Raw genomic sequence first — 250,870 nt, 5'->3', positions numbered from 1 at the left:
CCCAGCACTTTGGGAGGCCAAGGCGGGCGGATCACGAGGTCAGGAGATCACGACCATCCTGGCTAACACGGTGAAACCTCGTCTCTACTAAAAATACAAAAAAAAAAAAAATTAGCTGGGCATGGTGGCGGACGCCTGTAGTCCCAGCTATGTGGGAGGCTGAGGCAGGAGAATGGCGTGAACCCGGGAGGCGGAGCTTGCAGTGAGCTGAGATCGTGCCACTGCACTCCAGCCTCGGCGACAGAGAGAGACTCTGTCTCAAAAAAAAAAAAAAGTGTATATAAACACAAGTCAGAACATGTTTTCGAATAGTGTAACCTCCTGTAAAATACATGAAGTGAAATTGTAAAATAATATAGGTAGGTAGGTAGATGGATAATATTAGTTGTTTTATCAAGAGAGCATGTGATTTGATTGGCCTTTCTTTCTTCACTGAATTGACTGGTAATGAAATCAGACTAACTCAATAACGAAAGTTTCATATCCATTCTGGAACAGTGCATAGAATAGGTAAATAAAAAAAACTATCAGCAAACCAGTTTTATTTTCTACTTGGTAGGAACTCTCCTTGAGGGGGAAAAAGTATTAATGATCCAGTGTCTCCATTTACAAATGACACATCACCATAAGGACATATGTGAGACAACAATGGCCTTTTAGTAAGTGTTCCCTTATTACTGCAATCAAAGCCTGGTAAGAAAAATTGTATCTAAAAAAGCTAAATATTTAATAAATAAAATTTTATAAGTTATTCATCATAATGTCTCCTTTCTGAAAATATGAAATTCAGTAATTTCTTTTAGAAATGAATGCATTATACAAGTACACAGCCTTCTTTATATTACCAAATAAATGTAAAAGCATACATTCACACAACTTACAACTTACCTTATACAACTATTTCTCTCTGACTTGGTCAATGCATTTCTAAAAACAATAGATTTTTTTTTTTTTTTTTTTTTTTGAGGCTGAGTCTTACTCTGTCACCCAGGCCAGAGTACAGTGGCATGATCTTGACTCACTGCAACCTCTGCCTCCCAGGTTCAAGTGATACTTGTGCTTCAACCTCCTGAGTAGCTGGGACTACAGGCACCTGTCACCATGCTCAGCTAATTTTTGTATTTTTTAGTAGAAATGAGGTTTCGCCATGTTGGACAGGCTGTTCTCATAATCCCAGCCTCAAATGATCTGCCTGCCTTTGCCTCCCAAAGTGCTAGGATTACAGGCATGAATTTTTCCGATAGATTTTAGTTATAAGACAACTAAGCTTTTATTAAAATTTTATTCTTCTTCTAAACACCATCTTGCAGCAACTGAATGAGATAGGTACGATATTATCCTTGTTCTATGGACAAAAATGCTAAGGTTTAAAGATATTAAGTAGTTTGTCTAAGTTTACATTATCAGTGAGCAATTGAGCCAGATTTTGAATATGGCCAGTCTTACACTAGGATCTAGAGTCTTAGCCACTATGTTGTTTAACAGCATTACCTAATCTGTTATTTCCTTTACAGAAATGCAAACTTTTACTTGGATAGGACACAAAATTGTACATTTCAGATAGCTCATATATGCTAAAAGCTTACTGAACAAGTATTTCTGTATTTTTCTCTTTGACTTTCTATATCATTGTTCCTACTGTGAATCCCACGTTACTGAGCACAAAGTTGATAGTAATACATACTAATAGCTCACCTCTTTTTCATTAAAATTCATCTTTTCTTCATCGTAATTCATAGAGACTTGTTGAATATTTTTGTTTGCTGGGATTAGGTACTGATCCTAAAGGATTATTAGAGAATTGGAAGGAAGATGAAGAACCAAAACAATGAGCAACAACTATTGGAGGAAAAAAAAGACAAGGTAGGAACATTCACAGATCATTTTGTGACTTCAACGTCCATATAATTATCAAAAGATACATATAAGTTATTTCCATAATAAATCATTTTTTGTAAAATATTATAGCAGGTGTTTTTAAAATATAAAACTCTCTATAAGTAAAGCACTACAGGCTTCAAAATAATTTTCCCAAAAGGAAAAAATCAAATTCATGTGTTTCTAAATCAATCTTGCATTGACAGTCTAAGCCTAAATTTTTCTCTCAAAAATTTGAAGAGAAACTGATATTAGAAAATTAAAGTAAATTGATACTAAATTTACTTCTATGCAATGGTATCACCATAAATGCTCATCTTTGTATGGTGGTATATCTAGAGAAAAATGTGTAGAATATACTTACCTGATATATTCTAAGAACTTTAAAAGCCATAGTATATTTTCAAGAGTTTATGTGATCTACATTTTCAGAAGTTAAGAAGTCAAATGATAAGTCCATTGGATATAATGTATAAAAAGCTGACTTGATATCTATATTTAGTATCATTAAAGTATATATACATAAATACATATATATACTATATATAAAATATATATTCATATATGTAATAATGTGGTAGCAATTAATATGACTATTATTTGAGAACTATAGTTGGCTGTGTAGACTGTTAATGCAACTAGGACAAAATACACACAATAAACTCAAGTGTACAGCAAGCATCAGCTCTTAGCTAGAAAGAAATGCAAGGAATTCATAATCACAAAGGAATAAATTCTATAGTAAGCAGTATTCGCCCTTAAAAATATACATAAGTATAAAAACAGCAAATTTTCCTCTGAATATTAGCTTTCCTGCATCCATTATTTTAGCTTATAAGCAAAACCTTGCTTGACATTTAAAAAATAACTCCACTAAATGAATAAACAATAACATGACAAAAATTTATTCTTGAACCATCACTTGCTTAGATATCATAATCTGTATTTTACTATCAAAACTTTATGTAAATATGTGCAAATTATAAACCAAAAAAACCTGGGATGGCTATACTAATAACAGACAAAGTAGGTGTTAAGTAAAAACATGTTACAAGAGCAAAGATGGACATTTTATATTGTTAAAAGTTTTAATTTATCAAAAAGATATAACAATTATAAACATATATGCACCATATGACAGCCAGAAAATATATAAAACAAACCTTTAGAAAACTGAAGGGAGAAATATACAGTTCTACAATAATAGTTGGAGACCTTAATGCCTCACTTTCCACAACCGATAGACAAGTAGAAAGAAAACCAATAAGGAATTAGGAGGCTTGAACAATACTATAAAACCAACTAGACCCCAGAGACATAAACAGAACATTCCACTCAACAATAGCAGAATACAGTCTTCTCAAGTACACACGGGACATTCTTCAGGATAGACTATATGTTCTTCCATAAAACAATTATCTATAAGCTTAAAAAGACTAAGGTGATACATACTATCTTTTTGAACCACAATAAAATGAGTAATCAATACAGAAGGAAAACTAGAAAATTCACAAATACCTGGAACTAAGCAATATACTTGTTCACAAAAAGTATATTGCTTCACAACAAGTATATGGCTTAGTTCCAGGTATCTGTGAATTTTCTTTAGTGGTTTAAAGAATAAATCACTAGACAAATTAGATAATAATTTAAGATGGCTGAAAACAAAAACAAACATTCCAAAACTTACAAGATGCGGGAAAAGCTATATTCAGAGAAAAATTTACAGCTGTAAATGCCTGCATTAAAAAAGAAAAATATCAAATTAACCTAAATTTACACATTAAGAAAATAGACAAAGAAAAGCAAACTAAATCCAAAGCCAGCAGAAGATAATGAAGATCTGAAAAGAGAAAAATGAAATACAGAAAAAAAATAATGCATGAAATCAAAGAAAATACCAACAAAGTTGATAAATCCTTAGCTAGACTACTAAGAAAAAAGAGAGAAGACATAAATAAGTAGAATCAGAAATAAAGGTAGGGATATTACTGCTGACCTTACAGAAATTAAAAGTATTATAAGAGAATTATGGGAACAATTTGTATGACAACAAATTAGATAATCTAGGTGAAATAGACAAATTCCATGACTTACCAAAAATAACTTAAAAGAAACACAAAGTCTCAACAGACCTATATAAAACAAAAAGACCTACATAAGTAAACAGATTAAATCCATCAAAATTCTTCCATCGAAGAAATAGCCTAGACCAGATAGGTTCACCCATAAGTTCTGTCAAACATTTAAAGATGAATTAATATTCTTACTCAAAAATCTCCAAAAACAGAAGAGGAAAGAATGCTTCCTAACACATTCTATGAGGCCAGCATTATCCTGATACTAAAGTCAGATAAAGATACCATAAGAAAACTATAGACCAATATCTCTTATGAGTATAGATGCAAACACCCTCAACAAAATACTAAGCCAAATCTCACAGCACATTAAAAGAATTATGCACTACGACCAAGTGGGATTTATCCCAGAAATGTGAGGGTGGTTCAACATAAGAAGGTCAATGCAACATACACTAAAGAAAAAAAAAATCATCTCAATACTACTAAGGAAAAAAAAAATCATCTCAATACCAAAAGTATTTGACTAAATTCAACACCCTTTCATGATAAAAAAACATTTAGCAAATTAGCAATAGAAGAGGACTTCCTTAACATGACAAAGAACATTTTTGAAAACCCACAGCTAACATCGTACTGAATGGTCAAAGATTGAAAGTTTTCCTCCTAGGAAAAGGAACAAGACAACAATTCCTGCTTTTACCACTACTGTTTAACATTGTACTGGAAATCATAGCCAGGGCAATTTGGCAAGGAAAAGAAATAAAGGCATCCAAATTGGGAAGGAAGAAGTAAAACCATTTTTGTTTGCAGATAACATGATTCTATATATAGAAAAATACCATGGAATACACACACACACAAAAAAAATTACTAGAGCTGATCAGTTCAGTGCAGAGGCAGCATCAGCACACACCTCTAATGAATGATTCAAAAAAGAATTTAAGAAAACAATTATATTTACAATAGTGTCAAAAAGAAGAAAATACCTAAACATAAATTTAACCAAGAGGTGAAAGACTTGTACACTGGAAACTATAAAACATGCAGAAATTAAAGAAGACCTAAAAAAATGGAAAGATATCCCATAATCATGGATTGGAATGCTTAACATTGTTAAGCTGGCAATCTGAAAATGGTCCACAGATTCAATGCAATCTCCATCAAAATTCTAATAGCCTTTTGGGCAAAAAATGAAAAAACCAATCCTCAAATTCATATGGAATTGCAAGGGGCCCTGAATAGCCAAAACAATACTGAAAAAGAAAAACAAAGTAGAAGGATTCCTACTTCCTGATTTCAAAACTTATTACAAGGCTACAGTAGTCAAAAGAGTATAGTATTGGCATAAGAAGAAATACATAGACCATGGAATAGAATTGAGAATGCAGAAATAAACATCTATGGCCAGTTGATTTTCAACAAGCGTGTCAAGACTATTCAGCTGGGAAAAAATAGTTTCTTCAACAAATCGTACTGGGACAAGTGGCTAACCACATGCAAAAGAATGAAGTTGGACCCCTACCTCATTCATATGTAAAAATTGATTCACAACAGTTCAACAATCTTAAATTTAGGAGTTAAAACTGTAGAACTCCTAGAAGAAAACATGTACATTAATGTTTATGATGTTGGTTTTGGCAATGGATTCTTTTGACACCAAAAATATGAGCAACAAAGGAAAAAATAGATAAATTGGACTATGTAAAAATTTAAAACTTTTGTGCATCAAACGGCATTATCAGAACTGTGAAAAGGCAACTTACAGAATGAGAGAAAATATTTACAAATCATGTATCTTATAAGGGTTTAATACTCACAATAAATAAACAGTCCTACATTTCAACAACAAAAAACAAACAACCCAACTAAAAAAAAAAAAGAATAAAAAGGACTTGAATAAACACTTCTCCAAAGAAGTTATATAAGTGGCCAAGAGCACATGAAAAGATATTCAATAAAATTGATCATTAAGGAAACATAAATAAAATCCACAATGAGGTACCACTTCACACCGAGTAGGATGGCTTTAATTTTTTTTTTAATGAAATACAAATGTTAGTGAATTGAAGAAATAGGAGCCTTTATACTTGCTGATAGAAATGTAAAAGAGCATAGCAACTTGGAAAAGATTGGAAGTTCCTCAAAAAGTTAAGTACAGAATTATTTATGTACCAGCAGTTCTACTGCTAGGTATACACCCAAGAGAAATGAAAACATATGTTCAAAGAAAATCTCGTACATGAATGTTTACAGCAGCATTATTCATAATAGCCAAAGGTAGAAACCCAATGTTCATCAACAAATAAATGTATAAACTGTGTTCAATAGATACAATGGCATATTATTCAGCCTGAAAAAGGAAATACTGCAACTTCGATGAACCTTGAAAACATGCTTTTTTTAGCACTATGTTTTTTGGCATGTTTTCAAGGTTCACCCAACTTGCAGTACGTCATTGTATGATTCCCTTATAATATATCCAGAATAGGCAAATCCATAGAGATAAAAAGCAGAATGGAGGTTACCAGGGAATAGGGAGAGGGAAGAAAGGGGAGTGACTATGTATGGCTGTTTTTGTTGGGTGACAAGAAAGTTTTGAAATTAGAGCTGCTGGTTATACAATATTGCAAATACATTAAATACCACCATATCATACACTTTAAAATGATTAATTGTATATTTTATTATGTTTCTTAATTTAAAAAGACTTCATGTAGAAAATATAGAATTTATTTTTTGTAAAGACATGTATTTCAGGCATTAATTTTTAGGCCTTTCCCAAAATTATTCTTTTGAAGTTAGTAACCAAATAACTAACTTATTTTTTGAGCCCCTGCTATCCATTCAGTATGCTTTTTCCTCCTACTTCTAGTGGCATTTAAATTTAGATTCTTTTCTTAATGCTCTAACATCAAAAGTAACCTATACCCTTATAGAAATGAGTTTCCATTCATTTTTTGTTCAGATAAAGTAAAAATAGTTTCTAATGAATTCATCATTAAAAAAATCCAGTGGTAACTGAAATTTTCATATAAAACTGACTTTGCAGCTTCTCGAGTTACTCAGCTTTGGTGAGGTTCTGAAAGTTCTCAACTTATAAGACCCAATTTTTCGTGTTTTAAATTGTTTTAACAAGGATTTGATTTCATTTAATAACTACCATTCAGAACTCATTCATATTTTATAAAACTGCATTTTATTATACAAATAATTATATGAAATTAACATTGCCAGTCAAAGGTTATGTTCATACTTTTATGTCAGCAAATAATTTCAAGTTTTTTTTTCACAAGAACAGAATATGGGTTTCGTTCTTTTTTTGTTTGTTTTTTTGAGTCAGGGTCTCACTCCAGTGCCCAGGCTGGACTGCAGCGCTGCAATCATGGCTCACTGCATCCCCAATCTCAGAGGCTCAAGGGATTCTCCCACCTCAGCCTCCCAAGTAGCTGGGACTACAGATGTATGCCACCACACCTAGCTAAGTTTTTTATTTTTTTGTAGAGATATGGTTTCGCCATTTTGCCAACACTGGTCTTGAATGCCTGGGCTCAAGCGATCTGCCCGCCTTGGCCTCCTGAAGTGCTGGGATTACAGGTGTGAGCCACTGTACCCTGCCTCAAAATGTGTTTTTATAAGAAATCTTCTCACAGATTTCCAGAATGACAGAAATGAGAAGTTTCTATAATAGCAATTATCACAGACTGTGCTTTCAATAAAGTAGCAAGTAAATCTTTAAATGGTCATAGCAAAACCAATGACCAGTTGCTTTATTGTTCATTGTATTTTCTAGCTGTCAATACATTAAGAACACTTGAAAATACGCACAGTCACCTACTAATGAACTAGTACTTTAGATGTAGTACTTTAGTTGCATCAGTGGTTCTCAACTAGCTGTGATTTTGACCCTCAAAGTATGTTTGACAGTGTCTAGAGGAATTTTTGGTTGTCACACCTTGGGGGAGCTACTGGCACCTACTGAGTGGACTTAGGGATGTTGCTAATCCTCCGATAGACTGAACAGCCTCCCACAAAAAGAATTATCAAGTTCAAATGTCAACTTTGAGAAATCATGAGCTACATTAATGGTCTCATCCATTTCCAGCCTAAAATCTACAGCTTTATTTCAGAACAGTTTGCTGAAGCTCGTTTTTTTCATGTCACAAGCTATAAATTTGATTTGTAAGAACTTAGCTAAACAATATAATCTCACGAAAAGCAGAGGTTTAGAAAATTTGATAGAAATCTGACAGAGAATGAAACATAAAAAGGAGATATAAATCAAGTCAGAGCCATATATAACCAAAATGTAAATGAAGATCTTGTTAGATATCTAGACCTCTTCAACTTATTAGTTACAATTTGCAATGTGAACAGTACAGGACATCACTAAAAATTAAGTGGCATAGCAGAGGTATTTTCTATATTCATGCCACATAAATATCTTTTCTCAAAGACAAAATTTTCAAAAACAGCTATTTAATTTTATGTTCTTATTTCAACTTTCAGCATTGTGTTTATCTTTGCTGGCACATTAAGTCTTCTTTTGAAGGAGGTGGGTATATAAATTAAACCATTTGTTCTTCCTAGTACTTCATCAAGTAATAATAACAAAAAAAGGAAATAAAAAAGAAGTTGCATTCCAATAGAAGTTTATTTTTCAAATTTGCTAGCATTATAAAGCACTTAAAAAAAAATGCTATTTAGATTATCTTCAATTCCAACTCAGATTGTCCCAGAGAATGCAAATGTGCTACATTTGTTACTTCTCCTTACCCTGTTAATTTCTTGGAAGTTTTTAAAAAAAAAAAAAGGGAGATTACAAAATGAAGGACTTTACATTAAAATCTCAATACTGATCTCTAAGTCAGTTTAAAAGAAAAATCAAGTTTCACAAAATAAATACACTGAAGCAACTATAATAGTAATAACCTTTATTTAAAATAGTTTTTAATTTAGGAAAGCTCACTTTACGAGTTTCCAACTAATTATTAGAATCAGAAACAAAGAAAATAAAATCAGAGAAAATCCTCTGTAGAAAAAATACACAAAGAACATTTCTACATGTGAAAAAACAGTAAACAGTGTTAACATCCAAGTTATTAGTCTCAATTCCACGTCTCCTAGTGAACACCACTATCAACCTTGAGATCTGATTTGTTCTTGTCATTCTTCACTGAGTAGATGAAATACGTTAAGGTGTCTTTTTCATTCACTGGAATAGACCTAAAGTGGCAACCAACTATCTATAAAGAAAAGAAAAATTAAGGAAATTAAATTTTAGATATAACAGGTTTCATAAACTACGTAAAAAATACAGTTTCATCAAAAGTGCTATACGATAAGGGCTATTTCCTTTAAAAATTATATTAACAAAATACCAACAGGACAAACAGCATTTAAGAATAAAATGTTATGAACAAGAGATAGTGTGATTTCAAAGCACCCTTTGGCCCACTCAATTTAACATACATTGATTAGAAAATATATTTTCCTTTTATTTATTTTAAATTTTATAATTGAGCCAGGCGTGGTGGCTCATGCCTGTAATCACAGCACTTTGGGAGGCCGAGGTGGGCGGATCACCTGAGCCCAGGAGTTTGAGACCAGCCTCAGCAACATGATGAAACTCCATCTCTACCAAAAAAAATACAAAAATTAGACAGGCGTGGTGGCGTACACCTGTAATCCTAGCTACTCGGAAGGCTGAGACAGGATTGCTTGAACCCAGAAGGTGGAGGTTGCAGTGAGCCGAGATCACGCCACTGGACTTCAGCCTGGGTGACAGAGCAAGACTCTGTCTCAAAAAAGATAAATAAACAAAATAAAAATAATAAATTTTGTAATTGGAATCTAGAGTAGGGAATAAATGATTTTACTTTTAAACTTTAAATGAGATAAAACAGACGTAAGAGACCACATGCATCATTAAACCTGCAATGGTTTAGACCCTACTGACAGAAAAAGAAGTATGAAGTTGAAAACTTTTGGTAGTAGAGAAACCAACAATAACATATAAATTGTTTGCTACAAATTATATTCATTCATTCATACCTTGGTAGCATTCTTTGGTTAGGGTTCCTTGAAAATTTTTCTAAATAAAAATTATGAATGGAAATGAGAGGAGAAAGAGGGATGTTTAATGAAGGATATTTACCTGCTTCCTTGCCTTTTCATTGTGCTAACGTAACATGCATACTACAATTACTAATAGAAGAATAATAGACTTACCTGGGGTGCTGACATGCATATTTAGATTCCAGAAAATAAAATTTCTTAAGAAAAAAGTTCATCCACACAATAATTAAGAGACTTAAGACTTAGTCATACAACCCTGGAATCCCTTAAAACAGTGGTCCCCAACCTTTTTGGCCCCAGAGATCGATTTCATGGAAGGCAATTTTTGCACAGATTGGGGGTGGGGGAGTTGGTTTTGGTATGAAATTGTTCCACCTCAGATCATTAGGCATTAGATTCTTATAACAAGCATACAACCTAGATCCCTCACATGTGCACTTCACAAGAGGGTTTGGACTCCTATGAGAATCTAATGCTGTGGCTGATCTGATAGGAGGCGGAGCTCAGGCAGTAATGCTTGCTAGCTGGTGCTCACCTCCTGCTCTGTGGACCTCTTCCTAACAGACCACCAACCAGTACCAGTCCATGGCCCTGGGGTTGGGGACCCCTGTCTTAAAATATATGTACTACATCTGCACATTCCTTAACCTGTTAATATCTGCATTTCTGATTAAGTAAAATATAACATTCATGGCTATCTCTTATGTATAAAAAAGAAAAGAACTCTGGAAATAATATAACTGTTCTTAGAAGGTCAGTTTATCAAAAATTTCAGGTTTAATTTATACCTGAAATTACACCTTTGGTTCTCATTTGTCCCAAAACAGGGGTGCCTTCACTCCATTAGTACCTATTGAAATATTTCATCATGGTGGGCAACATCTATATTTATGTTACAATAATGTATTGTACAACCCCAAAAGAACTTGATCTTTTAAATCAAAATTAAAGAAAAATTAATTAGATCTGTGTTGCCCAACCAAGGATAAGAAATTTTAGCTAAATAGTTAATATATTAGATTTTAACAATGTTAAAAAGCATTCTGCCAAATAAATGTAACTCTATTCATATTTCATTTTATTCAATATGCACATTTTAGAAAATGTTGGGTAACTACTAAATCCATGCAAAGAATATGAGAAAACTGATTTATATATCTATACTTCTATTTTGTCTAGTAGGCTAAATTTTCTTTTTTTAGAGATGGAATGTTGCTATGTTGCCCATGGTGACTCAAACTCCTAGGCTTAATCAATCCTCCTCAGTAGCTGCAAGTAAAAATTTTTATTTTAAATATGATTAAAATATAAATATATAAATCTATAAACATCTTAATAAGATGCACAGATTTCTTGGTTCTATTATATCCTGAGAACATATGCACACTCCATTAACTTTTCACAACTCAGTGACTGACTAGAAGTCCTCTATCAAAGCAAACTACAAGTAAAAGAAAAGCTTTTGCCTCTTCTAGATGTGAAAAACACATGGATGTCTCTAATCAAACTAACATCAACAAGGACAAATTTTGAAATAGTTAAGTCAGCAAATTATAAAAATACTGTTTAGGGGCTGATTTGTAGGCCTATTCCACCACTTTAAAATATAAATTCTAATAAGGACATTAAAGCTTGTTAATTAATTTTATTATGCCTCAATTAGGTGCTCAAATGTTTACTGGTTAAATGGAGTTTTAAAACTAATAGATTTCTAAAGTGAGGATTAAAAAACTCTCATTCAACATTTTGAGGGCCAGGCACGGTAGCTCACACTGGTAATCCCAGCACTCTGGTAGGCTGAGGTGGGCAGATCACTTGAAGTCAGGAGTTTCAGACAAGTCTGGCCAACATGGTGAAACCCTATCTCTACTAAAAATATTATACAAAAATTAGCCTGGTGTGGTGGTGCACACCTGAAGTACCAGCTACTTGGGAGGTTGAGGCTGGAGAATTGCTTGAACCTGGTAGGCAGAGGTTGCAATGAGCCAAGTTCGTGCCACTGCACTCTAGCCTGGGCGACAGAGCGAGACTCTGTCTCAAAAAACAAACAAACAACACATTTTGAAAGCCAATATCAGAGGTGCTGTACACAATCTACTGATTAGTCATTACAAAAAGGAATTTCCTAAGCGGCAGACAAACATTTCTAGAAAACTAGATTCTTCCACAACAGATTTTTTAACTTTGTTCTTCCTAACTAAAATGCACTGTTACATACACTACATTAATACTTTCATTAGCATTTAATAACCTCTTGGTTGTGCAGATAGTTCAAATAGTTTAAAACTCATATATACCTCAACAAGTTGTGCTTTATTAAGTCCTGGTCTGGTTGGTAGCTTGAAGTGTCTTTTGTATCTCCTAAGTGTATTTACTTGTAATTGGTATAAATCAACCTAGAAAAAATTAACATGTATAAATTAGTTCATACGATTTGTTGAAAATTTATAATTGATATGAATAATAACAAACATTTTAACTTCAGCACAATAAAAATTTACTTCCAAAATCAAAAAAATTATTTAAAAAATTTACATAATCAAACATATAAATTATTAAACAATTTAATCTTTTGGGGATAAATAATATAAACTGAGGTTAAAAAAAGAGTAAGTTATGTGACAACAGAGCTGCAAAAATTGTCAGTTTAAAATGTAACAATTCAAACTGTGTAAATGCATGTCAACTGGCTATATTTAATTTTGCTTTCATTTTCAGATTTCTCAAATGTTTTAAACACTTAAAAGACTGTTCATATCTTTTTATAAAGGTTTCAGAATGCACTACTTAGGATTTATATTAAGCACAAAAAACTTCCATCTACCTCTGGGGTATCAATATCTTGAACAGGTGAATCACCTCCATCATCATCACTCCCTTTTCTCTTTCTTCTGTTTCGAACACTCTGAATTAAGTTTTTATGATAATCACATATGTAAAGATGCCTTGCCTGAAACAAAAAAGTTTCACACACTGCTTATGATTACAGTAAAATGTGTCTATATATTAGTAAAACACATATGCCACAGTGAGTTCTTAAAAATAAAGACAGTCAATATGGGCCATTGTTAAGACAATGGAATATTTATACGTTTAAATCCTATACCCTGTTAAAACACAAGATGTCTGGAATACTGTTAAAAGGATGGTGGATGGGGAAGGAGGGGTTGGTTCCATTTGGGGAAGCGGGTAAGGGAGGGAGGGAGGGAGAGGAGAATGAAAAATTCCAACCCTCTGGGTTTTCTCATCAAATTGCAGTGAGGGGGCTGGGCGCGGTGGTTCACGCCTGTAATACCAGCACTTTGGGAGGCCGAGGCGGGTGGATTACTTGAGCTCAGGAGTTCCACACAAGCCTGGCCAACATAGTGAAATCCCGTCTCTACTAAAAATACAAAAAATTAGGCGGGCGTGGTGGCACTAGCCTGTAATCCCAGCTACTCAGGAGGCTATGGCAAGACAATCACTTGAACCTGGTGGTTGGAGGTTGCAGTGAGCCGAGATCGCACCACTGCACTCCAGCCTGAGCAACAGAGTGAGACTTTGTCCTAAATAGATAGATAGATAGATAGATAGGTAGATAGATAGATAGCAGTAAGGATGACCTGAATTAGTTCATGTTGAATTTTTAACTGATAAGAGGAAAGATGATGTTGCTCACACTTTTGCCACTTGACAGTACTTTCTCTAATTAAAGAAGAGCGTATTTTAGTAATATAATGTATGCTTTCCAGTCTTTCTAACTGAATATCCAAATTACATTCCAGATACAAAACCATCCGTTTTTACAAATGAGCTATCGACTTCATAACTATATTTAAATTTCAGTTATAAACTTTTCTGAATATTAAATCAATGTATTTATCTATAACACATTTTTCCAAAGCAATCTGAAATTATGCAACTTCACCTGAAAAGTTTCTCACGGATAACACTGAAAATTGTTTAAACGGGCAAAAAGTGTCACAAATAAACTTTTCAAAAACTTTAATTACATATACTCCTGCGAGCTGTAGAGTAACATTTGAAACAAACACGGGCTGAGCTAACAGGCTTTTACATTTACTTCTAAGCCCAGCGCAAGATAAAAATATGCAGGACTTCTGGTAGGTTCTTGATACCACGTTATTCATTTACCGCTAGCCAGATCTCCCAAAAGTAGCAACGGCTGTTTCTAAAAACCTCATAGATGGTCAAACGAAAAGACGTGCAAAAGGAGGAAAAAAGAAATCCTGATGGCTGCCAAGGGGATGGCAAAACCGCAGAGGCTACGTGCTCCCCACCATCGGAGTACCTGCCCTCGGAGCTGACAGCGCAAACGCCGTTTACAACCCCGACTCACTGCCAGGCGGCGGGTGAGCTCGGCTTCCCTCTCACTCCGCTCCGGAGGAGACGGAACACAGAAAAGAACAGGATCTTCCTTGTTCGTGAAGGTCCTCCGCTTTCTCCTAGACGACGGGATTTAGTACCGCCTGGGGCCAAACACCAGCTTGGGAAGCAAAACAAAGGCGCCACCATTCCAGAAGAGCTGCCGGGCTGCAAGAAAACTACTCTGGGCCCTCAGTGCGGCGGTCCCCTTTGTTTCGTGTCCCGGTCGCAGAGGAGAAGGAAGAGGGAAGACTGCGCGGGAGAGACGCAGGCAGCGGGAGGTTGGGGGCCAGTGTGGGAAAGAAGAGGGGAACGACAGCGTGTGTGTGGTGTGTGTGTTGGGGTGGCGGTCGGAGTTGCAGCGACTTTGTTATTTGCTTCCAAACACAGACTCCACGAGACCGCACTGCAGCCAGTGCGGTTGTCTGGGGGACCCCGCCGATAACCCGTGCCTTTGCCCGGCTCCTGGGGCCCCACCGGGGGGCGGGAGGGCAGGGCGGTCCCGCGGTTTACTTACGCTCTTATCCAGCTCGATCTTCACCTTCTTCTGGGAGATGCTCTTCTGGATCCTCTTGCTGAAGCTAGCGTTGCCTGCTGCCCGGCCGCACCGCTCACCATCCTCCCGCAGGCAGCACAGTTGCCCGGGGCCCGGCCCGGCCGCCCCCGGGGGCCCAGCCGCTGAGACCGCCCCCGCGCCCGGCACCTCAGCCCCGGTGCCCGCGCCGGTCCCGTTCCCCGCCGAGGCGGCGGCGGCCGCGGCAGCGACCACTGCGGCCACTGCGGCGGCCGCATCCCCGCCGCGGCTCATCTCGTCAGGCGTGAAGCCGTTCATGTCTCCGAGCTCCCGAGCGCCGGCGCTGACAGAAATCCCCTCTCTCCTGGCCGCTCCGCCTTTCTCCGCTCCGGCAGCGGCAATTCACTCTGCACACCAAGTTAGACAGCGCACGGCCAAACACCAACTGTCCCGGGCCTGCTGGTCTCTGCTGGCACCGAAACAGTGGACAGTGCTGAGGGCCGGGACGCAGAGTCGAGCGTCTCCTGGAGCGGGGACCCCGCTCACTGTCACATGGGGACTTCAGCAGTTGGACCGCTACGCCTCCGCCTCCCTCCGGCCCCGGGACCTGCGCAAGCGCGACTCGCCCCCTCCCGTCCCGCCCCTTTCTTTCTGCCGCGCGGCCCCATGGGAATTGTAGTTCTCTGCTGCGGAGTCAACCTGAGCTCCGCCCTGACCCCGCGCCATGAGGGACAGAGGAACTACTAATCCTAGCATGCATAGCGCGGCCACGGACCCACCTTTTTTTTTTTTTTTTTCAGTACCGGGAAAACAGGAGCGTGTGATTGGGGTTTACAGTGTTTTCTCTCGCGCTCTTAGTCTCTAGGGAATTCGGGCTGTGTTTAGCGGCTGGGATATTGTAGAATTGGTTTTCAGAGAAGTTCCTCGACTCCTGAGGCGAAACATAAAGGGATGGGAGTGGTGTGGGAAGTAAGTGATCGTGTGGGGAAAAAAAAGTTTCGAGGCCGTTTCGCATTTGTGGAGACACAGTTTTTGGTGTGACCACTCTTTTGTGGGAAACCCAAACCAAGGAGAACTCAGGAGAATTGGCGCTCTTCGGTCCTGGAGGTTCCGCAGCTAACATCCCGGCTTGACCAACTATCGAGGCCGCAAATTAATAGGGCAACTCCTGGGAGGAAAACGCCCATCCTGACTTCTCAACTATGACAGGTCCCCCTCATAAACGCCTTGGCGGGGGGGGGGGGGAGGGGGGGCGTTTCTAAACCCTTGCATGTTCTTACAAAGGAAAGTTTTTATTCTTGGGCCCACCAAGTTGGCCGCCTCCTGAGGTGGAGTACGGACCAGTTGACAACAGGGCCCCTTTTCACCTCCACGCCCAACCTTTTCCATTTCTCCTCAAACGGTGTTGGAGAAGGGCGGAGTCATATCATTTTAAAGGAGGCTTGGAACCTCACCAATACAAACGCTGGTCGAATGTTCCCAGAAACTTCCCTGCATTAGCTCCACCGGGCGCGGGGAGTAGAAAGCGCATTTCCTGAGTCCTGAAAAGCGCGTGCGCGCCTGTGTGCTGCCGGCGTTTGTGCGCGCCCGCTTGTATGTACGTGTTCGCGGGCGCGCGCGTGTACGTGTGTGCGCGCGTACGCGTGTATGTTTGTGCGTGCTTGCGGGGACGTGCTTGTGGAGGGCGGGGAGAGGGATGGGCGTGGCTAATATGAAAGCTGCACCTTTACTAGTTAGCTACCATGCGTCATTATTTATCAGAAGATATATGCTGCTTAAACACAAACACGTTTTAAAATATATTTTAGGCAGTAGGGTTTTGCGTTTTTTTTTTGCAAGTTCTTTTAGTGAGTAAATTTAGTGATAAATGATTTGTTTTTCTTTTGAGACAGTTTTTCTCTGTCGCCCAGGATGGAGTGCAGTGCAGTGGCGCGATCCTCCAACCTCCGCCTCTCGAGTTCAAGCGATTCTCCTGCCTCAGCCTCCCGAGTAGCTGGGACGCGCGCCACCCCACCCAGATGATCTTTTTAAATGCAAAATGCCATCGATGCGGAAAATCAAAGGTATCCATTGCATCTGTGCGTTTGAGTTCTAGGATACGACAAAGAAAAACAATTTAAATATTACGTAAATTCAGTAGGAAAAAGAAAGATGCTGACTGATAAGTACATTGTGTGCCTCCTGAAGCTGCGCTGTCCAGTAGGCTGTCGTCTAGCCATATGTGGCTACTCAGTACTTGAAATGTGGTTGAGACGAAAAACTGAATCGTTAATTGAATTTGAATTAAACTAAAAACAAAAACCTGATGCTCGATTCAATTGTTGGAGTACTTTTAAGTGTGTTTGCAACAACTCAGATATATGAATCTGTTTTTCCAACTTAAATATGAACTCTAACTTTAGCATGTGAATTGAGATGTGCTGTAAGTATATATCAGCTGGATTTTTTTTTTATTTCTGGACTTACTACAAGAAATTTTCAAAAAGAATATTGAATTGCACATTAAAATTTTTCATATATGTTTAAATATTTTGGATATAATGGGTTAAACAAAATATTACAATAAATTTTACCTGTTGCATTAGATAACACTGGCTTAAAATATTACAACCACAGCAGGGCGTGGTGGCTCACGCCTGTAATCCCAGCACTTTGGGAGGCCAAGGAGGGTGGATCATCTGAAGTCAGGAGTTCGAGACCAGCCTGGCCAACATGGTGAAACTCCGTCTCTATTAAAAATACAAAAATTAGGCAGGCATGGGACGCAAGCCTGGGGTCCCAGCTACTTGGGAGGCTGAGGGAGGAGAATTGCTTGAACCCAGGAGGCAGAGGTTGCAGTGACCTGAGATTGCACCACTGCACACCAGCCTGAGCAACAGAGCGAGACCCTGTCTCAAAAAAAAAAAAAAGTATTACAACACAGAATAATTATATATTTATGGATACATATTATATATTTATGGATACATTTTAAGTGGTAAAAATGAGAATATATGGATGGGATGGATACATCCTAACTTCAGGGTGATGCTCATCTCCAACGAAGGAAGCCAAGGAATTTGTATAAGGTGTCAGAGTAAGCATAAAATATAAAGAGATGAATTTCTAAATTTAATAGTTTTTTGGGGAAGCAAGAATTGCAGTTCAGGACATACACACAGACTGAGTGGTCTTTAGTATGTCAGAAGAACAAAGAGAAGGTCGAGAGTTTTATTAGAAAGAGAAATGTTGCTACTGTTTTGAAAGAAGGTTCATTGGCACTATAGTAAAGTTTTGGGAAGCTGGCAAGCTCTGATTGGTGAGTGAGAGTGGTAGATAAAACCAGTCTTAGTCATAGGAGATTGTTTCAGCAACTACTTGGTAAAACTGGTCTTAGAGTTACTGCAGGCCATTTCAGCAGCTAGGTTGTAAAAAACTTAATTCTTAATGCTAGAGCTGTGTGCCCTGATTGCTTTCTCCCCTTGTCCCTCGATTCTGATTTAGTTGGGTATGACAAGAATGACCCAGATTGTATGATCAATTTTCATACTGGGAATGGCTTAAAGATGGTTTCTTCTGAATTTTAAAGTGTTTATTTATTAAAAATATCTGAAACATGACAGTGGGATGTTGAATTTTCATATTTTTCTTTGTGCATTTATGTATTTTTAAAATAATTCATATAATTCGTGATATTGTTTGGTTCTTGTGCTTAAAAAAGCTTATATCTTCTGCAAAATGTGACCAAATCATGTAAATTCAGTAGGAAAAAGAAAGATGCTTACTGATAAGTACTTTGTGTATCTCCTTAAGCTGTGCATGTATGTATATGTATAGTTATCAGTTTCATATGAAGCTTACTCAACTAAGAACTGTAGTTATGGCTCCTTTACACACAATACAGTGGTTGTAAAAAGATCCTATTAAACAGTCACTTGTTGCATGCTAGAATCTTTTTCTAGGCCCTGGAGACACAAAAATAATTGAGAGGGTCCTAGCTATTTGGGAGCTCCTTGTCTAGTAGGGCAGACAGGTAGCTTAACAAGCACGTAATACAAACCTCAATAACAATAGAGAGAAAGTACAGGCATAGCACATAGGAGGAAATGATTCATTTCTGGCAAGTTGAAAAGATTGCTGGAGTAGGGGACATGTTAATTCTCACTGCCAGATTTAAAGTGTATCTTGAGTGAATCTGTTTAGATACATTTTTACAACCATGTTTTGTTACTTATTTCTACAAATCTTCATATTTAGGGCAGGTATAAGAACTCTTTGATTTGAGTGTAACTCACAGTCAAGGTCGGAATCAGGTTTTAGGGGGGGCTTCAAGATTATATAATCTGAAAGGTCTTTTTAAAGAAGTATATAAAATTATGAATGCAAAATTAGGTTCAGGACTTTATAAGGGTCTATCCAAGTGAAGGACTCTGAAGTTTGAATCCTTTAGCTTCACGGTAAATCTACTTCAGAGTAGACTAGGTAAAAAATATAGATCTATGAAACCTTAATTATAGGGGGGTTGTTCATATCAACAAAAATGCTCTTTGCTTTCTAAAATGGTTCAAAATATGATTCTTAAAAAAGTGTGTAACCGTGCCTCTCTTCCCTATAGGCTTTTAACATGATTGCATTTTTCTGGCTTTACTTTAAAATAAGCAACTAAATAATTTTATTTAATTTACAAAAACATATAAATTGGCCAGTAATCCCAACATGACCACAGTAGGAAATTCAAATAATACAAAAAGGTTCATATGAAAAACAAAAGCCTGTTTTACCTCATCTCCTCAAATCCCTGTCCCTTGAAGCAACCAATGTTAACAGATTATTGTTTCCTTCTAGAAAAAAAATATGCATTTACTAGTATATACATCTCTATACGTGAATAATTCTATATTTTACAGCAAAAGTTCATTCCGTTTTACACCACCTTTCCTTTATCTAGTTTTAAACTCAGCCGTCATACAGAAAATTGTATAAAGCATAAATGTCCAGTTTAAGCAGTGCTGTGGTTTCAGTGTTTGTGTGTGTCCCCTCCCAAATTCATTGTGAAACTCAATCCCCAATGCAACAGTACAAAGAGGTGGGGCTTTTAGGAGGTGGTGAGGCCACGAGGGTTCCACCCTCATGAATGTGATCAGCGCCTTATGAAAGGGATAGAGGGGGCAAGTTTACCCCTTCCATCTCTTCCACCATGTGAGGATGCAGCAAGAGGCACCATCCTGGAAGCACAGAGCAGGCTCCACCAGACACCAGGATCAAATCTTGATCTTGAACTTCTCAGCTTCCAGAACCTTGAGAAAATAAATTTCTGGTTTTTATAAATTACTCAGTCTCAATTATTTTGTTATGGTGGCACAAATGAACGGAGACAAGCAGTTATGGTAAAATGCACATCCGTATAACTGCTACCCAGGTCAGGAAAGAGAACATTGCTGAAAGGGCCAGCTTCAGGGACTTGCAGTGGCACAGGACCCCAAGCTCAGGAGTCAACATGCTCTACTCTCCTTCTCCTCCATCCTGCTTGACATTTAATGCCCTGCAATCACCATCATGTAATTCTCAATAATTTTATCTTTGAATTTGCATTTTATAAGTGAAGTATCAATGGGACAATGCATTGATTCAGGCAACATGGGCCTCCTGCCACCTCCCTTCCTCCCCAGAATGAGTTCTGGCTGCTCACTCTGTCCACTCCACCCCACCCCACCCTCTGCTCTGGCAGAGGCTGAGCAGGAGGTACAGTGCAGGAAGTGTCTGGTTGAGGTGCAGGATCCTCCCCATTTCCTCTGAACCAGGAGTCAGGCCCCTGGCTCCTGTGAGGGTCAGTTTTCCACCTGTGCCCAAGGGAGTGCCACATTAAATAGCAAATAAGAAAACACCATGGGAGGAGAAAGAAAGGGAGGGAGAGAAAAAAGATGTTTGTTCTGGACACCACAAATTATGTAGATGGCCCTGATTGACAACATGCCAGAAAGCCATCACCTGCCGCTTCTTCATCATAAACCCCATCTCCCAGCTAGCAGGAGTAGCTATCTTGACTTTTATGGTATTTGTTACCTCGTTTTTCATTACAGTTTTGCCACATAGTTCTTCAACTCTTTTTTTTTTTTTCAGTTTTGCTGTTTTTGAACTTTATATAAGTGGACTCATATACTTTATATTCTGTTTTCTTTGGGTTCATTCACTCTGTTTTTCAAAGGTCTACTTTTTTTTTTTTTTTTGCTAAGAGCTTTATTGAAATATAATTCACATACCATGCATTTCTCCCATTTAAAGTGTACAATTAAATGATATTTAGTATAGTCACAGAGTTGTGCAAACAGCACCATAGTCAGTTTTAAAACCTTTCATCACTCCAAGAAGAAACCTTTAGCCATCACCCTCCAATTTGCTAATCACCCCAGCCCTAAGTATTATAATCTATTTTCTGTCTTTATAGATTTGCGTATTCTGCACATTTTATATAAATGAAATCATGCAACAAATATGTGGTCTCTTGTGACTGACTTCTTTCACCTAGCCTTAGCATAGCACTTTCAAAGTTCATTCATGTTGGCCGGGTACAGTGACTCTTGCTTTTTTTTTTTATTAAGTATTTATTGATCACTCTTGGGTGTTTCTCGGAGGGGGGATGTGGCAGGGTCATAGGATAATAGTGGAGAGAAGGTCAGGAGATAAACACATGAACAAAGGTCTCTGGTTTTCCTAGGCAGAGGTCTCTGCGGCCTTCTGCAGTGTTTATGTCCCTGGGTACTTGAGATTAGGGAGTGGTGATGACTCTTAAAGAGCATGCTGCCTTCAAGCATCTGTTTAACAAAGCACATCTTGCACCGCCCTTAATCCATTTAACCCTGAGTTGACACAGCCCATGTTTCAGAGAGCACGGGGCTGGGGGAAAGGCCATAGATCAACAGCATCCCAAGGCAGAAGAATTTCTCCTAGTCAGAACAAAATGGAGTCTCCTATGCCCACCTCTTTCTACACAGACACAGCAACAATCTGATCTCTCCTTCCTTTCCCCACACTTTTCAACAAAACCGCCATCGTCCTCATGGCCCGCTCCCGATGGTCACTGTCTCTTCCGAGCTGTTGGGTACACCTCCCAGACAGGGCGGCCGGGCAGAGGCGCTCCTCACCTCCCAGACGGGGCAGCCGGGCAGAGGCGCTCCTCACTTCCCAGAGGGGGCGGCCGGGCAGAGGCGCTCCTCACTTCCTCCCAGATGGGGTGGCCGGGCAGAGGCGCTCCTCACTTCCTCCCAGATGGGGTGGCAGCCAGGCAGAGGCGCTCCTCACTTCCTCCCAGACGGGGCGGCCGGGCAGAGGCGCTCCTCACTTCCAGACGGGGCGACCGGGCAGAGGCGCTCCTCACCTCCCAGACCATGGGCGGCGGGGCAGAGACACTCCTCACTTCCTATATGGGATGGTGGCCGGGCAGAGTCGCTCCTCACTTCCCAGACGGGGTGGCCGGGCAGAGGGGCTCCTCACATCCTAGACGATGGGCGGCCAGGCAGAGACGCTCCTCACTTCCTAGACGGGGTGGTGGCGGGGCAGAGGCTATAATCTTAGCACTTTAGGAGGCCAAGGCAGGCGGCTGAGAGGTGGAGGTTGTAGCGAGCCGAGATCACGCCACTGCACTCCAGCCTGAGCAACATTGAGCATTGAGTGAGCGAGACTCCGTCTGCAATCCCAGCACCTCGGGAGGCCGAGGCGGGCAGATCACTGGAGGCTAGGAGCTGGAGACCAGCCCAGTCAACACGGCGAAACTCCCTCTCCACCAAAAATACAAAAACCAGTCAGGCGTGGCGGTGCGCGCCTGCAATCCCAGGCACTCGGCAGGCCGAGGCAGGAGAATCACAGGAGCCCGAGGCAGGGAGGTTGCAGAGAGCCGAGATCACGGCAGTACAGTCCAGCTTTGGCAACAGAGGGAGACCGAAAAAAGAAGGAGAGGGAGACTGAAGAAAGGGGAGAGGGGAGAGGGGAGAGGGGAGGGGGAGAGGGGAGGGGGAGAGGGGAGAGGGAAGGTATACTTTTATATAGTTTAATTCTTTCTCTTCATTATGGTATGAATAAACTACAATATATCCATTCTATTGTTGATAGACATATGGTTTGTTTCCAGTTTAGGGCTATTAAAAGAATGTCGCCATGAACATTCTTATTCTTGTACATGTATCCTGATACATACGTGACTGCAGATTAGTAAGATATATATGTTGTTAAGTTGGAGTGAGAACTTCCAGCTCCTTGCTTACATATGTAAACAGAATTGCTGAGTTTTAAGGTAGGCGTAGGTTCAACTTTACTAGATATTTCCAAACTTTTACACTTCCATAAGCATTATATGAGAGTTCTGTATCTTTGCCTACCATTTGATATTGTACTTCCTAAAAAAGATCAAGTAGGTATGTATGGTATCTCATTGTGATTTTAATTTGAACATTCTTAGTTACTAATGAGATTATATATTAATTGGTCTTTTGGATTTCTTGTTTGGAAGTTCCTAGTTAGGTCTTTTGCCTATTTTTCTATTGGGATTGTGTCTTTTTCTGTTGATTTGTAGTAGTTATTCATGTTTTCTGAATAACAGCCTTTTCACAATTTTACATATTGCAGACATCTTTGCCTACTTCATAATTTGCGTTTTGACTCTGCAGTGGCAACTTTTGTTTGAAGTCTTTTAATGAGGAAAAAATATCTATCTTTTCTTTTCTGACTGATGATTTTTGTGACATAAGTAAGTTCCTTATCCCCAAATCATGAAGATATTTTTCTACATTATCTTCTAACAGCTTCATTGTATTGCCTTTCTCATTTAAGATTATGATTGATTTTTGTGCACAGTGGTTGAGGTACAATTTTATTTTGTATATGCTACCCATTTGACCAAGTACCATTCACTGGAAAATCTATCCATATTCCATTCTTTTACAGTGTCACCTTTGTCATAAATCAAGTTGTATGTATGTAGGTCTGTTTCTGAAGCCTAGTCTTTCCATTGTACTTTGCCAATTCCACAGGCTTAATTATAAAAGTTGTTCAGAAAAATTTTGATAACCTAGAAGTATAGATCTTCTACCTTATTTTTTTTTCGTCAAAACACAGACTTGGTTATTCTTGACCCTTTGTATTTCCTTATACATTTTAGAATCAGCTTAAGTTCCAGAAAAAAGAAAAACCAACCAAATGAACAATAAGACAACAACAACAACAACAACAACAAAAAAGGCCTTTTGGGATTTTGGATGATATTGCATCAAATCCATACATTAACCTGAGAGACAAGAGACTCCTTCAACATTGAGCCTTCCAATCATGATTTTCAATTCATTTAGGTCTTCTGTAATGTTTCATAATATAATTGTATTTGTTGCTATGCAGAAGTTTCACTGATCTTTTATTATCTCTCTATATATTTGATATTTGACACTATTGTAAATAGTATCTTTTTAATATTTCATTTTCCTTTTTTGTTGCTTAAATATATATAAAGTAAGCTAATTTTTCCAAACTAATTTTTATATCCAGGAACCCTGCTAAAATTTCTTATCCAATAAAAATATAAATGTGTATGTGTTTGGGTTGTCAATGCATTCAATCATACCATTTTCAAATCGTGAGTTTTCCTTCTTTTTTTATTCCTTTTTTTCTTGTGCTACTACAGATTCAGGACTCTAGAACAACATTAAAAAAGAGGTGTTAGCAGGCAAAAATGTCTCATTTCCAGTTTCAAAAGAAAGGCTTTTCATGTTTCGCTATTATGTATCATGTCTGATACAGATTTTTTTGTTTTTCATCTAAATTTTTATACCATTTACATGTTCATAACAACCTCATGTTTTTAAGGTGTGCAAGATCTGAACCAGTGTTCCTTTCTTCATTATCAATTATTAGTGCCTTCTCTCTTTTGTTAATCAGTCTCACCAGTGTTCTATCAATTTTATTAGACTTTTCAGAGGACCTGAATTTTGTATAGTTTTTATTGTATTTTTTTCTGTTTCAATTATTCTATTTTCTTTATTTCTTTCTACTTTCTATTTTGCTCTTCTTTTACTAACTTCTTTACAAATATGTACATTAAAAGCTACAGATTTCTCCATCAATATTGTTTTAACTGCATCACACAAGTCTTGATATGTATTATTACCATTGAATTTAAAACATCATCTAATTTCCCTATCATTTTTTTGATGCATAGATTTAGAAGTATGTTTCTTTTTTTTTTTTTTTTGAGATAGAGTCTCACTCTGTTGCCCAGGCAAGAGTGCAGTGGCCCTATCACTACTCATGACAGTGTCAACCTCCCCAGGCTCAGGTGATTCTCCCACCTCAGCCTCCCAAATAGCTGGGACTACAGGTGCAGACTACCATGCTCAGCTAATTTGGTTTTTTTTGTATTTTCTGTAGAGACAAGGTTTCTCCATGTTGCTCAGGCTGGTCTCCAACTCCTAGACCCAAGTGTTGGCATTACAGGCGTGAACCATGGTGCCCAGCCTAGAAGTAGGTTTCTTAATTTCCAAACATATGCAAATAATGTGATTATCCTTTTCTTATTGATTTCCAACACATATAAATTGTCACTTTAGAACTCTGTATGATCTAAATCCTTTAAAATTTATTGAGGTTTTCTTTTAACTTATCTTCCAGTCACTCATTATCTCTTTAGGTGTCCCTAACCTGCTCTAAAATTCACCCGTAGTCTTTGTACTTTTAGTTACTACATTTTTTAGTTTTATAATTCCTATTTGGTTCTTTTTAAAACCTTGAATGTCACTTTTTATGATTTCTAGTTCCTTGACAAAATTTATATCTTGACTTTTTCTTTCATGAACATAGTAAGCATAGTGGTTTTTAGACTTTGTTATTAAGTCTGTTTCTTTTGTCTGTTGTTTCTCCTGGTGGCTCTCTCATGCTTACTCTTCCTGCGTCCATTAATTTTGATTGTTTGCAGTTCATTTTATTGGAAAAACTGATTTAATATAAACAATTTGAAGCACTGGATGATGTAATGTTCCTACAGAGAGGCGCTTCTTTTCCTTCCATTGGGTGCTAAAGGGTGCCAATAGTCCTGAATCAATGCTTGAGGATTTCTGAGCCAACCAGATCATTCTAGTCCCTATCCCCACTTTTGGCCTAGGCTTCCCAGGGTTCTATCCCAGAGTAGGAGGTGTTTCACTAGGGTTACCACCATCAAGGTATACTGGATTCCAACCCTACATCCAAGTGACTGCCACACGCTCAGCTCTTCCTCTTACTTCCTATTTTAAGTCACTTGGTTATAACTAGTACAGTATATAGTAAAATAACATCTGCATTCGATACTATTCATAGTCTAACATTTTGCTCAGCATATCTCTGTGGCTTCTACCTTGATTTTGTTCTCATGAGAGAGTGAGGCATAAAAAAGATGGAGATGTAGTTCCCAGGTAATGCTGGAACTTGCTCTGGGTACAAAATTATTTGCAACTGACTAGCAAAATAGAATGTTAGTAATCTTTAAAAAGAAACTGAACATAGATTAAAATCTCCAGAACTAAAACAAGAATTATTATAACATTCCCTCACCCATAATCCACCTAGATTGGAATATGTTCTCAAACACTGCTGTACAGTGTTCCAGTTACTTGGGTTCAGGAGAAACATTTTGACTAACAATCTTCTTTTTAGTATACCAGAATAAAATGTTGAAAGCACCTCACTGAGGTGCTTTCATTTTAATTAAAAAAAAAAATCTACACTGTATGCTGCAAATGATTTTATATAAAAACTGCTTTGGGATATTACCTTCTAGTTATAGCCTTGGTGTCATTGCAGATGGGAACATCTACCTAACTGACTCTAAGTGGGCTACTGACAACTATAACATTCTTCTTCATTATCTGAAGCCAATAATCAGAGTACTTCCCTAGAATTTCTTCATATTTTTTGAAAACATGGAACAGAAATGAATTATATTAGCATTCTAAAAGAATATGAGGTCTGCTTAGTTTTGAAAGTTTTCATTTCTTCTCCTGATATCTAACCAGAGCAACCAAGAAAATGTAAATGAATTCACAGAAACTGAACTTTCAGCAAATAGCTAAGAAAACTCCAAAACTCCAAAATTAAATGTGAATGCTGCAATAGGCAATTGAGGACAGCAAGCCCACATAGGAAATCAAGACAATATGGGAAAGTACTGGAAGTGGGGAAGGAGTTTAGTGGTGGCTGTACCCTAAAAACAAATAAGGCTGAGACTGAATAGGCTCCAAACATTGGGAAGGGAGAGAGAGAAGGACAGAAGGTGCCCAATCAGAGATCGCAGATCTTAGAAAGCACCAGTAAAATAACTTCTAAAAGCAGTATCATCATCTTAGAAGGCAAGATCTTTGTCCCTGCAGCCTGTGAATAAATCAGGAAGCCCAGGACTGTGTGTAGAAGCTCTTTGGAACCAGGTTCAGTTCTGAGAGGCAGAGTAGGTGTTCACAGAGTTTAAGAAAAGAGTCGTCTGCTATAGCAACAGAAGAGGGAGCCCTCGAGAGATGAATTTTATAAAGCTATCCTAATTTTCCTTTTCACATCCTGTTAGTAGTCCAGGAAAATTTCCCTAATTTAAATTCAAAGATTATGAAAGTCATATGCAGAATATCTATTCAAAATTATAATAAGAAAACTGTGAAACGGAGTAGCACGATTTTCCTGCAGAAGATGAAAATTTACCAGAAAATCGTTGTCATAAAACAAATGAAATTTATAACTCAACATTCCAACGTGAATTTGAAAAACTTAATGAAGCAATCACAGGTATGAAGTAAAATCATGAAAAGTAATATATTTGACTCAGCAGGGAGTTAGACAATAGGTTATTAATACCTACTTTTATAAGAATATATTCAGAGAATTGATTATTTTGGTATTTTAGAAGTGTGTAGCAAAGAATTAACCTTGCCCAGAAAGAAGTCTGGCCTTTGTCCTCGTATCCTAGGAGGTGATCTCTAGGAAGAGTGGCTTTGTTTACCTGGGAGCCTTTAGCTACACTGGATGGTGTAAGAATGTGATTTATGATGTGGGCTTTGGGCCATGAGATAGCCAGTCTACCTCTAGAGGGGCTGCAGACTAAAATTTCCTGGACTCTGCTCTATGCACCAATTCCCTTGGAATCAGCATCCTTTTTTTCCCCCCTTTTACACACACACACACACACACACACACACACAAATTTTAAAAAGATGGAGTCCATGTTGCCCAGGCTGGTCTTGAACTGCTGGCCTCAAGCGATCCTCCTGCCTTGGCCTCCCAAAGTGCTGGAATTACAGATGTGAGCCACTGTGTCCAGCCAGTATGCTTTTGTTGTAATAAACCATAACTGTGAATATAATAGTTATTAGTGAGTTCTCTCGGTCCTTCAAGTAAATTACCAGACTTAAGGGTAGTCCTGGTGTGTCCGGAATTTATTCCTTCTGGTGGGTTCTTGGTCTCACTGACTTCAAGAATGAAGCTGCAGACCCTCGCGGTGAGTGTTACAGTTCTTAAAGATGGTGTGTCCAGAGTTTGTTCCTTCAGATGTTCAGATGTGTCCAGAGTTTCTTCCTTCTGGTGGGCTCGTGGTCTCGCTGACTTCAGGAGTGAAGCCGCAGACCTTTGCAGTGAATGTTACACCTCTTAAAGGTGGTACGTCTGGAGTTGTTTGTTCCTCCTGGTGGGTTCGTGGTCTCACTGACTTCAGGAGTGAAGCCGCAGACACTCGCGGTGAGTGTTACAGCTCATAAAGGTGGTGTGGACCCAAAGAGTGAGCAGCAGCAAGATTTATTCTGAAGAGCGAAAGAACAAAGCTTCCATGGAAGGGGACCTAAGCAGGTTGCCGCTGCTGGCTCAGTGGCCAGCTTTTATTCCCTTATGTGGCCCTGCCCACATCCCGCTGATTGGTGTGTTTTTACAGAGTGCTGATTGGTGCACTTACAAAACTTTTAGCTAGACACAGAGCGTTGATTGGTGCGTTTTTACAGAGTGCTGATTGCTGCATTTACAAACCTTTAGCTAGACACAGAGCGCTGATTGGTGCGTTTACAATCCTTTAGCTAGACAGAAAAGTTCTCCTAGTCCCCACCTGACCCAGAAGCCCAGACAGATTCACCTCTCACTGGGAACCCTGAACACTTAAGTTGGGGTCAGAAGTGAAGGTGATCTCTTGTGGACTGCTCCCTTAACTTTGAAGGAAATTTTTGAAGTTTTGCTACAAAATATGTAATCAGATTTTATAAGTATTGCCTGTTTATAAGGTATATTTTGGGTTTGTATACAACAGACCCCATTGAGTAGGTATGTGGACTACTATTTGTGTGTTTCTGAGAATTTTTCTTGTAAAACCAATAATCCTTGCTACATTTATTTTAATGCTATGTTATCTTTAATATGGAAGACACATTTGATCCATGAAAAGACCTGTTTTCCCTGTGTGTGGTTTTTTTTAAGAATGAATGTGTATTAAAGACATTGTTCTAATAAGTAAAAAGACAAAATAATTATGTCCATTTTTGCCATTGGTACCTAAAATTTACAATTCAGTCTGACTAAAAGAAATGTCACCCTTATGCCCTGCAACAGTGACTTTAGGATATGGATGTAATATGTATATACATATATACATTTTTTTTTTTTTGCGGGGGGTCAGGGGGAAATGGGGTCTTGCTGTGACCGGGGTCTGCTATCCTTGATTTCTTGAACACACTTGATTCCTAAAGCCAATTTTCAAAACACAATATTTTAAATTGCTTTAAATTTAAATTGCAGTAATTTCATCAAGCTGTTTCTCTACTCCAACCCCAAAAGAGGGTGTAGCCTTTATAATAAGAATTCCCATTATTTGATAATAAAAATACATTACCTTTCTATGAATGAAGCTACTATTTGAGTATAACATGACAGATAAAGCCATGGTCAGAACATATGAGATTAACAAATTAAAATCAACCTGATAGGGAGTGACCCTCAAGAGCTTGTGAGCAATCCACATGAATCCAAGAGGTTTGTACAGTACTTACATAGTTTCCTCCTTTGGTCCTATAGGTAGACAAAAACCGTATACAAATGTATAGGATTTGGCTTATCCACACTGTCCAACTAGGCCTAGCAGTAACAATTTAAAGCTAAAATATTAGTGCTTTGTAACATACATGAAACTTGGGTATAGGATGAGTCTTGCCTTGTAGACCTAGTTGAAAAATGTAGTATAAGCAGCAAATAATTGATCTGCCTCTCATGTCTCTTTTCCCTATGATCGTATCTTTTTAAAATTAGGGCTCGCGCATGCTACAGAAATCTGTTGGTTTTGTAGGGGCTCCAAACGAGCGAGCTAAGGTGCTGCTGTCTGCTCTCTGAGGATTGTGTCTGCTAAGGTCCTCCTTGCCTTCTATTTACTAAGGTCTCTGACGTCTTTGTAGGTTTGTGGAGCCTAGTCTGATCTATTAGGCCAGTCAGTAAGGCTCATCTATATTTTCCAGCATTTTTTTTTTTTTAGACAAGGTCTCGCTCTGTTGCCCAGGCTAGAGTGCAGTGGCATGACCACAGCTCACTGCAGCCTCCTAGGCTCAAATGATTCTCCCACCTCAGCCTCCCAAGTAACTGGGACTACAGGAGCAAACCACCATGGCTGGCTAATTTTTTAAAAAAATGTTTTATAGTGATGGGGTCTTACTGTGTTGCACAGGCTGGTCTCAAACTCCTGGGCTCAAGTTATCCTCCCACCTCAGCCTCCCAAAGTGCTGGGACTACAGGTGTGTGCCACTACGCCCAGCCTCATCTGCTTTTTAGAGACTGTTTGCTGAGATTCATGCACGTTTGCTTAGGGCTAGCAGGGCCCTCTAAAAACAGCTATTTGTCTATTATTATAAATTTCAGTAGTCCACCCAAGTGAATGAATTCATAAGACCTAAGATTTAAAGACACTCACAGACAGCACAGCACAGCAGCAAACTGTGTAACTGTAAAAAATCTGTCAGATTGCAGAATAGAAGCCTCAAAGACCAAGGTCAAGAATTCACATGGTTTGTGCTCACAAAAGCACCATAAAAATTTAAAGCTACTTATACAGCTGACTCTAAAAGTCTCAGTCCCTCTGTGTGTTTGCTCTCCCATACACCTCCTTTTTGTTGTCTTATTTCTTGATGATTTTGGCTAATACACCAGATGTTATGACTATACAGAAGCTCATTAAATAATATGAAGCAATTGAGAAATAAGACCAAAGACATCACATGTAGAGAATAAACATCCCCTCTATTACTGATGAAATAAATAATAGAGAATTGACTTATTCAGCAGGCAAGTGAACTTCCTAATACTAAACCCCAGGATTAGAAGATTAATCTTTCAACCAAAGGCCATACTCACACTGAACTTTGAAAAATAACGCATGGATGAAGAGAACAGAATGTGTGATTCCTGAAGGCAGCTTGCTCCTAAGAGAAAAAGGGGGGAAAAAAATGGCTGGACTATATATATCCAATTTATTTTCCCGAACTCGTTATTTGATCATTCACTCCAACTCCCTTGTGAGCTGTTACAAAAATTGCTGCTATGAACACTCCAGTATGTTTACTGAATTATATTTATACACATAAACATTTCTGTGAGTATAGACCTAGAAGTAGAATTGCTGGGACACAAATATGTCTATGACCAGCAGTAGATGCAAATGATTTTCCAAAGTGGTTTTAACAATTTAGACTTTCACCAGCAGTGTATGAGTTAGATGCTCGATCCTTGCCAAAACTTTTATATTAGTTTTTAAAGTTTTATCCATCCTAGTGGTGTGAAGAGGTATCTCATTATGGCTTTAATTTATATTTCTTTGATTATTGTTATTAAACATATTTGTATGTTTATTGGCCATTTGTATATCCTTTTTGTAAAATGCCTGCTCAAGTCTTTTTGACCATTTTATACAAATGATGTATTTTTCTTACTGATTTGTAGGAAGTCCTCATGTTTTCTGGGTATGAGATCTTTATTGGATAGATGTATTGCAAATACCTTCACCCACCCTGGGGTTGGCCTCTGCACATCCATAATCATGTCCTTTGATGAACAGAAGGTCTTAGTTTAAATTAAGTCTAATTCGTCAATATTCTTCCTTTTGGTTAGTGCTTTCTGTGTCCTGTTTAAGAAAATTTTATCTCCTGGAAAGATACTGAAGATATTGTCTGTTATCCTCTAGAAGCTTCAGTGTTTGTCTTTTACATTTAGGACTAGCATCTACCTAGAACTGTTATTTGTATATGATGTGAAGTAGCCATTCAATGCAAATTTTTCTGTGTGGATTTCCAATTAACCTAGCACCATTTATTTAAAAATATCATCCTTTCCCAACTATACTGTACTAAGACTTTTGTCATAAATCAAGTGACTTTCTATGTGTGTCTTTTCTGTTCCCTTGGTCTGAATGCCTGTTGTCTCACCAATATCACACAGCTTAACTATTGCCATTTTATGATAAACTTGATATCTAATATTTGATGTCTGGTCTTCCAACTTAGTTGCTCTTCAAGATTATTGGCTTTTCTTGGCCCAGTGCATTTATACACAAATTTTAGAATCAGCCACATTCCTTAAAAACCTGCTGAAAATTATATTAGGATTGCATCCAATCTACCCAGCAATTTGGAGTTTTTAAACAATGTTTTTTATTTTACTTTATATTTTACATATACCATTACTTTACATATTACATTTTTTTTCTTTCTGGTCTTTATACTTTTGCGGGGAAAGAAGGGCTTTATTACACTGGAGAGAACCATCAATACATCAATACAAGTTTGAATAGAAATGTGATGGTGAATCTCCTTGTCCTAATCCCAATCTCAGGAGAAAACTTACTTCCACATTTCACTTTAAATACAATGTTTGCTGTAGGGCTTTTGCATATATCTTTTATCAAATTATTGATGGTCCCTTTTACTACTTTGCTAAAAGTTTTAAAAATTATAAATAGGGGTTTAACTTTATCAAATGTTTCTGCATCTTGGGATGATTGGATGATTTTTTTTTCTTTCCATTAATACAGAAAATAACATTGATATTTATTTTTTATTTTATTTTATTTTATTAATTTTTTGAGATGGAGTCTCCTTCTGTCACCCAGGCTGGAGTGCAGTGGCGTGATCTAAGCTCACTACAAACTCTGCCTCCCTGGTTAAAGCAATTCTCCTGCCTCAGTTTCCCAACTAGCTGGGACTACAGGCACATCCCACCACGCCAGGCTAATTTTTGTATTTTTACTAGAGACACGGTTTCACCATGTTGGCCAGGTTGGTTTCAAACTTCTGATCTCAAATGATCCACCTATCTCGGCCTCTCAAAGTGCTGGGATTACAGGTGTGAGCCACCATGCCTGGCCTTTTTATTAATTTTTGAATGTTAATCTTGCATTTCTAGAAGAATGCCAAATGGGCCATAATATCATCGTTTTTGAAACTTGCTGGATTTAATTTATCAGTAATTTGTTCAAGATTGTTGTATGTATATTCATAACAGAGACCTGCCTGTAATTTACTTTTCTTGTAAAGTATTTGTCAAGTATTGTTGCCAATACAGTTGTTAGATTTAGCAAATAACAATATGGGAAACCCAGTTAAATTTGAATTTAAAGATAAATAATGAATAATTTTTACTATGTCTTGTGAAATATTTTATACTAACAATTATTCATTATTTATCTGAAGTTCAAATTTAACTGGGCAACCCTAGTTACCAAGGTTTTGCTTACTTCATAAAACAATTTCAAATATTTCCTCTTTTGTATTTCCTATTTTGTATTGAAGAGTTTGTGAACTTTCCAAATATGTGATAGAATTTTTTTTTTTTTTCAGACAAAATCTTGCTCTGTCTCCCAGGCTAGAGAGCAGTGGCATGATCTTGGCTCACTGCAACCTCCACCTCTTGGTTCAAGCAATCCTTCTACCCCAGCCTCCAGAGTAGGTGGGATTACAGGTATACACCAGCACGCCTGGCTAATTTTTGTATTTTTATTAACAGTAGAGACGGGATTTTGCCATGTTGGCCAGGCTGGTCTCGAGCTCCTGACCTCAAGTGATCCACACGCCTTGGCCTCCCAAAGTGCTGGGATTTACAGATGTGAGCCACCATGCTCAGCTCGTTTGATAGAACTTGTAAGTGAAGCAAAACATGCTGAGAATTTTATTTGTGGGAAGGTTACATACAGACTCAATTTGTTAATAGACAGAGGAACATTCAGGTTTTCTATTTCTTTATCTGTGAGTTTCATTAAGATGTTGATATGGTTTGGATCTGTGTCCCTGCCCAAATCCCATGCTGAATTGTAATCGCCATTGTTGGAGGTGGGGCCTGGTGGAAGGTGATTGGATCATGAGGGCAGTTTCTTATGAATGGTTTAGCACTATCCCCTTGCTATTCTCATGATAGTGATTTCTCACAAGATCTGGTTGTTTAAAAGTGTGTAACACTTCCCCTTTCCCTCTCTCTCTCTTGCTTCTGTTCCTGCCACATAAGACAACTGCTCTGGCTTTTCCTTCCACTATGATTGGAAGCTTCCTGAGGCCTCCCCAGAAGTAGAAGCCACTATGCTTCCTGTACAGCCTGCAGAACCATGAGCCAACTAAACCTCTTCTCTTTATAAATATCCCAGTCTTAGGTATTTCTTTATAGCAATGCAAGAACGAACTAATACAGAATGTGTTTTCAAGAAATTTGTCTATTTCATCTGAATTTTCAATTGGATTGACTATGATATTTCTGTTTTTTTGTTTGTTCATTTTTGATGAGGGGATCTTACTATGTTGCTCAGGCTGGTTAAAAACTCCTAGACTCAAGCAATCCTCCCATTTCAGCCTCCCAATAGGTGGTAGGATTTCTAGTTATCTTGATTTGTTGAGTTTTTTATGAAATATTCTTTTTGTTTTTAGTAGTATTATCGAAACAAATTTGACTTTGTCTGCTATTAGAGAAGTCGTATCAGCTCTCTCTGGTTAGTGTTTTTATGATAAACTTTTTTCCATCCTTTTTCTTTCACCTCTGTGCCATTTTTATGGCATATCTCTTAAACAGCATATGATTGGGTTTTTGATTTTGTAACCAGTCTGACAATCTTGGTCTTGGTATACTTACTCAATATATTTGAAGTTAAAACTACCACATTACATTTATTTTATATTTGTTCTATTTGTCCTATTTCATTTTCTTCTTTCCCACTTTTTTTTTTAACAAATTATTTTTATCTTTCAATGCCCCCCTCCAGTAGCTTGTTATTATAGTTTTTAAAATTAAACTTTTACTCTTGAGATAATTGCACATTGTCATACAGTTGTAAGAAACATTACAGAGAGACACTGTGTCTTTACCCCGTTTTCTCCAATGACAATATTTTGCAAAACTGTAGTACAGTATCATAACCAGGAATTGACATTGATACAGTCAAGATACAGAACATTTCCATCACCACAAGGATCCCTCAAATTGCCCTTTTATTGCCTCACCCACTCCCTCCCGTCCCCACTGCCTCCTGAACACCTGTCAACCACTAAGCTGTTCTTTATTTCTATAATTTCATCATTTCAAGACAAAATATACAAAAAGGCATGGGCTTATATAGTATGTAACCTTTGGAATTTTTTTTTCTTTTTTGAGATGGAGTCTTGCTCTGTCGCCAGGCTCGAGTGCAGCGGTGCGATCTCAGGTCACTGCAATCGCCACCTCCCGGGTTGAAGCAATTCTCCTGCCTCAGCCTCCAGAGTAGCTGGGACTACAGATATGCACCACCACACCTAGATACTTTTTGTATTTTTAGTAGAGATGGGGTTTCACCATGTTGGCCAGGATGGTCTTGATCTCCTGACCTCATGATTTGCCCGCCTCAGCCTCCCAAAGTGTTGGGTTACAGGCGTGAGCCAACGTGCCTGGCCTGGAATTGTTTTTTTTTTTTTCCCCCACTCAATGTAACTCCCTGGAGATTCATCCAGGCTATTGCATGTATCAGTAATTTGTTCCTTTTTATTGCTGAGTAGTATGGTATGGATTTAGAACAGTTTGTTTAGCCATTCACCCAGTGAAGGACATCTGGGTTGTTTCTAGTTTGGGGATATTATGAATAAAGCTGCTATAAACATTAATGTATAGGTTTTTGTGAAAATGTTAAGTCTGTATTTTTCTTTCTTTTTTTCTCCCTACTTACTTTTGGAGAAAGTCCTTCATTTTTCTGAGGTAAATATCCAAGAGTACAATTGCTGGGCTGTGGGGCAGTTTCATGCTTAGGTTTTTAAGAAATTGCAAACTATTTTCCACAATGGCTGTATCATTCTACATTGCCAGCAGCAACGCATGAGTGATCCAGCTTCTCTGCATCCTTGCCAGTATTTGGTGTTGTCACTATTTTTATTTTATCCAGTCTGATAGGTGTATAGTGATATGGCATTGTGTTTTAATTTGCATTTCCCTAATTGCTAATGATGTTGAATATCTCATTTGCTTATTTGCCATCTGTAAACCATCTATGGTAAGTTTTTGTTCATGTCTTTTTTAAATTTTCTAATTGGACTTTTATTGAGTTTTGAGAGTTCTTTATATATTACGGATATTAGTTCCTTGTCAGATGTGTGGTTTGCAAGTATTTTCTTCTAGTCTGTAATTTGCCTTTTACTACTCCTAATGCTTTTCACAGAGGAAAATGTATTAGTTTAGATAAAGTTCAGTTTTTCCTTATATAGATCATGCTATTGCCATATGTTAAGTCTAAGAACTCTTTCTTTATGCTTGTATCCCAAATATTTTCTCCTATGTTTTGTCTAAAAGTCTTGTAGTTTTACATTTTACATTTAAGACTATTATCTATTTTGAGTTAATTTTTGTGTAAGGTGTGAGACTTAGGTTTAGTTTACACACTTCTTTATTGCAATAACTGTCTTTTATCAGTTGTAGATAAATCTTGGCTATTCTATCTTCAAATATACCTTTCCCCTATTTTCTCTCTTTACTTTCTATGACTGGAGTTACATGAATGTAAGAAGTCACACTGTTGCATTTATTTCTGATGGTCTTTTTTGTAGTTTGCAGTTTCCCATTTCTCTGTGCTTCTGTTTTCTACTTATCTACCTTCCTTTTCTTATACCAGCAGCTCTGTTTACCTTTTTAAAAAATAATGCTCACTCTTCCTTTTATTCATACTGTCTTTCTAGGATTATTTTCCTTCTTCCTAAAGTACATAATTTAGTAGTCCCTTCAGGGCTAGTATGTTGATAGTCTCTCAATTTTCCTTAAAATTTTTATTTGCCCACATAGCTTTTCTGAGACAAGGTCTTGCTCTATTGCTCAGGCTGGAGTGCAGTGGGATGAGATCGTAGCTCACTGCAGCCTCAATCTCCTGGGCTCAAATGACCCTTCTGCCTCAGTGTCATGAGTAGCTGAGACTACAGGTGCCTTCCATCATGCCCAGCTGACATTTGTATTTTTTGTAGAGATGAGTGCCCCATTATGTTTCCCAGGCTGGTCTTGAACCCCTGGCCTCAAGCAATCCTCCCGCCTCAGCCTCCCAGATTGCTGGGATTACAGACCTGAGCCACCACACCTGGCCTGCTCATATTCTTGCAGTTCAAGAATGGCAGTTATTTTCTCTCAGCACTTTATATTATAGGTATTTTTCCACTGTTTTCCAGCTTCCACTGTTGCTGCTGAGAAGTCTGCCATCAGTATAACTGTTTTCCTTTGTAGGTGAACTTTCTTTTCTCTCTTGCTTCTTTTAAAATTATTTTTTAGGTCGGACATGGTGGCTCACACCTGCAATCCCAGCACTTTGGGAGGCCTAAGTGGGCAGATCACCTGAGGTCAGGAGTTTGAGACCAGCCTGGCCAACATGGTGAAACCCCGTCTCTACTAAAAATACAAAAATTAGTTGGGTGTGGTGGTGCACGCCTGTAACCCCAGCTACTCGGGAGGCTGAGGCACAAGAATCACTTGAGCTCAGGAGGCAGAGGTTGCAGTGAGCCAAGATGGTGCCACTGCATTACAGTCTGGGTGACAGAGCAAGACTTTTTCTCAAGGAAAAAAAAAAAAAATATATATATATATATATATATATATTTTTTTTTTTGACATCTGCAAGTTCACCTTGAAGTTATCGTGGATTTCTTTTTATTAAGCTACTTGGGTTACTTTATGCTTCCTCAATTTGAATTCATATCATTCATATCATTCACTATGAAAAAAACGCATCAAAAATACTAACTAAAATAGTGCCACTTTGTGCTTTTCTCTATTCTCTTTTTCTAGGACTAATTAAACATATTGCAATATTGATAAACATTATTCTATTTCCAATGTTTCTGTTTTATTTTTAAGATATTTTTCATCTCATTCTTCTGTGATTCAGTCTAATTTCTTCAGCAAAATATGTTAATTTTATTTTTAGCTTTATCTAATCTGTGTAGCTCGTTCATTAAGATTTCAACAACTATGTTTTTTTCTTTCTCAAAGATCCATTCGGTTTTCAGAACTTTTTTGCCATTCTTGATAGATACCTGTTGCTTCCTCATCTTTCTAATTTCGTCCTTTTTCTTATTAAAAATGTTTGTATTCTGAATCTAACAATTGTAAATATCTGAATTCCTTGGGTGTTCAATGGTGGCTTGCTTCTTCATGTGCCTGGTCATCTCTAATTTTGTACTTATATTTATTCCATCAATCTGTGATATTTCTAAAGTAAGATGCTTTCAGCTGTTTCTGCCAAGAGACAAAGTATGCTACTAACATGCTACCATTTTAGTTTCTTTAAGGAGTCCCAGCTTAACGTAGTATCCAGTTTGGTTTCCTTTCGTTTTTGTGGGCCTATAGGTAAGGATTACAATTCAAACTTCTGCTTTGGGCATTTGTTTTCATGGCTAATTTGCTTCCCAGGTTTACTTACCACTCAAATTACCAAGCCTGAGTCTAGCTCATGATTGGTATCCCTACCAATCCTCATCCTCCGCCCCCACCCTCTGACTTATTTTGGTGTCAGGGAAAATTCATTAGATATTTTTCCCATTTTCTGTCATCCTAGGAATGCAGTAAAAATCTATTTAGAACTAATTTTGAGGGGATCATAAAAATATCTGAGTATCTAGGTCACCAGAGTGATGAAAGCTGCAATCATACATCACTCTTTTACATGGAAAGACAGAAAAAAAGAAAAAAGGCCAGCTTGGAATCTGAAGACTGCTTTCAAATAAAATCACTGCCTTTCATTCATTCATTCATTCTGATTCAAACTTATAGGGATTTATGTACCAAATGCTTTATTAAGGGAGAAGAAAAGGAGCATGTCTCTACCCTCTGGAGGTCTAGGCAAGGTTACAGATACTAAACTAATAGGCTAACAAATATATATATAATTACAGATAGTGATGAATGTTATAACCGGTGATAAAAGAGGAAGTTGGGTAGTAACTTTATGTTTAAGCTTAAATCTGAAGTGAAAGAGCCAGCCACGACGAGAGAGAAGATAAGAGCATTAAACACAAAAGCAATAGTATGTGCCAAAGTCTTGAGGCAAAAAATATTTTGGTGTTTGACAAACTAAAAAATAGTTCTATATAGCTATAGTATAGGGAGTGAGAGTGAAAGTGGTAGGGGATGCAGTCAAAGAGATAGGAAGAGGGCAGGCTATGCAGGGCATTGTATGCAATGATAATGTATTACATTTTATGTGGAATTGGAGGCCATTGAAAGATTTTATGCTGGAAAGTGGATTAACCTGTTTCATGTTTTGAGATCACTCTGGCTATTCTGTGGAGGATGCAATGTTAAAGCCAAAAGTCCCTGGAATCAGGTAGACCAGTTCAGAGTCTATTGCTGTAGTCTGGATAAGAAATTATTGTGGCTTGAGCTTGTGTGATGATAGTAGAGATGGAGATAAGTGGATGATTTCAAAATATATTCTGGTGAGAGAACAGAAAATGTGTTTTTTTGAGTAAGCAAAGTGGCTCTGCAGAAGATCACATACATAACTGGACATGCGACTTTAACTTGTATCTGAAAGGCTATCATCTCACTACGGCTTTCTTGGTGATAGAGCCCTCTTGAGCTTCTTTAGGTATGTGTCAAAATGTCAAACTGAATATTGATGGAGCCAGCACAGGTAGAGAGCCGTAGGGAAAAACCGTGATCTTTCTTTAGTTAGAGGGGAATCCAAAATAGTTAAAACTTGAGTGGCCAAATACTTACTGCTTATCTCAGTTTTCTGATGAGTTACTATAATGAAATAATCTAGTCCAGAAATAAATGACTTGTCTTGGGGTTGCTATGCAAAAGAAGAAAAAAATGCTATTGAAAAAGTTATTAGCCAATGGCTGCATATAATAGAATACCTATCTAACAGTATTATTATGAGTTTATTTTTCTGACATATAAGAAGACTGAGAGAAGATGGTTACTGGTAATGGTTCTGTAGTTCAATAATGTCCGGATTGATGTCTACAATTTTCTTGCCTTTCTCTTATGCTACTGAGAATACCTTTCTCATAAAGGCAATAATTTATCATTACCTTTTTTATAATCAAGGTATTTTTTAAAGTAAGAAGAAAGGAGAAAATGGGTTTTGGGTAATTAACAGAGTTCTGAACAACAACCTAGATTTAAGAATTTTAGACAAAGGAATAGAACAAGACCATGCTACTTTATAGTTTTCAAACATAAAGGTTTTCAGAAGTTAACAGTAATGAGTTATTGATATGAATTATAAGTTTAAAAACACCTATTAACCTAGAAAATATTTAATGAATATTTAATAATCGTTACATTGAAAAATTCATCCAATAAATATTTGAGCCTATGCATATGCATAGCACTGTACTAGGCCTTATGAGAGATGTAAAAACATGATATGCACTTCCTGCCTTCAAGAAACTCCTAAACAAGAATTTTTGGTATTACATTTTATATTTTATAACACTCTTTCATAAGTGTTCTTTCTTTTGAAATTTATAACTCCATGCATTAGGCAGATAAAATTTTTACCTGATGAAGAAGTTGAGACAGACCCTGCTCTTGTCTCTCTGGCCATTACCACTTCAACACTGATTTCTTGACCTGAGGGCTTTCTCCAAAGCTGTGGAAGGCAGCTCTGTCCCTATGTGATCAGGGCAATTTGGAAATGCCTGGGAATTAACAAACTCCCACTCTAGCAGCCTTCACCAAGTGACTGGAAAGATTTGTTACGTAGATACCCCAGCTTCCTTGGCCTTCAGATGGGATAACTTTGAGGCCTGTGTTTTCCCAGAGTTTTCTCATGGGATTATGCTCCAGTCATTACAAGTGGTATCTGGCTTGATACCGCACCCTTTATTGACTGTTTTCCCTTCTTTGTCTCGCTTCCCCATCTCCTACTGGTGTTTCCTGCATCTCTTAGATAAACTATTTGCAACAAAATCCTTGTCTCAGGTTTCTACTGAGCATTTCCACTAGATTATTTCCCCTAATACCTGCCCCGAAAGTGCCTGCCTTAATGAGGGGGGCACACGATTCAAATCAAGCCAGTTGGAATCCTTCACAGGGAATTTTGTCCAGTCTGAAATACCGAGAAAGGAACTCTCTTCATCTTTGTTTCATTTTGGTTTTGCATCATTCTATTTTGAGTAGTGTCCGGCACAACGTAGAAACTTAATCTTTCTGGAATATTTAATGAATCCAATTCCTACAATTTCTTTCCTGCCAACTTGCATTCATCATCAGCCATTAATTTTAAAATGTATGAAATAATGTTACTATAGGATATCATAGTGTCACTGCATACTGTAGTAGTTAAGTGCATGGACTCAGGAGCTAGACTGCTCGAGATATAAACTCTGCCACTTGCCAGTTGTTTGACTGTGCTGGTTATATTTCTGTTGTCTGTCAGTTCCATTCTCATTCTTTTACTCTCTCTATATTGCAGAGTACTGGAATTCTAAAAATCATTTCCCAGATTCACTTGCCAATTTGTTTCCGGTTCAGTTCTGTTAATGGGAGATTCAAGGCCCAGAAGGTGGAAGGCATTTTTTCTTTTCTTCTGGCTCCGGCCTCTGCAATGCTGTGCTCTACTACCCTGACTCCAGGAGTGGCCCGAATAGGGTGAAGGATGCATAATCCTCAATTATGCGTAAGTGCATTTTTTCAGTCTAATTAGAATTCCAGGCTTTTAAATTAGATGTATATTTTGAAAAGTATATCTGAAAATTTCATAGTTTGTGAATATATTTTTAAATACAGTCAAAATACTAAGCACAGTAACAACACGATTTAGAGGACAAAGTTGTAAATATGCCACCTTTATATTTATATGAGTATTTACACAAGAATTTGCAGTTTTAAGTTGTTATCAATCACTGAGTTGATATAAGGTCAATATAGTATTAATATATCACCTACACAGAAGCAGATAAAGTTATTTTCAGCCGGGCATAATGGCTCACACTTGTAATCCTAGCACTTTGGGAGGCCGAGGCAGGTGAATCACTTGAGGTCAGCCTGGCCAACATGGTGAAACCCCACTTTACTAAAAATACAAAAATCAGTCGGGCATTGTGGCGCATGCCTGTAATCCCAGCTGCTTGGGAGGCTGAGGAAGGAGAATCACTTGAACCTGGGAGGCGGAGGCTGCAGCGAGCCGAGATTGAGCCACTGCACTCCAGCCTGGGCAACAGAAAGAGACTCTGTCTCAAAAAAAAAAAAAAAAAAAAAAAAAAGAACTGCAGAGACTCTTATGGTGTCAATTTAAATCTACTTATTCTTCTTACCTTTTTTTGCCATCGTTGTCATAGATTCTACTTGTCCAGTTTATAAAAATCCACAAGACATTATTATTGCTGTTTTAAGAAAGTAATAATCTTTTAAAATTTACATAATTACCCTTGACTATGCTTTTTTCCTCCTTCTAAGGATTTGAGATTATTTTCCTTAAGTAGGATTCCTGGCAGGGAATTCTCTCAACTTCTGTTTGTCAAGAAACATCTTTATTTTGCTGTAATTCTTGAAAGCTTTTTCCCTAGATATGGAACTTGAGGTTAGCAATTTTTTTTTTCCTTCAGCGATCTAAAGATGTCATTCAATGGGATTCTGGTTTCCCTAGTTCTGTTGAAGAATCAGCATTTAGACTTACTGTTGCTGTTTTGAATTTATTTTTCCTTTTTCCTCTGGTTCCTTTTAAGATTTTCTGTTGTTAGTTTTCAATACTTTTTATTATGATGTGGTCCAGATGATATCTTCTACTAGAGATGGTTTGACCTTTGCAATATTCTACCTACTGCTAACAGGGAGAAAGTTAAAGGATTGATTATCTTAATCCAATTAGAGATTGAGCTGTGTCCAGGCTAGGCTGCAAAGTTTTAGTAAGACCCTTCCATCTGTGGCTTATTTCTTTTGCTCATACATTAAGACATTATCACACAGTCTTTTGATTTAGGGATTGACAGTCTCTGTCTCCTTAGCCCTGAAAGACTATGAAAAATTCATTTCTGCTCTTTGGAGGGTTTGAACTTGTGTCTCTACATTCCTGCCTAAACAGTTTCAAAAAATGTCAAATGTCTTCAGGAAAAGACAATGAGTTTGTGGCAGACCCCTCCCTCCAGCTAGACTATTGTCCACTAAACACTGTGAAACCCTGGGACATTTAGCTTTGTCTTTTAGAAGCTTCTGGCACAACTCTCTAGTCTCCCATACCACCTCGGCATTCAGCTAATCTGTGGAAAATAGGCCATTACGGATATTTCAGAGTCCTTTAGTTTCCAACTGATTATGCTAACCCCCACCAATACAACTGACAAATGCTTGCTGGAGTCTCTTTCATTTAGTCAAAGTCCTTCTAGAAGCCTAGGCCAAGTTAGACTGACTTCAGTTCCATGCCTAAAATCTACAGAATGTTTTCAAAACTCATCAGCATACCTAGGAAGGGCTCTTTCCGGTCTGGAATTTTAATTTGAGTTATTTTTTGATTGCTTCAACAGATCTCCAATGTATTTTAAAACATGATTTTTGCAGCTTGTCATTTTTTTTCTAATTGTAGTAGAGGCTTTTAGAACTAAGTAACTTTCTTGTGGACATTTTGCTGCTGCTTCTTCTAATTATTATTTTTGAGACAGAGTCTCACTCTGTAGCCCAGGCTGGAGTGCAGTGGCTCAGTCATAGCTCACTGCAGCCCGTCTCCTGTGCTCAAGCAATCCTCCTGCCCTCAGCTTCAGTAGTACAGACTGCAGGCACGCATCACCAAACCTGGCTAATTTTTTTTTTTTTTTTTTCAGTAGAAAGGAAGTCTCACTATGTTGCCCAGGCCGGTCTGGAACTCTTCAGCTTGAGCAATCTTCTTGTCTTGGCCTCCCAAAATGCTGAGATTACAGGTGTGAACTATTGCACCTGGCCAGTTTACCATGACTCACAAAAATAGTTGTTTAAATAGGAAAACAAAATATCTTTGACTATTTAATTGTTTTGCATTGAAAATTTAGCAGCAGAATGAGAGGTTTTCATTTCTTCCTAACCTGCGCTTCACTTCTTCAAAGATAGAGTGTTAAATTATTTCAGTAAATTGAATTTTTGGGGTGAGGATACAGTTTGGCTTCAGAATTGGTGATCTACCCACTAGTGGATGTGCCTGTTTGATAATACTTCAGTCTACTGATCCTTTCCCTCTCATAGCCTTTAAAACAACTTGAAAATATTAAGCTCCAATGTAAGATTTATCTTTGAGAAATTGTGTGCAGAGTAATGGTTTTCGGTTTTTTATATTGTGCAACTCAAGAAAGCAATTATTTTATATGCAACTAACTTTATATAAAGTATATTTAATGTTGGCTATGAGTTAGTCAATAAATAATAATTATCAAGACCTTTTTATTGCTTTGCAGAAGAAGGGCTTAACAAAAAAAGTGTATATTCTCTTTCCGTCAGTATTTTCCAGTCTGGTTTGATGACCACAGATTATGAAAAGTCCAATTTTTAGGAAAACTAAATAAATGCTAGGAATTTCAATAACTGGCATTAACACAGATGATTTCTGTCAGATTACACTGCTTTAGATAAATTCCAGTTTATCAAGAGAATAGCTATTTAGAGGTGTTAGAGGACTACTTTGGAAGCAGCTTCACTAACTCATAATTAGTTTATTGCCTAATGTTTATATTTTACAATTCATGAGATGCTGAACTCAGACAAAGTTTGGCAAGTAAAGTAATATACTGATATCATCTGGCGGGGAAAAAAGCTGGTAAGGTCATTTTAATGAAAGAATAGGATGACTGAGCAATATTGTGTAATCTAAAGTTTAGTCTACATAGTTTATTATATTTGGGTTATCAATTCTATCCTAATGCTGTTTTGATTTTAAAATTTATTTTTATCATTTGGGACACAGTCTTGCTCTGTCACCTAGGCTGGAGTGCAGTGGTGTGATCACGGTTCACTACAGTCTCAACTTCCTGGACTCCAGCGATCCTCCCACCTCTGCCTCCTGAGTAGCCGGGACCACCAGCACATGCCACCATGCCTGGCTAATTTTTGTATTTTTGGTAGAGATGTGGTTTCGCCATGTTGCCCAGGTTGGTCTCAAACTCCTGAGCTCAGAGTCTTGCTCTGTCACCCAGGCTGGAGTGCCATGCTACGATCTTGGCTCACTGCAACCTTCGCCTCCCTGGCTCAAGCAATTCTCCTGCTTCAGCCTCCCAAGTAGCTGGGATTACAGGCGCATGCCACAGTGCCTGTCTAATTTCTGTATTTTTAGTAGAGATGGGGTTTCTCCATGTTGGCCAGGCTGGTCTTGAACTCTAACCTCAGGTGGTCCATTTGCCTCAGCTTCCCAAAGTGCTGGTATTATAGGCATGAGCTACTGCGCCTGGCTTAATTGTCACTCTTACAGCCAAGGGATTTCATATGACCCAAGTTATTTATTCTTTAAAATGTAATTATAATTTCCTGACTGCCCAATTGCATAAGTTAAAATGTAATATATATTTTCCCACACTATGATCACATATTCACAAAATTATAGAATCACATGATTTAAGAGCTGAATTCTACCTTGGAGATTATACCATAAACTTCAATTTATAGTCTATCAGTCTGAGGCCTAGAAAAGACCAGGCACGGTGGCTCATGCCTATAATCCCAGCACTTTGGGACGCCTAGGCAGGTGGATCACCTGAGGTCAGGGGTTCGAGACTAACCTGACCAACCTGTCTCTACTAAAAATACAAAATTCGCCGGACATGGTGGCGCACGCCTGTAATCCCAGCTACTTTCGAGCCTGAGGCAGGAGAATAGCTTCAACCTGGGAGGCAGAGGTTGCAGTGAGCCAAGATCGTGCCATTGCACTCCAGCCTGGGCAACAAGAGTGAAACTCCATTTCAAAAGGCCTAGAAATGCTAAGTGAACCATTCAAAACCACAAGCCCTGGCTGGGTTCTAATTTATGCATTTATTAAAAAATGAAAAACACAAGTATTTTCCTCTATATCATCTTGATACATGTTTTATCTTGAAACATGTTTTAGAAATATGTATCATTTTAATTGAAACAAATTTGTGGACTTTTTAGAATATATACAATTGATATGTTCTTGAAAAAATGGCTTTAAAGCTGTTTTAGAAATACAATCTTATTTCGCATTTAAGACAACAGGATTAAAACAATGCGAAAGATGTTTAGTATTAACTCTTTAAGGGACATTTTAGTTTTCTGATAAAGTCATAATAGTGTGGCAAATAATTCATAGTATAGTGAACTGGCCTTATGTTTTGAGTGTGTGTATTTAATCCATCTTTTGAGAATTAAATTTAGGACTAGATTTTTTGTGCTACCAGATTCTGTATATATTTTTCACACAAAAAATGGGGTTGTTCTGTAACCAAAAACTGTATAATACGATCTCAGCTAAGCCTTATTTCTTTTATTACTTTACTGTGCCTCTTAATGGTACTTTTAAGGCAGGAAGTGTGTTGTAAGAGTGAAGTCTTGGCAGTGATGGTAAAAGTAGGTTAAATATAGAAATGTTTTCCTTTTCTCTGCTGTTATGGAGAAGAGAATGGTAACTGATATTAGCAGGGGTGGTTCTTTCCCTGCTTCCTTGGAGGCTGTAAGGAAAGGATCAGTTCCATGCCTCTCTCCTTGGCTTGTTCATAGCCATCTTCTTCCTATGTCTTTTTCACATCGTCTTACTTCTATGACTGTCTCTGTCCAAATTTCACCTTTTGGTAAGGACATCAGTCATACTGGATTAGGGGCTCACCCTATTGCAGTGTGAGCTCATCTTAACTAATTATTTCTGCAATGACTATATTCCCAAGTAAGATAATCTTCCGAGATACAGGGTGTTAGTCAGGACTTCAACATAGAAAGTTGGTGGGAGGAACACAATTCAACATATAATCCTTAGGTGAGCCAAGCATCTACTCTTAGCTTACCCTGTGGTCCTTTGCCTCTCCTAGGCATCAACTACTGGGAAGTGATCAAAACACTTTTCTGGGTCAGGCATGGTGGCTCACGCCTATAATCCCAGCACTTTGGGAGGCTGAGGCAGGAGGATCACCTGAGGTCAGGAGTTTGAGACCAGCCTGGCCAACATGGTGAAACCCCATCTCTACTAAAAATACAAAAATTAGCTGGGCATGGTGGCACGTGCCTGTGATCCCAGCTACTCAGGAGGCTGAGGTAGGAGAATCACTTGAACCCTGGAGGCGGAGGTTGCAGTGAGCCGAGGTTGAGCCACTACACTCCAAAAAAAAAAAAACCTTTATGAAAAATAGTACCCCAAATCCAATCAATTGCTAGTTTAAGTGATGGAACAGAAAGAAAAGAGATCTAAGAATCATTCTTAGAAAACAGAAGTGCTAGAATAGAATGTAAAATTCAGTTAGTGGCTCTGATTTTGGATGTGAATAAATTCACTATTTGCATTACAGTGACATTAAAAAAAGCAGGTTGTGAAACCATCTTATTAAATTATACAAATAATGCAAAATTCCTCAAGTGAAGTAAAACTTTAGTGAACATTAAAAAGTTGATTAACTTGTAGTGAGAGATTATTCATGTAAATAAGTGACTCACATCTATTACCATTGCCCCTCTGACTAGTTTCGGACTCATAGAAAAGAATGAACACAGTGAATTGATTTCTAACCTTACCTCATTTATACCATGCTATCGACACTGCTATCTAATGTGGAAACCTAATTATTTCATTTTCCCCGGTTTTCCACTGGGGAGATAAAGACTAAATTCCTCTATAAGCTGCAGGTTGAGTATCATCATCATTAAGTTCCTGTAATACAGAACTACTACTAGTTGATCCCCAAACAAGCCAGGCTCTCTCAAAGGCCTGTTTTTTGTTTCCCTCTGCTTGACGTTCTCCAATCCACCTCTACTCAAATGCTACTTTCATAGAAGGGTTTTCCTACTTCCCTACACAGTCTTTAGGTGACTGTCTTATGCTCTCATTAATGAACAATTTTAAGTAATGTTGTATTGTTTCCTATTTTTGTCCCTCTAAATTTTTGAGGTCACAGGCTATGACTTTTCATCTTTGTATCTTGACTGCCAAGCTCAATGCTTGGCATATTCAATACACAGTTCTTGAATAAAGGCCCAGTTTTTATATAAACACAGCTTACTTTATGTCATAATTAAAAAAAAATCTAAACATAAACTTAAAAATATGTTTTAAAAGTGTAATGCATTAGTGATCTCACTGCTAATTGCTATTTGAATAAAGTACTACGAATTACTTGGTTAATTTGGATTTTTGGTGCTTTTATAACACCCTTGTAACTAATTTTGTAGGTATTGCAACTTAAGGCAGAAAAGAGAATGTTATAAACTAAGGTTTATGATTAACAAAATTCCCTTAAATACAAGGAAATACATTTTTTTCTGTTTCAAAAACTGCCACTTTTATTTTTTTTGTGGTAAAACATACATAACATAAAAGTTACCATTTTACCCATTCCTAAGTGTAAAATTCACTGGCATTAAGTACATTCACAATGTTGGACAACCATTATCCATTTCCTAGGAAAATACATTTTTTTAAGATCTCATTTTTATTAGTAAACCTAGATAAACAACTGCTGGTTTTCAAGTACTATTATGACAACCATATACAAACCAAAGAGCATAGTCTAACAAGTGCCAACGAACTTACTGAAATATTAAGACAAAATATTTAAACTTCTTGAAACAGTCACGCAACCTATATTCCAATAATGGGGGGAATCCCTCAAAACTAAATACCACAGAAATAGCACACTGGGGTGTCAATTAAAGTCCTCTACCTTGGGAAAAGCAGCTTGTGACGCTGGTAAGCAGTAAGGTAAGGTAGCTTTGGCGCGCTCTCCCTATACTAACACGGAGGTTCTTAACCCGGGCTTGGAGGAGCCTGTAAAATGTGGCTGTATGCCGTTTGGAGAATATACGCAATTGGGGGTGGGATAGGGAGCATGCATTGCTTTCATGCGATTCTCAATTTTTAAAAACTATCACACTAGTAGGGCGAGACAGTGAATGCCCAGGCGAAGGCCAGGCCAGCCAAAGACAGTGCAGCTGCCGGGCTCCGAGCTCCCAGCGCAGCGCTGCAGGGTGCGGCGTGGGGGCCGAGACGCTCGGGGCTTAGAATTCCGGACCCGGCAGGAGGGGGCGGGGCCGGGGGAGAAGGCGACGCCTCTGCCCCTTCGGGACCCGGAGGGTGCCCTTGTTTACCTCCCAGTATTTGTCACCCGAGACAAAGAGGGAAGGAAGGAGGAGCCTTCTGAGGGAAACTCCCTCGGCGGGAAGCACCTTACTTTCAGAACGTTTTGTAACACCCTACGGGACGCGGGAACGGCTCCCTCCCGGCCCCCCGCGCCCTTTCCGAGGTTCCCTGCCTTGACTTCCCCGAGTTCTGCGCCAACCTCAGCGACAGCGGGAGGAGCTGGGTAATCGGTTTTGCAGGGCAAACTCCAGGCTCTCCTCATTTATTATTCTCTGGGCGGCGCACGGGAGACCCTGCAGGGCAACAGAGCAGAGCAACTACAGCTCCCAGGAGCCAACGCTGCAGGGCTGAGCCGAGGCGGGGAACAGACAGGACCTAAATGGTGGTCGGAGGAAGGGCAAGGCAGACCTATGCTGTTACCTTAGCGCCAGCAAACCGAGCCGCCGCCGTCGCCAAGTCAGGAAACCAACCCCCAGTCTCCCGACTAAGTATTTTTAAATCTGGCGGGGCTTTCCTTCCCGAGCCAACCACTCCCACCGTTTACAGTCCCAGCCAGTCAGCTTGAGGCCCGCCATTTTTCAAACCCTCTTCCCGCCGCCAATCAGGATCGAGCAGTACATTCCTCTCCTGACCGGTTCTAACGGGTCTGGGAGTTAACGACCTGGGCGACCCACCGAACCTGCTAGGCTGGGGCGTGGAGGGTGGGTCTGTTAAGACACTGACCAACCGTTAGCCTCCGTGGCAAGGGGGCGGGGACTATCTGGGTTTGAATAATCGTCAGAACCAATCAGATTAGTGGGGATGTGGCCCGTGGCCTAGCTCGTCAAGTTGCCGTGGCGCGGAGAACTCTGCAAAACAAGAGGCTGAGGATTGCGTTAGAGATAAACCAGTTCACGCCGGAGCTCCGTGAGGGAAGCGTCTCGGTTGGGTCCGGCCGCTCTGCGGGACTCTGAGGAAAAGCTCGCACCAGGCAAGAATACCCTCCAATACCCTCGGGTTCCTGGACCTGCCTTTCCCCATTCCCTCAGAGCCTCTACTCGGTCTCGGCGCAGTGGCTCTCGGGGTCTGAGCCGGCGAGCGGCATTTGGGGTGCGGGCCGGCGAGGGCTGGGTCTGTGGAGGGGAGGGCCGGCGGGCAGTAGGAGGAGGCGGAAACTGCCCCTGACCGGGCCCGGTTCTGGGAGTTTTCAATGTCGGTCACGAGGTGATTAGCGATTGAGTGAGGCTCGCGACGTGGGAGCCGGGGGATATTTCTGTCAGGAAAGGCGTTTTGAGGGCGCTTGCGGAGTCACCGGACTCGGTGAAGGGCGGGCGGCGGCGTCTCGGGCCCCGGGAGCCACTTGCTGGGCGAGCGTGAGGAGTCGTCCGCCGCGGCCGCTCGGGCCGGGAGGAGGAGGAGGAGGAGGAGGGCGTGCGCCGGGGCGCGGGCGGCCGCCCTCGGGAGGACGCCCTCGGGAGGAGGGGGGCGCGGGCAGGGCGGGAGCGGATTTGGGCGGGAAGCGGAGCCCCGCCAGCGCCCGCCCTGGCAGCTGCGGGCTCCGCGCCGACCCGTCGGCTTCCCCTCTCCCCCCCTCGGCCCCGTCAGGTGGACGCCGATCTGTCACCATGGGTAAAGGAGACCCCAACAAGCCGCGGGGCAAAATGTCCTCGTACGCCTTCTTCGTGCAGACCTGCCGGGAAGAGCACAAGAAGAAACACCCGGACTCTTCTGTCAATTTCGCGGAATTCTCCAAGAAGTGTTCGGAGAGATGGAAGGTGAGGCAGGAGAGGGATGGAGCTCAGGGGGTGCAGGTGTGGTTTTCGGCTAGGACGGCCTTAGGCAAGTAGTAGGCAACTCAAGAGATTCAACTTTGCCACCCCAATGACTCACCTGAATATCTTAAGAGTTCCAGGCAGACGATTTTAGGCTTTTACTTATATAAGACTTCGAAAGCAAAATGCTGTTAAGTAAGGAAAATGTGGTCCTTAAAGATGATCTTGTCGTCTTTGGATGTTTATACGTAACAATTTTGCTGTATTTTTGGCGATTATTTTATGTCCACAGACCATGTCTGCAAAGGAGAAGTCGAAGTTTGAAGATATGGCAAAAAGTGACAAAGCTCGCTATGATAGGGAGATGAAAAATTACGTTCCTCCCAAAGGTGATAAGAAAGGGAAGAAAAAGGATCCCAATGCTCCTAAAAGGCCACCGTAAGTTTAAAATAACCCAAATTGCTCCTTGGATTTTTCCTTCAGTTTATTAAACTCTGTTGCTTCCTTTCAGATCTGCCTTCTTCCTGTTTTGCTCTGAACATCGCCCAAAGATCAAAAGTGAACACCCGGGCCTATCCATTGGGGATACTGCAAAGAAATTGGGTGAAATGTGGTCTGAGCAGTCAGCCAAAGATAAACAACCATATGAACAGAAAGCAGCTAAGCTAAAGGAGAAATATGAAAAGGTACATTGTCATCTTTTTTAAAGCTGTGGATAAGACTAGGTATAGGTAATAACTGTAGAAAACTTGGGAAATTTAGTTAATCTTGTGTTAATGGTTGTCAGCTATGTTTTGAAAAGGCCTAATGAAAATTGGTACACTTCAACACAAGGTAATTGAAACCTGCCTTTTGACTGAAACCAGTGTTTGTAGCACTAGTATATTCCTGCAGACAGACTTGTAGTTACTGTATAGTCTGTTAGTTTTTTTTTTTTTAAAGCAGTCAAAGAAATTGTTTTATGTAGATATATATAAAATGTGAAGGTACAGCAGGGACTATGGCACTGTGTGTGAGGTAAAAGGGTATTGGCAGTGAAAGTAATGATAACTACTGTATCGCAACCCTTGTCATTTTACGTCATTAACTTGTTAAAGCCTAGTGGGATAAGTGCTCTAAAAACTTAGACTGGCTACCTTTTTAGACAGTTATTAGGGTTATTGGTCAATCATCTTAGATTGTTTACAATTAAGTGTTTTTCACAGTTGAGTAATGACACCGGATGCTTACTTTATTTTTTTGACAATATTTCAGGATATTGCTGCATATCGTGCAAAGGGCAAAAGTGAAGCAGGAAAGAAGGGCCCTGGCAGGCCAACAGGCTCAAAGAAGAAGAACGAACCAGAAGATGAGGAGGAGGAGGAGGAGGAAGAAGAAGATGAAGATGAGGAGGAAGAGGATGAAGATGAAGAATAAGTGGCTATCCTTTAATGATGCGTGTGGAATGATGCGTGTGTGCTCAGGCAATTGTTTTGCTAAGAATGTGAATTCAAGTGCAGCTCAATACTAGCTTCAGTATAAAAACTGTACAGATTTTTGTATAGCTGATAAGATTCTCTGTAGAGAAAATACTTTAAAAAAAATGCAGGTTGTAGCTTTTTGATGGGCTACTACATACAGTTAGATTTTACAGCTTCTGATGTTGAATGTTCCTAAATATTTAATGGTTTTTTTAATTTCTTGTGTATGGTAGCACAGCAAACTTGTAGGAATTAGTATCAATAGTAAATTTTGGGTTTTTTAGGATGTTGCATTTTGTTTTTTTAAAAAAAATTTTGTAATAAAATTGTGTATATTATTTCTATTGTCTTTGTCTTAATATGCTAAGTTAATTTTCACTTTAGAAAAGCCATTTGAAGACCAGAGCTATGTTGATTTTTTTTGGTATTTCTGCCTAATAGTTCTTAGACACAGTTGGCCTAGTGAAATGTTTGGGGATTAAAAGAAAACCAAACATGCTCATATTTGCAAAATGTTCTTTAAAAGTTACATGTTGAATTCAGTGAACTTTATAAGAATTTATGCAGTTTTACAGAATGTTAAGTTTTATACTTGACGTTTGTTTATTAGCTAAATAGTTCCTCAGGTGTGTGTGTATGTATATATATATATACATACACACATATATATGTATATACGTATATATATGTATATGGAGTCTCACTGTTGCCCAGGCTGGAGTGCGGTGGCACAATCCCAGCTCACTGCAACCTCCACCTCCCAGGTTCAAGCGATTCTTCTGCCTCAGCCTCCCTGGTAGCTGGGGCTACAGCCATGTGCCACCAAGCCCAGCTAATTTGTTTGTATTTTTAGTAGAGACAGGGTTTCACCATGTTGGTGAGGCTGGTCTGGAACTGACCTCAAATGATCTGCCCACCTCAGCCTCCCAAAGTGCTGGGATTAACAGGTGTGAGCCACCACGCCTGGCCCAGTATATTGTTTAACAACAGTTTATTTTGGGTGAAAAATTCTCTTTAATGGGAAGAAGAGGGGCTGGAATGTGAATTCATATCTAAAAGGACAAACTGAAACAAAATTCAATAACAAGATTAAGTTTTCTGCTATTAAGTTGAGCTATTTCAAGATAGAATACCCGATTAGGTTTTGAGTTACAGTAGTCCCTCCTTATCTGTGGGGTGTAAGACCTACAGTGGATGCCTGAAAGAGCCAAGAGTATTGAAGCCTTGTTTTTTCCTATACATACACAACTGTGATAAAGTTTAATTTATAAATTAGGCACAGTAAGAGATTAACAGCAATAATGAGAACATTTATAACTACTGTAGTAAGTTATGTGAATGTGGTCTGAAAATACTGTACTGTGGGAAAGTGAAGCCGTGGTAAGGGAGGACTACTGTATCTTCATTTTGGTCTTAAGCTTTAGAATTATGGGTAACTAAGAAACCGTTTGAGATGGTTATATTCCATGACTAATTTAAACTTACCTGGGAATTGTATTATTTACGGGGAAGGCAGTTATTTTAAAAATGCTTGTTTAAGGAAGCAGTTGCTGTATTTGAATTAAGATAACTTTCATTAGAGATTATTAGTGAAGGTTGGCCATCTGGTTGGCTACGTGCTTATAGAAGTAAGCTATTTGTTGACAATTTTAGAGTTAAATTTGACAATCTTGGTTACCTACCAAACTTTAAAATAGAAGTCAGGATCTCTGTTACCCAACCATGGGAGCTTTGGCTGTCTCATGTCATATTTGGTAAGATAATCCTCTGTTAAATAGTGGGGTATTAGAACAAATGGACAAGTAAAATCTTCAATCATCTTTATGATTGCCCTCTATTAATTATATTCGGAGTGGGAGAGGCCTCCCAAAGCCATGAAAGAATTGATAAATTGGCCTACATAAAAATAAGAAATCTTACATTCAGACTTGGGGCTTTCACTTATCATAAGATGAAAACTAATTTTCAGTGTTTCCTGGTGGTAGATGACTTAATATGCTAAAACATTTGGGGTAATCTATTTTAGATACATACCTATGTCTGAGACCCAGTTCCCTACCTCTACCAAATGCTAGCAGTATGAACTTTACCTACTTCACAGTGTTTTAATGGTCGAAGTGTTATTTTAAAGTAGTAACTACTGCATAAAGGATATCAAATAAGAGTTTCTAAAACTGAAATAGAGTAAGTTTGTTTATTTAAGAATTTCTAAATAAATTAGATCCAAGAGGCAGACCTGTTGGGTTCCTTGTCACCTTTCTTTTTGGGAGTCTGTGACTTCTTTCATTTCTCTTTTCCATAAAATATACTTTTAAGTTTCTAAGCTAAGAACAACTATTCTTTTAATCAAGAGTTCCTCCAGAATGAACTCAGGATTTGAGATGGGTCCTTCCTGGCTCATGTTTGATATTCTTGTAAGTGTGGATCAAAATTCAATCCCAAAATTCTCAATAATCAAGACCAGGTGACTTCAAGGAGTGAACATATTGGAAAGCACTAAAATGAGGGCAAGAATTAGATCTCACACCAGCCACTACTTGGAAGTGTGTTTGTGAAACTTGTTTTCTTTAAAAATAGATCATATCTTAATAGTTCAGAATGTAAAAGGATATGTAATAGTTTATACTCTTCCTTGATTCTGCTACCCTGTCCCAGGAGGCAACACCAACAATGCAATAATCTATCCTTTAAGAAAGACATAGGTGTAAAAAATATATATGTGTGTATATGTTAACAGTATTACATAGAAGCTTCCTATATACAAGTGTATTCATCTCATCATTTTGGAGATTGTTTTCAGTACGACAGAGTAACAGAGCTGCCATTTTCCTTTAAATAGCTATCTGTATGGTATCCCATTGAATAGATCATAATTTAACCAGTTCCCTAAGGATATACGATAATTATGGGTTTTGTTTTGTTTTTGTTTTATATACATATATATATTTTTTGAGACGGAGTCTCGCTCTGTCACCCAGGCTGGAGCGCAGTGGCACATCTCGGCTCACTGCAAGCTCTGCATCCCGGGTTCACGCCATTTTCCTGCCTCAGCCTCCCAAGTATCTGGGACTACAGGTGCCCGCCACCACGCCCGGCTAATTTTTTCTATTTTTAGTTAGAGAACACCGTTGCTGGATATGGTGGCTCAAGCCTATAATCCCAGCACTCTGGGAGTGTGAGGTGGGAGGCTCACTTGAGCCCAGGAGTTTGAGACTAGTCTAGGCTACATAGACCTTGTTTCTACCAAAAATACAAAAATTAGCTGGGTATGGTGGTGCACGCCTGTGGTCCCAGCTATTTGGGAGGCTGAGGTGGATCACTTGAGCCTGGGATGTCTAGGCTATAATGAGCTGTGATGGTGCCATTGCACTCCAGCCTGGGCAACAGACCAAGACTTGGTATGAAAAAAACAAAACCATTTGATGTCACATGTGAAAAAAGACGTACAAGTGAAGTAGCTGGGCCAAAAGACATGCACATTTAAAAATGTGCGAACTATACTAGCTAAAACCTGTACTTAATATATGCCGGAAACTGCTCTGGTGCTATTAATGGAGCCTGCTAAACAAAACTGCTTCTCAACAATAGAAGTACTACGCTATGGAGTAGACACTCCATAGCAATGAAATGTTTTGGAGTGCCTGTTTCCTCATCTCAGCAACATAATAGTTCTCAAACTTCTTAGTCTTTGTTATTCTGATATAGATAAAATGTTTTCTATTATGAGTTTAGTTGTTTTTTTTATGTTTAAGAGCCATTTGTGGGGCTGAGCGCAGTGGCTCATGCCTGTAATCCCAGCACTTTAGGAGGCCGAAGCAGGTGGATCACTTGAGGTCAGGAGTTCAAAACCAGCCTGGCCAACATGGTGAAACCCCATCTCTACTAAAAATACAAAAACATTAGCCAGGTGTGGTGATGGGCACCTGTAATCCCAGCCACTTAGGAGGCTAAGGCAGGAGAATCGCTTGAACCCGGGAGGCGGAGGTTGCAGTGAGTAGAGAGCACGCCACTACACTCCAGCCTGGGCGACAAGAGCAAGACTCTATCTCAAAAAAAAAAAAAAAAAAAAAGCCATTTGTATTCTTTCCTGTGGTCTTTTCTCACTGGTCTTTTTATTAATAGTTTTTGGGAATACTGTATATTAAGGAAAATGACCCTTTTGACTTTATGATGCTTTTTTTAATGCAGAGATTTTTTTATGTAGGCAAATTTAGCAATTCTTTCACTAAAAACTTTTCTAGTGAGGTCCTTCTCACTCAAAGATCATAAAAGACTATAAAAACAATTATCCTTTGGTTTCTTTTTTTAAATTTTTGATTACATCTTTGATCCTTCTGGAATTAATTTTGGTGCAAGGACTGAGGTAGGGGCTCATATTTCCTTCCCGATGTCAGCCACTACTTTTGGTCTTTTAATCTATCAAAGCAGGGCACTGGGTTAGAATTTCCTAAATTCTCTTATATATCAAACAAAGCACTCAACTGCAAACTTGATCAATAGAGGAAAGTATGCTTTTTTTGTATTTTACCTTTTACCAGTTTCACTTACTGTAAATCATAAGGTTGTCTTACATAGTAGAAAAATAGCATTGTCTTGAACCTGGCTTTTTATTACTAAATATATCACTAAAAATGCTTTACAAAGCAGTAATGATTTTATTTCTTGGGGAATAAAATCAAGAAAGCTAAAGGAGCTGCTATGCCACTGTGTAAGATCTAGTCCTTTAAAAATGAAATTTCATACCTCACCATGTTTGGATTAGTTCTTCATGAGATTCCTGTTGGAGACTGACAGTTTTAGAGAAAGGCAGAGTATTTATTGACATTAGGAAATGCCAAGACCTATAGAGACTAGCCAGGGAAAAGGACTGGATGTGGTGAAGTGAAGAACATTTCGAAAGTAAGCTCTGTAAGGGCAGTCAAATTTTCACTTTTGTATACTGCTTTGTCTCTAATGCAAGAAACAGTGTTCTATGCATGTTTGTAAATATACAAATACCCAGGTTAAAAGGGATAGCCACTGTTCAGCTCAGTCCTGTTGCTAGATGGAAATGTGAATATAGGATTCCCAGATCTCTCAAATTTTCAAGTGGAACTAGAACTCTTCCGTGAATTCTGAATTTTAAATACAGTATTGGCAATGAATTCCAATTTTGGGGTCAAAACATGTCTATAAGTAAGATTCTGCCCAAAGGTCACCAGTTTGACACTTCTATAAATTAAATAGTATAAATATAAGTGTAATAATTTTTACTCGAGTCAGGTCCAAGGTTAATAAAAGTTTATATATGCCTTACAGCTAACCATTGTTTTTATAGGTCAGAAACCCTTCTTGCCCTGATTGGAAACTCAACTTACCCTGCAGCAAAGGTAAATAAAAATGTTTCAATTGAACTTCATTGTGCTTTTGGGCCTTTATTCTTCAAAAGTTAACAGTGCAGACTTCTGGTGATCCTCATCCTAGGTGTCACCACATCTATAGAATAGTAACTCAGGAGTGCAATAGACTGTCGCATTAAAAGGAAAAATAACTTTTCAGCATTATGTAGCACTAAATTTTGGAACTGGAAATGGCCTTTGTATCATTTAGTCTTTCATTAGAAAAGCAGGACCAACTTGGACATTGTCCTCGGGCAGATAAGAGATAGTAAAATACCATAATCCATTCATATTTGTGTAATTCTTTGATTCTCCACATTTTTTCCAAAAAAAATTAATGGCTTATACAAAGAAAAACAAGAACAAAATATACAAAGAGAAAAAACAAGGTTATGAAAGAAATTCAAAGCAAGGTAGTGAATCACGAGTTTGAATAGGGCTCTGTTTTTCTTACTGGTTTTGTAACATCAGACAACTCATGTAACCTTTCGGTTTCCTCATCTGTAAAATTTGAATGTTTTTGAGGATTAAATAAAGTAATACATTTAAGACACTTATCCTTGTGGCAAGAAATAGTAAATGCTTGATAAATATTAGCTAAAAGTATATATGCCAATATACATGGGTTAATACAGATACTATGATGGAGTAATTAGATAAGTTCTAGCTCACTGCAGCCTTCACCTTCCAGACTCAAGCAATTCTTCTGCCTCAGCCTCTCAAGCAGATGGGACCACAGATGTGTGCCACCACACATGGCTATGTTGCCCAGGCGGGTCTGAAACTCCTGGGCTCAAGCAATCCTCTCCCCTTGGCCTCCCAAAGTGCTGCAATTACAGGTGTGAGCCACTGTTCCAGCCCTGAGGTTCTTGATACTCTAGGTAGAGAGGAAAATTAAAGAAGTTATGTGGAAAACATACATTCTTTAGGAGAGTTTTTCCTGGCACCAAGTAAATATTCATCCCACAGAGTTAGAGGGATATTGAGTACTGGACTTTATTATGTCCTTGACCCCAGTACTAAATTTGTGAACTTGGACAAGTTATTTAACCTATCATGTATAAATGTATTAACATACTGTATGTTTACTTTTAGTCACTTTTGATATTGATAAAAAGTGCTGAATAAAGTGTTTTGGGAAGTGCCTTTTTCATTCAATCCTGTATACCTAAAACTGGTTTATAACAACTAGTTTATTCATATTAATCTCTGTAATATTCCGTTGTGTGATTATATCACAATTAATCCTTTCTCCTGTTGATGGGCATTTAGGTTGCTTCCAGGGTTTTTACTATTGCAAATGGCTGTGATATAAAAATTCCTGTATAGCTCTCCTGACACTCAAGCGTACTTCCCCTCTAATAACCTGGATTGTAGATTCTAGCTGTTTCAGCAGCCGGAAACCTCCACTCTGCCTCCTCAGTTCAGCAATATCACCATTCTGCGCCGCATTCCTTGCACCATGGTTGGGAATGTCCTCCCAAGGAGACAGACGTGGTGAACCTGGGATTCACCTTGTGTATTTCCTTTCTTTTAGATATCAGTCTGCTTTGACTAGTGCTTCCAATTCCTGAACTGGAACTGCTTCCAATTCCTGAAAACAGTTGCTTCATATATTTTGTCCAGTATTAACTGTTGTTTGAGGTAGCAAGATAAGTCCACTTACAATTATAGCCGGAAGTGGAAGTCTATTCATCCCTATTTTCTACTCAAATATTTAGTTTTGTTTTGGTTAGTTAATTCTTAATACAGCTGTGGTTTATTTGCTCATACCAAAAGTCCAAGAGAAATTTCATTTAAAGGTAATTTGAAGGATACAATATCTTAGATATTCTTGAAGATGCACTTATCACATCAGTTTCATAATGCTCAACACTTTTTAAAAAGTACTTTCACATGGAATAATTTTCACGTACCTAAACTATTGGCCTGTTAGGTATCTGGCTCTCTGGTGAGGTACTTGTCATGTTTTCCATTGAATTATATATGGATTTTTTTCCCAATTATGTCCAGAAATGAAATATATTCCAAGATCCCTATGAGAAACTTAAGAAATAAAGAAACTCCCATTTATTCTAGTCTGGTGCTATGTCACTTTTTCAAATTCTTAGCCTACTTCTACAGCAGCTAAGAATTGGGAGATATGACAATAGACAGGTCAGTTGAGAGAAAGTTTCCCAAATCAACACAGCCACTTACTTGAATCTGTTAGCAACTGTATCTTCTCTTGAGATGTGTTTTGTACCACAAGGTCCTATGGACTATTTCTAATTTCATTGTGGTAGGCTTCCCTTGTCTTCATTTTTCTCCACTTAACCTGATCTGTCAGGTTGTAAACAAATTTGATTTAAAGGCGTTTTTGCTTCTAATAGGCAATTTTATAGTAGCATATACTGCCAAGAAGGATATACGTTGCTGGGGTAATTTTTTCTAATTAAAAAAGTATAAACTTAAAAAATTGGTATACATAGGCAAACAGGTAAAAATAAACCTTTGTTTCCTTCCAACAGATATATAAGCTCTGAGTATTCTGAGCATGTGTAACAGAATGCTAAGCAACACTCAAGCACATACTCAACTAATAACTATGGGCTATAATATTTTAGGTATTAAGTGTGTCTTGTAAATAGTAAAATCAAGTAATTCTTTCAAATGTGCAGTGTTTAGATTTGAAATGATTACAAGCACCAAAAAAAACCCATGAATTAAAATACAATATTTTATTTTTTGTCACCTAAAAAACAAGCAACCCAGAATTAAGATATACATAAGTTTCTCAAATTTATCCTAATAAAATTCTGAATATTTATACAATTTCTACAGAAACATACAGTGTATCAAAATCTGCATAAATCAAATTTATAAAATGTGTAGAAATGCATAGTGATATTACCAACTTACAAAGCAAGGATATGGGAATTATTTCCAAAGCAGCCTACAGTAGAAAATAGTCATTATGGCAGCAGCTTCTGATGTTTTTGTTTGGTAGGTTTTCTGATTTCAATATATAGAATCATATTCATAGAGTATCTTCTTTTAACGAATTGCACAAAGTACCCATTTAAAATTTACATGCACAGTTCATTGCCACCTTTCTTAGGCCTATGCATAGTTAATAAGGTTATAATCTATTCAACATGGAAAATGGAGCCTATTTGCAAACACACAAGTAATTAAAGTACCAATTCTCTCTTAGTTTCTTTTTTTATAGTTGGTTTATTTTGCAATTATCAATGTTAAACATCCCTAGAGATGAAAGTTTAAATGGCTGATCACAGATCAGTAGCAAAATACAAATTGACAATTCAAAATTATAAATAAAACTCTGTTGAGGATGTTTAACTTTGACTCTCCAAATTTAAGAGCTAAGCTTGGAAGAAACAAATTTATAGGTTATATTTCCCTCTTAAATTAAAAAACAAACTTCCTCTGGCAGTAGTTTGTGAATTCCTTTCATTGTAATGATACCATGATTACAGGATCAAAAATGCTAAACTTACTTGCCATTCTGCTCACATCATCACAGTTTTTTTTTTTTTTTTTTTAAGCACTCAATGTAGGCATTTTAATCTTCTGGATAACAGAGTGTCTTTTGAGAAATTAAAATCGAATTGACCATTTGCAATATTTGGTTTTCCTAATAGGTACTGTTTTAGTAAATGTTTAAATCCAAACAAATCTTCTGTTTACCGGAAAAATACTAATAAAAATACACTTCCTAAAAAGAAATTAAGAAACACTAGGGAACACCTAATGTAACAGAAAGTAGTTCACATTTGTTAATAAACTGTGTTTTTCAATAGTCCTTTGTTTTTAAATTTTAAAAATGTGCAGATAATGTCATTTGGATGAAAATTTAAATGAAACATCATTTCACTCTTGGCTTCACAGGTGGCACAGCTTAGGTTACAATGCACACAAGTTTTATAAGGCCTAATCTAACAAGGGCTTGGAAAGTCCTACCTCAGAATGAACCTTAGATGTGTTTATAACGGTGTTTTGTTGTTTTTGTCACCCTCGCTTTCAAGGGATAACAATAACAACTGAAAATAGTTTTCTATAGTGGCAGGTATTGGAGAAAAGTAAATCCCAAATGTCAGTGGACAATTTTTCTCTAGTTGGAAGACTCGTTTGCAATTCTAGAAGTAGGTATGGACAGAGGGCACTGGGAATGCCAGTAGGTAAGGGAGTGAATGCTACACAACTTCCAACCCTATGGGACAGCCTTGGGATGTTCCATATTGTCATTTCTTTTTCAAGCCATACAAAGTTCAACTTTATAGCAAATGGCAGCACATAAATTCATTTCTGAGTAGTAAAAGTATTCCCCATACAGGTGACAAGTCCATCATTACCATCCTATAAATTTCATCACAAGCTCTTGAAATATATACTGAGAAATGAAAGAGGCACTAAATGTGTTGAAATTCACCTTTCAAAAAAGCAGCATGACTGTGAAGGAAGGCCACCTTGGCTAATAACCTGTGGCAGTGCTTCAAAAAGATGTAAAATTAAATAAAGACACAACAGGTTGATAATCACCAAGTTATATATGAAAGTCTGGCTACTCCAACCTTTTTTCAAGTGTGTTAAAAATAAAAATCAAACTGCCTTTCAGACCCCTGAGTGTAATCCCAAAGAAGACAACATGCTTTAACTCTGTCTAATAAAACAGAGCTAAAGGCACAAATTACCAACATCATCTTAAAACACAACAAAAAGATGTAAACATCTACAAAGTTTAAGGTAAAAGCAGTCTTGTAAACAGTAACTGCAGATGATAATGTTATTGTAAAATCACAGTTTATCAATGTCCTTCAAACTGATCAGGAGGTTCCAGGTTTGGAGCTATACAGAGTTAATAACAATAGTTGCAGCAGGTTTCAGGCGGTTTTCAGTCCTGTATAAATTTACTTGTCAGTAGGTAGGTTATTGGTTTATTTTATTCTTTCTAAACACTATGGATGTTATTCATTTCCCATTTTTGAGTCGTTTTACTGGAGTCACAATTGGAGATGAATACTTGATGCAGGACCTCTGAGCGATCTAAGCACTTTCCTGAAGGAATATGAGTAAATCTGTGCAGGTTCTGGAAAACACAGTAAGAAAAAAGTTTCAAATTTGGACCCTTGATATCACTGACATCAGAAATCATCACTTGGCTTTCATGAGGAGACACTTTAAGCAAATGGAAAAGCTTATCAACCACACCTCAGACTTTGGATTTCTCTTGATTGTCAGTTGTCTGGATTTCTCTTGACTGTCAGTTTTCTAAGTCCTAAGATCTTTCATTGTTAAGTCACAATATACTGCTGGTATCTCACATTCACTGTATACAAACCTAAATTCATTATCTGCCCCTCCAAATCTATGTCTCTTGTTCCTATCCTGGCTAATGACAATCCCACCGCTCTAGGCTAGTCCTTAGGAAATACTGCACTTTCCCTCATTCACTCACATGCCAGTCACTAAGGATGGATATGTGCAATGTCTCTGGTTATATTCCTTCCCATCGCCACTGCAGATGCCCTGGTTTGGCCCTCACTGTATGCTGTAGGTTTCTTCAATATAGCTCAGAGCTTCTCAAAGTCTGGTCCTCAGACTATCCAGGATTGGGTCTGTAAGGCCGAAACTATTTTCATAATAATACAAAGACACCATTGCCTTTTCACTTTAGCAACATTTATACTGATAGTGCAAAAGCAATGGTGAGTAAAACTGACGGTGCCTTAGCATGAATCAAACTATGCTAGTACCTGTAGTTGTATTGTTCATGGCCACACACAGTTAAAAAGTAAATGCCGGTTTCACTTAAGGATGTCACTGATGACGGAGCAAAACATTAATTTTATTCAGTCTTGACCCCTCAGTATACTTAAAAAAAATTCTATGAGATGAAGTGGGAAGTACGTATCAAGTACTTCCATATAATGAGGTACAATGCTCAAGGATATCAGTCTACACTGGAAATAGCTTTTAAGAAACTACCACTTATTAAGTTGTGGTGTACAATAAAAAAACAGCCACAATTATATGAAAGGCTATTAAATTACTGCCTCTCTTTACAAACTGTATGCTTGTGTGGGGCTGGGTTTTCCTCATATACTTGAATGAAAACAACATTTCAGATCAGACCAAATGAAGCAGGAGCATGAGAATCCAGCTGTCTTCTTCTATTAAACCAGACATTAAAGAGATTTGTAAAAATACAGAATTCCATTCTTCTCACTATTTTTTGTGGGTAAACATAGTTATTTTTCATTAAAAATGTCATTTATATTAATGTTTAATAGGTATATTATTATTACTTTTAGATGAATTAATATATAAAAACTTTACAAATTTCTCAGACAATTTCCAGTTCTGGAAATATTGTTAGTGATAACCTATAAAAACAAAAGCAATTTAGGGGTGGGGGAGCTCAATAATTTTTAAGAGTGTAAAGGGAATCCAGAGGACAGAAAGTTTGAGAACTGCTGCTCAAGCTGATCTCGTTGCTTCATCAGTCCATAACTCACATTTCCAGAATTATTTTCCTAAAAGTAGCCACTGTTTTCCATCACTACCTTCCTCAAATAAGGTCGATCCCTCTCCAAAACTTAAAAAATGAAGTTCGGTGCTCTTTCCTCCAAAGCTTATTGAGGGATACCAAATGAAATACAATTCTTTGAATTTTCTACATGTTTTCATGCCACGTCTTTGCTCATCCAGTCTTTCTTATTTACTTCCCATGGAAAGCCTTTTTACACTTCAGGACTTGTGCAATGACACTTCCTCTATGAAACTCCTCAGCAGTAATTCCTCCCATGAATCACTCTTTTCTGTCCTATGGCATTTTGCTTATCTCTATTTTTGCATTTCTTTCTTCTCTGCCATTATATAATAGCATGCTTTAGCTATATTTTTGAATTCCCCTACAGTCTAACATATTATTGGCCCCCAAGTGAATGTTCAGTAATATATAACACACAAATGTATATTCAGTGCTGCGTCTTTAAAATACCTAAAACATGTTATGTGTCATTTTTTGGTCAATTACTTCTTGATGTAGTTTCTGGTGTGTTAGCCTTCTTTTACTATTTTGCTAATATTGTTCTCACTGACCCCTACTATTTATTGCTATTATATTTCCTTTTTCTTTGTGAAAATAAATGCTCCACTCTTTAAGGTTTATGCTATTCTTCTCCTTCCTAAGTTGTTATAAGAAACAAAATCATCAATTGATACATGCTTATCACTTCTTGGAAATTATCTGTAAATGACAGTAACAGGGAATGTTAAGCTAGGTCATATCATTATTACATAGCAAACAAGTCCTTGCTTGCATGACAGATGGGATATGATAACAAATACTAGGTGAGTAAATAAAATGGAGGGTTGACAGATTTTTTGAGTGTGAGGCAGCTTTCCCCACTTTTTGTTTCATAATAAATTGATTTATGTTAGCCAAATCTAGAATTTGAAAACTATACATAAATCTATTAATATGATGTAATCCTCAACTTGCCACAGAGCTTTAAATACTCACAGCTGAAACACAAAGCTACCCCAGTAGTGTCACGTGAATAACTAAATTTGACCATTAAAGCAAGCAACTAGCTACATTTATCCCACTGTATTTAGCACACAACAATGATAAAGACATTATGAAAGCCTAGATTTCAAGTTTTATTTGTTTGTCTCTATCTCCACCTGCTGGACAATATCAAATATTAACCAAATTTTTTAATAGTATAAATATATTTAAATATATTTTACTTTAATGAATGATTCATTTAGATTTCAAAAATCAGATTTTGATGAGAGCAATGATGATGACTGCCTCATAGAACACTGACTTTCTTGTATTACTAAAATTAGCAGTGCTCTTTATAGACATCATCGTGGCCTCATTACATGACAATATTGTACGAGAGAACAAAAGTGATGCCTCATTATAGAACAATGAGTCATCCAGTGCTCAGGAAAACCTATGCAAGGGACTAAATGAGAGGAAAATGCAAGTGAATTTGAATGCAGGTTTTAAGATTTATTTATCTAAATCCCACATGCTAGATGTTATTGAAAATGAAATAGCATATAATATTTCAGAAGTTAAAATGCAGAATACCTTGAAGTACTGCCATTCCTTAAATTCATTTAGATTACAGTGTGTAATCATAACTTTTGATCCATCAGCCCCCTTTGTCAAACACTGGTCATACTGCATGAGTTGATTTGCTTCATTGATTCTGAAAAGCTGTAAAAGGAAAAGAGAGAATTAAGTAACAGAGGCACCTTCCCTGCTGATGTGCATTTGAAAAGAAAGAAACTTAACTCCTATAATTAAATTGAATGACTAACTTATTTTTCCATAATTTTTCTGTTTAGAACTGTAAGTCCACAGACAAATTATATTTATTTTGATGTTAGTGAAGTTCCTTATTAACACTGAAATCATTAAGTTCTTTAGTCTCTAAGATACCAAATGGGTCACTAACACAAATTTATTATGTACCAACAATGTGAGAAAATGAAAAAGCAAAACCATACCCACATAAGTAAGAGAATATATATTAGTGAAATATACATTACTGGCAGTAACACTCTATTTCCAAAAAGATGAGGATTAGTGAGCAATACTTGCAAAAAATTGTTAGGGAGCTAGGCTTACATAGTTATGGTAGTGACAAATATATACTCCCACAGGAATATATTTTAATCTCTTATATTAGATATTAATTCTAGATTCTCACTGCTTATGTGAAAACCAATACTGCTATTATTTCCATCATTTAAGTGAATGTTTTAACACTGTCAATTTTTTTTACAGAATGTTTCACTTTATCAAAACAAACAAAATTGCCAAATCGAAAACCAAAGTACAAAGATCACTCTGTGATCAATAAACCTGATGGCCCTTAATACGGAACAACTTAAACACAAAAGTAAGGTGGTTTACCTGATTCCCTCCCATCCTGTGGCAGGGTCCTAGTTCAACAAAGCCTCCATTTGTTTTTCCCATGCTATCAATGCAGTAAGCAGTTTCAAAGCCTCTGATCTAAAAAAATGAACAAAGACGCAAAAAGCAGGCAACAGTTTAGTTTTTGATGAACTCTGGCATCAGAATTTAATATTTCATGTTAAATATTACAGTTTACAGGGAAAATCTGGGTATGTGTAGTGACAGGTTATTACTGGACTGTCAATCTTTACATAGTTTTGAAATAACTTATGGTCTTGAAGTCAACACTGGAATGGGTTCTTTCTCTAAGAGCAAAGGACTATACATTTCCATAAAATACCACAGAGAAAAAAAAAGTTACCATTAATTGCAATTTCAGAATCACAGTAATTCATGTGAATGAGAAGCAAATAGAGGAAAGCTACCTAACCACAGTGGTAATAAACACTGGCCTGGCCCTAGATATCTAGAACAGACTGGATTTGTAAGGGACCTCTCCCAGATGGCTGTGCAGCACTTGTGGTAGCTGCCTGTAGGGGTCTAGGGTGCATAGGTCATGCATGGCGCATGGACAGGCAGTGAGGCTTTTCTCTATAAACGTAGATGAAAAGCAAACACAGGTTTCCATCTTTGGAATGTACATTTTGTATGAAAATAACTATTTTTGGAAAATATATTTTTTGGAAAAAATATATATTTCTCTGAATTATAAATCACTATACTATTTGGATAAAATGTTTTATTCTTGCATTCAGTCAGCAAATACGGACTGTGTACCTATAATGATAAGAGGTTTTGAGGATATGAAGAAGAGCAAGTCATGGTCCTCACCGCCTGTAGAGAGACAGAGGGGTAGTGGGCCAGTCAGGACAGAGGTGTGAATGTGCAGAGGAAGAGCTGCTCACCCTGCCTGGAGGAGCTCCGAAGACTGCCCCAAGAGACACCTTTAAAACAGGTAGGGGTTTACCCTGGAATGTTAAGGAAATGCCGAGAAATGAAGTATAAAGTGCAGATGTCAGAATGGGAAGAGGTTAAACTGAAGATATATTTGGGAGTGAGACAGTAAAAGGAGGACAGAAAATTCCATTCATTCATTCATGTATTTATTCAATCATCAAATATTAAGTACCTGATGTGTGCCAGGCATGTTGTAGGCTCTGAAACACTAGTGAACAAAATAAAGACCCCTACCCCAGTAATGGGCATGCCACAGCGAATATGGGCCCCTGTCTCCATTCACTCTGGGAATGTAAGGGAAAAAAGACAGAATATAAGTTAAAAAACATAGTAGACAATTTGTCTGTTATGGCAAAAGGTGGTAAGTGTGGTGAAAAAAAGGAAAAGAAGAGGAAGTTAGGGTGGGAGCTAGGGCGTTGGGAAGTAACAAGGTGGACCTCACTGAGAGGTGGTAGGTCAGCAGACTTGAAGGAGGTGTGAGAGCTGGCCACGCATGCGTGTATCTGCAGGGAAGCATTCCTGGCAGAGGGAACAGCACAGGCAGGCATATGCCTGGAGGGAGTCTGAGGACCAGTAAGGACATGGGGCTGGAGTGCAGTGGGGAGAGCAGTAGCAGGTGAGGCCAGAGAGGAATGGGGACAGATGTTGTGGATCTTGGAGACCACCAGAAAAGACTTTGTCTTCACTCTGGGGTGAAGGTGCAGGGTTTCTAGCAGAAGAAGGACATGATTTGCCTTCATTTTAAAACAGTCACTCTGACTGCTGTACTTGAAACAGGCCGTAGGACAGTCAACACGTTAGTCTCAGTGAGAAATAATGGTGGCTTAGACCAGGCAAGAAGGGATCAGATTCTGGAACTAGATATGAAGTGCGAGACAAAGACAGGATTCATGGAAGACTCCAAAGTTTTTGACCGAGAAATCAGCAAAGATGGGTTGGTGGGAGGAGATAGGAAGTTCAATTTAGGTTATGTCGAGTTTGAAATGCCTGTTACACATTCAAGTCCTGAAGTTAAGCATGCAGTTGGATATACCTGTCTGGGCCCTCAGAGAGAGATTTGTGTGTTGAAGGGCTTATGGTCTAGTTGGGAGTTAAACATAATTTGCTGTAATAGGACAGGTAAAATAAGAGTATAGGGAAAAAGTATATTAAAGCAAGAAGTACAGAGAGAGTAGCAGGAGTGTCCTCTGTTGGTTTTTCCTTCTATTCCTGAACTCTAAATGCTGGCGTTTCTGAGGGATGGGTCTAGTCTTCTCTTCTCTATCTGTATTTTCTCCCTCGGTGACCTCATTCAGTCCCATGAAATGATCTACCTGCTGATGGCCCCAAATGCACATCTCCAGAGTGGCCTCTCTTCTGGACTTTGGCATCATACAACCTACAATCTGTGATCAGTAGGCCTTAACGGCTCTACCTGGACGCCTAGCAGGTACTTCACATGCCCAGAACACCAACAGAAGCCTTGCCCCCTCCATTCACTCCCCTACTATCTTCCCAATCTCAGCAGCCACCTAATCAGCTATTCAGAACAACCTCAATGTCATTCTGGCCCCTATCCCTTCACACACCAACCCATAAGGAATCCACTCCCAGATGAACTATGCTTCTGCAGTTGGTCTGCTTCCCTTCATCTCCACTCTCTGATTGGCTGATTCTTTATCATTCAGATCTGAGAGCGAATGTCACCTCCTCAGAGAGGCTTTCCTTACCCTGTCCTTAAGTCCTCTTGACAGTATTATGTGTCATTTACATTTATCACCATCTGTCATTATCATTTTTGTTTTCTCAGACTTTTTTGGTCTCTCTCCCCAGGTAGCATGCCAGTTCCCTGAGACAAAGGACTTTGCTTCTCTTGTTTTCTGTCTAGAAGAGTGACTGGCACATAGTAGGCCCTCAACCAATATTTGCTGAACATAATTAAGCAGAGGGATGTAGACTTGAACGTTCATGGCCGGTTTAGTGTACCTGTGAGGCATACAGCGGGGCTGAGGGGAGCAATCAGAAGTGAGTCTGAAGACAAGTTTGAATAAACAAAGAAATGACAATGTCTGATTGTCAAAGTGCCTTTGTCTGATTTTAATTATTTTTAATTCATTTGAAAAGCATTGTTGGAGTGTCTACTGTATATGGGTCCCTGCATCAGTCCACCTGGACACAAGTGATCAAGGTCCTGAAGCACTCAGACTGGTTGGGAGATAGGTGATTTTGGGTGTTGTGAGAACCCCTGGAAAGAGCATAGAACTGCATCTTTTTGATGAAGTGGGGAATAGTAAGAAGGGCTTTTCAGTATTGGTGATCTCTAAGTTGAGAGCAGTAAGATAAACTGGAATTAGTTAAGGAAGGGAGTTGGAGTAAGGGGCATGGAGGCGCCAGGAGCTGGAGTGAAGAGTGGACGTGTTGCAGGCTAGGGGGCCAATGTGCAAAGGCTGCCAGGAGACAGCATGGTGGCAAGCTAGTTTGGCAGCTGTAGCTGTTTAGTGGAAAGGTGGTAGATGCTATCAGACAGTTGTTACCCTAACTTTTCCCCAAGAATACTTCTCTCTTACTCACATATTTCCACCTTTCTCTGCCTTCTCCCAAAATCAGTCTACAAATACACACACTTTGAGATGTGACTACTTACTTCTCCCCAGTCAACATTTTTGGGTGGCAAAGGGTAGTGTGAGGTGATATCATAAGCTATTTCTTCCATGAACCACTTAAAACTTTTGCAGTTGTGATCTTCTCGAAATTTTTTCAGCTCCGATATATCCCCATATGGTAATGCCTGCGATTCAGGACGACTAGCATAGAAGTAGTCTTTATATTCATCCCACCAAACCTCCACAACTCTAACATAATTCTGTAAAAAAAAAATATATATATATATATGTCGTTATAAAAATACAAATGTCATATCATAAACAGCCTATATTAGACACATGAAATATGGCCTACACATCACAAATTCATTTCAACAGGACCTGGCATTTAATTAAACAACAAATGCAAGTTAGTGACTCTAATATGTCATCTGCCAAGGATTAAAAATATCATGTATATTTAAGTAAAAAGTATTGTACAAAACCTGATATCCCTGAGCTGGAAGATCATATATGCTGAGATAAGTATTCTATTCTGCTAACGGAAGAGTAAGTTGAATCTCAGAGAGAGTTTATGAGAGCCTGGCTGGACACTGTACTTCTTTCCCTATAATAATCTCTTTCTTTTCTTTCTTTTTCTTTTCTTTTTTTTTTTTTTTTGTGATGGGGTCTTGCTCTGTCATTCAGGCTAGGGTGCAGTGGTGCAATCTTGGCTCATTGCAGCTTCAACTTCCTGGGTTCAAGCGATCCTCTCACCTCAGCTTCCCGAGTAGCTAGGACTATAGGTACATGCCACCATACCTGGCTAATTTTTGTTATTTTTTTGTATAGATGGAGTCTCATTCTGTTGCCCAGGCTGGTCTCAAACTCCTGGCCTCAAGAGATCCTCCCACCTCAGCCTCCCAAAGTGTTGGAATTACATGTGTGAGCCACTGTGCCTGGCCTACAATCTCTTTCTATTAGAATCATTCTGTTGGTAAGTGTAGGGAAAAAAAAAATCTCATTTCAGAAACCATCATGAGAAACAAAAGCTCTGTTTAATAAAACACATTTTTGCAGGTGATTTTATTGATCCTGTTATAACTATAATAGAACCATTTTACTATAACCCCAAATGGACTGGGTATTTTCCCCAGTTGGTTCCTTTTTTTAATTTAAAAAATATATATATTTTTTGAGATGGAGTCTCACTCTGTCACCAAGGATGGAGTGCAATGACGCAATCTCCGCTCACTGCAACCTCTGCCTCCTGGGTTCAAGCGATTCTCCTGCCTCAGCCTCCTGAGTAGCTGGTATTACAGGTGCCCGCCACCACACCTGGCTAATTTCTCTACTTTTAGTAGGGATGGGGTTTCACCATGTTGGCCAGACTGGTCTTGAACTCTTGACCTCAAGCAATCTGCCTGCCTCGGCCTCCCAAAGTGCTGATATTACAGGCGTGAGCCACTGCCCCCGACCCCAGTTGGTTCACTTTAAGAAAAAGCAGCTATAGAGCAATAAAATATGCTGACACTGTGATAGCTGACAAATATCCAGCTTTTAAAGCTTTAATTGATGAATGAATGCTTGCATGAATATATGTGACCAAACTGGTACACACTTGCAGTGATTTGCATGTGGTTTGTCTCTAACAACATTCATGTTGAAATTTGATGCCCAATGTGGCAATGCTGGGAGGCAGGGCCTACTGGGAGGAGTTTGGGTTGTTAATACATTAATGGCCTCCTATGGAGGTGAGGGGGTGAGTTCTTGCTCTCACAGAAGTGGATTCGTTCCCATGAGAGTAGGTTGTTAAAGAGTCTGGCTTCGTTGGTCTCTCTCTTGCTTCCTCTCTCGCCATGTGATGATCTCTTTGCACATGTGCATTCCCCTTCTGCTTCCCATCACGAGTTGAAGCAGCATGAGGCCCTCACCAGCTGTAGCTGCCCAAGCCTGAATTTTCACACCACCGGAATCGTGAATAAATAAACCTCTTTTCTTGATAAATTACCGAGCCTCAGGTGTTCTGTTGTAGCAACACTAAGTGAACTAAAATAATACTCAATCCCTTAATCTTCTACATCATGCATCAGCAAATATTCTCTATGAAGGGCCAGATAGTAAGTATGTTGGGCTTTTTGAGCGACACATTATCTGTGGCAACTGTTCGACGCTGCTATTGTAGTGTGAAAGGAACCATAGACAACACACAAACAAATGAGTGTGGCTATCTTCTAATACAACTTGATTTACTAAAAAGGGTTGGATTTGGCCTGTCAGCCATGTGGCTGACCCATGTTTTACATTCCAAAAAGAAATACCTAGTGTTCAGATGAAATGTTTTCTAGGCAACAAGATAACTATCAAAGGGTGAACATGCCCCTAAATGCAATGTTGTCGCAAAAGCCCATGGGTTTAAAAAAAGCTGTTATAAGCAGCATGATAAAAGAACATACGATATTACCACTTGATATGGTTTGGATCTGTGCCCCTACCCGAATTTCAGGATCAATTATAATCCCCAGTGTTGGAGGTGGGGCCTGGTGGACGGTGACTGGTTCATGGGGGTGGATCCTCCATGAATGATTTAGCACCAGCCCACCCCCCACCCCCATGCCTATACTGTCCTTGTGACTGTGAGTCCTCGTGACATCTGGTTGGTGAGAAGTGTGCAGCACCTTCCTGCTTCTCTTTCCTGCTCCTGCTCCCACCAGGTGAGACGCCTCATTCCCCCTTTGCCTTCCACTATAATTGGAAGCTTCCTGAGCTTTCTTAGAAGCAGAAGCTGCCAAGCTTCCTGTACAGCCTGCAGAACTGTGAACCAATTAAACCTCTTTTCTTTATAAATTACCCAGTCTCAAGCATATCTTTATAGCAGTGTGAAAACAGACTAATATACCACTAAACATTCTGAATCTTTGCAAATCCATACGAAATTAGACATAGTACATGTACTCCAGACATGAACAAACCTGAAGAGTTATGCATACACGTGTAAGATTATGGCAACAAAAAGAAGAAGCAATTAGTTTTCTGGGATGGACAGGGCCAGAGTGGCACTGTGTTGCCCCATCTCGAAGGAGAGGTTAATTAGGTGGGAATGGTATTCAGGGCAAAGAGAAAAGCAAATGCAGTATGATAAATCATGGTGTATTGCAGTATAGCAAGTAGTTTACAAAAACTGGAATGCAGTATTCACTGAGAGAAAACTTGCTTCAGTTTCTTCATTTTAAGATGAGGATATAGGCCGGGTGTGGTGGCTCACACCTGTAATCTCAGCACTTTGGGAGGCAGAGTTCGAGACCAGCCTGACCAACATGGTGAAACCCTGTCTCTACTAAAAATACGAAAATTAGCCAGGTGTGGTGGTGCGCACCTATAATCCCAGCTACTTGGAAGGCTGAGGCAGGAGAATCTCTTGAATCCCGGAGACAGAGGTTGCAGTGAACTGAGACCACACCATTGCACTCTAGCCTGGGCAACAAGAGTGAAACTCCATCTCAAAAAAAAACAACAACAAACAAAAAAAATTAGATGAGGATATAGTCCTTACCTCATAGCGTGTTGTGAAAATTAAGAAGTTAATCTATATAAAGGATTTAGATTTATGCCTGGTACACTGTAAGTACTTACCATATGTTAGCTATTATTATTATTTTTAAAAGAACTTTGAATTTTACCCTTGAGATGACAACCATAAAAATGTTTTAAACAGGTAAGTGACATCAGATTTAATTTTCAGATGAATGACACTGGTAGTGAGTGGAGGGTAGACTGAACGGGGTTGAACTTGATGGCAAAGAGCCAAGTAGGAGGCTATTTACTATTCATGGGAGAGATTTGAGGGGCTGCACTAAGTATAGAAAGGGATGGATTGAAGAGCTATGTGTGAGGCAGAATCACCAGGGCTTGGTAAGAGGGAGGGACAAGGAACAACTCTACATGCCCCCTAAGTTTCATTCACGGGAAAATAGAGAACACAGTGGAAGGAATCACTTTTGAGGAAAAGTTAAAGGTCAGTTTTGACTTCTGTTGAGTGGAAGATCTAAAGGACATCAAAGAGGATAATTCTAGATGGTTTGAGGCTCAGAGGAGACAAATGAGCTGGAGAAACAGACCTCTCTACTTGGCCCCCTGATGGCTCAAGCAGATGCTGTCAAAACTGGAGAAAAGAAAGCGCCTGGCATATGCTGGGTACTCACTTAAGTGTATGCTAAATTCACACTTACTGGGTAGTTTGTATGGTATATTCAGCTAATTTTTAGAGTGGATAAATAGCCACCTCTCAGCTCTTTTAGTTTTTCTTTCAGAATAGACTTTTTTGAGTCAATTTGGCTTTTCACCAATTCTTCGTGATTGTGAGTCCAACTCCAAGGGGAATTTCCTGCAATGTCAATCATGCCTGGTGTTAATTTGGTACTATTTTTGTTTTATCACAGACATTTAAATCTCATCCCCTGTTGTAGCTGGGGTTTCATTTGGTCAATGAGAAGGATGTTCTGGTTCTGAAAGCTTAGCTGTCTGCTTATTACCTATTCCCCTTTTATGAACTGTCCCAAGTTGTGTCTACAGCCAACAATAAACTTGACTTGGTTAAGCGTTCCAGAAAATGAGGGGCATCAGAGTTGCATGCCTCTTAGAACTTATGAAAGCAGCCCAACCAAATAAACCTCAAAGTTTGTTTTGCCAGGGATAGAGGTCTTTGTCCTCCAAGCAGTGGGACATCTGGATTTCTACATGAAGCTTCCTTGGTTTGTTTCATAAATAAATGCCACCCCTAAGTGTCACTAGTCTGGGATGAAATGTCAAAGAACTGGGAGACCCCAACATGGCTGGATAACCACCAGATCATCATTCACCACTACACTACTTCTAAATCTGTCCTCCCCAGCTAGAAACTGTCATTCTCTTGGAATACGGCAACTATGACATTATCTCATTTTAGGAAGCTGAGAGAGAGAACTTACACTCCATGGAATGGTGAGAATCAATAGAAGGAACTAGAACTATGATTTATTTCCTAATAAATGTGTGACTGGGAAAGAAGCCTGGGAGGATGCTCATCCCACTAAAACAGTCCTGTTCAGTTTAAGTTAAATACATTTTATTTATTCAAAAAATATTTTTTAACATTTCCAAAATGTTTTAAAAACCAATGTTTTGTTTTTCTGCAGGTTCATGAGTTTTGGTAAAATATAGATTATCAATCCTAGTTCTATATTTATGGCATAGGAGATGAAATTTTTATTAAATAATCACAGCAAAATATTTATTACAGTAGAACAATTTGGATGTCACAATGAAAAGAGTCAGTGGGATTTTCCTCTTTTTTTTTGTTTTTTTGAGATGAAGTCTCCCTCTGTTGCCCAGGCTGGAGGGCAGCAGCGAGATCTCGGCTCACTGCAACCTCTGCCTCCAGGGTTTAAGTGATTCTCCTGCTTCAGCCTCTCGAGTAGCTGGGATTGCAGGCACCCACCACCACACCCGGCTAATTTTTGTATTTTTAGTACAGACTGGGTTTCACCATGTTGGTCAGGCTGGTCTCGAACTCCTGACCTCGTGATCTGCCCGCCTCGGCCTCCCCAAGTGCTGGGATTACAGGCGTGAGCCACTGCGCCTGGCCAATTTTCCTCTATTTTATGTGACAGAGATGGAGAATTTGGAGGCAGAATGCAACAGGACAAAGCATATTCATATTAACTTTTCAATCTTTGAGGGACAAGAGATATTAATTTTTTGTAAGCACTGTTCAAAAATTTGATTTTGCTTACTATGCAAACTCCTAACATGATTATCTAAATTAAAACAAACCATATTTTACTCATGTGTGAATAACAGAAGCTAGTATTTTTCCCTTCAACTATTTCCCTACACACTGTCAGACTTTTTTGAGTTTATTTGAAATGTATTCATGGAGAACATTCAATATAGGAATCTTAATCAGAATGCAATATAATGGAAGGTGAGGTCACCAAGATGGCAAAGTAGGACACACCAGCCTTTATTCCATCCCAACTAAAAAACAAATACAGACAGCTATTCACAAACCCAAACAGCCCAGAGAGAGCTCCAGGGCCCACTGAAGAATCTGCAGCAACACAATGGAGCAAAAGAAACGAAGAATATCTACATAGGACAGGATCACCTGTGAGGTCTACATACCTGAGGCACAAGGAGATAGCCAGGAACAAAGAAGAAAGGCAGATGCTATTGCTATCGGTCATGCAGCAGGAACTACCATAGTTTCCAGAGGCCTGCTCCCTAGAGGACACTGGCATCACTTGCCACTGAGGTAAACAACAGCCCCTTTGCTGGGGAACCCCAGAGAGGGAGATGCATCTGAACATTCACCACCATCCAAGAAGCAGCTACTCTTGGATTACTTTGGGCAAGCTGCTCTGCCAATTCTCCCGTGGCCCAGTGAGCCCTGATCCTGAAGCCACAGCTGCTCTGCTAGTGTCCACACTGCAGCCCCGGGCTCTGTGGCTGCCCTGGGCCTGCCCCGACACTGGAACCATTGCTATAGTTCGTTCATGCTCCAGGCCCCAGAGCCACGCCTTTATTGTGCATGCCCCATCTCCAGGCCCTGGATCAGCTGCAACAGAGAGCTAGAACCCATCCCAACTCAGGAGCTGCTCTAACTCTACACATGCTTCTGCTCCTTTTCTTGGCTCTAAAAGCTACTTCACAAGCATCTGGGCCTCACATACTGCTACCAACATGGCAGCAGAGGTACCTATGTCCCAAGCACCAGCTCAGCTGCCATAGAGACCTAGGCACCACTCTGTCCCTAGAGCTGCATTAATTCTGAGCACATCTGTACTCTCATTCTTGGCTATTTCAGCTGTCTCACAAGCATCTGGTACCTCGCATTCTGTTATCAATACAGTAGCGAAATACCTGTGCCCTAAGACCTGGGGTTTTTAAACTGCCCCAGATCCTGTAGCCACAGTCTCTCCACTCATGCTTGTGCTTCAGTCCTCAGCTCCACAGCCACTCTACAAGTGCCACTGCCGCTGCAAGTGAGCCTATGAGTCAGAACCAGTGCCAAGGGGCATTCATCTTCTGCAATGAGAGAAAAATCAGGATGACCTTGGCAGCCATACCCAAAGACCCCAACATGCCTCACTGCCACTATAGATATCTACAGCATTAGCCACTGAGGAGCACTGGAATCTTTGCCAACACTGACCTTGGTGGGCTGATCTGCACAGGGAATACATAGCTGGTATCCTCAGTAGTCCCAGAACTGCTATATCCCACCAAGCAAGTACCCTCACACCCTCCTTCCCCCATAGAGGAAAGTCTTTCCACATTGAAACCAGCCTGTAAAGTCCTCAAGAGGTGACTGGTCCACAAAATGCAAAGGCATTAATGTAAGTCAACAAGAAACATGAAAAATGAAGAGGATGTAATACCACTAGAAGATCACAATAATCTCCCAGTAGCAGACCTGGATAAACAATTCTAAATAATTGTTTTACAGAAGCTCAGTTAACTTCAATCAAACACAGAGAAATAATTAAAAGATCATTTACAATGACCAAGTGGGATTTATCCCTGGGATGCAAGGATGATTCAACATACACAAATCAGTAAATGTGATACTCCACATTAACAGAATGAAGGACAAAAACCATATAATCATCTCAATAGATGTGAAAAAGGCATTTGACAAAATTCAATGTAAAAAGCTTCAACAAATTACATGAGGATTGTACCTCAACACAATAAAGGCCATACGTGACAAGTCCACAGCTAACATTATACTCGATGAAAAGTTGAAAGCTCTTCCTCTACAATTAAGAACAAGACAAGGATGCCCACTCTCCCCATTTCTATTCAACGTACTACTGGAAGTTTTAGCCAGAGCAACTAGACAAGAGAAAGAAAGAAAAGACATCCAAATCAGAAAAGAAGTAAACTGTCTCTGCAGATGACATCATCTTATATATTCAAAACCCTAAAGAGACTCTACTAAAAAGCTGTTAGAACTAATAAACAAATCTAATAAAGTTGCAGGAAAATCAACATAGAAAAATCAGTAGTGTTTCTATATGCTAACAGTGGTCTATCTGTAAAACAAACTAAGAAAACAATCCCATTTACAATAGCTAAGCCAAACAATAAAATATTTAGGAGGTGAAAAATCTACATGCTGAAAACTATAAAACACTGATGAAATAAAGAATACACAAAATAAATGGAAAGATACCCTGTGATCATGGATTCAAAGAACTAATATTATTAAAGTAGCCATATTATAAAAGCAAACTACAGATTCAATATAATCTCTATCTAAATTCCAAGGACATTTTTCCCAGAAATAAAAAAATCCATCCTAAAATTCATATGGATCCACAAAAGACCTTGAATAGCTAAAGCAATCTTCAGCAAAAAGAACAAAGCTGGAGGCATCACACTACCTGATTTCAAAATCTACTACAAAGCTATAGTAATCAAAACAGTATGGTACTCACATAAAAACAGACACACAGACCAAAAGAACAAAACAGAGAGATCAGAAATAATCCACACATTTATGGTCAATTGATTTTCAAGGTAGATGCTGAGAACACATTAGGGAAAATATAGTCTCTTCAATAAATGGAAAACTAGATATCCATATGCAAAAGAATGAAACTAGACTTTCATCTCACACCATATATAAAAATCAACTCAAAATGGATTAAAAACTTACGTGAAGAACTAAAACTGTAACACTTCTAAAAGAAAAAATTCCATGACACTGGTTTTGGATGTAACAACCCCAAAAGAACAGGCAACAAAAATAAAAATAGACAAATGGAATTATATCAAACTAAGAAGCTTCTGTAAGCAAAGGAAACAATTAACAAAGTAGACAATCTATGGAATGGGAGGCTACATCTGCAAACCATGCATCTGGTAAGGGCTAATATCCATAACATAGAAGGAACTCAAACAAATCAATAGTAAGGAAACAACCTGATTAAATTGGGCAAAGGACCTGAATAGATGTTTCTCAAAAGAAGACACACAAATAGCCAACAGTTATATGAAGAAATGCTCAACATCATTAATTATCAGAGAAATGCAAATTAAACCACAAGATACCCCTCCCACCTGTTGGTGGGAATGCAAAATGGTGCAGCCATTATGGGAAAACAGTACGGAGGTTCCTCAGTATATTAAAAATAGAACTATCATCTGATCTAGAAATCTCATTACTAGGTATATATCCAAAGGACATAAAATCTGTATATCAAAGAGGTATCTACACTCCTGTTCATTGCAGCAGTATTCACGATAGCCAAGATATGGAATCAAGCTAAATGTCCATCAATAGATGAATGGGTAAAGAAAATATGGTATATATACATGATGGTATTAATACTATGCACCCTTAAATAATACAAAAATCCTGTCACTTGCAACAACATGGAGAATATTATGTTAAATGAAATAAGCCAGGCACAGAAAGACAAACACTGCATGATATTACTTACATGTGGAGTGTAAACAGGTAAACAGAGAGTAAAATGGTGGTTACCAGAAGGTGAGGACTGGGGGGAGTGGGCTGATTTTGGTCAAACGACACAAAACTTCTGTTAGGAAGAATAGTTTTAAGAGATCTATTATACAACATGGTGACCACAATTTATAATATATTACATATATGAAAATTGCTGAGAACAAATTTTAAGTGTTGTCAGCACAAAAACAAGTAGGTGATGTAATACATGTCCAAATAGCCAGATTAGGCATCCCACAATGTATACATATATCAAAACATCATATTGTACAAGATACATGCAATATTTACTTGTCAATTAAAAAATAGGGTGAAATCTTTTTTTTTTTTTAAGAGATAGGGTCTTGTTCTGTCATCCGGGGGGGGAATGCAGTGGTGCAATCACAGCTCACTGCAGCCTTGAACTCCTGGGCTCAAGGAATCCTCCTGCTTCAGCTGAATAATCTTAAAGAACAATAAGATATTTCGTGAATAAGTAGCTAAGTTAAAGGTGAGAATCAACATGACTGCTGAAGAGCCCACTCAATAAGCTGACAATTGTTAAGTAACTACTATAGCATGTGGTACATAAATGTTAGTTCCCTATCCTCCCCTTTTATCCAAAAAACTCACCTTCAGAGTTGGAGAAGACCCAACATAAATGGGCGGAGGATTTCCTTGCCAGCCCTCAAGACGGTAGATATGTCCAACACGAGAACAAGGAACAAATAATAATTTGCCACCACACTGCCATATCTATGAAGGAAAAACACGTTGTGAAAGTTGTTTCCAATACAAACATAAACCATAACCGAAAATTTATCTTGTAAGTGTAAATCTAAAATCTAAATTATATACAGTGTCCACACAGAATTCTTAAACTAAACAAATCCTAAAATAATTTGCTTTGAAAAGCTCATGTAACAACCAAGAAGGCAACAGGGAATATAGTATTAATAATAAACTGCTACTGAGGGGCCTCTTACTGTATACTCATAGCCCCTAGCAACTTTCTCCCAATATAACCTTGCAAAGTCATGTGGATTCTTTATTCCTAACTCACTAATCATTTCCATTGCTAATATATTTCCTACTTGGGTGATTATTATAATAACCTCCTAACTGGCTTCTTCACCTTCATTTTCTCTCTACTCAACTATCCTTATTTATAGCAAGAGATTATTATAGATGAAGGGCAGCTTTGGGTCATGTTATTCCATTGCTTAATATCTTTGATAGTTCTCTACTGCTTATCAAATTAAATAAAAATCTCTTAACTCAGCTTTAAAGGCTCTCTTCAATATGGCCCTAATACACCTTCCCATTTTATCTTCTTAGATGTCTTCCTTATTCATGTTGCCTGATTCTACCAAAGTGTGCTCCTTGCTGTTCTCTGAATATGTTCTTTGTGTTCCCTTCTTTGTACTTTTCCCCATGCTACTTGCTTAGAAGTCCCCCTCCCATCCCTTATCTGTGCTTACTAACATCATACCCATCTTCCTACTTCTGCCTCAAATTCTACATCTAGCATAATGCTTGCTCTTTCTTTTTTTTTTTTTTTTTTTTGAGATGGAGTCTCGCTCTGTCGCCCAGGCTGGAGTGCAGTGGTGCGATCTCAGCTCACTGTAATCTCCGCCTCCCAGATTCAAGCAATTCCCCTGCCTCAGCCTCCCGAGTATCTGGGACTACAGGTGCGCACCACCACACCCGGCTAATTTTTTGTATTTTAGTAGAGATGGGGTTTCACCATGTTGGCTAGGATGGTCTCGATCTCTTGACCTCGTGATCTGCTCATGTCGGCCTCCCAAAGTGCTGGGATTACAAGCGTGAGCCACCGCGCCTGGCCGACGCTGTTTTTTAAGCACACCAACTGAATGCCATTCTGCCTTCTTGTATTATGAATTTAAGTATAATTCTAATATCTTCTTATCAAGTTCCTTGAGAGCAACGACTGGTTTACTCCTCTTCTATCCCTCACAGTGCTATGCACAGGACATTTAAGACAAGAGGTAATGAATACCTGTTTAACTCAAACTCTGATATAGTTCTCTCTCTCTTTGTTTTGGAAAATGGGGGTAGGAATGGGGGTTGAGGTGGGGGCTGGAGCATGGAAGGTAGTATTGCTCCAAGGCTGCTTCAACAACAGGGTAGGCGCTGCAGGAAGACAGCTCCAAAGTCAGCCTGAGGATGCAGTCATTGTGGGGCTCTGCTTCTGTCTTGAATCATGTCCTACAGTGATAAAGGGTGACTATGTCAGTGGGTGGTCAACTGTGGCCCTAACGCATGCAGATTCTTCCAACGGCTTCTATAATAAAAAGCTCCAATATATAGAAAGTTGGGGTGTGGGGGTAGATATTTTCATTTCTAAAGCTTTCTAGCCACAATTTTGAGCTAAGCCCTGTAAATATATGGTAAGTTTGGAGCTTGCATTTTGCCTTATTTTTTCCTCAAAGGCATCTATTTTCATTAAATCATTCTTTATAATTTGGAGAAATGCGTTATATAATTGTGTGTTTTTTCCCCCACAAAAAACTAGCTTTATCTGAAAGCCAGAAGTTAGTAACTACTTGGAGAATTCCATCTGTTGAAATAAAATGTTACCTTGTATGAGATCTCAAAGTTTTCACCACCCCAAATCTGGAGACCTGGATCATAGAGGCCCAATTCAAAGAAGAACTCTCGTTCAATGGCAAATAATCCCCCAGCCATGGCTGGGGACCTAAGAAAAAGAAACACTGCAATAACCATTACAGACAAACCCCCAATAACCCTTCACCAATAGGCAAGAAGCCTTGTAGAATACAGCCTGAAAATGCATAGAAGAGACAAAACTGATGGCCAAACATTAAGAAATTATAAAGCCTTTACAAAAAAAGAAAAAAATCTGTTCATAATTCCCTAATGAATTTACCACAATTTCTAACTGAAACTACAGTTCATTACCAAATAGAGCATTGCTTCAGTTCACCATTAGAGGGCGCCTTGGTACCTCTATGGATTTAAAAATTAAGCCTTAGTTCTAGTTAAAACAGAATTTTCTCTTTCACTCTTAAAAACACTGAGCCATACAGCCGTGGTCTGCTAACTGCTCCTGCATTGATTTATGAGTCATTCTTGGATGAACAAAACCATACACCATGGAAGTAGTCTGTCATTTTTTAATTTTATAGCTCAGGGGCTCGCCAAATAAGGGTGTAAATCATTGTAGAACAACCACAGTTCATTCAGAGTTTGCAAATGTAGCACAGAAATGACACAGGAGAATTAGACATAGATATTTACTGTGCCAGGAGGTAGGAATGCAAAAGGGTGACCTGTGGATCTGTGGGGCTTCTTGAATGGATCTTAAATTGGACACTTTTTAGGTCCAAGAGAAAAAAGATTTGGTAGCTTCTTAGGGACAAGTCACTCCCAACATTGGGAGAAATTACAGCAGAATTTATCTTGCTCCCTGCTCCCCTCCCCTGAACAATTAATTACTAATCCATCATGATTCTTAAATTTTAGGGTACTCAATATTATTAGGGTAAGTTCATCATCATACATAATATTCAATCTACTCAAATAGGTTTAATGGAACCTATTTCAAGGTTCCATTGATTCTACCTTGAAAAAAAAAAATCTCTTTTTTTGAGACGTGGTCTTACTTTATTGCCCAGCCTGGAGTACAGTGGCATGATTGCGGCTCACTGCAGTCTTGACCTTCTAGGCTCAAGCAGTCCTCCCACCTCAGCCTCCTGAGTAGCTGGGACTACAAGCGCACACCAACACATCCAGCTACCTTTTAATGTATTTTGTAGAGACAGGGTTTCGCCATGTTGCTCAGACTGCTCTAGAACTCCTGGGCTCAAAAGTTCCACCTGCCTAGGCCTCCCTAAGTGCTAGGATTATAGGCATGAGCCACTGCACCCAGCCTTGAAAATATATCTTGAATCTGCTGACTTATTTCCAACTTCACTGCCACCAGCCTAGACCAGGCCAACACTGCTTGGACTTTCCAATATCTCCCAAGCTTGTGTCCTTTATTCTCTTCTGCCCCCTGCTCAAGGCTAATCACACAGCAGCCAGAGCAGACTCCTCCACATGCGCCTGCATGGTACCAGCCTCTCCTGGCTCTCTGGGCTCACCGTGGTCTCTCTTCCCATTGAGTCCTTCACGGCTCTGCTCCCACTGGGAACGTGCCAGCCTCCTTTCTGTCTCAAGGCCTTCATTCATGTTATTCACGATCCTGAAATGTTCCTTCTCCTTTTCCACAGAATTGGTCCCTCATCCTTCAGGTCTCAGCCTAAATGACACTTTGTCAGAAGGGCCTTTCCTGATCTCCCAAGCTGGATTAGGTTCATCTTTCCATAAACTCGTACTCTGTGATTTTTCTTCATACTACTTATCACAGCTGCTGTTCCAGAGTTTCGTTTGTTTTGTGAGACAGGGTCTCACTCTGTTGCCCAGGCTGCAGTACAGTGGCACAATCATTGTTCACTGAAGCCTTGAACTCTTGGGCTCAAGCAATCCCTCTGCCTCAGTCTCCTGAGTTGCTGGGACTACAGGCACGTGCCACCGCACCAGGCTAATTTTAGGGTTATTTATATAGTTATCTGTTTAATTTCTGTCTGACTCACTGTATTTTAAATACAATGAGGAAACATATCTTTAAAAATGTATCCCCAGAAAATAGTGCTTGGCATACAGTAAGCACTCAATAAATGTTTGTCGAGTGGATAATGAATCAAGAAATATTTTCAATACTAAAAGAAAATAGCATCAGGAAAAAGTTCTTCTCTCATGCTTTTTCTTCTTAAAATATTCTGCCTAACTCAGTAACAACACTATTACATTTTAGGTGATATTTTCATGTCACCTTTATTTAACTGTCATTTAAGATTATTCCATTATAGCTGTGTCTTTTTTTTTTTTTTTTTTTTTTTGGAGACCGAGTCTTACTCTGTTGCCCAGGCTGGAGTGCAATGGCGTGATCCTGACTCACTGTAACCTCCGCCTCCCAGGTTCAAGCGATTCTCCTGCCTCAGCCTCCCGAGTAGCTGAGATTACAGGCGCACACCACCACGCCCAGCTAATTTTGTATATTTAGTAGAAATGGGGTTTCACCATGTTAGCAAGGTTGATCTCGAACTCCCGACCTCTGGTGTTCCACCTGCCTTGGCCTCCCAAAGTGCTGGGATTACAGGTGTGAGCCACCTTGCCCGGCAGCTGGGTTTTTTTTTTTCTTTAAATATATTCCCATTCATCTCAGTATATACTTGAAAATGCATCTTAACATGGACACCAGTGAGTTAACAGATAACCTCCCTTTAATTTTTCTAGCTCACTTTAAACATTTTCTTTACTGGCCTATGGAATTAGCAGAAATATAAATTTGCTCAGACCCTTTTATTTTTTTTTCTCCTGCAGTTATTTGTTAAGTTAAGCACGTAAGCAGTAGATTCCTGGACTATTCTGAATAAGAAATTTACCAAAAAAATTTTGGTAAATGTCCAATTAAGCTACTATAATTAACTAAGTGCTATAACTTCTTTATGTTTGCCATTCAGTATCTTGATATCATGACATGCCCAAATCCCACCAGCATTTCCATGACATTGGAAGCACCTTCCCAAAACAGAGTTCTAACATTATCAGCAGTTTAACAGGGAGAGAGAGACCAAAAGCAGAACCATAGGACCAGAAAAATAAGATTAGACACACTCAGGAGAAGGCTACACTAACATTTGAGCAAACATTTCATTTGGGGTCACTTTTTACAGAGACAGTAAAATGTTCTAATTACAAGATCAAAAGAAGAGAGTAGCACAAGTTGTTCTACTGAAAGAACCACAAGAAGGGACAAAAGCTGATTTTTGAATAGAGTTTTCTTTTAATCAATCACTTTTCTGAGAATGAAGCAATAAACGATTCTATGTAACATTTTTTAAAGTCATGTATTGTGATTCATCAGATTTAACTAGTATAAAATTAGTATTTGAGAGTTAACATAACAGCAGAAGGGGAGAAAAACCCAAAAATCTCTTGCTAGTGCCCTTCATTGTTAGCATTATACCCACGGCATGAACGTGGAAATAAAACTCTTGGTTGGATTAAAGTAATTTATGTATTTTAAATTTATAGAATGACACTGTCATCAAAAGAATAAAATTTGATGTCTAATCCAGTAGGACAGGATAACTAAGATTTTCTTTTTTTTCACTTGTATGTGGAAAAAATGCCATATTACATTATTTTTCTTTCCCCAATGAAAGTGTGTACGTCTCAGTAGTGGACATCACATTTAGGGTAAAAGCAATTACAATAGAGCAAGTGGAACAGATTGAAAGCTCTGAAACAGTATAACGAAAGATGCTCTTTCAGAATCTGAGACAGCATCTACAGTTTTAATAACAAATCTTTAGCTTGGCAAGAGGTTAATAGGTTAGCAGCAACTGGAGAAAAGAAAAATATGTAAGTGATTTAGTGATTACCGATACGGTTCAGTTTTTGTCTTTCTCAGTCTCTTCTCTTGAGGGGTCAGAGGCACCCGTTTCCAGAGCATACTCCAATCCCATGCTCCTCGGGCATACCCATCTTCATCACCACCCCCTTGGGGTATAATTTCATATGTGTTGCCATTTATGACATCTATAAGCGGCACAGTGCAAATGGTTCTGTATTGTGTTGATGATGGCAGCAAAGATCAAATGGAAGCGTATGTACGGACCCACACATTTATATGAGTTCATGGGGAAGAAAAAAAAAAGAACTTAGATAAACATTCAACATAAGAAAATAAAGTAACAGTCTTTACCGATAAGGTTCAGTTTTATGTTTTCTTTTGGCCTTTTCCTTGTGGCTTAGAGGAATACGTTTCCATAGTAAACTCCAGTCCCAGGCCCCTCTGGCAAAACCATCTTCATCCCCACCTTGCTGTGGTTCAATGGAATAATCATTCCCATCTATGTAATCTATTAGAGGCACAGTACATGTAGTTCTGAAACATTTACAGAAAATGAAAACGCATTTAAGAACCCAAGACTAGTTCAGCATGCCTAACTACATTATCTCTTTTTGTTGTTGATTTGTTTGTGCACTAGGGGACTTTAATATCTAACGGGAAATAGAGTAAATGAATGTCCCATAAAAGCCAAAAAGCCTGTTTACGTAAGGGCAGGAGAGAGGAGGCTTCCCCCTAGGCTTACAGACAAATGTCAGGGACAAAGAACTATATCACTGAGCTTAATAGAGTTTTCTCCTTTTCACTTTGGTCCTAAAGGCAACTTTCTTTTGGTAATTTTATCTTATTTATAAGATTTTCTTGCCTGTTATTTTCCCTATCACCCATGAAAAAGCTCACGTGTGCGTGTGCATGCATGTGCGTGTGTGTGGGGTCACAGATAGTACCTGCCACATTCTTAGCGGTTCTCTCAACCCTTTGTTGCTTTCTGTTTCTTGGGAACGGTTAGGAAAATGTGTTTCTGTACGTTTACTTGATCTTCCTCACTCCTCTAACTGCAGAAAACAGCTTTTATTGCAAAACAAAAAAAAAGGTATTGTTGCTTAAAAAAAAAAAAAAGCAAAAAAAATCCCTCAAAACTTGCTGAAGAACTTAAGAAGTGGTCTGAGAATTTGGAACAAAAAATCTCTTATATTTGGGCTTCACGAAAATGCTAGTACTCTATAAGCAATTAGATGTCAAAGTGACATTATAAAGATTATCTGGTACCCTGCTTGTTGCAATGTTCATCTCGTCAGAAAGGATTTTAAAATCTATTTTCCTAAAATGAAAATGACAGCTTTTTACATCCAGGTCAAGGTGCTTTTTAGAAGTTTAAAAACCAAGGAAAAGGGAAAACCTACAGGGCTTAGAACTTTAATATGGAGGAAGCAGAGTTTAGAAAGGTGCTTCCTTCTCTCCAAAGTGTGAACTTACACTGGAGGGTCATTGTCAGATTCGTGGAATCTGCCACTGAAATCTGGAAAACCACTTCCTCACTGCCCAGAAGCCTGCTGGTATTCGCCTAGAGACTTATCTGACACTTGGTCAGTTAACCGTCCTCACTTCTTATGATTTTCACATTCCTAAATACATGGTGTGGTGTAAAGTTTCCCAGGGAGGCCTTGGTCTGACAGTTTATTAGCTATCTGATTTGGGGAAAATTACTTAATTTCTCTAAGCCTCAGTATCCTCTTCAGTCAAATGGGGCTAATAATCTCTATCATGTAGGGTTGCTGTGAGGATTAAATCAGACAGCATGTGAAAAATGTTCGTGATTGGCCTTCACATTAAATCCTCTCATGATTAAATCCTCCGAAGTTCTGCCTTTGATTCATGTCATTTGCCATTTGCCACATGGACGTGTTTTATTTTCCTAATTATGGACTAGAAGCAAGGAAGGCTTTTGGAGCTAGAAAACTGATGGTGCCTTATGCTGTTTTAGACATTTCTGGAAATTTAATGGTGATTGCCACAATTCCATGGAATAGTTGTCTATTTCTAAACTTTAAAGTTTCTATAGGAACCCAAAGCCTTGACACAAGTAACACTTGGTCTTTACTATTGAAAGTACTAATTTAAAAGGCACAGAAATCAGAAATCAACAGGTATAATTTCAAAGCATGGTTCTTCAAGTGTTTAGAACTCTTACCCCAGTTTAGAGGTAGCAATTCATATTACTCTTGGAGAAAGTGCCTGGAGATAGAAGAGTCTTAATAACCCAACCACAAAATGATTCTTGAGTGAGGAACCCTAGGTTTCTCCCAAATGCCAGACTGCCTACATTTAAGTCAGTCCACAATATTAGTCTAGCTCCACCCAAGGAAACAACTAGATGAGGGATAACACTAAAGCACACTTGATGCACTGAATGGAACTGGAATCAAAGGATGAAAATATTATTTGCCCTTCTAGGACAAGGTTTACTTTCAACCAGGAAAGAAAAAAAGCAAGGTAATGTTACCTGTCCTTAGATATGGGAGCTACAAGTGGTGCATACCAGTTAACTGCCACCTCACAGTGGGCATCAAGGTATATCAAAACCTTAAAAAAAAGAGGCAGATGAAAGAATACTCCTCATATACATTACATCATATATTACACACAATTTAAAATTAGATGCTAATAAAAATTAGCATTATAGTCAGTTCTGACACATAAGTTATCTGTTTAAGCCAGCATTCTCATTTCAATTAAAAAAACTGAAGAATGATCAAAAATGTGTATGATTTAGTTACCAAACCCAAAATGTTGGCATTGTAGATATCAAATGCTTCCTACCTGTCCAAGTTTAGCCTTCTGAGCACCAATACTTCGTGCTTGAATTAAACCTTCCCTTCTTTCATTTCGAAATACCTTCACTAGGCCATTCCACAGCTTAATATATTCATCTAGTTTTTCTTTTAAGTGCTCTGTTAAGAAAAATCAATCGATATTATAAATTAGACTAATAGAAACCAATTAATTATTATTTTTCTCAGGAAACAAGAATACAGGTGCATTGGGTATACAGTAATTTTACATGGACCAGATTGAATGTTTTATCTATTAAGAAGGAAGGCGAAGTATATTATTCAAGTTAATTTTGAGTTTAATATGCCTACAGAGAACTGGTTAGTCTGAGAGTTATCAAACATCCCTCTAAACAATGATTATTCGAATTGACAGTTAAGGTTTTAAGATATATTAAAATTTTTGTTCCTGTTCACATGTTAATGTCAAATCTGAATGCTTTCAGGAACATTTTGTTTGCTGTCGGCAGAAGCAATGGTTAGGGTTTCTGAAGATGCACTGCCTACTAACAATACTATGCAATTTCACTGGAATCCATACAGGGTATAGGTTATTTAACATTTGTTTCTGGGACATCTTTCCCCAACCACAATCAGTGTTGAAAGCTGTAACCTTGGTGTAATGAATATGGTTCCCATCAAGTTGGCAAATAACAAAAAAATCTCATTTTATCTTAAGCATCAAGTGTATAATTACACATTATAAATATAATTCTAATTATACATACATGTATGTATATATGTGTTTGTAACTTAGTAGAGGAAGTTTTGTGTTATAAAAACCAGACACATTTGGCAAAGTTTCCATCTTTGGCTTCCCATTACAAGAGAATAGCTTTTGTTTGTACCACTATGAGCCCATGAAATTAGCTCACCACGGTCAGAATGAGCTGCAGATCATTTAAAAGATGCTTCTTGAGGACACACAAATTGTTTTAAAATTGTTTAAAAATTTGGCCCATGAATATGCAATCACAGGAAAATTGCTGTATTTAGAGATGAGTTAGTGGCTAAATGGGCAAATCAGTCTGTATACTTAATATTTTACTCATTTCAGGGTGTTTATTATTAGTAAGATACTCGTGGGTATCTGGAATTGAGAAAAAAAAACTTTCTATTTTGGTACCCAGTTTTAATAAGTATTATAAATAAAATTCTCATGCTTAATCATGTTTTTTCCCCTCAGAAAACCTGAGTAATTTTCCCTTCAAGTTAACTTAAAAAAAAAAAAAAGCCTTTATCCTCTTCTTTTTAAAGTTCAGTGCAGTCCTAAATTATTTTTTTAAAGCCTTTTTGAATTCCATTAGGAGAATTTTTTGCATATGCAAGTTAAACACATCTTAAGTTTTTATGGACAGAAATGAATTGATGGTTTCTTCAAGTTTAGATTCTTGGTTACCATGGACCAAAGGGGGAAATGGTGCATCCAATGCCTTCTGGCTTCCTTGTATTTCACACTGCGGTACACTGTGTTAAGGGCTCAAAATATTCACTGCCCTTCCTTGGGTGAAAATTATCCTCCCTAACCCACTGACTGCAGGCTAGGACATGTGTGACTTGCCTTGGCCAATGAGATGTGGGTGGAAATGACATCAGTACGCGCATAGAAGCGTTAAGAGGCTGCTTGTGTGTCTTCTTTCCCACTGCCTCTCTGCAGGCAGTGTCCGAGCTGAGGCTGCTCTGCACGCCTGGGTCCTGTGGTGAGGATGGGGCGCAGAGCTAGCGCTGACCCACAGGGACCGTGTAGTTTGAGCAAAAGCTAACCCTTTGTTGTGCGAGCCACTGAGAGTGTGGGTTTGCTTTTACTTCGGCCCAACTCAGCCGCAGTTAGCTGATGCACACGTGTGTGGAGGAATTTGCTCTAGTTAAAAGCTCCAAACCTTTATAGAGGATACTGTGATGCCCAGAAACCCAAGTGCTATTATGAGTTAGCTCCTTTTATATGCATTTTGTCTTTAAAAGAAAAATCGTTATCTTAAAAGTTTTACTTCCTGAATGTATTAGGGAATGTACACACCAAGTTATCAGTCAAGTCTGATTAACCAAACAGTATATAATTTTACTAAGGATACGACTGAAATTTTCAGGTTGTTTTGAAATTGAAAAAACTAATTAAAGCTGTACTTTCGTTCAAGGGTAGCCCAAACTTCTCTGCCTACTTTAAACTCAAGGGACCCTGCATGATTGTCTTCATTAGAGATTTGTGAAAGAAGTAAAGATAAAAAAAAAAGACAACAGTAAAAAAAATACACAATACTCTGAGGTCTGAAATTGTGTTCTTTTCTTTGGCAAAGCAGTTATTTTAGGATGCTAAATACCTTTTGGTGTATCTTCACTTTTTTTAGGATATGATAAACTTTTACTGGTATTAATAATATACAGGTTCTTAAAATTAGTAAAATTGGGGGATTTTGAAAAGTTATTTTATAGATTTAGATTTTTGTTCATCTCAATTATTATTGTACCAACAATATCATTTGTCTTGACATAGAAATAGTATTTTAATGAAAACATTACTGTCATAGAAATTTGCAACAAAGATGGACATAAACAAAATGGACATGCACAAAATGTGGTGCCTAAAAGCTTTTAGATTTGACATTAACATGAGAACTGAAGAAAAGTTTTAAAGTATCTTAAAGCCTCTACTCTAAATGCATTTGATATGACTAAAAATTTTAAAGCTATACATTCTCTAGGATACTTAAAAATGATTAGTTAATAAAAGGATCAGCTGCACAGAGATGAAGGGAAAAATAGGCCATATTTCTATTTATTCATGCTAACATATGTGTACAGTTTCAAGATTCTAATCATGTCCTTGCAAAACCAGCAAAGGTTTATCCAGACTGCAAGAATTCTCAATTAAATTTTGGAGGAAGCTTTTTTATAAAGCCATTTTGAATGATATTTTCATGCTACCTATGTTTATCTTCGCTTCTAACATTATAATCAGTGGTATACTTTTACTGAATTTTCGTGTACAACCAAATTTTTGTGTACTACTTGTACATCTCTGAGCGTGTAAAAAATGGACATAATGATATCCACTGCAAGGAATACCGTTAGTATTAAACAAAATAACTCACATACAATGCTTGGCACAGTGTCAACTTGTTGATAACAGATGCTATCAATAGATGCTATTAATTTTTTAAAGCTAATTATTTTGAAATCACATTTTTGCAATTATTCATGCTTAACTTACTTTATAGACAAAATGTGAGTTTTACAGCCATTACCTTTATTACTGAAATCGTCAATTAACACAATTTCTGCTAAATATTTCCTTGGAGTCCTTTTAATTACACTGTGGACTGTTCTCATGAGGGTTGACCATCCTTCATTATGGAAGACAATGACAACACTCGAAGTGAGCAAGTTTTCATCATAATGCCAATACTTGCATCTGTAAAGAGAAAATTTCATCATATTTATTTACAGGCAATCTATAATGCTTGGCTCCAAGCTGACTATATTTTCTGATTGGATTACATATTATCGACTTAACTACGGTAAGGGAATGAAATATAGCCTTCAATATTTAACAGAAACACAAGATAAAAGAGAGAAGCTGTTATGAGATAAAGTTACTCCTAGATAAAGCTACTGCATAACCAATACTTATTCTGTAATAAAAAGAATTAATTTGTGAATTTATGCTGAGGATGCTTAAGATAGTATTTACAGCTATCAGGTGGTTGGCTTTTTCTTTTTTCCATGACCTGGATCTTAGTTTATTTTCCTTTTTGAAATGAGCTTTTGGCACAAGAGATTTATTTCACTTGCTATAAATAAACCATTATATTACTGCATTTGAAAGCTAAACACATTATATTACTATGTTTTTCTAAAATATTCAGAAAAATATTAAACAGGTTGACCTGAGGCACATAGCAAGCATTCAGAAATTTACTGTGGAATGAACAAAGTGCTAATATTGTTTAGAGCTTTTAGATTAGCTAAAGAGCTTAGTTGTTCTACACAACTATCTGAAACAACTGTAGCAGGAGTACAGTTTCCAGAAGCCTCTTCCTAAATAGAAGAAACCCCAAACAGGGACTGGTAAAGACTCATTTTGATTCTGAAAGAGTACTTTGCAGTGTAACCCAGTGTTGGGCGGGACCAAACACTCTTTCAGAATAAGTTCAAAAACACAGTAGTAGGGAAAAGCAGATCTTGTAGGAAGATGTAATGTTTCTGGAGAGAAACTGAAGCAGGCAGAGCAACGTATGCCTAATTTTAGATGGGTAGGGATAATAATCCCCCCAAACAAACTATAACCCAGATGGGGACTCAGGCTACATTTTTCTTCCTCTGACTCTAACTACTGGGCTTAAAACAGCAGAACTGGGTGAGAAAGACAGCAATTTTGATTTACAACAGACACCAGAATTGGCGAAAATATGTAAAACATGAAAGGAAATTTGGGACTTGCTTCTAAGGCAGAAGATAGCAACTTGGGGAAAAGGGCAAGATAGAAACTTTGAATGGGAGACAGGATGGAGTTAGAAACATAAAGGGGCTGAAGGAGGGAGGAAAAGAGTGCGGTGAAGGTGACAGAAGGTGGTGAGGGACCCCTTTGCTGTCCTAGGGACCTCCATTTGGGGAACATCTGCAGGCCTTGCATTCTTACAGAGGACAAGGGACAACAGAGCTGGAATAGAGCATAATTTTGTGCTGTGTGTTGTATAATTTTTCCATCTCCTTTCACCAATGTATAGTTTACAAATAATAATTCAAAAAACGTAAACCAGGTTGTGCGCCAGAATAACTCTATTGGTATGTATTTGTCTTACTTATATTCTTTGTCTTAAGAATTACAAAGTAATGCATAGTTTGTTGTACAAAATTCAAAAAACATAGAAGTTTATGTTTTAAAGTTGCAGACTGCTTCTTTGGCCTTTTAAAAACTGTCAACTTGCCTGCTTCACAATTAGTATGGTCTGGGAACAAATAGAAGTGACCATGCTCCTAACTATGCTGAAAGGAATCAGATTTTATCTGCACCTAGCACATAATTAAAATAATTTACCAGGCTTTACATTAAAGTTAAAAATCGCTAAGAGTTACCATTATGACATGTAATTGAGACTACTGAACATGGATTTGCATGCAAGGTGTGTAAAAATGCAAAATGTGTTTTTAGTTAAAAGATTATTAAGAAGGCATGGAAATGTCCATTTTGCCTAGGGATAAAGGATTGTCTTAAATTAGATAAAATAAAGCAGAAGGCTTAAGCAAATTGTGAAAAGACTATAAATATTAATCTTGCAAAGGAAACTGTGTGTGTGAACATACTGACTAAATTCAAAAGGGTATTATATATTTTTTTCTGTAAATTAAACTTTGAAATAAAAGCAAAACAAGGTTTTCTTATGATGCTGACCTACTCTTTAGCAAAACTTGTAAAGGGTTATAAAATAACCATACATAAAATGTACGTAAAAATCTCACCTCATTCATGGTCAAACTGGTTAAGATTGAATAGGATTGTCTATAAGGCTTCATTAAAAACTGGGGTTAACATTAATAGTGAGACTAATGAAAGGGTGAAATTTGGCTCTCTATTCATATAGTAATAAGGGCTAATGAAAAGTTTTTGGTTTTTTTTTTTCCAAATTTTTAAGTCATTGTTTTGGCAAAACAAATGACTTACAGTAAAATTTTGTTTCATAATATCCAGTGTTTTAAACCTCTAACATATTTCACAGGCTTCCCAAAATTAAACTTCAGTCTCAAGGTTGTCTTTCCTGACCCCTTGCTTTTGGGTGCTACAAAGGGTCCCTGGAGCATGCTGAAGAGAGGTAAACAGGATTATTTAACATGTTTAGGTATACGGGATTGCCAAAATGATGTCTAATATTCTTCAGGTTATGTTTTAGGGAAAAATATTAACATGTGTCCAAAATTGTATGGGATGTGTAAGGTTCTAATGTCTGAATATGTGCTATCAATCACAATTAAGGTTGTTATGTTGGGTTATAGTATGCCACAGAAATAACCAAATTTGTCAATCATGTTCTTGACTGTAACCACCCTGGACATTTTGTCATTTATGGACAATTGTTGTCTTATTTTAATCTTCTTCAAAAAATGGTTTATAATCACTGTGGAACTTAAATAGGTACTCTTGAATGTAGGTTTCTGATAATAGAAAAATGTAAAGGATTCATGAAAAGCTGAAATGTTTACAAATATTAAGCAGAACAAGAGTTAACGGAATGGACTAAACTAATAGAAAACTAAACAAATCTTTTTGATTTTTGCTTTAAACACTGCTAATTCTTGTTTTTCAGAGTCAGGGAAACTTTCTTTCAAATTAGCTACAGCTTTTAACAACTAAGCAAGGTATACTCCTGTGAACAAAATTTGGAACATGTTTGTTTCTCTCTGCCTGGTTTCTCTAGAATTCAGAAACTGGTTGTAAGTATTCTTGACTTATAACAATATAGTTGTTTGCATCAGTGCAATAAGAATCCACTTTATTTTGCAACAAAACACAATTGGAAAAACTGGTTGTTTTACCAAGGCTTTGACTGAAAGGGTGTGTTTCCCTTTAAAGAGTCAAGTTCGACTTGCAGAGCCAATAAAAGCCTCCTGGAAAACCGGCCTCATACCTTGTCTACATGGCCCCTGTACAGGGTTCCTAACCTGTGGTGAGTAAAGAATGTCACTTTGTTTTTTTTTTATTTTTTTTTTCAGACAGAGTTTCACTCTGTCGCCCAGGCCAAGTGCAGTAGCATGATCTTGGCTCACAACCTCCACCTCCCAGGCTCAAGGGATTCTCTTGCTTCAGCCTCCCAAGTAGCTGGGATTATGGGTGCCTGACACCATGCCCAGCTAATTCTTGTATTTTCCATAGAGATGGGGTTTTGCCATGTTGGTCTGGCTGGTCTTGAACTCCTGACCTCAGGTGATCTGCCCGTCTTGGGCTCCCAAAGCGCTGGGATTAGAGGCATGACCCACCACGTCTAGATCGGCTTTAGAAAGTCCTATCTAAGATTCCTTGTGGAACAAAGTTCCACCAAAGCCAATCTAAAAGGCCTATGTAAAAATAAGGATTCTTGCTGCACTTATGTAAATAATCAGACCAAGTTTAAAACTAAAGTCTATTTTGCAAACAACTCAGTCCTATCATGATTTGTTTTTAACAAAAAGGAGGACTGGAGAGAGGGAAATTATGTTTCAAAACTTATCATACAGTGGTCATTAATTTCTAGTCTCATTAGTTATTTTTAAGTTCTTGCCTACATTTTAGACTAACCCTGTTTATTCCTGTAAACCAACCAGCCATCTCTGGCTGCAGCTCAGAGGAGACAGAAAGGGATGGGTAATGTCAAAATCTGGAACAATATTCTAGTTCTGGGCAATTATCCTACAAATTCTGCCAGGTCATAAAAGAGTAAATAAAGTGCCCCCATAACCTGGAGGTTTCCTTTTTGGGGAAGGTCAAACCAAGGAAGCTAACCAAAGCCAAGCCCCATACACCCAATCTTAACAGACGTAACTATAGCCACCAGTTATCAGGGCATGTCAGCAGCCTCACGATTTTTAAGCTGTCCTTACCCCCTTCCTTGTCTCATTTAATACATGTTGTCTAATAACCCAAATTGTTTTTTTCATCTAGAGGCTATCAAGCTCCAAATGGTAATGTAAATGGAACCACGCATTAAACGCACCTTTTTTCTGAGGACCCTTAAACCAGCCTTGGGAGGAATCTTAGCTGCTGTTCCTCACACAATGCCCCTCTCCAGCAAGAAATAGCCAGAAAGATCAATGCCCAATCTCCCTAACAGCAGTTAGAGTTCCCACTTCTGAAGTGGGAAATGAGGGTGAGGGAAAAGAAAAATCAGTTGGGGCAAACTTAGAATGTAGAAGCGGTCTGCCTGAAAAGTCACAGCGATGGGCAAAAACAAAACAACCTGGGACAAAAAGTCAGGCTGCACCTGCACACAGAGAAGCAGACAGCGTCCAGCAAAGAAGCCCTTTGTTCTTTGTATAATTAGCAAGCTTCCAGGAAAAGGTTTCCTTCCCTTTTGAGGCATATACATGGTGGGCTCCATGGAAACTTGCACAGGGAAGATGGGGGCTTACCTAAAACAAACCCACAGTTATACAAAAAAGAGAAGTGGCGCTTTGTGCTTGCCTAGAGACATACCCACAGCTGCATAAGATAAGGGGAGTTGCACAGACAGCTTTACTGATATGAGAAGTTACTCAAACTGCTACAGAGATGAGTAGAGTTTCTTATAAAAGCTTCTGGAGTCAGCTGTAACTTGGCAATCCACTCGGACTCCCCTCTCCGCTGCGAAGTGCTTTCTTTCACTTATTAAACTTTCACTCCACCCCTACCCTTGTGTCCATGCTCCTTAATTTTTTTGGATGCAGGACAAAGAACCCCGGTTACTTGTTCAGACAATGAGAAACTGCTACTTTAAGGTGCACTGGCAAAACTGCAACAGAACAAGTTAAGTCTACATGGCTCCACATTCTGTGGAGGAGGACATGTTCCTCTTCCACAGAAAAGGGAAGCAGAAGCTCTTCTACTAGGGAGAGGTGGAAAATCTGGAGGGAACAAGGGGATGGAAGGTAACAAAAGCAGATGAAGGAACGGATTTGTGCGCAGCCTCCATTTCCCAGCTTGGGAGGAGACTATCCAATAGAAGATGGTTGCCATGTGAAAGAGAAACCATGCTGAAGTGTACTTGGGCAGGAGACCTAGAGACAACTTCCCTTTCCACATCTGCTGTGCAGTCTCCCTTGGCTGTAGGGTGCAGCCAGGGAGCCCAGACATTTCCACATGCTTCCAGTGGGGAACATGGATGGTAGCTAAGAGTTGAGAGCCAGTGGCCTGCCAGGGGTCCCAGTAATAAGGAATAGGAAGACATGGGGCAACTCTATGGGATGGAAGGCTTAAGACAGGACAGGCTCTTGTAGACAAGCGGGCTTCAGAGGATCCACAGTACCAGTGAGAGCCAAAGTGGAGATGAGTCCCCAAAGTGGGGCTGGCGAAGAAAGGACCGTTGGTCCCAAAGGCAGCAAGAGAACTGAATAGAAGTTACTGCAGCAGGGGTTCCTTCAGCAGCAGATGAAAGGGTGACAGTATACCTGGGAAGACAGCCACACCTTACCCAGAACCAGGAGGAGGCAGCAGAGACAGAGGTAAGCAGGCCAGAACCACCTAAAACATGTTCCTTAAGGGTACACAATCTTCCTGTCACCTGGATGCTAAAGAGAAAAGGAAGAGAGGAAAAGAGACCCTCCGGAGCACAGAAACAGCCCAGAGAGGGAGTCTGAATTTTGGGCCGACTGGATTGGACACTTATCCCAAATGAAAGCTTCAGCCCAACACAGATTGAGCTACCTTCAATTACAAGCTTTCATTTGCCACCGTCAGCCTGAAGGCATGATCTTAAAGTGTAGCTCTTTTCTGGTTTGTCATTGTGAGACGAAGCCACTGGGTAGAGCACACAGAAGTAGTATTGATAATACACAAAGCCTTGATATTAACATTTAGTAAGAAAGAAATGCCCATTGCATTGAGGTAAAACCCCCTATTCTGCATCATTCCTCTCACTTTACTGGTGTAGCATTTGTAGTAAGTTCTAATAAGAAGGAAGGACAACATTTAAATGGATGGGCCCTGATATATATTTTTGACTAATTTCTCCTCTTTGGTATCTCATTTCCCAAGAAAGCTTTAAAATCCTCTAACATCAAGGACAATACTGGTTCAGCTACATTGTAGAACTGCTCTGATCACATATACTCACATTCAGATTACAGGCTTGCAATGATTAGAGTTATTCTTAGAGTAATTTTACAGAATATTTCCAGGGTAGCTATGTGGGTCAGGTGCTTGGCATTAGCAGAAAATATGAGAATAACGAATTTCCATAGTGATTTTCCAATAACTTAAAAAAATAGATTTCAAAAATAAAAATGAAATGTCTCACTTGCATTTTCTCTGTATCAGCTATGTTTTTAACATCTGTAGTTTCATATAAAGCCTTGTTATATTTAGACTTCATCAATAAATAATATCTAATTCAGCAGACTATGAAAAACGTAACATTTTGAGGCTGCGAGTCCCTGCACTCAATATACACTATCATTAATCCACAATAATACGTGTGTGCATGCTTTTGTGTATTTGGTGTGTGGAAGTTACTCATCTCTCGCTCTTTTTAAAGGCTGTTTCTTACTTTTAGACCATTCACTAGGAGTCTCAAGACAAAGAGTCATTTTTGATTCTCTTCCCTTAGTTCTGAAGTAAATATAACCAGCAAGATTCTTTAAGGCATAGGAAACAAATCCTCAATTTGAGAAACACTGATTTTTTTTTTAACTATCCTTTTTTTTTTCCTTTTTATTGAGACAGAGTCTCGCTCTGTCTGTCGCCCAGCTGGAGTGCAGTGGCGTGATCTTGCCTCACTGCAACCTCTGCCACCCGGGTTCAAGTGATTCTTGTGCCTCAGCCCCCCAAGTAGCTGGGAATACAGGTGCACGCCACTACACCTGACTAACTTTTTTGTATTTTTAGTAGAGACGAGGTTTTGCTATGTTGGCCAGGCTGGTCTTGAACTCCTGACCTCAGGTGATCCATCTGCCTCAGCCTCCCAAAGTGCTGGGATTACAGGCGTGAGCCACCACGCCCGGCCTCCATTTTTATTTTAAAATAAATTGAGGACTTTTCCTGCTTTCATCTAAAACCTCTTTTGCTCATTTTCATCATAAAAGGAAGTGGAAAAATGCTTACAATTTATAACAGTGCTGACACTTGAATATGTTACTAATGTAGAATACAAAGTTTAATTTACCATTCAGAAATCAATATACATTTTCAGTGGAAGGACAGTTTATCATGTGATATAGTTTGGATGTTTGCCCCCCACAAATCTCATGTTAAAATGCAGTCCCCAGTGTTAGAGGTGGGGCCTGGTGGGAGATGATTGGATCGTGGGGGCGGATTTCTCATGTTTAGAACCATCCTCTTGGTGCTCTCCTCACAACAGTGAGTTCTGGTGAGATCTGGTTGTTTAAAAATGTGTAGCTCACCCTCCACTCTCTCTTGCTCTCAGTCTCACCATGTGAGACCTGCTCCCCCCGTTGCCTTCTGCCGTGATTGTAAGCTTCCTGAGGCCTCCCCTAAAGCCAAGCATATGTCAGTGCCATGCTTGTACAGCCTGCAGAACCATGAGCCAATTAAACCTCTTTTCTTCATAAATTACCCAGTCTCCGTTATTCCTTTACAGCAATGCAAGAATGGCCTAATATGTCACTGTTAAACCCAACTATCAAAATCAATAGACTTGAGGGGAGTGAATTTTACCCAAGTGTTCAGTTACTATGCTTGGGAACACAGTATGGTAGATTTTATTCCATATAGTGCATTACACATAGCAAAATAAAAAATCTAAGCTTCGAAGGAAATTTATAGATTAAAATTCCTCATTATCCCTCTCTGGAAATGCCCCATTTTGTCAATGTCTTTCCCAAAAAGACTGCTATAATAATTCAGATGTGGACTGGACAACATATGAGATCAATGCTACAACTCTTAGTCTGGATGTAATTCCTTTACAAGTATAATCTAAAATTATATTGGCACTGTATTTTTGCAACTATATCATATTGCTATCTCACAATTCCCTAGAATTTTTCTCCCCAAACTACTATTAAGTCCAATGTTTCCCATTTTGTATTTTAGCAGTTGAACTTAGTATAAAATACCATGTTTACATTTATTGCATTTTATATTGTTGGTTTAGGTGCATGTTCCAGCAGGTTCTGCCCTCTTTGGTTTTTGTCATTTGTTGTGTATAACCATCCCTCCCCGTTTTCTACATTGAAAATTGGACTAATATGATTCCACTTTATCTACTGTTTATATGGAGGAATATGAGGTCAAATATTGTTTTAAAGCTACGTGTTTTCCCTGAGAGGCTGATATCACTCCATTTATCAATTTCACCTAATTGCACTATCATTCAAACTACATTTATTTCTCTTCTCCATGGGGATCTGAAGACTTTACTCAAATATCTTGCTAACTCACACTGCATGAGGTATCTATCACATAGTCTCCTGGTCTACTAAGGTAAACACATGTCTTCTTTTAGGTATAGCTATGACTTTGGTCTGACTCTTTTTCATAGCCCCATGCTGGTACCTAGTGACGGCTACTTTTTAAATATGTTTAAACGATCTCCCTTAAGTACTGTGTGTCAGTGACAAGTTTCCAAGAACAAGTTTTCTCTCTCCCCTTTGAAAAATATAAGGTACTATTTTCCCACCTCCAGTTTCCTAAAATTTCTCCTCGTCTCTCCAGTACCTGAGGATTACTGACAGTACTTCCTCTCAAACTCATCTGGCAAGTTCCTCAATAGCTGGTGCTGTAAGAGGCTTTAAAAGCTTTAACAAATCTAGTGCACTCTTAAGATGTCAGTTATAATACTTTCAATATGGAAATCACTCCTGCAGATAACTAAGAAAGAAACAAAAAAGTATTGCACATCTTTCTTTCTTCTCATACGTTAAAATCATGTAATATGCCCTAATAATCTGCCTACTCTTTGCCTTTTCATTATTTTACTCTGAACAGAATTTAAAGTGTTTTTTTTATTATTATTGTACTTTAAGTTTTAGGGTACATGTGCACCATGTGCAGGTTAGTTACATATGTATACATGTGCCATGCTGGTGTGCTGCACCCATTAATTTGTCATTTAGCATTAGGTATATCTCCTAATGCTATCCCTCCCCCCTCCCCCCACCCCACAACAGTCCCCGGAGTGTGATGTTCCCCTTCCTGTGTCCATGTGTTCTCATTGTTCAATTCCCATCTATGAGTGAGAACATGCAGTGTTTGGTTTTTTGTGTTTGGTTTTTTGTCCTTGTGATAGTTTACTGAGAATGATGATTTCCAATTTCATCCATGTCCCTACAAAGGACATGAACTCATCATTTTTTATGGCTGCATAGTATTCCATGGTGTATATGTGCCATATTTTCTTAATCCAGTCTATCATTGTTGGACATCTGGGTTGGTTCCAAGTCTTTGCTATTGTGAATAGTGCCGCAATAAACATACGTGTGCATGTGTCTTTATAGCAGCATAATTTATAGTCCTTTGGGTATATACCCAGTAATGGGATGGCTGGGTCAAATGGTATTTCTAGTTCTAGATCCCTGAGGAATCGCCACACTGACTTCCACAATGGTTGAACTAGTTTACGGTCCCACCAACAGTGTAAAAGTGTTCCTATTTCTCCACATCCTCTCCAGCACCTGTTGTTTCCTGACTTTTTAATGATTGCCATTCTAACGAGTGAGATGGTATCTCATTGTGGTTTTGATTTGCATTTCTCTGATGGCCAGTGATGATGAGCATTTTTTCATGTGTCTTTTGGCTGCATAAATGTCTTCTTTTGAGAAGTGTCTGTTCATATCCTTTGCCCACTTTTTGATGGGGTTGTTTGTTTTTTTCTTGTAAATTTGTTTGAGTTCATTGTAGATTCTGGATATTAGCCCTTTGTCAGATGAGTAGGTTGCGAAAATTTTCTCCCATTTTGTAGGTTGCATTTGGAATACATATCTAGAATGTCTCCTGTTTTTCTGAAAGCCGCTCCATCACTTGGCCCTACTGAGGTCCCCTTCTCTAAGAATCTCCTTAAACAGCAGTTCCCAAGAAAAAGCAACCATGTGACATCATCCCTAGGCCATCAAAATGGACTCAGAGTGCACACCTGTTTGAGAATCGCCAATCAGAGTCCTTCTCTGCAAACTCTGAGCTTCTGAAACTCTTGTTGGTTTCTACTAGGCTCTTGCATTGTCAGGCAAGGACTGGGCAGCTATTTTCACGGAGAAGCAGAGAGAAAGAAGTAGAGAGAAGAGTTCATGAATTCTGAGAAAGATAGAGCACGTGACTTTAGTTCTCAACTTTTCAGTTTGTACTTCCGAGTCTCCCACAGCCACCATGTGTACTTCCTGACCTTGGGTTCTATGAGATACTCATATATCCTTTCAACTAGTAGCTCGCACCACCCTGCTCCACATTTTTTGTTTGTTTTAAGGTTAAACTAGTTAAACAGATTTGTTTATGGGCAAATAATCCATGTCTAACATGCTACACTTGATATTTTTGTAAATTTTAGTTTATTATATATTAATGAACTAAGAGTTAAACTGAGAGCTTTTCACTAAGTTTTAATCAATCAATCTATCTATCTATCTTCTCTTTAAATTTGGGATTATTGGAGATCTTCCTCTATGGTCATTGTTGAAGTTACAGGAAGGTAAGCTAGAGACAGAGATGATATACTTGGTAGGTCCTAAAAATTGTTATAAATATGCAAAATTGATTAAACTTAAGAGAATTACATATGCTCACCAAACAAGAAGCTGATATATAAAATATTGTTTGAAATGAGAAAAAAATAAAACAAATTTTCATGCAACCTAGTCATCACTGGAAACTCTGCCTGCAAACTCTGGTTACAATGAGAATGTTGCTTGGCAAACACAGAATCTGTTTTAATGGCTGATGCCTTACAGTTTTGAAGCTCCCTGCTTCCTCCTCCACAATAGGGTGTGCTGAACAGACTAAATTTATACTGACTCAAGCTCCCTCTCTGATGGATAGCTAGTGGTACAATAATCACATCTTTTCTTAGGTTCCCTTATTCTAACCCCCATGTAGACTATTCTTTTCTTGATAATACTATATATTCTTTATTTTAACTAGACAAAATAAAACTGAGGTTATAGTTTTTTATTTAATCATTTTCTCAATCGATGCCTCAATTCCTTGAAGACTTTCTCTTCTTTTCCTTGGCTAATAGAGACTCTAAGATCAATCCCCGTGAAGGTCAAAATTAAGCCTATAATTCTACCTTATCATCTCCAAGATTAAAATGTCAGCAAAACTAATCATCAGAAGTTCTGCTCTTAGCCAAAACAGCATTTTCATGTATTATGTCAAAACTCAATACATGCTTGTTGATTTGATTCCAAAAATTTTCCTGGGACTACTCCTTTGTCACAGGAGTACTATATCACAGAACATTACCCATTTTCCTCATTAAGGAATTAAATATTAATGAAAAGGGGAATAAAAATGTTTACCTGTTGCTCTATTTAAGGCTGAAAGTCAAAATCAATGCTCATGGAATCAATGGATGGGTCTGCCTTTCAGGATGAAACTAGATAATTAAGAAAGTATGGCTGTTAACTACAATCCTTGCTTTGGAGTGTACTGTATGGTGCCATAGTTGGAAGGTAGGACCCATTTTTGAAGGTAGCGCCAGTTGGTGGCTTTAGCTCATCATGCCCATATCCCTATCAGGTCCACCCCTCCCAATCAGCTCAATCTAAATAAAACAGTGTTTGCCATGTGTGTAGGGTTTTAAGACAAGCATCCCTAGTTCCAAGCAGGTTACTGCATCTGAACTTTTCCTGGGACAGATTTCATTTTCTGAGGCAGAGAGTTGAGATGCATAGATTTATTTCATGTCTAAATAATCAATGGGTTTGGAGGAAAGTGGACCATTGTTAGCAGAACAGCAGGGGTAGTACCAGAAACTTTCCACCTTACCGTGGCTGAATCCTAGGCCTGGAAAGCTACAAAAAGAGCTCATAAAAACCATTGCTGCATGTAGCTCACGAAACAAAGAGCTGCACCATGATCTGCCAGACCACTTGTGGCCTTCTCTGACCCACAGCTCACTGAAAAGCTTATATTTGTGTTTATTTCCATTTTCTCTACTCTGCTGTGAGGTAGCCAGTTTCCTGGCACTCCGATAGTCTGTGGGATGCAGCTGTCCAGGCGTTATCATGACAACACCTTTCTTATCCCAGTTCCCCACTCAGAGCTCGGCTGCCAATGATCCTCAAACACAGTAACAGTATGGTTAGAATTCACAAAGGAAGCCAGAGGCTTCTTAAAGGTCACATCGTCATTGGTCCATTCAGCTTGCGGTCTCTACTATAACCTTAAATAATGTGTACAAACTCGGGGACAGAAACGTTCGAATACAGTTTTAGAGAACACCTCAGTCTCAGCCATCCCCTGATGCTCCTCCTCACTTAGTGTCCTAATGAACCCAAACAAATGAGAAAGTTATGTTCCCCATGTTGAGATACCATGAGAGAAGATGTAGGTGAGAACTTCACAGTTGACTCTTAACACTTCACAGGTGTTAAGAGTGGCTGCATGGGGATGACTATTTCCTTTTGGTGAGGACATTAGAGGCGTCAGGGGCTATGACCATGGAGTCACTGAGCACTGGCTGCAAGAGCAGCTGAGGAGAGACCACAGCAGTGAGCCACACAGAAGGCACATGAGCATCCATGAGGAATCCAACAGGATCCATTCCCAAGCATATGTTCAACATCCCCAGCTGACTCCCAGAACTAGTTGTGAATTTGAGGGAGTTAAAATTCTAGCAGAGTAGATAGTATTTAAGCCAAATAAATGGTGATTTTGCTATTAGTTATTGTGATCTCCTTTTATCCCAGACTGAGGCAATGCAGTTCTAATAGCTCTGCTATTAGTTTTCAAAGCACTTTAATACATGTTATCTCATGTGAGTTTCACAGTAACCCTGTGAAATAGGGAGGGCAGGCATTATTATTATTATTCATTTTATATATAAAGAAACTGAGGCTCTGTTAGGTTATATGATTTGCTTAAAGTCACACAGTTAGTGACAGCAGCAAGATTTAAAAATGAATCCTTTGACTCTAACTTGAAGGCTCTTTCCTTAAACCTACAAGTTTACTAAGAATTACACACAAATATATGCTTAAACAACATACAGGAAAATAAATTCCTTATTTTTCACCCAATACCCAGGGAATACATGGCCACCAACAAAATGACTGCACACAGCTCAGAGAATGTCAGTTTAATTTTAAAGGTTGAGGACACTAAATATGTTATGGAAAATTAAGAATACTGAACTATGTCTTTTGGGTAGCTATTTTCAAATTTTCTTTTTTTGAAAAGGAAAACATACTCAGACAGATGTATCCAGTTAATGATTTGAAATCTCAAACCACAATTTAGAGAAAAAATATCTGGCAGGGATTCCTAGGACTGGACATATGTTCTTGTATATTTCTTCAAAACTCCCTGGGAAAGGAAAAAAAGAACATTTCACAGTGTAAGCCATATGTTTACAGCTATATTGAACTCCCATTTCAAATACGAGCTTACATGCCATATTCTGTGTTACAGAAGTACCGGCTTATCAAACACCAATATATTTGAGCTGAAACAACAGGAGTAAGGATCAACATTGGGCACCATGCATGGATGTATAGATAACGTAACAGTCTGAGCAAATAAAGGTCTGCATTTTTGACTTAGTTATTAATTTATGATACACCTTATTCCACAAGGACTTTGAGCAGCTTAGAAAGACACACAGAATAAAACAGTATTACAAAAGTTAAAAATAGAAGGAGGGAAAAAGATGGATAAAGAATGAGAGGAAAAAGAAGGAGGAATCAAGAATGAGGTTTTAGAAGTATATACCAGAGGGTCAAGGGCTCCTGTGTGCACAGTTCTGGGGTACGACTGACAATGAGCACACTATGAATGCACCACCCCAAGTGAGTAGCATGGTGGGTTGGGTATACCAAATACTTCTTATGGGTAAATCACAATATTGGCTTGAATTTTCTAGCAAGAAAACGTGGTGAGGTCTGTGTTTAACAAACCAGTTGTTCAGAAGAAGTACAATATTCATGGTGTGAAGATCAGATGGGATTTTTTGTTGTTGTTTTTAAACAACGATAGGGTCCTCCTTATGGTAAACACAGTAATGAGTTTCACTGTGCTGTTTTTCATGAAGACTTCAATGGAGACCAATGGCATTGTACCAAGGTGCAAGTCAGTACAAAACAGTTGTGCAGAGAACAAGTTGGGAATTTAAGTTCAACACAGATTTGAAAATCACACTTTACAAACATTCCTTAAAATGTTTATTGAGTCATCTCTCCCAATCCATGTTTCATCACTCAGTGAGTGATTATATGCCTTCTCAATGTACTCTAATTACAATGAGGAAATGACATCAACCATATGGAGGACTTACATTTCCAAAAGCAAATTTTAACACTGTTAATGACTGAGGTACAGTCTTACAGTAGCAGCATGATAACTAGGCTGGAGTTAGTAAATAATTTCTCAAAAGAGAATTGTTAGATATTACAGGATTGGTTGCAAGATAGGTTGTAATATTTACTTACGGAAGTCTTAAACATTGATAGTAATGTCCCTATAGCAAAATGAAGAGATGTACTAGATCATTTTTTGAAGACCCTCTCCACTGTAAAATAAATATGGAAAAGAGTATGTAATATACAACAGTTAACATTTATTAACTCACAGAAGAGACATTTTCTGGGGTTAGTAAGAATATATGTTGGCTACACTTAGTAATTTATCTTGTTAAAGGTATTAGGAAACAAGTAGTTCATTTAGCTTATAATTGATACATATGAGATGTTTAAAAATGTTGTAGAGGAGAAAATTTGGTAATACTATTTCAAAAAATTATTGCAGTAGTCTACCTCATTTCCGGAATCAACTGAGTTATCTTTACCTCTCTTTTTACATCTCTGCTTCGTTGTAATTTTCCAGAAAATCAAATCTTTCTGAGGCGAGTGAGTCATGAAGAGTGAGTTGAAGTTAGTTATCAAATAGTTTATGGCTCAAAGATGGGATGGAATTATAAGAACTGAGATGGTATGTTAATTCTCACTCTGAAAGAGGCAGATGCCAGAAAAATCTCAAACCAAAATTTTAGAAAACATTTTAGTTCACTTAAAATCTGGCAGGGAACCCAATGACTTAACTCATGTGAACACTGCATGTAAGCTATGATCAACTGTCATCTTGAAATAGTATCAGTTTGTTGCATTCTCTCCTGAGAGTCCCTCAATTTCTAATGGTCTACAGATAGTCCATATACAAGGGGAGACCATTACCAAAGGAGAAAAAAAAAAAGAAAAATGGAAAAGGGCAAAACAAATATATTCTGTATGAAGTGAAAGCAGTGAGGGACAGGGATGGAGAGCAGACGAGAGACTCCAGAGTTGACAATGCACTACCAAGTAAAAGGAACCAGTTATTAATCCTTTGGTTTAGTGATTCCACTAGGAATTTGTCCTCTTGAAATAATCAATGATGGGCACAAAGATTGAGCCATAAGCGGGTTCCTCACAGCATTGTTTATAATAGTGAAAACCTGAAAATAATCCAAATGTCCCAAAATAAAGGATGGATGAAATACATTGTGGTCATCCATGCAGCGGATCATATAGCTAGCAAAATGGTGTTGCACAAAAAATATTTAAAGATACATAAAAATGTGTAAAAACAATTTTAATAAAATTTTAGAAATAATATATAACATCTAACCTCATCTTTTAAAATGACCTCATATTTTTAAAATATACTACTTGGGGCCCAGGACAGCGGCTCACATCTGTAATCCTAGCATTTTGTGAAGTTGAGGTAGGTGGATCACCTGAGGTCAGGAGTTCGAGACTAGCCTGGCCAACGTGGTGAAACCCCATCTATACTAAAAATACAAAAATTAGCCATGCCTGATGGTGCACACCTGAAATCCCAGCTACTCGGGAGTCTGAGGCAGGAGAATCACTTGAACCCAGGAGGCAGAGGAGGTTTCAGTGAGCTGAGATCACACCACTGCACTCCAGCCTGGGCAACAGAGCAAGACTCTGTCTCAATAAATAAATAAATAAATAGTTTAACATAAATCTATGTATTACTTGGCTTGTAGGATTACAGGTGATTGTTTTTACTTTCTTCTTTTAAATATTCTACTAAACATAAATACTTCTTTTTTCAAAATATTTAAAATTGCTACTTAAGACAACTACAAGTGAACAGAACATTACTCTGGCAGCTTCATAATCAGCAAACCCCTGGGCAAAAGATCTAGCCTGATACCTTTATTCTCATAAAAAATAATACATTAAAGCTTTCCACAGAACAACAATGTCACCTTACTAACAGAATTAGACCAAATTTTGGTATTCACTTTGCAGATGGCTTTGCTGAAAATGCATCTATTCTAAAAAGCAAGGGCATATTTTAAAAATCATTACTATTTATACCCATTCTCATTTTGATTCAATAGGTTAATTGAAAGATTTGCAAATTATACTTAAGGGAACTTTGTGCTTCGTTGCTTCCAGTTTTTTCCCTTCTGATATTAAATGGTTATTCCATCTAATATATAGTCCTTCTAGATAGCTGTCATACTGATAGAGCAGGAGCCTGCACAGAATGCAGCTGCCAAGAAGACTGCTGTTTCTCAGAGGGCTGCAGCAGCTAAAAGCAAAGATAAATGTGCTTAAGCGGGAAAGGAAAACACAAACAAAGATACAAGAGCTCTGCTGGAAGAAATCTTTTACAAGGGCCAGTTGCCAACTTTTGGTGGTTTATAAATTCAAAGAGGAAAGCCAGAGCTTCTGAATTCCAGTATAATGTTCCAAATATTAGTGAGTAAATATGTTTAATTATCACCACTTTAAAGCATTTCATGCAGAGGAAAAATTATATCTTTTGATGAAAAAAATCCATCAAAAACCTTAGAAATCCTAAATACTCTGAAGCAATTGAGATAGGCGTCCAAGATTAGCTTCACAGCACTGACCTCTATGGTGATCTTGAATTCTAAAGCCTTCATAAAAGAAAGGAGGCTGTTTCCGCAGCTTCCTCATTACCTAAGGTATTGGAATGCAGAACATCAATTATCCCCTAAAATATTCCCCAAAACACTTGTCACAAAAACAAGCATTCTTTTTTCAATCTTCAAAACTCAAGATTTCATAGGAGCAATTTGACTGAATCCCTCAGGTACCCAATGTCTCATTTCTTGAAGCTGATGTCAATCTTCTATCTCTTTATTCCAGAGAGCACATGCAATTATAAGGGTTATTGCCACAGTTTAAAGGCAAAAACGTTTCCCCTGTACCTCCAAATTATCCCACTTCAATTTCGAAGATTTCCCCATGAAATCATCCATATCTTCATATACTGCCAATAATAGCTGTGCTATACTTCTGCAGAATGGTTAAAACCAGTGGCTATGGGTCCAAGTACGCTTGATTATCTTTTTATATTTTTCAGGTTCTAGAAATATGCATACATTTATATCATCTAGTTCTTTCTTCACAGGACTTTTGTAAATGACTTCTCCCACAATCAGCTGATGAGGTGGGGTGTCTCTAGTTTTACTGGATATGAAACATCCTAGCATCATGACTGCAACTTTTGATCCTCAAAAAGCATTCCTTTTCCTGCATGATTATAAAATTGGACTTTGTGGCCGTGGTCTATCGGAGTTTGTTGTATATTTCTTTGAGACCAAGACTGAAGTAAGAAACAGGTGCAATGACTACTTGGAAAGAATTTAAATTACTTCTGTTGAGGAGGAGAAGGAGGGAAGATTAAATCTAAAATTAATAAGTATTCCTGATAAAAGTCAAAGCTAGTTACCAGGATATTAAATAGATTCAATACAGCATCCAACCATTTAGGAAGGGTTGATGCACTTGGGGCCTGAGGATATGATACTATCACATTTACGTGGTCATAAGTACCTTTGAAATTCAGATTAGGTCTGCTTATCAGCAGAGACTATTTCAGCACTAAATCTAATAAATATTCCAATCAGTGCAAAAGACCTCTTGTGTTCCATAGCTCATGTCACTAACTGCAGTGGCTTCTGTTGGGTACACCTTGGCATGATTCCAGCTGCCTTCCCAAGCCCATTTTAGCAGTTAGGTATCTATAAAAGGAGGTGGAAGATAAAGTGGGGAGGGGTGGGAAGGAGCAAAGAAAGATTAATTATGGGGGGAACATATAATAATAACTCGGCCACTTTATTTCTATTCTTTAAATGGAAAAACAATATTTGATGCTTTTTGGTCTTGACATTTCTAAAAGCCATTATCAGATTTCATTTTTGAAATAAATTAAGAGGCAAAAAATATTTTGTTTTGTTCTGTGCCTCTGTTGTCTGAGTGCCCCTATAATAAGACATGCTTATCTGACAAACGTCAGAGGAGTCATGCCCCTCTGAGAAACATCTTAACTGTTATTGAGATTTGGGTTTATTATAATGGGGTACTGAGCATTTTGCCCACTAACTATATAGTAAATATTTCTGTGATTAACCTGAGCCCCATACTAAATATACAAAAATTCAGTGGCTCCTTATTATTTGTGGATTCTATGTCCACAAATGTGGATTGCAATTGGAGATGCCTGATGGGCATGCACACGAGGATGTTCTGTTTCTTGTTTCTGCTCATAGAGAAAACAAGTGTCCGGGCGCGGTGGCTCACGCCTGCAATCCCAGCACTTTGGAAGGCCAAGAAGGGCGGATCACGAGGTCAGGAGATCGAGACCATCCTGGCTAACACGGTGAAATCCCGTCTCTACTAAAAATACAAAAAAAAAAAAAAAAAAAAAAAAAAAAAATTAGCCGGGCGTAGTGGCGGGAGCCTGTAGTCCCAGCTACTCGGGAGGCTGAGGCAGGAGAATGGCGTGAACCCGGGAGGCGGAGCTTGCCGTGGGCCGAGATCACGCCACGCCTGGGCTACAGAGCGAGACTCCGTCCCCTCCGCCCAAACAAACAAACAAACAAAACCCAGAGAGAAAACAAGTGTCCTATTTGCAGTTTGTTTGGTGCCACAGATTTTCTCATTTTTGTGCTTTTAGTTGGTAATTTTGCTGTTTAAAACAGCCTCCCGAGAATAATGTCAGTGTGCTACCTGGTATTCCTAAGCACAAAGATGCTGTGCTGTGTCCTGTGCAGAAAATCCACGTGAGACAAGCTTTGTTTGGGTGAGAGTTACAGTGCTACTGGCCCTGAGTTCAGTGTAAACCCATCAACATTATAGGTAAAATAAAGTGTCTTTAAATAGATACATGCCTAAAACAAGGTTAGGTCGGTGCAAAAGTAATTGCAGTTTTTGTCATTAAAAAATTGCAAAAACCACAATCACTTTTGCACCACCCTAACATTTTTCTTCACTTCTCTTGACGCAAATTATAGATTCAATCACCCAGCACTTACAAGCAAGCATTTCTTTATCTTAGGTTGACCTTAAGAACTTCTTTGTATTCACTCAGTACCTTTAGGACTCCTCCTCTTTTGTAGTAAGACAGCAGGATGAAATACAATAAAGAGGGTACCATATTTTAAAGATAAGGCTGAATACCACACACCTGGCATGATGAGAGGCCTATACAGAAAAAAGAGCTTCTGAAGCTTCTCTATGCCACACTAGGGATGAAGATGGCCTCCAACAACTGTGACCTCCAACCAGTGGGGCTCACGTGTGATATGCCTTTTATGTCCTTTAGCACATTTGTTCCCCACAATAACTTTATAAGCCAAGTATTATTATCCACAATTGCTGGAAGAGGAAATCAAAGCTCCCTAAATGCTCAATATCATGCTCATAACTCTTTCAGCTCTGTATGGGATTCCCAAAGTGAACCTCATGTGTACTTACGAACTTGGCACTCTCGGATACCATGCAGCACCCCTCATTTTCTGTGAGCTCTGCTTGCTGAGGTGAAGACTCTGCTGCAAAGGGGCCCCTGCTCCTGTGAAGCTGGTCCCCCTGCTGTGCCTATTCTAAGGAATGGCCATTGCTGATGACGTTTGCTGGGCTGGGCCCAGGCATGGTTTCCTGTCGCTGCAGAAGCCACTGGCTGGTAATCTACCCACGAGTGTCCACAAACCCTCAAGTACAGAAATTTGCCATCCTTGAGTTTGACAGGCATTTTAATGAAACGTTCTTTCAGTGTATCTCCCTAGCATTCAGGTATGCGTTCCAGGGACCAGGCTGGAGGGTGATCTAAGTGACAGGCATGGTACAATGGTAAATTTTGCCCATACCAATACTGATCCTCTACTCCTAGGCCACACTAAGGTGGCTTTCAAAAATTAATATATGATAATAGTACCTATTTATGGGATACATGTAATATATGGATATGTGCATATAATGGGTAATGATCAAAGCAAGGTATTTAGGATATGCACCACCTCAAACATTTATCATTTCTTTGTGTTGGGAACATCCCAAATATTCTTTTCTAGCCCTTTTGAAATACAAATACATTGTTGTTAACTATAGTCACCTGCTGTCCTATTGACCATTAGAACTTATTCCTTCCAGCTAACTGTATGTTTATAGCCATTAGCCAACCCCTCTTTATTCCACATCCCAGCCCTCCACACACACACACACACACACACACACACACTACACATCCTCTTCCCAGCCTCAACCGTCATTATACTCTCTACCTCCATGAGATCAAATTTTTTAGCTCCCACATGAGTGAGAACATGCAATACTTGTCTTTTGGTGCCTGGCTTATTTTTAACATAATGTCCCCCAGGCTCATCCATGTTGCTGAAAATGGCAGGATTTCATTATTTTTATGTGTGTTCTCTTATTAATAGTATGACTTCTTACAACTTAGATTTAAGCAGAGGCCCTTCTACATACAGTTGGAATTTTATATGTCCACATTTAAAGAGAGTTACCTTGGGATTGATAACATACTTCTTCTGCTCCTAAGTAAAAATTTTTATTACTACAAAATGTTTCACAAATGTATCAAAAATACTACAATTAAAACTACTGCTCTGATCAACAAACTTTCCTGCTCTTTTGTCTGGTATAGTGAAAGGTTGGTCCTAGAAGACCTGGATTCATTCCTCTCAGCCACTTAATTTAATCCCGGATGATCACATACTGTTTACACTTGGGATTCCTTATCCACAAAGTGAGGGATCTCTCATAGTACCAAGGAACCCCTCTGGCCCCCTTCAGTTCTAAAATTCTTTTCTTTTCTTTTTCTTTTTCTTTTTTGAGACAGAGTCTTGCTCTGTTGCCCAGGCTGGAGTGCAGTGGTGCGATCTAAGCTCTCTGACTCTCAGGTTCAAATAGTTCTTGTGCCTCAGCCTCCTAAGTAGCTGGGATTACGGCCGCACGCCACTAGGCCCAGCTAATTTTTTTGTATTTGTAGTAGAGATGGGGTTTCGCCATGTTGGCCAGGCTGGTCTCGAACTCCTGGCCTCAAGTGATCCATCTGCCTCAGCCTCCCAAAGTGCTGGGATTACAGACATGAGCCATTGAGCCTGGCCAGTTCTAAAACTCTATGACACATGCAATATATTATGAGTAAGGCTCTTGAAGCATCCAAGCCATTCCCTTTAAAAGCTACCACGTGACTCCCAAAATGCAATCTTATGCACTGGGCTCCCATCCATTCTGATAAGCAGTTTTTCTGGGCCATTTGAAGAGTGAGATGAAAGCAAAGCTCTAGACTCAGAAAAAAGAAATGAAAAAGGTAAAAACTCTGAAAAGACATGTGGAAGAAATTCAAGATAATCCCATATTGCTTCAGAGAAGGAAGAAGGGAGAGAGACAGGGTAGGGGGTGGGGGAGGGAGGGAGACTGGGGGAAGGAGGGGGTCTGGGGGGTGGAGAGACAGAGAGAGAGAGATGCTTACGTCACCATCACTGCTAGTAAAACAGCTAGCATGTACTTGCTGCTTACCATGTGTTAGGTGGTGAGCTAAGCATGTCACAAACCTGAGGTCATGTAGAGAAGGCTGGTAAGCCTAAAGGATAAGGAAATACAGGGGATGATAAGCTTTTAGAACAAAAAATAAGTTTTCTATGTTCTAAAAGTCATGAATGTGTATACAGAGATATGGGGAAAGACCATGACAACTATTCACCAAACGGTAGCTGGCTCTGGAAAGGTCATTTCTTGGTATGTCAGGCAAAATGGGTTTCCTCCACCCCTGGAGCTGGCACAAACAAAGGCTAATAGAGGGAGACGTTCTCATAACAGGATTATATCCTGGAAATGCTAGCAGGGTTGGGCTTGGCAATATAAAATGGCTGACTGTCCTCTAGCTAATCCATCTGGTCCCCTGCCTGCTCCTGGGGAAACTGAAGAAGGGCAAGCCTGGTATCCTGGCTGCATCTGATGCTCTCCTTGCCAGGATGGGCACAGTGTTGAGTGGCTTGTACATGAAGCGCAAGTTTTGCCAAACAGTGCAAATTGCTAAAGTGCTGGGATCAAAGCAGCATTTGCTTCTGCACCAATACTAGGTAGCCAAGTCAATAGATGCCGCATCTATCGTTATTTTCCAAAAAGAGCTGTCGCACCTGGCAGTGGCCCAAGGGCTGTGAAGCCACTCCACCCTCCAGGATGCAGGAAGACGCAATACCACAACAGAAAGCATGTCACAAAGCTCAGGCTCGAGTGATAACAGCTGCACACCAGCTGCTTGCTGGCTGGTTCTATTCAGCTTTTTTATCTAGAGAAACGATTGTGGAACACCCAGGGGAGAATGTAGAAACACAGAAACACTTAATTTTAAAATGAGAGAGACCTGGGAAAACATCTAGGTCTCAGGTTTCCAAATTTGTTGGAGGAGCGCAGGGATTTCAAGAAGGTGCCAAGAACAAAAGTATAGAGTTGCCTAAGAAGTCACTTGAAAAAGGATTCTGGGGCTTCTTGTGGTTAAAACAAGTTAGAAACATTGACAACTCCGTCTTTTTCAGATAAGAAAATTGAGACTCCGAGGAGAATATGGAAGAGCAATACCCATCTGACCCTACTGTGTGCTCAGAGAACTCACACCGTATTAGGACAGAGATACAAGAATCAACACCACAGTGTGTAGACTCACACATTATACCTTATAATGGACACTGACGGAAAAAATAAGACAATTTATCATCTTGCAGGGTTGGCTTTGTCTTATAACATTTTGCCTGGTATCATAACCACTCATATCTTAGTTACTCTGGCTTTGGGTGAATTCTTCTGATTCCATTATATATCTGCTTAACGTTTCACAATCATTAGAATACAAATAGTAAGTTCCTGCTGACTACTCAGGTATCATATAGCAGATATTTTTCTTCTGAAAAGGGAAGGGTGGAGGGGGTGGAAAAATCGAAATATGCCCTCAGGTTGGTATATTATTTTCCTACTGAAAATTTGGTCCTAAGACTAACTTTAAAACAATTATTTTGTCTATATAAACACTACTTATGATAAAAGTAACTTGCTAAAGGGGGAAGGCTTTGCATGGAATAGCTTTGCAGATGTTCCAAACCAATGAGCTAGCAGTTTAGAACTTAGGTAATCAGACTAATGTCTGACCACAGGTATTCATCATGTAAATACCACTGATCTTATTTTATGATGTGTTTACATTTATCTTAGCACTATCTCTAGACTTTAAAAAATATGGACAACTTTTGGGAACCCTGTTCAATGAATTCTTGGCATTCCAAAAGCAATCATTACAAAATACTGATATTATAATAAAATACCCAACTAATAAACTGATGAACCTTGAGCCACTGGGTTTTGTTCCCATGAGTTCCTTTAATTTTAATTAATAGGATGATGGTAAAATAAATTACTCCTTCCAGTTTGGAGGCTGGTTGCCCTATACCATTTAAAACCATTTTAGTCCCAGGAATATTAAAGCTGGCCAATTTGCTATTATTTTATCCATCAATCCTAAGTAATTAGTGTAGAGATAGGATTTCATACTATCCGGCCATCTATGTTTTTGCAGATGTTGACTGCACTTCTGCAATATAAAATCAAGTTTTTCTTCTGTATCAGTTAATTAAAATAGAGCTCAATACAATTTTGAGTGAGCATCTTAATTATCTAAATTATCACTAAGCACAGAATCTCTGAAATTACCAGTAAATCAAGTATAAGAGATCGAATTTTACTTTATAAAATAATGCTGTATTTGTCAATAATCAAACTGGAAGACTGGTGATGACAAACTTTTTCTGAGGAAACTTACTATTCACCTTCTTCATTCTAAAATCTATAGCAGTGGCTTTTTCAAAGTATGACCCACAGATTTGTGGGGTCCCCAAGGCCCTTTCTGAAGTTTGGTGAGGTCAAAATTATTTTGCTGATCATATAAAGATACTATCTTTTTCACTGTGTGGATATTTACTCTGATGGTACCAAAGCAAAGTGGGTAAAACTGCTGGTGCCTTAGCATAAATCAAGGCAATGACACCAAATGGTACCCATATTTATGTTATTCTTCATAATAATATACCCTAATATACCTAATATACCTTCATAAATATACCCTAAATATAAAACACATTCCACTTACACTGAATGATCTTGATGAAACAGTAAGTCTTCCTTGATGAAGATTAATTTTATTAAATCCCTTGAGTGTATGCCTTTTTAATATTCTGTGAGACAAAATGGGAAGTATGCATGAAAGACTTCTATTAGATATTCAACTATGATGGGTGTGTCAAGGAAAAGCGTCTGAGACTGATCTGTATGCTGAATAAGTTTTTATGATTTATTTTTTAATAGAATGCCATTTTCACTTGAAAGAAACAAAGGACAAACTATGGTCACTGAGATTGGTTATCTGGAAGTTTTTTGAACATGAACGAAGGGAGCCTGTCACTTCAACAAAAACAACTGACATCACTTGTTGCCAATGACAAAATTTGAGCTTTCAGGCAAAACTAAGAAATTTGGAAATATGACAGTCTCTCAGGAGTTAAGGCGTTTCCAATGAGACTGATGATGATGTTAACAAATGTATTGTTCTTATCATTATATAATGAAATTGTCAGTATTTAAAAGATCTGCATTACTTGGGAAACCAGTATTTTCCAAATGACCAACTCCTGATGTTACAGCATCATACAATGGTAAAATGTCCTGTTAAAGTGCAAGACAGACTAGAAACAGTACTAAAGGTTCTTTTTTATGCTTTCAGATTCTATATTGCAACCACTTTTTTAAAAAACTACCACTTGTTGAGTTTTAGTACAGTATCAAAAAGGAGTACCCACAATTACTTGAAAAAAGCTATTAAAATGTTCCCCCCTTTTGCAATTACATATCTGAGGCCAGATTTTCTTCATATATTTCAACTAAAACAACCCAGGGGCATAGACTTAATGCAGAGGTAGGTGTTGGAATTCAGGTATCTTCTATAAGCCAGACATTACAGAAGTTGGTAAAAATCTAAGAAAATGATACTCATTTCTTTTAATTTTAAAAAATTTATTTTCATAAAATATGTAATATGTAATGAAATTATTATTCAAAAATGAATTAACGATTAAAATAGTTTTAATTTCAATGTTGTATATTTTGATAGTTAACCCACATAAATAAAAGCCTAATTATTTGCAGCTATCTATTTATTTTTTATTTTTAAAATTTTTTTTGAGACTGAGTCTGGCTCTGTCCCCCAGGCTGAAGTATAGTGGCACAGTCTCAGTTCACTGCAGTCTCCACCTTCCGGGTTCAAGCAATTCTGCTGCCTCAGCCTCCTGAGAAGCTGGGATTACAGGTGCGTGCCACCACACCTGGCTAATTTTTTTTATTTTTAGTAGAGATGGGGTTTCACCATGTTGGCCAGGCTGGTCTCGAACTCCTGGCCTCAGGTGATCCACCCACCTCGGCCTCCCAAAGTGCTGGGATTACAGGCGTGAGCTGCCACGCCCAGCCGCAGCTATCTATTTTTTAAGCACGTTAAAGTATGCTCTGTAAGCTCTGACAAGCCAAGTTATTAAATAAGTGTAGTGCAGGTCCTTGAATAACATTACCTCATTCAACCTTGTTTTGTTTTAATGCTGATGAGGAAAAAAAAAAAAAAAAAAAACTGATGCCACTGTCTGGGTAGAGTTTGCACACCCTTCCCTTGTCTGCATAGGTTTTCTCTGGATATACATCCCCAAGCTGTGCCCATTAGGTGAAATGCTGTGTCTACATAGCCCAGGGTGAATGAGTATGGGTGTGTGTGAGTACACCTGTGATGGGATGGTGTCCTGGCCAGGGAGGGTGCCCATCTTGTGTTTTCAGCTGCCAAAATTGGTTCTGGCTACACACCACCCTAAACTGGAATGAGTGGATTGCAAATTATATGAATAAATACAAATTGCTGTGAAATAAAAATGTGCAATGTAGACAACAATTATACAGATGCAGGACAATAAATGATGTGGGACAGAAGTGCTCAGCAAGCTCCCCACGTCTGTTATTGCTTGTTTTTGAACTGCACGGTGGTGGAAGGTACTCCTGACAATTTTCTCTTTGTAAACGTTTACTCGTTGATTAAATTCACCACGACTATGACCACCATCACTCATGGTTCACCGAAAATTGAGTAAATCGTCATCTTACTTGTTTTTATTAATATTTCTTAAATGTATGCATACTTCACATTTATTTCAATATTTAATACTAGAAGTATTTTGGTCCTTACTTAGAAGTTTGGTGATATTTTTGTGACCAGAAATATGCCATAGGAACTTGACTCTTGTTTATGTTGTAAGGCACAATAACAAACATAAAAAGGCACGCTCATTTCTACTTGCCAACACAATTTCACAAAGCTCTGGATTCAGTGATGACATACAGCTCTGTAAAAAATACTTTAAAGACAAAACAAAATAAAACACATGGCCCCACCACAACTCTTGCCTCAGTAACTACATTTCTTAAAAGATAAATTACCCTAGTTCTTGCCTTTTCCTATACATAAAATAACATTTGACAAAATTAATGATTATACTTCTATAACCTATCACCAGATATACTCTTACACTGAAACTTAGATATAATTTTACACATATTAATCTTCACCACCTACATGTAAACCATAAACTAAAATACTGCCTTAAAACAGCCTGACAGAATTGCTTCTGGGTTCTAAGCCTCAGTCTATAGTCCTCAGTAAGACTTCCAAATAGAACTAACTTTAATTATTTAAAAGCTTAAATTTTTTTCCTTCAGTCAACAATATCAATTTGCCTATGGTAAAATTAGCTTCATTGTACGTCCTCTTCCTGAACCTATTGAAGACACTGAGCAAGGACTCATAGTATTGTTACGTACTTTACCTTTGTATAATTCATTTTGGCATTCGATGGTATGTAACTACAATATTTATAAGAAAATTTCTTATAATAGTCCTGACAAGTATACTGTAAAATTATCTTTGAAGGTTAATAAAATAAGCATTATTGATATTTTTCTTGTTACTTCAAATAATTTTCCCCCACAGGTATTAGCAATTCTTCTAATTAAATATACAAGAAATGGGCTGGGCATGGTGACTCATGCCTGTAATCCCAGCACTTTGGGAGGCTGAGGTGGGCAGATCACCTGAGGCCAAGAGTTCGAGACCAGCCTGGCCAACAAGGCAAAACCCCATCTCTGCTAAAAATACAAAAACTAGCTGGGCGTGGTGGCAGGCACCTGAGATCCTAGCTACTGGAGAGGATGAGGTGGTAAAATCACTTGAACCCAGGAGGCAGAGGTTGCAGTGAGCTGAGATCGTGCCACTGCATTCCAGCCTGGGCGACAGAGGGAGATGCTCTCTCTCAAAAACAAAACAAAAAACAAAACCAAGTAATGGAAATAAGAAATAAGGGGGATAATTCAAGAGGAGAATGAGTTTAATATAACTCAGAATAAAGTTTGGACAAATATACACCAAATTCTGAGACGCCCTCAGTGGCCACCAACTGGCCAAAAGGTAGAACTAGAGAAATAGCAGGATTGGATCTTTTTTCTTGTTTAGTGCAAAAAGGATGGCTCCCTCCACTCCACTCCCGGTATTTGTTATTAAGAAAAAAACAGCAAAAAAAAAGCGGGAGGAGGAGGAAGAGAGAAAGAGTTATAAATGCATCCATGAATGATTACTATACTACCATCAACAATATTCAGATCTGCCACAATGGAGCCTGTGAACCTTCATGTAACCCTCCACTAATCTAACAACTATCTTCATCTTACTTAGGACAAAGTCTTCCTATCTATTTGTCCCATTCCATCAATCTGTTCCAATTCTTCCCCTTAATCCTATAAATCCAACTCTATTATTTTCATTGAGTCACACCCTCTTCCCACAACATTACCTCGATTAACCCCTTACAGCAGGGATTTTTAATCAGGGGTGATTTTGCCCCCCAGGGGGCATGTGGCAACATTTGGAGAACTGGTTGTCACAACTAGGGAGGTGGAAGCGGGTGTGTGTGTTCCTGACATCTAGTGGGTAGATGCCACAGATGCTGCTAAACATCCTACAACGTACAGGACAAGGAACTGTCAACAAAGAATTATCTAGCCCAAATGTCAAGTGCCGAGATTGTGAAACCCTGTCTTAGGAGGCAGGAAAAAATTCTGCAATAATGACACACTAAACCTTTGCCTTTTACCTTTTTCTAACTTTCCCTGTAAAAAAAAGTTAATGTCCTGTAGCAAACTGGAACACAACCTCTTGGCTGTTAGCATCCCTAACAAGGCAATGGGTGTGTATGCCAGAATTTGAGTCCCAGGATCTCCATCTTCAAGTTATGTGATCTGCAAGTTTTCTACTTCTCTGAGCCTCACTTTCATCATCCAAAAATATAGTGAAATTGAAAATATACTATCTCAGTATGGTTATAAACACATGAGATAGTATATTTAAAAACCCAGCATACTGCTAGACATATAGGTGTAACACAGGGACAGTGACGCTGTTGATCCTTACTGTCACTGACTGAGGCCCCCCGTCTCCATCAGCTGCTGCAACAGAGAGATAAGAAAAGCAGCAGTCACAGCAACAGAGTTAATTATGTGGAAATGGAAGACACAGCTTAGACCTCATTTGAAGTGATCGAGAAGTATTCCTGAAAACCATATAAACAAGTGTAAGTAAGTACACTAGGGCTGAACCCTTTCTGGGCCACTCTATGTCTACTGGTGAACACCCTTAGCACACTGTTAATTCCAGCCCTTCTGCTCATCAGCCTCAACATCTGGCACATGACCCTGGAGCCAGAGACTAGTACCACAATGACAGAAGATATGAGGTCAAGAACCAACCAAACTCTAGTCTAGGTTACATTATTGTCTGCCCAGAAGATAGATAGATTCATCTTTGTATTTGATTTAAATAAGAATACCCAAAGCTGCTTTCTTAAGCAGTTGTGTTTACACAGACTTCAAAAGAAGCTTTCAAGAGAGTTTCTCTGTCCTCCTTTAACGCCCCTTCCCCAACTCAATCTCAACGGGAGAAGAAATCAGCCTTAAATATCTTCCTTGGATGGGGACCCACTCCAGCAGGCCTGCAGCTTACCACGTGTGGACTCTGGAGGGAGCTCCTACCTCACAAAAGATGAAGTACATCCTTTTACTGAAGACTACAATGCTTTCCTTTAAAGTGACAGTTGTGAATCTCCAGGGTCTTAAGAATGTGGAGTTTAGATTCTCAAATCTTTCTCTAGAGCCCTTACCATGTTTTAGTTTGCTCACTGAGCCTTTCTATTCTGGAGAATGCGCAGATATTTTCCATTTGATTAAAATGGCAGGGCTCATTCTAAAATAAGTCACCAGGCTATTAAAAATGTGACTTACCTCCTATACAATAGCTACATTTTGAAGAGTGGAATCTCCCCTAGGATTCAGTGAAGAGGGAAGCAAAGCTACAGGTCATTTCCCAGTGAAAGACTAAAAGTTTACTGAATGTTAATTAAACTATATTATTTATATAATTTTAACTCATGTAATTAGCTTGGCTTTGGTGCTAAGCCCTTTTTCCTTCTTAGCACTTTCAACTTGTATCTTGCAAAAATGATGAAAGACTAAATCTATCTATGATACACCAAGTGTACCTTTTACATATTCAGCTTAAAATGAGCAAAGATAATTAACTTATTTATAAGTGCATTCAAGAAGTTATATAACAATTATTCAACCATTATTCATATTACTACTTCTACAATCCTTTCTGAAGAAAAAAAAATTGGTGCTTACGATCCTGCTTTACAGCTCTCTCCAATGACTTGTCTTAACCATGGGGAAACTGTCACAAATGATTCCTATAGATTAAGGAGTTGAAGTCAATTTTAAACTCAGAATGAGAGGAAGGAAGCCTCCCTTAACTACCTCGAACCTGGTTCAACTACTTTTAAAGAGTGCCTTCTCTCCAACACAGGTCCTTTTACCAGATATTCCAGAGGTAAACATCTACATGTGTAAATGTAAAAAGAGTGAAGTCATCTGGAGTTTTATAGCCGACTGTGGCAAAAGTGAGTCCTGGTTCTAAACTGAGCCAAGTTTCTCCCCATTGTGGCCATATGTAATCCTTGCTGTCTATTGAGAGTGGTCTATATTTCAGAATAGATGCTCTACTTCTACAATAAATGGAGAGGTAGGAGATATTCCTTCTATATAAATGTTGGTTTATGCTTGGTTTACCAGCTAGACAGTGTCATGTAAATTATTAACCTAAAATATAGAAAATATCTCCCATTCTTCCTTTTATATTATGGCTATATTATGCAAAGCAGTCATAGCATAGCCCTAAGCCCAGCAGTCTGACTATGCCTGCTTTTTAGGTGCAATTATAGGCATTTCTCCCTCGTATATGTAGTCCTAGAAATCTCTGTTTTGCAAGAGTATAAGAAAGAAAGAAAGAAAGAAAGAAGAAAGAAGAAAGAAAGAAAGAAAGAAAGAAAGAAAGAAAGAAAGAAAGAAAGAAAGACTTCAGAAAAAAATAGGGGAAGGAAGGAAGGGAGGGAGGGAGGGCAATAGGACTTAAAAAAAAAAAAAATAGGGATAATGACCAGACCACACAAAACTTAAGGAACTTTGGGACCAGAGCCCTAAAGAAACCAAAACCAATCAGCACAGTTAAAATTGCAACTAATTTTTGCATTTCGTATCACAGTCCATCCTTTGCAAACTTAAAACCCATAGGCTTGTGTTTTATTTTTTGTAGGTCTTTGGAGACATTCATTTCTAATACAGAGCAATTTCACCAAAATTAAAAGTATGATCCAAGGATGGCCTTCTTCATCAATCAATGTCCCTCTCAGTTTCTTTGGATGCATGTGCAGCTTCTTCAGACAGCTAAATATAGCGGCAAGTACAGTGAGTGGGTCTTAAAGCCAGTAAACTCCCCTTTTCTTTCACTAAAGAAAAACACTTCCGCAGAAGACAATTTTTTCCCCTTAAGGTCTTCATAAATAATTTTTTATGGCTGTCTCTTTAGCTGTGAGAAACCTTATTCCTGATCACTTCCAAACATTAATATGCAAGAGGAAATCTATGAACCATAAAAACTTACACACTGAATTGATATAATTTCCCTATTTACCAAACACACAGGAGCCAATATGCATCAAAGGAACATATATTGTAGTAGACAGCCTGTATCTAATGGTTCTGGAATAGTCTGAGCTAAATTACCAAAGGTGACCATGCTGACCCACTGAGGGAAAGGGGCATGTGTTCCGCCATCCACACTGCACTCTAGCATGTCTGGGTCTATTGGCACAGGCTGTCTTTCAGAAGGAACTGATAACCTTTTGGCAGAGAACAATGACTAAATACTTTGAAAAGACTGTTAGCTCAAACATTGAGATGCTCTAGGAGGAAAGGGTAAAAAAAACATCCCTTAATCTCTGTGTTATTGTTTCCCATGGGCAAAAGACTTATTCTGAGAGAAAAAAAGAGTCAAAGTTTTCCTGAAATTGTCTGTCACTGGGGTGGGATGTTATGGGATATCTAGTAGTGCCACCGTAAATATTTTTCAAACTAGTTTCCAGGAAACTTTTTCTAAATTCGTAGTTGGGGGTAGAGGGCTGTGAAAATACAACAAACGCAATGTGAGTTTATAACTTTTTATCAGGCATACTTTGTGAATTGTAACATTGGTGGCAGAGCTACAGGGATGAAGGGAGGGGAAATGAAGATAAATCCTCTGTCAATAGAGCAACTTGGACAATAACCAGAGAGTGGGAAGGCTCTCATTAACCAAATGAGGTCTGGGCAGCAGAAGGACGTTTCCACCAAGGGAAGGGAGCCATCTAGAACCTATCAAGGGTAAGAAGGCACTTCAGGGAGAGAGGGATTCAAGATTGCTGCTACTCTGCTAATGGAGGTTTAGAGAAACAAGTTACCTCAATTTCCAGTTTTTGTAGCCTCACTGAAATAAATATGGTACCTCCCTAAACTGCTGTAGAAATGGGGGTAACGTAAGTTTAACTCCTGTTTTTTAAAATAATTTCAGTTTGTCTAAATACATGTGTCGTTAGCCAGAACCTTAAACAAAAATCAACTTGAGAAAATTCTAACATGCAATGTGTATATGTTTTTGTGTTTATATGTATGTGAAGAAGAAAAGTAGACATCAGAACACAAGGACTTATTTTAAAGTAAATCTGGAAAACCCCTGAATTCACAAAGTAGTCTAGTTTCCAAGAGTAAAAATTTTCAGGTCAGTAAGCAACATGTCCATCTTGGGTCATCTGAAACCATTTTCAAATGTGTTTTCTGAACATCAGACCTAAAGTTGCCAAACTGTAGTCTGAAAAATAAAACATGTTTTGGGCAATCTATGTAAAAAAGGGATTGTGTGTGAAAAATTGTCATCAATTAGTTTGGATGGTCATATAGAACTACTACATATTCCAAAAACAGAAACTAGGGCAAAGTACAAATACTTCTGCATATACATGATTCATATATGTATGTGTATGTATGATTTCTATATATTCTAAATATTTGTCTTAATGTTTTATGAGTAGTTTAAGGTTTTAGCTCTAGCTGAAATCTATGGATCAAGATACATAAAACCAAATTAAAAGGAAAGCTATAGCATTCCAACTAAATCAATGTTTTAAAAATAGCAACTACTTTATAAATTATAGCAATACATTCTAAATAGCTTGGTAGATATCAAAGAGAACCTTTAACATGGATAGAGAATAAGAAAACCTCACAAACACAATTCACCTTAGATAAAATTACAGTATAAGAATCAATATTTATTTTGGACTCAGGTAAGAGGAGAATTATCTGGCATATAAGGCATGAGTGTAAATGTAAAATATCTTTTTAAAAAATATTTCCCATAGGCAAGCTTAAGAAAGATATTAACAATCTTACTAACATGTGCATAGCTCTTAGAATTTTCAAAGCACTTTTACATCTATCATCTCACTTTGTAATTGCAACTAAGATAGCTTTCTACAAAACAGAAATGCAAAAGGTGTGTAGGTGGGAGAAAAGGTTAAATATGAGAAGCAAATGAATTCATTCAATAAGTCAAAATATTTAATTCATTTGTATGAATCAAAATACCTCTGATTGTCTGCTTTGTTGGGCAGAAAAAAAGGGTAAGAATATTTCCAAGTGTTTCGTCAGCAGTTCACAGTAAAAGGAAATAAAATCCCAAACTTTATCAGAAGAAAATCTAATCTATCCACAAATAGAACTTTCTACTTCTTCTCATAAACAGGCTCCTCATCCTGACTGGCTCTGCATGAATTCATCTAAACCAGGGAGCAGACCGGTTCAGGTAAACGAGCTTTGGACAGAGTGGATTGTTCTATCCTAACCAGCCTCTTTCTGTTAATGGCACCACTCCTCTTCGTGTTACTGAGCTTCAAAGCCTTGGATTTATCTTTGATTTCCCCTTCCACTCCATCACCTCCCAAGGCCTACTGCTTCTAACTCTTTTGTTCTCTTACATTGAATCTCCTTTTTCTGGTTCTATAACCTCCACTGGAGTTCCCACTCGAATGCCACTAACCCTCTAACAGGTCTCCACCCCCTGATCTACTCTAACACCTCTACTAGTTTGAAATCCCCAAAGTTCTCTTTATAAGCCTTCAGTGGGTCTTCCCAAATACCAGATTCAATGTAGACTCTGTGAATGGCATGTAGTCTTCCAATGCCCTACTATCTTCCCAGCTGTATTTCCCTCCACATACCTCCAGATCCAAGTAAACCGCACTATGTGCTCATGTTTTCTACTACATGTTCAAGTGCCCTCTTCCTAAAGACACCCTACTCATCCTTCAGGGTCTTCCCTAGTATCCCCCTCAACTATCCTTTTCTTTTCTTTGAGATGGGCTCTCTATCACTCAGGCTGGAGTGCAGTGGCGTGATCTCGGCTCACTGCAAGCTCTGCCTCCTAGGCTCAAGGGATCCTCTCACCTCAGCCTCCCAAGTAGAAGGGACCACAGGGATGCGCCAACACGCCCAGCTGATTTTTTTGTACTTTTGGTAGAAATGGGGTTTTACCATGTTGCCCGGCTGGTCTCGAACTCCTGGACTCATGCGATCAGCCCACCTCGGCCTCTGAAAGTGCTGGGATTACAGGCATGAGCCACCATGCCTGGCAAAGTATCCTTTTCTGACTCCCCTGTAACTTGACCTCTCACTCCTCTGAACCACATTATTAAAATACCTTTCTAATGGTTCTTACATTCTGCCTTACATTATGGCATTCTTTCCTTTCTCCCTAATGGTAGATGGTGAGCCCCTTGAAGGCAGGGACAGTGCATTACATATTAGAGATACTCAATATCTGTTGAACTGTGAAGAAAATCATATTTGTATTTTATAGAAAAAAGTGTGAAGGCAGGTGAAGTCATTCTTGGCTCAAGTCTTTAAAAAAGAAGCAGGCCTCCAGTTCATTCAAAATACTGTTACTCACCCTTTTAACAAGCAATCAACAGCCAATAAATTACTCAGTCAGTGAATGTAATTCAAAGCTATCACATACAGAAGTGTGAGTCATGCCAGCAGCTGGACAGTTCTCTCCTGCTTCTAGGGAAGAGAACATTCATCTACAAAGACTACAGAACAGCCGCAAGAACGAACAAGCTAACCACAGTGTCAGATGTCACAGCTGGACAAACAGCCCAAGCCTGGTCTCTAAGCTATGCAGGTGCCTCATTTCTATGACAGACAGAGGCAGGAGAACAAGGCTGTTAGGGCCTGTGTTCTGAAGTGGCAAAAAGCCAGCCACAGCAAGCCAGCTTCTGAGGGGCTCCAAGCACATTCACCATGAGGGATGAGGAAGGGTGCATCCTCATGTGCACAATATGGATGTGCGATATGTTTTCAATATGTTGCCAGGAAAAGCAGACAAGTGCTAATATGCATATTAGGTAATATGCAACACTTAGGTGATTTTTATTCATGGTTGGTTTTTATTTTAGAGAAAAATTCCAAAGATTGTCCACATTCTAAAGTATAAATAATTTTACTTAGAAAATTATGTTATACTCTACATTGAATTTTAAGTGTTCAAAAAGGAATGAAGTCTATCTCATTTTTTTTAAGTGGGAGAAAGAATCCAGTTTAAAAAATAATTTGGATTCAGTTTAAAAAAGTTTCTGGGATTTATTATATTTGGGCATTTTGAAATATTAAAAAATGACTTTTATCACTAGTATAGGATTTCAAAGAGAGGCTTAGGAGCATTTACTAAAATAGATTTGGGCCTTTTAATTTTATTGGAGACACAATATTTACAGAAATAATACACAAAAACATGCAATGTCCTATTTCTAGGCACTGCTCCAGTTGTGCCAGAGGAAAGAACATGGGACGCAACTGGCTATGCAAGGCATGGAAGAAGGAAAGAAAGGAGACAGGAACAAAACTGCGGGGTGCAAGGAGGACTCAGAGATGCGAGGTTCCCATGGAAATCAGTGTGTCTGAAATTTTCAAAGGAGATGAAGGCTTTAGCATCATGGAAGGTACTAGTAGAAGCAAGAGGATGTAGATAAGGCAATGTGTGACATTTATCTTTTCCAAAAAGCAACAGAGCCTATCAAAGCTAAACAGTAACTGAAAACATTCGAATGTTGACAAGGTAATGAAGAAAATACCATAGCAGTAAAAACAGCTAATAATACTCAGGTTTCTAACCAACAGGCTAATAAAAGACTTTTTGTAGTCAATTATGTCATTTAATTCTAATGCTAATCCTGAGAGATTGGTATGGTTAGATCCGTCTTAAGGTTTAGGTAACTGAGGGTTAGAGAGGACAAGTAACTGGTCAAAGATCTCACATCTAGTGATGGCATCAAGGTTTGAACCCTGGCTGATTTCATTCACACATTCATTCATTCTCGACAGATATTTACCAACTAGGTACTACTACTGAGTTCTTACTTGTCAGTTACTAGGCTTACAAATAGGCATAGTTCTTGCTCTTAGGAACTTATCTAATGAGAAAGACAGCCAATAAACAACTTAATAAACCAATATCTAATCATAAAATTTGATAAAATACCATGAACAAAATGGCTAAAGAGAAGTAATAGAGAATAAAATGGGGCCTTAGCAAATTAGACAGCATGCTTAGAGAAGTGCAAGTGAGGCCTAAAGGATGGCAAGGAGCCAGCCCGTCATGGGAAGAAAGGAACAAGCATTCATGGAGGAGGGAAGAACATATGCAGAAGACCTGAGACAGGCCAGCACAGCTGGACTATGTGGGCAAGAAGTATAGTAGCAAGAAGAGGTCTGCAAGGTGGGTAAGGGCCACAGCGTGGGGGATGCTGCACATTAGGAGTTTGGGTTTTAAGTGCAACGGGAAGGCACAGAATGGTTTTAGATTTGGGTTTCTAAAAGACCACACTGATTTCTGTCTGAATAATAGACAGTAAGAGGCAAGAGTAGAAATGGAAAGACCAGTAAGGAGACTTCTGCAGGATTCCAGGAGAGATGATGGTTGCATGGCCTCAGGTGGAGGCAGAGGAGAGGAAAGAAGCGGACCTCAAAACTGATCTGGGCTACATCTTGGTGGCAGAACCAAGGGGCCTTGCTAGTGGACTGGATGTGAGGGGTGAAGGGGAGGGAGGCACAGAGGATGTCTCTAAATCCTGTGCCGTGCTTTAAGCCTTGTACATCATTTAATTTTCTTATTTCTTATATTGAAAAGTTAGCTATATTTATATTGGTGTTTTAAGTGACATATTTTTAAATAAACAGTTTATGTGCTAAAATCTCTTGTTTCCACACTGTTAAGCTCACCCTCTGATTGTAACATCTGCACTGAGGTACGCTACTCAGAGAGAGATATATATACCTCAGGTGTGCAGCGATGGAAACGAAGGGGCTTTCGCACCAAATCACCTAGGGGTGACTCATAGTTTTGCCATTCTTCTGGGTAAATGCAAAGAAGTCACAACTCTGTCTGAGCCTCAGACTTCACACACACAGGTAAGAGCTCTCTCACAGTTTGGTTGTGAGAATTCAATAACTTATACTAAGTCCCAGCCTGCAGCAGAAAGTCAATAAATGTTAGACTCCCTTCCCTTCTCCCTCATTACAGTGATGAAATGCCACCAGTCATTTCTCAAAGCACCTCTGTAACAGAGATGAGGGATCTGACTGAGTGCTATACTGAAGATAACTGAGACACACTCTAGACGAGGGACTCAAGATCCTGTTAGGGATCCTAAAGGGTCCCCACATGGCAGCTCTAACTCTTTAACAACCATCTTTATCTCCTGACTAAGACTGCCAGATAAAACACAGAACACCGAGTTAAAATTGGATTTCCCTGAAATTAAAAAAAAAATTTTTAAATATGTCCCATGCAATATTTGGAACATATACTAAATTTTTTCACCATTTATCTGAAATTCAAATTTAATTGGGCATCTTGTATTTTTATTTGCTAAATCTGGCAGTGCTATCCATGACTAGGCAAGTCTCTACTGGGAATAAATTACTCTAAGATTCTTCCTTCACAGCCCCGGGAGATGCTCTGACTCTTCTCTGTATAAGAGGTTGTATCACTCACCATCGCACTGCTGCACTTCCACTCCTACTTTCTTTGCACATTCACTGATCTCTTCTCACTTTTACCAGTAAATGTACAGGAATGCTCAAAGTCTATTGAATGGCATTACATTGGACACAGGATTTTACTTAGCGGTCATAAAGAATGCTGGTGAATAGGTGTGAGTGTGTGTGTGTACATGCATACGTGTATGTGAACAGGTATGGGAGTGTGAGCACCTGCTGTATTAACCTTTTAAAAATGAAGATTATGCTAACAATACATCATCAGGAATACATTTTGAGTGTTTTCTAGTAGCAGTGAATTAAATTTCCAACTACATTAATGAAAGCTATGTAGATCCTATAGTAGTAGAACCAGTTATTGAATAAACTGAAAGAGAAAAGCTTTGAGTTCATTCAATAATCACTATCCATCAAAAGTTAAGAGCTGAAAATCTTTCATTTAAAAATCATACTACATGAAAAGAATTGGAAATCTTAGGTCACAGTTTTATCTATCTAAGTGTTACTTTTGCATATAGTAAAGTGTTTCAATTCCCAGTTTCAGTACTGAGGAAAAAAATTAAAGGAAACATAAATCTAGTTAATTATGCGAGACACCCAGAACACTGTTACTGTTTGCTATTGTTCCACAATAAGATAAGGCACTTGCTCCAGAATGAAAATCAACAAATCAAGGAAGTTTTGCTATTAAAAAATTGTCACTTAAAACTAAACAACATATTTAATAGTGTAGTTGACTTACATCCTGGTGCAAGCTCATTTTCTCACTGTGGACTGGTAACAAAAAATTCATTGACCAGTGCCAGTCTGGGGACCATATTTTGAATAGCACTGATGTAGAGGGCCCCGGAATTTTATACAGCCCGCCTTCAATACAATAGCATAAATGGAGGGACTGCCTCCTTCTGACCATTTTGCTGTTCAAAGATCCTCTTATTTCCTTGAAATAAAGGCATCAATAATTTCTCCATTCTAACAATCTAACTAAACCTAAAAACCTATGAAAACAACAGCTGCCCCATTTTTAGAAAGAAGAGGATGTGTGCTTACTCTTCTTGGCGTAAGTCATTGACGCTGCGGTCCAGTGAGATCATGTCACTTGCCACCATGTTAAATCCAAACTCTTTAATGCTGGCTTGAATTGCTTGTTTGAACTCTGGTCCCAAAACCAATGGCTTGGCTTTCTCTCCAGGGCCACCAACCACTCCAGGAGGCTCAGGTTCTTTGGGTTCAAAGTTACCGAGGATCCCTGGGCGAAGCACAGGATCACGGTAGGTGAATGTCTGAGGCTTAAATGTGAGATACTGCCTCTGCATGATATCTTTCTGGGAATCTCCTCCAGCATGGTGCTCTTGTTCATTTTTGGCCTTGTTTTTTCTTCTAATAGACTCTAAGTCCACTTCTACTCCTTCAACATGAGGCCATGGTACCACAGGTTTGAATCTGTCCTCCCCAGGAGCTAGTCCATTGCCGCCTCGGTTGGGCATGGGGTCATTGACATCTCTGTCTTCCTATACAAAAGGGAGGGGATATACAATGAGTACATGAAGGCAAAACACCACAGTAGAGCTCATGAGACCAATTTTCAGGTTTTAAAAAAGGCTGAGGCAACAATAAAACAGTTCGGAATATAAGCAGGCCATTAATCAGGACTTCCCATTGGAAGATATCTTTCAGGGTAGAGAGGAAATACCAAGAAATAGGCTATCTCCTCGCCTCACTATTTCAAAATTAATGACAGGATGCATTTTTACTTCTCCCTTTACAAATCTACCTCTCTATCAAAGACCTCTTAATAAAGCATATTTTTAAGGGTCAGAGCAAAGAAGTGCTAGAATCTTTGATTAAAACAGATGCTTAATAGGTCATGTTTGTACAGTATGTGGTTTTCCCAGTTGTCCCGTGTGTGATAAATATAACCTTTTGTCGGTAGCACAACCATATGGTGGCAGTGGTATTAGATGGATGTCACTCAGCAGGCTGGATCAGTGCCCCAAATGGCAGAGGAACAAGGCAGGGATGTGCAGAGTCCCAATTTGGTATTTTTTACTCACTGAGAGTTTATCTGAATTCAGAAGTATAAAAAAAGCTAATACCTGTCACTAAGTCAGCTTGGGCTTTTAAACCACTCCCCCATATCTAGTTTGCCCCATTCCAGAAGCGGCATGGGTCAAAACAGATTCTTTGTACAAGGATATTCATTCACAGTAAAGGGTGCCTCTCTTTTCTGTTTGGACCATCTTTATCACCTATGCAGATCTTCCAGTCAGATATCCTGAGTGCTTTTGCTTCTGAGGTATTATATGTTAAGTTTTTTCCTAAGCCAGTACCATTCTTTGCACAAGACACTGTTTCTCAACATTGGCATCACCTTGATGGCTTTAAAAAATGCCAATGTCTGTGTCTTACCCTCAGACATTGTGATTTAATTGGTCTAAGCATTTCGATTTTTAAAAGCACTCCTGGTGATTTTAATACACATCTGAGCCTGAGAATCACTGGCTTAATGGGAGGGCTGCTCGTTATAATTAGACAAGGGGATTATAGAGGACACAGCTGGTGAAGAGGCAAGGTGCACACAGAATAAATGCAAAATAGGCTGATGGGTCTGCCACTTCCCTCTACACTAAGACTGTGTGATTCCCCAACAGATTAGTCATAATATTAGCACCACCTGACCAAAATCTTTCTACAGGGTTAGAGCTACCTTGAAAAGTAAAGTTTACTAGTTTGCCTTAAAAAATACAAAAGTAAGTCTCTAAGTATGATGTTGATGTGTAGGCTGCTCTCTATTAGTAGTTTATTTAGAGGCAAAAACCTTTATAGAAAGTCAGTTATTTCAGATGTGAAGTTAGTAGTTAAGGGATCGCTAAGTCCTGACTTTCAAGAGTTCAAAAAGAAACTTTTTAAAATTTTGTATTTGTTTAGGTAACACAGGCATACAACACAAAATTCAAAACATCCAAAAGGGCATGCAGTGAAAAGCAAGCTTTCCTGCCTTTCCTTCTGCAGGGCTAATTACAGCTACCAACTTCTTGTGAATTTTTCTACAGATGTGATATGCATGTATAAACATACGTGTATATATAACAAGATAATTTTTTTTGAAGACGGGACATAGATTTTAACTAACTCATTAAAAAAGGAACTGTAAGATATTACAACTGGTTCAAAAATAAATCCAAAGGACAAACATAAACATCAAGAATATTGCAAAGAATTTACAAATAGATGCAAATCTGGTTCAATTGGTCACTCTGCATAGGGCAATAATCAATTGCATTCCACCAGAACTATTTCCATTTCAGTGGACAAGAGTCCTTTGCATCACTCTCAGTTTTCTGTAATTTCCAGGACTGTAAAATAGGAAAGGGTGAGATAAACTGGCAAGTTGAGTTAGACAGTCATCTTTTGGGAGCATTTCAAAGTTTTTCACAAGTTCCCCCCTAAACAGAAAAGGCAACACAGCCTGATTGTATAAATGTGATGCCTTTCTTCAGGCATGTGTGGTACAGGGTTGAGAAAGCCTCTGGATCAGCCTTCTGATTGTCCCACCTCAGGGACTTAGCTTGAGCCTAATCTGTGAGCCCTACTAAGGGTCAGAGTAAGTGAGTAGAAGGCTGTTTTGCTGGAAATCATATTCAGGAAGATTCTCTTGGGAATTAACTAAGTAAAGTGTAAGGCACGCATGACTGTAAGAGAGGTAAGGGGTGATTCTGATGATGGAAAAAGTGTTCGTTTCTCCAATTTATCTCCTGGCTCCTTCCAAAATTATACTTACTTATGTTAGTGTTGTAGGTAAATTAATATAGAGATATCATAAAATGTTGTAACAAACTGGTTCCAAGTTGTTGATGCTGAAACAAGTATAACACAAAAAGAAGAAAGACATTCTCCTCCACTTCAGTTTTTCCTATCACAGGCTCAAGTGAATTGGTAAACAGGGAGGTAAGGAAATGTTATTAAATATAGAAGAGTAGTTTGAACAGCTCATATGATGTCAGCATCCATAGCCATAGCATCTACTAAGTTACCTAATGTTCCATAGAGAAGAAATTGAATATTAGAAGAATATAGAATATGATAGTACATGAAATCAAATTGTGAAATACATGCTATAGTTTAGGTTGGCCTATGCTAATACCAAAATTGCAAATTTAAATATTTTTCAAATTCAACTATTTCAACGACAGAAATTTTAATGGATTAAAAATTCATGTTTATTTTCCTCCAAAAGTTTTTTTTTTTCTTAACTTAATGGTTCTTTGTCTAATCTTAAACTATTAGTGTTCTTTAGGGTTCTGTTATTAGTCTATTTGTCATTCCATCCTCATTCTGGGTTATTTCATTCTCTTCCAAGCTTAGTGACCAGTTTTATAGTGATCATTGCTACATCCATTTCCCCAGCCCATATCACCTTTCTGAACTCAAAACCTTATAGGCAACTGCTTCCTGAACATTTCTATTCATATCTCTCTAGTACCTAAATTTAACATACCAAAAACTGAAGCTATCATTCACCTCACATCACAAGCCTGTTTCACTGACTGTCTCCTTACTTCAGGGACTGAAACCATCATTCACTCAACTGATGAAATCCAAAACCTGCAATCATCCTCAACTTTTTATTCTCTTTTATCTACCCTTCTGACATCCAATTAATCATAAATTCCTGTCAATTCTATCACCTGTGTAGAGCCTCCATCTGGCCACTTCTTTCTATCATCCTCACTGCTACTGCCTTAATTCAGGCATCCTCACCTCTGAACAAGATTACAATAGGAATAATAGTGATGATGGTAAACACTGTGTCCTAAGTGCTTCAAATACATTAACTTATTCAATCCCATGAGTTAGGTACTATGATTGCCATGTCTATTTTATAGACAGGATATCTGACAGGGAAGTTACCTAAGATTAGAATCAGTATGTAGTAGAGTCAAAATTTCAATCCAAATAGTCTGGCTCAGGATCTATACTCTTAGCTACTATGACCTAGTGCTTCTCGGCGTGACACATACTTCCTACACAGCAGCCACAGGGACTTTTCTAAAATTCATACATCAACATGTTTCTTTCCCTGCTTACAATATTCCAGCAGTAGCCCACTGTCCTCTGGAGAATACACACTCCTCAAGGGGGTTGGCAAGGCTTTTCCGGTTCTAGACTGCATTTATGAAATGTCTCCAGCACTATCCATGAGAGAGGGGTCAGCTAACTTTTTCTTCAAAGGGTTAAGTAGTAAACATGTTTGGCTTTGCAGACCACAGGGTCCCTGTGGTAATTACTCAAGTCTGCCTCTGCAGTGTGGGAGGAGCCATAGACAATATGTAAATGAATGGGTATGGCTGTGTTCCAGTAACCATGTATTTACAGAGACAGGTGTTGGGCTGGATTTGGTCCCCTAATCCCTGCACTAGACTGTAAGTTCTGTGAAAGTGCAGAGGCTATGTCCATCGTACACACCACTGCATGCCCAATGCTTATCCTGGCACATAATTCCTCAATAAATACTCACTGAATAAATGAAAGAATCCTAAAATTTCTGCTTTGGTGGTAAGATAGACTCCGAAAAGAAAAGGGGAGATAAAGAATGGAAAATACAAAATGGGAGAGCAGGGCTTAGATCAGATAGACCCGTACTGGCAATACCTTATGAATTCACCAAGAACATAACTCTATATTCCCTACACGGCACTGTACTTTTAATAATGCTATATAATAGCACCAGAAAAATTGAATTTGCTCACTTCTCAAAGGCTGCATGTCATTAAATCTGAAGGCAAAACCAAATACAAGAATTGTCTGTCTAATCCCAAGTCAACTAAGAATAATTACATCAAATCTTAATTATATGATTCAAACAACGGCTATAAAGTGGTGTAATACTTTACTCCCCTGAGGAGGAAAGCTACATACTCCTCCTTTCTGAGAGTGAATGAGAATCAGTAGATGCCTCTGTGACTCACTGGTACTATGATAACTTCGTAAACACCAGCTGATCCACTCTACAGCCCAAACCAATGAATCGCTGTTAAATAGAAATGGAAAAGAGGATGAGTAGATAATTTTCCAAGATCAGTATGTTCATAAAGGTAGAAATGGACTGAAAAATATAATCACTTATCACTGGATGGTAATATGGATTACCAGAAGTAAGGTCAGGCTAGTCACCATCCACCTTACAACTTACAAAGTATCCCTTCTTATCCCCAAATCCTGCTTATATGTAATATTTTTCCAAGATGGCCATGCCTTGGTAGAGATAATATAAATCCAAAGGGATTTAGAAAAATGGTCTTTAGAGCAAATGACAGTAACATAGGCTTGTTTGAATTTGAAATCACAGGTGAAGCCTAGAAAACTAAGCTTTTAATGATGAGCTTATGCAGTCACATGATCTCTTGAGAAATGACGACTTAGCTTTAGGAAAGGGCCACTGCTTGAACAACATGCACACTATTTGGTTATCATACTTCATGAGCCACAGAATTTAAAGGCATAACAAGCCAAACTTCATTCTGTGATTTTAACTCTCTTGATCAAACACATCTTTCATCAGAAAAATCGTATCAGCATCCTTTCTCTGGCTGCACTTACCTAAAAGGAGCAGAAGGAATGGACACAAAAAGCAGAGAGGGAGGTGGTAAAAATAAATAAGCTCCAGAAATTCAGAGGGAACAAGGCGTGCTAGTAGGCTGGGGCTCCCCAGACTCTCACCAACATGTGGCAGGATGTGGGTGGGAATGTGGAGTGCACCAGCCTCAGTACCCTTCTTTCTCTCTGCTTAGTTACAGCTGGATGGACTAGACATTTCCGGCTGACTGAAGACCTCCATGTCTTGCTCCTTTCAGAGCACTGAGCGATGACTGCATTGGGAGCTGTAGCCCTGCTGGGCATGGTCAAGGAATTTGTCTGCGGTTAATCAGGGCTTAAAATGGATAAGCCCAAGATTAAACAGAGACCTTACCAGTCCTTAAATATCTAGAATGTCATCCATACAGGAAAGGACCCATTTCCAAGTATATTTTAATATCCCTAAAGCAGAAAGAGATTGAAGGCCACTTTCCAATGGCAATGCCTCTGTTAGCAACCAGGACAGAACTGAAAATGGATGAAGGGTGCTTTCAGGTAAGTTCATGGAAATATAAAAATTCTATATAAGCTCTAGCTGTGGCTTAAAGTATGACATTCTGGTAAGAATTATCTGCTCAAAGAAATAGACTCGCTTAGAGGAATTCCTATTCTTCTTTATCTTTTTTTTTTTTCCCTTTCTTTAAGTATCAGGCCAAGATACAAACCAAAGGGTAACAAAATAGAGAAAATAGTAGAGTTGACATCATAATGCTCCACTAAAAGAAATCAAAGTCAGCAACTCTAATACTGTATATTAAACTTAAGCAGGGTAACCAGGCTGAGTACTACACAGTAAACCAGTTCGTCCCAAACTTACTTTACGGATTGAAACACTGGGACTCTTGACAATGGAGTGATGCCTATTATGGAATAGCTAATAGTTATATCTTTTATTTTTATCTCAAGACTTCTAATACACTATGGCAACTGCAGTTACAAGTGGGTAAGTCTGTGAAGCAGTTTTAGCCATCTACTGGAAAGATTTTATCAGGTTTCTAAGGGGGCATTTTGAGCCAATTAAATGCCACCCCCCTTTAACCAAACAAGCAAAATATATAACACAGTATATAATACATATCTATCCTGTACTATAATGAAGAATACTGAAATAAATGAGTATCTTCCTAGGCTGCAGGGATCCATGATTGTGCCACTGCACTCCAGCCTGCGGACCAGAGCATGACCCTGTTTCAAAAACAAAGGTATCTTCTTAAAAAGTTGTCTATATCACATTTTTGAACACCTAGTCATCTGAATAAAAGGAAGATTTCCATTATATAAGAGCCTCCCAATAAATCTCACAATTTTGCAACTTGTTAACCAATCTTAGGATTTTTATGCATTACCATTTGGAATTCTTAAAAGAAGTCCCCATCTGTATCAACACGATAATTGTCTAAAGATCTCTGCATTCTGTACAGTAATTGTGATCAACTACAGAATATCTAGATGAGGTAAGTTTTAAATCCTGGGCTCTTTTCCCCCAGTTTTAATGCAATTTCTCCTACATCATTAGTATAATTTCGTGATTTGCCTGACTTAACAGGAAAATTAAATGTACCAAAAACACTACATGCTCATCAGAAAAATACCAACTATTTCTTTTCTTTCTTTTTTAATAGAGATGGGGTCTTACTTTGTTGCCCAGGCTGGTCTTGAACTACTGGACTCAAGCGATCTTCCTACCTCGGCCTCCCAAAATGCTAGGATTACAGGGGATGAACTACTGTGCCTGGCTAATCAACTATTTTTTGTCAATCAACTCTTTGAGTTATTGAAGATAACCTCATATGAAGATTATCCAAAACCATCTACAGGTTCTGATGCCTGCTCCAAGCATCCAGTGCAATCCCCTCCCTTCTGGAGACTGAATTCCCTTTTTAAACAGAAGCAAAGCATGCACAGCCATCCCCCTGTTTCTAACCCCCCACAGAGCTTCTTCCTCCAGGTGAAAGATGGGGAGCTGGATCTCAATGTGAAAAACTTTGAACCGTTCTAAGCATTTAAAACATTGAAGAAGCCAAACAAGGGTTAAACAGGTTTGTTCCCACCAGATTTATTTCAATTTAGTATATAAAAAACACTGACACATTAGTCCCATATGTTCTGTCTTTGGACAATAATTATGCACTGATGGTATCCCCAGTCTTGGTTTCGGCCAGGCACGGTGGCTTATGCCTATAATCTCAGCACTTTGGGAGGCCAAGGTGGGCAGATCACCTGAGGTCTGGAGTTCGAGACCAGCCTAACCAACATGGAGAAACCCCATCTCTACTAAAAATACAAAAATTAGCCAGGCGTGGTGACGCATGCCTGTAATCCCAGCTACTCGGGAGGCCTAGGCAGGAGAATCTCTTGAACTTGGGAGGCGGAGGTTGCAGTGAGCTGAGATTGCGCCATTGCACTCCAGCCTGGGCACAAGAGCGAAACTCCGTCTCAAAAAAAAAAAAAAAAAAAAATTAGCCAGTGTCCAATTTCCATCGCCATCTCTATTTCAAGTAGATACATTAGTAAGTATTTGACATTTAATCTCAGATCATTAGACACTGTGAGTGAATATACTTTCTGGTGGGGAGGCACCTCTTCACTCAGGCTTTAGGAAAACTGCCCTTCAACTGACAAGAAATATTACCTTTATTTTACCAGAACCCAATCTTAATGGACAAGTATAACTTTCTTTAGATGATATACATTTATTTAAAGTGTTTCCGAGATAAGAGGCTATATTAAGAAGAAAAACTTCAGAAATATAAAATCTTCTAAGTCACAAGTTTGATCTTTTGGAACTCTAGATTATTCCAGTGATTAGGTATAGTTTAAAAGTGGTCTTGGCAGTGATATTAGTAAATATGGGTAACAAATCCATTATATTTACTCAGAAGTATACAGTACAATTTTCAACAAAATTTAGTTCATCCAAACTGAAGTAGGTGATCAAATTTACTAAAGTTATGCTAAATTTACTTTTAAAGAACCATAACAATGCACTGCATATTTTAAAGGCATCAGGGTAAATTACAAAATAAAAACTTTCGATTCTCAACATATAAGTTAAAATTATTACTGGAAAAAGGGAGATTTCATACAAAACCCTTCTTTGTGTTAACACTGTAATGTCTAATGTTCTATTTTGTAAATGTGAACTTACCATTAACTACACAATGGCTCAAACCAGCACATTTAAACTCAGGAACCAGCTCCTGGGAAACTCTGCCCTCCTCCCACGGTCCTGGGTCCTGTTTTGTTTGTTTGTTTTGTTTTGTTTACACAGATGCACTTTCTGCTTTCGTACCTGTGAATATTTCTAACATTGCACTTCTGTATTGCCTTAGTATCTGTTTGTATGTTTCTCCCCAGTCAGACTGAGGGCTCTTTGAGGACAGATACTGTGTATTATTTATCTGTGTGTCCCGAGTACCTAGTAGACAGCAGGTACTCAGTGCATGTTTGCTCATGGATGAGTAAATGGAGAACATCCAGCTGTGGCTCATCTATTATCCTGCTGGAAGATAAACTGATTTTGGGTCTATTATCTTATGCCACTGCTTGGCTTGGTTTAAGCTAGCATTTTGGGAATCCAAATGAGATAAGTGAAAACATTATTTCCCTACAAATCTAAAATTTGAATAATCCTTTTTTTAGTTTCTTCTCTTCCTCAGATTTGGATAAATCATGTTGGCACTTCATGGAAAATGAGTACTTTATTTAAACATGAAAAAGTAAATCTGCTGATGTTAGTCTTAGTTCTCTTGGCGAATTTGTCTTGCAAACAGTTCCCTGCTAAATCAGGTCAGAAAAACATGAGTTAATACTCAAGTGGGAATAAATTTTAAAAACAACCAAGTAATTAAAGGACCAAAATACAGGTTAATTTTTGCAACAGAAAAATAAACAACAAATTGATTATTGTCTTACAGAAAAACTTTTATTCTTAAGACTGTTTATTTGGAGCAGATCAAAGTTATCATCATAGACAATTAATTAAGAAGTCTATGTAACACAAGAAATTTGAAAATATTTATGAAATCTACGTAAGTTCTATCTTTCAGAGAACTTATAAAAATTCATGCTTTGGTTCATAAACTGAATCATAAATATGCATTACAGGTTTAAAAAAATATTTTTTATTGTGAATATTTAACATTAACTCCTTAGCTGATTTGAACTGAACTTGAAAAAAATCACACATAAATATTAAACAGTCAATACATCGTTTTGTAGTATATTTCAAAAGGTGATAAAATTGCATTTGTCAAAGTTTATGCCATCATTTCAGTGGTAAGAGCACGTATGCCAAGATAGGCCTATAAATACAAGGCATACGAATGCCACTGAAAAGCCCATCTCCCATAGGTAGTAAAAGGCTGATAATTATACCTTTTAGAAATAATAAAAGGATCTAGTAGATTTTAACTCTTCATGTTTAGGAGCTAAGCAATTCCTGAATTTTAAAAAGAAAGCTCCTAAGTAGCATTTTTATTCTAAAGATGAGATATCATAAATTACACAAAATATTTTAATAAAAGTCAATATTTTACAAGAAATATCTTACCACATTATTCCTACAAAATGATCTGTCTAAAAATAAGAAAGGTACTGGGAAAGTGAAGAGAAAAAAAAAATGAAAGCAAAGTAATGAAAGAAAGATTGTAAAATAAAATCTCTGAGAAATTTTACACATATGAATAATTTATGTACGCATATATATTATGTATGCACATGGAGAGAGGAAATATACATTTAAAAACCAAATGGCTTAGTAGGATAATAAGAAATTAACCCTGATAACAGACCCTTCAAAAGAACAACCACAGCATTTCATCAGGTGGAGAAAGGGGAACGGCTTAAAAGCTGAACTGATTGAAAATGAGGTCACATCTGCTCCTCTTCTGCCCACTCACATCATGTTTTGGAATGAACTTTCAGCTTGTGCCAATCAACCCTACTTTAGTACCTAGAAGAGCTAAGACTCTCTCTTTTCTCGATCCTCTTTAAAATATTTTAAAATAGCATTCCGAATATCAATCCCTGGAGACCACACTGTTAACACTTTTTTTTTTTTTTTTTTTAATCCAGGGAAGTACTTATTTAGGCCCATCCTTTGATTCTTGTTTCCAATAAAAGTGCATTTTATAATCTAATACTAGCCAAAGCCAAGCAAACAGTTTAATTCTTAATCCTCCTTCACATCTGGCAAACCCAGTGAAACCATATAATGATTTCCAAACCTCCCTAAAAACCTTATAGGAAATTAAAGTCACCAACAGAAAATAATTCTTATGACACTAAGAAAAACATTTTACTGACTGAGAGCAGAATGAGGTCAAATGTGGCATTTGTGTTGGGAGAGAATGTTTTGTTATACCCTTTTGAAAGGCAAAAAAGCAATGTCCTATTATCCCTCTAGGGGAGAAACTCGAGAATGAATATAGCACTGCCACATGAAATGTTACTACTTTGTGCAGCTGGAAATGCATAAAACGGCTCTTCCTCCACTGCATCGCCGCTTTGCCCTGAAGCATGGCTTACATAACAGCTCATTAAAAAAGTATTGCAATGTGTGGCTTTACAACACATACATTATGATTGGTATATGATAACCTTCTCTTGGAAATCTGAAAAAATAACCACCCCAGGGAAAAAAATACCTCAAAGCTTTCAGGGCAGATGTATCATTTTAAAGCCTGGAACAACATTTTATTACCATGTCATGACTAGACATCCATTTTAGGAGGGTGTAACAATGTAACAGAATTATGTGAGACAGAAAAATACAGTCAGAGTAGATCAAGGTTATTTATGTAATAAACTTTTTGACATTTTACTTTTTTACTATCAAGAGGTCTGTTCTCAAGAGGAAATGCTTTTTCAGTGATACTCTGGTTTATCATGAGTGTTATTTGTCATTCAGGTTACTATTTATACGCATCATTAAAAGATAAAAGAACTGTCCTTTTAGTTATCTGAATATTTATTACAGGTCTACTATATGCCAGGTACTCTATATAAAAGTGCCATGTTATAGAAAAAGGCCTTGCCTCTAAGGGAGTCACAGACTGGAGGAAGGGAATGCCTGAGCAGGCCTAAGTGACCTGATCTGCATTTTGAAAATAGTAGAGGCTCCCCAGGACACAGGCGGTGGGGATGCAAGGTGGGGCAAGAGGAAAAGGCACAAAATCATAAAAACATGGAGTGGTCAGAGAACGCCAAATCATTTGCTATAACAGAAGGCCAGGAGATGAAACTTGAGATACCGGCAAGTTCCTCAGAGGGCCTCTTAAGAACTGCTGAGAGGTTCAGACTTTATCCTCTTACATGGGAGCCATGAGATCAAAGCTGAATTTTGGAATGAGTACACGGATAGAGCAAATGAGTGGGAAGAGAAGCCAAGATGTTGTCAGAGAGATAAGAAAAAACTTAAAAATAAAATACTACAGAAGGCAAAGTGGGAGAGAATTTCAAGACCAGAGTGGTCAACAGGGCTAAAAACTGCAGTCATGATGTTGAAGTAACAAGAATGACAAAGTCTGAAGGTACAGGCCACGGAAGTATGGTAATGGCAGTGCTGCAGTGGGGCTCGCTCCCAGCTCTCTGATAGACAACAGTGGAGGCCCCAGGAGCATGGAACTAGAAAGGCCTCCGGACTCCTCACAGTTCTCTCCTACCCAGCTAGGGGATGGATCTGTTATACTGCTTTCTACCTTCTACAGCACACAAAGTATTTTTGTGATCCCCTTGTTGCTGTGCCCTAGACATTCCTTTCAAATGCCTAACTGATGGTTTCACAAATATGTACTGAGTATCTACTGTGTACCAGGTTACAGACATACAAAGGTAAGCAAATACATCCCTGCTTTTGTGGCTCTTTCTGTCCAGTGGGGCAGACAGATAAACAAATAATCATATAAACATGGTGCTGTAAGAAGCTTCAAGGAGAATTGATCCAATTTAGGAAGTTAGAAAAGGCTTTCTTGTGGCTGGGCGCGGTGGCTCACGCCTGTAATCCCAGCACTTTGGGAGGCCGAGGCAGACGGATCACGAGGTCAGGAGATCGAGACCATTCTGGCTAACACGGTGAAACTCCGTCTCTACTGAAAATATAAAAATTAGCCGGGCGTGGTGGCAGGCGCCTGTAGTCCCAGCTGAGGCAGGAGAATGGTGTGAACCCGGGAGGTGGAGCATGCAGTGAGCAGAGATCATGCCACTGCACTCCAGCCTGGGCAACAGAGCAAGACTCCGTGTCAAAAAAAATAAATAAAGTAAAATAAAAGGCTTTCTTGAGAATGAGTATATCACTGAGCAAAGATCTGAAAGAAGAGAAATTAGTTAGGTAAAGAGAGGAGGGAAGAGTATCCCAGGAAGAGAACGTGTTGTGCAAAGTGCCTGTAGCAGGAAGGCCTATGCCAAGCAAGAAGGACTAGATATGGCTGGAGTACAGAGTGAGGCATGCCTGGGGCAAGGTGAGGCTGAAGATTAGGTAGTAGCTAGATCAAGCCAGGCCTGATGTCCATGGTAATGCATCTGGACCTCATCTGAGAGCAGTAAAAAGCAAGTTAATAGCTTTAATGTACCTTGGAAGGGACAGAAGCATTTTGAAAACAATCCCCTGGCTAAGTAGTCAGAGAACAGACCTGGAAACAGGCCAGAGTGACTGAGGATAGATTCCAGAACAGACAGCAGTAGTCTGGATGAGAATCTTGGTGGTGGAAGAAAAAAAGTGGAAAGTGGACAGATTCAAGGGTTAATTAGTGGCTTAGTCCATTTGTATTGCTATAAAGAAATACCAGAAGCTGCATAATTTATAAAGAAAAGAGGTTTATTTGGCTCAGAGTTCTGCAGGCTGTGTAAGAAAGCATGGTACCAGCATCTCCTTCTAATAGGGCCTCAGGCTGCTTCCATGCATGGCAGTAGGGAAGGGGAGCAGGTGTGTGCAGAGATCACATGGCGAGACAGGGAGCAAGAGACAGAGAGGAGGTGCCAGTTTTTTTTGTTTTGTTTTGTTTTGTTTTATAACCAGTGCTTTTGGTAACTAACGGAATGAGAACTCACTTATTACAGTGAAGATGGCAATAAAACAATACATGAGGGATCTGCCTCCATGACCCAATCAATTCCCATTAGGCCTCACCTCCAAAATTGGGACTCAAATTACAACATGAAGTTTGAGGGGACAGACATCCAAATTATAGCAATTAGGAAGTAAAATGAGCAAATGTTTACTTTTGCTATCCAATCATGATGGATTGCATATGTGTGATGAAGGAGAGGGAGGTATGAAGAATGACTTTAAGATTTGTAACTTATACAACTGGATACTATTCACTGAGAGAGGAAACACTGAAATAGACCAGAATTGAAGTTGATGAGTTCCCTTTTAGATATGCTGATTTGAAGTGCTTCTGAAACACTCAAAAGGAGATGGAAACATAGAATTTATAGCTCAGTGAAGAGGTCTGGACTGGAGAATATAATTTGGCAGAAATCTTCATGCAGATAATAACTGACTCAAGAGCCAATAAGACGAATGATGGAGAGATCATAAAGTGAGAAAAGGAGAGGACCTTGGATCCCGCCTCGAGGAATCCACCCCTTACTTGATTGATGGAAGAGGGTGAGACCATAGAAGAGACAGATGACTAGCCCAATATGTGGAAAGAAAACCAAAAACCAAAACTGTGTTCAAGACACAGGGCACGGTGAACTATGTCAAGAAGCCAAGCAAGATGAGGATTCCATTTGGTAACGTGAAGTTTAAGCTGACTGATAACTTTAGTGACAGCTGTTTTGGTAGGGTAATAGTGTCAAGAGCCCAACTGGAGTGAGTGGAAGTGTGGAGTTGGGAGATGTGGAAACAATACAAACAAGAATAGACAATATTTTTTGAAAAATTTGATTTGCCTGTTAAGGGATGAATAGAGATGAAGAGGCAGCTAGAAGAAATATGAAGTGGAATGAGAAAATTTAGTTTGTTTTTAATAGGAAAAGCTTGAAGATTTTTAAAAGCAAAGGCAAGGGTGAGACATTAAAAAGCATGTGAGAGAAGGGGTAATCAAGTGTAGAAAGTTCTTGAGAATGAAGAAGGGATAGGAGCCAAAGAAGTCATGGGGACTGGCCTGGTTGGGAGGCGGACACCCACTCTGATGTAATAGGAAAGATAGAATTGGTGAAGATACTGGCATTGTTCTCTTCTTTGGGATCCAAATCCTCAACCACTGCAGTCTGAATTAATCCAACAGTGTCTCCCATTTAACCTATTCTATATGTTGCATTTAGACTTAGCTCTGTTAAACACTGCAGATATATGAAAAAATACTCAACATCACTAATCATCAGGGAAATGCAAATCAAAACCGCAATGAAGTATCATCTCATCTGAGTCAGAATGGTTATTATCAAAAAGACAAAAAATAACAATGCTGGCAAACATGCAGAGTAAGGGAACTCTCATACACTGTTGGTGAGAATGTAAGTTACAACAGCCATTATGGAAAACAGTATGGAGGTTTCTCAAAAACCTAAAAATAGAACTACCATACAACCCACCCATCCCACTACTGGGTATTTATCCAAAGGAAAGGAAATTAGTATATCAAAGGATACCTGCACTGTCAGGTTGACTGAAGCACTATTCACAATAGCCAAGATATGGAATCAACCTAAGTGTCCATCAGTGGATGAATGGATAAAGAAAATGTGGTATGTATACACACAATGGAGTACTATTCAGCCACAGAAAGAAATCCTGTCATTTGCAGCAACATGGATGGAAGTGAAAGTCATTATGCTATGTGAAATAAGCCAGGCACAGAAAGACAAATACCACGTGTTCTCACTCATACGTGAGAGCTAAAAAAGTAGATCTCACCGAGGTAGAGTAGAATGATGGTTAACAGTGGCTGGGAAGGGGAAAGGGGTAAAGAGAGATTGGTTAATGGGTACAAACATACACTTAGATAGAAGGAATAAGTTCTAGTGTTCAGTACCACAGTAGGGTGACCATAGGGAACAACAATTTATTGTACATTTCAAAATAGCTAGAAGAAAAGATCTGAGGCGTTCCCAAAACAAAGAAAAGGAATGTTACAAGCTCACACCTGTAATCCCAGCACTTTGGGAGGCTGAGGCAGGAGGATCTCTTGAGGGTAGGAGTTTGAGACCAGCCTCGGCAGCATAGAGAGACCCCCATCTTTACAAAAAAATTTTTTAAATCAGCAGGGCATGGTGGTGTGTGTCTGTAGTCCCAGTTACTTGGAAGGCTGAGGTGGGAGGATTGCTTGAGGCCAGGAGTTCGAGACTGCAGTGAACTATGATCGTGCCACTGCCCTCTAGCCCAGGCAATAGAGCAAGACTCTGTCTCTAAAAAAAAAAAAAAGTTCAAGGTAACAGATATCCTAATTACCCTGATTTGATCATCACACACCGTATGCATGTGTCAAAATATCCCATGCACTCCATAAATATGTACAATTCATATGTATCAATCAAAAATTTATAAAAACCACTGCTTTCTAGTATATGTCAGGGATTTTTTTTTTAAGAGACTGAAAGGCTCCCTAACCAGGCTCAAACTCTTTGCCTGGCTTCAGTGTTACCCACTATGTACTCACTCAAGGTGTCCCTGTACTCATTAGTCAGTCATGTCCCTTCAGGAGATGATTTTAAAAAATTATTTTCAGTCCTGCCTCTAGGGTTTGCTCACTTACCAGCCTTAGCCTACAGCACTGCCCTGCTTTCCTCCTCTCTTTCTTCTAAGTTCAGTTCCAATTCCATTTATAAAGACTCAGCCCCCACCATCTGCTCTAGTTCCAGTGATATTTTTCCCTCTTACGAATTTCTACTCAATATTTTTATAATTCTCTAACTGTCCTATATGTTAGTTTTTCTTCCCCAACCAGACTAAAAAGCTCTAATTGAGGAGAGTCTTATTCTTTTGATCCTTTTGCACAGGAAGAACTTCTATTATGTGTCTTCGTTTCTCCTAAATTCTGTGCCATTTCTAGTTCCCTTATTTCTACTCCCATATACAAAATAATAACAGTTATTCAAGAGGAAACATGTTTCCTGGCCTCCATATATTAAAAGGAGGGTCTGCCTTATGTTTTTTAGATGGATTTTTGGGGCAACAGCAGTGCAATTTTTGATTTTAAAAAATAAAACTACTAGACACTGTTAAGTATGTTACATACTCCAATCCTCACAACTATCCAGTGAGACAGGACCTGTAATTTTACTCTCACATTTTATGGTTGAGGAAGCCAAAGATTAGAGAGGAGATTATACATCATTAAGTCACACAATCAGTAAGCCACTGATCTAGGTTTGAACCCTGGCCTGTGACTCCTGATCCTGTGCTGGTGGCTACAATGCTAAACAACTTCAAGAAGACTGCTTGATAATGACTTCTACTTTGTAGAAACCCAGAAATTTACAAAAACAATGAACTTGAGGGGCCTTTAAAACATGCGATGAATATATACTTTAATGTCTCTTTATTCTGCTTTTTAAAATCATGTTATAAGGCTATCTTTGGCAACCAGTTACACCAAAGAAGCCAATTCTGACACTGCACAATGAGATCTGCCTGTCAAACGTGTTTTGTTCCTTCAATGTGTTAGGTCATGATTTCCCCTGACAGCTTGTGAAATAAAGAGAAAAACATTTTGAAAAATTTGATACAAAGAATTAAATCAGTCTGTCCCATAAGTAAGGACTAAAGTGCTTTTCATCCTATGTTAAGCAGACTGTTCCAACTGAGGTACTACTGTGAATTTTTAGATGTTCAAACTATCGCTCATGAATACTCTTGCCTTTTTGTGACCAAAAGTAGTGCTGTGGCTATGGAGGAAAACTAAATTATTCACAATTGAGCCCATTCCTATAGCTTTGCTGATATTCTACTCTAACCAAAAATTTATCAAATGCCTGGTTCCATAAAAACAGCAGAAGATAATTACACTATCACAGAAGAATTTACTATATTTCCCAGGACATGCTAACTATATTATATATAAGACCAGAGTTCCATTTTTTTCCCTCCCATAATGTAAGAGGTATCAATGACAGAAAGGGGGAAAATCCCTCACAGAGTACTTATCCAGAAATACAACCAACAGTCTATTTTCTAGGACACATGAGAATGTTCACTATGAAACCCAAGTGAGGATTAGGAGTGACATATCAAAACACTACTTTCATAGAGAATAATATGGAATGTTTTCCTAATTTAATTTCTGATTTATGTAGTAAACAGATTATACTTATATTAAAACATTACAAATATGATAGTTAACTTTAACTTTCCATTACTTTCTATTTCCATTTCTTCATCTTGCTACCTACCACCTTTTAGATGAAAGAAGCAATATTCTAATTTTATCATAACCATGTTCACAATACTAAACAATTAAAGTAATCGTTTTATTTCAAAAAACTTTTTGGCACTTTGAGAGAAGGAAACATAGCAGTAGTTGAGCAACAGGAAGCAACTCTACCAATTAACTGAAAAAAGCTAATCACATATGCTTAAATTTAGCTGGTCTGACACATTCCAACCAACCTCAGTTGTTCACACATAAGCTGCCAAAGTGGTACAACTGAAATTTGCTATCTGTTTGCAACAAAAGGTGAAGCTCTGGCAAATAATATGCCATAATTTATTGGAAGACTACACTGGCAAGTCTTACTGAATATCTCAGTTTTATTTTGCCATACTCTTCTGATGACCCTAAGTCATACAGGTTTTTTGTTTTCTATTAAAAAGGTTCCTTCTTTTACCTGGTATAATGAAGGTAAGCAGCACGTTTACCTGGTATCTACAAATAAATGAAAAAGGAAGCATGTTGTTACTACAGCACACACTTAAGACAGCCTGCCAATGTGTCAGTCAAAGCATCGTCAAAGTTGGAACAGAACCTCCAAAGGCTTACCAAGAAAAATGGAAGAGATACAAATGAAAAAAGAAAAAAAAAGGTAGTAAATCAATTTATCAGAGAAAGTATTTCATTGAATACTGACTTCCATCATGATGACTGCTACAAAGACGATAATAGGATGAGGAGAAGGTAGAAGAACCCATACAATGAAACAAGCATGATTCCGCCTGCATTACACGTATCTCTTTTAATTCCTGCAACAACTCTTTGAGCTAGATACCACTATTACCCCATTTTACAGTTAAGAAATCAGAGGCACAGAGTTTAAGTAACTTGATAAAAGCCGTGCTCCAAGGAGGCAGTAAAGGCAGGATTCAAATCCAAGGTCTCTGGCTACAGATTCCATGTTCTTAAACTATTGTACTCTCTCTAGGTAGAGGGAGGCATCCATGCTTTTCATATCCTTAACTAGAATTTCTAGGGAACTTCTAGCTAAATAAATTGATAGTTATCTTTGTAGACTATTTAAATGCTAAAACAAATATATTCCTTAGAATCACTGTTAATTTCAATACATTTATTTCAATAAAAATTTCCTTTATTTTCAAACCAATAAAATACTACTAACTAGAATTCATAATAAAGTAGCTCAGGAAAGGCTACTGTAATAGAAGTAAAAACTTACTATGACGCCCACTAGGGTAGGTGAATATTAAGATGTAATAAATTGTAGTATGTTGGACATGATATATTCATCTCATGTGACTTGATTCCTACAGATAAAAAAGAAACACTTTATTTTCAGCTAGTCACTTTGGCACATAGGACCATTAAACTGAGCTACTGTGCTTGCTATTTTGATTTTGCAAAAACACAAAATGGTCTTCAAAAATCTGTTGTCTGCCACTGACAATATGAAGTAAATAAAATAAGGCTTTCAAATTGACACCAAAGAGGAGTTGGCCACCCTTTCCACTGCCTAAGGCATGTTAGGATTCCTGAAAGGCATCCTCAATTTTGGTCACATGCAGATCTCACTAAGATAATTATTTTCAACAAATTTCTTGCACATCTACTTCAGGGTATGCTTACTGGTAGGCTTCTAGGAAGTTAAAAGGCAGTGATGACCTCAAGAAGCATAAAATCTGTTTTTCATAAACATACCAGTGGCTCTTAACCTTTTTAGGGTCACAAAGATCTTAGACCCTCCTAGGGGGGGAAAAAGTAAAAACAATTTAATGTTGGTAGAGTTTTTTCGTAAAGCCATCTGGCTGTGAGTATCATAATCTTTAAAAGCATTCATTCCTCCTGACTACAAAATTTCAGACCTGTGACTATATTCTAGGGACACAATTCTAATTACAGAAGAGACTTTATGCAGAAATGCTCACTGCAACCTGTATACTAGCCAATTTACTAGAAACAAACAAAATGCCCTTAATGAGAACAGTTAGAAAAATTATGCTAACTGAACTTAACACAACTGAATAGTATATAATTATAAAACGTTCAAAAAATAATTTTTGTGGAAAATCCTTATATATAATATTAGTTTGAAGAAGTAGAATATACACATTGAATATACATACTGTTTACACCACATCACCTCAAATATGCAAAAATAATAATGGGGCATAGAAATGACTAGAAGAAGAGAGAGTAAAAGCAGTTTTCTCTGGTGATGAGCTTTTGGGTGTTAATTTTTCTCATCTCTTGGGTTTTCCTTATTCCCTACATTGAGCACTGCTTGTACAAATTTTCAAAAAATTGTTAAGCTTCCTGTTAAATTTGTTTTTAAAACTATTTATTCAGAAAAAATTTGACCTGCTGGAAAACACTTTATATAACTTGAATATTTTTTCCATAAGGAAGTTCTTTATCATAGTAAGCTAAAAAATTTGTTGGCTGCCAAAGGGGTCATTTTACATAATTTAAGGAACAAACAGAAAACACATGACTAGCACAGCTGAAAAGAGGCTCATAGAAACAATATTTATGGCCACAAAATGACTAGGCTGAAAGTTCACACACGGCATAGCTAGCAATATTTTTCCCTTGAGAACACAACCGAACTTGAGGTAGCATTTAAAAAACAAAAGCAAAAACCCTAGCTTAAGCGATTTTTTAAAAAAAGGTGTAAAAAACACAGAATGCAGTGAAATCAATTATTAATCACTCAATTATCCATCACTTAAAAGCAATGAGAATCATGCTGCATGACCTCCCCCAACATGAGACACTCATGAGATAGAAGTTCAAGTCCTACACAGCACTCTATGTGAAGAGGCACACATCCTTATAAAAAAGAAGGAGGCCGGGAGTGTTGGCTCAGGCCTGTAATCCCAACACTTTGGGAGGCCGAAGCGGGTGGATCATGAGGTCAGGAGATCGAGACCATCCTGGCTAACACGGTGAAACCCCGTCTCTACTAAAAATACAAAGTATTTGGTCGTGGTCGTGGGTGTGTGGTCGTGGGTGCCTGTAGTCCCCGCTATATGGGAGGCTGAGGCAGGAGAACGGCGTGAACCCGGGAGGCGGAGCTTGCAGTGAGCCAAGAACGAGTCACTGCACTCCAGCCTGGGCGACAGAGCGAGACACTGTCTCAAAACAAAAACAAAAACAAACAAACAAAAAAGAAGGAAACAAATGCTCTACCTTACACTTTGCTCTTTAGTGATCCCTCCTACTTACTTGCTCCCAGGTTCAATCTTCCTCAAGATACTTCTTTAAATGCAGTTACATTTTAAAATTTTTAAATTAAACTAAAAATTAAGGTTAAATCAACAGTTTTTCTCTCCAAAGCGGTAGATATGCGTGGTAAATTGGAAGCAAGGAATTAAAAGGAATGGTTGGACTAATTTTTAGGTTATTTTTCCTTATTAGATTGGCTTTTAACCATATATTAAAGCATACATGACAAATGCATAATTTTAAGGCATTTCATTTCTAGTTTAGAAAAATTATTAACCAAAGAAAATTATATTGCTGGGTACTGAGTTTCAATATACTCAAAAATGATTCATTTTTAAAAAACTATAGAACAAACATATTTAAAGTATTTTGAGCTCTTCCAATAAAAATGAAGACCAGAAATACTCCCAAAGGAAGAAGAGAACAAATAGTGCATTTGTAACATAGCCTCACCTCATTTAAATGGAAAAGTCAGGCATTTCTTATGCTGAGAGCATATAATCCCATACACAAGGGACCAGGTACACCAGAGGCAGGAGGAGGTGGACGTGTTTCTCTACACCAGGGAGTGATAGCACACACAGCCCTTCTGCCTCCAAGTTCACAGAGAAGACAGCCAGTTGGGACAGTCAGCCGGCAAGCTGAGAGTGAGCAATTTTCTCCATCAGAAAATCATGGGATGAAGGACGTATGCTGAGTGTCAAAGAGGATGCTTTAACAAAGAAGGGGTTGAAATTGAGGCGATCCTAAGCATGGATTAATATGAAGACTTTCTCTTGCATTGACCTCTTTGAGAACCTTCTCAAGAATGGCTGTAAAGACAAGCAGAGTAAAATGTTGAGAACTGGAGATGCTAAATGCCTGATGTTTAAAAAAAACAGCAAGTTATCTGCATAAAAATATTTTGGTTTATCCGATGTAATATAAGGCAAGGAGTTAAAAGCTGGTAAAACTGGGTTAAAAAAGACTTTGAGTTTATGGTGAATGACATAAGAGCAAATGTCTCTGAATATATATATTCTGCAATGGGAAAAATAAGAAAAGAATAGCCAATAGGGAAAAAGTCTTTATCAAGAAAATTTGTTTTGAAGAAATTATAGCAAACTTTTTGGAGATGTGGTGGACACTGTGATCAGTGATCACTTCTACCCCAGAAGCCCTTTCAGGATTAAAAAACTTATTCCCCTGGCTGCAGAGAGTGCCAGCAGAAAAGAGTCCCCATCCAAGATCAAGCCTCCTTCCAGGGGCAATCTGCACACAGCGATGGGTCAATGCAGAGGTAAAAAGGCCAGTCCTCCTGCTCCAAATTGGAAAGACTTTGAACAACTACCCTAGCTCCAGAGCTCTCTGTGGGGTTGGTTCAGGACTTGGTGGAGAACCACTTCATAGCTCAGCTTCACTGAGTGGTTGTGGTTGCATCTCCTCCCTTCCAAAGGTATTGATCCCCAGAGATCAATTCTGTTAGATCTGTCAGGTATCTCTAACAACATAAGGCATCCAAATCTCAATCTCAGAGTGCGCTTCCTGGGTAACCCAACCTGTGGCAAAGATAAAACTTGTGTTTTCCTTAGAAAGTAGCTCATTAAGCAGAGTACATATATTTAAGTCAGTTTCCTCATTTACAATATTGGAATATTAATATGTGAGCACAGGGTGGGGGGAGGGGGGAGGGATATACCTAATGCTAAATGACGAGTTGGTGGGTGCAGCGCACCAGCATGGCACATGTATACATATGTAACTTACCTGCACGTTGCGCACATGTACCATAGAGCCTAAAGTATAATAATAATAATAATAAAAAGAAAAAAATAATAATAATAATATGTGAGCACAATAAGGTTCCTGCAAGGATTAAATGAGGCACTATATAAAATACTTTGCCTGGCAACCCTAAATATGCAATAAATGCTAAGCCATTATTAAATAAGTCCTGTTTTTTAAAACAGGATTACTGTTTAAAATCCTCTGAAGAACTGTAAGGAAGATATTGAGGATAATGATAGCTTATGAAAAGCTACTGTTCATGCCAGTAGCTTCTAAGCTCCCTATACCATCTTCCTGCAAATTCTTGATTTTTCTTTTTACTTCCCAGTCAACCCTTTTCCCATTTCCTTAAACATTTCTCCCTGTGCCCAATAATTTTGTAATTACATTATAACAAAATTATAAAAATGTCTAAGAAGGAAAAAAGAGGGCAGGGAGGATTGAGAGATATGACCCAAAGTAAAACAGATTTCACATATTCCAGGAGGCCTGAGGCTGACTAGGGCAGGAGATCATGGATTTGTTATTTTAAAATACAAACCTACAATCTGACAAAATTCTCTCTCCAGGATTCTAATTCAGAAGATCTTGTGGAAGTGGGCACAGATATGATTATAATTGTTATTATTTTTTGAGACGGAGTCTCGCTCTGTCACCCAGGCTGGAGTGCAGTGGCAGAATTTCGGCTCACTGCAAGCTCCGCCTCCCAGGTTCACACCATTCTCCCGCCTCAGCCTCCTGAGTAGCTGGGACTACAGGCGCCCACCACCACGCCTGGCTAATTTTTTTATTTTTTAGTAGAGACAGGGTTTCACCGTGTTAGCCAGGATGGTCTGGATCTCCTGACCTCGTGATTTGCCTGCCTCGGCCTCCCAAAGTGCTGGGATTACAGGCGTGAGCCACAGCGCCCGGCCAATATTTGTATTTTTAAAAACTCCCCAGGGACAAAAAGAATTGCAAAGAAATCTTAAACTTTGTTCAGAATTTTATTGTAATTTAAAACTATATATGTATATATGAATCAAATAAATATATTGCAAGTTTTAAATGTGATATACAAATATAATTTTTAAAATTAATGTTAAATTTAAATTACAAATATTAACATGAACTCATGATTAAGAGAAATACACATATTTCCTTGCACTGTACACTGAAAAGGTCTAGAAGCAATGATACAAGTACAATAGGCATGCCTACACTTAGAGCTTGATTTGTACATACCATCCTTCACTAAAAAGAACTGAGGTTCCTTGAAGAAATGGTTGATTTGGGGTCTGAGGCAGGAAATTGGAAAGTGAGCAAATTTAGTTGTGTCAGAAAGAAAAGTAGCCTTGAAAAAATAATGGGAAAAATTCGATATGGTGAGATCTACTCGAAACATGGTAAAGGGGAAGGATTACAAATTACCCTAACTTTTTAGAAGAAACTGTAGTCGACCCACAGTTGATAAGGAAATGCTCACCTTTACAGAAGAAGGCCAGCTAATCAATGTAGATGTAACAACAGAGTCTGATGGAACAATAGATTCTGGTAGGGACAAAAGGATGGTTTCCTTTAGGTGAAATGTTAGCAACAGGATATCCACATAGTACCAAAGTACCACCCAGGCACGTTTGTTATTTACAAAAAAAAGAGATCTGCTACTTACCACCATGAACAAATGATTAAATACAATTACCAGCAATGAAACAACCTGACGTCATTTGCCACCTGATGTAATGCAATATGAAGTACACACATCAGTAAAGAAGTATTTTTATCAATAATGCTTTACCTAAACTCAAATCAAGCCAAGACTTATAAGATAGGTCTATGTATATACACAGAGAGGGAGAGAAAGGCAGAGAGAGAAACCAAATTTGTTAAAATATTAACAACTATTGAATTTACGAGGTACTTGTATGAATGTTCATTGTACTAGTCTTTCAGCTTTTTGTATACGGGAAGAAAATTTTAGTTATAAAAAGCTTGAGAAAAATAACATTAAAAATGTTCTTTAGGTGATTTTAGTGATCATTCAGCTTGATAAATTTTGGACTGCGGGGGGTGGGTGTCTCATTTATGGAAAAGAGTTAAGTTTATTCCAAGAGTGAAGGAATTCCTAAAGAAAATATGCATAACAAAATGCATTGTGCAGTTCTTTTTCATTTAGTAACATTATTATTATTGAATAGTTACGCTACCATTACAGAGTTTTTATATAAGAGCTAGTATGATTTGCTTCTCTTAGATCAAAGTGAAATACAGGTATAACTCAGGTTATATCTTGCTATATAAAAATCTTGCTAATTAAAAAAACTCTATCAATTTATTCACCATATGTATTGAATAATTAATATAGGTTAGAAAAAGGCAGGATATGGTGTGAAAAAGGGAGGGGAAATTTATTGCATTTAAAAGGCAATGAATGGAGTCGTATGCAGAATAGACTGTGTGCTTTGACTTTTTGATGACTACAGTGAGTATCAATGGTTATAATTCTTGCACTCACTTATCAGGCAGCTTTTGAAGGGCTCATCTTTTGTTAAAAAGATTGCTGGTCCTTAGGAAACTCCACCTAAGTACAAGTGTTTCCTAGAATTGATGTAGAGAAGTGCTGAGGCTAGGATGGAATTTTTTTTTTTAGGATGATTCTTATTGTGAAAAAAAATTATCCTATTATTGGCAAAAATGATCCATTGGCAGAAACTAGCAGTCTAACCTCTAACCTTAGTAGTCTAACCTTAGTAGTCATTTTATTTAAAACATCATTGCAGGTCAATGGTAGAAAGGATTGAGCTCAGCTGTAAAGTGGGAGTCACAAATCCCATGGTACAGCCAATGCCTTCCATTAATTAGCTATATAATTGCAGGTAAATAGCAGTTAACTCATTGATAAAATGGGGATAATAATAAGTGTCCAATATCAGTCACAGAACTGTCAAGAAGATCAAAGGAGATCATGTGTAGGAGAGCACTTTGTACAAAAGTTCCATCTAAATGTAATCGATTAAGGAAGGGCAGGCATAAAGTTTCTAAAGAAGTGTTTAGAATGGCTAAATCTTCATTGTTTCAAACACATAAGTTTTAAAGAATAGCTGATTTTGGAGTTCGAGACCAGCCTGGCCAAGATGGCAAAACCCTGCCTCTACTAAAAATACAAAAATTAGCCGGACATGGTGGTGGGCACCTGTAATCCTAGCTGCTCAGGAGACTGAGGCAGGAGAATCCTAGAACCCAAGAGGTAGAGGTTGTAGTGAGCTGAGATCACGCCATTGCACTCCAGCCTGGGGGTCAGAGCGAGACTCCATTTCAAAAAAATAATAATAATAAAATTAAATTAAAAATCGCATTTTAAAACAAACCAATACCAAGCATAAATATGGGGTATAGATTATTAAAGTGATGTTGAGATCATCATCATGCAACAAATGCCCCCACTCACACAAAGGTTTACTGAGGGTCTGCCAAGCACGCGCTGACACCATGGCCTAGCATGACTCAGTGAACTGTTATGGTTCCTAGTTCCATCATGAGGCAGGGGCAGAGAGTCACACCAGCACTGAGAAACTACAGCATCCGATAGCTTAATTTTATGTCTTCTGAATCTAATTTGGGCTTGTATTTTGTATGCTTTTAAAATGTTCACTTTGTTATTAAGGTTTGTGGCCCCTTTTCTGAGTCATGCTAAAATAGTGTATCTCTGACAAGAACAATCTCTGAACAGTAGTAATTAAAGAATGAGTGAAGTTGAATAAATCTGAATTATATATCCCATTGAAGTTACTGTAATTAATTTAAATCTTTGCTTATGTAACAGATGTGACAGCAAAACTTAACCAAAATTTGAGTCAGAGCCAAATGTTAAAACTGGAGATATCTTCCTTTTAACTTTCTCAAAGAAAGTTAAAATAGTTCATTAACTATTTGATAGATAATACTATTGAAATATTAAAGTTCTCTATAAATCAAATGCTAAGTTAATTAAAGAATTCTAAGTCTGAATCTAGAAACTACAATTTTAGAATGTAGTTTTACTATACTGGTTGTTCCATAATTTCGATTAGTCTCAAAAAGACCTCTAATTTTATTTCATTTATTAGTCTCTCACCAAAGAATTACATCTCTGACCTAATATGATTAATAGCTCTACTCTATTTGAAAAATTCAGCTCAGCATTGATTGCTTCTCCATTTTATTCACGTTGACTTTTATTCCTAGGCTAGAGAATAACTCCATAAGGGAAGAAACTATTCTTGTCTTTCTTCTGCTGTAACTCCAGCACCTAGTAGATCTCCTGAAATAATATTTATGAAAAGAAATAAAACCAATAAAGAGCCCGCATAGCCAATGCAAGACTAAGCAAAAGAACAAATCTGGAGGTATTACATTTCCCAACTTCAAACTATACCATGAGATCACAGTCACCAAAACAGCATGGTAATGGTATAAAAATAGGCATATAGAACAATAGAACAGAATAGAAAACCCAGAAATAAAGCCAAATACTTACAGTCAACTGATCTTCAACAAAGCAAACAAAAACATAAAGTGGGGAAAGGACACTGTATTCAACAAATGGTGCTAACTGGCAAATCAAATGTAGAAGAATGAAGCTGGTTCCTCATCTCTCACCTTATACAAAAATCCACTCAAGATAGATCAAAGACTTAAATCTAAGATCTGAAACCATAAAAATTCTAGAAGATAACCCTGGGAAAACTTTCTAGACAATAGCTTTGTTAGGCAAAGACTTCATGACTAAGGACCCAAAAGCAAATGCAACAAAAACAAAGATAAATACACAGGACTTAATTGAACCAAAAAGCTTCTGCACAGCAAAAGAAATAATTAGCAGAGTAAACAGACAACCCACAGAGTGGGAGAAAATCTTCACAATCTATACATCCAACAAAGGACTAATATCCAGAATCTACAAGGAACTCACACAAATCAGCAAGAAAAAAATAATCCCATTAAAAAGTAGGCTAAGGAAATGAACAGACAATTCTCAAAAGAAGATATACAAATGGCCAAAAAATATGAAAAAATGCTCAATATCACTAATGCAAATCAAAACCACAATGTGATACCACCTTATTCCTACAAGAATTACCATAATCAAAAAAATCAAACAATAATAGATATTGGCATGGATGTGGCGAAAAGGGAACACTTTTACCCTGTTGGTGGGAATGTAAACTAGTACAACCACTATGGAAAATAGTGTGGAGATTCCTTAAAGAACTAAAAGTAGATCTACCATTTGATCCAGCAATCGCACACCTGGGTATGTACCCAGAGGAGAATAAGTCATTATAGAAAAAGATACCTGCACACGTATTTATAGCAGCACAATTTGCAATTGCAAAAACATGGAACCAGCCCAAATGCCCATCAATCAACAAGTGGATAAAGAAAACATGGTATGTATGTGTATGTGTGTGTATGTATATATATATATACACATACACGCATATACCATGGAATACTACTCAGCCATAAAAAGGAATGAAATAATGGCATTTGCAGCAACCTGGATGCAACTGGAGGGTAAGTAAGTGAAGTAACTCAGGAATGGAAAGCCAAACATCATATGCTGTCACTCATAAGTGAGAGCTAAGCTAAGAGGACACAAAGGCATAAGAATGAAATAATGGACTTTGGGGACTCAGGGGAAAGACTGGGAGGGAAGAGAGGGATAAAAGACTACACACTGGCTACAGTGACATTGCTCAGATGATGGGTGCCCCAAAATCTTGGAAATCACCACTAAAGAACTTATTCATGTAAACAAACACCACTTGTTCCCAAAAACCTATTGAAAAAAAAATTTTTTTAAGAAAAAAGAAAACAACTAAAATGACCAAGAATTTGCTAGTTGGTGGCTGCTTGAGGGGAGAGACCATGACTCATTTATCGTTGCATACCAAGCATCTAGCACAGTATGAGAGGAAACCCAGAACCAGCAGGGGGTCAATAAATGCTGGTTGAATAAAATAAACAAGTGATAAATGAATGGAAGCACTGGGCAACTGACAAAATTTAAAAGAATACATGTGCTTATCACTAAGATATTTTGATATTTACCACAAACTCTAAGCAGAAATTCTATTTTACTATTATTATTTGTACTGGACACTATCAATCCTTCTACAGTCAACACAATGTGAATAGCAATGCTTAACTTAAAGAAACAGGAAATCTAAGTGGCTGGGAAACTTGCCTGAGTTGCTCTTTTTAGGTACCTGTGCATAATTTCCTTCAAACAGCTGTCTACAAAACACCCACCCCGACACACCCTTCTCAGTGGCCCTGCTTGGATGCTGTTTCCAAAGCAAAGGAAACAAAATATTGAGGGAGAATTTTAGGTAAGGGCAATACTATCTTGTTCTCCATAATTTAAAAAATCCTCTCAAATTTACTATAAGAGCTTTTTAGCTTTTCAGAAAATCATCTCACGTTTATTCAATTAGAGTAGTAGCTAAAGTAAAACCGTTTACCCAACTCCTAAATTCCAGCAATCTTTTCTAAGCCTTAGGGAACTGAGTAAGATTCATTTTTCTTTTTATATCAGAAGCTGTATTTTGTTCATAAATGAAATGACTTCTAATCTACAGAAAATGTCTATGCTAAGATTAGAGGATAAACCAGAATCACTAATCTATCTTCATTATCATTTAAGCTGAAGAAACTCTCCCAAGCCCAATGAATAGCATAAGGTATTGAAATTTAATCTGTCTCCCTACCCTGTCTCCAGAAGCCAAGACAAAATTTAACAAAGTGATTCAGGCAGAGAAATTACAGTTACTATGAAATTTAATCAGAGAACTCTCTGGAGGCTGATGTCTTTATGACTGTATTTTATAAACAATTGTCAGTACCCTTAACATTTTTTTATCTTTTGGCTTTATGGGGAGTATCTTACAATAGGCACAATCTTCTATAAGCCAAGGTTGCAATGCAAGTTTATCAACCCACTCCTTAATGACTCACAGAGTGAAAGCAGGCTGCAAAATATCTGTTTCTCACCAAGTCTGCACAGAAGTTTGATGTGTATTAAATTTCATCTTCACTGTGTGACTTAAAGCGCATATGGCTAAATGTGGGTATGAAGGTTTAAGAAAAATTATGAATGGCAAAAAACATAAACCATCCCCTATTACTTAGGCAAAGAAATGTAGAAGATTCCAAGAGGTGAATCTTAAAAACAATAGAAATATTAAGTCTAATTTAAATAAGAAAGCTATGCAAGGTAATTCTGGTTTTCTTTTGTAGAAAATTGTTTTAAAATGCACAAACTAAAACATGCTTTTCACTTCAACCTTATGTTCTAGTAGATGTCAAAATCTACTAAATATTATTAGGGTAAATTAATGGACTATTACCACATGAAGTGAAAATAACCTAAGTAGGATGCATAATATTGTATTTTGAAATGTTCTTCCAATGGTAGTAATAGTTTATTACTATCAAGCTATCCTCACTGACAACATTGTCCCCACCATGAACAAGCGACACACCCTTCTGTAAGAAGGGTAATAACTCAGGATTTGGTTTGTGACTGTGCAGCTAACAAAACTAATCTTTATGAGGATCATGCCTATACATGTATAGGCATTTTTTAACTTAATGGCACCATTCTCTGGTTAATTGGGCAAAGTGACCATGTATTCTTTTTAATGTACTTAGAGTAGATGAGTGATAGATCTGATAATGTGGCCAAAAAACAAGAACCAGATTTTCCACAGATTAAATTTTCTAAAGTATATAAAAATATATAATAAGGGTCGGGCATGGTGGCTCACACCTGTAATCCCAGCACTTTGGGAGGCCGAGGCAGGTGGATCACCCGAGGTCAGGAGTTCAAGATCAGCCTGGCCAACATGGTGAAACCTCGTCTCTACTAAAAATACAAAAATTAGCCAGGCGTGGTGGCAGGTACCTGTAGTCCCAGCTACTCGGGAGGCTGAGACAGGAGAATCACAGGAGAATCACTTGAAGCCGGGAGGCGGAGGTTGCAGTGAGCCGACATCGCGCCATTGCACTCCATCCTGGGGGACAAGAGTGAGACTCCGTCTCAAAAAAAAAAAAAAAAAACATATATATATATATATATATATATATATATATGAATAGTACACAAGAAACCAAATTACTGAAACTACAAGACAGTAACCCCAGCCCAGCCCAGGAACCCTCACACCTGGGGAACACACCCACCACTCAGTTGCCAAATAGAGAGCCAAATACTGAATGTTTACTAAAGAATACATCCTAGTAGGTTCTTTCATATATAATTATCTCACAAAATCCTCCTGACAAACATAGTTTTTATAAAAGAAAACACTGAGACTTGGAAAGGTGAAATGATTTATCTAAGTCAATACAACTGGTACTAACAACTGACAAAGTCAGGATTCGAACATAGATGTCCTTGATGTCAAAAGCCCAGTAACACATAATGCCCTCCACTGCTGTACTTATCTATTTTAAGCATTTAGATTGTTGTATATTTCATGTAGATTCCACTGATTTGGCTGATTATTTGGATGGTTTAAGTTTACCTTTGCACTTTTAATGAAGAAAGTGTTTGCTAAAGTAAATCAGTAGTTGAAACAATATTAAAAGAGAAAAGGGTGAACATATTCAAATATCATATAGAATAATAACATAGACATCATTATTAGTTCACTTTAAAGCCAGCTTGTGGGCTTTTTTTTAGACAGGGTCTTGCTCTGTCACCCAGGCTGGAGCACAGGGGCGTGATCACAGCTCACTGCAACATCTGCTTTCCAGGCTCAAGCCATCCTCCCACCTCAGCCTCCCAAGTAGCTGGGACCACAGGCCCATGCTGCCATGCCCGGCTGATTTCTTTTTTTTATTTTTATTTTTTTATTTTTAGAAAGAGAAGGGGTTTCACCATATTGCCCAGGCTGGTCTCGAACTCCTGGGCTCAAGCAATCTGCCGCCTTGGACTCCCAAAGTGCTGGGATCACAGGCATGAACCACTGCACCCGGCCTTTTAAAACCAGTTTTGAAGGTCTAAGTGTTTGTAAAAATGTAGTTCATATTTTCTAGCTCAATCTTAATTACTAGAACAGTTTTAAAATAATTGACAAAAAGAATAGTGGACTTTATATGGTTCTATTGTCAGACTGCTCCTTGAAAGGATTCCTTGAGCCTGATGAAATTCCACATCCTGAAACTTCTCAAGTCAGGCCAGGTCTTAGGGTCAAAACAATGGGCCTTCCCCCAGCTGACAGCTCTGATCCTCAGTTGGGTTCCCCAGGACTTGAGTGCATTAAAAGGAGAAGAGCAGGCCGGGCATGGTGGCTGACGCCTGTAATCCCAGCACTTTGGAAGGCTGAGGCGGCGGATCACTTGAGGTCAGGAGTTCAAGACCAGCCTGGGCAACATGGTGAACCCCTGTCTCTACTAAAAATACAAAAATTAGCCAGGCATGGTGGCACACAACTGTAATCACAGCTACTTGGAAGGTAGAGGCAGGAGAATCGCTTGAATCCAGGAGACGGAGGTTGCAGTGAGCCGAGATCACACCACTGCACTCCAGCCTGGGCGACAGAACAAGACTCCATCTCAAAAAACAGAAGAAGAAGAGCAGAGGTTGGTGGTGGGGCCAGTGGGTATTCAGAACCTCTGGGATAGTTGGATTTGTTCTTTCAACTAATATCTTTGTGCATCCACCATGTTTCTAGCCAACATGGCTGTGGGAATACAAGAGATAAAAGTCATAGCACTTGCTTTCCAGGAGCTTAGATTCTGGTAGGGAAGAAAGTAAGTAGGGGATCATGATAGGATTACAGAAAGGAATGGGTCCACATGTCCAAGCCACAACTTAACTATAAGAACTGGCATTTGGCCATCACAAAGGCAGTCAGTGTATTCCTGAAGCACGACCGTAGGCTAGATGCCAGGATGTGTTGGTACTGCCTCTGCTATTTGAGAGGTTTTGAGTAACATTTTGGAAAATGCTGTCACTACTAGGGCTGGAAGGAGCATTAACAACAACAAAAAAAATATCCAAGTCATAAGTTTGGAAGCAAAAGGAAGACAAGGAAGACAGGTTACTACTTGATTCCATCAAGGCATTCTATAAAATCTCTGCTGCCAAGTGCCAGAAATTTGACTCTACCAGGCTTGAGACGTTGAATTTGGACTAGTGGTTGAAACAGCTCTATTGAGAACTTATATATACATGCACCAAGCACTTCACTGTTCCCATGGCTCATCTGGATCTGTTAGTCCCTTTTCTCTTTGAAGATTTCTTAAAATCTGGAGTTTTCTTAGGGCTCTCAGTCCCCTGTAAACTCAATCTAATCACAGAGATCTTGCTCTTTCTCTTGGAACACACTTTCTGTCCCAGCGGGCAGGCTAGTTAGAGATAAGGGGCCTGAAGCTACCATGACCTTACAGAGTGATCTGGGCCAAATTGCAAGTTAATGACTCCTCAAAATAAAGCTTTCTAGTTTATCAAAATCCAGAGGCTGAAATACTTACCACAATGTGGTCTCTTAAGGGTTTTTTTTTTTTTAAGAGCTTTGTATTTATTCTGTCTTTCGAACTGAACTTAATTGCTTAAAGGACACAACACTTAAACTTCTTTAAAAACATCAAGATTAAAGAATATACAGTATAATGATCACTTCTCTAGTTAGGTCTTGCAAAAAAATAATAATAACAACACTGGGTTGTGTGTTATTTCCAGAGGTATCTTGATCTTTTTGCAAATCAGAGATTGAGGTTTGCCTGGAGTCACTGAAAAGCCCTTACATTAACTTTATAAAGTGAAATGTATGTTACTAAAGTACAGGGGCCAATATTTCTGAAACATACAGTAGAAGAATCTATTTAAGTCTATCTAAAAGCCCTCAGTCTAAAATCAAAGGTGCTATAAAAAAATTATAAGGAATCCTCTGGAGTAATAGGAAAGGATGTTCATTTAATTTAATCAAGGAGAAAGATGGGACTTTTAAAACAAAAGCTGGTAAAAACATAATGGCCAGCAAACAAACAGAACTGAGGTGCTGTATGCCTGTCAGTGCTTGAATAGTTATCTAAACAGTTGTATTTTTGTGACTTAATCTTTAATTTCATAAGAATGAATTTTATTAGAATTTTTTGGTTAGTAGACCTTCAAAAATTACTAAGAAATAATCACTATATAGTTATCAAATCATAGTTTTCAGGGTATGTGCAAACAGCCTCCTTTATTTGATTACAAAGTATAACAAAAATATCAATCCAAGACTCTTATAAAATAGTGTATGACTACTCATATTATACATCACAGCTCAATTGTATTAAACACTACTATTTCATTGCCTAACCAGGCAATTGTTCTACAAACACTGACTTAGAAATAACAACTCTTTTTTTCTTGCCAGCTTCTAGACTAGTTCTTCTCTACTCTCTCGAATGGCAATTGCTTAAACCTGATAATCTACTGAACAAGGTACCTTCTAACAAACTCTCAGGTTTATGGGGAGCAACTCCTCATGGGGTAAACAAAATAGCACAGAGCTGAGGGATCAGGTTTATCTGTTTTAATTCTACAATAAAATCACTGTTCTACATAAGAAGAAAAAAAACACTAGAAAGGAGGATAATATAAAACGAGAAATCATATTTTTTGTTTTAAGGGTCTTGAACACTAAGAATACATCAGGGAACTCCAAATAAGGGGTTTTCTATTTATCATCTCATCAACTTAAAATTACAAATAAAATACATACCTTTTTCTCAGATATTTAATACAAGTTAATCAATAGTAACTCATACTTCCCAGTGCATTACATATACAATTACATCCATTTGTCCAAAGGGGATGTTTTTTTCATGAAGTGAGCAATTATGTTAAAAGAGAGAAACAAGGTTGTGGTTCCAAGTTTTAGCATTTTCCACAAAAGGTATTTTTAAAATTTGGATCTTGTACTCAGCTCGAAGGAACCTATTTTTGAAGAAATGATCACGCTCTTTAATGTCTTTTGGTAGACACGCGGAAGGAAACACACATGGAACTCTGAAGCACTGAAGTCATGCTGCTATTGTCTTTGTTCTGTTGTATTGATATGTCCAATAGACATGTGTCAAAATATTTTAAATCATTTTATTATAAGCAAATCACTACACCTTAACATGCTATTACATTCTAGCAAAAGGAAGTCATCATAGTTGATTAAAAGAAAAACAAAGCCAACTGAAGTGAGTCAGAAGACAGTGGCAAACTAGCACTGGAAGGGAATCTATGTGAGTGGAGTTAATCCCTTCTTCTCTTTGGATCTCTCTGAATTTTCCATTTGTAAAAAGACAGTTAGTCTAGATAATCTAAACTGAAGTCTCTGTCAAGTGAGTGTCATATAACCATCCTGATTACTGTTAAATAACCTGTTTAAACGTTTTGGACCTTTAAAATGCTTTTTAAAAATTCTAGTAGTTATTTGTAGGCTATTATGGATACCATTATTTTATTTGACAGGCCTTGTTAATTACTTGTGACTTTTGTAGACTTAAGTTGATTTTTAATAAGGATATGGATTAAAGAACTATGAAAATATTTAATTGTTAAATTCACTTGCATGAAATAAAACTAGATAATCTAAGCTTGGTCACTTCATACAAAATTAAGTGTTAAAGAGCAAACATTTTTCTCCGTATCTCCAACTCATCAAAAATAATCCACGAATTACCTTTGGATGACCTTTCTGAGACTTATTATCTTTCAGTATAGCACGTGTGCTGTCCCTGTCAGCACTATGTGAAAGAAAGAGAAGCAAGCCATTGTGACTCACCTATAAAGAATTCCCATTAAATTACAGAGTAGTCAACCACACTGCCTGCTGATATCTGGCAGCCTTGTTATTAAAGATATGAAATTTTAACCCGAAAAATCCAGAGCTGACACTTTGAAAACTTGACAGGCTGAAGAACTTTTGTATTTGGTCATGATGTCCAGAGACATACTAAAATAATTACAATAGCCCTTGGTATCTATTTTGATATAGATTTTTAAAAGCAGTTTCAGAAAAGTATAATCTATGAGGTGAGTCTAAAAGGTATCAAGAACATGGAAATACATATAAAATCTACACAGTCATGCCCATCACAATGAAACTTCAATTAACAAGACTATTTAGACAATGTGTGTGTGCACGCGCACACATGTGCAGGTAGGATATTTTACATTTAATTTCCTGAGAATCTAAAGAGTAACTTGAAAATCCCTTTTGTTGCTGACTCTTGTTATTGAACAAATCTGTGTATAATATTAGTCTACATTCTTATCCTATATGTTAGAAATGATGAGGCAAAAAGGACACCAGATTTGTGAATGGAAGACTGAGGTCTGTATCATTACTCTCTGTGGGAAAGCTGTTTGATCACACCGGACGTGTTTAGTCATAGGTAGACCGAAGAAGCTGGACCATCTTAGTGGTTTTTAATTAAATGTACTTGTCAATATCACCTATGTACCCTTCTCAAGACAAACATGCCCAGGCTCACACAGAGCAGAGATTTTTACCTTAATAGATCTAGTGAGGGTACAGGCGGGAATGCACATTTAGAAAAAGCTTCCAGGTGATTCTGAACATGCATCCCTAGATAAGAACTTCTAGATGTGGTTATTTCCAATATAAAGACACTAGTAAAATCACTCAGAATTTGGAGGTAAAGTGATTTCATATGTAGCTATTGAGTACTTGAGATGTGGCTGGCCCAAATTGAGATGTACTAGAAGTATAAAATACACACCAGATATCAAATGGAAAAAAAAAAGAATGTAAGGCATCTCAATATTTTTTAATATTGATTACATGCTGATACATTCTTTTGAATACACTAGCTTAAATGTTAAAATTAATTTCATCTGGGTTTTTAAAGCTATTTTAATATGGCTACTAGAAAATTTACAATTATAAATGTGACTTGCATTTATTTTTCTACTGGATAGCACTGAAATAGAATTTTAATAAAGTATCTTCTACAAAATATATTTAATATTCAACATTTTAATTTTTTTGTTGCAGAATCAAAAAGAAGGATGGGACAAAAATCAGCAAATGTAAAAGGAAAAAATAGGCCAGGCATGGTGGCTCACCCCTGCAATCCTAGTACTCTGCGAGGCCGAAGTGGGCGGATCGCTTGAGCCCAGAGTCGGAGACCAGCTTGGCAACATGGTGAAACCCCGTGTCTACAAAAATACAAAAAATTTAGCCTGTAGTCCCAGCTGCTTGGGAGGCCGAGGCAGGTGGATCGCTAGGACTCGGGAGGTGGCAGCTGCAGTGACCCAAGACGGCGCCATCTCACTTTAGCCTGGGCGACACAGCAAGACCCTGTTTCAAAAAAAAAGGAAAATAAAAAAGTAGTAAAAGGGATTTTCTGTTCTCCCTGGCTTTTCATAGAGATTTGTGCAAAAGTGCAAAGGTGACCATTTTTCAGTTAGCTCTAAGTATGTTTAGGAAAGAGTCAATGACGGCGAGTTTCCGACGGATGAAATTCCATCTGCCTCAAACACAGGCTCCGTGCTCACAGAGACTCCAAAGCATAGGCTTCTTGGCATCCTTCCTGCCAGGAAACAAGTACTCATTCTTCTGGCTGGAGCCAGTTATGTTGATGCTGCAATGTTTCTAGGTAAGCATAATTAAATAAGTATTTCTTTTTTTGAGACGGAGTCTCACTCTGTTGCCCAGGCTGGAGTGCAGTGGCACGATCTCAGGTCACTGCAACCTCTGCCTCCCGGGTTCAAGCGATTTCTCCTGCCTCAGCTTCCTGAGTAGCTGGGAGTGTAGGCACACACCTCTACCCCCAGCTAATTTTTGTATTTTTAGTAGAGACGGGGTTTCACCATGTTGGTCAGGCTGGTCTGGAACTCCTGACCTCGTGATCCACCTGCCTCGGCCTCCCAAAGTGTTGGGATTACAGGCGTCAGCCACCGCACCCAGCTATGAGTGTTTCGTAAATTGCTAGGTGCCTAATTCTGCCTGAGCACAAAGGCACCTGAGATCACAAACTTTCTGTGCTGGCACCCGGGAAGGAAGGCATGCAGGCGAAGGATAGACTGGCAGGTAGGGTGGGAAAGAGGGAGCCTGACGAAATGGCCTGAAGGCCATCTACACATTCCTGAGGGAGGAGGCAGTGATGGAGGCTGCGTCAGATGCCAGAGATTAGGAGATCAGACTGGGTGACTGGGAGGTACTAGCAGGTGTCAGGTACCGGAAGGAGACCTGAAATGTTGAGAGTGAAATCTGGTTAAGTGACCATTTTCCTTTTGGCTCCAAGTAACTACATAAATGTCAGTGGAGGTATATGTTCACAGATCAGAGAAGACTAGAATTATTGGCATGTACTGCATTTTCCAGTCCTAGACCTAAAAGCAAGTGAAGACAAAACCTGGATGGAACAGGGAACTAGTATTACACAGAAGTTTTACTCTCTCTGCCTAGCTGGAAAGAAATACTCAAGAAGAGCTAAGACGTGGGCTGACCAAGGCAGCCTCATTCAAACGTGTATATTACAGTAAACTTCTCCTTTTGCAGCAGGGAAGAGAGAATACAACATCAGCTAAAAACATTTTGATAAAGAACGATGATGTCGAGGGATGGTGGTGAAGACCTGCCCTCCAGATATTAAAATTCTGAAATGGCAATAATTAAAAGTTTGGCACCAGTGTGCATCAGAGACAGGTTAAAGAAGCAAAGCTCAGCAACAGGCACAAATATACGTAAGAATTCAGTACTTCAAAACTTTGTATTATTTAATAAATGATACTGAGTAGTTGGCTAACCATTTGAACAAAAGATGAATCTCCAAACTATTCTACCCACCAAAATAAATTCTAGAAATGAACAAAGATTTCAAAGTAAGAAGTAATTCACAAAAGTACAAAAGAAAACATAATCTTAAATTGGAGAAGGACTTTCTAAACATGGCAGCAAAGGTAGAAACCAAAAGGAATCACTTGCAGGTTTCATCACATAAAAATTTTAAAATTTCTATATATCCAAAGCACTGCAATGTTCAGCTCAAGATGGCAAGCTAGGCACATTTGCCTTTCATCTTTAGAGAACCATTTAAATAAAAAGACGGAGGTACAAGGAGGAAAACTTGTAACAGGGAAGAGATGGGCTGGAACGACAGGAAGCAGATGAGAGCCAGCTGGGAGATGAACCAGCTGAAAGAGCTGCAGTGGAGATCAAAGCCTGTCCTGTGTAGACTATGGAGGAAGGAGAAACTCCTGGAAATGCTCTGGGCTCAGTCTGCGGGTGCAGAGGAGGGGGTAAGAAGGGATAAAGGTGCTAATATTCTCATTTTATAAAGTAGGGAGTCAAGAGATGCCGCTGAATGACAATGGAATACAAAATAGAATTAGGTGAGTTACTTCAACTCATAAGGGTAAATAACAATAATTTTTAAAATCTCAAATATTAATAGGATAAGAGGCAAATGGGAAAGGGTAAGTCAAATTCACATCTTTTCTATCAAGAAGTGTATAGAAATTTTCTATTGCTAAAACAAAAATATAAAGAATTGTATATTTTCTAATGCTGTTAGGTAGAAAATATGAAAACAGCATGATTATACTTTTCATTTTTAACTTTTACATCTTCTGTAACCTTGAATAATATTTTAAAATATCACAAATAAAATAAAAACAAAAACAACTGGGGGGAGTAACTAATATTTATGACACCCAAATTGTTAATATTCTTAAATCCAAGTTCCCTCCCCTAGAGAACTCTTACAAATCAATAGGAACACATAAACACATTAATGGTAAAAAAATAGGAAAAAACAAACAGGCAATTTACAAAAGAAGAAACATCCAAATAACCAATTTGTAAATTAAAAAGACATTCAACTTCACTATCGATTTAAAAATATAAGTTAAAAACAATGAGATTCATTTTTCACCTATGAAGTTGACAAAATCTGAAATGAAAATATCTATTGTCCACAAAGGTTTTCAGTTATTGGTAAAAGAGTAAACTTACATAACCTTTCTAAAATGCAAATGACTTAAAATTTTGCATAATTTTTGATCCAACAATTAAAATGCTAGAAATGTACCCTAAAGAAATCATGACACTGTGGATCAGCAGGGAGAGCAACTTAGTTACTTCCCTCATTTACACATATTACTTGAAAAATAAACCAGAAAGGGGAGAAAAGTACAATATTTAAGAATGTGCACAAAGAATTAGCTACATCAACTCTTATTACAGAACTGTTTACAACAGCGGAGAGGTGAGAAACAACCTTAATAGAGGATTAGCTGAACAATTTTACTACTAAACGATATGGAAAATATTTAATGGTATGAAAGATAGTTTCGAGAGAAAGTCAGGACACTAAGCTATAGGTACAAAACAAGCCATTTTATTTAAAAAGTATGTTTTCTTTATGTAAATATATATACATAAATGTAGAAAATGCTGGAATAATATATACTAAATTTAGCAAGTTGTCTTTGGGTGGTAATTATTTTATTCTTTTTGGTATTTTTCACAAAAAATGTATTTTTTAATTAAGGTTTTCAAAAAGCATATAAAGGGGCATTCTTGGGTAGCACACACTAGAACAGCCCCAGTTAAAAGGCAACAGATTCCCTGTGGAGAAAGTTCTGGAGCCCACTGCACAGTCCTGGTACTCAGAACAATATAAATTAGACAGCTATGAAAAACAAGTGAAGAAAGGGCAAATTATCACACCTCAGACACACAGCAACATATGAGACAACACAGGTGAAGAGAGCTGATATAGAGTCTGCTTGTTGGATGGTAAACCCCAACAGTTATAGACAGGAGCTATCAATGGGAAGCTGGTGATGGCCACAGGGACAGAAAGCAAAGTGCCCTTTTGCACAAAGGCCCTGGTGGCAAAAGCAGCAGTTTCCAAAGGCCTGGCAACGGTAGACAGTTGTATCCAGGGGTAGTGTCACACCTTGGTTGCAAGTTTCATGGCAGTTTGGTAAATCTGGAACCATTCCAGTAGGAGAAATACTTTCAGCTGGGCACTAAGGACCCTCTCTCCACAGCCCCTCCCCAACCTTCCCCAGCAACAAAACTCCTGTGGAGGGTGCAGACTCAAGGACAGTTCTCCCTCATCCATCACTGTTCTTTTCCACTTCCCATTTCTTAGTACATAAGAAAGAAAAATCTCGCAGAATCTAAAGACTAGTTTGAGATTCCACATCTGCACAGTGGAAGCAAGCAACCTCTGAATTCACAAAGACTGAAGTTTGAACCTTGGCTCTACTAAATAGTTTTGTGTCCTTGGCAAGATATTCAAGTTTGCTGAACTTTAGTTTCTTCATCTGTAAATCTGGGACAATTTGAGACAGATATGAAGAAATGGAGGAATAGGACTTTCCAGTACACATCCCCCCACCCAAGAGAAATAGCAGTTTGAACTACCATCCACATAGAAAAACACCTTTCACAAAAACTAAGGAAACCAAGTGAGAGATTATAGCACCTGGATGTAGCATTGAAGAAGGTAGGAAGGACAGTTTGACATCACTTGCATCACCCCACTCCCAACCCCAGGCAGCACAGCTTAAAGCAAGGTATCCTCAGCATGGGGGAAGGAGAGAGAAATAAGCACTAGACTTTGCTTTGGATCTGCCGGCAAAATGAAGCTTGCCTCAATAAAAGCCAGCACCAGGCTGTCCCCTGCAGCCTGTCATCAGGCTTGCACGTGCAGACCCTGCTTCTCGGCTGCAGATACAGGCTCCAGGCCCACTCAGAGCCAGGCCAGCCCCTGAGGTTCCAGGTTCCAGGATGGTACCTACCTGTGGACTGAGCCTCCAAGTATTTCCCAGCACCAGGCAGGATCCTGCAACCCCAGGCTCTAGGCCAGCCTGGCAGGCCTGGTCTCTGGACCTGCCCCACCACCAGGCCAACCGCAACAGCCCCATTAGCCCCAGACTTCAGGCCCACCCAAGCTACCAAGCTGGCCCTGCAGCCCTAGTCATGAGGCCGGCCTCTGCAGGTATAGGCTCCATACCCACTCAGCACCAGGCCAGCCTCTATGACCCCAGGTCCCACCCCGGGTTTCAGACCATCCCAGGGCCAGGTTGCCCTATACAGCCCCAGACTTCAGACCACAGCCCCAGACTTCAGACCCAGCCCAATGACAGGGGCTGGGTCTGTCATTTGGCTGGCTAACCTGTCATTGGACTGGGTCTGAGGCACCAGGCTGGCACCTCTGGACATAGGCTTCAAGATTTCCCAGTGCCAGTCTGGTCTCTGCAGCAAGAAATGAAAGCATACCACTAGAGAAAACCACCTAATCATAAAAAAAGAAAGACAGCAAGAGAGAAGAACAGAATGAAGTCCCTGCAGCCCCGTGCTCCAGCAGACCCAGGGTCCAGGCCCAGCCCAGCAGACCCTGTTGCCAAGCTGGACCCCATGAACCAAGGCTCCAGGACCAACCCTACAGACTTGGGTACCAGGCCCATCCCAGTACGTGGCCAGCCTCTGTAGACTCACACTCAAGACCTACCCCAGGACCAGGTCAGCCCCTGTGGCCCCAGGCTTCAGATCAACCTCTGAGGATATGGGATCCAGACCTACCCTTACAGATCCAATGAACAGGGGATCCAAGGCTCCAGGTCCAACCCCACAGACCCAGAGACCCAGGTACCAGGCCCACCCACCTGCTGATCCAGGCACAAAGTCCAATGGCTCCAGTAGTAAGTCTGCCAGAGGACCACACCAGATGACCTGCTCAGAATCTCTGGATGAGCCGACTGGTGAAAGGCTTCCCCAGAAAATCCCAGTATGCAAAGTCTGGAATAAGTCCTTACTTCTTCAAATGCACAGATTATTAACATAAAGCAACAAAAAACATGAAAAACCAAAGAGACATAATACCACCAAAAGAACACAAAAGATCTCCTAGGAGCTGCCCCCTGCCAAAATGGAGATATATGAACTGTCTGACACAGAATTCAAAATAATTGTTTTAAGGAAACTTAAATGCAGAGAAATAATTCAATAAAGTCAAGAAAACAATAAATGATCAAAATGAGAAACAACAGAAAAAATGAAAGTATCTTTTAAAATTCAAACAAATATTCTAAAGCTGAAATATAAGAGTCAAATGAAAAATGCAATAGAGAGCATCAGCAGCAGAACTGCTCAAGCAGAAGTAAAAATCTGTAACATTAAAGGCAGGTTATTTGAAAATATACAGAGAAGAAAAAAGAAAAGGAACAAAGGAAGTTTCTGGGATTTACAGGACAGCATCAAAACAGCAAATATTTGAACTGAATTGAAGAAGAGAGTCAAAGGCTCAGAAAGCTTATTTAAAGAAGTAAAAGCAGAAAACTTTCCAAATCTAGGGAAAGATATAAATATCCAGGTACAGGAAGGTCAACAATCTACACTCAGATTCAATACAAACAAGACTACACCAAGACATACTATAATCAAACTGTCAAAAATCAAAGACAAAAAGAGGATAAAGAAAGCAGGAGAAAAGACGCAAATAACGTAATAAGGGAGTTCCAGAAAGACTGGCAGTAGACTTCTCAGCAGAAACCTTACAGGCCAGGAGAGAGTGAGATGATACATTCAAAGTGCTGAAAGAGAAAAAATCACCAACCAAGAATACTGTACCTGGCTAAGCTGTGCTTCAGAATTAAGGAGAGATAAAAGAGTTGCCCAGACAAACAAAAGCTGAGGGAGTTATCACCACTAGTCTTGTCTTATAAGAAATAGTAAAGGGAGTTCTTCAAGCTGAAAGAAAAGGATGCTAATTAGTAATACGAAAACATATGAAAGCATAAAACTTACTGGTAAAAGTACACAGTCAAATTCAGAATACTGTGATAGTGGTGTATAAATCACTTATACTTTAGTATGAAGGTTAAAATATAAATTATTTAAATAATAATAGCTATAATGTAATTTGTTGATACACAATATAAAAATATAAATTGTGGCATCAAAAGCATAAAATGTTGGGAGGAAGTAGAGTAAAAGTGTAGGTTTTAATGCAATCTGAGTTGTTATCAACTTAAAATAGCCTGTTATAACTAGATGATGTTATATATAAACCTAATGGTAACCACAAAGAAAACCTAAGGCAGATACTCAAAATTTAAATTACAAGGAATCAAGGCATAGCAGCAGAGAAAATCACCTAATCATAAAAAAGACAGCAAGAGAGAACAGAATGAAGGATTTATAAAGCAACCAGGAAGTAGTGAACATAATGGCAATAATAAGTCCTTACCTGTCAATAATTACTTTGAATGTAAACGGATTAAATTCTCCACTCAAAAAATATATAGTGGTTGAATGGATGAAAAAACAAGATCTGGCTGGGCACGGTGGCTCATGCCTGTAATCCCAGCACTTTGGGAAGCCAAGGCGGGAGGATCACAAGGTCAGGAGATGGAAACCATTCTGGCTAACATGGTGAAACCCCGTCTCTACTAAAAATACAAAAGATTAGCTGGGCATGGTGGCGGGTGCCTGTAGTCCCAGCTACTTGGGAGGCTGAGGTGGGAGAATGGTGTGAACCCGGGAGGCGGAGCTTGCAGTGAGCCTAGATTGCACCACTGCACTCCAGCCTGGGTGACAGAGCGAGACTCCCTCTCAAAAAAAAACAAGACCTAACTATTACTGCCCACAACAGATTCGCTTCACCTGTAAGGACACATAGACGGAAAGTAAAGAAATTTAAAAAAAAAAGTCCATGAAACTTGCAATCAAAAGAGAGCTATACTTTCAGGGTAGCAATATTTGTATTAGATAAAAATATACTGTAAAATGAGATAAAGAAGGTCACTATATAGTGGTATAGGATACAGTTCATCAAGAGAATAATTATAAATATATATGCACTTAACATTAGCACACCTAAAAACATAAAGCAAATATTAATAGATGTGAAGGGAGAGACAGACAATATAAATTTGGGACAATGACAGTATGTATCTCATGGAGCTGCTGAGAAATAAAAGCAAGCAAATAGTCTGTATTCAGAAAAATGATAGCTTTTATTAGAAAATGCCAGGCAGTCTTAAGGGCCAGGTGGTATGGTCAAACAAATGCTGTAAACGGCCAGGTAAACAAATCAGTTTGAGTTGTAGTGAGCAGATAAGGCTTCCTGGAGGAGGCAGGATTTGAACTAGACTTTGACAGCTAGATAAGGATTGAGGAGACAGAAAAGAGTAAAGAGGGTTATCTAAGAAAAGGCAGTAATATTACCAAAGTTAGGCAGACAGATCCCTCCTCTCCTTCCCATTTCAGTGATTTCTCAGCTCCATGGCCACTGCAGACCTACATTAGGAATCAACTTCATAGGCTCTTATCCCCACAGTGTCCTACAAGTTTAGGTGGTCATGGTTTCTCTGCCTTCTATAATGTATGGTAAAGAGTTGGACCCACAATAATTTGTACTTCTCTTTCAGAGAATTTTCATTCACCCTTGATATCTGAGTGAACTTCTTTAGAGCTATGCCATATGATAGACACTGGGGATAAACCAGAAAAAGTACTTTAAATACTGTTTGATTCTCAGTTTTTAAGAATACAGAAGCATTTCCCTTTAGCAAAATAAAAAAAATTTATATCATACAATATCAATATTGCTACAAAATGGCAATAATGATCATCAGAAAGAAGAAAAATCAATAAATACTATGAAATTCTAGACCAGCACAGTTGTCTTAAGCAAAACCAGACTTCCTAATGAACAGTTCATAAAATTAGAATCTATTGTGTTTTCTTTTGGATTGATTTTCCTCTCTTCAGAAGTATAAGACCCAGGCATCTATTGACAAAAAGACTGTCACTTTTTCAAAACTTTAAAATCTAAGAGACATAAAGATCTGAAGTGATCTGCCTTCCTATTAAGGAAAGCCCACAACATGCGGGATGATGAAAAGATGTTTGCAGGGTTCTGGGCAACCTGGCCGATGCATTATTGAGGCACTTCAAGCTAATTAACACAGAAGGTTGTAGGACACAATCAGCAGTTACTAGAAAAAAAGGGTGCTTTTTCTAAGATGTCCTCTCTGATATCACCTGTTGCTCATCTGCTCTGAATGGGAGTTGGCATTTTCATTAATGTTAATACAATGTTGAATTGAATCCTGTAAAGCGAAAATGACTTACTGGTTTGGCTCAATCTAGAAATAGCATATAACCCAATTCTCTTTGCTCAAAATAGATTATATTCTAGTTATACAAATAGCTGTGAACCCTTTCAAAGCGCTTAAATTTTTTTCTTTATTTTTACCTTGATTCCATAAGGCAGCAAGGTGCAATGAGAACAGCAAGTACTTGGAAATTTATCATATTTAGGTTTATATATTTGGACCTACCATTTCTTACCTGTGTGACTTTGGCCAAGTTTATAATTAGTTAATTTATTAAATTAATTTAATAACCACAACTTATATCGAGAATGACATGAGGTGGCTTATCTAAAAACATACAGTAAAACACTATTTTTAAAAATATTTGGCAGAAAAATGAAGGCCAGAAAATCAGGAGAAAAAAGATAAATACAAAATTCATTCTAAAAGGTCTTATGTAACTGTTAAAAGTAGGTTCAAAATATTGGCTTGGAATTACACAAATGTTAAATGCAAAGTAAAAAACAGTAATTCACAAAATTGCTAGGCCACATACTTAATCTGAATACATTTATTTGTGATGGATAAATCTCACAGATCTTGAAGGTTTACTGCAAGAATTAAATACCTCTATGAAAATACCTAGTGTAATCCCTATTCCATAAATGTTCTTTCTTTGCTCTTAATCTTTTCAGTGATAAATCTCTCTATTTTAAACTTAGGTTCAAAACTGGTATTTGAGAAATGCTACTGTAATTCTTTTCTCATTCATAGTATTACTTTCATCTCACTGAAATAAAAAGCAGCACATAACACAATCTACAATATAAAATTTCAGGATTATAGCATCTTTGTACTACAAAAAAATGGAAATGGCTGTATCCTGCAAAATATATTTGCTGCAACATTCTTTATGATTACACATTCACCTCCCACTCCTTAGCATACCCTAAACACTGGAAACACATAAATTTTAAAAGACAAAATTGCTGTTAGCAAGCTGTGGAGAATATGTGCCACTCAAATAACTAGAATAATATGGTCTTGCACATGGAATCCTAAAATAACATGTAGGAGGTTGTCAGCTCTCTGATATTAGTGTGCTAATTAGGCTTCCCCAGAATAAAATGATATGTAAAGCGAGATCTTCTTTTTTTCTTTAAGAGTAGAATCCCATAGATTTTGGAAAGCAGTATCCAAGAACAAAGTGGTCTTAGAACATGACAGCATGTATGACATATACAGATAACTGAAAATAGTTCTAAACAGATTAATCTGAGTCACTTTCTTTCTGCCTTAAACAATCAGATTGATTTCTGATTACAGAGAGTCAGAATGACTCTCTGTAATGGAAAGACCTGACATTTTCATTCTCTTGGCATAAAATTGTCATGTTGCAAAAGGCGACTGACTTTCAATAGGATGCAATTAGATTAATTCCAAAGTGCTGTTACAGAAGTTAGATATATAATTGGTTAGCTAAATGGCTTCTTCCATGCACAAATAGAATTTTAATAACTGCTTTAACTTTATAAAAATCTTATTTATCTAAAATGGTTAGGGAATGGGTTCTTCAGGTTATGAATATTTGCAGCAATGGAGACTTTCTTATTCTATACATGGATTGCCAATTTTCTAAGAATTAGAAATCAATAATGTACTAAAACTATTCCAGGAAGACTTTAACTTTTGTTGATTCAAAAGGAACATGGTGCATCATTTAGCACTGTAGGGTCATTGTTATGATAATCCATTTTTATTACAGTACTGTGGTTCTCATCTACCCTAATTATCCAGCAAGTGGTTCATTGCAGATTCTGATTTGTTCCATCCTACCTCAACCCTATTACCAACCATCACCACCCACGACCCGCCGCCCAAACTAGAAGACAACCAGAGATAAATCCTCAAGAAACTTCTTTTAAGAGGGTGGTTAACAAAGTTAAATTGGGTAGAAAACAGATGAAGCAAGTTTTAATCTCTTTGCTGGATAAGAATAGTGCCTACATGGTGTGGGTGATCATGTGTAAGACTCTGATGGGCAAACCTGGGGCCCAGTAGGAGGGCGTGAAGACTCGGGCATCTGAGCTGGACCATGGCACTAAAAGATTACAGTGATGACAACTGTAACGATGATGGTTATGACAGGAATATCTCTAACATCATCATCTTCAATTTTAGCATGTGGTCTTTATGTTCCAGGCACTATCCTAACAACTTTGCGTATACTAACAATCCACTGAGAGGCACTAGGAATGTCCCCAATGTTCGCATGCAGATGTCAGTAGCTTGCCCAAGGTTATCAAGTAAGTGGCGGATCTAGGATCTGAACTTGGGCAGTCTGGCTCTAACCTCAGCCACTACAACATGCTACCTCCACCACGCAACTTGTCACTCAGTGCCCTAGATGTTGAGTCTTGCTTCTCCGAACTACTCTACTCTTTAAATGTAACTGTCATCTCTGTGTCTGTGGCACACAGTATCTAGCACATAATGCTCCATAAAGATTTACTACATATTTTGTATACAAAAATTTGATTGAAATACTTCTTATACATGCTCTTTGCTCTTATTGCAACAGCTTTCCTCAAAGTGTGCTCTCAAGAACACTAATTCCCTTGCTTTTATGTCTGCCTAGAAGGTTCTACCCTCCAAGATTTTTGCAAGGCCAGTTAACTTGAATTATTCGGATTCCAGCTCAAATATCACCTCTTCAAGAGGCCTTTTATGACCATCTGATCTAAAATAGCTCTCACTTCTCACCCAGAATACCCACACTGATTTATTATATTCAATGTATCCCTCATGATCTGGAATCATCATTTCAATCTTTTTACTCATCTCTCTATCCTCCCCCAGTCCTCGCTGAAGCAGCCTGTGATGATGTCTGTGGCACACAGCAAGTCCTCAAACATTTACTGAAATAACACATGAAATGATGCCAACAGGTTATCATACTAAATAAAGATTTTGTTTTCATAAGTTTGTGAAATGCTGGGTTACAGAAAGTTACATTCCTTCAGGACTTTTCAGGCTTGTGAATCTTTAAGAGGCAGGTATAATAAACAGCTTTTGCCAAACTTATCTGGTCATAGAACTTATCTGGCCACAGGAATTTTTTGTATTTGTAATGGACCTCCTCACAGAAGGACACTCTGGGAAGGGCCACATAGAGATGTATTAACTATATGAGAGGCTGCTGACATTGCTTTAAGAAGTGCCCTTCTCCCCAGTCTTTTCTTCACTAAAGAAACAATCCAGGCCGGGTGCGGTGGCTCATGCCTGTAATCCCAGCACTTTGGGAGACCGAGGCAGGCGGATCATGAGGTCAGGAGATCGAGACCATCCTGGCTAACACGGTGAAATTCCGTCTCTACTAAAAATACAAAAAAAAAAAAAAAAAAAAATCAGGCATGGTGGTGGGCACCTGTAGTCTCAGCTACTTGGGAGGCTGAGGCAGAAGAATGGCGTGAACCCAGAAGGTGGAGCTTGCAGTGAACCAAGATCACACCACTGCACTCCAGCCTGGGTGACAGAGCAAGACTCCATCTCAAAGAAAAAAGAAACAATCCAAGTAAAATCAGGTAAAGCTAGCTGCATCACCCTTGCAGTGGTTTAAATGCAGCGTAATGCATGGTTTACATGTTTTAATTCCTGGCCTCCCTACCCCTCGTGGCAGCCCTGGGAGAGGGGCACAATCTGCATTTTACAAACCAGGAAAGTGAGGCTCTGATCTGTGAAGTAATTCAGCCAGCTAATTCACCATCCTAATCCACCCAGCTGCCAAGAGGATGGACCAGAACTCAAATTCACAACCTTCTGGTCCCAAAGCCCATCCTCCTCCCATTATTGCACCCCACGTCTTCATCCCCCGACTTCTCTCCAACCACAGCCTGGACATCCTGTGGGATGACCCTGAGTGAGATGTGGCTGCTCAAGTTAGAGCAGAAGTAGACGACAGCACATCTCTACCTCCACTACCTGTGTTTACATTGCTCCTTGTGCAATTCCCACAAGAACAGGGATTAGAGTTTTTCCTAATATCCAACAACACTAGGTACTATGGAATCTACACATCAAAACAAAATAGGAACATCTCTGATTACCAGTAGTATAACCATTTTCATCCCTTTACTGTGTAAGATTTCAGAAAGAAGAGAAAGATCTTTTTCCCATTGCTGAATTAAATTGTTTAACAAGTAAATTACTTTTTATCATAAAAGTCCACTCTAGGGTGTATAAAACTTATCCCCATGCTTTCTGTTCCTTCATATACATGAAATTTCTTTACTCTTTTTTAAGAGAGCATAGCTCTAAATACTACCCTTTACCCTCTTAATGCAATATAAATTCATCTTTTAGAAAACTTCAGTTGTAGAAATCCTGCAGAGCATCACTATTTTGCTTAAGAAAAAGAATCTCAGTGATGAGTCTGGAACTCTGAGGTTACTTTCCAGAACTTGCACAGAGAAGGTATTCATGGAATTAGGTATCTACTACCCACATCTTGATACCCCCAAATGATAGTTCCTTCTGTTTACCTGTCAACAAAAAAAAAAAAAAAAAAGAGAGAGAGAGAGAGAGATAGATAATCTAAAATTTTCACCTTCTCTGAAACATGTACCTATCAAGTGTACCTCTGGGTGTCTGGGCAAAGAACCCAAATTTTATATGCATTAAACTGGCTCTTGAAGCAACAGGAATAAAGATAACATTTAGGAAGCAAAGAAAAATCCAAATGTGAAAGTGTCTCTGAGGTTAGGCCCTTATTACACTATTGCACTATAGTCATCAAACCTGTTTTCATGACAACAACAATCTTCATGTTACCCAGAAAACCAAACATCGCATGTTGTCACTTATAAGTGGGAGCTGAATGATGAGAACACATGGACGCACGGTAGGTAACAACGCACGCTGGGGCCTGTCTGTGGGGACAGGGAAAGCATCAGGAAGAATAGCTAATGGATGCCGGGCTTAATACCTAGGTGATGGGTTGATGCATGCAGCAAACCACCATGGCACATGTTTACCTATATAGCAAACCTGCACATCCTGCACATGTAACCCGGAACTTAAAAGTTGAAGAAAAAAAATCTTCACGTTACCAAATAACAGTGCCTTATCCCTGCTCCAAATTCCAAGTTCTTTTTAGAAGGTCTTATAGAATATATAAAATGCTTCCATTTTAAACAGCTTAAAATACATTCCGGGCCGGGCGTGGTGGCTCACACCTGTAATCCCAGCACTTTGGGAGGCTGAGGTGGGTAGATCACCTGAGGTCAGGAGTTTGAGACCAGCCTGGCCAACATAGTGAAACCCTGTCTCTATTAAAAATACAAAAATTAGCTGAGCACGGTGGCAGGCGCCCGTAATCCCAGCTACTTGGGAGGCTGAGGCAAGAGAATGACTTGAACCTAGGAGGTGGAGTTTGCAGTGAGCCAGGATTGCGCCACTGCACTCCAGCCTGGGCGACAGAGCAAGACTCTGTCTCAAAAAAAAAAAAAAAATTCCAACTTAAAACTGTCTTCTGTATTAAAATATGAACTAGCAAATTGCTATGTAATTCTGTATTGTCCAACTGTTAGATTTTTTTCCCCTATTAATTAGGGAATTTGCGAGTAAGTATCTCTTCCACATCTGAAAGCAAGTAAAGTAAGCAGCTGAAGTTATCAGTCATGTCCATGTTAACTTGAAGGCAGTTATTCTTTTGACTGTATAACATTAATAAGAGGCATGTTTTAGTTTTAGGTTTTAAATTGTTAATAGAAACCACATAGTGATATGTGTGTGCACTCTCTGTCCTCGCTATTAAATCCCACATGCCAGATCTAGTGTCTTCACTAAGAGACTATGCATCTGAGTAAACCACATATAAATTCCTTTGCCTGTCTCATGGAAGTCATCATCTTATCTGATTTCACTGTAAGCATGGAATGGAACAGAAGTTCTTGACAGTAATCACGGATTGTCCAAGGAGATTAGCCAGGTAAGGACAACTCTGCTCCTACTTTGAGAGATTACCTTCAGGATCTAGTGTTCCTAGAGAAGAAATATGTTTTGGGGTTATACTCAGGTATTATTGGCAACTAGGAAGTACAGTGTTTTTAAATGTCACCTTTATTCCTTTGCAGGATGACCCTAAGATCCTAGAGAAATTACACAGTCAGGTTTTATTTAGAGAAGATGGAGAAACAACTCAAGCATTTACAGGTCTTCTGAATGGAAGGGCATTAGGCTCCGTGAACTGTTTCAAATGTGAATTGCACTTCAAAGTAGCCTAGACCCAGAGCCAGTCACTCAGAGCCCCCTTCAGGCTTTGGAAGACTGTTCTTCCTGCGTTTATAGGTCATTTTGGTACTTTTTCAGAAATAACTAAATTTAGCAACATGAGAAATAGTCACAAATACTTGAAGATGAGGAAGTAGAAATAAAAGTTCAAACAATATGACAGACTTGTTTAAGGACACTTTATCAGGAGCAAAACACTCAATATTAATTCCAAATTAATATTTTGGGTCTTGAAATTAAAGGAAACAAATGGCTTTATAAAGACTTTATGTGTGTGTGAAACCAAATCTTATGAAAAAGTTATTATTAAACTAGCACTGAAAATTAACATCTGTCACTTACTCACTGATTCTAAGTAGAAATTTAGCTAAGAAAATCTAAGCCAGAGTTTTCAGGTTTACAAAACCCTTCACTGATCTCTTCAACAGCAGCAAAAAGTGGAGAGGACATTTTCAGGATTCAGTCTGAATGCTACTATGGCTGAAAACCAGATTAAATTTATCTCCTAGGAAGTGGAACATCACACACCGGGGCCTGTTGTGGGGTGGGGGAAGCGGGGAGGGAAAGCATTAGGAGATATACCTAATGTAAATGCCGAGTTAATGGGTGCAGCACACCAACATGGCACATGCATACATATGTAACAAACCTGCACGTTGTGCACATGTACCCTAGAACTCAAAGTATAATATAAAAAAAAACTAATAAATAAATAAAGTTATCTCCTATAAGGCAAAATCCTAATCAAAGACTCACATGAAACCGCCTCTGAAACAACTGCTTAGATTCAAAACTGATTATCAGTTTCATTTTATTATTGGTAAACTTCATCTCTCCTTTATTTGTGAACATGATAAATTCCTAAATTTACATTCAAAGCCACAGAATATTACTGCAAATGTGGACGTGTTGACAAAAAGTTTCCAACAGCTTTCCAAACATTTTTTTAAATGCAATATGGTGTATACTAGCCCTAGGGCAATAAGACAGAATTTCTGAGACGATAAGTAAATTGCCTACTTTAAATTTAAATTGCCCTTTTAAACAACCTAAGGCATGTACAAAGAATGCTGTATGTTAACATGTTATATTAAATCTGACAATAAGATTTACAATTAGTTTACATCATTAGTCTCCTTAGCCTATTATCTCTTAATGCTTTTAACTCTCTGTACCCTAAGCAAACACTTTAAAATAAGTAATAGTTATAAAGCAATTAGTTGAGCCATTAAAGAAATATTTAATTGGTTCCTAGACTATCAAAAAGACTTTAAATCCATTTACAAATAGGAAAGTTGAAAACTAAAGTCTAATTGCTTTCATTATAACTACATAGCATATGAATAAAATTTACAGTAACTACATAGTAAGTAAAGCAATAATTAGTATTGTCAACAACCGAATATATTTAGCCTCCTTTTTTAAAAAAACAATAGTTTTTGGTAAAATCATCTATTTTATAAGCCACTCGGATGCCTCCCTAATAACAGATTTATTTCAAATTCATTAATTTTATATTCTTTAGAAAGGATTTTAAAAATGAAAACCTTAGCCACCCAAAAAAACTAGTTTTGGGATTGTAATCAAAGCAAACACACTACTCATTATTTGGGAGGTTGGTAAATGCCTTTTTCTTGTTTGCTGCCTTCTGCTTTATCGCTTATTTACACAGAAATTTCTTCAAATTTCTTACTATATATCACAGTTGATGATTATTTTATTGTCAAAAAAGATCAACAAAAAGCTAAGTATCACTTTAAAAAATTATAGAAAAATAATTTTACGGTTCTCGAAAACATGCTTTGTCTTCTGTGAATGTAATGCCTTTAAAAAAAATAAAGTTGGGGTGAGGGGAGAGAAAAGACAGATGAGACACAAGGGCTAGGCAGCAACTTCATGTATGTGATTTAAGGGTCCTGCTCAAAAATCTCCCTTCCTGGCTTCCTTGTGAATTTTCCATAATAGTAAATTCCTTTAGGGTAAAGCAGGAGATTATTTCTGTAAGGAGTGTATGTTACTCTAGAATGATTTATGTACAAGTTACAGAAACCAATTTAAGCTAGCTTAAATAAAATAGTGTTTGTTATAAGGATTCAGGCCTATATCACAACCTAATCAGCAGGAAGAACAGGCACGTCTCATGGTAATATTAGAAGGTCCTTAGGCAGAGGCAGAGGCTGAGCCTTTTCGTCTGTTTGTTCCTCTCCATATCATCTTTCTTTTATCTCTTTTTCTGGAAAGAAAGTGAAAATCTACTTCACTCCTTTCTCTATAGACTGGCTTCCTTGGCAAACCTTTTAGGTTTTCCTCCCCCTTAACTTTGCCTGGTATGTGACTGATGCATAAGGAGCTGACCCTGGTACCATGCCTACCAACCAACTCTGTGCCATCTCTAGTGGACAACACCACATGATTCAAAAATCCCAGGACACAGAATACAGTTGACCTAGCTTGGATACTCCTGTCCCATCAGCTATGTCCATGGAACAGGGTTGAACCTTCCCACCCATGGATAGGGACAGAGAACTGAGAATGGGATGTAGCTTAAAATGAAACACATGTGTCTTACAAGGTCCTGCTGAATTCAAATTTTATACGTGGAGAGGATAATATTAACCACTGAACACAAACAGGAAGACTAGGGGAGACAGGCTCAGGCAGGTGCATTCTGATGGTTTCCCAACAATTTACTTCTACAGCCTTTCAAGGCAACGATGATAATTCAAGAACTCGAGTGTACATATGAATGAGACATGCCCCCTTCTGGTGGCATGGCAGCTTGGGCATCTTTCATTGTTTGGTGATTCTGATACCTCTCCAGACAACCTTTCAGAAGTAGGGAGGATCCACATACAGAAACTACAAATTGTTCTGCAAAGGGCAACTTATATAAAAACAGGGATGAGACGGCTTTCAGTTTGAAGACAAAGGTATTTTTTTTAAAGGAACCTGTTGCTTATAAAGTTGAATATCTCAGCAATATGGCTGAAGTACAGAAAAATCATAATGGATGGGGGAGGGTATATATCAAATACAAAATTGTGAAACAAGGAAGACCCCTTGAAGCCAAAAGAAGAAAGATTTCAGGGCAAAGGAACAACGCTTCTTTACACAGTAACTGGTAAATATACAGCACGTGTCATCTTAATAATTATTTCTCCATGCCCTTTAAATTTGTGTTTTCTACTTGCTGTCCTCACCCACCACACACTCCTCCACACACTTCTCCCTCAGCCTGACAAAGTCCTACTTTGAAAGACAAGCACAAAATTAATTCTCCAGACTTGCCCTTTTCCACTTCCCAGGTATGATTCATTTTATTTTAGTATTTAACATACAATGTCAGTGTCTTCACATTCACCTTCTACCACAAACCAGGGTGTGGCTTACCTGAGAACAGAGATTATATCTTAGACACCTTTGTTTCCTCAAAGTCCAGTATAACAAAAGACACCTAAAAAAACCCACTAAGTAGTTTTTCGATGAGTCACAGAAACTAAAAACAAACAAATTCAACAAAGCGTCATGGAAACTCATGAATAATAGATTCACAATGGATTTCTAAGGAAAGAAAGGAAACTCTAGACTGCCATAGAAAGCATGCTTTCTCACGTAAAAGTGACTTTGGTATATGTGCAAGACACTCCTCAAGACTGAGTAGACCACTCTTGTACTCAATCTTGTACATACCGTCTGGCCCAGATCCACCTCTAATTTCTGTCACAGTACTGTTTGGCACAATATCTTTCAGCTGAACTTTCCAAAGGAAGACTTTATATCCACTACTGTGCCAGTGATTATTATCTTTCAGTTCCAAACCCACCTTTCTATATTTTGCTTTGTGAATCTGGCTCTAGAACTTTGCAAAAATTTCTTGCCAACAGCCTTCCCATTAGGCTTTACCAAACAGGGGACACTAGACAGAAGCAGAAAGGCTGGCGGAAGAGACTTACATCCTTCTGCTCACTGCATAAAGGCAACTCACCATGGTAATTGGAGAGGTCCCAGCATTTACTCAACCCTACTCCTTCTCCCCAAACCAGCCCCATTATTTTCTAGAGACACAACAGGCAGCCAGCCAGCCAAGTACTCCCCCATCCCACCCCCCAGAGATCTGAACCCCAACTTGCCAGGCGCTTTTGTGAGCTTCCAAATTTTGATAAACCCAACCTCTTCCTTTTATTGCCTTAGCCCTATAGGTGCTAGTTCTTCTTGGAATCACTATCTGTGTGTTTCCTTAATATTTCCATTTTGTTTTTTTCAGTCCTCCAATACAACTTGCCCACTGTAAGACCTACCTCTCAATGCTGCCATGCAAATCCACAGACTTTTGCTTATAACCTTCCATGACCCATAATCTTTTCCATGGTTCCCTGACTGCCAACAGCAATGGGGTCTGATAGTGATTTTTGGTAACAAATCTTTGCCAATTCCATGCCTCCTCTACATTTCTGATACAGGATACAGCTCACATACGTGGAGTAGGGATTATTTCAGTTGGCAGAAAAAAGACAAGAGACATTGAATCTATTAACAACCAAGCAAAGCAATAAATGTAGAATTTCAATAAATCATCATAACCCAATGTTCAATAAACTTACTGAACACTAATGTTAAAAAGCACTGCTTGGTAATAATGAATGCACTAAAAAAAACTTAAAGCCTGGCCCTATTCATGTGAACTTGGGAGACAAGTCTGAAAAGAGACTTGAAATCAACAGTTAACCAAGTAATATAAAAAGTAACAAATTTATGTTTGGATAAGATCAGATTTACACTAGATACCAAGACCATGCTAACTGTGCTAGGCAAGGAGAAGGTGGAACAAATGAAAGTCAGCTACAAGTGACTTTTGACCCTTACTTACACAACTTATCATTTAAAAAATTATACGGTATTACCTCGTAGCAAAGACTACGATTCCTCCCAATGTCCTTTCTCCCTTTCTATCTCATTAGTTACCCACTCACTAAAACCATTCTTAGCTATGCACATGGCCACCTAGAATAAAGATACTGAAAGTGATACGTACAGATGAAGAAGCAAATCCCTTCTGTTTCCTTCCTTCCTACTGCTGCAATGTGGACATGGTAGTAAAATCTCAGACCACGTAGATGAAAGCAACTCTCCAGGAATGACAGAGTAACAAGAGAAAAGGGGCGTGGATCCCTAACAGTACCATAAAAGACTATGAAGTCTATTTTGCCATTATCAGTTTGGGTATTTATGTAAGAGAAAAAAAGAAAAACTAACATTTTGGATTGCTGTTACAGTAGCCAAATCTATATTTTAATTAACATAAACTTCAAATATTTACTATCCCTTAAAGTTCACGCAGAGTCAATAGAACCAGCTGAGAGTTGAATCTATCGTTCAGCCTTTATGTATTTCCATTAAGATTGGGATAGTGGTAGAAATAATGTTTCCCAGCAGGTACCATTCAAAGACTTCCAGAGCCATTCATGAACACTGAATATGGAGTAAAAATGTTGAAGATAGATAATGTTAATTTTGTACACAGAATTCCCTTGGAGCAAGGGAAGAATATCCATGACTACTGCAGGGAGTTGCCAAAAGAAAAGGTGGTGTTTTCGGTGCATACTTTTATTAGACTAATATTTTAAAGCACTTCATTCAATCTTGCCTATGCAGAAAAATTTATCCAACTAATAGACACAATATGGCTCTAGTGCTTGCAAAATGTTCTTGGAAGTATATTTGATTTGGGGGAACTATTTTGATATTTCCATGATATGAAATGAGTTTCCAATAACTGAAACATAATTCATACACTGGACATCTATTTCTATATGAATAGAAATCTAATATGGGTTATACTTAAAACCATTTGACTCATAACTAGAGTCAAGGAACCACTTATGTTGGGGTTCCCTGCATAAAAGAAATTCCTAAACAAAATACTTAGCAGATTCATCACGCTCTGTGGCAATGTAGCAAGATGGAGGTGACTGCCAAGCAGGGGTTGTTCTAGGAAACCTATTTTAACTATCAGTAGAATTTTTCTGTAATTGTGAAATACACTGTAAACAGAAATCTTTTTTGATAAATAACCACAAGATCAGTGAGATGTGTTCAGATAGGAAACAATATGGGGAGCATAAGTGCTGATATGAGTGTAAGATGATCACATGAGCACCTCAAGTTTGAGGATTAAGAATGAACTGCAGGTCTCAGGAGGGTTCATGACCAGGGAGACAATGAGTATTTGTAAACCAAACAAAAACCACTGGAACACTTTAACCTCTCCCTCGAGGGCAGTAAGGCCAGGGACTACTCAGCAGCGGACAGGGGAATAGTATAAAGTAGGGTGTGTCTGCTGTTGAGGAGTTTAGGAACCAACTGAGGAAACAGCCACATGCTAAAGAGCATTACCATCAGTCATAATCAGGTACATAATGAGGAATTTTGCTGAGGTCTGATATATCGGTGTGGACTCAAGTGGTCAGGAAAATCTTCAGAGAACAGGTAGATCCTGAACTGACCTTGAAGGATGGTAAGATTTACACAGCTGGATGATAGCATGCTGCACATGAACACGTAAGGAAGGCCTCAAGGCAGAATTCAGCGAGCTGAGGCAGCCAGATTCTTCCCCTGAAGACAGGTCCATCTGTCCACAGTGGTTTCTCTTCTCTCAGGACACTAAAGTTCTTTAAAGAAAACTAGATGTTCTTTAAAAACTGGATCAGTGACCAGGTCAGTTTGTGAAAGATGTGCTAAAATGCTGAAGTTAATTTTCAATAGTACTTTTCAAAGCTTTTAACATACCAATGTACGCTGTGAAATCTCTGAGGGGGTGATACAATATGCAACACTTATCAACCTTACTGGCCCAAAACTCCTTTTTAAAGTAATGCCTGCTAATACACCTTGGTTCATAGAACACAGTTCAGAAAGTGCTACTTGGTGGTACTGAATCCCACCTGAAAAGGTAGGCTCTGCAGTCAGCCTAGGTTTGAACTCTAGTTGTTACCCACAAGACCAAGTGACCTTGGGCAAGGTAATTTAACTTCTCTAAGCCACAAATTTCCTCAACTGTAAAATGTCAGAAGATTAAATTAAGAATGTAAACATACCTAAGAGTTCAGTACAAGTTACTTATTAGTATTTGATGCTCAATTTTCAGACTGGAATTTGGCTCCCCACATGGGTGAGGAGTGACTGTGCTGACTTGTTGTATTATAAATAAATGCATAATGTCTGTATGTATTTAAGATGCAAAGACATAGAAAAGAAGAGCCCTATAACCTCAGAGTGAAATACATGTAGTCCAATTATGCAATGACTAAAAGAAAAGGTATTGTTTTAATTTTTACATATTCATAATATGAAGGAAAATGAGAAAATCCTGGAGTGGCTGAGTTGCATCAGGAGAAAGAAGAGAGAAATTATGCTTCACGACACACAGACTATAGGAGTAAGACTAATAAACAAAATTAAGAAACCAATATTTTTATTAAACCTCATATTTAACCCCATGGCAGTGACTTAAATTTCTTAATACTAACTCACTAGGCAGAAGTTTAAAAGCTTTAGAGTGCTTTAAAGTCCACAACTTTAAGTTATGAACTATGTTGGGGTAAAGAATAGAGAAGAGATAGTGAAATAAGTAACTGCCACAAAATAGTTGCTCTTCTAGTGATGGCTTCTGTTTCTCTTCATTTAATTGCTGGTTTTGCCAGAAAGCACTCCAAGTTTCAGCCATCTTAATAGACCATCTTATAAAATTCAAAATCATGCCTTGGTTTTTTTTCAAGGGCAGGTGAAAACATTTTGCAAATGTGGTGTATATGACAATTTCAGATCTCTAATTCCCAGCACACAGGTTTTTTTTTCCTAATGTCCTCTTTCCTTAAACCGTCTCAATACTAAAATGACCAGATGGTTAAAAAAAAAATTACAAATCTATACATATCCTAAAAACAATTAAAATATTTCTACAGTGAAATTAAAAAAGCAATCCACAGAGTTTATTTATACTGTGGACTATGTCTATGTATAGTACATATATTTAGGCAAGAAATACACCAAATAGCTAATGATAATTATCTTTGGATAGGATGGGTTGTAGATAATTTTGTTTCTTACTTGCTTTAACTTTGTAATATTTTCTACAATGAACATACATTCTTTTTTTCTTAGTGTAAATGTATTTTAAAAGTAAGTAGGCCAGGTGCGGTGGCTCACACCTGTAATCCCAGCACTTTGGGAGGCCGAGGCAGGTGGATCACGAGGTCAGGAGATCGAGACCATCCTGGCCAACATGGCAAAACCACCTCTCTACTAAAAATATAAAAGAATTAGCTGGGCATGGTGGTATGCACCTGTAATACCAGCTACTCGGGAGGGTAAGGCAGGAGAATCGCTTGAACCAGGGAGTTGGAGATTGCAGTGAGCCAAGATTGCACCACAGCACTCCAGCCTGGTAACAAAGCAAGACTCCATCTGAAAAAAAAAAAAAAAAAAGTAAGTAAACAATAATATTTTCCTCTTTCCCCATTTGAGAACACTGGTTCATTTAAGGATATAACTTTTAAGGCAAAAGTCTAAAAGTCCAGGAGAAAAGACAATATTCAGCCCTCCTTCACTTATAATTCAAAATAATGAATTCATAAGAAGTTTGCAGAACTTAAGTATTTTCATTTTTAAAGCACTCTTGAAACTATGTACAAATTATGGTGCTCATCCAAGAAGAAGGAACAGAAGGAAGGAAAAACAGTATGCATAAAAGTGCAAGTTAAACCCTGCCATAGAAGCTCTGATAAACGTATCTAAAGGAAGCACAAGAACATTGCTATGAAGTTGATTTTATGTCTACTTTACAGATGAGGAAAAGGAAGCTCTCAGAAAGTAAATCACTCGGCCAAGCTCACTAACGCTATTAACAGTGATTGCACCAGCATTTTAACCCATGTCAGAGTCCATGTGTACTTCTACTATATAATGATGTCAGCTTTTATTTTTAATCCGCCAGCTGCCACCTTGTCCTTGGGGAGCTATATGTTACACACTAAGGAAAATTACACATGAATATAATTTCTCTAGAACATTTAGTATTCATAAGGATTAATGTTCATGGTTATCAACTCAATTTTTTTTTTAAATAGACCCACTCATCCTTCCGACTCCCCAACCCCAAGACAAATGATTGGCTTAAGCCATGACCTTGTACTATATAGCAGGCCCCTCCTCCTTTTATGTGGCACATACTTATCTTCTTCCCACACCTTAAAGTTCACTCTCCTTGCCCCATGCCCAAGCTCTCATAAGGAATACCATAATCAAGTTGAATGTAATTTCCCTAGGAATCTTTCAAATTGATTAAGGATGTGTTTGAGTTTTTAAAAATCTCAATCAGACAGTGACAAGAAGACATCACTAGGATAGCAGCTTATCCCAAAACCGTAACATTGCTAAATCTCTTGAACCTAAAAAATGCTTATTTATCTCTTTCTTGACTAGCACACGGTTCATACAAACTGTAGACTCTAACGTGTATACAAGGAAATTAAAAAAAAAAAAAAAAAAACGCACTTTCCCAGCAGCACAGATTTAACCCCCACTACTTCCTGGTAACTTGTTACAATACAAAGTTCTGAATTTAGTATTCCTAAACTATAGGTCCTTTTTGCTTGTGCTAAATATCTACTACATTTTAATTCATTATACTGCCTGGGACAGGAAGCATTTAAACAGTATTATAAAATAAGAAATGCAGTACCTGTATTATTTTAAGAATAAGGGATTTCTCTCAATCAAGTATGATAATAATTAAAACCCTAAATTATCCTAGCTTCTTTTCCCCACAAGGAATTTTTCCACTTTTTTTTTTTTTGAGAATCATTGATCTTCTTCACTCCCAGTAGTAAGTTAAGCATCTAAGAGACACTGTCCTTTCAAGATTCCAAATGCCACCCAGTGCACCATTTACTCTGTACATATACCTAACATGTGCTGTCCATGCTGCTATACACTTTCACAGAGTGGTGAAGAGAATTCAATGAACCTGAGTCTTCTCTGGGCAAGGCAAAGGTGATTTCTGACTGATAACAAGCAAACTGAAACAGATCAAATTTCTCATGCATTTTGCTTCATGACAAACCTGTTAAAGCATGGTGATTTTTGTTTTGCTTTTTTACTTTTTTGGTTGTCAGTCAGCTGTTACCAATGTATTTTTTAACATACACATGTAAAATCCTAAATAAAGACAAACAGGAATATCAGTACTGGTCCATGGATTTAAGAAATTAGGTAAATCAATATGTATCTAAATGGAAAGTACCAGAAATAAATCAGGAACCTGACTTAAGAAGGCACTGTATATGTTCTGATCTTTTTTACCACTTCAATATGGTTATCATGTAAAACTGTGGCAAGTGGCCCAATGCTCATAGACAGCTGACAAGAAGTAATGGGGATGGAGTGAAGCAGATTGAAACATCAGTGTTCAACTTTCAGAATATTAATATTTCAAAGTACCGAAAACCCTCTCCTAAATCAGTTTTTTTTACATTATCAGGAAGATGTTCCATATAGTAATTTAAATTTGATTTGATTTTCATCACTGCATATATAAAGCAATTTTAAATTAAGCCCACATCAACCCAGGAAAATTTGCAGTCCTTTGACAGAAAGGAGCCTTGTGCCAGAAAACCCAATCCCTAATCTTTCTCCCATTCCTGCTCAATCACTGATCTTTAATTTTCATCATTCATCCCTCTCAAGACCTGTGGTATCTCAAAGGATATAACAGCCTCTTAATGCAGCTCAAAAAAAAAAAAAAGTGCAGCATGTGAGAGGAACAGTGGGGGGGGGGTGCACAGAGATGACACAGAGAACACATTTTTTTTAAAGTTCCATTATCTCTAATTTTAGAAATGAAATTTTATTTTCTCATTATCACTGGCTCAAGAGTTAAAGGTTCGGTTACCTTTTACCTTTAATTAAAAAGTATCAAGTACACAGAGAAAAAGCAGTGTGTGTGTGGGGGGGGGCGGTGTGTGTGTGTGTGTTTACATGTGTGGATTATGAGTAACCTGCTATGCTAGCCTCACCATTCAAAGGTTTGGTTATCTTTAATTTAAAAGTATCAGGTACATAGAGAAAAAGCAGTGTGTGTGTCTGTGTGTGTGTGTGCGTGTATTATGAGTAACCTGCTAGCCTCATCATTCAAAGGTTTGGTTATCTTTAAAAGAATCAGATACATAGAGAAAAAGCTCTGTGTGTGTGTGTGTGTGTGTGTGTGTATGTGTTTGTGTGTGTATTATGAGTAACCTACTAGCCTCATCATTCAGAGGTAACACGCTGTTGTGTCTGTGTATTATGAGTAACCTGCTAGCCTCATCATTCAGGGGCAACACGGGGTGTGGGTGTGTGTGTGTGTGTGTGTGTGTGTGTGTATGTATTATGAGTGACCTGCTAGCCTCATCATTCTGTGTGTGTGTGTGTGTGTGTGTGTGTGTGTGTATTATGAGTAACCTGCTAGCCTCATCATTCAGAGTGTGTGTGTGTGTGTGTGTATTATGAGTAACCTGCTAGCCTCATCATTCAGGGGCAACACGGGGGGGTGTGTGTGTGTGTGTGTGTGTGTGTGTGTGTGTGTGTATTATGAGTAACCTGCTAGCCTCATCATTCAGTGTGTGTGTGTGTGTGTGTGTGTGTGTGTGTGTGTGTATTATGAGTAACCTGCTAGCCTCATCATTCAGAGTGTGCCCACATGGCAAGTTTACTTTTTCTAGCTACCTGCATTCTATAAAATATACAACTGACATTTTTTATCCTTAAAAGAATCATTCTTACTTTTAGCACCCACTGGAACCCAAAAGAAACTGACCAATGAATCACTCAAATTCCAGGCCTCATAATCAGAGAAAGGAATCCACTCTCCCAAGGGAGAAAAAAATAGATTGTAGTTATTTTTAAAAAGAATTAAAGGAATAGTAGGAAAAGTATCTTAATTCACCAGAAAACAAAAATACTGAAAAAATGTGTATTACTTTTGCTGTTATCTTAAGTTTTCTAATTTTCTATATTTAAAAAAGCATCTATTCCTTAACTGACACTTACAAATTCCTTTTAGTTATTCTTTCTACATTTATCAGCCCTTTGAAGTCATAAATCATTACACAAGACACGTTATTTTTAAACATAAGTACCTGTCACTTAAGCTAAAGAAGTAGATGCAAATAAATGTTTCAAGCCATTCATTTATCTTTAGGAAGTGATTTTTGCCAACGTATAAGAAAGATTTTAACATTTACTTTTATCTTACTGTTACCAGTTAACAGAGCAGGAGTCAAGGATGGTAACTGCTTCTTACAAAACATGATTTTACCACTGTGAAACTATTAGACTCTCTGGCTGTGATTCGCTTTCCATTAGTCATAGTGTATAGGCTGATCAAACAAGAGTGGCTGTACTCTTCTTGCAGTCATAATTAATGGAAAGTAAGACGAAGCCACATTCATTAAAAACTTCCTCAGATTTTCAAACAGGACACTGGGAAAAATAATCTGAGAATGACCATACAGTATATACGTATTTTGACCAATACTTGGATGATACCGGCAGTTCCTTTCTCAGGCTAAGCAAACAGCAGGACCTGGGAAAAGGCATGGTATTTCAGCTCTATTATGTTTGTAGGTGATTCCACTCTTCAAAATTTTCAAAGTTAACAACTGTGCTTTTACGTACCCTACATTTATTTTAAAATAGAAGTGTTACATGTGCCATGATTTAGAGTCTAAATGTTAGCTATAAGAAGAGGAATAGAGTTATCTTAATTTCATACAGAAAATGTATTTCTTTAAAATACCAAGGTATTTAAAAATCATCCTCTCTTGGTACATTTTTAGAATAGAGAATTTTAGAAAATTATTTGCTAAAGTATTTTTTTCTCTACTACCATGATCTCCCTGGACTGTAAGCAAATTTATTTTCATTGATCACTAAAATGGAAAAACATTCTCCAGCTTCTTTGACGAACACTGGACTTAGAATTTCCTCCGAGGCCATCACACAGGGAGCAACAGTTAACGAAACTGCAGGCCTGTATATCCCCATTCCAGCAATCTTTCGCTTAAATGTTCGAATATAATTATATATTTTAAGTGATAAAAATTTCCAATCTTGACAGTAATCTTTTAGTTTAAGAACATCTACCACAGTAGAAAAATCTGCATGTGTACCACAAGTAATAAAATTTCAGTCATTTCTATTCCATTACTCTAAAAAGCACTTTGTAGTCATTTATTCTGTACCATAATTGAGAGCTTATTTGCCAAAAATCTAATGGATTTTTAAAATTCATTTTAAATCATCCTAGCTAGAACTAGCAGATTTTTGAAAAGGAGTGTTTAAACACTTCCTTTCAAACGAAGATGTAAAACTCTGCAAACAGATTGTAAAGGCACAGCACACCTTGCTGTATTTGAGATTAAAAGATTAAATCTGTTGGATTAGGCAATAAGAAACACAATGATCAAATTGTCTAATAAAAATTGCATGGCAAAATACTGAACTGCCAGAAGAAAACTACCAGGAGAAGGGTAAAGATTTAAGTCTTCTCAAGTAAGCACAATCAAAACCTGTATCCAATGAGACAAACATTTTAGAAAATACCTAAGACAAGTTTTGAAATGGCTATGCAAAGTATACCTTTGACTTCCAGGTACACAGGCTTTTATTAACAAAGAACTGGGCAGGTGCAGTGGCTCACGCCTGTAATCCCAGCACTTTGGGAGACCAAGGCAGGCAGATCACCTGAGGTCAGAAGTTCGAGACCAGCCTGGCCAACATGGTGAAACCCCATCTCTACTAAAAATACAAAAATTAGCCGGGCATGGTAGTGGGCGCCTGTAATCCCAGCTACTCGGGAGGCTGAGGCAGGAGAATAGCTTGAACCTGGGAAGCGGAGGTTGCAGTGAGTCGAGATTGTGCTATTGCACTCCGGCCTGGGTGACAACAGTGAAACTCCATTTCAAAAAAAAAAAAGGAACTCCAATATGATGAAATATATTGCATGGTAAATTTTTCTAGGCAAATAATGTCTTTCACAAATATGTGTTTTTCATAAGAGCATTAAACAATCAAGCAAAAAAAAAAACTTAATTGACTTAACCTAATTAGACTGTTCCTAAGTCATTTTTAAAATGTTTATATAAATGACCATAAACTATAAATCTAAACAGAACTGGAATCTTCCTATAATGATGCTATTTTCACATTTTCCACTTCTAAATATTACTCAGATATCTTTTATATATCCTGGCAAAATGACACTTGCATGACTCACTTAAGTATACTGATAGTTTTAATTTATACTAGGGTTGTAAGGGAACTATTTTTGCAATAATAAATGTTAATAAAAAGTATATAAAATATTTACTTCAAATCTACAGAATAAAAAATTTGAAGTACAGCAGTAACTACTGACAAGAACTTCTAGAGAACTTCACGCATCATGACTTAAGGACTTCTTTTTTGCAATGTACAACTGTACCTTACTGTTCTTTTTTTTGTTTTGTTTTCTATTTAGGCTTTCTAAGGAATATATTTCTTAAAAACCAAATTCTCACAGACACATAAAGATACTACATTGATGTTGTCATGATATCACTTCTCTACAAGTGTTAATTCTTAAAATTCTGTGAAACGGTTCAAAGGGGTCTCTTCATACTACATTAGGAATTGAAACTATTGTTTCACTTTAATAACTAGAATCAATGGGTTGGTTGTAAATCAAGGGTTCCACTTGTAGAAGGAGTTAGGCATTTGCACAGTTGTAAAAGCTACTTGCAAACCTTGCTCACATTAAAGAATATCTTATCAGGTTTGGTTTGTTTGTTTTATAAGCGACAAGGTCTTGCTATATTGCCCAGGCTTCTAGCCTCAAGCAATCCTCCAGGCTCAGGCTCCCAAAATGCTAGGATTATAAGCATGAGCCACCACACCTTGCTGATGTTTCTATTAAAAGGAAAACCAAAAGTTAAAGGAGAATTATTAATACAAACAGTTCAATAAATAAAAAATGCTGACATACCCAACTTCTGATAAGAGTGAATTCCCTCCAAAAAAGTTTTGGCAATTTCTCAGTTACTGCCTGTTTAAGATATACTTACATAATAAATAATACTATTTCTTTTTATAAGATACCAGCGAATACACAGTTTTCATAGGAAGCATAGCTTTACCAGTGAATACAGTTTTCATAGTAAACAGCTACGCATAAAAAATAATTTCATAAAGGTAACTACAAATGCCAAAATTACACTGAAGCCAGATAATCATTGAGCATGTTAAGTTTACTACCGAAGACAGTAGCATACCTCTTGAGGCTCAGATGTATTCCTAAACCCAGGGAATTGGTAAAAATTAAAATTAAAAAATGACTAGGTCATCTACTCTATTCTCATACAGAATGGTTTCCGATAGTATGTGACTTAATTTTAACTTATCCAGTTTAAAATATTCTTGGTAATAACAGATTCCTATTGTTTAGAAGCCTATTCGCAGACTAGTTGGTATTGATATAATACTGTAGTTAATTGTACCTTCTAGATTTGGGAAACCAGGCTGCTCTGCACCAATTCTATAAACCTAATTAGATGATGTAAAGTTAAATTTTTCCTCAAGTTTCAGTGTACCAGTTCTTGTATTCAGTGAAGTGAATCAGGTCTCCCTGTTGGCATGTTTAAATGCTCCTTGAGAGTGACGCTTGAAAATGCTTCGAAGGCTGGGGAGCCCAGAAGGGAATTTATAATGGTGCAGAAATGAGAACATTTCTCATTTTGAAATATTCAGGATTCTTAGCAAATGAAGCAACTGAAAGTTAGCTCTTCCCTCTCCAAAACGACATAGGCCCTAGGTGACTGCAGTTCATGTTGTCTCAGTGTTGCTTTCAGGATCACAAGGCTGAACTATAATTTAATGATAAACCTCATTTTTAAAAACTAAGAGTACTGAAATGCTGAACATACATTTTCTCTACGCTGAGAATAGCATAGTTTTGCTATTCTGTTTAATACCCTTCAGTCAAATTAATGTACTAAAAACTAAAAATTGCCTAATGTTCTCAGAATAAAATTTATTTTCCAACTTTAAATATTAAATTGGTTTTCTAGTCACAGCTTTTCAAATCACTGGATTTCAGACATGAGTAAAAAAATGACTAATATGTGTTGCAATATCTATCTTATATAGTATTATATATGATCACAACTAAAATATATATACATAGGTGTCTGCGCGCACACGCGTGCGCACACACACACACACAGAGTTGTGGGTAGGGAGAGGTGGAAAGGCACATAAAGTTATGGTAGCCCAGATATAACCAAAAATGGGTTAAGTTCCTCTTTGATAGTTACAGTTCTCTAATAAACCTTTTTCTCTATTTGTATTTTTCCCATAGTGAAGATGACTCTTCATGACCTGAACTTCTTTATCATCTGAACCAGTTTTCCTGGGCCACAATATTTACTGAGATGCTAATGATGATGCTGCTGTAGTCCCTCTCTAGACCGAAGTACTACTGGTTAGCTTAGCAGGCAGGTGATGCTTCCACAGCCACTTGTTTCAGCTTTCATTCTAATCAGTTCTCAAATATTGTAACATTTGAATTTGTTGATGGCCCTGCCCTTAAAGAAATTATTTTTGCTCAAGGTTAGGCAATATTGTCTAAGTCATTTTACTCCAGTCTATGCCTTCTTTCTTCTCTCCCCACCAACCTCCTAGAGCCTAAAAGAAGGCATTTTCCATGTTTCTTTCTTAATATACACATTTTTCTCCTCCATCCACACAGGCTCCTTTAACTTACCAATCTGCTCCCTGGGCTTCAGACACCACCCTCTGGCCAATGAAATGCATCCACTTCCGATTCCATTCTGAGCTCCATCTACCTGGTTAAGACACCTTCACTTGACTGACCTGTGGCCTATAAAATATTATATGCCAAACCAAACCAAATTTTTCATTTTCATTTTGCAGCCCCTAAATCTATATAACCTCTAGACTGGCACTCCTCAAAGCATGATCCCTGGATCAGCAGCACCAGCATCCCCAGGAACTAGTTAGAAATGCAAATTATCTGCTATACCCTAAATCTACTCAATCAGAAATTCTGGGGATGGGGCCAAGTAATCCGTTTTCTCACACCCTCTAGGTGATTCCGAAGCCTAAAGAAGTTTGAGAGCCAGTGCTTTGGACAGCTGTATTCCTTCTAAAGGCATCAACATCCTTTCCTTTACCATCAAGAATGATTCCTCCTCCCACTGGGCAATTCTATTACACTTCCGTAATCTCTTCCTCTGTATTCAGTTTCTAGGTCCTTCTCCTTAGTTTAAGCTTTGTGATGTCTCGGACATAATTTTCTCCTCACTGAAATCTAGCTTGCACTGTTTCCAGATTATTCCTTATAGCCCAGCTCTGACCATTCAAAGTCTTTCATGGCGCAGATTCTATTTATCTTTCTAGGGTCCTCTCTTCCATTCCACCCCCTCCAACCCAATTTTCAGCCATGTAGTCCCCAGGATTGGTCACAGTCATTTATGCTGTTGCACACAGTCTCCTCTGTCCTCATCTCTCCAGCATGTCTTTTTATAAGACAAGCTCTCTGACAGCATCCAGCTCCATACACTAGATGCTCCTTTCTCTGTGATCCCACAGGACTCAGTGGACTTAACACAGTTTTTGTCTTACCCACCACAATTGTTTACTTGTGCATCTGGCCCACAAACTGTGGCCAAAAAGGGTTATTACTCATTTTATTTATCTAGGAACATACATTTTAAGCAAGACATCCATATAATTTACCATCCAACCCAGGACACTTCTGAGAGTGAAAGGATAATAATGGCTAACGGGCAGCAAATGTAAACTAAAACAAATAATCACCCTAATAACAGACCACGGGAGCCACACACCCCCATCATCTGAGTCCTGACTACATCTTTAAGCTCATCCCATACTGTACTCCCTCCAAACTCAACAAACTCCAGCCACACTGGTTTCAAACACACCAGCCTCATTCCAACCTCAGGAATTTTGCACTTCTGTTCCCTCTGCCTGGAATGCTCTTTCCCCCAGATTTGCATGATAGTCTTACACTTACTCCTGAAGTCTCTGCTCTGGCCATCACCTTCCCTGACATTCCCTGAGTGGTCCCTTCCACCCCATTCTCTTTTTTTTTTGTTTTTAATTTTTTTTTTTTTTTTTGAGATGCAGTCTCGCTCTGTTGCCCAGGCTGGAGTGCAGTGGTGCAAGCTCCACTTACTGCAACCTCTGCCTCCTGGCTTCAAGCAATTCTCCTGCCTCAGCCTCCTGAGTAGCTGGGATTACAGGGGCGTGCTACCGTGCCTGGCTAGTTTTTGTATTTTTAGTAGAGACGGGGTTTCACCATGTTGGCCAGGCTGGTCTCAACCTCCGGACCTCAAGTGATTCGCCTGCCTAGGCCTCCCAAAGCGCTGGGATTACAAGTGTGAACCACCGCACCTGCCTCCCATTCTTTTTCATATTACCATGTACAGATGCTCCTCAGCTTACCAGGGGTTACAGCCTGCAACAAACCCACCGTAAACTTGAAGAATCATAAGACATCTTAAGTCCAGATGTGCTCAGACTTATGACAGGGTTACACACCAATAAACCCATTGAAAAGTCAAAAATCGTAAGCTGAATCATGGTAAGTCAGGGACCATCTATATTGTCTTCAGTGTTTATCTGAAATTACCCAGCTAGCGTCTACATATCCACCTTTCAATGTAGTCCATGTGTACTTGTCTGTGTTGTTAAAAACTGTAGTGCAAGATCAGAGAGCACAGCTCTGAAGTTAGAACACCTAAGATTGAATCCTGGCTCTACAATTAATTAAGTGAACAAACTTGGACAAAGAGTTCACCTCTCTATACCACGACAGTCTCATCTATAAAGTCGGGATTCCATCGGACTTGCAATAGAGGGTGGTTGTTACAAATAAACAACCAAATACCTGTAGAATATTTATTAGGCCCAAAGAAAGGATTCAATATATGTAAACTATTATTGTTGCTGTTATTACTGAAATCCTTAATTTAGTTACTTTTCAGATTGTACATTCATTCTTCAGGAATGAGAATCGAAATTCAAAATATGAACAAAGACAATTATCTAGTTAGGAGCTAAATAATCACAGTCATTTTCCTTCATTCAATAGCTACTCAAGTCTTGCTGACCAACTTTTTTAATAACTCAAGTTAGAATTTCCACATATTCTGTTTACAGATGGCTCAAGCTCAGAATTTTGCTTTTCATTCATGAATTATTTTCTCTCTTCCTCTTTCTCCAATTTACTTTTGTCTAACACACTTTATACAGAAACCCAAATCGTATCTTACACGTTATCTCCCATCCCATGCAACCAGCCTAAGTCACAAAATAGACTGCTGTTCAACAGTTTTCATTCTCTCTTTACTAATAATTGTGCATTCCCCAAAGGCCATTTTAAGCCTTCTCCACCTACTGGTTTGACTACTGATGAAACATATCCTTATGACAGTTCTTATATTATTTCTTTACATTGCTACTGGATTAAGGAATAGCTCTCCCCACCCCCAACTAGACTGTGAGAGCAGGAACTCCCACTTCAGGTGTTATCAGTATTCTTCATGAGGTCTTAGGGAGGGGAGGATGGGGACGGAGGAGGGGCAAGCAGGTGGTAACAGGGCTGATGCCTGACCTCACATAGACCACTGGATGGAAAACATTTCCACAGAAGTTTTAAATACAGCAATTCTTAGGAATTCACCAAACATTCCCGAAATGTTCAGACCTATGTGGGAGACATAAATGGATCTACCTTAGTTTCTTTGAAAAACATTTAATATGTGTCTTCCATAAAATTAGCACCAGGGAAGATGGAGGAAATACTCAACAAACAGGAAACATGAACCCTGCCTTCAAAGGGCACATGGTCAGTGGTTGGAAGCCTTGTATGGTTTAGAGGACACTTTAGGAAACATGAAAGCTTCTGATTATCAACCTAGAAAAAAATGTAGATGTATGCAAAAGTTCTGCATTAATTTCAGGAAGTCTATAAACCCCAAACTTCTCAGACTTGGTCATGTGAGATTTTTAATCATTATTATGTGTGGCGGGAGAAGGGGGATGGGACACTGAAAACAGCAAAGGAAACAAAAACCAATCCTAAGGTGTATAGCCTGGGAAACTGAGAGAAGAGTGACCACTTAAGACACTACACTTTCACTAAGTGATAGCTCCATCCCTAATAGCATAAACAGAGCTTCCATTTGAAGTACAATCTCATGTTCAAGGGCAGAATTTTTCAGCTTACAACTGATCATCACTGAGATAAAATGGCTTTGGTAAGGTGGAACTTGACTGCCAGGGTAATCAATTCAGCTGCTAATCCTCATTTAAGCTATATTCCTTTCAAACCTGTTAGCTTGCCTATCACATAAAACCTCTTGGCCTAGTAGTTCCTGAATTAGTCCTATTACGTACACCCTGAACCTAAGTGGCATTAATGACTTTACTAAAGTTGTATTTGCATATCCAGAGACTCATTAGTTTACAAACAGCTTCTCACCAGTACTGAATGTTTTAATGCAGGGGTCCCCAACCCCGGGTCATGGACAGGTACCAGTCCATGGCCTGTTAGGAACCAGGCCGCACAGCAGGTGAGTAGTGGGCTGGCAAGTGAGCATTACCGCCTGAGATCCGCCTCCTGTCAGATCAGTGGTGGTATTAGGTTCTCACAGGAGCATAAACCCTATTGTGAACTGCATGCAGGGGATCCGGGTTGTGCACTCCTTATGAGAATCTAATGCCTAATGATCTGAGGTGGAACAGTTTCATCCCCAAACCATCCCCCACCCAACCCAACTCCCCCAGTCTGTGGAATAATTGTCTTTGACAAAACCAGTCCCTGGTGCTAAAAAGGTGGGGGACTGCTGTTTTAATGGATCTGTCAACATTTCCTTTAAAAACCTTTATTTTCAGAGGCTTATGAGTCAACTGTAGACAGTCACTCAGGGCTAAAACCTGGGATAAATGGTGTTAGTCTGAGACACAATTTATTTACTTAAAGGAACTTTCTGTGCTTTGCAAGTCCAAACAGATAATCTTAATAAATGCTGACCTTAAAATATCCAGAGGACAAACACTAAAAAAAAAAACTTCCCATAATCATAAAATACAATACAAGAAGGTATACATTTTGCTTTGAGAACTTTCCATAATGGAACAAATAATCTATCATCCTAGGCCTCCTGACACCTTCACTACCATATCCAGTAGCTAAATCTTGATGCCTTTGCATCTTAACGAGCTCTTGAATCAATTTATTTTTTTCTATCTCTACCACCACCCTGCCAATCTAAGCAAGGATTATGTCCCACCTGAATAATGACGACCCCCACCAGGACTTCTGCTACCTGTTCTATAGACAAATACATACTTTCTGTAGGCAGCCAGAGTGATCTTTTCAAAACACAAATCCACTCTTCTCTACTTAAATCTTTCAATGGCTTCTCACTGCACTTAAGATCTCCTCCTTAGCATGGACTACGAGACCCATGCTTTCCTGTGTGGCATCATTCTACTTGTCACTCTCCACGTTCCAACAGTATTTATCTCCTAGTTTCTCACTATTTCACTCATGCTACCTCCTGCCTCAGGACCTTTGCCCAAATGCTCCTTCCCAAGAATGTTGCCACCCACTTTCAGATTAACTACTTGTCTTGAAATGTTCAGATTTCGCCTCAAAAGTCAGAGTAGGCAGCTAGGCAGACATGAGCAGGGCAGGAAAGGCCCCCCACCATCAGGAATGTCAGGCGGCCATCAGGTGATGGTCAGGCAGTTGTTAAACTGTCTCTCTAAAATAATAATTGGTTGTGCCAACACCATGGAAAGGCAGTCTCCCATTAGATGGAAAACACCTAAAGCTGGTTATCAGCAGGTTCCCACTAAGATCTCAGGAGTTGGGCAAGTGGGCTCCAGCATGTGCACTAATAGGCAAAATGGCAGCTTTTAACTAGTATATGCCCTTCCTCTAGGAAGGCTCAAATTGTAAGGGAAAAATGCCTCAAGTGAGCATGAGTAAAACTTCAGTAAACACACTGCATGCAGCCCCTCCCCACTGCTGGCAGGCCACTGCGCATGCAGACAGCCCACCCCAAGGGAAGAATCACGGGAGAAGAAACGCAAACCCTGGAATCATGTCAATGTATAAAACCCCAAGTCCAGGGTCAGACGAGGTACTTGGATTTCTCAAGTAGCCCACATGGCCCTCTTCAAAGTGTACTTCCTTCCGTTCCTGCTCTAAAGCTTTTTAATACTCTCATTCCTGCTCAAAAATTTGCCTCGGTCTCTCACTCTGCCTTATGCCCCTCCAATAAATTCTTTCCCACAGGAGGTAAGAATCGAGTTGCTTCAGACCTGTATGGATTTGCTACTGCTAACAGTCATTTCTTCAAGTAAGGCTTTTATGACCAAATTCCTCCATTTTCTTGCCCCCTATGGTTTTCACTATGAAAGCAGTAGCACAATTTTTATTTATATATTTATCGAGGTTTGATTGCTGTGTGGTTTTTACGAGATCCATGAGATTAAGGACAAGGAGTACTTCCTTAACAACTAGTACCATGCCTGGTACATAATTGGCACTCAAAAATGTTCAAATAAATCAATATTTAAAATCACACAACAGAATATGATTGGAAATGTAAGGTCATTTTTCACATCATTCACTTCAGAGAAAGGGCAAGAGGCCCAGAGATGGGAAGGAAATAAGAAACATGTTTCTTTTGTCTTGACTCCACAGGTGGACAGACCTAAAACAAGGAAATAGTGCAGATGAGGAAGGACCATCCCAAGTTGTCAAGGCTGTAACAGAATTTAGTGTCTGAAATATTCATAGTTCAAGACAAAAAGTGGCACAGGGTGAATGGAGCCACAGGTACAAGCTTGCTGGAGTAGAGGCAGAACCCATACCTGGTAAACTGTATCGTTTAGGCTATTTAAAGGGATCCAAAAAAGTCCATGTGTAGATCAGCATTAAAGAGAAGCAGAGATCTCACAATGGGTGGAATATATGCAATAATCATCGAAGTAAAAGAACCACAAGGGGGAGGAGAAACTCAGGAGTCAGAATCCTCCCTACAGGATTTGTCCTTCTAGCACTGTACCTTAAAAACTCCTAGGTTAGTCTTTATTAAAGGAAGACAATAATCCCTTATTTATGCTCTTATTATTTATAAGCTACACTTTAAATTGCTTGTATTACTATTTACCTGGGAAGCCAATAAAACGGTCTTTCTTGCTCTTCTGATACCTAAGCATTCTTCTTAATGTTAATTATGTTAAGTCTTTAAAATCTAACTTTTGTTTTTGACAAATGACAGAAATTACACTGGATCCACTGAGAAACTTTATCAAGTACACTGAAACAAACAAAAAATCAAGATATCATCACCTTCTTTACCATCACCATATAGTATTGAAATGGGCATTATGGCCCATCCTTTATTTGCACTAATAAAATGTTCCACGAGTTGGCAAGTGATGCTGATGTTCCGCCACCTCTTTAAAAGATCATCAGAAGGGCGGGACATTCTGAACCTAGCTAGTTTTGTCAGTTTTTCGTCAGTTTCTCTAACAGAAAATACGGGGTTAAACATTTCTAGCTACATGTAAAAAGCCATTTGATGACTTAAAACAAATATCCTCAATTGCAATATTCAGTTATCCTTTGTCAATAAGTCATATTCAGAGCAAAATTATTAAAAAATCACCATCACTCCATGAGCTGAGAAGCTTAAAACCGCAAATGTACTGAAAAGGAAAACTGATACTTTTTATTACCATCAATTTAGATGACTTAGATGGGAATCTATCCCAGATATTACAAAGGGATTCCACTGCTGTAGAGACTTCAAATACTCAAACTTCCAGATTACATCTAATCTCATGATATAGGCAAAGAGCTGATAATGGGATCTCCTCCTACGATTCTTACTCTTGAAAGGACGCCACAAGCCTTTTTGCCCAACTTCCTGATGCTAACTTTCCAGAAGGAAAGTTAAATAAACATGACTTAGAAGGGATGCTGATCACATTTGCAAAAAGCACTTTACAACAGAGACAGCGACTCGACTCCTCCTGCAGCCCCGCCGCCTAGGCGGTCGTGAGCCCCTCATACCCTCTCCTACCCCCACTGGCAGCCGGCCCAGTTGGCTGTCCCAGCGGGGAGGAGGAAGCAGGGGGTGCAACGGTTCATCCCGGGAGAAGCAGGTCAGGGTCGGGGGCGAGGACGGTGCGCGCCGCCCGCTGCAGGGTCAGGGAACCCGCAGTGGCCGCGGTCCCTTCCCCGCGCGGCGCGGCTCCGGGTAACTAATGTTCCGAGGCGCCTGACTAAACCCTCCAAATCCAAGGAATGTCAGCGCTAACACTCGCGCCCTGGGCGGCAGACAAATGCTTCCCAGCGGAGCCGCCGCGAGCTCCACGCCGCCGCTCCCCTCGGCGTCGGCCTGAGCGAGCCGGCAGCCGGCGCGGGGCGGCCGGGCGCCGACACAAGTTAGTTTTCCGGCCCAAGCAGCCCTGCCGCAGCCAAGGAAGAGGAACTGCTCCTCTTCCCCCGGACAGCGCCCGAGCCCTGCCAGAGCATGGGCTTCCCCAGGCGCTGAGGGCTGGGGGCGGCGGGCGGGGCGGGGCGGGGACGCCCCTCCGCCATCTCCGGCCAACCGCCCCTCCCTCGCCCAGGGACGCGAGGGGGACCGGCGGTCCGGGCGAGGCCTCAGCCGCGCATCGCACCCCGACTCCCCGCCGCCAGAGTTGAGGGGGAGGCGCGCTCTCCGTAAGAGCCGGAGGCGGGGCGCCATCGCCCTCCCACTCCCCGGCGGGCGGGCCGGGGGAGCGTGGGGCTGCGAACACCCCCAGACGGGCGGCTGCGGGAGGGGAGGCTGGACCAAGGGGCCTGGTCCACCGGACCAGCGGTGGCGGCATCGGTATCTCGCCTCCTTCAGGCCTGCACGCGCCACAGGCCGCAGCCTGGACCAACCCCGCGTCCCCGGGCCGTGAGCGCTGCGGTCCCGGCCCCCCAGAGTGGGACGCCGGGCGGCCGCAGCCCCCCGGACCCGGCTCTCCGCCCGCTCCGCCCGCAGTCCCGGCGTGGAGAGCGGCCGCCCGAGCCGCTGCCGCGGCAGCGCGGGTGTCGGCGGCGGAGCCCGGGGCGGGGAAGAGCGGAGGAAGGGGCGGCGAGGGGGCGGGCCGGCGGCGGCCAGGGAGGTCGGGGTGCGCGGGGCTCGGCACCCCCTCGGCCCGCGCTGCGCCAGCACCACCTGCGGAGCTGCGGTGCCCACGCCGTGCCGCGACCCCGCCGCCCCCTGCTCCCTCCACACGCGGGCAAACAAAACAAGTTGCCGGTCGCTGCCGCCGGAGGGGGCCGGGCGGGTCACTCACCCTCATCCTGCTCAGCGGGCTTGGGTCGTCCGGCCGCGGGGTCAGGGAAGACCAGAGGACCACTAGCCCCAGGAAGCTTCCCACCACCAGCAAACTGCGTAAGATGAACCCAATCTTCAGCCTCATCTTCCTCTGGCGGCGAGAGACTCACAGCCCGGCGCAGCCGCCGCCACCGCTCTCCCCTCCCTCCTTCCCCCTCCTCCGGCTCTCCTCCTCCTCTTTCCCCCACCCCTACCGCTACGGCTACCGCCCTCTCAGCTGCCTGCCCTTTCCAGCTCCAGATCCGGAACTCCCCTCGGCTACACCTTTCCCCGGGCTCTTCCTCCGCCCCTCCCCGCGGCCCCCTCCCCTCCGGCGGCCACCGCAGAGCTCCGACTGACCCGTGTGCCTCGCTCTGCCAGGCTGCCTTCCTCTCTACCTGCCCCCTTCCAGATCCGCAGTCCCCTGCTCTCCACGCGAGCCCCCTTCACAGTCTCCTGCTACCTTGCAACTAACTTGCACTTTCCCCGAGTCTGGTCCTTAGCCTTTGCCCTGCAGCTCAGCTCCTTAAAGCTTTCAGATCCCCAAACTTTTATTGTAATTATGGACCATAACTCCGTCCTTAACGCCTGTGCCCTCCGGGATCCTCTGGCCCGCCGCCCCCTCCGTTGGACCTGGAGTCGCTCTTGTCTGCACCTTTAGACCCACTTCCCTGAGCCCCCTGCCGAGAGGCTTTCAGGAAGCCAACCAGGAAGTGGGACTACCGCTGCTGCTGCAGCAGCTCCACGTGGCTGATTTATAGCTGAAGGGTTTTTTTTTTTTCCTTCTTATTGATTGTTCTTGCTTTTTCACACGGCTCCTTAAGGTGGTGAATTTGTAACCGAAAGGCCCAGGTGAGATGTGCAAATATCACTGGGTTGGAGGAGCTCACTTGGAAAGCCAGTATTTCTCCTGAGCTAATGAAAAGAAAGGCTGTCGTCTTACGCCAAAAGCAATACCAACCTTGTTCACGGGCTGGTAAGTTTCAAATCCAAGGACCACGGATTTCAACTCCACCCTCATTGCGTCCCTCAGATCTGATTTTTGCCACTTGATTTGTGCTTTTCAAACGCCTTTTCTGCCTGTGTTACCTAAATTACACAGTAAAGGATGTTGGCAAGTGTTTAGCCTAATGCCCCACCCTGAGGAAATAGTTTTTCTGCCCATATCTCCCAATAAAGATGTCTATGCCTTTATGCCTTTATAGCAGAATGTATGTAATTACATTATCAGTGTACTATAACCTAAACTGCTAATTTAAATTTAAATCGAACAAAACGTTTTAAGATTTTATCCTAAGTTTTTTGGATTTTTTTTTCTTTTTTTTTTGAGACGGAGTCTCTCGTTCTGTCGCCCAGGCTGGAGTAGAGTACAGTGGTGCGAGCTGGGCTCACCGCAACCTCCACCTCCCGGGTTCAAGCAATTCTCCTGCCTCAGCCTCCCCAGTAGCTGGGACTACAAGTGCACACCGCCACGCCCGGCTAATTTTTTTTTTTTGTATTTTAGTAGAGACGAGGTTTCACGGTGTTGCCCAGGCTGGTCTCGAACTCCTGAGCTTAGGCAATCCGCCTGCCTCGTACTCCCAAAGTGCTAGGATTACAGGTGTGAGCCACCACGCCTAGGCTATCCTAAGTTTTAAGATGGTGACAGCTGATTCTTTTTTCTCATACTGTCTCATATCTGCAAGTTTTTTGCTTTAAAACAAAGCCCAGTTATGTAAAGTTTTACAGTGAAACAATTTCAATCATCAAGATAGATAAAGAATTGTACCAAACTACCTTCATGTGCTTTTTGGCTTGGCTTACAATAGCTAGTATATCGGGGAGTTCTGTAGATGCCATGATTTCAGAATTTCCACAAAATATCTGAAGTGATATCCTCATGAACAGCGTGGTTCTGGAAATGTAGAATGGATTGTAGTTAGGTGTAGTATTGGTTGGCTGAATGACTGTACATCATATTGTATAAAAGTCCACTATATAGAGTACCTGGAAGAGGGACTGTCAAGTGTTAAACACAAATCACTGCTTGACTTAGCATTTATATCAGCCCCTTAGGTTAAAACTAGTTGTTTTAAGTAGAAGATGAGAGAGATTTTGCCTAAGACCATTTTTTTTTGGTGACAGAGATCTCCAGTGTGTAATTCACGAAGTATGAATCTGCTGGGTAATGTGATATGAAAAGCGAATGCACCATTTCTTGGTGATGATTCAGGTCAGCGTTGGGATCCAGGAATCTCCTGTTAATCAGTACCCTGGTGATTTTGATCCAGGTAATCTGGGCACCACCTTTGGAGAAACACTGAAAGGAAGCAAGGTGGGTGGCAGGAGGGGTTGGGAAAAGTCTTATATGGATATCTTTGGAAGGCAGGAATAGGCTCATTTATGGACTCAGCTTGAACTGTTCAGAAGTGAGGTGGACTCCTTTTCTTTTTTATTTATGTATTTTTTGAGTAGGGGTCTTGCTCTATCACCCAGGCTGGAGTGCAGTGGCACATCCATAGCTCACTGCAGCCTGGAATTCCTGGGCTTAAGTGATCTTCCCACCTCAACCTCCCGAGTAGCTAGGACCACAGGTGTGAGTCATCATGCCCAGCTAATTTTTTTTTTATTTTTTGTAGAGACGGGGTCTATTGTCTGGTCCTGTTGTCAAGGCTGGTCTCAAACTCCTGGACTCCAGCGATCCTCCCTTTTTGGCCTCCCAAGATGCTGGTATTACAGGCATGAGCCACCATGGTCCACCTGGACTCCTTTTCATAGGAGACAGTTCCCTAGGCAGAGACTGGGCTTGAAACAGGTAACTTACAAGGTATCTTGTGATCATAAGAGAATAATTCCATTTGAAATCAGCAGCTGAAGTCCACCTGAATAATTAAATCTTTCACTTGTGTTATTTTCACAGGGGAGACAGTTTTTTATTCTTAAGAAGGTAGGAAGCTTTATTTTTACTGTTATGAGCATAGCTGGGCAAGTATGCAAATGGAAAGTGATACCTATCATCAAAGTATTGAGGATGGTCCTTTGAAGGCCCTAGTATTCTGAGAACATCCTGCCACCACTACCAACCCCCACCTTTAGTTTTACACATACAGAATTTAAAATATGTGTGAAAGAGTATATAGTTATACAGTTGTATATTGATGAATAGGTATATAGTTGTAAAAGTTTATGTTTCTCTGAGTTCTAATAACTTTTAAAAGAAACTGCAAGTAAACTAACACAGGAACAGAAAACAAAATACTGCATGTTCTCACTTATAAGTGGGAGCTAAATAATGAGAACACACGGACACATAGAGGGGAACAACACACACTGGGGCCTATTGGAGGGTGGAGGGTGGGAGGACGGAGAGGATCAGGAAAAATAACTAATGTGGGTACTAGGCTTAATACCTGGGTGATGAAATAATCTGTACAAACCCCCATAACACAAGTTTACCTATGTACCAAACCTGCACATGTACCCCTGAACTTAAAAGTTTAAAAAAAGTGCAAATATACCTTAAAACATATGCCCATTGCAGTATTTGCTGGGAGGCAGCCTTTGTAGGGTTGACGAACTTGTTTAGAAAATGAGGAGCTACATTCAAAGCTTTGGTCAAGATAAATCACGTACCTCTTTGAACCTAGGGCTTTTATCTGCCAAATAGTGATTACAATACTCAACCTCACAATGTTCTCAAAAGGAATAATTGAGGTCAAGTACATATACAAATATAAAGTACAATTAGTGTAATGGAACAAGTCTCAGGTGCGTGTGGCTATAATTCTTGTTTTATGAATGCTGCAGTTCCTGGGATAATAGTCACTGAAGAAGAGGGTAGAGACTAGAACTGAATGAGATGGACATAGAGATGGCCAAGAGAAGTATCGTCCTCTGCCAAGTCATGGGGTCATGTGTGGTGGATGGTGACATGGTGTCCTCAGCTCAGAGTCCAGCTGGGGGCTCAGAAGCAAGGTAACTGAAGGGAGAGAATTATTTGAGCACCTAGTGTGTGTAAGATGCTTCACATTTATTATTTCACCTAACCTCTACACAACCTGTTGTGGGTATTACTGCTCTCAAGCTGGGATTCAAAGCAGGTTTTTCCAACCTCAGAATTCTTGCCAGAGTGACTAGCCTTCTGCATCTGGAACATAAATGTTTTCAGGCAGCATAATATGCAAGAGACCGGAGCCTAAAGCTTTGTTATTTTTTAATTTCTCCACCATGTCAACTCTGTTACAGGGAAGCCGAGCAGAGGGAATTGTACCCATTTTGGGGCTACACTACCCCAATGCTGTGCTGCAGCCAAGCTGAACTTCTAAGTTTCTAAATGTAACTCACTTACCTTCAGGCCTTTGTACAGGGAGTTCTTTTTGCCTGAAATACCTTCTGACATCTTAACATTACGCTTAGATGTCAGTTACAAAAAGCTTTTTCTAGACTCTCTCACATGTCCCACTCCACACCCCTATATCTCTTCCCACCAATGTACTAGGGTAGGTATCCTGCTAGGTGCTTCCACTGCACCCTCTACTTCTTCTTCCCTAATGATTACCACTATATTGTAATTGCTTAATTTCTTTTTCCTATATCCAGATAAAAATGTGTATGAAGGTGGAGACTTGTCTATCTAGTTCGTTATTGTTATCTGTGTCTGGTATGTGGAAAGGGCTCAGTGAGTGTTTCTTGATGGAATGCTGAATGAATAATGGGATTGAAAATATAAAAGACAGACGAAACTTAGAAGAGGGGCCGGGTTTACTTCAAATGCTATTCCTCCTCACTGGGAGGTTTTTCTTCCAAGGATAAAACTTTGGAGGTTTTATTAAATTAGAAAAGTGATCATTTTACACATGGTCATCATCAATTGATAGGCTGTTGTTTCCCCCTTACTCAGCATCCTACTAAGGCTACTCAGAACTAAGAAGAAAGGGTAATTTTAATTTAAGTTCATATTTTTGTATGTACGGAGATTTAAAAAAAACAGCTGCATTAAAATGGGAATATGTAGCCATAGGGAATTATTTGCAAACAGATTTCAATATTAACCATGTCTGGTTGCCAAGAACTCAGGTTAAATTAGAGTCAGTGACCTCTAAATGACTAAATATCCTATCACCTATTCTATAAGCCATTTAATCACCTCTTTTCAAAGAAGAAGAGCACAATTGGTAGTATCTTTAAAGGAAGATACATTTTATTATTTAGAAAAAAACTACTATTTAGATATCAAAGGAAGCATAGTGTAAGTTTGTTAAGAATTTATTAATTTTGTGTACTGTTCATTAGTTACCTCTTACTGCTTAACAAATTACTCCAAAGTTTAGCACTTTCAAACAGCAAACATTTATTTCACACAGTTTCTGAAGTCAGGAATCTAAGAGTGGCTTAACAAGGTAGTCTGGCTCAGGGTCTCTCATGAGGTTCTTGCCAAACTGTCAGCTGGGACCACTATCATAACCAACTGGGCCTGGAGAATTTGCTGTCAAGTTCCCCCACATGGCCAGCAGGCAGGCCTCAGTTCCTCACTGGCAGGCGGTGGGAGGCTTTAGTTCCTTGTCACGTGGGCTTCTCCACAGGGCTACTCATGACATGCCAAGCTGACTTCCCCCCTTCATGAAAGATCTGAGGGAGAGAGAGCCCAAGGCAGAATCCACAGTCTTGTATAAGAAATAATCTGTATACTGCCTTCATATGTAAAATGAAGGTGTTGGATCAAATGATCTTTAACATTCTTTCCAATACTGAAATTCTGAGATTTTCCTATGATGCCGATGTGTGATTGAGACTAATTTGTGCTTTCATGTGGAATACTATGAGATAAAATCCTGCCTTTGTACTTTTTTTCTGACATGGGGTACTATCTCTATCATGAGCTTGAGATGGATAATTCCTGAGTTGTGCTCATCTGGAATAAAGGACTGTTGTCAAGGGCTTCCATTTGATGAGGTTAAGGGTCTCCTACAGTGTTTGGAAAGCAAAAATATTTGTTTAAAAGCCCTCAGATTTCACATCGTGGAACACTACCTCTTCATAATTTGGTACTGTTTTTGGACTCCCATAATTCAGAAGTGCTCTTCTGATCTAACCATTTATTTAAGAGGTGATTGAAATGGATTTTGTCTCTTACCACTCCTGTTTAAAACCTCTTCAACGCTTCCTATTGCTCTTAGATTTAAGCCCAAACTCCTCCATTTATTACAAAGCCTTTGTGTGAGCTTGCCTCTGCTTACGTCTGCAGCCCCATGGCTGGTCAGTTATCCCCTCTTTTGCAACTTAAATTATAGCCATGTTGATTTTCTCTCCATTTCTGAAATAGGCTAACTTCCCTCTCACTTCTAGATCTTTGTGTGTGTTATTCTCTCGCTTAGAACACTCTCTCTGTAGTTCTTACACCAACCCCTCTCCCATGAACTCCCTGATAATCCTTCAGATTTCAATTTATACATCAGTTCTTTCAGAAACTTCTAATTGTCTTCAGCCCCCGACTCCACTGCTAGGTTAGAAGACCCTGCTTCATGCTCTCAAAGCACTCTGTAAGTTCTCCCTCAGAGCATATAGACCAAGTAGTTTTTTCTTTTTTCTTCCTTTTTTTTTTTTAGATGTAGTCTTGCTCTATTGCCAGGCTGGAGTGCAGTGGCACCATCTCAACTCACTACAACCTCTACCTCCCGGGTTCAAGCGATTCTCCTGCCTCAGCCTCCCAAATAGCTGGGACTATAGGCGCGCACCACCACCCATCTAATTTTTGTATTTTTAGTAGAGATGGGGTTTCACCGTGTTGGCCAGGATGGTCTCAATCTCTTGACCTCATGATCCGCCCGCCTTGGCCTCCCAAAGTGCTGGGATTACAGGCGTGAGCCACCGTGCCTGGCCTAGACCAAGTTCCTTAAGGGCAAGGACCATGTTCGAATTTGGCATTGTGTCTCTAGATATTGACCGCGCTTGGCACAGAAGAGATGCTCAGTATTAAGAGACTGAACGAGTGAAAATATATTTCCTGTGTTCACTGTTAAGCGTGGGGAAAAAGGAGTTGCATAAGTAAAAATACTAATTTAAAAGCCCTCAGATTTCACAGTGTGGAACACCACCTCTTCATAATTTGGTACTGTTTTTGGACTTCTGTAATTCAGTAGTCTTCTTCTGATTTAAGAAGCATTCTTTAATAGCTCTTAAAATATGATAATATCTAAATGATTTGCAGAAGCATTTTATAGGTAGATGGTTTTGCCTTTATTTGGGTGTTGGGGAAGAAGGGTACGGTATTCTACATTTTACCTGACCAAAATGAGTACTGTAATTCCTAGATAATAAGCTGATAGCTATTTGAAACTGCCTGTTGGCTCACTGAAGGGAAAATGCATTGCCCACAACCTCATATCTTTTATGTGGGAACCCAGTACCTACAAGACAAACTGGCCTCTCTCTGTTACTATTGATAATCTCTTAGAGCATAACTTCTAAATAATGGGTAGAATGGAAAGGAACTCTGTCAGTGAAAGGGCTAGAGAACCTGCCCTGCTATATGCAGATTAAGAGATTTGGCTAGACTCAAATTTCTAATTTCCTTTCAAATGCTCAAATTTCTTAAAACTAGGGTATGAAATGCACTGAAGAAAGACTCAGGTTCTCAGCAGTGCGGTTAGTTAAATGACCTGAAAACTGGTATTTATCAAGGTATTACTGTAAGTCGTCTTACAGTTTGTGCACATAAACCTCTCCATCAGCAAGCAGACTAGTTTCAGACAGTTATCAATTTGTTATCACATCCTTCCAGAGATCCTGATTATCTAGCTATGCCTAGAACCTGACATTCTTTATTGTGGGAACCTATAAGACAAACTAGCCTCTCTCTTGTTAATATTGTGGTTATCTCTTAGAGCATAACTTTGGCACAACAGGGGTGGAATAGAAAGAAACTATGTCAGTGAAAAGGCCAGATAACCCATGCTGCCATATGTAAAATGAGAGGTTTGGCTAAACTACATTGGGCATAGCTGGATAAGCAGGATACCTGGAGGTGTGTGAAGATGTGTGGACAGGAGAAAAAAGTCAGGGAGGAGGGGACATTCCTGTGCTTGACCATCTTCTGAACGTTTTTTGATTAATTTGTATAAAATTGGGTTATTTTAGTAATGGAGTATGTCTTCAAGCCTTTTTAGGCATTTGAGACGACATAAACAGTTACACACAAATAAAGGAACTGAGGTTCAGACTACAGAGAGATTATGATGCGAGAGATTTTCCCAAATGATCCAGGAATTAAGAGGCTGGACAGGGACTAGAGATCTGTTAATTCCAAACCTTTTACTTCCCAACTATGCCATCTTGCTAATGTCCAGAAATTTCATCCTTTCTTTAGTTTGTAACAACTGAACAATGACAAGTACATTTTCTCTTTTATTTGAACATGTGGCTCTGTATTAAATGACTATTTGGAGAGCCACAACAAAGTTGTGAGCTAAGAGTGCTGATCTTCCGGGGAGCTCAAAATACTGCCATTTAGATAAATGTACCTTTTAGCATACTGCAAAGAGTTATGAAATTTGAATTTTAATTACATTTCTTTTTTGGAGAGTGATCTTTGAGGACTTGGTTTTATGGGATAACTTCTTTTTTCAAACCATATAAAATTATTTTTAACAAATGGCATCCTTTTCTATGATCTTTTCTTGTATATTTTTAGATATTTCTATTCAACATTTTTTGAGCATGTGTCATGTGCTATTCATTGTTCTAGATGCTGGAAATACAGCAGTAAACTAAAAGCCAAAATCCTTGTCCCCATAGAGTCAGACAATAAGCCAAATATGTGTATTATTACATACTGTTATTGAATAAACTGCTGTATCACCATGTGCCAAGCCTTGTTCTAAGAGTATACAAAGATTAACTCATTCATTTAGATAGCATGTTAGAAGATAAATGCAATGGAGAGAAATAAGCCAGGGAAATGGAATGTGGAATGCTGGAGAGGGGTGAGGGGAGGTTTCCATTTTACACTGTCTGAGAAGATAATATGTGAACAAGACCTGGAGATAAGGGCACAGCCAAATGGGTATCTGAAGGGAGATGGCTCCAAGCACAAGGAGCAGCAAATGTGAGGCCTTGAGGCAAGAATGTTCTGCTTGTTTGAGGAAAAGCAAGGACATAAGGACAGCTGTAGCTAAGAAAGTGAAGGGAGAGCATTAGATCATAGTAAAGACTGTGGCACTTATTTAGAGTGACAGGGGAAGCCATTGGAGAGAGGTGGTGTCATCTAACTTACATCTAAATAGGATCACAGCCTCTGGCTTCTGGGTTTGGTTTGGAAAAGAAAAAGATGAAAGCAAGGATCAGTTAGGAGGCCATTGTGATAGCATAGAGTAGGTTTGTAAGAGTAGAGGTGGGTAGAATATGTCAGAATGGGGATATATTTTGATTATTCTTCAGCTATTATGATTCCAACTAATTAGGCTTGTTGTTTTGGTTCCTGGCTCTCTATAAGTAGTTAAATTAATAACCTGTAAAGCAAACTCGAAATGCTCTGGCATCACACATTATTTAAATAAACTGCAAGCAATTAGTTGGCATTTTGTTAAACATCTTTGTTTAGATTTTCATGTATCAAATAATATAATATTTTCTTTTCCTTTTTTTTTGAGATGGAATTTCACTATTGTCACCCAGGCTGGAGTGCAATGGCGCGATCTCAGCTCACTGCAACCTCTGCCTCCCGGGTTCAAGTGATTCTCCTGCCTCAGCCTCCCAAGTAGCTGGGATTACAGGCATGCTCCACCACGCCCAGCTAATTTTGTATTTTAGTAGAGGTGGGGTTTCACCATTTTGGCCAGGCTGGTCTCGAACTCCTGACCTCATGATCTGCCCACCTCAGCCTCCAAAAGTGCTGGGATTACAGGCATGAGCCATTGCACCCGGCCTTAAAAAGATTTAAAAAATATTTTACCTGGCATTTTCAGTTGTTTTTGTGAGATCAGTTGTCCTGGCCCCTAAACTGCCAGTGTTGCATAGGAGATTTAATTTCTAAATACAGGTTGTTGCCTTTGAAAATATAGGCTGAGCTCGGTGGCTCACGCCTGTAATCCCAACACTTTGGGAGGCCGAGGCAGGCGGATCACAAGGTCAGGAGTTCAAGACCAGCCTGGCCAACATGGTGAAATCCATCTCTACTAAAAATACAAACATAAGCCAGGCACGGTGGCGCGTACCTGTAATCCCAGCTACTTGGGAGGCTGAGGCAGGAGAATTGCTTGAATCCAGGAGGTGGAGGTGGCAGTGAGCCGAGATCGCGCCACTGCACTCCAGCCTGGGTGGCAGAGCAGAGCGAGACTCTGTCTCAAAAAAAAAAAAAAAAAAAAATTAAATGCATCCATTGGTAACAAGAAAATAAAGAATGCTAAGGTCAAAGACTGATAAGGCAGGTAAGCTGAGCACTGAAGCTGGCTTTTACTTTAAGGGCTTTGGCCAGAACTGAGGAACCTGAGTATCATATATATTCTCAGTTTGTGAGTTTGGGAACAAAAAACCAATTGAGGGCCCTCCCCAAAATGGAAAACCAGATAGGTCTGCCAAAACCAGGATTCCCAAAGGGCTGTATCCCCAAGGTGAGAGAGAACTAAAATTAACTCATTTCCTCAACTTTTGAAGAGAAATCTCCCTCTACACGTATTCACACCATCATCTAAGAAATTCATAATCATAAATTGGCCCTCATGTCAGGAATTAACACTATCTGGATGGCTAGAAGAACTTTAAAGCAATAATTTTGGGGGGAGATGGTTGTTTGTTTCTTTTTCTATTATTTTATTTTTTAATTTTTTTTTTGAGATGGGTTCTCACTCTGTTACCCAGGCTGGAGTGCAATGGTGCGATTACAGCTCACTGCAGCCTGGATCTCCCTGTCTTAAGTGATCCTCCCAGCTCAGCCCCCCAAGTAGCTGGGACTACAGGCATTCACCACCACACCTGGCTAATTTTTGTATTTTTTGGAGAGATGAGGTTTTGCCATGTTGCCCAAGCTGGTCTTGAACTCATGAGCTCAAGTGTTTCCCTGCCTCGGCCTCCCAAAGTGCTGGGATTACAGGCATGAGCCACTGTACCCAGCCTATTCTTTTATTTTTAATTTTTTATGTATATAGGTACATAGTAGGTGTCTGTGTATATATATACATATATATACCACATATATATACACCACATATATACACCACATATATATATACACCACATATATATATACACCACATATATATATACACCACATATATATATACCACATATATATATACCACATATATATATACCACATATATATATACCACATATATATATACCACATATATATATATACCACATATATATATATACCACATATATATATATATATATATGGTACATGAGATATTTTGATACATGAGTACAATGTTGTAATAATCATATCAGGGTAAATGGGGTATCCATCACCTCAAGCATTTATCATTTCTTTGTGTTATAAACATTTCAATTATACTCTTAGTTATTTTAAGACGTACAATAAGTTTAAAGTGGTTCCAGGCCAATAATGGCACAGGCATCTGAAAAGCAAATACAAATACTTTTTGCAAGAACCCCTTCACCTCATGCTTTGAAAAATGTTTTGTTCATGTGGTCTCTAAAACAATGGGTTACTCACAGTTGACAATCACTGAACACTCAAGATGCCATAAGGGAGAGCCAGCAAAATCCATAAACTGCAAAATGTGATACATAAAAAATTAGCAGTTGCAGTTATCAGACATAGAATGTAAAATAAGTGTGTTTAATACATTTCAAGAAGTGAAAAAAGAGGCCTGAAAATATGAATGAAATTGAGAAAAGACCTAATTTCCAGAAATAAAAAATATAATTAAAAAAATTTTTTATTACTAAATGGGTTAAATTGCATATTGGAATTATCATTGAAATTCTACTATCTCTAAAAAAAAGGCATCATTTAGAATTCAGTCCGTTCTAGTTCTTTTTCTTTTCCTCAGTTTGTAATCTCTTCCTGGACTAACCCATTCACAAGGCTTCAACTTATGTTAATAATCCCCACACCTAAACTTTTGGCACGGGTTGTTTGCTGATCATTAAACCTACAGGACATTTCTCAATGGATGTTCCTTTAGCACTTCAAAGTCAGCATTTCCAGAATGGAATTTATTTATTTCCCCACTGAGTCACCTGTTCTTTGCAGGCTCCTGATTTAGTCATTGACACTTGAACAAGAAATTTCTGACATCTTCCACAGTTTCCTCCACTTTTTCCTCCCAGATTTAGTTGTTGTCAAGTCAAGACCATTCTATCATTGGTATTTACTTTTGCATCTATTCTCACTGCTGTGATTCAGGGTCCCTTGCCATTTCCTTCATCATTTTCCCACCTTCTAGGATCCTGTTTCTTAAAACCGTAATTTCTAGCACTACCAGAATTATTTTTCTAAAATATAAGTTCAATCATACCACTCTTGGAGCAAAAGCCTTTAGTGGTTCACCCGTAGATGTAGTCATTCATTGCATCCTGGGAAGTATCATCTCAAATAAAGCACTAAAGTACAGCGTCAGTGTCCTGGTTGGAGAACATCAAGAAGATTATAGCTTTTCATGGACTTTTTGATACCGAATGTTAGAAAACTAGATAGATGGCAGAGAAAGAGAACATTCTGTAGGATCATATTAGATAAATCTTTCATTAAAAGTTGTCTTAGGTGATGTACACAGCAACCTACTCTCCTACCTTGGATTTGAGAAGTGGTTGTAAGTGAAATCAAGTATATTCACTCAACGGGGAGACCACTAGATAGACGTCTTCATTTGAGATTAAAAGAAAAAAAAATCAAAATCAGGCCCATAGAAAAAGTGCTGCAAAACAAGGGAACAGAGGATTGGAAGTTTTTAAGACTTGGAAGAAGAACATAAATGAATAGTTGCTGTGATGACTCCAAAATTTCAGGGGCTTAATGCAATAAAAATTCATCACAGCACAGCCCATTTCTCTCTGTGGGTTTGCTGAGGGGTGGGAAAGGGACTCTCTCCATTTGGTAGATCTGCTATCTCCTGGGATGTCAAAGGCCTCCACTGATGCATTGCAACTAGCTGGCAGTGGAAGGTGAAAAAGAGCACTTGCAGGATCACTAGGAAGTGTTATTATTATTTTGAGACAGAGTTTTGCTCTGTCACCCAGACTGTAGTACAGTGGCACAATCTCAGCTCACTGCAACCTCCGCCCCTCGGGTTCAAGCAGTTCTCCTGCCTCAGCCTCCAAAGTAGCTGGGACTACAGGTGCCCACCGCCATGCCTGGCTAATTTTTTGTATTTTAGTAGAGACGGGGTTTCACCATGTTGCCCAGGCTGGTCTTGAACTCCTGGGCTCAGGCAATCCACCCCGCTTGGCCTCCCAAAGTGCTGGGATTACAGGCATGAGCCACCGCGCCCAGCCTAGGAAGTGTTTTAAGAGTCAGGCCTAGAGGCAGGAAATGTCCCTTCTGCCCAAGTTCTGTTGCCAGAACTCAGCCACATGCCTATTGGTAGATGAATCATTAAACAGTGTATCTGTTCCTTTATGTTTTAAAAAATATTTAGTAAAGGAAACAATAGACCATTAAGTGGAGAAGAAAACATGATACAAAGCTAAACACACTCTGGTTCTAATTCTGTTAATAAAAGAAATCTGTATATTTTCATTTTTCAAACAACTTTTAAAAAATAACCCATTAACATTTTGATCTATATCTGAATAGTAGGATCGCTGGGAATATTCCTAATGTTTTTCTGTACCTACATTATTAACAGTGAAATTATTACTTTTCAAAATGAGCATTACCAAAAAAATTTTTAAAGACAATGGTGTGTTTTTAAAAATATTTCTCTATTCCCTAAAATTACCTATTAGAGGACCTTGTCCTCCTAGTAGATGCTTAATAAATATTCACTGATTGAATCATTGTACCATTGAATAGAATAATTAAGTGTAAATAGCCTAAGAACAAAGTGTTAGGAAAGTTATTTCCCTAGTGACACCATATAAAATGTGATAACCGATGAACCAAATTACCATACTTTCTTCTTTATATGATTACCTTGATTTCAGTTTTATAACACTTAAATTATACCATAAGTGTGGCATTAATACTAGTGAGTTACCTGTGTTAATGATTCCTGAACTTTATTCATATTGGTACTATGTATACTATTTTCAGTCCTACCTAAATTAGCAATATCCTATTGCTTTCATATTTTTCATTAAAATTACTTACTTTTTATTAACCTAAATTTAGCATTGTATTAAACAGCAATACCAGTAAAATCACAGCAGTGTATTTTTTCTACACATATTAAAATATAAATGTGTAATTATTGAAATTTTAAATGTTTGTGTTCTATCTACTTAATCATCTTTTTTTTTTTTTTGGGGGATGGAGTCTTGCTCTGTCACTCAGGCTGGAGTGCAGTGGCATGATCTTGGCTCACTGCAACCTCCACCTCCTGGGTTCAAGCGATACTCCTGCTTTAGCCTCCCAGGTAGCTGAGATTACAGGCGCCCACCACCATGCCCAGCTAATTTTTGTATTTTTAGTAGAGACGGGGTTTCACCATGTTGGTCAGGCTGGTCTCGAACTCCTGACCTCAGGTGATCCACCTCCCTCAGCCCTCCAAAGTGCTGGGATTATAGGTGTGAGCCGCCTCACCCAGCCTACTTAATCATCTTTTTACCCCTGGATTTACCACACTTTAGGATTAACTAACTTATAATATATTGTACTTCCCTATTTAATGTTTTAGGTTCAAACTTCTATGTGTTTGGGGACCGTGAACATCATATGTTTTGCCCAGCTGTCATCTAGTTTTTATGATTTATGATCTAGTTTCATCATTTATGTTTATATATGTGCATATATATAGGTACCAAAAAGTGAATGCTTTAACAGGTGCTGTATGGGCTGATTTTTTCTTAAGCATGCCAGTTTGCTTTTTTTTTTTTTTTTAAACAATTAATACTCTGTCTCTCTCCCACCACCCCATTTTTAGTGGAAGTTCACTGATGTGACATAAAATGTTTCTATGGCAAAACTTAATAAGTTGGTTAATTAGGAAACATTTTAAAAGTAGATTGCTTTGGTGTGTACCTTGCTCAAGTGAGTAAAATAGAGAGTTAACTACTGTTTCTTGAGATCATAATCCTCTTCTCAGAGAAGATAAGTAACTAAAATAAAAGAAGATTAATCATTAATTTTACACTTTGAATGAAGGTTTTTTTTTTTTTTAGATGATAAAGAATAGGCAAACTTTAGGTTTTGAGACACTTAAAAAATACAAAGGAACTTATAGAATTGATCGGGGGAAATCCTTACAATAGAGACCTGTTTGGAATTTATGGGATGTCTGAAAATATGGATGTTGTTTCTAGGTTATTTCTGACTTTGTGGTTATTATGATTAAGTGTCTCATTTTCTTAATGCTAAGTATTAAGAAATGGTTGGGAGCAAGGCAAGACTGGGTGAAGTCAGCAATCTAATAATTGTGATTCATACCCAAGTAGTTATTAAACCAAATGAATTAATAAGTTACACTAGACAGGTTAAGGTGGAAAACCTGTATAATTTTATTTTTTCTGTGTTTTTAAGACAAATAAAAACTTTCAGCACAAACCCCACCTGCAAAGTCCATGCAGAATCTTGTAAAACAACAGCTGATAAACGAACATTAGCATTCTTGTGGAGCACAGACTTTTGGAATAAGCCCTTCCCTGCGTACTGATGGCTATGAACACACGGGCTGAGCTATTTTTTATTATTACGAATGAGGTGTGACTGACTTTCTATTATACCTAGTCATTCCATCATGCGATTCAATTTATGGGTGTATTTTAATTATTGAACAAAAAAAATGAATAATTAGAAAGGATACCTAAGAAAAAATATCCATCTTCTGTATTGTCCTATTAGTGAGGAACTATGAATTGATTTTTCCCCTTTTATGAAATAGAAATATTTCCACATCTACAAGATAAAGAGAAAGATCAAGAAAATAGAGGAATGAGACACTCTGGCTTTAGGCCCATAATAAATGTTCCGTTTGCCCCACAACATGCCGGAGCCCCAACCTCTACCTTACGGAGCTGCAGTGATCACATGTCCTGGCACGCCCTTCTCCATCTCCAACGGTGTCTTCATATATTATCTAAACAGCTGGTTTCATGTGTGTATTACCCTACACAGCCTCATCTTTTATGACGTTGGATACAAGTTATAAATAAAAGATCATGGATTTAGCCTGTTTTGACTGAGCTCGTTAGACTTTAAATGGGAATCATTGAGACCTACAAATGTACATTTCCATTGTTTTGACGCCAAGGTATAATGCCTGGAGTTCATAAATAAAATTATATAGACGATTCTGTCTTGCGTAAACTGCCAGGGAGACAATAGACGATGTGCCCCTCGGCCCCCTTTGGTGAGTAGGCTGGAGGAGTCACCAGGTTGGTGCATCCGAGCGAGGCAAAGAGGCAGACCCAGCCAACTACACTGCAAGCAGTTCCAGCTGCACAGCCAGGGACAAGCTCCATGGAAAAGACTGTTGTTCAATTGTTGGCCTTTTCAGCCCCATTGTGGACAACAGTTTTTCTCTAGGGTACCAAAGTGTCCCTCTTCAATTTACAATAGTGGTTGTATTTCTTAGCTTCACAAACTGTGATATGAGCAAACTAAATTATGCTATTTAACTTGCTTTGTAGGGGAAGAAAAGGACTAGAGTCAAAGCAGATGGCCACACCATAGTAGTAATAGGATTTAAACCCATTTCTGCAGACTCCCAGTCTAGAGTTCCCTTTACTCTACTGAGCCTCCTATTTCAAGTTGAAGACATGATTAGTTTGTTGGATTTCATTAACTATAAATTGAACATGGGTGCTAGAGATACGATGATAGACAAGGTAGAAGAATTCTACTTTCCACAAAGTTTATAGGTCCATAGGGAAGGCAGACATTAAATTATATGATGAATGCTATGATAAGAGATATTTATGATCCAGCACTGGATGCTGGAGGCACCTAGTGATATCTAATCTACTCTAGTGATCCAGAAAGGCTTTCTGGAACAAGGGCCATTCAAGAGGACACTGGCAGATGCACAGATATTACCCAAGCAAGGGGGTAGAGTTGAAAGGAGAATGTGCAGAATGCCTGAGATGAGTTACAGTGATAGGAGGAAATCCGGATGGCTGGAGTGAGTATTCCAGGGTAGGCAGTAGCTAAACCCAGGGTTTTCGAGGCAATCCTAAAGACAATGGGCAAGGGAGGAAAACAGACTATCAAGTGACTATGTGTGGAGAGCTACAGAGAGCACCAGGATTAGCTTAACACACCAGAATATACAGACTTCAGTTTAGAGTCCCTTGCCTCATCTTATCTGATACTGTTAAGAATGCACATATATCTGCTTTCCTAAAAGTAGACTGGGGAAAGAGAAGCCAGTGCTCTCTTACTGGATGCTATTCTTCAATTTATTTAATGTATGTTTACTGAATATCTGGTATATTCAAGGGCATGTACCACGTTATGCTAAGCACTGTTGAACATTCAACATACAAGTTAATATTTATTGAGTGCTTTCCCATTACACTCTTAGAGTTGTGGTGATTATAAATGAAGTTGTGGGCCTCGTTTACAGTAATCTCACTGGAAGTAGGACACAACAAAATAAGCAACTAGGCCTGTCTACAAACAGGTATTATGCACACTGCTTAATGTTTTAATAAACAACCAAGTTGATCTCAGGGTTATATCCAACAATAAGAGAATTTTTGGTTTTTAATGTTATTTTTTAAAGACTTAGAACTAATTTCAGTTTTATAGTACAGGTACAAAATTAATTTTTGCTCAAAAATATAAGTGCATATTATGTGCCAGGCATTGTACCAGTGATACAAGTTGAGGACATTGTTCCTTGCCTCTGAGAAGCTTGCAAACAAGTGGGAACTATAACAATAAATATATTATGGTGGGATGTGCTATAAAAATGTTAGAAGATGTTAAAGTAATGTGGGCAACTTTGTAAACCTGTTTAATTTATTCCATTCCATCATACTGCAAAATGAGAATAATGCATTTCCTGCTTTTTTTTTTTTTTTTTTTTTTTTTGAGACAGAGTTCTGCTCTTGTTGCCCAGGCTTGAGTGCAATGGCACGATGTTGGCTCACTGCAACCTCTGCCTCCTGGGTTCAAGCGATTCTCCTGCCTCAGCCTCCTGAGTTGCTGGGATTACAGGCGCCCACCACCATGCCCAGCTAATTTTTGTTATTTTTAGTAGAGACGGGATTTCGCCATGTTGGCTAGCCTGGTCTCGAACTCCTGACCTCAGGTGATCCACCTGCCTCGGCCTCCCAAAGTGCTGGGATTACAGGTGTGAGCCACTTCACCCAGCCCATTTCCTGCATTTTTATTGACACAATTTTAAATAAAATGCTTGAAATCCAACACATTTCTGTTTTCTTCTGAAATGTTCTAAATAGAACATTTATTTGTCTAATAAAGTTATAAGAGTCATGAACCATTTCTTGTTTGGAGAATTAGTCTTTTGGTAATCAGAAAAGGAACAGGTAGCAAATTGCATTCCAAAAATGAAACTGTTTTAATCAGAAGGAGACATTTTCAGTGTGATTAGGCAGTTTTCTGTCAGCACAGGTTAAAGAAAATCAACCAATACACTAGATCCCAGAAAACTTTCTAAGAATGTCCATTGCTTTTTTAAAAAAACAGACTTCATTCGTAGTATTAAAAGCATTTGTATAGCTTGCTTCTTAAATGCTATACACAATTTTTCATAAATCAACATGGAAAGGTTTCTGCTTTTATTCAAAATATGCAAATGAGTCATAACTGTTACCATTCACATAAGATTTTATTGATACATGTATTCAGTAAGTATTGAGTGACTAGTTGTATCAGACCGTGAGGATACAGAATCCTGCCCTTAGAGCACCTAGAGCCTATAGAATCTGATGGCGTAATGAATAGTTACAGAAGGTGATTCTTTTTCTTGACCATTCTTCTTACTAATACTTTTAACAAAAAATCGAAGGTCATACTTTATTAGTATTTTCATATACTGTCTTTGATTAGAATTGCCTAAAACCACTGCTTTTCTAGGTATCTTTAATTTGATGCTACAATGGCTCACATCATGAACTTATAAAGGAAGATTACTGCCATGATTCACTGTGGTGAATTTTTCTGTTTAAAAAAAAAAAAAGATGGAAGGAAAGAAAGGAGAGGAAGGAAGGAAGGGAGGAAGGAAGGAAGGGAGGAAGGAAGGATTAACATAGCTACCTCTGAAGCTTTTTATGGTACATGTATAATAAAAGAAGGAAAATTTGGGAAGCGGCAATTTGAGAGCACAGAGATAAGGCAAAGTGAAATATAGGTAGAATTGTACAACAAATCAGAATTATTTTTAACCAAGGTTGGGAAAACAGAAGGTTAATAGTTAATGCAATCTAAATAAAAGCCTATGACATAACCTAATGATTGAGAAGATCCTAAATTAGATATGTCATCAAGAGGAAATAATGTATTGCAATTCCTTAATTCAGCCAGAAATAAAATTTCAGCCACCAATTGCCCATATAAAGCCTACCAAGTGACTAGAATTATGTCTCTTGCCTAGAAATAGGTCAATTAGATAAATGATTGCAAAGAAATAAGTGATGTCTGATTTCATGAGTCATCTAATGCTTAATAACAAAAGTAAATCAATCAAGGGTTAGGTAAAATAGCAGTTCTAATCTGTTGGTTTTGAGGCTTGAGACTTATTTCGCTTCTTTAATTTTTAAATCTCAGCATTAGAAATCAGAATTTGTCATTACATTTCTCTTTTCTTCAAATAGTCTCAAGTGACTGTTGAATTCATAGAATTACATATGTAAATTTTAAAGTGAAGATTTACTTGATAGCTTTTAAAAATGTCGATTGCACAGAGATAAGGTGCTATGAATAAGAATTCACACCTGCCTAGGGCAAGTAGACAATTAAAAAAAAACTCTACATCATTTTAAATATACATTCTCATACTTTTGGATCAGAACATCAAAAGAGGAACTTTGCCATTTAGAGTTGCCATAAACTTGTATTTATTGAACACTCAGAATTTGAGCACAAGTGATTTTAATAATAGCACAACCTCACTCAATAACTCACAGAAGCTCCAAACGAGTCCTTTCCCTTCATTCTGAGCCTATTGTCTACCACCAAGCTCAGAGCTTATTAGGTAGCTTTAAGATTCAGTGAAGTCTCTTCTTATTTCTACAAATTTGAAGGATAACTGTTTCAAAGCATAAAATACAAGAAAAGTATACATTGAAGGACTAGTTATCAGGATTTAACATTCTCCTCAGAGCCCACACTCATCCTCCAGGTAGACTAATGCGGCAATATATAGAGATACTACATGTTCACCAAACTCCCATCTTTTTTTTTTTTCTGGACACACAGCTTTAGTACATTTCCCAAATGCCCTTGGTGGGGTCCCGTCACTGAGTTCTAACCAATGGAAATGATGTGCAACACTTGCAGGCCTGGTCCCTAAAACTCATCTTGCATAGTCCACAAAGTTCTGTCATTTTTTTTATTTTTATTTTTTGAGATGGAGTCTCACTCTGTCACCGAGGCTGCAGGGCAGTGGCACCGTGTCGGCTCACTGCAACCTCCATCTCCTGGGTTCGAGCAATTCTCCTGCCTCAGCCTCCCAAGTAGCTGGGATTACAGGCGCCCACCACCACGCCTAGCTAGTTTTTATATTTTTAGTACAGACAGGGTCTCACCATGTTGGCCAGGCTGGTCCTGACCTCAGGTGATCCACCCGCCTCAGCCTCCCAAAGTGCTGGGATTACAGGCATGAGTCACCATGCCCAGCCAAGTTCTCTTATCTGCCCATACTATGCACAGAATTCAGGGAAAGGCTGAGGTCTAGGGGGATGGGAAAGGCACACTGAGGGCGTGTGCAGAATAGTTTTACCTCTCTTCCTCCCACTAAACTTGTGTTGGACTGTGACCTGAGCAAGAAATTAACCTATTTTGCATTATACCCAGATGCTTTAGTTTTTAATCATTGCAGTTAATACGTGATGAATAATACAGTTGGTAAAGGAAGATGGTGGGTAGGAGAATGAGAAAGCAGATATCTTCGCTTTATAGTTTGCCACTAATTGCATATAACTCCCTGTGGAAGTGAATATGGTAATAGTAATACCCCATGATAGAAGTGTCAGACATAAACAAAAAGTTACCAAACCAATATATCAGGGATCCAATGTGGTTGAGTACCTCACTACCATCCATTCTTTTCTTCAAGTAAATTCTGTATATCTGTATCACATTTCCCTTGACATATTTCTTGACTGGCCCCTGGAATCCAATAGTTCATTTATTCCATTCACAACATTTTCCCCTTGATTATTGAGCATTATTATCCTGCATTCCATTTCCAAGTTTTAAAAAATGATTTTTTTTTCAGAAATTGTTGATAACCACTTTTTTGGAATTAATGAATTTGGCAAAAAGAAGAGAACAGAATTGATTATTTGAGCATAAAACTGTTATAAAGGCCGGGTGCAGTGGCTCACGCCTGTAACCCCAGCACTTTGGGAGGCCGAGGCAGGCGGATCACTTGAGGTCAGGAGTTCGAGATCAGCCTGGCAACATGGTAAAACCCTATCTCTACTAAAAATACAAAAATTAGCCAGGCATGGTGGTGCATGCCTGTAGTCCCAGCTACTTGGGAGGTTGAGGCAGGAGAATCGCTTGAACCTGGAAGGCAGGGGTTGCAGTGAGCCGAGATCACACCACTGCACTCCAGCCTGGGCAACAGAGCAAGACTCCATCTCAAACAAACAAACAAAAAAAGCTGTTGCAAAGTTTTTTTTTAAATTATACTTTTCTTATTGTTAAAAATTAAAATTTTCTTCTCTTTTTCTTCTACCAGATACTATATTTTAATAATATAATAATCAAAACCAGTATAATGGTGATGCTATAATAGTCAGATCAATGGACTGAAATAGCCCAGAAATGAGTTGGGCATGGTGGCTTATACCTGTAATCCCAGCACTTTGAGACCAAGGCAGATCACTTGAGACCAGGAGTTGGGCAACATAGCGAGATCACTTGATCACCTGAGCACATGGATTGCTCAAGGCCAGCCTGGACAACATAGAGAGACCTTGTCTCTACAAAAGATTAAACAAATTCACTAGATGGCCAGGTGCAGTGGCTCACACCTGTAAGGCCAAGGGGGTGAATCACGAGGTCAGGAGTTTGAGACCAGCCTGGCCAACATGGTGAAACCCCATCTCTACTAAAAACACAAAAATTAACTGGGCATGGTGGTGCACGCCTGTAGTCCCAGGTACTTGGGAGGCTGAGGCAAGAGAATTGCTTGAACTAGGGAGGTGGAGATTGCAGTGAGCTGAGATCGCACCATTGCACTCCAGCCTAGGTGACAGAGGGAGACTCTGTCTCAAAAAAAAAAAATTACCAGGTGAGGTGGCACATGTCTGTAGTGCCAGCTACTCAGGAGGCTGAGGTGGGAGGATTACTTGAGCATGGGAGGTCAAGGCTATAGTGATCTGTGACTGCACCGTTGCACTCCAGCCTGTGTGACAGAGTGAGACCCTGTCTCAAAAAATAAAAATAAAACCTGGGCACAGTGGCTCACGCCTGTAATCCTAGCATTTTGGGAGTCCGAGGTGGGTGGATTGCCTGAGCTCAGGAGTTCAAGACCAGCCTGGGCAACACGGTGAAACCCCTCTCTACTAAAATACAGAAAATTAGCCAGGTGTGGTTGTGTGCGCCTGTAATCCCAGCTGCTTGGGAGGCTGAGGCAGGAGAATTGCTTGAACCCAGAGGCAGAGGTTGCAATGAGCCGAGATCGTGCCATTGCACTCCAGCCTGGGCGACAGAGCGAGACTCCATCTCAAAAAAATAAAAAATAAAAAAAGTAAAGCCCAGAAATATACTCAAATATATAGAGACCATTCTTTTGTATACAATATTTTCATATATATTTGAATGTGTTTCTGGACCTTCTGAGTGAACATTTCCTTCCCCCATATTGTGTTTTCTTCCCTTTTTTTAATATTCTTCTTTTTAAAAAATCATATTGTGTTAGCAAAGCCCCAAAATGGATCCCAGTGATCTCCACCTCCTGGTATTCATACCCCGTGTCTTGGTATCCACATGCTTGTGAAGTCCCTTCCCACTTTGTGCCAGGGTTGGTCTATGTGAGCAGTAGAACTGAGCAGAAGTGATGATATGTCATATGGTATGTTGTTAGGTCATCAAGACCATGGCTTCCATCGTAGGCGGTCACACTCTTTCTCTCTTGGATCATTTGCTGTGGGGAAGCAAACTGTCATATGAGAGGACACTCAAACAGCCACTGGAGTCTCATTTGCTAAGGAACTGAGGACTCCAGCCTGAGAACTCAGGCAAGTAACTGAGGCCTGCCAACAACCATGGAGCAAGCCTGGAAGTGGATCCTCCCTCAGCCTTCAGTTGAGACAACAGCTGGAATGACAGCCAAGCCAGCGCCACCCAGCTTAGCCACCCCCAGAGAACTAACTCTCAGAAACCATGTAAGATAATACATGTTTGTTGTTTTAAGCTGCTAAGTTTTGGGGTAATTTATTATACAATAGATAATTAAAACACATAGCATATAAATAAAATCAATAAAACCAGTATGGGTCAGTAATGAGTAAATTAGATAATTAGACAAATTTTGACATTTCTGTTTCTATGTTAATTATTTTTCTCCAGAAAAATTCCCTACGGGTAAAATATGTTAAGAGTGGTTACCAACAGGACATTTTAAAATTAATAATTAGTTTGGGAGGCCAAGGCGGTTGGATTGCTTTAACTCAGGAGTTTGAGGCCAACCTGGGCAACATGACAAAACCCTGTCTCTACAAAAAATACAAAAATTAACCAGGCATGGTTGTGTGTGCCTGTAGTCCCAGCCACTTGGGAAGCTGAGGTGGGAGGATCAATTGAGCCTGGGAGGCCAGGCTGCAGTGAGTCAAAATCATACCACCTCAATCCAGCCTGAGCAACAGAGTGAGACCCTATCTAAAATATATACATATATATTAACAATTATCTCTTGAAACTAAAGTATAATCACAGTATTATTTCCCATTTTATTAAATGCACTAAACAGTATTGCAATGTGTTTGTGTTTATTAAAAAATATTTTGGAAATCTTTGGGAGAAAAGCTACTTCAAATTAGTCTGAAAACTATCATTTCTTTCTAGCAATGTGTAATAATGTAATGACTGCTTAGTAGAATTTCCTGAGAGGGAATGTAACATATATTTTAAGCATAATATTGTAAACAAACAAGTTCTTTTGCAGTACTTGAAGATCTTTTTTGTGACTATCCCCCTTATATCTTATGAAGATACATTTTTTGTGACTATCCTCTTTATATGTATTGTGAAGATAGGGTTTTTTATGGTGAATATCCTCCTAATGCTACTAGTATTGTTTGCCATCTGTCATTATTCTTAGTGTAAAATTAAACTTCAACAGAGTACCTGTGTGAACTCTAACAATTTTTGAATTAGTGAAGCCCCAAATTAATGATGCTTTACTAGGTATAGGGGAACTGGAAAGGCTGAAATCTCAAGGTAGAGTCAAGGCAATAATTCCTAGCAGCCTGTGTTTCTCGGTGTTCTTCATGCTTCACAGAGGTTGGAATTCAGCTTCTGGTTTAAGTTGTCTTAATCTTGACCACAGTGGTAATTTTACTTTCCCACTCTTTTTTCCTCAACTAGAATGACTGGGAGAGTTGAGCTAACAGAGGTAGAATATTGATTCGTGAGATAGGTTCTTAGAGATATAAATGTGGGCATGGAAGAAGGAGGAATGGCGTGGAAGAGCAGGTGGAGACAACCACAGCAGGGCTTAGATATTCCCTCTATCCAAAGCCTGGTTGTGAGGAATTTGATAGAAAGGATTGCGTGGGCTAACACATCAATTTTTATGGTAATATTTGAGGGAGAAAATTGAGATCTTGGAATGCATTTGAAAAAAGATTAGTTTTAATACAATTGTCACTTTACCTGAGACCACATCTCAAAATCAAAATCAGTGATGATGTCTTTGCATTAATGTTGGAAAGACTTATGCTACCTTCTGCATAATTTTTCTGGTAAATTATGTAATGAGTGGTCAGTATAATAGCATGGTTATTGTGAAGGGTAAGATAGTATGTTATTTTTTTCCCTCAACATGTAAAGGCTATTTTCCATATTATACATACATTAATATTTACATGTGAATGAACAAATAGAAATATCATGAAGTAAAACTGAAGGAGTTGATGTGGGTTATTTCTTGTGTGAAATGGATGAAAAGAAAAATATTAGAAAAATTGATTACATTATGAAGTAAACAAAACACAGCTTAATGAATGTGAAAAGATAAACTAGAAATAGACATTTCTAATGCATATAACTGACAATGGATTAATATCTAGAATAGAAAGAATTCTCACAAATACATGTAACCCAGTAAAAAAAAAAATAGACAAAAGATATGAAAAGACATTTCGGAGAAGTAATACAAATGGCCATAAACCTAGGAAAAAATGCGAGCCACATCAGTAATCAGCGAGATGCAAATAAAAGACAATGATATAATAATTATGTCAACAAAAAACAAGGAAAAGTCTTTTTTTTTTGAGACAGAGTCTCGCTGTGTCACCCAGGCTGGAGTGCAGTGGCGTGACTTCGGTTCACTGCAACCTCTGCCTCCCGGGTTCAAGCGATTCTCCTGCCTCAGCCTCCCAAGTAATTGGGATTACAGGCGCCTGCCACCACACCCACCTAATTTTTGTATTTTTAGTAGAGACGGGGTTTCACCATGTTGGCCAGGCTGGTCTTGAACTCCCAACCTCAGGCAGTCCACCCATCTCGGCCTCCCAAAGTGCTGAGATTACAGACGTGAGCCACCGCACCCGGCCTAGAAAACTCTTATAACACTAAATGTTATTGAGGATATTAAGCAAGGGAAACTTTCATTACTGACAGAGGTGGAAGCTAGTACATTCCCTTTGTAGAGAAATTTTGCATTGCCTAGTAAAGTAGTATATATGCATAACCCGTGACACAATAATTTCACATTTAGGTGTACTGTATCTTGCACAAATTGAATAGGAGACATGTTGAAGAATGTTAATAGGGCTTTTTTTTTTTTTTTTTTTTTTTTTTTAAGACAGAGTCTTGCTCTGTCACCCAGGCTGTAATGCAGTGGCATGATCTCAGCTCACTACAACCTACACCTCCCAGGTTCAAGTGATTCTCATGTCTCAGCCTCCTGAGTAGCTAGGATTACAAGCCCGTGCCAACACACCTAGCTAATTTTTGTATTTTCAGTAGAGACAGGATTTTGCCATGTTGGCCAGGCTGATCTCGAAGCCCTGGCCTCAAGTGATCTGCCTGCCTCGGCTTCCCAAGAATTTTTTTTAGAGGCAAGGTATCACTATATTGTCCAGTGAATTAGTCTGTTCTCATGCTGCTAATAAAGACATACCCGGGACTGGGTAATTTTAAAGGAAAGAGGTTTAATTGACTCAGAGTTCAGCATGGTTAGGGAGGCCTCAGGAAACTTACAATCATGGCAGAAGGGGAAGCAAACGCAGCCTTCTTCACATTGCAGCAGCAAGGAGAAGTGTTGAGCAAATAAGGAGAAAGCTTCTTATAAAACCATCAGATCTGGTGAGAACTCACTATCACGAGAACAGCATGAAGGTAACCTCCACCATGATTCAGTTACCTCCCATGGGGTCCCTCCATGACACATGGGGATTATGGGAACCACAATTTAAAATGAGATTTGGGTGGGGACACAGCCAAACTATATCACCCAGGCTGGAGTGCAGAGGCTATTCACAGGCGTGATCCCAGTACTGATCAGCACAGAAATTTTGACGTGCTCTGTTTCCAACCTGGGCTGGTTCACTCCCCCTTAGGCAACCTGGTGGTCCTCCACTCCCTGGAGGTCACCATATTGATGCTGAACTTGGTGCGAACACCTGATCAGCGTAGCGCACTACAGTCCAGAACTCCTGGGCCCAAGAGATCTTCCTGCCTCAGCCTCCCAGTAGCAGGGACTACAGGCATGCACCACAGCATCTGGCAGCATTCTTCTTTATTTTGTTACAACTAGTCTTAACTGGTAGATAGGGTGCTATACTTAATAGCAGAAAGTTAGAAGCACTCATCAACAGGAGGATGAATATATAATCTGTTGTATAATCATACACTGGAAGGTATTAAGTAACAAAAATTATTCCACTACAATCACATATGTCAACACAGATGGCTCACAAACCTAAGGCAAAACAAAAGAAATGTATCACAGTAATACACAAAATATAGTTGTGCTGGTATATCATTAATTGGTATATCAAAACACGGTTGTATTTCTATATCAATTTTGTATATTAATGGATACATAAAAGCAGGCAAAATTAAGTGATATGTTGTTTAGAAATACCTTTTTTATATATAATACAAATGGTAAAACCCTAAGGAAAGCAAAAGAATGCTTAATACAAGTTTCAGCATAGTGGTTAGCTCTAGAAGAAGAAAGGCAGCTCTGTTTGGTGAGGGGCCGCCAGGGGCTTCTAAGTTTCTCATAATATTCCCTTTCTTAAGTTGAAGCAAGGTAGAGAAGCAAGGTTGTTCGTGTTATTGTTATTCTTTAAGTTGTGCATATATATACTCTAAACCCTTTGCATGTGTGATGTATCTCATGATAAAATATTTTAGAGATGTGTATGGAGTCTACACGTTGGGAAGTTGGCCTGGATACAATTTGCAAAACGAAGACAATTGTTATATCTATTAAATCATTGATTTCCCCCCTAAATATTTCTTGAACTTGCCCCCACTTTCCTTTTGTATTTGTTCTTTGCCCCATGTCCTTGTCATTTCTAATCTGGGGTATTATTGTCACTGTCTAACTGGTCTCACCCCTTGGATTCATCTTCCTCACAGTCACCAAAATATAAATCTATTCATGCCCCTACCCTCACTATTTAGAACAAAAGTTAATGGTCAGACTTCCCCTACAGTTGTGCTCTCTGCTATCAGTAGCCTCCAGAGGTATTTATTATACACAGGTACTACCTTGATACCATATTACTCATATTTAAAATGTTTAAAAGACTATAATAAAGATAATAATTATTTTACATTATTTATTCAAGAACAAAAACGTGTTTTCTCTTAAATATATTATTAATAAGAATTTTTAATTCTTGTTAAAATTAAAGGAAGAGCAATGTGATTTAATAAGCTTCGTGATTTTTGAAGTTTTGCTGCAGTCTTAGTAATGCAAAGCATCAGAGATGTGGCTGCAATATCAATTTTTGATTCTCAGTTTTAATGGCTGTCATAGCTTCATTTTTCTCATTCATGTTTTCCGTATATCCTGAATTTTCTCAATTATTGTTCTCTTTTTTTGCACTGTAGTATTTTTGTGAGTTGTATCAAAATGGATGGGCTAGGTAATAAATAAATAATCTGAACAAACCATTAGATTCAGTTTATGCTCCCAACAAATAAGTGTTTATAACTCAGGCCTTCCAAAAAATAAACATTTTATAATAAACAAGGGATAATTTATGGAGACTTTACTGCAATAATAAATGCAAAGATGAGTAAATCTTCTTCAGCAAGTTCAGTTCTAGAATATCTCAGGGACATAACACCAAACCTATCAGTAAGAGAGAATATTTACTGGTCATATACATATTCAGTTTGTCAGATTATCTTGTTAATTTTTCATCAAGTTCTGTCTTATATTGCATTTGCTAAGTTGGAAGAATAACCAAATTTTGGCCATACCTGAATTTCCTGTAAACCGTCTCAGAATACAAAGGAGGTCAAGGGACTAGCTTTTGTTCTTAACAATTCAATATTGTTACATGATGCAGAAGTTACAAAGCTTTCATCAACAATTACTGACTACTTTCATTGTCATCCTCATGTGGGAGTTCTGAAAGACTGTTTGAGATGCATTCAAGTAACAGGAGAGTGCACAGTGCAGCCTTCTGTATGAAACAAAGAATAAGAAAAAATATTCACTTCTATCCAACATGCGAGCAGTAGAGCATCAACAAACAAAACAGGCACTAGCCACAAAGCCTGTAGGAATTCAGGAAAGGAAGATCAAAGCCACACTCTTTAGAGGTAAACAGTATTAAAAAAATACAATTTTATTTGCAACAGAATTTTTATAAAATAAAGACATGCCCAAACAGACTATTAGCCAGATACTTCTTTCAAACTGAGTACCAGACAGTGTTTCACTTTATAAGGACTCCAGTAGTACCATATCCAACACTAAAGCAGAACAGTTCACAAAAATATTCTGCCAGTGTCGCCATTCAGGCCAACCAAAACCACCCACAATTGGTAAATTCCTAAATCCTAATTTATTAAAAAACCATAAATGCCCCCACATCATTCCAGATTTATTTATACCTCTCAGAGACCTAAGTCAGTACTTTACATCAATATTACTCTATTACAAAAGGATAAAATGATTTACTTCTTTGACATTAAAAAAGTGAAATATCTAATTAGAGAATACATACACTCCAGATTTATGATGGCAACTGACAGATAATATAAGAACTTCCTAAATTTAATGCACTATTAAAATTGCACCAATAGTCATATTAGAATAATTGTCAAAGTAAGATTCAGAAGACCCTAAAGTAGTATTACTTTGGCAGGAAAGAATACAATTAGTATTCTAATTCTGATAGTAATTTGGGAGGGAAGAATAAAATTTGTGCTCCTGTGGCCATCATTTGCGGTTTACAAATCCCAGACTGTCTCTCTTTCTCAACACATGGTAGGATTGTACTTTGCTGTGCACTTGGAATTAGGTGTGGCAATTAATTTCTCTGGCTAGAGACAGTGAAAGCTTTAAGAGACAGCGTCTCCTTCACTGCATCTGTTTTTCCCTCTGGCTTTGTGATGAGTAACATTTAAGATGGCAGTTGCTTGGCCAGCCAAGATCCCTGAACAATTACCAAAGGCAGAGTCCTGCTTCCAACTTGCAAAAGAAATACAGCATAGCAAGAAATAGTTAAAATTTGTGTTTTGAGCTGCTGAGATTTTGGGGTTTGTCACTGTGTCACAACCTAGTCTGTCCTGTCACAATGCCATGTGCAAAAGTATGCAAGCATCTATCTGATTTTTAGACATCATCATCAAGAGTGAAATAAAGACAGGTTCTCTTCTCAATTCTGCTTTGCTTTAACAAAAGAATCACTAGTAGTTGCTATGAGAAAGCTATCCCAAATTGTCTCAGTTAATTTGAATACTACAAAATTCTGCCTGCTCAAGTAGGACAGATGTTGCATATTATAATACACACTGGCTGAAAGAATGTCAGGCAACCTATTGTGCATCCTTCTGCATTTATTTATACTAAATGAACAGGAAAAATATTAGTTTGTTTATTTATTTATTTAGAGACAGAGTTTCACTCCTGTTGCCCAGGCTGGGGTGCGATGTCACCATCTTGACTCACTGCAACCTCCACCTCCTGGGTTCAAGTGATTCTCCTGCCTCAGCCTCTCGAGTAGCTGGGATTGCAGGCGCCCGCCACCATACCCAGCTAATTTTTTGTATTTTTGGTAGAAACGGGGTTTCACCATGTTGGCCAGGCTGGTCTTCAACTCCTGATCTCAGGTGATCCGCCCGCCTCGGCCTCCCAAAGTGCTGGGATTATAGGGGTGAGCCACCGCGCCCAGCCTAGTTTATTTTTTTATTTTTATTTTTTATTATACTTGAAGTTTTAGGGTACATGTGCACAATGTGCAGGTTTGTTACATATGTATACATGTGGCATGTTGGTGTGCTGCACCCATTAACTCGTCATTTAACATTAGGTATATCTCCCAATGCTAGCCCTCCCCCCTTCCCCCACCCCACAACAGGCCCCAGCAGCCTAGTTTATTTTTTTAAAGCAATTTATTCCTATCCCATTTGGGTTCTGGTATTTATTCTCCTGATCAGAAATTAGCCAAGGCAGCAACTTGGGAGTCCTTTTATTCCTTTTTAAAAAGACATTCAAATGATACTGTAGATTCCTTTGACTTTATTTAAAATTGCATTTTTATTTTTTTTATTTTTATGAGGGAACAAATCTTGTTGATATTGTTAGAAACTACATCCCTACTGCTTAGAATAGTGCACATTATAAGTACCTCAAAAATACATATTTTTTTAAGTGAATGAATCTGCATTTCTGCTAGAAGTACTCATTAACTGCAAGGTCAATGTGAGTTAACAGTCTGATGTGGTTCTCCTAAAACCCAAATGCCATTTTAGGCTGCAATAATAGAGGTGTCAGATCCAGGATAAATGAAGAACATAATTCATTCTGGAGTATAACACTTAGTTAAATATAGTACTACACAGCAGGAAAGACTGACATTAATACATTTTAGTGCAGTGTTTCCCTAACTTTTTTTTTCCATCCTGGTGACCCTAGAAAATGGTAATATTTGTAAGATACAAATGGGTAAAAAAGGTTTTGCTCATCTGAAGGCTGGGGGACTAAGACGCTGTCAAGAACTAACAAATTTCTCTTAGTTGCTGTTTAAATGCTGATAATGAGAGAATATTTATATGACAAAGGAGGGATACTTTTTTATTCTAAAAAATCTGTAATACTCAGGAAACAAAATGATTATAATGCTGTCATGCACACCCCAGTGCCATGACACCCACAGAAAATAATATGTTGGCACACTTGTAACACCCAGTTTGAGAAGCTGTAGTCTATTGTGTCCGTAGAAAACCAGCTGGGATGGGCGAGGGAAACAGAATCCACAAAATTAGTCATTATACAGGCCACAATTAATCCAGCACCTCTAATGTAAGGCACTTTGCATATATGAACTCATTAATCCATTTATCAATAAAATGGGATGGTGTTATTTTCTCTGCTTTCTCATTAAGGAAACAGACTTAGAGACATTTAATATTGTATCTAGGTTTCTGTAAGTGCTTTATGGTGAGCTGGGTTTTGAATCTAGGACTGACCCCAAATCCCATGTTATTTTCTCTGCAAAATAGCAAGACAGAAAGGGCTTCTATACGTACACCTGTCTTCAAATGTAAAAGGACTGCTAGGTGGCAGAGAGATTAGAAATTTCTGATGCTCCAAGAAGTTGATCTCTTACCTATGAGTGGAATAATGAAGGGAGACAGACTCTATTTCAGAATAAGGAAGAAATGACTGTCTTATGAAGGTAGAATTCTCTACCACAGATGGTGTTTAGCACATGACTACTTCTTGGGGAGTTTTAGAAGAAACTCCTATTTGGATGACCCCTGACTTTGCTTCCAACTTCCAGTATGATGTTATAGTAAGTAAAAAGCATGAGACAAATCTGTTAGAAATACTGTTTCTTTTACATGAACTTTCTCAGGAAGGATTTGTATTTTAGACTAATTGCATGTATTTTAGACTAATAATTGTATTTAGACTAATAATTCTAAATATTTAGAAAATAATTGCATGTATTTTAGACTAATTGCATTTTCCCACAATCTCTTTCATAGACACCCTTTCAATTTTTGTTTTAGAATACATTTTCTCTTATAAATCAAGGATTTTCTAGGAAGAACACTTTTGTCCTGGACAGAGCACAGGAAAATTAAATAAAGGGCTGGCTATTGATCAGTAAAGAGAAATCATAGAGCCAGGTAACATCACTGCTGCTGTCTCCACCATTGTCTTCTCTGCCTTTGCCCCATCTCTCCTTTTCTCCTCTTTACTTCCTTCCAGCCAAGCAGTTGGTGCCCCATTCAACCTCCAGTCTGAGGAGTCTGAAATGATTTTGGACTTGCAGTGACTGTTTCCTTGATTCTTTATTCCCCAAACCAAGGATAATTATGAGACAAACCTAGGCCAGGCATGGTGGCTCACGCCTGTAATCCCAGCAGTTTGGAAGGTCCAGGCAGGAGGATTGCTTGAGCCCAGGATCAAGACCAGCCTGGACAGACAACATAGTGAGATCCCATCTCTACCAAAAAAAAAAAAAAAAAAACATAGCCAGGCATAGTGGTCTGTGCCTGTTGTCTCAGCTACTTGGGAGGCAGAGGTGGGAGGATCACTTGAGCCCAAGAGTTCCAGGCTACAGTGAGCTAGGATCATACCACTGCACTCCAGCCTGGGCAGCAGAGTGAGTCACCATCTCTTGAGAGAGAAAGAGAGAGAGAGAGAATCTTAACCGTTACAGAGAAGAAAATTCTAGATAGGGATGTGGCCTTTCAGTCACTTGCAAATGATCTCCCTTTTCCTTGGCTGCAAGTATCTTTCATTATAAAGAAGAATGATTGAAGTCAGAGAGAAATTCTAGTGGATCTGGATTGCAGATAGTTCTGTCATTAGTGGCATTAATTATTTGTGTAAGTTTCTTATCCAGATTCCCTCATCTGTACTACGTTCCCTCATCTATACATTGGTGGTAACTGATACGGTTGTTGGGAGGATTAAATGGGATAGATCTTGTAAAATACTCAGCATAGTGCCTGACATAGTATTAAATAAGTATTAACCATTGTTAGTATCATTAGTTTATCAGTATATAGAATTAAAGGAAATATATACCTAAGGAAGTATAACACTAATACGTAAAAAGGTAGCTTTGCTGCCTTTTATACCTGTGCACTTACATTTCTTTGAGATTTTAGGTTACCGTGCATTGTTTTTCTGCTGGTGTACTTGCTTCAATACTTTCAGAAAATAAATTAATGAATATTAATCTATCAAATATCCCTCTAAAGTATATACAACATGGTTAAATGCTTTGTAAAGCCTCATCAAACCTAAGGCTATTAAAATTGTTTTCCCTGAAAATATGTTTTATGTTTTAAATACACATATTATCTTTAAAAAGTAGTCACTATCCCTTATTCAGTGCTGAACCTCTAATTCTAAAGTCTGGAGACATAATGCTACTGCCACTGAAGTCTGCAAGCGGATTGACAGGCTCCTAAGAAGTGTGGGCATAGTTCAGAAAATTATCTTAGAAGGTAAAGAAGAACACTCTGTAAATAGAGTTGGAAATCTTTATATTGAGCTGATAGTTCTGTATCTTAACATTAACAATCTTCTAGACACTAAAATTATTCAAACTCAAGACAATCCCTGATGAATCAGTTTAATTGCTCTGATGTGGGCCAAAGATTAAGGTTACATACATTCTCATTGAGAGAGCCATGTCACTTTTTATTAAATTTCAGACTCCTTCAGTTAGATTTACACTGGGGTGTTTTTCCCCCTCTAACAACATTTAAATTTAACTTCTCGTTCACCTTTCTTACTACTTGTTTTTGTCTAGCATGATTTTACGCCTTCAGGTGCACATGAATTATTTATGTACCCATATGATTTTCTTGCTACATCTCTACGCTGTGTTTTAAGTGAAAAGTTATGAAGGAATATTAAATAAGATGAAAGCAAAACCAAGGGAAATGCAGTATAGTTGTGTGTATGTACTGATAATGCTAACCATCAAGTATTACTGGACTCAGCTGAAAAAAACAAATATGAGCTATTCTGTAACTGCCTTCACTAGTAGCTCATTTTGTATCGCCCTAGGGCAAGATTAGTTCCTGGAAGACATCATTGTGTAATATAACCCCTTCTCACCTTTAATCTCCCGAGGCCCTTTCCTGCCCCAAATACCAGGTAATTTTACTAAATCGTAATGCATTTTGTTAGCAGCATGGGGAAAGGGACTAAATGAATGTTGAATCATCTATTATGCCAGTGGATAAATTACAAAGTGCCATTTCTCCAAATCAAATGCATTTGCAAATCAAACCCTGCAATAGCTGCAAAAAGCAGATATTGCCTGACTCATATTTTACAATCAGTTTCAGTTCTAAATCTTTAGAATGCCTTAAAATGAATGTAAAAAGACATAAATCTTCAGAACGCCTTAAAATGAATGTTAAAAGTCATAAATCTTTAGAATGCCTTTAATTCCACAAATACAATTGTATATCTCCTTCCATGCCATTCACAGAGAGTAAAGAAATTTGCTACACTTGCACTATTCTATCCTAACAATTCATATCCTTAACAGGCCTTTCTCAAAGACCCATCTCTCCCTTAATCTTCTTCAAAAGCGATAAAACTCATGCTTTTTCTATGATGGAGAGACAACTTTAGTCCAAAATCCCGAACTTTGCATTTTCATCTTCAAAATATCCTCGCTGTAGGGAGTAAACCCCTTCCTTGGCTTTCAAGTATTAAAAAAAAAAAATGAAAATGGTGTTTCAAGTAACTTGATCCTGTGTATTTTTGTATCACTCAACACCTGTTTCTTCCTTCTAACCTCACAGTTTGCCATAAAATTTTTGGGTTTAAAACTATGCTACATCCATCACAAAGTTAGAGATCAGAAAAAGTGCCTTGATAGGCCATTGTGAAACTATCTGCCTACTTTCAACTGGCTTCCAAGCAAGTGCAAAGTAAAACATTTTATTGGCTTGTAGCATTAAGAAAATGAGGCTATAAGGCATTAAGTCAACCACAACAAACAAGTGATTTTGTTTTTCCTCTAATACCTAAACCTGGTCCGATATATCTAGTGAAATCTTTTACTTCTTTTTCTTTGGCAATGAAAGAAAACATGCTCTCATGTAAAATGACCTCTGAAACAACAGTGCAGTAATGTGGTCAGAGCAGTGTGTTTAGAGTATGAAAATCAAGAATGACCTTGCTATGTAGTCTTTGACAACTCACTTACTCTCTGGGTGTCCTGTGACTTGGAATTCTCTTTCTGTAAAATATACACAGACTTTTATCTACTACAGTAGGAAGAGAAAAAAATATTTGAGAACTCTCTTAGCATTGCATTTTTTTGGTATGAGAATTTTTAATTTTTTTAAGAGTCACAGCTCATTTACTTTCAGATTGTATCTGTGTTGTGGTTTCATTTTGCAGTCCCTGCATATCCACTATTTTAGCTACTGATATTATTCCAAATTATTTTTTGTCACCAAAACCAAAAATAGTAGGTCCTGAATAGCCACTATAGGTCTTTATGTTTTCCTTTAGTGTAATACCTCTAGAGAGCAGTTTATTTTAACTCTCTTCTTTTCTAGATTATTCATGTTGGAAAGTATACTTTCTGAACTCTTCTCAAGTGATGATAAAATGGACTAGTTGATAAATCTTTCTGGTACAGGTTTTCAAAACTTCTGTCTATCCACTGTGCTTTCATATTAAAGAAAGAATGGAAACATCATCTCTAAAACAAGATAACCAGCTCTGGGGCTGAGGAGGCCAGCCTGCTACTGGGTAGTTTTGATATCAGAAGTATTAGTATTTCAAAACCTCTTCCCTGTGGAGGATGAGTTATATACCCACCCTGAGGCATCAACATGAAGCTGCTGCCCAGTGTGCCATTGACGGAATGCTGCAGGTCACACAGGCCGCTCCTGCTAAAGTGTAACTTAAGTTATTCTCACAGAAGTGCCATCCCACAGAACCCACCCAGGACCTGTGGTTCTGCACTGACTCAGTGATCAGAGTGGGGACATTTTCTTATCCTTCCAGAGACTGACAAGAGAGGGGAACTGAAGGTACCTTGATCTCACAGCTGCATCCTGATACATATATTTTTAATACTGTGATGGGAATAAATTACTCTGAGGCTCCCAATAATGGCTGTTTTTGTTTTGACAAATGAGGCTCTGAGGTTAGATCCCATAAACCTCTACTTCCATCAATGGAGATTGAAATATTCATGTAAATTATCTGCATAAATTCAGTGTCAATCTATTCAGATCAGGACCACGGTTGTTTTTAGAGAAAGAACTGGAATGTAAACAGGTGATTTTCAAGGGCTTTCTTTTTACAAATTGCCCGCTCGTTACGGAGGGGTGCTATGAGAAGAGCAGACTGGGCGGGGTCGTGGCTCACTTCTGTTTCCAGTGACTCCATTTTCCATGACTTCTCAGCCTTTTCATGGGCCAGGAGGTTGAGCTGAAAGCAGCTTTGGCCATGTAAATGATGTTGGGGCACAGGCATTTTAGGAGGTGTGGAGGATGTAGTGGCTGCCAAGGTAAATAAATCCTCTTTCCTCAGAATATTGGCTATGTGAAAATTATTGCTTTTCTCTTTTTTCAAGGTTTTTGTAAAATTGCTCTTGGATTGATTGCATGAATTTTGTTGTTGTGTTTCCTTTTATAATTTTTGAACTTCAGAGCTCAAAGAGGCAATCTCATTTGCACAGCACTAAAAGATGCAGGTTATTCCATTGTGTTGTGTGTGTGTTTTTTTGTTTTGTTTTGTTTTTGAGGCAGAGTCTCACCCTGTCGCCCAGGCTGGAGTGCAATGGCCCAGTCTCAGCTCAATGCAACCTCCACCTCCTGGGTTCAAGTGATTCTCCTGCCTCAGCCACCCAAGTAGCTGGAATTACAGGCATGCGCCACCACGCCTAGCTAATTTTTGTATTTTTAGTAGAGATGGGGTTTCGTCATGTTGGCCAGGCTGGTCTCCACCTCCTGACTTCTGGTGATCCACCCGCCTCTGCCTCCCAAAGTGCTGGGGATTACAGGCGTGAGCCACCACGCCTGGCTATGTGTGTGTTTTTAAAAAAGCTTTATAACAAATGTATACATGCAGCTGACAGAGTAATAGTCTTATTTTACATGTGTGTTAAGTCTCTTAATGCTAACACTAAATGCAAAACAGGTGCTGGAAAGAGCCTAAAGCAATTATAGTAGGGATGACACATCAGTAGTTGTTATGACTTAACAATTAAGGGTTCACTGAAATTCTTGTCAAACTCAGGAGACTGCTCAGCATCATCATCATCTTGTGGAAGTGCAACAATTAAGCTCTTGCTTTGCCATGTTGTTATTCAGAACTGAAAACGCCCTTTGTATTAATTTTTCTTCATTTCCCAGCCTGCTCATTTTATTGATTGACGTGGTTATGGGACCCTGGCAAGTTTTGATTCGCCTTCTGTTAAGAGGTTTATTTTTACCTACTTTCTATTAAAGGCCCCTTACCCCCAGCTTAAGCCATAAATGAAATTACATGTTTTGCAAACTATGCTCGAGTCACATATGTCTTCATTTCATAACATTATATAGACCATATCTACTGTAATTCTTTTTATTATCAGTACTGAAATTCTGACAGTTTTGGTGGAAGTTAAAACAGACTCAAAGACAGTTGAAAATCCTTTCAAAGACTCAAAATGTAAACCTAATTTTTACCAATATTAATTTATACAATGGTAGAAGTTAAGTTTGATTTCTTCTTCCAGATGCTAAAGTTCCAGTTAGCATCACTTCTTTTATTCTCTTTCTTGTTCTTTTTAAAAAAATCTGTCTGGGATAAGATGTCAGTTACATGTGTGCTATTCCTGCTTTCACTTAAAGGTTATAATTAAGTCTTTTGTTTGTTCCGACTGCAATTCATTCCTGGCATTGGATAAGAACTAAGCTATTGCTTCTCCAAGTTCTTCCCACAATAAAGGTGGAAGTAACAGTAAAATGATTACTAGCTTTTCTAATGTGAATTATAATACACCTGACAAAACAAATTCACTTTAATATAATGTGGGATGTAGAATTTTATTTCATCAGCCACTTGTCAAACTAGCCGACTTAGAAATTCTAATGTTGTTTTTAACCTTTGCATTAATGTTGCTTTTCATTTTCATTCTCAAAAAAATTCATCAAATTTCAAATGACGTGCCCTTTCTAGGGGTTATGTATGCTTTCACTTTTTAATAGCAATTAATATACTACGTGAAAAGTATTACTTCATTTTATCTACTCTAGTTTTTTGAGGTCAGAGTTACACTCAATTCAGCATGTTCTAGAACTAGGTACTAGGAAAAATACCCTTCTTTCTGGTTACTCTTATGCAACCTAGAGTCATCTTTATTGTGAAGGAGTACATTGGGCATTGGCAAAAATAAAACTAACCTCCTAGAGTGTAAGATTAGGTGTGTAGTAAATATCTTTAAAACACTTAGCAACTTGAAAAACAGAACAAAGAACTTTTTTTAGGTGACTCTGACTTATTATGAACTCCCCTGCAATTAGGCAACCGAGACCCTAAGGATTTTAAGATTACAAAGTGGTTCATGGGAATAAAATCTGGCTTTCAGACTCCTTGTTCTGTGTTTCATAACCAGATGAAGAAGGGGCTACAGCCCTCATCGTCTAAGGACATAGTCTCTCCATTCAGCTTTTCTGAATAGAGACCTCATGATTTTCTTCCTGTTATTGAGGAACCTCTGTGGTGTGACTTTTCCTTGACTATTTGAAACAATTTACACACCCTACCTGCCATGCCTTCACTTCAGTCCATCTTCCATCCATGAACACACTGGGCCTGATCCTGCTTCCTTGCTTGTGCCCCACCCTTCTCCCCCACATCTTGCTGGCTGTTCTTTTTCACCACTTGGTTTTCCATCCTTTAGAATTCAGCTCTGGTCTTATCTCCTCCATTACCTACTATTAACACCAACCTCTCCTTCCTCTGAACTTTAAAACTTACAGCTATACTATTTTATATTTTTATTTTGTTTATATGTGGCTTTACATTATATGCTCCTTATGAACTATATTTTCTATGTCTGTGTCTACCACTAGCAACGCAATAGTTGTATACATCTTATATAATTTAATTGAAGGGGCAAAAATGGTCAATGTGCTCCTTTGGTTCCCGTGTTCATCATCCCATTTCTGGTTGTTTGAATTGGAGACTACAAGCGAAATTAATCAGTCAGAGTACAGTCAGGAAAAAAGAACCCAGACCAAGTGGTTTCACTGAGAAAATTTAACATGGGGAACTTAACAAAGAGGTGGGAAGTGCTAAAAAGGCAAACAACAAATGGTGAAGGCAGGTCTTTGCAAAAGTAGGAAGTTACCATCACCTTTCTGGAGGAGGTGGTTTCACCACAGTTTAGGAGCTGGGGCTGCTCAGTGGGTGCTGGGACCACCAAGGGTAAGGCTTCCCCAGGGAAGCTGGGACCACGGAGGAGACACAAGCAATATCAGAAGTACTGGCCAAAGCAAGGAATGGAGGAGCATTCACTGGCTTCTCCCCGCCTACATTCCAGACTCCTGCCAGTGATGCTTACTAACCAAACTAAACAGGAGCCAGCTAGCAAAGAAGCACTGGTAATGTGTTCTGCAGAAATCAACCCTCTGTGATACAGAGCAGAACAGGGGAAGCAGAAAAAAGAAATCTAAGAGTAAATGGGCAAATGCTTAACACATTGATAGAGCAGAATTGAACACATTCAAAGCTATTCTACATGTGATGGAAACTACAAATAATTAAATAGCTCTTAAGTAACTTGTTTCCAACATCTTTCCTGGGATTACTATTTCTGAATGATCACAAGTTAATAATTTAGACTTCTTAAATAATAATTTAGACTTCTTAAATAATAATTTGTAATCCCTTTTATTTTATTATAAATTATAAAATACAAAGTATTTCTGTCTATCCTTGGCCTGTTTCAAAGGATTGCAACTATTCTCGCATCCAAATGTAACGTATGAAGAAATGATTTCCAAAATATATTTTCTAATTTAATCTAATCTCCTAAATTGTAGCCACTCCCCAAATTACACCTATTCAATATATTTTCCATCTACTAACATATCTAAAACTAATCTCATCCTTTTGTAATTAGCTGAGACTTCTTCATTTAAAAGTGATAGAAATCCAACTCAAACTAGCATAAGCAAAGTAGGAAACATATAGGCTTAATCTAACTGGGAAATCTAAATCTAAATCTTATATTTCAGGCATAGCAGAATCCAGGAGC

General features: G+C 38.6%; 3 protein-coding genes and 1 long non-coding RNA gene across 6 annotated transcripts; 2 read left to right on the top strand and 2 right to left on the bottom strand.

Moving 5' to 3' along the window:
* Positions 1–8,875: 8,875 nt before the first annotated feature.
* SAP30 (Sin3A associated protein 30) lies at positions 8,876–15,522 on the bottom strand. 2 transcript variants are annotated; one of them, XM_054484108.2, is made up of 5 exons: positions 14,917–15,522; positions 12,859–12,984; positions 12,332–12,430; positions 10,011–10,050; positions 8,876–9,202 (listed from the first exon to the last, which is right to left on the bottom strand). In XM_054484108.2, exons 1-5 carry the CDS (start codon positions 15,229–15,231, stop codon positions 9,183–9,185), a joined length of 600 nt encoding a protein of 199 aa, XP_054340083.1. In that variant the 5' UTR covers positions 15,232–15,522; the 3' UTR covers positions 8,876–9,182. The 2 variants fall into 2 exon arrangements, with proteins under 2 accessions (XP_054340083.1, XP_054340082.1); XM_054484107.2 differs by lacking the exon at positions 10,011–10,050 and having other exon boundaries at positions 14,917–15,520.
* A 183-nt stretch (positions 15,523–15,705) lies between these two features.
* On the top strand, positions 15,706–24,466 carry LOC129034661 (uncharacterized). The gene is made up of 3 exons (XR_008501965.2): positions 15,706–15,882; positions 16,806–16,976; positions 24,044–24,466. It is a non-coding gene; the product is annotated as an uncharacterized LOC129034661 (long non-coding RNA).
* A 25,930-nt stretch (positions 24,467–50,396) lies between these two features.
* HMGB2 (high mobility group box 2) lies at positions 50,397–53,134 on the top strand. The gene is made up of 5 exons (XM_054484109.2): positions 50,397–50,555; positions 51,170–51,339; positions 51,629–51,774; positions 51,848–52,022; positions 52,591–53,134. The coding sequence occupies exons 2-5, from the start codon at positions 51,190–51,192 to the stop codon at positions 52,750–52,752; spliced, it is 633 nt and encodes a 210-aa protein (XP_054340084.1). The 5' UTR covers positions 50,397–50,555; positions 51,170–51,189; the 3' UTR covers positions 52,753–53,134.
* A 7,741-nt stretch (positions 53,135–60,875) lies between these two features.
* Positions 60,876–210,279, bottom strand: GALNT7 (polypeptide N-acetylgalactosaminyltransferase 7). Of its 2 annotated transcripts, none has more exons than XM_054484103.2 (12): positions 209,946–210,279; positions 132,174–132,634; positions 92,645–92,811; positions 89,392–89,522; positions 89,075–89,154; positions 86,603–86,785; positions 82,731–82,848; positions 80,763–80,885; positions 70,699–70,917; positions 67,116–67,214; positions 66,285–66,413; positions 60,876–63,263 (listed from the first exon to the last, which is right to left on the bottom strand). In XM_054484103.2, the coding sequence occupies exons 1-12, from the start codon at positions 210,069–210,071 to the stop codon at positions 63,126–63,128; spliced, it is 1,974 nt and encodes a 657-aa protein (XP_054340078.1). In that variant the 5' UTR covers positions 210,072–210,279; the 3' UTR covers positions 60,876–63,125. The 2 variants fall into 2 exon arrangements, with proteins under 2 accessions (XP_054340078.1, XP_054340081.1); XM_054484106.2 differs by lacking the exon at positions 86,603–86,785 and adding an exon at positions 86,926–87,108 and having other exon boundaries at positions 209,946–210,160.
* Positions 210,280–250,870: the final 40,591 nt, after the last annotated feature.

This window comes from Pongo pygmaeus, chromosome 3 (assembly GCF_028885625.2).
Source record: "Pongo pygmaeus isolate AG05252 chromosome 3, NHGRI_mPonPyg2-v2.0_pri, whole genome shotgun sequence".
NCBI lineage: Eukaryota > Metazoa > Chordata > Mammalia > Primates > Hominidae > Pongo > Pongo pygmaeus.
This window is presented reverse-complemented; position numbering and strand designations above follow the sequence as displayed.

Excerpts from the sequence above, each read along its gene's own strand:
- SAP30 (XM_054484107.2), bottom strand. The coding sequence starts at position 15,231 with ATGAACGGCTTCACGCCTGACGAGATGAGCCGCGGCGGGGATGCGGCC. Across the intron at positions 12,985-14,916 it reads AGATCGAGCTGGATAAGAGC|GCAAGGCATCTTTACATATG; the intron begins GTAAGTAAACCG and ends TTTTTGTTTCAG. Across the intron at positions 12,431-12,858 it reads AAGATATTGATACCCCAGAG|GTTGATTTATACCAATTACA; the intron begins GTAGATGGAAGT and ends AATTTTTTCTAG.
- HMGB2 (XM_054484109.2), top strand. The coding sequence starts at position 51,190 with ATGGGTAAAGGAGACCCCAACAAGCCGCGGGGCAAAATGTCCTCGTAC. Across the intron at positions 51,340-51,628 it reads AGTGTTCGGAGAGATGGAAG|ACCATGTCTGCAAAGGAGAA; the intron begins GTGAGGCAGGAG and ends TTATGTCCACAG. Across the intron at positions 52,023-52,590 it reads TAAAGGAGAAATATGAAAAG|GATATTGCTGCATATCGTGC; the intron begins GTACATTGTCAT and ends ACAATATTTCAG.
- GALNT7 (XM_054484103.2), bottom strand. The coding sequence starts at position 210,071 with ATGAGGCTGAAGATTGGGTTCATCTTACGCAGTTTGCTGGTGGTGGGA. Across the intron at positions 89,523-92,644 it reads TGACGATTTCAGTAATAAAG|AGCACTTAAAAGAAAAACTA; the intron begins GTAATGGCTGTA and ends TTTTCTTAACAG. Across the intron at positions 89,155-89,391 it reads AGAAGGCTAAACTTGGACAG|GTTTTGATATACCTTGATGC; the intron begins GTAGGAAGCATT and ends CTTTTTTTTAAG.